The 288,358-nt window shown below is 46.1% G+C and overlaps 1 protein-coding gene across 1 annotated transcript; it reads right to left on the bottom strand.

Annotated features, from left to right (window-relative positions):
* Positions 1-91,708: 91,708 nt before the first annotated feature.
* Positions 91,709-260,093, bottom strand: TMEM9 (transmembrane protein 9). The gene is made up of 4 exons (XM_085643220.1): positions 260,050-260,093; positions 259,784-259,892; positions 251,652-251,783; positions 91,709-92,241 (listed from the first exon to the last, which is right to left on the bottom strand). Exons 1-4 carry the CDS (start codon positions 260,091-260,093, stop codon positions 92,095-92,097), a joined length of 432 nt encoding a protein of 143 aa, XP_085499346.1. The 3' UTR covers positions 91,709-92,094.
* Between the last annotated feature and the right edge of the window lie 28,265 nt (positions 260,094-288,358).

Genomic DNA, 288,358 nt, shown 5'->3' with positions numbered 1-288,358 from the left:
AGGAATTTTTACCAGCTAAGAAAGTTCTATTGCAAGCCGGCGTGCCCTACTCTCTCTTCTACCCGGCAAAGCTAAAGGTCCTGCACGAAAACACCTCACACTTCTTCACTGACGCCAAGGCAGCCCTTAAATTTGCCAAACACATCTGTGCTGGGGCCAGGAGAAAATCGCCACGACTCGAGGAGGCTTCAGGGCACCTGAGTGACAATGACTGAGGACCCTGGCATGCTCGGCCTGCGGGGCTGCGGGTTTCCTCTTTGAGAAACTGTTGACAGCCAGACTGAACTCTCGCACAGGCTTGCTCTTCCCGAACTGCCTACTTGGGGGCGGTTGCTGGGACGCCATTGTATGCTGCTTGGGCTGCCATCTCCGAGCTCCCACTGAGACACAGGTTGGCTGCGGATCTTGGGGTTGGTAGGGTGGGGGTGCTGCCAGACCCAGGACCATTTAAGTTTGACAGTAGCCACCCCGCATGCGTGGGGGTGTCAGCCGAGCGCACCACGCCTCATGGGGTGCCTCCCTTTGTTGCTGTTGTTGGGGAATTTTGACACACAGAGTACATGTTATTGGGATATGTCACGACCTAATTGGGGGGTTGCTGAGGGAAGGGGGTGGAGGGGGGGTTTTGAAATGTTGCAAGTTTTGGTTCATATTAGGTGCATTGTACTACAACACGTGCTTAGCTCTCAAGGTGCTGGGTCCGTAGATAGGAGGTCCGGGTGCCAGGTAGACTTCCGGGGGCGGGGTTGGATGCCAGGGGTTTGGGTCTGTCAACTGCTTTAATGGGCGACATCAAAATCTGGACTTGGAACATTAGAGGCCTGGGGGACTTCCAAAAAGCCCGCTTGCTACACGGCATGTTGTCAAGGCATAACGTAGATATATGCTTCCTACAGGAAACACATCTGAATGTCACCCCCTCAGCTAGATTGAAGAATTCAAGATGGGCGCATGTTTATTCCTCCATTTACTCGAATTATGCGAGGGGCGTAGCAATACTCATTAGAAGGGGGCTGGATTGGCGGGAGTACTCTCATGTGAAGGATGCGGAGGGTAGGTATGTTCTGCTTCATGGGGCTCTGCAGGGTCGACCCATGGTCCTGGCTGCCATATATGGCCCGAATGTGGACGATCCTGACTTCTTCAGAACTGTTTGGGCGAAAATTATGCTGCTGGATTGTCGGGCGGTGGTGTTGGGGGGAGATTTTAATGTGGTGTTAGATGATGACTCGGATCGCAAAGGTGTGAGCAGACCGCAGCACACTAGGGCGCGCCAGGCAATTTCTGATATCATGAGGGAGGGTCTGCTTTCCGATGTGTGGCGAGTTAGAAATCCGGGTGTTAAAGTGGGGACCTGCTACACCTCTCACAAGGCTGCTTGGTCGCGACTGGATTTCTGGCTGGTGTCTCCTGAGGTTGCGACATGGGTGTCAGATGTGGATATTATGGCTAGATCGCTATCAGACCATGCTCCATGTATGTTGGTATTGCGCCCCCCCGACGCTGCACGCAGGGCGTTCCAGTGGCGCCTCCCCCCACATGCGCTTGCTGACCCTGTGTTTGTGGAGGAGATAAGAGAGGATATCATTAATTATTTTACTGAGAATGAGGGGTCAGCCACTTCTGATGCCATTGTGTGGGATGCATTTAAAGCTGTCGTAAGGGGCCAATGCATTGCGAGACAAGCAGGGGTCCTTCGTACCATAAGGGCCACGTTGGCTACACTTGAAGGGGAACTGAAAGCCCTCGATGTTGCTTTTAGCTCCGACCCAACGTTGGCGCTTGCTGGCGCTCTGAAAACTAAACTGTTGGCATTCAAGGAGGAGGCGGAGCGGGAGGTGCGATTCCTGGGGCGGCAGGCAGAGGCGCGCAGGTACGGGGAGGGAGATAGACCAAGCAGGACTCTAGCCAGACTGATTGCTCCTCGCACACAGTCGAACTACATACACGCAATCTATGATAACACTGGCCGTCTAGTGGTAGGCCAAGAGGCGGTGCTGGGCGCCTTCGCAGACTTCTATGCTGCTCTGTACACCTCGAAACAGCCCACGACACCGGCGTCACTACGGGACTTCCTTGACTCCATAGCACTCGTGTGGTTCAACAACAATCACAGACAGTACATGGACCTCACCGTTACAGTGCAAGATATCGCCCAAGTGATTAAAAGCATGCCGGCCAATAAAGCTCCTGGCCCGGATGGCCTGACCACCTCCTTTTATAAAACCTATGTGGCTGAACTAGCGCCGAGACTGCACTCAGTGTTTGTTGAGGCTCTCGAGTCGCAATCCCTCCCAGACTCCATGCGTGAGGCTCTCATTGTCACACTCCTCAAGCCAGACAAGGATGACCAACAGCTGGACTCTTACAGACCCCTGTCCCTTATAAACGTAGATGCCAAAATCTACGCAAAAGTAATTGCGGATAGATTGCAACCGTTGTTGCCGATTATAGCGCTCCCTGATCAGTCGGGATTCATCCCTGGCCGTGCAACATCACACAACCTCAGGACTATCTTTTCGGTCCTTCACTATTTACACCCGTCAGTACAGGCAGCGGTGGTGTTTTTGGATGCCACCAAAGCCTTTGACTCCCTGGAGTGGCCCTACCTCTTCGAAGTGTTGAGGCGGATGGGATTCAGTCAAAACTTCATGACCCTTATTAAGCTCCTATACACGTCACCCAGAGCCCGGGTGAGCGTTAATGGTCTTGTCTCCAAGCCGTTCGCTGTCTCGAGGGGAACTAGGCAGGGTTGCCCGCTATCCCCGCTCCTCTTTGCGATTGCTATGGAGCCACTAGCAGCTCGAATTCGGCAGCACCACACTGCCAGAGGCATCGGATTCAGTGCTAGAAGCTTATTGATCTCGCTATACGCGGACGATGTCACATTGTACGTTCAGAACCCCAGAGACAACCTGAGCCCACTGCTGCGCGAGTTTGTAAGATTTGAGGGTCTGGCAGGGATATCCATTAATTGGTCGAAGTCCGTGGCATTCCCCCTGACGGAGAGCACTGTTAGACCTGCCCCTGACTACCCCCTAAGATGGGAGACGGAAGCTGTCAAGTATTTGGGCGTCTGGATTAGCCGAGATGTACAGGAGCTGTGGTCGCTGAATTTTGGCAGGGCGGTGGACTGGCTGGAAGGGAAAGTCGAAGTCTGGAATAAATTGCCGCTGTCTCTGGTGGCTAGAATTGCGTTGGCCAAAATGGTGGTCCTCCCCAAATTCTTGTACTTGTTTGTCAATGTACCACTACCTATGACGACGCACTTCCACGCACGGGTCCGCTCACTATTGCTGAAACTGGTGTGGGCCGGTGGTCAGGCAAGAGTATCCTGGGACCTACTCACGCTTCCGCTCCGGCAAGGAGGACTGGGGGCCCCGGACTTGAAGCTCTATTCGCTCTGTGCACAAGCTCAATTCCTTCATTTCTGGGCCTACCCAGCCCCCTACCAGCCGCATGTGGCGGTGGAGCTTGCAGTGGTCGCCCCCTCGCCGTTACGAGTGGCATTATACGGAGCGGTTACGTGCCCGTCGCGTGAGGTGGACACGGTAGAAATGATCCGCTGGTCCTGGCGTGAGCTTCGGAAGCGAGCTGGTCTCTCCCTGCTCTATGCGCCGGCGGTTCCTCTCCGGGGCAACCCGATGCTGCCTTGTTTGACGGCAAGAGGTGACGTCCTCACTATCCGTGGGAATAGGCTACTCACTTTCGCGGACATATATCCAGATGGCTCATTTTTCGAGATGCCTGCGGATGGGGATGACCAACCTTGCACGTTTGCGGACAAATTACTATATCATTCCCTTAGGGAATCCTGCAAGAAAATGGGACAAGGCTTCCCGGACGAGCCTTGTGCACTAGCCGCCCTGCAAGACTTGCTATCAAGACCTTCTCCTAAAAAGCTGGTGTCCAGATTATATAACTGCATGCAGGAACAAGCCCCAGTGACAGTAGCCACGGCCGAGTCCGCCTGGGCTGAAGACCTGGGGGATCAGCTGCCGGATGATGCATGGGGGTATTGCTGCGCTCAACTCACAGCTCTATCACCGAGTTACCGACTGCGGCTCATACACTTCAAATTCCTACACAGATATTACCGCACTCCGACACTACTATGCCGCATGGGTATCCGCGAGAATGCTGCATGCTGGAAATGTGGGGGTGACGATGCCACCTTTCTACATGTAGCTTGGAGCTGCCCAAAGCTGGAGACATACTGGTCAGGGGTCTTCAACGCCATAAATCAAATCGTACAGAGGAGCGACTCCCCGTCTCCACTGTTGGGTTTGCTGGGATATGTTAAGCGCACTGAGCCCTGTGACAGAAAACTTCATGCACTACTCCTGTTATACGCCAAACGGCAGATAGCTATACACTGGGGCAGACCGGCCCTCCCCACGCTCGAAAGCTGGATCAGGGATGTGACTTACGGCCAGACTCAACTGGCGAACTACTGGGAGACAATGCCCACCGCTTCCAGACCCACTGACATCTGGGGCCCGTTTGTACAGTGGACTACAGGACGCGCGGCCCCTGACTCCGCCGACACTTCACGCGCTACTAGCGTTTCCGACGACATGGGCTGAGGGAGCGCGCTGCGTAAATTAGCGTTAGAGGTCCCGCTGCCCCGCACTTGTACTATCGGACACTGCTCAGACGCAAGCTTTGGCGTTTACTGACTCCACTGACCAGGCTTGAGTCCACTGCCCCCCCCCCCCCCCCTCCGCCCTACTGGTCCCACTGTGGATAATTTACCGCCCCTCTCCCCCTCCCCCCCGCCCCGCCCTTCCCTCGCTAAGTCGCACACAGCTATGACACCTTCCCGCACCCGCTCTCCACATAGCTGTTTCCAAGTACTTGCACCTATGTTTGATGTTTTTGGTTTAGTTGTTGGGGGGTCCTGTTGGGGGTAACAAGGTGCTGACCGACACATCCTTTTTACAGTCTGCCGAAGCGGGTGCTGACCGCTGCTTATTTGTGGGCGGATTTGTTGATTTTCGCTACCTTTCAACTGTCAGCGGCACTGGGTCAAAAGTAAGACCGTTTACTCGCTAAAAGATGTGCAATACGAACTTTAGACTTTTATTATATCTTAAGTTCACCTCTGCCGGTACCATTGGCCGGATGAGGGCCTCAGAGATATTTCTATATCATCTTTGTATAATTTACCCTATAGCGGCCTGCCTCCGGGTTGTTGGCGTGACGCAGTGTATGTCATCTGTTTCATTTGTTCATAATAAATGTCTTACGACCAAAAAAAAAAAAAAAAAAAAAAAAAGTAGCTAAAAGAGTGTGGGTGATTGCCTTGTTAAAAGGCAACAATGGCTCAGACAAGGTTGGGCCAGGTTGAAGGATCTAAGTTAATAAACTTACTTTAGTGTGAACAGTAGGTAACTCTAAGTCTAGCACGTCTGCTGCTTTCACACTATTACTGCAAAAGATGTTCTTCCACTGGTCTAAGTGACAAGTCCAGCTTAGTCTCTGGAGATGTACCTAGTACACTGGCATTTTTTAAATCTAGATATAGCCCATCATTAGTACAGTGAGAGGAATGCAAGTTTTCCGCTTCCTCATCATCATTAGTGTGGAGGGGTACATTTTGTACACTTCGAACTGCGCCAGTGGATGAGGTGGCACCAGGGGAGGACCCACTGGTTGAAGTACAATTAGGGGCCACTGCAGCTTCATGGGGCCCAACGGCACGCCAGAGGGAGCTGTGAGCATCTAACAGAGTTGCAGCATGGCCTCCTTGATTTGTACTATTTGCTGCCCTCGCTTTGCAATGGGTCTTCACATGAAACCAGCCTCTCGAACAAGTTCAAGAGCTGTACTATGACTTGGAGCGGGGCTTATGTTTTGAAAGCAACTTCTTCTTATGTTGAGCTCCTGTAATGCCTTTGGATGACTGAGGGCACATCTATTGCTCAACGTTATGTCATGACAAGAGCCCAAGCATCAGAGGCACAGGTTTTGTGGGTCTGTGACTGACATCTGCTTCCTGCAGTCTTAGCATGACATGAAATCCTGTACATCTTCCCTAGCACACTATAGAAGAAATTTGAAAGTCTTCAGAAGACTAACAAAGTTGAGAGAGGAGATCCAGATTTGTGCTGAAGGGCATGGAAAGAAAGGAACTGATATCATCATGCTGTGGTGGTACCACACAGCACCACCTTTTAGTGCCTGGGATCACTGCTAAAGAATTCTCCAGATCTAATCTGGTGTCTGGGGGATAGTCTAAAGGTGAGCATTCAGCGGGTAGATAGAACTATCGATTAGGAAAGTGGTTACACATAACCAGTCCAGCAAAGAGTGTTCAAATAGGTAAGCAAGAGAGCTCTTTGGATCATCAAGAAAAGGCAACTACACATCCTGGGACTCATAGGAGCAGGTCTGAAAATAACATTCAGGAATGTGTTTAAGAAACGTCAACTTCCCTTGGTAGAAAAAAAGGTGACGCATTATGCCAATTAAAATAAGTGTATGTAAATGTGTTAAGGAAGGAGACTGTGAAGTGCAGTCCTTGTACAACTGTTCTAGCTTAATTGGTGCCACCTTATCTCATGGAACCCTCAATGTATGCTGTTCTACTCAAAGAATTTTATATGAGACAGAGACTGAGAGATTGGGCTGTTGTCCTTGGACAAGGCCATGGCTATACCATGGATCCATTATATTAAAACTCAAATGGAGTCAATGGGTAGCCTTGACTTGTTTACAAACCCTAGGGCCTTAAGTAAATTCGCGATTAAGGCAGTAAAATCTCAGTACTTAAACAGGTTGATGGTCCTAAGGGAAGAGGAGGAACTGGCAAAACCATTGGTTAGAAATGTTGTGATGTTAAGCACAGGGAGAGAGATTCAGCCGTACTTAACATACATAAATAAGCCATTCCATTTGTTTGTTCTGCAAAGGTTCAAACATGGTATACTCCCATGGTTGTTATCTTTCCCCCGGGGGTATGCCAAAAATGGGACTCTAGGGCCGTCCGTGTGACAACAAATCAGAGCAAAATGCCCTGGATATGATCTTTTTCTGCGAGTTTTATGTACTGCAGCGAAAGAAATGTATCCTGCCACTGCTAAGATGTTGTAATTTTGAACAGGTCAGACCAGCTCTGGTTTATTTACAAATGCTTGGGTCTTCTGCAATATGTTTTGGGGTGGCGAGTTACATTATAGGGGCTGTGAGATGTCGTAAGAAAATGCTGCTACCCTAGTCGCCCCCTTCTGCCTTTTTATGTCCGCAGTGTAACAGAAAGTTTTATTTTAACGATAATTTGATGCAATGATTTCTGAAATTTTTATAAAAAATAATTAATTTTCCATTGGGTGACAAACTTTTTATTGTGTTTTTGTACTCATCAATTGTATAGCACTTTTTATATTGTAATATACCTAGTTGTGTTAATTATGACACAGTAATGTGACTAATTGTGAAAGTAATTTTATTGTGTATGCTTTGATGCTTTTAAAATTTTTAACTGAATAAAGCTAACTTTTGACTTTGACTTTGGCTGTTGCAAGAATCCGGTCATCTGATTCTTGCCAAGATTGTTTGAATAAACTATGTTCAACCTTTTAGTTTCTCAATCTCGTCATTAAATGGGTTCTTATGTCCTTCAGCTTGCTTCCAGAGTAGGAACCTGAGATTTCCTATGATATGTTAGTGTACTACCAACACTATCTTTACGTTGAACACCTCTGCATCTTTCCCACCTGATATAGCCTAACAGTTAGGACACCCTCTGGGGGACTCCAATACTACCCAGAACTGATTTTAGTCTTTCGTACAGATTATTCTAAATGTCCTGGACAAATGTATGACTTTGGTTCTGATTTGCACATTATTCTGTAATGAACTATTCTGAGCGCCTTCATCACACTAAGTTTATGCTTCTTGCATTTATAATCTCTGTACTGCACCTGCTGTATTTGTGCAACACATCTTTTAAGTTCTATTCCTGAACTCCATTGAGTGGGCACTTCCTTAATAAAATGTAATTTGATATGCTGTGGGGTGCCTTATCTTGGGGACACACTGCCTCATGTAATTGAGGTTTACACTGTCTCCGATTCATCAACACACGGGCGAAGTATCAGGTTAATATTTAGGTATGTATAAATGAAGGGATTCTTTAAGACATGACATCCTTGGCATGGTTTTCCCCTAACTTTTTGCCTTCACCCCTCCTGTTTTGCTGACTTATTTGTGCGTGCTTTAGGGCTCTGCGTACTTTAACACTGCTCACCAGGGCTAAAGTGCTTGTGCTCTCTCGTTAAAACATGGCAGAATTGACTTATACCCAATTGGCATATTTAGTTTACTTGTAAGTCCCTAGTAAGGTGCCCAGGGCCTGTAAGTCAAATACTACCAGTGGTCCTGCAGCACTGATTATCCCACCCAATTAAGTAGCACTTTATACATGCCTCAGGTCAGCCCTAGGTGCAATTTTTAAACTGTCATTTCGGCCTTGCAAAATAAACCTTTTGCCAGGCCTGAACCTTCTTTTTTATTATATGTAAGTCACCCTTAGGGTGGGCACTGGACAGCCCTGACAGCAGGGTGTAGTGTATTTAAAAATTTGGACATGAACTTTTTACATGTCCTGGTAGTGAAAAGCTCTTAAATTTGTTGTTACACCACTGCAAAGCCAACCTCCCATAGGTTAACATTGGAGTTACCTTATTACATTTTATAAGCTGTAATTTCCAAATGGGAGCAGGTAACCTGTTCATGTTTGGATTCTTTGTAGCTTTCTAGGTATAAATATTGGACCTCAGACATCGTAACTTCAATACACTTCTGGAGCTGTGGGTACTCTGCCAGGAAGAAAGACTGTTGTGCTACTGAAATGACTGCCACTCAGCTGGACTGCCGCACTGAAGGACTGCAGCGCTGCTGAGATGACCTGCTGCCTTCTGCCCTCTTGCCTGGATGAGAAGGACGGGGTGTACATCTGTTAAACCCAAGACCTCAGAGTGACTCCAAGAGCTAGTTAGCTGGACTCCTGACTTAAGTCTCATGGAAAAAAGGATCCAACGACCTTGACCCCAGGACCTGGACTCTGCCATCTGTAAGTCTACCCTGCCAAGCAGTGGCACCCCAGTCCTGGACCCTTGGAAGTGGGCATAAGGAGCTCCATCAGCTGATGACAGACTCCGCATCGCACGCGGCCTTGCGCTCCTCAGAACCGACGCATGCCCCGACTGCTCAACACATCCTTGACTCTATACTACGCATCGCAAGCCCCTCAATGATGACGCAGGGCCTTGCATCGCAACTGCAACGCATCTCAGAACCGACGTATCACTTTGCATGACCCCCAAAACGCTCCACAAACCAGCATTTAAGGTGCTTTGTTCAGCGGGCCTAGCTGGCTCCCTGTGGCTAGCCCCCACACAGTCTTAGTCGGCGTGAACTTGGGACTGTTCTGGTTGGGTGCAACCAGATATTCACAGGTGCTGCTTTGTGCTTTTTGTGCTATTTTCCCTGCATATCTCCCGTTCAACTAATTGGATTTTTGTCATTTTGGTCTTGTTTCATCTATTAATATTTTTTTTTTTCTATCTTGGTGTGAGATGCTTTTTGTGTGGTGGTTTTCACTTTATTACTGTTTGAAGTTTTGCACAAATTCTTTCCACGTTGACTCTAAGTTAGGCCTACTAAACTACCAGAGAGTACCCATATTACATATACATCAAAGTTAAAAACCTCAATGTAACCTGCCAATTCTGGGCAAGAATTGGTCCAATAAGGGAACATAGTAGGAGTTTGTGAGTATGAGCCAACACCGCTTCCAAAGCCGAGAATAGGAACCTGTCTCAAGGATACAGGTTCATATTCTGGGCTCTGGAAGCAGTGCTGGCTCATACTCACAATCAGGGCATCATCCTTTTCCCTTAGAAATATTGTTTGTTATCAGCTCGCTTCCCTGATAGGTGGATGCCTACTATTTTCCCTTATTAGACCAATGCTTGCCCAGAATTGCCAGGTTACATTGAGGTATTTTAACTTTGATGTATATGTAATATGGCTTCAGGCAAACTATTAATGTCCTGATGATGATCCCACATTGATAGTGGATCGAAATGATGTCGACTGAATCCCTCTGACCCGCATGTCTATATTTAATTGGTTCCCTGGGTGCAGTAGTTATGTTGAAACATTAAGTGTGACACTGTTATTTTATGTAATATCTTTCGTCACAAATGTGTTAAGAAAGCCCCGTTGTTGCCATACCCGAAAAATAAAGGGGGGGTTGTTACCCCTCAAACTTGTTTTTTTCCTCTGTTTCAATAAATTACTTATCTTGCTTATATGAAAAACATCATCCATGTTGCCATGGCGCAGTCCCAGTCAGGCTGCCATTTTTGATTCTACCCTGACAAAGCTGGTGCCAAGCGAACAACAATAAACAACATCATTTTGTGCCCTGAACTTTTGTACAGAATGTTTAAGACTCTGATAATGTGCCTACGAAGATGTGTATTGGTGAGCAAAGTTATTTCATGGAGCATTATCCATACAAGCACACAAGCAAAAAGTGTATCAAGTGTCAACATTCAAGAAAAGATGTCAAGTTTAAACATGAGCATGTAAAATGGTGGTGTTCCTGCTCGGGCCTGATTGTGACTTCATGACAAGATAGAGTTACTCCCCCTGGGACCTTATGTAAGATGATTATGAGTTTAGGACACAAAGTTCATTTCAGCATCACATGACCGAAACTTACTGTAATGAGTAGTCCTTAAGAACTTTGAGTTTTCCCATGTGTGCTCCTCAGTACTCATGGTAGTGACTGGCAATTAATATTAAGGGGCTGGTTGGTGTTCTGCAAAAACACATCATTGTACTAATCAAATTTTTTTGCGCTGGCCAGTTGCTATAGCGGTGGTAAAGGTTGACATAGATTCTATGTTGGAGTTTTGGATAAAAATTTCACCTGTGAAATCATTCCTGCAACTCTTTCGAGTGATAACAGTGTGCAATGTTTTACCTGGCAAGGCAAACTCCTTCATTGAGATGCTGGGTGTGAACATAAAATCGCTTCCCTGTACAGCCCAAGGGTCAATGATATGCTTGAGAGATTTAATTGTGTAATTAAAGGTTGCATTCAATAAGCCATGAAAATTACATTGATTAGGGGAACCATTCCGTTGATATGGTGTGGGATTACAGTATCACAAATAAGAAACCAGTGGTTTGTCTCCATTCAAAATTAAAATGGGGGAGGAACTTACAAACTAAACCAATCCTGGTTGTGTTTAAGGCTGATATTGAACAGTGGTCTGCGGAAAATGTCCACAACAAAAGACTCTCACAATAGAAGCAAATTGCAATATGATTAAAAAATAACACATGACCTGTTGATATTCAAGTTGGGCAGTGGGTTTGTGTGGAAGAAAACTGGTAAGGTTCCTAAGTGGGAAAGCCAATTCTTTGATCCCACAGAGATTGTGATGCTTTTAGGGAATGCTATATGGTTGAGTGATGGTAAGATGTGGCACTGTAATCGTGTTCCTAAAAGTTATGATGAAAGCTGGAAAAGGATTCATTGAGAGGTTATTAAAAATGCATATGGTGGGAGACTGGATGACGAGACTGATCTGGACATTGAGGATTATGATTCAAATACATATGAATTAGGGAAGAATGACGCAATGGTCGTTGTCAGTTTGGGAGACAGCAGTTGTGGCAGTGTGTCAGAGTGTGTAGCTGGAGATGTATGTGTAGAGGTATATCCGTAGAAGATGATAGCTGTGGCAGCAGTGAATTGGTACCAGCCATGGAGGTGGAACCTATGGAGAGTAGGCCAATCGGTATGGCATCTGGTTAGGAGGAAGTTGACAATAAAATAGATCACATCTACTATGAAAGATCTTCTGGTAAAGGGAGCAGGAATCCACCCCTGTGGTTATAGGATGATGTCCATTCTCAGTAAATAGATTTGAAAATATTGGTGTGAAGAAAAGATCTTCTTTATGAACATAATCGTATTATTTTAATTATTCATTCTCTGTATTGTAAAATAACTTTCGTCTATAGTTACTGTTGTTCTCCACCTTTATTTTTGCCACATAATTGGGCATATTATTGTATTTCAATGTTTTTTTCTGTTTTGTGTTAAGAGGGGACAATGTTAAATGGTCCTATGAGGGTGAAATGTTGGTGCAGTTAAATATGGGGATTCTCTTCCAGGTGGTGGAACCCCAGGCAGTTAGCAGAGGACTGAGGAGAAAGAAACAGGCTGCATCAGTGTGAGTTTCCACAGTTTACGAAATAACTGCTAAAAGTGGATAGGGACAAAGGCAGGATCTCAGAATCATATGCGCTCCTTCTCCAGACCCAGGTTCACACATTCCAGGCAGGACATGCACGATGGGAAGAGGAATTGGGACGGTCCTTAAGCGCAAAAGAATGGGAGAGCATAGCCTATCGGGCTCGCCACACAGCTCTTACAGAGATACTGAACCTCACATTGGTACTACACGTCAGTTAGAATAAACAAAATTAAACCCTCACACAGTGACAGATGTTGGTGTGGATGCGGGGACAAGGGCCCCTTGATACACATCCTGTGGGAGTGCCTACACATCCAGCATTATTAGACCCAGGTCCTCAATGATATAGACAAGCACCTAGACACGCAGCTCCCGTGATTTCCGACCTATGTGCTGCTGGGTCTTCCAAATCCTTTGACTTACCCCTTAAAGTCCGCCCGCGGCAGACAGATAGGTAAGGCGCTAGGTGCGGCGGCCCAGACCATTCTTGCTCATTGAGGAACAACAAATACCCCATACACACATAAACTGGCTGCATAAGGTTTGGCACATATTAGGTATGGAGAGGATAACTATGTTTCTTGCAGGGAGGGGGGCGCAATTTCAGGAGGTATACTGCTTTTTGAGCAAGAAAATTAAAATGATAAAAACATAGTTATTATGATTTTATTTTTCGCAGGTTGGGTTAGGGCGGGGTGGGGTGGGACTGGTAGCACAGGGAGAGGAGTGGTTTGCACACTCCAAGTGCACATGACTGCTTGGCCGGCCATCTTGGCCCAGCTAAACAGTCATGAGCACTTTGCATGTTCCCCACCAGGCTGCATTACACAGCCTGGTGGGGAACATGCCCAGGCCCCCAGTCCCCATCTGAGCACTGATCCATGATGCTCAGACCAATTACACTGCTGCATTGCAGTGTTGTGATTGGTTAGGAGAGCCTGGGTACTTCCTGGTTCCGGGACTTGCCAAAGAAGTGGTGGAGAGACGCGGCCAGCAGAAAAGGTAAAATTTCTTATTTATATTCCCCCGCCACCCTCACCCCTCCACTCTCATTCCCTGCAAGTCGCTACTGTTAGATACAACGGTCTAAAGACCTATTATGCCAGAGAAAAAACTTGATTTATGGAGTAGCAGAGGGCTTTGAGGGAAGTCCTTCATGAAGCCAGGGAGGGCAGAAGAAACTACCAACTCTTGTTTATTGGGTCTGCAGTTAGCCAAGACCTTTTGATTTTATTAAAATTATATGTATAGTCTACTTACTTAAAGGGGTTTTCAGCCAGCTCTCTTCATACATTGGTTTGTTGTGCCATTCACATATTGCTTCCTCCCAATACAGCATACAGCTTGGGGCACTGAGGTAGTCTACTTGAGCCACTGCTGAACTTCACTTTGAGGGACTACATTTTGGTCCTTTACAATGAGCACATTCACAAACAAGGTTATTCACTTTAGCACCAGGGATTACTATGGTTAAGTATAGTTTTTGGCAAAATAAAACTTTTTGTCTTTAGCCAATATTATTTTATATTTGATGAGAGACCAGAAGCTTCCAGAACAATAAAGCTTTGCAAAAACCATGACAAAACAAGAATTGCCAAAAGGCTGTCTGTCAACAACAGTCCAATTGGCTTTGAAAATGCGTGTTTTGTGATTGTCATTCGTATTAGAAGGTATGAGAAATCAAGTGGAATTCCTAGCTGCATGTAGGCACAGGCCACTACATCCTAAAAAGCATTACAGATTGTAAATCTTATATGGTCCAGCAGAGCATTTCAGTGTACAAATTATAAAACTCCCCTCAATTTAACTCTGTTATTTAACAGGATGCACAGATTCCATAGATTTGTTCCTTAGAAATGTCTTTATTCTTGAATATTTAAATTCCTTTTTTTGGATAAAAAGAATTTTTGTTTCTTCTTTAATTCAACTGTAGCCAACGTTATCGTCATGAAGACTTCTTTAGGGCTTCATATACAAGTTCTTCTGATTCAAACAGTGTAGTCTTGTATTTTCTTTATTAGTTTTCCCTTGCATAAATTAAATTAATCTCGACCTCTATTACAAAGGTATCCAACGATACTTGTGCTGTTTTGGAAATGAGTCTCAAAATTATCTTGCTATATATAGTCCTTGGGAACGCACCATAGACGTGTTGTGAGCCATCGTACTCACTGTGTCAACGGGATCTACATAAAGGACAGTAAAGTAATTCCAGTCTTTATATTCCATAAATCTCTTCCCAAGATTTATAATCAGAAAGATAATTTTGATACCTAACTTCTAAAACAGCATGTGTATCGTTGGATGTCAAAATAATAGAGGTCGAGGTTGATTTAACTTATGCAAGGGATGCCTAATAAACAAAATACAAGACTACGTTGTTTGAATCAGAAAAACTTGTATTTAAGGCCCATAAGAAGTCTTCGTGACCAAACACGTTGGCTACATTTGAAATAAAGAAGAAAACAAATATTTTATTTTTAAAAAAAATAAGATAAATATACATGAATTAAGAAATTTCTACAGAACAAATCTATGAAGTCTGTGCATCGTGTTATTGTGGAGAATTGTATAATTTGTATGCTGAAATGTTGTGCTGGGCCATAGAAGATTTATAATTCTACAAGGAAAAGGTTCGTTTTTTCTAGAGTGAGGTGACAGGGGCTGGCTCTTCTGTCCGTGCACCATTGTTGTTCATTGTGACCTGTTACCCACAAAAGTGTTAGGTGGTGGGCTTTAGGCTCTGTGTGTAAATTATCAGCATTACAGAGGAGGCATTTTCTGATAAACTGAAGGCATTCTGAAGTGCAGGTCAGAAATTCTAACGGACTGTGGAGGATGAAATACAGACGAATCTAAGGAAGGGGAGAAGGCAAACCCGTAAACCTTTTGACTGCGCGTTTTGACTGCCTGCTCCCCAGGGACGTTAGTGGTGCGTACACGGTACGGGAGCAGGACCGGCTCACGGGGAACCTGTCAGAGTGGAAAGAGGGCGCTGCCGCTGTGCCTGATCTGGGCACTGGCTGAGTAGTGTGTCAAGCCACACTCCTATTTGAGGGAGGAATGTTTTACCTTGACCTGTGAAACAGGCCGAGCGGAGTAGAGGGAAGATGCGGAGATTTCCTGACGTGGCACTTTTGAAACACCAAGCTTCACCTGCCTCCGTACACATTATGCGTATTGAAGGTTCGAAATCCTATAATACAATGAAGAGCTATAAATTATGCACGCACTCAATGCATTATTATTTAAAAACTTTAGGCGACTGACGTGCTTACCATATTTTTTATAATCAAATTATACCTGGTTCTCCCGTTTGACCTACTCTTACAATACCTCCGGCCGGCCAGCATCTGCTGTGTGCCATATGGATCAGTCAGCAGGTTTCAGGCATTTAACCTGAAAAGCAGAATACCTCATCCCTGCAGTCCTCCTGCCCTCGGTGACCAGGGCGAACATAATTTCTCAGCTCAGTTGAGAGCAGTGCCCGTATGGCAAATTCAGTGGTGAGACACTACATTTAGTTCCATTCCTGATTGTGGCCCAGTACAGGTTTGAACTTTAATGGAAACCCAAACACAAACCCCTTCATCTCTGTGAAGAGCCGGCGCGAGAGCATCTATGACCATCAGGGGCGCAACACTTTCGGACAGGAGGAGACACGCCCCGAGCGCAGGTGGGGTCCCAGTGAGGTGCAGCCACATCACACGCTCGAGATCGCAAATACATACCGATGTGTTTGTTTATATCACACGGCCAACACAGATAAAAGGCCGCGGTCTTTTATTAATGCCCTCTTTTGGCGGCGGACGGCCGCTCCCTATAACACTCCCCCGCCCAGTATCAAAGGCATTGTTAAATGCCTATGATTGGCGGATCGGTACTCGGTGAAGTGGTCTCGATTGTGCCTCAAGAAGGCAGGTTTCAGAGCGCTACCGCTCTCCGTAAGGGCAGGCCAACAAGACAGAGGGGCCACTATTACAATGGCAGGTCCAGCAGGCACCGTCTGCTGTCAATGAGCCATCAGCGTGCGAACCAACACCGACAAAGCCAATAGGCCAAGACTTGACAAACTATTGTGATATTTATTTTTTGTAAGCATATGCCACAAAATGAAGCAAAAAATGGTGCCACCCAACGTGATGGCCATATGCTGGCAATAAAAATATTGAATTTAGTATAAAAATGTGCCATTGCCTAGAAACGTGAATCTGCCCGTGCTGATAAAAATGTGTACTATTATCAGATTCTCAAGTAAAGCGCTCCAATGCCCTTGAGCCACGTTCGTGCTATATAAAACTGAAAAAAGTTAATAGAATAGTACTGATGCTTCCTCGAAGGCAGGTGTTTTAATGCACATCACCCAAAATATGCATCTTATCACTGGATAGCAATATACTAATTACTATTGGTTTTGAATTACTGTATCCTTCAGCTTAAACATAAAACAATGAATTATTAAAGAACAGGATTAGAAATGGACCGAATAAAGCATTGTCACAGTAAAGAATGGACTCGAGAGTCCAGGCACTTAAGCACACTTTATTTTTAGGCAGATGTGCACGTGGTCAGAAAAAATGGCATCAATCAGTGCCAGACAATGGCTGAAGTGGACTAACCTTTCACCCCATTTTGCATGCTGTGGTGGACTGAAGTAAAATAGGAGTGATAGTTGATCCGACCAATGGACAAAGATGGGATTGCGTGAAGCTGTACAAAAAACCTATATGTGTCTCTAGGCCATTTACTGGGGTGATTTTATCACCTGAATTGATGCGAGATACTTTACTTCCTGTTAAGGTGCTGTGCTCTTAGGCAAACCAAACTGGCACTTAACAAATCCCACATAATATAGCACTAAGTGATTCTACTTTGATGCATACGATTTAATATCCACTGAGGCAGTTTAAGCATCATACACACAGGATGCTACAAGAAAATGCAGGAAGTGCACTGCATGCAGTGACAGTGGATGAGAACTGGGGGACAGGAAATTATAGTTTTTCCCAGCTCCAAACCTGCACTGTCAAATGCTCTGTTCCTTCAATACTTACACTTTTGAGCCCCCCTATCTTTCAAGAACAATGAACTGCAGTGAGATTTAAAATTTAAAGTCAATATGAAAACGTACTCATTTGTGAGCTTCAAAGACTGCAGAACAGCAATCTTCTCCCCCACAGGTCAAAGCACAGTATCTAACATGCAGGGTGACCACTATACTGCTATTTTTGTCCTGTTTGGCAAATAAAGTTAACATTCCGTTCCAGAAACAGCTCTTCAACGTGCACTGCTCCTTTATACCTCCATGCCATTTCTGGGTGTTTATCTTCCATCAAGGGGACTGAACAGGCTCAACCTGCCAACTTTCCACTAGTCTTCCTTATGATAGCAATTAGTGAAAACCCATGCACTCTAAAAATCCATTCAAATGCACATTTCTAGATGCTGGTGCTAGCTGTGCTGGATCAATCCATTTGCCCCTTTATTTAAGGACACAACCTGTATGGTCTTAACTTTCTGGGTTCTTAATTTGCTTTCACTGATAAAGTCAGGACAGACAATTAGCTCCCAGAAATTAATTTGGACCACATGGACTCACCAATTGGCTTTGTCAGTGCTTGTGAAGCTGGTTATGCCGAGAGCACTTGATAGTGATATCCACACATTTATAGAGCCTACGCATTACAGAAGCTCTGCTCTAAAGGTCAGCTGGACGTACCAAACCACAGATCTAGGTTCTCTTTTTACAGACTCATTTATTACACATGCTGTCTTCCTTTACCTCTCCCCACATTGTGCTTTTTGCACATGCAATACTGTTTTCATTGCTTACCGACGTACCACACGTCCTAACTGTGTGTTGCAGCTATACCTCAGTCAAATACATAGTTCTAAAATAGGAATTTCGAAATGACAAGCAGGAGTCAAGGGATTCCACACAAGATTTTCATGAAATATGAATAATAACAGGCTAGATGATCAGGAAATACGATGATTACATTTCCCTAGTATGGTTCTAAATTGAATTAATTTAGTTAGCCAGGAAATCTGCCCTGCTATGGATCTGCCCCTCTTGGACCTATGTTGGATAACCACGCTCTCACCGGGTCTGTGCTGAACCTTCAGCCCTGGAGCACACCATCCATGGTTACTAGCAATACTCTCCTGGAGTGCTGATTCATTGTTAACACTACTAGTGGGCTGACATAGATCTTCCCTGCCTAAACGATCTCAGCATTTGAACAGGACAGTATGACACACTTCCTAGACGACTTAGAACGATCCATCACCTCCTGGATTACTGCCTAATTTGACATTTATGCAGCATTATTCTGCACTGCAAAGAGAAGAGGACCTCCGCCGAATGTAACTTCAGTTCCCCCCACTCCATTTACCTGTAACGACTAATGCACTTATTCTACATGCAGATAAAAAGGCCATGAGAAAAGGAACTGTAACTCACCCTTTCTGGCTTTTTATTAACGCTTCTGCTGTTTAGGTGATCTCTGTCTTCTCCGTTGCTTAAATGTTCCAAGTTGCTTTTAGGATAGCCCACTGTTCGGTTTCCCTTCTTTCTTGGGTTCAGTCAAGATGTACTTTTCTACAGTTAATCAGTCTCCTTACGCTCTACGCATCTGTGCAACTCACTGCATGCCTCGCAAAGGGAAGCTTCAGAATGCTAGATTCTATAACCATGCCAGTTTTGCAGCAAAAACAAGATTTTTAGTTTAATAAACGTTGAACGGCTTTTTGCAACATTAAAGTCTTGAGCCACTTCCAGAAGACTATATGGTCATCGGTAAGTCTGATTTCCAACGGCAGTACACTACACACATTTTTCTAAAAACGAGGTGTTGACCAGCTGTTCCAGTCTTTTTAAACCTCGTTGTGCTTAATCTCATATCATTTACAGCAGCCAGTAAGTGATCAATCTATTATTAATGAAGGTGCATGCTTTGTTTACCATTGGAGAACGTCACTGTCATATCTATCTGTCCAAATGAGACTTTTTAGATAGGGCACAGGGTTCTCCCCTACATTACAAATAGTACCAGTTTGCTGTTGCGACACATAGGAACATATGGCGGGGTTTTCCTCCCCCCTTAACAGTCCTTGTAGTCTGGAGATGGCGGGGGGGGTGGGGGGGGGGGCAGGGTACTTCTAACTAGATCACCTCAGGAATAGGATGAGCTCATGCAGAGAAGAATAAGTAGCCTGGTTACAGAAAGCAGCCTAAATATTCTGTGATCCTCCATCAAGGTGCATCCCTCTAGTACAAAAAACACCGATCTCTTCCCTCTGTTCATTTCCATGGATCCTAGATGCCTATAGAGGAGAATATGAAGCCTGGCACCAGTGAGCATGGCTCATGACCTGCCATTCGGTTTCCTCACTTCTGCCAGATTTGTAAAGTCCCTTTTGCTAGATCCCCCACCATCTGTCTGACTGCATCTCTGATTGGTTAGTATCAATAGAGCCCTTCCTCCTCAATGAAATGGTGATTTTGTTATGGGTTTTGAGAGTAAGCCACTCCCCTCGGGTCGTCTCCCTTTAAATGTGGTTTCCTCCTTCCCAAGCATTCTGCCAGTGGCACCTGTTAACTGTGGGACTTGTGAGTCTTCCCTGCACCTTCTTCCATGCTGAGAGGAGCAGTGAGAATTCCCTATTCTCCCAGTTCCTGCTACAACACCAAACAAGGAGCCATCCCTGAGCAGGCAGACAACAGATACCCAAACATGTGGCCACACCCAATATAGCTTCGTGTTGGCAGGTTGCATGTAAGCATTCTAGGCCGACAAGCATCTTCTGAAGCAACAGTACAAAGAGCACTCTATAAATCCACTCAGCTGAGATAAACAGTTCTAAGCTGGTGTTCAAGCTCAAACCTCTTGCTTGGATTGTAAACGGCTGGGTGGCATGAGAGGTACTCTGTGGCCTTGTAGGTCCTGATTTGTATTCCTGAAGCCGGGTCATACTATCCAATATACATTTAGTCAACTGATAGCCAGCATAGTTATCATAAGTCTTCGGACAAATGTTCACTAGATTCGATTTTTGCAGCCTACTGTTTCATTTTACATGTCAGAGCCTGCATTAGAGGAGTAACAGTACTCATCCGGTAACCAACGCATGACCAGAATCGTGCTTTGCAAAGTGGTCACATAAGAAGAAATGTTTTCAAGTCGGTTACAAACATGGTTAAAATGTTTTACATCAGACAATCATGTAGCGTGAAAATCACATCATGATCATATATGAAACCCAGATATTGACACTTTTTAGGACTGGAAGAGATAGAAAAGACAATTGCATAAACCAGGGAGTATACCTTTTAAAAAAGACTGTCTTTTGTGTGGTATGCCCTGTTTTTTTGTTTTCACCATCCCATTTTTTCTTACCATGTTTTTGTTGGTATTAGGACTCTGTGCATTTTATCCCTGCTAATCAGTAGTATAGTGCTTGTGCTCTCCCTTCCAAACATGGTAACATTGGTGTACACTTAATGGGCACCCTTAAGGTACTTACAAATCCACATTAAATGGTACTATATGTACCCAGGGCACGTAAATGTAATGCTACAAGTTGGCTGCAGCACTCGTTCGGCCACCCACTGAAGTAGTACTGTAAATAAAACATGTTTCAGGCCTGCCACTGTGGCCTGTAGTGCAGTTTTAAACTGCCATTTTGACCTGACAAAATAAACATTTTGCCAGCTCTAAGCATTCCATTTTAATATTTGTAAGTCACACCTAAAGTAGGCCCTACAGGGTCGTAGGGCAGGGTGCATCGTATTTAGAAAGTATTACATGGGTACTTAAGTTTTCCATGTCCTGGCAGTGAAAAACTCCCAACATTGTTTTTCATTGCAGCAAGGCTAGCTATCCCATAGACACTGGGTTACCTTATTAAAATTGATAAGTGATAACTTCAGTTTGGTAGCAGACAGAAAATTACTTCTTACACTCATTTGAAGTATAATTGAAAAACCCCTTTAAAAGGTAAAGTCGGATTTTAAATTACTATTCTGAAAAATACATTTAGGAAGTAGGCATTTTTTTGCCAAAACCAATTATGCCTTTCTGCCAGTGTCCAGTGTCAATCAATCAATAAAACATTAAAAAAGTGCAGCAAATTACTGACAATCTCAAGGTGCTGTGGAAGTTGGTTGCTGTGTAGTGGTTTGCTCATTCTAACATCCAGGCCTTGAGTTCTCTCCTGAACTGCTGGAGCGACAGTGTGGTCCGGAGGTGCAGGGCAAGGTAGTTCTATACCTTAGCCGCTAGATGCGAGAAGGAGAGTCCTCTGCTGTTAGTTCGGCAGATCCGTGGGGTGTCTGCAAGGGAGAGGGAAGCAGATCAAAGGAGTCTGGTCAGTTGATGGAGAGTCATGTTTTTGTTGATTTATGATGATCCTTTGTTGTGCAAGGCCTTGTAAGCGTGGGTCAGCATCTTGAACTGGCATCTCTTCTGGATCGGGCGACAGATAAGTTTCTTGAGGTGGGGTGTGATGTGGGTTCTTCTTGGGAGGTCAAGATGAGACTTGCTGCTGCATTTTGTATTATCTGGAGTCCCTTCATGAGGCATGCAGTGATTCCTTCGTAGAGTGTTCCAGTAGTCCAGTCTGCTGGTGACAAGGGTCTGCGTAATGGTCTCCAGGTGTTGACTCAGAGACACCCGACGATCTTGTGGAGCATGCATAGGGTGTGGAATCAGGCAGATGAGACTGCCTTGGTTTGTTTCTTCATAGATAGTTTGCTGTCCAGGTTGATGCAGAGAGTGGTCTGTTGGGGTGGGGTGGGCCAAGTTCCACAGGCCACTATGCGTCGCTCCATGGCAAGGTGTTATTCCCAAATATGAGGACTTCCATCTTGCCCATGTTGAGTTTGAGACAGTTGTTCTTCATCCAGTCGGCAAAGTTCATCATGCATCTGTAGAAGTTGGCTTTGGAGGTGAAGGCGTCTTCGGACAGTGAGAGGATAAGCTGGGTGTCACCCGCATAGGAGATGATGTTCAGTCCGTGTGATCTGAGAGTGTCAGCAAGGGGGGGGTCAAGTAGGTGTTGAAGAGGGTGGGGCTGAGGGACAATCCTTGGGGGAGTCTGCAGACGGTCTTCTTGGGCTCCGAGGTGAACAGTGTCAGACGGATCCTCTGGGATCTACCGGTAAGGTATGAAGCGATACATTTGAGGAGGTCTCCCTGTATCACATGACTGTTAATAGCTCTCATGCGATGTGATGTGTATCCCTGCCAGACAGGAGACAAAAGAGCCTTGGGTGTGGAGCAGGGTTCTCCTCTCCTGAGCAGGATGGCTTGAGGATTGTACTCAGCCCTTCCTGTACATCAACCGATTGCCTGGGGGTTGTACATAGCCCCCTTTATGACTTCTAAAGCCTTCCCTGTTACTGACACATGCAGCCCTCCCCTGGGTCTGCCTGCCCTTTGTTTCCCTAGACAAGCTTGAGCCAGTCCCAGGGAAGGATGGAGAACGGACCAGAGCTAGTTTAGGGATAGACAAAGGGGGTGTACCCCACACACAGGCTGGCACTGGGTATACAAGTGGCACCTGTAAAACCTCTCATCAGAACACTCCTGGACCTGAAAGAATTCATAAGGACTACCCTGCTGTCTAAAGCCGGTAGACTGGGCCTGCTTGTCTTGAACCCAGGACCCTAGAAATGACTCCAAGGGTCAGTTGGCTGGCCTCCTGTTTGAACTCAGTAAGCACAACAAGCTTCCAGAGGCCCTTCCTGCTTTCCAGGTGATCAGACCAAACTGGGCCTGAGTTGGTCCTCTCTGTTGGCCTGTGGGAGGGAGTCCTCAAGTGCTGTCCTCAAAGTCCTGGACCTTTGGCTGCACTCTAAGTGTATTCATCCCTCCCCTAAATGAAGGTTTCACCGGATCCAACATAGGGTCTCACATTGCAGCAGCTCACAGCTCCTGATCGGTTGCTACACAGGATCTGACACACTACGGCACAGGCATCGCATCACAGCACCGTAAAGCTCCTGACCGGTGGCTTGATAGACCCGATAGCTCATTGCAGCAGCACACAGCCCCTGCACCAAGGATAAAAGGTACAAATCCAGTGAGCTGCACCTGGTCCCATGCTCAACCGGTGCGCCATCGGGTCAGCCTGATGTCTTGGCTTTGTCCCTGTCTAATGAAACGAAATACCTGCAGTCGGTGCTTCACAACTTTTTAGTGCTATTTTCACCTTAAGGTTTGGACACTCAGAACTCCGGTCTTACTACTTGAATTTTTGCAGTTTTGGCATATTTTTTTTAGTAAAATATCCTCTCTTTTTCTTTTTTTGACAATCAAATTTATTTGCATTTGTATGAAACAGGCGAACAAAAAAACTGTGAATAATTGCACATTGAGTCAAAGTCCAGCTTTGACCGATGACAGAAGTTCCAGACACAACACACATCTTCCAAGTCAGTCCCGGACGATCCTCTATTTTTTCTAAAGCAGTTTGGGGGTTTTAATTGTGCTGTGTTTTGATTTTATTCCTGTTTAAGTACTGCATAGATATTTTACACTTTTCTCTAAGTTAATCCTGACTGCTGTGTGCCATGCTACTAGAGGGCTGAGTATAGGTTTATTTAACAACTTTTGTAGTTCAACCTTGCAAGGATTGTGTTGATGATTTGAGTGGAGCTCTCAGCTCCTCAACTAATAACCCAATTCTTACACTACTCTTGCTGAAACTTTCACTCCATCTGGCTTTGCTGAATTACCAGCTTTTAGGAATCATGCATACGCCAATTGTGAGACACAAGACTGCACTCCAAAAGGTTCAAAAGTTACATGCCTCTATGATGTGATTTTCCTCGCCCCTGCAACCACTTGCATAGTGAAATCATGGATACTGGGTGGCCATTGGCAAAGGAAGAGATACAAACAATTCAGAGTACAAGCATAAACCTTCAATGCAATTTCCTATTACTCAGAAGAGATTACCAAGCACAAAGCACTGATAAACTGGCGTCAGGTTGGGCAGTAAAGGCGTCGGCAAGTCAGATAAAACATGCATCCGTCGCATCTAGGCAGTAATGTCTAAAGAATGCTTAAGGCGTGGTCCATGTGTCTTTCTTTCATATCGTACAAACGGAGACGTTTCTGTGTAGGCGCTGAAACACACTTTGCTCTATTAGAGAAAGTATCCTTTACAGAGAGGAATAACCTTTGCACGTCATAGTTTTGAGTGATACTGGGCACAATTAAATGGACAATGTAGATCGCAAAGACTTGAAGGGATGCTCGAGCAGCATCAACTTCTCATTTAAAGAGTCGAAGCGCTGTTATTAAGCAGGAAGAGTGGATCTGGCTAAGTCAAGTGGGAGAGTGATGCCACTAGGAATGATGTCTTTTCAGATTTGAAAGGAGACTACCAAAATGTTCAAAACAAACTTCAGATCAAATCGAGTCTTATGTTCCACCACCCTCAGAAACATTATCAGAAGGGACGTTTGCAGTTTTACTGTGTCACGGTAACCTCTCTACTGCAACACTGACTTACCTACTGACCTTTTCCTCCAGTGGCTGGCATATATTCATCATCAGATGAATCCTCCATATTGGGATTCTACTCTTCATCACCATCTCGGTCCTTGAAATCTGGTAACGTCTTTAATACCTTTCTTTCCTCTATGCCTATACTATGTTTCAGCATAGCTAGTTTACTCTTTGCAATAAACACATCACTGACAAATGATTCTAAATTGGTCCCTAAGGCTTCTCACCAATCTTCCAACGTCACAACAGGGTCACCTGGTTAAGCAAGAAATTTTGGAGGAGAATATATCAACTGCATATTCATCTTCTTTACCATTCCCCTTTTTAGAGTTATGTACATAAAATAACTACAGAATTTATAATTTATCAAACTACAATTCAATATGAACAAACAATGAACTGAAATAAAAAAAAATGTAATCACAGGTGTCTGTTCACTCAAAATTAACAATCTAAAATAATAAAAGTGGTCACGATTGCCTGGAACCCCAGTAGTCCTCTTCAATGTTTGTGAAAAGAATATGTTCTTATCCACCAATGATACCGGTCCTCACATTGACCAATGAGGACGTTTCCGTTTCAGCTTCCAGAGTACACAATAAATTAATTGCCTTAGGTGAAGAACTCTCCACACAAAAGATGTCCCTCATACGCTGAGTACAACAGAAAGGTATGTTAGAGTTCCCAGAAACACAGCAGGCTTTAAGGAAGAAACCGTGAATATGGCGCTCTTCTAGAAGACTGCAGCGATGTTCCCTTGTCCTGTTGAGATCTTCCTGGCATGCCACACCAATAGCGAAAACACATGCCTTTCCGATCTGTAACCCAAACAGGATGTGATGGATACGCCCGCGGCCCGCACCACAGGCAACAGTTGCGAGTGCAAGTTTAAGGCACGCACACTGTCAGTGCTAAGAAATCCTCACCAGCACACCATCACACATGTACCCAGGGTGCGTCTCCTGCTTAGTTTCAAAATTCCTCGGAATAACATGAACTGGCTACTTTGGCTGCTTCTCACATTTCGCCAACCTGAGTATCTAGTGATTAAGGCTAGTCCAGTTGCCACAGAAAGGGCACCCCATCCTCGTCGCCAATAAAAAGTAATTTCCAAAAAAACATAACAAACTAATCTAGATGAAAAATAATTTTTTATTCATAAGTAATGGAAAAATAACCATTAACAAGGTCAGCCACGCCGCAACTGACCTGGGATTTGACAATCCATGTAATACATAATACATTATACATTATACATTATACATAATACATAATACACGCCTACGAGCGGGGTGCCGCTCGTAGGCGCTACTGGTGCAGTCATTCACCCCTTGCTTGGCGTTTGGACAAAGAGGACGCTTTCCAGCCACAGCGGGACATTTGCTTGTATTCATCGGAGCAGTGCACCCTCCCGGGACTGCGAGGACCAGGTAGCCCGGCGTCAATCCGCCCGCCACACCTGATTCCTCTTCCCGGCTCCTCCCTGCCAGCGTACTTCACGCCTCGCGGCCCCCGCTTCGCGGGAGCCGCTCGTAGGCGCTACTGGTGCAGTCATTCACCCCTTGCTTGGCGTTTGGACAAAGAGGACGCTTTCCAGCCACAGCGGGACATTTGCTTGTATTCATCGGAGCAGTGCACCCTCCCGGGACTGCGAGGACAAGGTAGCCCGGCGTCAATCCGCCCGCCACACCTGATTCCTCTTCCCGGTTCCTCCCTGCCAGCGTACTTCACGCCTCGCGGCCCCCGCTTCGCGGGAGCCGCTCGTAGGCGCTACTGGTGCAGTCATTCACCCCTTGCTTGGCGTTTGGACAAAGAGGACGCTTTCTAGCCACAGCGGGACATTTGCTTGTATTCATCGGAGCAGTGCACCCTCCCGGGACTGTGAGGACCAGGTAGCCCGGCGTCAATCCGCCCGCCACACCTGATTCCTCTTCCCGGCTCCTCCCTGCCAGCGTACTTCACGCCTCGCGGCCCCCGCTTCACGGGTGCCGCTCGTAGGCGCTACTGGTGCAGTCATTCACCCCTTGCTTGGCGTTTGGACAAAGAGGACACTTTCCAGCCACAGCGGGACATTTGCTTGTATTCATCGGAGCAGTGCACCCTCCCGGGACTGCGAGGACCAGGTAGCCCGGCGTCAATCCGCCCGCCACACCTGATTCCTCTTCCCGGCTCCTCCCTGCCAGCGTACTTCACGCCTCGCGGCCCCCGCTTCGCGGGAGCCGCTCGTAGGCGCTACTGGTGCAGTCATTCACCCCTTGCTTGGCGTTTGGACAAAGAGGACGCTTTCCAGCCACAGCGGGACATTTGCTTGTATTCATCGGAGCAGTGCACCCTCCCGGGACTGCGAGGACCAGGTAGCCCGGCGTCAATCCGCCCGCCACACCTGATTCCTCTTCCCGGCTCCTCCCTGCCAGCGTACTTCACGCCTCGCGGCCCCCGCTTCGCGGGAGCCGCTCGTAGGCGCTACTGGTGCAGTCATTCACCCCTTGCTTGGCGTTTGGACAAAGAGGACGCTTTCCAGCCACAGCGGGACATTTGCTTGTATTCATCGGAGCAGTGCACCCTCCCGGGACTGCGAGGACCAGGTAGCCCGGCGTCAATCCGCCCGCCACACCTGATTCCTCCTCCCGGCTCCTCCCTGCCAGCGTACTTCACGCCTCGCGGCCCCCGCTTCGCGGGTGCCGCTCGTAGGCGCTACTGGTGCAGTCATTCACCCCTTGCTTGGCGTTTGGACAAAGAGGACGCTTTCCAGCCACAGCGGGACATTTGCTTGTATTCATCGGAGCAGTGCACCCTCCCGGGACTGCGAGGACCAGGTAGCCCGGCGTCAATCCGCCCGCCACACCTGATTCCTCTTCCCGGCTCCTCCCTCCCTGTTTATTGATATATAACGTGGCCTATCTGTGAACGCGCTAGCGGGACGCGCGCGGATCGCAGCCCGGAGCGAAGACCGGGCAAAGAGCGGGCCCTCTAAGGCCCTCCGAGGCCGATCGAGGCAGGGCTGGGCCTGGTCTCTCTGTCCTTGGGTTTCAGGGGTATATCATTATCATAAGTGTTATGGCCCTAAGTAGGAGCGATTTGCCAGGGGACACGTTGAGGGGCGTGGTAAATGGCCCTCTAGACAGTTATTTTAAGAAAAAGATCCTACGGGTTGATGATCAAGGTGATACTATAGCTGAGCGCAGATCTGAACGACGACGCTCTATTGAGAACATGAAACGTAGGGCTCCAGGTGATCCTAATCCTCAGGTACCCGTAGACGTTGGCAATAGCTGTGGTAATGGCGAGGTCCTTCCTTCTCAAGAGGATGTCCCGCTACTATTACGTGAGTGTTCCCCTACAAATAATGTTCCTAGTGTTCATGTTCCCAATGATTCCCCACCCTTAAATGTTATAAAAAACCCTAAGGTCTCTAACACACGACTTCCAGGCCGGGGGTTACAAAATGGGAAAAAGGCTAAGATCCAGGCCACGAGGAAAATTTATGGTCCCCCTCCTAGGAAAATAAGACGTAGGGAGGGGGTGGCCCCAATCAACCCTAGGATCCACCATTCGGAGTTTGGTAACTATACAAGGACTCGAAGTGGAACTGCTACAGGGCCAGCTATAGTGCCAGAATGTAGGCCAATTCCGGCCACTTGTACCTTCTCTGGGGGCCCGGATTTAGTCGTAATTACTCAGGAGCCCACCCAGCCTACTGTTAACTCTCCGCAGGCGCCCGATATTGACACTGCTTTTCTAACTAAACTGGGGGATATGTTCAGCACTCTCATATTGCCCATTATGGACAACCTGAAGAGGCTGGAGCATAGGCTTGAGAATATGGAATTCACACTGAGAAAACTGACCATAGTAGAAAAGGTGCAAACGAATGGCATTAGCTTCCAGGCCCCAGCACCTACTACTAATAACATTCGCCAAGAAACCTCGGATTTTAGTAGTAATATACTTCAGGTCGGGGATCATACAGCTCCTGACCGTGTTAGTAAGGGTCCTCGGATGTCTTTGGAACTCCCAACTAGCAAGCTTGTTACTACCCTTGGGGAGGAGATTAATACAGCACCCCTAGGGATTACACGTCAGGAGCAGGATAGCTCCATGCGGGATCGGGGTCCTAGGTTCATTGGCCCTCAGGTTGATTTACCCCCTGAAGCCGTGCCCTTGGTGGTGGTTTTGACAGGGGTCCCGATATTGGCTGATAACAAGAGGGAAGATTTCTACCAGTTGAAAAACAAAATCATACACTGGTTAAGAATACATAGACCTATAAACAGGAATATTAATGGAGAGATATTATACGCCAGACGCCTCCCCTGGCTTGGTGGTAAAAGTAAGGACGTTGAAGGAGACATAGTCCTGATTAACTTTAGAGATCCACAAGTGGTTGATTTTATATTAAACTGGCCTTTAGGTAATGGTAACAGCCAAATTAGTCCTCGAGCCCTGACCTTTTTTTACCCTAGGTCCTTGGTGCTACCCCCAACCTATGCCGGGAAAAACCACAGAGACTATTCAGCCATCCCCACAGCACCACATGCTATGAATCCGCGATACGTCCATCAAGGTTGGAATACGATGCCTTTTAGAGGCCCCAGGTTCAATAAGCTGAGAGTGGACCATACGAGGCCATTCATGCCCTTAGAGCTAGGGAATAGGTTTGATGTCTTTTCCGGCATGGATGATTGCGATTGAAGATTACAGCACAGGAAGGGTAATCGGGATAGCCAAAGTTTAGGCAGATTAAAGGGGAGCGCAATTGTGACACCTAAAGTAGCTGATGAATCCCAAACTAGTGATAGGGTATCTCCACCCCCGGAAACTGGAGCAGCTGTTGGTTTCCTAGCCAACACCCACCATCTATCTGCGGGAGGTAGTACTTGTGAGACAGGTAAACAGCCGCTAAACCAGGTAGAGCTTTGTGAAACAACCGATTTAGGGGTAACGGTTGGAGAAAGTAGAGTTAGCTCAGCCCCGTCTACTAGTGGTAAAAACGTAATTCACCTATTGTCTTGGAACATAGCAGGGTTGGGGAAAAAATTGGTTCTCCAGGATTGGTACAACTTTATTGAAAAATTCGATATTTGTATGTTCCAAGAGACTTGGAGTTTATCACCAGTTTATAAAACTGGTTATGTTACCTATTGTGTGCCCGCCTTCAGTTGTGGAAAAGGCAGACCCTCTGGGGGTTTGCACATTTGGATAAAAATAGATCTAAATTGGAATATCTTAGTTCATGATTCGGAGTGTAGGGACATTCAACATCTTTCATTCCCAGGCCAGGCGAAGGGAAGCAAGGTGGAGCTATTTAATATTTATGCTAGAGGGAGCCAGGGAGTTAAAACGCCCTGTACATTTACGATCCTAGAACAGTCACTAGCTAATTGTACCCCTAACTCTAAAAAAATTGTGGGAGGTGATTTTAATTGCACATTTGAACCCCTAAGTGAGGATGACCCCTTGGGCATAGAGGAGGACGACGCAAGTTGGTCTATCCCCTCACTGGCACTGCCCCCGATTAAAAAGTGGTCCGCTAGAGCATTACAGATCAGCGCTCTTACTGTGGAACATAATCTAAGAGCAGTGAATGGTAGATCTCCTTCTGATAGGAATGGGGCGATGACGTTCAATAGACTTAATAGTCCATCCAGAATTGATTATATTCTACTGGACGTCACCATGTGGCGTGACTTAGTGGATATGGAGGTGGTTCCCTCGCAGGATAGTGACCACAATCCCCTATGTTTGTCGTTAGGGTGGAGAAATTTAACAGGTGGCCCAAATACTGCTCCACCAAAGATAACAAAGGAGGTAACTCCCTATGATGGTAACCGAAGATTAAAATGGGACAAGGTTGCCTCTCACCCAGATAAATTGATAAAGATTAAGGCGCACATTGATGTGTTGACTAGTGAGTTGGAGACCCTAGCCTTGGGGATAGGGGCTGTTCAGGATTTACCCCTTCCTCTGGTATATAATAACACCATTGAAGAAGTAGGTAATTTATTTTTAATTAAGAGCAATAAAACAAAAGCTCCCAAACCCAGCAACCCCTGGTACACTACTAAGTGTCGGGCAAAAAGATGTGAGTTAGCTGCCGCCCTCCGTAAAAAGAACCAACCGCTAGTTAAAACAGCTAGGAGGGAGTATGCCCGCGAACTAGCGTGGGCTAAAAAAGAGTGGGAGGAACAGCATTGGCAGGACCTCAAAAATGCATCCAAAATGAAAAATGGCTCACTGTTTTGGGACTTGATTAATAAGGCCAGAAATTTTAATAGGCCCCTGTTGACTAATCATATTACTAGCCAACAATGGCATTCCCATTTTTCATCAATTTACGGTGGTCAAGATGCACCCGAACCCTTTTTTCGGGATCCAGCCAATCGGGCCCCCCTTGTTGCCACGCTCGAGAATCCATTTGTGCCCTCTGAGATAGCAGTGGCCATAGGACATCTAACCCCGAAGAAGGCAGCGGGCCAAGATGGTATTCCGGGGGACCTTCTTATGACTGACTCCACAGCTTGGGCCACACTCATTGCTTTAATAATGAACCTAATAGCCAATGGACATCCCGTCCCTGACTCATGGAAGGGGGCAGAAGTGATTACAATCTTTAAAAAGGGTGACAGGGATGACCCTGCCAACTACAGACCAATTAGTCTGATAGACGTGATTCAGAAAGTGGTTGGCAGGGTCATCATCTTGAGAGTGGGTGCATGGATGGAGGAGGAGCAGGTCCTCTCCCACTTCCAGGCTGGGTTCCGGAAAAAAGTGGGTACAATGGACCAGGTCTTCCGCTTTTCTGCGATCCATTGGAAAACTGTGTTAATTAACCAGGGTAGTCTCTACCTGGCGTTTATAGATCTCAGGATGGCGTTTGACCTGGTCCCTCGAGCTAGGCTATGGAAAGTTCTGGAGGAGATGGGCTTGCCGGGTTATCTTCTGGATCTTATAGTCAAGCTCCATGAAGAAAATTATGCAAGAATCAGATGGGGTGCCCAAGGCCAATTAACCGAGAGGATTCCTGTGAGGAGGGGAGTCCGCCAGGGATGTGTCATGGCGCCGACCCTATTTTCCCTATTTGTGAATGGTGTGGTGGATCACCTAAGGGATGAGGCGGCGGATGCGCCATCCCTGGCTGGGGAAAAAATACCAACTCTCCTCTTCGCAGACGATACCATTCTGATTTCAAAAACCCCGGCTGGTCTTCAAAAGCTACTTCATCGCTTTAGTGATTTTTGTATTGATAGGGGCCTCACAATTAATACCGCAAAAACGAAACTAATGGCCCTCTCCCCGTCCAGAAGATTTCGGAATAATTTTTCGCTCAATGGGGAGTCTTTGGATATGGTGGAGTCCTTTGATTATTTGGGTGTCAGGGTGAATAGTCGGATGCGCTGGAACGACCATCTGGCTAAAATGTTATTAAATTTCAAAAGAACTGCTGGGGTGGTATTACGTGAGCACAGGGAGTCAGTGAGTAAACCCGCGGCCCCGGCCCTAGCCATTTATGAAGGCCAAATTCTGCCAAGTGCCCTGTACGGCTCGGAACTATGGGGGTTTGAGAATGTCCAGGATTTAATCACTTCAGAAAATAAGTTCTTGAGAGACCTGGTTGCCTTACCAGCTTCTACCCCATTGACACCATTACGTTTAGATATGGGCAGGCGCCCCCTTAAAGAGATAGTGCGCCTACGCCCTCTACTTTTTTGGGTACGGCTGAGAAGGACGGAGGAGCTCAAGAAATATGCTGATGCATTGGACGAACTTATCCTGTTGGATAAAGGTAACAGGATCAAGTGGTTAAGCAACCTACGGCAGCTGGTGGGACTTATAGGTCTAAGTGATCAATGGAAGAGCCAATCCCCGCCCCCGAAATTAGTTGTCAAAAAGCTTTATTGGGAGTGGGCCCAGCTGGAGAGCTTGCGTAGAGGTGCTGTGGGTTCTCTCACCGAGCGGTTTCTAGAGATAAAGGGGTCATCCCAATTTGAACTATTCCTTGATTACATCGAGAAACCACTGGATAGATCATTATACTTAAAAGTTAGGTATGGAACCCTACCTGTAAATGCCTTTACCTCTGGGTGGACTGCACAAGGTAGTTCATCAAAGGGGTGTCCGTGCTGTGCAGCCCCGAGTGAGTCTGTGGCGCACTTTATGTTTGCTTGCCCGGCTTACAGAGTATCCAGAAGAATATGGCTAAAACCCTTATGCAGGGGCCTGGGCCTTCGATGTCACGCAATGGCACTGCGAGTTCTCAGTACAGACACATCTTCTTCATCAATGGTGTGTGGTGTCGCCAAATTTATTGGAAGTGCTTGGGTGATCCGTATGAGGAGATTAAAGCTCCTATTTACCATGTAGGCCGGGACGTCACAATGAAGGAATGGCTCATGGGCTAGGTTAGTGGCCACTGGTATTTATTTAGTAAGGGAAATGAGTAGTTACGCAGAGTAAAACGATGTATTTTAATTAGTATTTTCTGCACTGAGAAATTTTTATGTGACCTGGTGTTGTACAAACTTTTAATGATGATATATATTGTATTTAGTAGTATGTGCCTACACAGGTCATGAATACTGTATATTACTTTTATGATGAAATTTTTTATCGAATAAAGTATCATTGAATTGGCATACATAATACAATTGATTCCACATTCTACTAATGACATGTATCAAGAATACTTAGTTTTAGTTTACAAGATATAACACATCCTTTTCCCTTAACCTTTGACCAAAATATGTTTTTATTTACATCCATGAAACGACCACGCCCAAGATGAATGCATGGCCTAAAGGAGGGGGGGGGTGTGGGGGGGTTGCTGGACCAACCCCGGGGAGATTATCCATCGCCCCGGCAAGGACTAGTGGTGCACCCCGCTACCCTACGATGGTAAAGCAGCGGAGGACATAGAGAGCCCCGTGATTGACAGGGTCGACATGGTCAGGCCACAGAAAGCTGCTGCGTCGACCCACATCACAGGAGACATCGCGTGCCAAGGCCTGCAAACACCGGTGAGTCTCAGCCCAGCTTTGGAGTGTGAGAGAGGTACACGGCCGCATCAAGGGGAATTTGGGCAGACCCCATCAACACTTTGCAGCGAGACACATCCCAGGCCGGGGGCCAATAAAGGCTTCATCCCATTGAATGGGGCAACATACATGGAGGAGGGCAGGCATTGCCCCTTAATGCACCATATAGTCAGAGATAAACGACTGGTGGTGACGACAGGGAACAATAGCACTACGTCAGAGGAACTCCTGGGGGACAAGGCCCTGGTGAAGGCGCACATGCCCGGGGCGCCAAGCTGTGACTGGAGGAGAAGGGGGTTAATCAGCCCTTTGCCCTTCTCCCCTGCCAAATGAGAGACCAGTGGAACGCTGTGTTTTGTCAGCACGTTTCAGCACTACTATGGTGCCAGCCCATGGAGGGTCTCCCCCCCCCACTACTATTAAGGTAGGTGAGTCAACTGCTGGAGTGGGGGAATAGAGAGCAGTGTTCCTTCTCTGAGATGCATGCCTTCACTACTTCCCTGTCTGTGGTGGGCGGAATTCAGATTGGTGGAGAAGCCCTGTAATGGCGCTTGAGAGGGAGTGGCCTCTCTCAGAGGTGGCTCTGGACTGATACCTTCTTATGTGCCCTCTGGTGTATGGACCAGTGGCTAGGGGTGCTCATGCCCAGGGTTCTGCCTGCGAGAACTATGCCCGGGGGACAGTGTGGACCTAGGGAACCAGAGCAGTGATACCTGATGTTTTACACAGCAGAGCCTGGCGATGGCGGCCCCGGACTGGGAGATCAGGCTAAGAAGCCGGAGGAGTGCTGGAATATACAGCAGGAAGCTGTCTGACAGGGAGGTCATAGTGAAACCAAAAGGGGTCAAGGCTCCAGTTGGATTCACCATGCCAAATGAGAGACAAGAGGGTACCACGATTTGGCTCACAAGGCTGAGAGTTCCACATGGCCACCATGTTGGCAGCTATCAAAGACAACCCTGGAGCTCAAAATATACGCAGTAATTCAGGATTGCAGGAAGTTGGTGGACCGTATGGCAGAGACTGAATCTACACTATCTCTTACACGCAAACTGCGACTGAGCAGTCCGCACAGCTACAATGGATGGAGCAGGAGGTGGCCTGGCTACAGGAGTGGCTAGAGGATGCAGAGAGCTGCTCCCACCACAATATTATTAGGCCGGTTGGGGTCCTAGAATGGGCAGAGGATACCAGAATGGACCTCTTTCTGGAGGATTGGCTGGCGTCAGTGGTACTGGTGGCTGGGAAAACCTCCAAGTGGTTTAGTGTGGAACATGCCCATAGGGTACCAGGTCGGCCACCAATGACTGGGAGCCCGCCGAGAGCAATTATCGCTCGACTGTTCAGCTAGCCTGCACCCATGGCCCCTGGACTGTAAATGGGCACATTTTTAACATCTAACCTGATTACACGGTGCAGGTCCAAAGACAGCTAGAGATCTTTTTGCAGGTAAAGCAGCATTTGAGAACTATGGACATCCGTTATGCCCTGCTATTCCCGGCGAAATTGAGGATCATTGACAAAGAGCACTTGCACTTTTTAGGTCTCGGCTAGCGTTGCTATGCACATGCGCAGCTTGCTCGGCAAGATTTAATGTTTTTCAGTAGCTTCAGTAAGGGGCTTTAAGCCCCACCCCTCTTTTCCATTGGCCGGAGGCACCATTTATGCTAAACGGTGGCCAGCCATTGGAAAAGAGCTTTCCATGTTGCCTCCCTTTGGCTTTTTCAGACGGCCCACTTGGACGGGCTCGCCTGCTTTCCTTCTCCCGTGAAAGGTTTCTTATCTTTATGGGGCCATGTGTTTAAACAGATGGCCCCATAAAGACAAGCGATCGAGGCTTGTTTTGTTTTCCCTCTCGTAGCTCCTCAACCCCACTCTCTCTGCTGTCCTATCCCCCTCCCTTCCAATCAATCATGGGGCTCCTTAATCTGCAGACTGCGCGAAGGCCTCTGACCCTGAGCTTGTTAGGACTTGAGCCCTGACTTGCTTTTGGTGTTTTTGGACTAGTACAAAGTGTCGTCTATGGCACCTCCCGCAGCTGCCCCCTGTTCCCTGTAGATTCCAATGTGTAGCATGATGTTCTGCCACAGCATGAGTGCAGTAAACAAAGCGCGTCAGCTCTCCCCTTTTAAAGCATGACGTGGTGCACCACGGCGAGAAGGCGGAAATGCCCCGCTGGTGCCAGCGCCAGGGGGGAGGCCAGCTGACCAGCAGCGAGGCATTCATTCCTCGTGCCTCTCCAGTTACCGCATCCAGACAAATTTTAAGCCCCCCACCCCCACTGCAAGGTTTTAGTGTCCTCTTTGTTGAACAGCTCAAAACATGTTTACGTTTAGGGTGGTGTTGCCTCGCGCCACCCCAAGCAGCTGTTGAGGACTAAGGTGCCCACTGCGGCCCCTTGCCGGGAAGTGCAGCGCCTTAAGGAGCAACTGCAGGGCCTTGAGGAGCAGCTGTTCATGTGTGCTTCCTCCCCACTTCCCTCCGTGATGTGCTCACCCATGTGTACTCCTCCCCACTTCACTCCGTGATGTGCTCACCCTGTGTGCTTCCTTCTCACTTCACTCCGTGATGTGCTCACCCATGTGTACTCCTCCCCACTTCACTCCGTGATGTGCTCACCCATGTGTACTCCTCCCCACTTCCCTCCGTGATGTGCTCACCCATGTGTGCTTCCTCCCCACTTCCCTCCATGATGTGCTCACCCTGTGTGCTTACTCCACACTTCCCTCCATGATGTGGTCACCCTGTGTGCTTCCTCCCCACTTATCTCTGTGATGTGCTCACCCTTGTGTGCTTCCTCCCACTTCCCTCCGTGATGTGCTCACCCATGTGTGCTTTCTCCCCACTTCTCTCCGTGATGTGCTCACCCTTGTGTGCTTCCTCCCCACTTCTCTCCGTGATGTGCTCACCCATGTGTGCTTCCTCCCACTTCACTCCGTGATGTGCTCACCCATGTGTGCTTCCTCCCCACTTCTCTCCGTGATGTGCCCACCCTTGTGTGCTTCCTCCCCACTTCCCTCCATGATGTGCTCACCCTGTGTGCTTCCTCCCCACTTCCCTCTGTGATGTGCTCACCCATGTGTGCTTCCTCCCCACTTCCCTCCGTGATGTTGCATTGTGAGTCTGGTGTCCATGAGGCTCAGGGGTTCCATGGAGACACAGCCCTCCTCCCCCACGAATGGAGGAAACCAGCCCCCCCTCCACTTATGGAGGACACAGCCAATCGCTGCGCATGTCACCTGCTAAGACGCAGAGTTTGCTTCACTGTTGTCAAAATGTCAGCTTGGACGCTTGCTGTTTAAATATTGAAGTCGACGAACGTATTGGGGTGCTTTACATGAGCACCAGTTACATTAGGCACGTTCATTTTTGGTAGGCACGGGAGAAGGAGATTAAGATGTGCTCCCCCTTGTGTGCTTCCTTCCCACTTTCCTTCATGATGTGCTCACCCTGTGTGCTTCTTCCCACTTCCCTCTGTCATGTGCTCACCCTGTGTGCTTCCTCCCACCATCCTTCTGTCATGTGCTCACCCTGTGTGCTTCCTCCCTACTTCCCTCTGTGATGTGCTCACCCGTGTTTGCTTTCTCCCCACTTTCCTCCGTGATGTGCTCACCCTGTGTGCTTCCTCCCCACTTCCCTCCGTGATGTGCTCACCCATGTGTACTCCTCCCACTTCCCTCCGTGATGTGCTCACCCATGTGTGCTTCCTCCCCACTTCCCTCCGTGATGTGCTCACCCATGTGTACTTCCTCCCCACTTCCCTCCGTGATGTGCTCACCCTAGTGTGCTTCCTCCCCACTTCGCTCCGTGATGTGCTCACCCTGTGTGCTTCCTCCCACTTTCCTCCGTGATGTGCTCACCCATGTGTGCTTCCCCCCCACTTTGATTAAGTTAAAGCCATTTGCTTTGCTTATGGTATTGTATAGCAAAGCAGATGGCTTTAACTTAATCAAAGGCGAGACCTATTGCATTTTTAATGCTTGTTCAGCTGTGCAGTGGAGTTCTTGGACTGGCTTGAACAGCTGATTGATTTGAGATTTATAAAGCGCAGCAATTACCCTAAGGCATCTAGGCGCTAGAGACCAGACGTCCATAAGCAGGAAATAGAAAGAGACAGAAACTCCAGCTAGATGCTAGACCGCGAAAAGCCAGGTTTTAAGAGCTTTTCTGAAGGGGAGCAGAAGTGGGATAGACCTGAGAGCAAGGGGTAGGGAGTTCCAGAGCTTGCTTGCTGTCACCGACAATGCTCTATCCCCCCACTTCTTCTTCTTGGTTCTTGGTACAACCAGTTGCATTTGGAACGAAGAACGCAAGGGTCTGCTGGGAGAGTGCCACTTGAACATAGTCTTCAACCATGACTGGTAGGAAGAATGCAGCGATTTATGAACCATACAAAGTGATTTGAAGCTAATGCGTTGATCAATGGGGAGCTAGTGCAGGAACTCCAGTCCCTTCCTGGCAGATTGTTTTCTGGGAATGTCCAGAATGAGTCTTGCCAATGCGTTCTGCAGTACCTGGAGTTTGTACTGCATACTCTTATTGGCGGCCAGGTATAATGCATTACAGTTATCAAGTCTGGCATAACCAAGGACAGTGCAACCTGTGTCTGAGCTGGTCGTTGGATAAAAGGGAAGATTTTTTTTAACATCCTTATGAGCCAGGAGCATGTCGAGATGGTACGGTTCATTTGGATATTAAAGCTAAGTTCCATATCCATCAGAACTCAAAGGTTCTTAGCCTTTTTGCTCGGGGTAGGACAGCATCCTAAGGATTGAGGCCAGCAGCTACTATTCCACTTGGATGACCCTGATCCAAATATCATAACTTCGGTTTTAACCCCTGTAGGAGAGTAGGATCTGCACATATGTTGCCCCCACTTTTTTTCTGATGTTAACACTGGTTTCTGGCTATAGTCTGGCTGGGTCCCTGCTAATCAGGGCCCCAGTCTCTCTGTTCTCCCTAAATGACTTGGAGTGCATATTAGATGCACTAGTGATTGGATACTGTGGTGCCTTATGAGCCCCTAGTATATGGTACCTTAGGTACCAAGGTGATAGGTACTTTACAGGCCTACCAGGGGCTGAAGCATGTATTATGCTACCCCTGGGAAGCAGACTAAATCGGACACCTCAGGCCTGCTACTGCAGCCTGGGTGAGGTAGTGTTAGCACTCCTCACAGAGGTATAGGTTCCTATATCTCACCATACACACACATATAAACCAATCAGTCACCCCTAAAGCAGGCCCTATCAATCCTGAGTGCAGGGTGCTTGGTTTACAATGTGAGGGGGTGCCTCTGCCTGAGCAGGGCCCCTCTGCAGCTGGCAGGGTCTATTCCCTGTGGCTTTTTGTGGATGCGGTTAATCCATATACTCTTAAGTGCATTATAACCTCCCGGTAAATTCTAATTTTGGAATGACTGCATCAAAACATGTCGTGTTTGGTGTCAAACAACTTGGAATCATACCCCCACACCAGTAACTGGTGTGGGAGTATGATCCCACCCTTCTAGAGGGGACGACATGTACCCACTGTGGAAACACGGTAGAAATCTGAAAGAGCCCTGGCATCACAAAATGGATGCCACCAGCACAGACACTGGGCTGCCCTCCTGCTGCTGACTGAAACTCGCAGTGGAGGAGGCCCAACAATAGGCATCCTGTCACAGGGAGGTGTCACCACCTTCCAGACAGGATTTAGTGTATTGGAGCTGGGTGGGTGCACTCTTAGAGTGCTTTGAAGTCCTGCACTGGGGGAGCAGTAGGCTCCTCTGTGCATATGCCAGCTCAAACCGGTTCAGGGGCTACCAGCTCCTGTTCTGGCGCAAAACTGGACAAAGGGATTTGGGTGTAACCACCCACCCCCCTGACCCTCCTAGAGGAGTTGTCATAGAGCTAGTCCCTCCCTTTCTTTTACTATAAGATAGGGACACCTTGCCATTGCAAGTTAGATAACCCTGGATGACGCTTTACAAGAAGAATCCTGGCCCTTCAACGTTCCACTACCTTTGGAAGACGGAAGAATTTCCCTTGGAGTCAAGGAGTGACTCCCCTGCTTGGCAGGCACCAAAAACTTGAATCAACGGTCGCAAACTTTCCCGCTCTTGCCGGAGTCTGAAGTCCCTGCAGCCCCGGAAGTGGAATTCATGACTTCTCGACGGCCATTGTGAGTCCCCAGCAGAGCTGAGGCGAGTGGACCCCACGAGTGACGAGGAACAGCAATACCCGGGTACCGTGCACTATTGTCGAGTGCAACCCCTTCACGACATTCTACAAACTTGTGCATTAGACCCCGTGTGGTCCAAGCCTCCAGCAGGATTTCCCTCGAAAATCAGAGGCCTACCTTGTCCCGAGTGACCGTGGGCTGTTGTGAAGCGAATCCTCACGAGGCATCTTCACGATCCCTTGCTGGCTGGCTTGTGGGTCCCCTGAAGACTTCTTCATCAAACCAAAGAGTTCCCCTGGTTGCTCCAGGCCTGCCCTGACTTACCCTCACTGGGTGAGTCCCTCAGACCTTGCTGCTCTGCACCGCTGACTTTTCTTGAAGTCCACGAGACTTGCTGTTGCCAAGGCTTGTTGGCTCCAATCTGGTTGCCGACACCTCAGTAAGCTGCAGACTTTATGTGACATTCCAAATCCAGCTCCTGGTCATCGTCAACGCCTCCTGGTCCTCGTAGTGGAAGAGTTAAAATACCCTTGATCACCTGAAATCACCCGACTTCCGTGGGCATCCATCTTCCTGGCCCCGGGTCACTGGCAAGTGACTGTAAACACTGTCCCTTCTGCTTTCAGGTCATCTTCATCTTGAATCCAGCCTTGGATTCCACCGGACACTTCTTCAGTCTTCGCAAGCAGCAAATCTTCTTTGGCTTCCATAGAAAACAGCGACGCGACCCGACACCAAAAGACACCTATGCACCCGGCTTCCCTGGGTGAGGTAACTTGTGCACTCCGGTGCCCTAGTGTGTGTTGGCCCTCGAATTACTTACCTTGTAAGTGGCTTGCTTGTAGACTTCCTCGAAGTACCCTAAAACTTTAAAAATCCAACCGCGACTTGCTCCATTGTAATCAATAGGGAACCCGCGGCTGTGTTCTCACACTGCACGCGTCTCCCGTGGGTCTTTTATCTACCTGCCTTGGGTGGATTAGTGAAGCCCTAGCGATTCTACAGGCCCTAGGCCTTGTCCCCTTGCAAGTCGACTTTCCTAAACCTCTTTTTTAGTATATCGTCTGGTACGCCCCTAGGGCCCCAGCCATATTTGTGCTTAATTTATTGAGAAGTGTTGACATTTGAATGTGTTCCTGGCTTCTAATCTCATAAAGAGATTAGTAGAGTGTGTCTAGAAATAAATATATATATTTGATATATATACCTGTGTGGTGTCCTTTCATTTGGTAATTCAAGAGATTATAAGGTAAAACAAGCTGCTTTACATTCCTCTGAGACTTAGCCTGAAGGCTGCTCTCCACAGCTACCACTAGGATAGCTTTCTTTAAAAGGTTGTCTTAAACCTATCTACCATAATAGTCGAATTGGACTGGTGCAAGGTGGCCACTATAACTAGTGACCAGCATATGCCAGGCCAACTTCTCACAACCCCATCCATTCTGCCACTTTGGTCATGCATCCAAGAATATTCTCTGATAATGAGCAAGGCCCTTTAGGGATAGTGACCATTATCTGTGTATCATCTGCACATGACACCTCCTCCAATCCAAATGAGTGGATCACAGTTGCTAGGGGTGCCACATACAGATTGAAAAGAGTAGGTCTCAGAGATGATCCCTGCGGGACTCCACAGGATAGAATATAGGAGTCTGAGTGAAAGGATTTTAAAATCACCCTTCGGGATCTCCCTGTCATAAATGAGGACAGGAGGGCTAGTGCTTGATGTGAAATACCAAGACTCCGGAGTCTGTCCAGCAACAGAGCAGGTGAAATGGTGTCAAATGCTTCTGACAGCTCCAAGAGAATCAGCACCACACACTGCCCTTCATCCACCGTACGCCTGATGTAGTCAGTGGCTGATATTAAGGCTGTTTCTGTTCCACGGTGCCTCCTAAATCCAAACTGAGAATCATTGAGCCATGATTGTTATTCTGCAGTTTTCATGAGCTGCTTGTTAAGATGCAGCTCCAGGATTTTAGCTGGGGTGGGAAGCAAGAAAATGGGACGGTAGTTCTTGCAGTCCCTAGGATCTAGGTTGGATTTTTTCAGAAGTGGTCTAATAATGGCCCGTTTCCAAGTTTGCGGATAGATTCCAGATCGAATGATATTATTAGTTAATTTACAGAGGGGTTCTGCTACCATATGGAGAATTGCAGGTGGACACGCCTCCATGGGAGAACCCTCATGCGTTCTCATAAGGTATTGTACAAGAAGGAGTGGCGTGAGATCAGAGAATTTTGAAAGACCCCTATTCTCGCTACAGGGCTCCAGAGGTGCATCCTCGATAGGACTGCTGACTACCGGAGGTATAAGGGGCATTTCAGGGTGTGGATCGAAGCCGGCATATATATCCGTGATTTTAGTTTGAAAGAAGATAGCCAGTTCATTGCAGAATGCTTGTGATGTTTCTGGTTCTGCTATGGGTTGGGAGGATGAATGCTGTTGTACCAGCTTGAATAACTCTTTTGTGGATGTTGAATTTTCAATTATGTGTGTACAGTATATGGATTTTTCTTTCACTAATGCGCATTTATATTCCTTAACACTAGCTTTATGTAAAGTTCTATCCAGCTCCTCTAAGGTTATTCTCCAAGCTCACCTAGCGCGACGACAAGCTTGTTTTAATCGTCTAAGGTTGTCGTTATACCAGGGAGCCGAGGGGTGGCTGTTTTTCTGGGTATGTGATTTCAGGGGTGCCAAAATGTTAGCTGTGGATTCTAGCCATGTCACAACGGCCTCAGTACTGCACTAAGGTCCGACCAACAAATAGGTATCATATGTTGGAAGATAATACGTAAATCATTGGAGAAAATTCCAACCAATGTATGTCCTGCTTTGTGAGTCAGGGGCTGTTACTAATTGGGCTAGACCAATGCTAGCAAGCATCTCTATGAGTATTGGAATATAAGTTGTCCCTCTCTTCTAAATAAAAATTAAAATACCCTAAGATTGTTAGAGAATTCTCTGCTATAACTGGCTCTAGAAGCTGCTTAAGCTCTTGCAGAAAAGGCGCCCTAGGTCCTGGGGATCTGTAAATCAGTAAACCTCCAAAAGTACACGTAGCTGAGAGAATGAGTTTGAAGTTTATTTTCTATTTATTAAATTTATATGGTGCACAGCTACCCGGAAATTTCCCGGCGCCTGAGAACACGAAGGACAAGAGGTAAGAGCTGGGCGCTAGAAAAAGAATTAAAGGTACTACTGATTAAAAAGCCAGGTTTTTAAGCCCTTACGAAATTTAAAGTAGTGTTGTTCGACACGTAAGTGAGTTGGAAGAGAATTCCAGGAGGAGGGGGCCAGATAGGCAAAGGATCGACCTCCCATTCTGGCTTGGTTGATCCTAGGAACTTGGAATTTGTGTTGATTAGAGGATCGAAGTAGGCGAGGGGGTTGGCAATGGTGTACCAGGGCACGAAGATAGTGGGGGGCTAAGCCAGAATTTATTTGATGCATGTAACAGAGGGCTTTAAATTTGGCATGACTGTCGATTCTCAGCCAATGAAGTTCATGAAGTGAGGCTGAGATGGAAGTCCTTTTGGGTAATTTGTAAAGCAGTCTAGCTGCGGAGTTCTGGACCACCTGCAGCCTGCGGAGCACTTCCTTGCTTGCCCCCAGATAAAGTACATTGCCGTAATCTAATCTGGAAGCTACCAGGACCTGGATGACAGTTTTTTGCGTAGACGGAGGAAGCATCCAGAGAATTTTCCTAAGCCACTTGAGAATGGCAAAGCAGGTGGAGGCAACCTTAACCACTTGTTGCTTCATCGACGATTGGTCGTCGATGATGACGCCAAGGTTACGAGCCGATTGAGATGGGAGGGGAGGATCACCCATTTGTGGTGGCCCGTGGTGGGAGCCCCAGAGAGTTTTATTCTTACCGAAGATGAGAAGTTCGGTTTTCCCACCATTTAGTTTTAATTTGTTATTATGCATCAGTCAGCAATCTTTTTAGTCCCGGCTGGAGCGCTGATGTCTTTGAGGTTTCCTTAGAGGAGAGCGAGAAGATGAGCTGTGTGTTATCTGCATAAGAGTATATTGTTAGCCCTGCTTGCTCAGCTATCGTAGCCAGGGGGCTAACATAGATGTTGAAGAGCAATGGACTAAGTATGGAGCCTTGAGGGACTCCATACTGGGATATATGAGTCTTGGAATGAGCAATGGGGGAGAAGACCTGAAAGGTCCTATTTGATAGAAAGCTGGACAACCATTTGAGTGCCATGCCAGTTACACCGCTGGATTGAAGAATTTTTAAGAGAGAAGTGTGAGAAACAGTATCGAACGCGGCACTTAAATCCAATAAAATAAGTGCCACTGTCTCTCCTTTATCGACCTGTTGACAAATGTTTTCGGTAACTCCCAGAAGTGTTGATTACGTTGAAAATCCGGCTCTGAAGCCAGATTGGGACGGATGCAGGATGTTTTGAGTTTCAGCGAAATTTGTAAGCTGGATGTTAATGTGTTTCTCCAAAATTTTGGAGAGGACTGGAAGAAGGGAGATGGGGCGAAAGTTGGATGGGACCTCCGGATCAATGTTAGCTTTTTTAACAGGGGTACGACCATGGCATGCTTCCAGGCTGCAGGAACCGTTGCTTTACATAATGACATGTTGAGTAGTTCCATGATAATATTGAGTTTAGGGGGGTCAAGTTTTCGAAGTACCGAGCGGGGGAGCGGATCCTTGGGGGAGCCAGATTTGATACTGGTGAGAATACTACGGAAGGAAGAGATGTCAAGTGGAGTCCATTTGTCTAATAGGGTGTCGCTATTAACTTGAGCGACTTCCTGGGGGAGGCGTTGTGTTGCGGGGTAATTAGGTTGCAAATTAATTATAGTTGTCGTCTGTTTATTGAAATCAGAGAAGATGATATCTATTTTCTCTACAAAATATTTGGCTAAATTATCACATTGTTTAGAGTCCAAACATGGGGGCTTGGGCTGACAAGTGGCACCCGAAAGTTCCTTTACTACTTTGAACAGCACTTTGGGGCAGTTTTGAGTAAGTAAGATTGTTTGATTTGCGTGCTCAGCCCAAGCAGTGTTACACATTGAATGGTATTTGTTTAAGGCTAGTTTATACATTGATTTTTTCGCCAGTTCATAATTTTTGTGCCAGCGTCTTTCCAAATTTTTGCATTTAGTTTTTTCTTTCTTGAGCTTTTCTGAAAACCAAGGGGCTGGAGGGTGGTGATGATTGCATTTCTTATTGGACAGGGGCAGGCATGCATCAATAGACGAGGTTAGCCATTGATGGAGGACCTCATTGTCATCTAGATTAGTGATTGAAGTGACCGGCATTGTGCTTTCAAGAAGGAAGTTGAGTCTGTTTATATCTAGAGTTTTCCAATTTCTGCCGTTCCTTGACCCCGAGGGAAACGAGGAATTCTTAGAGCTCTGCTCATGTTTAATCTGGAATTCTACCAAAAAATGGTCAGACCAAGGGATCGGAATGGCAGTCTTGCACAAGACAGTGGTGAGGTTGGAGAAGATAGGTTCGAGTAAGTTTCCCGCTTTATGGGTGGGGCCTGAGTTGTGAAGAGTAACGTTCATAGCGGCCAGATCAGCAATGAGATTGGCGCTGGTAGAACAGGAAATCTCGTTAAAATGTAAATTCAAATCACCCAAAATCAAGAAATTAGTGGCTTGTAATAATAAGGGGGCAATAAGATCAGGGAGTAAGGCGGCCCAAGGACCTACTGGTCCCGGGGGGCGATAGATTAGGGTCCCAGAAAGGGTGAAGTTAGGTGAGAGCAAAAGTTTGAAAAGACCGGCTTCGCAATCATCGAAGTACAAGTCATCCCATTTACAAGTGTAGGAAGTTTTGAAAATTATCGCTATGCCACCTCCCTCCTTAGTGACACGGTTCTTTCCAAGGTACGTGTAGTTAGGGGGAAGTGCATTAGCAATATCGGGTCCGTGGCTATCGTTTAACCAAGTCTCCGTGAGGAAGATGGCATCGGGTTGGGAATCAACGAGCAGGTCATAGATATCTCTTTTATGTTTTGGGAGTGATCTACAGTTAAGGCTTAAGAAGGTTAACTCCGTATGTGTGGCTGTATTTTTCGTATTCGGGGCAGGTGAGACACTCAGTTTACTGGGAGTCGGGTTAGGGGAGGGAGGTAAGAAAGAGAACCCACAACCGGAGCAGAGCGAAGGGCTTATGTTGCAGGTAAGAGGTGAGCAATGTGTCCTGAGTATAGGCTGGAGGGACTGGAGGACTTTGCTGGAGTATTTGTAAGGGCTGTGGTGGAGTTGGGCAGGGGTAGCCTCACACGTGTGTGTATTCAGGTCTGACTCAATAATACATTAATATTGAGATTTAAAAACAATAGCTATCCTCCCCCTAGGCGACCCACCCTGTCTACCCTTTGGATAGAATAATTATCCGGGATAGCATCAGTTAGGTCGGGTCCTGAGGGTGCATTCGCCCAGGTTTCAGTTATGAAGACCCAGTCAGGTTTCAAGTCCTCAATTAGTGTCACAAACTCAATTCTATGTTTGATAAGGGAGCGCGCATTAAGCAGCAACCGCTTGTAGCCCTCTGTTTTACCTAAGGTGGTGACCAATGAATTTTTGAGATTTCCCTTTCTATGATGAGCCGATGTGTTTGCACAGAGGGGGATGGAGTAACCGCATACCATGCAAGCTTGACTTCGATGATCCCACCCACTCTCCGATGGAAACATAGCACATTCACATTGATTGTGGCTCTCACTATTTCTAATTTCTAACAGTGTTTTCACAGAGTATGCAATGGGTTTCGGAAAATCTATATTAAAACGGCCAGCATGCCGTACACCCGGCGCAGTCCGGACGCGGGTGAGCGCAGACAGGCTTGCCTTTGGTGCGCTTCCGGCGCGCCCCCTGCGCACGGTCACCATGCACATTTAATAGCGTTACCAGCAGAAGCACTAGACCGCTAACTGTACCCTGGCTCCTCCTAACTGGGAGACCGGAAGTGTGCTGAACAAAACCCAATAGTGTCTGCCTCCCTCCGCATCAAACGAGCAAAACAGCTAGGGGCGGACCGAGGAGGCAGCACTGCTGAGCATCCCCCACAACAAAAGCCCCGCTAGCTGATAAAACCAGTAAGTGCAAATAGGCAATTTAAACAAGCATTTGCAATGCAATAGGTCTCGCATTTATAAGAGTTTGAGCTATTAGCATTGTAAAATTACAATGCCTTTTATTTATGTTTTGGTTTTAAAACAAATAAAAGGCATTGTCATTTACAATGTCGGTAGCATAAACTCGCATAAAAGCAGTGTGTGGAGTGCAGCAGTGAGCGGCGTGCAGCAGTGAGCGGCGTGCAGCAGTGAGCGGCATGCAGCAGTGTGCGGCGTGCAGCAGTGTGCGGCGTGCAGCAGTGTGCGGAGTGCAGCAGTGTTTTGTGTAGCAGTGTGAGGCGTGCAGCAGTGTGAGGCGTGCAGCAGTGTGCGGCGTGCAGTAGTGTGCGGCGTGCAGCAGTGTGAGGCATGCAGCACTGTGTGGCGTGCAGCGGCGTGCAGCAGTGTGCGGCGTGCAGCAGTGTGGGGCGTGCAGCAGTGTGCGCCGTGCAGCAGTGTGCGGCGTGCAGCAGTGTGCGGAGTGCAGCAGTGTTTCGTGTAGCAGTGTGAGGCGTGCAGCAGTGTGAGGCGTGCAGCAGTGTGCGGCGTGCAGCAGTGTGCGCCGTGCAGCAGTGTGCGGCATGCAGCAGTGTGAGGCGTGCAGCGGCATGCAGCAGTGTGCGGCGTGCAGCAGTGTGGGGCGTGCAGCAGTGTGGGGCGTGCAGCAGTGTGCGGCGTGCAGCAGTGTGCGGCGTGCAGCAGTGTTTGGAGTGCAGCAGTTTTTCGTGTAGCAGTGTGAGGCGTGCTGCAGTGTGCGACGTGCAGCAGTGTGCGACGTGCAGCAATGTGCGGCGTGCAGCAATGTGTAATGCAGCAGTGTGTTCTTGGATAGTGGAAATGCTTTTGTCAGATGCCAGAGGTCTGGCCACAAGCATGGACAGCTCTAATGCCCCGACATTACCAAATAAGTCTCTAATTGAAAATCTCATCGTCATTTTGGTGCACCTATAATGCCGGATAGGAGGCCGGGGCTTTGTTAGGTCTGTGGAAAAGCCAGACGAAGAATTGAAGCGTTAACGTGTGTGCTCTTTTGTGGCAAAAACTACAGCCAGGTACAGAGAATGCATCGCACAGTGCATAAAGGGATACTGATACAATGACTGTATTGTGCTGCTCTTATGGGACAGCGGAGTCCTTCAACAGATAGTGACATGTATGCTGCACAGAAAACAGCAGGACTGGGGGAGGAAAATATGTAGCATCAATGATACAAAACAGATTATACAGTGGCCCAAGGTTTTAAAAATGTACATGGTACAGTGCACGGATGCTTTAAAGTAAATGTATTATTACGTTTTGAGGACTTTTAGAGAAAAGAGAGTATACTAGATTGGAAATGTATAACCTACATTAAGATTCAAACAGTGCCCTGTTAAAAATAGTCCATAACCCCGAATAAACATAAAAATGCCTGGAGCTGGGACCAGTGGGAGCCTGTTTACACCAAGGGAAGATAATGAGACTCCCAAATGTCATATCCTACAGTGCACACCACCAGGATAAAACAATTGTCAGTGCAATCTGCAGACAGATCTCTCAGATGAAACGAGGCGACGGTAGAGCTCCATACAAGACTGGTGTCAACAAAGGCTACATTTGATTACAGCAGAACTGCCTGGCATACAAATAACTGCATAGGCTCAGTTTGGGTAAAGGCCCACCGAAGGCTAGAGCTGCAGCAAATATATGCTTGTCACATTTTGGAAACACTTGAACCACTGCACTTTGTAGTAGGAGAGCATTTCGTATTTAAAGCTGTACTGACAAGCAAGCATTTCTTGCGTTGTTAACAAGTCTTGTAGGACTGATACCGAGTAAGAGGAAAACGAAGTAGAGTGTTACGTTTATGGTTTTAGCCGTAATACTGTAAAAGAGGCCGATTGTAAACTATTTGGAAAGCTTCATAGCCCACCATTCGCATATTGGTATGCAGACATAATCAAAAGACTATTTATTAGGTGAGGCTGCATTATTAAAATATATGGTTGACTAATGAAGACAGTCATCTATATTTGGGCGACTGTTGCGATATGATCGCGGAAAACATTGTGGACTGTGGAAAAAAGAAACGAGACGCGATGGTGGGGGGGTGGGGGAGAGAAGCAGGGAAGGGGGCGGAGAGGGGCTACGAGGGAGAGCGACGTAAAGCCATATGGCTGCTTTGCGCGCGTGCACGATAGCTATGGAAAAGTTATGAACTGGGCCAAAGAGGAGGTCCTGCAAATTATCAGCCTCTGTTCCTACCGAAAGAGGTGGGCAGCATACAGCAGCTATGTTTTCCAATCTATAGTAAATATTTACATTAGGATGTCACCAGGAGTTCAGTATATAAAAATACCTTAAGAAAAAAAATACAGTAAGGTAACGGAACGGCTTTGCTGTTTCAGTGCTAAATTCTCTTGATCTTGTGCACATTGTAATGACTCTACTAGCTTGGCTAATGGTTTCTAGGTTTAGTTTTATCGACTTCTAGCAGTGCTTTATATGGCGCAAACATGACCCGAAGGCAGTGGAGCATTTTATATGAGCACCAATTACATTACAGTTGGACACAATTTGTTTTTTAGGTAAGAGGAGATTAAGTGATTTGCCCAGAATCGCAGGATGTTGAGCCTACGTCAAGACTCAAACCTGGTTCCAAACTCAGGAGCTCTGGCCATAGCGCCACATCCTCTCCATTGCTCTGCTTCTGAGTTCACTGCTTACAGCGTGAAGGTACATGCATGGAGATGAACCAAACAGAAGTACTAAAGGGAGGTCCGTGGGGTTAGAAAAAGCTTTCATGTGTGCAAAAGAGTCACATTCATTGGTAGTGAATCCCGTAGTGATATGGGATCAAGCAACTAGTGCCAGTGCCGTGCTCGAGGGAGGTGCATGTGCAGCTGCTACACAGTTTGTCAGCTCGAGGCACAAAGTCTACTGAGCACTGCAGACCGCTGGACACCAACGGGGATGTTGTCTATAACGCTTTGCACAACGTTCGTGCTTGAAGTTCCAATTAATATGCAACTGCTGCTTATGTAAATACACCAATGACATGTAACTTCTGCTGCTCCAACAGCAGTGCTGAGTTATTAGAATACTCACTTCTCCAGCGCGAGACACGAAGGTGGGGGGTGGGGGAGAGAAGCGCGAGTTCTGATAACTGGTGAACTGGTGTGAAATAGCAGCAGGGAAGGGGGCGGCGAGGGGCTACGAGGGAGAGCGACGTAAAGCCATATGGCTGCTTTGCGCGCGTGCACGCCTCGTGCACTGTAGCTCTATGCCAGGGGAAGCACTTTCAAAAACCCACATACATAACATTTGTGAACATTTTGGCCATCCAAACACAGTGGCAACCCCTCCTCACGGCTTGACTGCAAGTTTTTTTTTTAACAGGACGTAAATATTGCATGATCGGGTGGTTTACGCCCGGGTAAACTGAACTGTAATGAAAGAGCCATGAGTCTCTAGTTTTAGAACTCTCAAAGGGCAACTTGTAATACTTCTCATTCCAACAGCATTAATACTCCGATAAATCGAGTTGATGTAGTTTGATTCTTAGGCCTGCCCTGTGTGTGGCTTTAAATCTTAAGCGTTGTGGGGGAGGGAACGCATCTCGGTTTATTAGAGAGGGTTCAAATCGGAAATCGCATTTCTGCATCTGCTGTTTGTGGGAATAACATGCGTTAGATTTCATGTGATGTTACAATAACTTGTGCCAGAAGAACTGGGAAACACTGGGGTATGCAACGATGCGTCATCGGAAACCCCCTCCCCTACAGTAGTGCACATCACTCGTGGACATCCGGTTTCCATGTAGCACCTTAAAACGATTCAGCGCTTGAGTTCTGAGCGGATTTCTGAGTGAATCAACAGAAACAACACCTGTTACCAACAGAGCTTCGAGCATAGAAAGACTGTATTGTGTTTTCTTGTTTTCACTGCGGTTATCATTCGTGTTCTTGTCGTTACTTCTGTTGTTATGATTACAGTGTAGTAAGTCTGGCACGTGACGCGCCGCACCCCAGGCCAGCAGAAGCAGGCATTGTATTTGCAGTGACAACGGTAATTGCAGCTCGTTTGGAAATAAACATTTCACACCCTGTTATCGAAGTGCCCGTGTGCCCGGCTTCAGTCGGCTGGAGTGATTGGGTCTCCGCAGCTGTTCTGTCCTTGTTTTGTGCCATTTCAGTATTTGCCTGTTTGCTTAAAGTGCCGTCACTTCAGATAGCCGTGATTGAGCTGTGCTGACCACGAAACACACGGCACCCAGCCCCGAGAGGGCTGATAACACACAAGACACGGCGCTGGAGTGGGCTGACAACAGCACACAAGACACACGGCCTGGAGAGGCCAAAGCCTGGAGTGAGGGGTGCACACAGGTACAGTGCACGCGATGGTCAAAGGACAATAATAGCATTACAGAGAGGTGGCACGAGGTCAGACTATGCACAAGTACAACGCCCCTGCGTGTTAGATAAAAGGAGTAAACATGGATGCGTTTAACGAACGTGTATGAAACAAGGCGAGGTGTGGAAGTGATAAAAGAAGGAGCCGCGGCGCGGCTGAGTCATAAAGAGCACAATCGGGTATGAAACATAAGGCACTGGGCTCGTGGCGATGAAGTGATAAACGATGGAGACTCTGCTGCCCTAAGGACTAAGAACGGGTATGAAACGTCTGAGGCCGGGATAAGAAGGAGCCGCCGCTGCCGCATAGGAGGCAGGCGCAGGTATGAGAGTTAAGGCAGCGGTGGTGGAGTGATAAAAGAAGGAGCAGCGATTGCCCCATGAAAGGGTATGGAACATAAGGCAGGTGGTGAGGAAACTCATAAAAGAATGAGACGCCGTTTTACCATGGTATTGATAAAAGGATGAGTCACGGCTGCCCATAAGAGTACACGAGGAGGTTTTGCGCCATGTAGAAGCACTCTGGCCGGGTAAGACTTCCAGAGAGAGGAGAGCTGGTGCGGGCCTCTGTCGGGTCGTGTCCCGCTATGTGGAAGGAAGACACCAAACCGCATATTCCACAGCGCTCCTCCGGCGCGGGAAGTATCAGTCAGAGGTCAGACTGCGGGTCAGGGAAGCACTAGTGATGAGTTCAGAAAAAGTGACTGCCAGAACCAGTAGAAGCCAGGGCGCAAACTCATTGAAGGCAGACGGCGCTATGTATCGATCCAAGGCGCTATATCGTGGCTCTCAGCACCTGCTTGTAGCAGACCTGAGAAGTAGTTTTAAAAAAACGCTCTTTAAAACAAATAACATTAAAACGCCAGAGACGTGCAACTGTTTATCAAGCAGTTTACATAACAACAATAATAATGTATAATGATAATACAATAATAATGAGAATTACAATTATAATAATAAAAACTGCTAAAATATTAAATAGTTAAGTATTCTTTATCAATAAAATAACACTAAATTCGTTAAAACAACGAACTACCCTAACTGCATGTGAGGAGCAAAAGAAAACTCCTTTAGTAAGTGGCTGTGAAGTGTACAACTTGCTCACACAGCAGCACCCAGGTATATATGCAGGCCACCGACGTGGGCAGCAACGGACGCTCTAGAAATAAAGACAGAATAAAACAAGAACAACAAGCAGGAAGTGGGATAAGGGAGGGGGTAGGGGAGAGAGGCAATGCAGGTTGGCAAATGGTGAGCACTTTTCGCGGGCGGCCGTGCGGCCGCGAAAGTGAAAGAAAACGAGTGCTTTCAGGCTGCCAAATGGTGCGCGCGCCCGGAGCACATGCACTGTAGTTGGCGGCCTGAAATGCACTCGTTTCCACTTCCAAAAGCGCTTATTATAAGTCTCGCCAGAGCAGCGCTAAAGCGCTGTCTCAGGCGAGACCTAAAAACGGAATAAAATGACTTTAAAGATAATAAAAACAGGAGCGAGTCTAAGCACCTCTTTCCAGGAGCCCCGCAGTGAAGGATGGATGGTATTCCAGCTACAGGCAGATTGGAGCCACAACACTCAGGCTCAGGGTTGGCAGGGGCAGCGGAGGCGTAGACATTGGAGGGTTCTACTGCAGGAATCAGCAAACAGATGGGTATCGCTGTTGGAGGTGAGGCTGATATGCCAGATGAAGACGGATCCCGCAAAGGTACAACAAAGGAAGGGTCATCATTTTGTGTTTGTGCACCCTTTATTCTCTGGCCCCTCTTGGAAGTTCGCTCTGCGTTGTAAATTTGTATTTTTTCCTGTACATTCCTCAACCCTGTGTGCAGTGTTGGACTTTGTGTTTTTGTACCCTTTAGTCTGTGTAATGTTATATTCTGTACCACTTTTCTCTTGTAACGCAACTAGCTCTATTGTACAGCGCTCTGACTCCTTTGGGTAATGTCCGGGCTTTAAAAAAATGCACTAAATAAATAAATAAAATAAATAAATCACCAACTATCACGTCTATGACATCAGACGAGATCATCTGAGAAGCGGGCCCTTGGCTCGACCGGGATGGGTGGGTGAACAGGAAGGCCCCCCGGATGACTGCCTGTGAGAAAGTAAGGCTGACACGGGTCACGCCCAAGATAGGGAGGCTGTGACAGCAGGTTTCTGATGTTTGTGTTCTATCCCATTTATATATTTGGGCTATGGATATACCGTGAATTGGGGTCGGGTGACTCGTTCAAAGGCGGCAACATGGTAAGGTAGGGAGGGCGGTTTGTTGGGACAAAGCTCAATGGTTTTCAGTGACACAGGGTGTTAGACTTGGGGGTCTCTGGTTGGCGCAAGGTTGCCCTTGTGTCAAGCAGGAACCCTCTCCTCTACGTCAGGGTGCAGGATAACCCCTTGTGAATGACCCTTGCTCACCCTCTAGGTGCGTGGCGTGAGCAGCCAAGGCGATTCCTCAGGCGTTGTTGGTTAAGCACTTACAATCACACACACAGTAAATACATCAATCCCCCCAGAAACGGACACCAGACTTGGATATATAGAAAAATACGCTTCTTTATGTAAAAATAGGTATATATATCTCAGCAGACTTATCACAAGACCAATAACGTTTTCGCTATGCCACCAGGTTATAAAGCAGGCAAATGTTCTTTGTTCGTAGTTTCAAATGGATACTTTGTAGTCTCTTGCAAATGTTACTTGTGGTTCCAGTACTTACAGAGATCGGCTCCTGCGAACGGGGAAATAAGGCGTTGCGGGCCCCGAGCCCGATACTGGAACTTCTTTCGTGACGTGGAGAGCCGGCACAGGTCGGTGCGACTCTCAGCTTGGGAAGTGTCTTGGGTCCTCGATCAGCGGGTGTGGGCAGGTAGGCAGGCGCGGCCAGCGACCCTCAGCACGGCGGTGCAGGGGGGTCTCCACAGCGGGGGTGGCGCGGCCTGAGATGTCCGGGGATAGCGAAGCGGGGTCACAGGGCACGGTTAGTGCAGCTGGATGACCCGGCGTAGATCACAGTCGTCGGACGGTTTCCGGCCGGAGGGGTGATAGCGCGTTCAGCACGCTCCAGTGACAGGCGGTGACAGGGGTGCAGGCAACCTAGCCCGGGGACAGAGAGCGGCTCCGGGCGGAGCGAGGCTCTCACGGGGTTGAGGCAGGCAAGCTCCTGAGTGTCACGGCCCTAGGAGGGGCGATGAGGGGCGCAGTCTCTTTCCAGCGGGATGCACACACGGCTTGAATCGGAGAACGAGCAAAAGCACAGAGAACCCACTGGTCCTGGGGTTCAGTTCAGGGGGCAAGCTCAGACCAAGCCCTTGGAGAATGTTTAAAGCACAAAGCAGCAAAGTCTTCTCAGTAGTCTCTTCCTCTCCTTTCTCAGCAAGGCAAGCAGCAGGCCAGCTCCTCCAGCGTCTTCTTCTCCTTCTAGTCGGGCAGAGGTTCTTTGTGGTAAAACAGGATTCTGATTTCTGAGGAGCCAGGCTCCTACTTTTATACCGTGATTCTTTTGTTCTTTAGCGCCAGGGGGCCTGGGCCTGGCTCAGTCCAGTTCTGGAGCACTTTGTTATGGTGACTCTGCTCTATCCTTTCAGCAGCAGGGCAGAGACATCAGCCGCTCCACAGGGGGCGGCGCCGGCTTTGTGGTGGCAGAGCACAGGTCTATTCAAGAGTCAAGGTGTACTCCTCCCACCCATCCTGGTGTCATCTCTCTACCCACCACCTGGCAGCCAACCTGTCTCTGGGGATTCCCCAACCCTGCTCCTTACTGTTGCTAGGCAGAACACACACACACAGCAGAGGCGGACTGAAATGGCCAGGTCAGTAAATACTAACTTTCTAAAAGTAGTATTTACAAACCCAGGATATTAAAATAAACTTGACTACAAGAAGTATTTTATTATTCTGAGTTCAGGCATACTAAACTTGACATTCTACCATGCTCTCTGAGTCCACTGGGGTCACAGCGTTGGCGTGATCCCAGCAGCCCATTCTGGCCTATGGAGAGCAGGTAGCCTTCAATAGTGAAAAACGAAAATGGCTGTAATTCACTACTAAGACATGCCACACATATCAGGGCATGTCCTACCTTATGCCTACAATGCACCCTGCCCTTGGGCCTACCAGAGGGGTGGCTAATATGTAGGTAAGGGAAGGTTTAGGGACTGGCAAGTGGGGGCACTTGCGCAGTCAGCGCGACGGTCCCAGACCGCGCACAGGGTCTGCGGTGGCAGACCCTAGACACATTTTACAAGGCTGCTTTCTGTGGGTGGCGCAACCAGCGCTGCAGGCCCACTAGCAGCATTGGCATTCACAAGCCCTGGCACTCCTGGTGCACTTTACTGGGGACTGACAGTAAATCCAATAAGCCAAACATGGACACCAATCAATGTATACATTTTACCATAGGGAGAGCATATGCACCTTAGCACTGGTCAGCAGTGGTACGGTGCCCAGAGTCATAAAACAGCCAACAACAGGTCAGAAAAAATACAGGAGGAAGGCAAAAAGTTTAGGGATGACCCTGCAAAAAGGGCCAAGTCCAACACAACCCCCTTCCAGCCAAAACGCAGGGTAGACCAATCACAACCGTGATGGTCTTCCCTGCTTGGGGCGATAGAACAAGGACCTGGCCCGCAACTGCAGGGGCAGACTCCATTTCTACGCCAATCTGAACCTATGGGACTCCCTCTGTCCATACTCTCAGGGCCCACCAAGCCAATCCATGGGGAACCCTTCTCCTCACCTGTGGACACCACCTGTGCAGCACCTAACCTTAACTGGCCCACAGGTGTGTCCCAACAGACAGACAGTAAAATGCTACAGTGGCCACTGACAGTAGTCAGGGATGAGACCCAGGCCGTATGCCTCTCAGGGCTCTCAATCCTCTGTGGCGCCAGGGGGCGGGGGGCAGTAACCCCAGGTGCTTGGCACCCTTTGTCCATCCTCCCCCTTGACAGGTCAGGTATGACATCCTGGCACTGACCCACCAGCCCCAGGACTGTACCCGGCAGCTGGACCCCAGACTGGGGTGGCCTCTCCCACACCCGGTCCTTCTCCTTGGGGCTCTGTACCCTCCCACCTGGAGTGGTACCCCCTTCCAGAATTGCCAGGGCACCTGGGGCAGGTGTCCTGCGCAATTCGCCCACCAGTTCAGGTGTTCTATCCTGCAACTGGGCGTCCAGGTCAGGGGGGACACCCTGAACCTGGCCCTCCGACCTAGGGTCTAAACCCTTCAGTTGAGCCGGGGTCAGAGGCGAGGACTCCCTCCCTCTGCACCCCCTTCCAGAGTACTGCCCACTCCCAACTGGCGTGGTACCCCCAGAAGCAACATGGGTCAGGACACTGATTACAGTAGTCCCACCCTCCAGGTCAGACAACACCTGATCCTGGCTTCCCAACCCTGGGACCAACCCATGCAGTTGAACTCTCGCCTGGCGCACCAGGACTTCCCGGGGAGCACGCATGCTCCCCCTGAGGGTGACACATAACTCATGTGTCGTGTGACAGTCTGCCTGGCGCTGATCTCCCGACCCCTGTCCATCTGACAGTGTCTGAAGATCCCCCAGGACAGAAGTGGTGTCACCATGGTCACTCACGGGTGACGCAGCCCTTCTGGCTGGCCCCTGACCCACTGGTTCTTCCACTGGGGACTCTTTCCCCCTCTCACCCCTCAATCTGGACCTCTGCACCGTCCCAACTGGAGCGGTACTGCCAGGCACCAGAACTGATGGAGGCCTGCTTACAGACACTCCCAGCTCACCAGACACTAGGGGATCCCCCTCAACGGGCAGCCCATCAGGACAGCCTAGGCTCCCCGCCTGGTGTTCCCTTAAAGAACCATCCAGGCTCTGAGACTGGGTTTCGGGCACCTGGGGGCACGCAGCCCCACACTCACTCCTTCTCCACTGAGACAGGACGTGAGCCCCTACACCCCTCCCACTACCAGGGGACCTAGCTGGGCTACTCTGCACCACTTCCACCACTCTGGGTTGGAAGATACCTGAGCCTCTCCCCACAGGGTCACTCCCCAATGCCTCTCCAGACCCTCTGGAATCCATCAAAAGGTCTGCCTCCAATGTTAGTTCTCTGCGGTCAGAGAACTCACTCCCCAACAGGCGTTGACATAGCTCTGGAAAACAGGGACTTACAATATGCTCTCCCACAATTGGATCACACAGCCCCCTAGCAGGGTTAACCAAACTATCCTTCACCTTACCATCCAGTGCCTCACACACGTACTCCACACCACTCTCCTGAGACTGGCAAGACTGTCTCTGTCCCACAACCCACACTCTTCTGGGCGGTCTTTACACTCACCCACCAGGACTACAATTTTGGGGGAACCCCTCTCCCTGTACCTCTCAGCTAGAGTCAGTAGAGTGTCCCTCCCTCCACTAGGACTATGAACCCCTGCGCCAGTTACCCTATTCCCTTCAGGGATACTGCGCACTACTGGAGCTACCTCATGCCCTTGAACCTCCTGGTGTATGTTAACCCCCTCCTTCAAGTAAGGCGTCACATCTCTGGGTATGCGTACTACTCTCTCAGCACTGTAAAACTCAATATTGCTGCCACCAGAGGGAGAGCGGTCTAAACTCTTGATCTTGAGATCCAACTCCCTCATTTTTAGATCATGATCCATTTGGCGTTGCTGTGCCTCTAAGGCCAACTTCTGCTTTTCCATTTCCATTTGTCCTGCCAACTTTGCCATCTCCATTGCATGCGCCCTGTCTGCTGCCCTGTCTGCCAGCTCCTCTGGCGACAGGACTCTGCTGGGCTCCCCAAGGTTGTCGGGTGGAACGATGTCCCAGCATTCTGTGGGTCTCTTGACTCCTTCCAGGCTCTCAACGCCTTGGTGTACTGGACCTTCTTCTTGAATCCAGCATGGGGAACTCTGAATTTTACACTGTAGCCTTTCAATTGCTCCGCTGTATAACCTTCCAGTCTCTCCCAATCCACCTCATCTATTCCAGAAATCACAGAGAGTGCTCTTCCAGCAGGGAGTGAGCCAGGCATGGCTGAGGCAATGGTCAATGTCTCAACAAAGTTCAGAAAATAAAAACCTGTGGCTGCGTTACTTGGTCTGCTCTCACTATCTGGTGATTAATAATTCACTGTATGCAAATTACAAATGCAAATCCGAAATCCCAGCCGCTGCCAACAATGTTAGACTTGGGGGTCTCTGGTTGGCGCAAGGTTGCCCTTGTGTCAAGCAGGAACCCTCTCCTCTACGTCAGGGCGCAGGATAACCCCTTGTGAATGACCCTTGCTCACCCTCTAGGTGCGTGGCGTGAGCAGCCAAGGCGATTCCTCAGGCGTTGTTGGTTAAGCACTTACAGTCACACACACAGTAAATACATCAATCCCCCCAGAAACGGACACCAGACTTGGATATGTAGAAAAATAAGCTTCTTTATGTAAAAATAGGTATATATATCTCAGCAGACTTATCACAAGACCAATAACGTTTTCGCTATGCCACCAGGTTATAAAGCAGGCAAATGTTCTTTGTTCGTAGTTTCAAATGGATACTTTGTAGTCTCTTGCAAATGTTACTTGTGGTTCCAGTACTTCTGTCGTAAATTGGCTGCGATTAAATTAGCGTTAGCAGAATCCATCTGGTATTTACAGGCTATCCTGTACATTTTGTGGAATCCATTTTGTATTTCTGGCAGCCATTTTGTCTTCCCTTGTGCTCTGTTTAAAGGACTGGCTATACTTAGACTCTGCTACCCTGCACATGCGCAGGAATATCTAACTGTCCATGCATCTGTTTTTAGTCTGTAACTATCAGGTTGTTTCTACCAGAGTCAGCAACTGCTAGCTCCTCCTATACTATTTACGGTGCATTTCTGTATGACCATCTATGTATGTAACTCTTCTCATGTATGCTTGCATCGTCCTTTTCCTGAGCCCCTGTGTGGGTATAAAAGACCCATGGTTCTTCTACTCTGTGTGCTACCTTCATTCAGCACCACAGGGTGCTGGTTGAATGTGGTTCCACCTCCTGAGGTTTAATAAACTATGTATTTTCTATTTCAGTTTCTGTGCCAACTTCTTTCTAATAGTCTGAGGACTCTGTGCAGAGAAGGGCGAACCCCTTGCACTGGTAGGCCTAGCTGAGGCCTATTTTCTACAATTGGCGCCTCAACTTGGGGCTCATCGGTGACTCGGATGGCCAAAGGATTGGTCGCGACGAAGGATTGGAATCTCGCTCTGGACGTGATCACTGCCCGATAAGACCAGAGTCTTGGCATCCACGGCGACTTTTCCTTTCTTTCTGATCTGACCATCCAGGTGGCACCGGTCCTCGACTGAGATCTCTTCTGTTGATTCACCGTGCAGTGACCATTTGGTCGATTTTAGAACTTGGCAGGATGAATCTGAACACCAAGTGATTGGTAAGTGTCTGCGGCGCTTGCTGTTGGTTTTGATGCCTGTGATTGGTAAGGTAGTTTAGTAACGCTTACTGTGGCTTTGAGTATGGTATATTTTGTGTTGGCCAACTTGGTTTGTTTTGACATATGTGACTTGCAATTCACATAGGCAGGTAATGAGGAGAATTTTCTCTAACTGAATTGATTTGAACGGCACATCGTACTAAAGGTACCTTAAGTGCTACTTTGATTATAATATTGCATATTCTGCACTATTTTTGGCATATCTGTCTTTAGCACACTTCAAAAGATGTGTTGCCTTTGGAATGGTACCAAAATGAGACTTGATGAAGCACAACTGGCCCCCCCCCCGGAGGGGACGCCTAATAGGGATATGTATATTAAGTATGGTCTTTCTTCTATAATGTACAGCGCATTATGGAATAAAAATACTTGTAAGTGGTGACTAGTACCCCGAGGAACTAAATATGTACATAAAAGGATCCTGGTCTGTGCACTTAGTAACATTCATAAGTGATGAGATGCAGAGCGTTTTTTCTGGTGTTCTGCCAGCCAAATCTGGTGAATATGACTTGCAACTAGTATTTACAAATGGTTTGGTTTAAGTACAGTCTGTGGGCTGTCTTTTGTTTCTGTCTTAAGTGTTGATCTGTGGGTTAAATGTGTGTTTACATGTTATGGTGTGGTAAATTGTGTTTTGGATGTTGCTAGCACTGGAAAAAGCGTGTGATTGAATGACTGTGAATATGTGAAAGAATTCTGAGAAGTGAAATTGTTAAGGAGTAAATTTAATTTGGTCTCATCACCATCAATAAGTCGCAAAAGGAAATTGAGAGGGGTGTAGCAAGAGAAAGAGCAACCCCTGTGATTTGATGACACCCTTAATGTACAAAAGTATTAATGAAGAGTAATTAGGGACCCGTTAAAAGTTTAGCTTGGAAAAATTGTGGGTATTTCGAATTTGCAAATTGTTCCTATGCAGCTTTGTGTTCTTGGTGGTTCAGTGAGCCAATGTGCTGGGTCCACAGGGTTGTAGGTTCTAATTTAAGCTGAACCTGCTAATCTGAGAAATGAACCTAAATTTATGACCCTTGAAAAGAAATTGTATATTAAAATAAATGTTTCCATAGGGCAAATTATTGCAGTTTAGATAACATTAGGAAGGCTTTTTGTCTTTGACAGCTTCAGGGCTGTGCAAGGCAGATTTTGACCTTGCAGCTTGTAAGGTGGGGGCTAAAAATAGAGGAGTGAACCAGGAGGTGAAATCACTGCTTAGAAAGCTTCACTGACATGAAAATGTGTAATGCTTGCAGCAGGACAGCCTTGGAGAAAGGTGGGGGCTAGGAGCACTCGCCGTGGCCCGGTTCTGCGCTGAGGTTTAGCTTCTCTGATGAGACAGGGCAGCTGAGGAACGAAACCCAAGGAGCCTTCCTCTGCCCTATTTTGTGCAAAGACCAGTTAGACTTTCCATAGAAAACTGTTTTTATTTTTTTTTAAAACTGTTGCATTAATCCTACACAAAAAGTAAAATGATGCTCTTGCTTGAAATTTTAAGGGCTATATGCCTATATAAAAACGATTTTCCAATTGAGAATTAATTTTCTCAGTGGAAATTGTGGCGCAAAGTTAACATGGATTATCGGATAAGAGTTTTACCTTTAGAAAGTTAAGATTAAGATGACCTGTGTAAAGAGAAAAACGAAATTGTGTGTTTTACAATAGACTAAATTCAGATACAAAATGTCACAGCATTTATCTTTTGTATAGGGTATTCAAAGGCATTCACATTATACAGCACGACAGATTTGTGTTGGCTTGAAGGGTTGACTTGCAAGGCGTGTGAATTTCGACACCTTTACGTGTTAAACAGCTGTGTCAACAAGACCATTTCTATCTCGGACTCCGGCTACAGAGAATAGTTGAAGTCAAAAACACGGAGTAAAATTCTGCATTTCAGACTGCTATTTCCAAAGTTAGAAATGTAGTTTCATTATTTTTGCAGATTGACAGTAGGGATTTCTTTTCTTAATGCCTTTTTTAAAATAAGGATAAGAGTGGTTTTTGATGTTAAATAATAATGTCTGTCCTTCATTTGAAAGTGGCGCAGACTTAAGATGTTTCAAGATAAGCTTCTGTGCTTAGGGCTAAGAATTAATGTGTTTCAATATAATAGGCAAGGGATGCAGCTCGCTTTTCATATGTAGACTCATCAAAATGATTAGATTTATTAACAAAAAAAATATATTTTGATTATATAAAAAAAAAATGTTATTTCAAATAGGTGCAAAAACAAATTCGTTTTTTACTATTTATAATGCCTAATAATGATACTGTGACCTCCTAGCATCCAAATTGCATTTAAGCCGTGCTATACAGCAATAGGGGGTCAATTACATGTGAAAATGTTACTTTACCCAGGCGTACAAAACTCATTTTTAGAAGGGTATACATTATACATTTTTGATGCCACATCTCTGGGATATGTAGAGGACATTCTGGGGATGACTATTATGCAAAAACATTGTAGGATATTAATTTTTAAGTGCCCTGAAAATCAAAGTCGAAATTGAGTAAAAATTCACTATTTAAATGAGTTTTCTCCAGTCAGATCAGTTTTTAAACTGCCTTACGCCCCAGTAAATGCACATATGTAAGCATAGACCATCTATACTGCTAGACAAACGCTTGGCACACTGCTTATACATATCAATGTACAAAAATTGGCAGAAGTTATTAAGCTTACCTCTGAAATTGCTGGTGGACACACAGAGTGGGTTTTGCTGCTCTGTCTTCGGTCTTTAGGGTCACTTTGACTTGGAAGCACCACAAGAAAACCTTGCATGCATGCTGGGGAACAGCTGCATAGGTTATAGGTCAAAGTCCTACATTTAGAAGCCTGTAGGGCTCAGCACAACGTTGCTTTGACATTTTGACATTTGAAAGACGAAATGGCAGGGGAAGAAAGAGGTTTTTGCTTACCCTTTTTTTTTTGGTAAAAGCAAGTTTTTGTGTGCACTCCATGAACATAGTATATGTGACCTCTCTTTAAAAGACAATGGCTCTGCCATATATATATAGTATAAATGTTTTTAGGGTTGAATTCAGGAAGCAATGGGATTCAGTTTGAGTTCATGCGGCCTCATGTTGCACTAGTACATTTGCTAAAGGAATATGTTCTTTGGCTAGCTGAAATGTGCTATTTCGCTCCTCAGAGTTTGTTTATGCCCAGTTGCTACAAATTGGGGTTTGATAGTGTTGACAGAATGAAACCTGGTACAGGTTTCTTACTGTCAAAACGGGGGAAAGGGGGCTAGCTCCTCTACAAATTAAGGATAGGCAGATTTATGTGTTCTCTCTCTTTTTCTTAATTTTTTTTTTCGAGCCTGTCTAAACTGTCTGTGAAATAACCATGAGACATTTAATTGGCTATTCAGTAATACTGTTTTCAACATTATTAGCATTAATAAAATGAATAAATATATTTTGCTATGTTACTACCCATCCTCTCTGATGGAATAATGAGAGGATGAGTAGTCTAGGTTGCTGCTTCCTTATTTGATCTTTAAGGGGAACTAGCTGTGGGTAGTTTTTGTTTGAAAATTCTCAGGTGACAACACCACTATTGTTTGTTATTCTCATGCTACATACAGTTTTGCAAGGGCATTGCTAGTTTTATTAGCTAGTCTGTGTAAATAAACTGACAGTCCTTACTAGAACTAATGTTGCATAGTTTGGATTGTGAAAATGTAGAATGCAGGGAAGAGGTCTATGTGATCCTTAGCAAACATTTTTGAGGAAAATATTGTTTTATAGGAGTCTGTTAGTCACAAGATGTTCCGCTGGAGAACATGTACCCATTATGTTGAAGTTTTTTAGTTCTGTATGTAATAGGAATCCCTGTTAAATTAGCAGTGTTAGATTTTCCTGTTGCTCCTATAACATGAGAGCCTGGTCCTAAGCATACAATGTAGGTGCTTTAATTAAGAAAAATCATTTTAGAAGTGTCTGCAGTCCTGTACAAATAATGCAATGTTTAGGAGTAAAACGTGTATAACATTTCCTTTTTCTTGAGGGTCTTTAGAAATGAACACAGACTTCCTTGACTGCTTGGCATTGGGTGACGTATTACTCTTGTCAGTTCACTAAAGAGTTTTTATACTTGCCAATAGGTCCAGACTGTTGTTTTATTTACTCTCACATATATGAAAATGGTTCCAGGGTGCCTTGTTAATATATGGGGCGTCCCTGGACTAGGAAGTATTCTGAGACTATCCTCTCTGTTGATAGATTATTTCTGTGCCTTGTCTAAAGACCTTTTGTTCTGTCCACCAATAGATATTTGCTGCTTTACAACCATTGCCAGAGGGGCGCGGACATCAGATCCAGCTTGAGGAGTCAGCACCAGTCCAGCTTGAAGTCAAAGTGAAGGTAACCTGCACAGGCACTGCTGGCAACCAGGACCTCAGTGAAGGTAGAAGGCCGGAAGCATTGTGATGAGCGTACCCCTGCTACTATCTTGGGCGAAAGACGGGGTCACAAATCAGAAAGGAGAAATCGTGGATCAAGCTTTTGATGCCCAGCTGAGAGTCACAGACCGACCAGGAAGGGAAGAAGGTTTTTGCTTGAGGTAACCCCCTTTGAAACAAGGGTTGCTTCAGAGATCCTAGCATCAGGCCTCTGAATCCTGGTCCCAAAGTGGCTGTAAAGGAGATACCTGGGCACACTGAATGCAATCCATGGCCCCAACGAAAGAGCAGTGTGCCAGCAGAGCAATACAGGAGTTAGGGAAGGACTTGAGTTCAGGGTACAGGTGCTGTGTCTCTGGTGCCTGTTAGATTGAAATGAAGAAAACTGGTGCACTGCCTGAGACACTGGACAGGATCGCTGAGCGCATTTGCCCTGGTGGGTGATTGCCCTATCCTGAAAGAAGAAACTTTTCCCTTGAAACTAGGCCATGATTCCTGAGTTGCGAGTTGTGCAGCTCCACCGTGGGAACAACAAGAGCCTGCCTGTGAGGCTCAAACGGACACAGGGAGAAGACTCCCCTCTGGTTGGTTGTACAGCGGCTTTAATTTCCCAAGGACTTCTTTTTCTTTTTGTTGAAAATGTACCCCATTGATTGTCCCATTTTTGAGGAGGAGCAACCCTTTGCAGCTCTTCGTCCTAATTCTCATGGTCCTCCTGGTCCCCTGGATCCAGGATCATTTTTGTAAATAATATGTCTGACTGCTTTAATGTTTGTATTGGGTATAATGATAGATACTCTAGCCCTCATAAAGGAAACACTGGAAAAGTCTAGCGAAAATGTTTTTATTAGATATGTACTGTTGGATACTTTGATATTGAAATTGATGGTAACTGAAATGCATAGGAACCTTGAAAATGTTTTTACTGGATGGTTCCAGGATTTGCTTAGGACTAGAAAGCTAATAATTCTGTTCCTGATAATAGTAATTACTCTCTCCTGCTATCTGTATGACCCAATTCTCTGTTCCCTTTGTACTTCTGTTTATACCTCATACATACCCGCTTAACAATATTTAGAATGAGAAATGCCCACCTAGCAATGAATTTGTAAATTTATGGAAAAAAAAATTTATTAAAAATTAATATGCATATTTTTAATTTTTTATGGGAGATGTCTTCAGCTAACGCTAAAAGGGTCGTCTGTCGTAAATTGGCTGCGATTAAATTAGCGTTAGCAGAATCCATCTGGTATTTACAGGCTATCCTGTACATTTTGTGGAATCCATTTTGTATTTCTGGCAGCCATTTTGTCTTCCCTTGTGCTCTGTTTAAAGGACTGGCTATACTTAGACTCTGCTACCCTGCACATGCGCAGGAATATCTAACTGTCCATGCATCTGTTTTTAGTCTGTAACTATCAGGTTGTTTCTACCAGAGTCAGCAACTGCTAGCTCCTCCTATACTATTTACGGTGCATTTCTGTATGACCATCTATGTATGTAACTCTTCTCATGTATGCTTGCATCGTCCTTTTCCTGAGCCCCTGTGTGGGTATAAAAGACCCATGGTTCTTCTACTCTGTGTGCTACCTTCATTCAGCACCACAGGGTGCTGGGTGAATGTGGTTCCACCTCCTGAGGTTTAATAAACTATGTATTTTCTATTTCAGTTTCTGTGCCAACTTCTTTCTAATAGTCTGAGGACTCTGTGCAGAGAAGGGCGAACCCCTTGCACTGGTAGGCCTAGCTGAGGCCTATTTTCTACACTTACAGAGATCGGCTCCTGCGAACGGGGAAATAAGGCGTTGCGGGCCCCGAGCCCGATACTGGAACTTCTTTCGTGACGTGGAGAGCCGGCACAGGTCGGTGCGACTCTCAGCTTGGGAAGTGTCTTGGGTCCTCGATCAGCGGGTGCGGGCAGGTAGGCAGGCGCGGCCAGCGACCCTCAGCACGGCGGTGCAGGGGGGTCTCCACAGCGGGGGCAGCGCGGCCTGAGATGTCCGGGGATAGCGAAGCGGGGTCACAGGGCACGGTTAGTGCAGCTGGATGACCCGGCGTAGATCACAGTCGTCGGACGGTTTCCGGCCGGAGGGGTGATAGCGCGTTCAGCACGCTCCAGTGACAGGCGGTGACAGGGGTGCAGGCAACCTAGCCCGGGGACAGAGAGCGGCTCCGGGCGGAGCGAGGCTCTCACGGGGTTGAGGCAGGCAAGCTCCTGAGTGTCACGGCCCTAGGAGGGGCGATGAGGGGCGCAGTCTCTTTCCAGCGGGATGCACACACGGCTTGAATCGGAGGACGAGCAAAAGCACAGAGAACCCACTGGTCCTGGGGTTCAGTTCAGGGGGCAAGCTCAGACCAAGCCCTTGGAGAATGTTTAAAGCACAAAGCAGCAAAGTCTTCTCAGTAGTCTCTTCCTCTCCTTTCTCAGCAAGGCAAGCAGCAGGCCAGCTCCTCCAGCGTCTTCTTCTCCTTCTAGTCGGGCAGAGGTTCTTTGTGGTAAAACAGGATTCTGATTTCTGAGGAGCCAGGCTCCTACTTTTATACCGTGATTCTTTTGTTCTTTAGCGCCAGGGGGCCTGGGCCTGGCTCAGTCCAGTTCTGGAGCACTTTGTTATGGTGACTCTGCTCTTTCCTTTCAGCAGCAGGGCAGAGACATCAGCCGCTCCACAGGGGGCGGCGCCGGCTTTGTGGTGGCAGAGCACAGGTCTATTCAAGAGTCAAGGTGTACTCCTCCCACCCATCCTGGTGTCATCTCTCTACCCACCACCTGGCAGCCAACCTGTCTCTGGGGATTCCCCAACCCTGCTCCTTACTGTTGCTAGGCAGAACACACACACACAGCAGAGGCGGACTGAAATGGCCAGGTCAGTAAATACTAACTTTCTAAAAGTAGTATTTACAAACCCAGGATATTAAAAGAAACTTGACTACAAGAAGTATTTTATTATTCTGAGTTCAGGCATACTAAACTTGACATTCTACCATGCTCTCTGAGTCCACTGGGGTCACAGCGTTGGCGTGATCCCAGCAGCCCATTCTGGCCTATGGAGAGCAGGTAGCCTTCAATAGTGAAAAATGAAAATGGCTGTAATTCACTACTAAGACATGCCACACACATCAGGGCATGTCCTACCTTATGCCTACAATGCACCCTGCCCTTGGGCCTACCAGAGGGGTGGCTAATATGTAGGTAAGGGAAGGTTTAGGGACTGGCAAGTGGGGGCACTTGCGCAGTCAGCGCGACGGTCCCAGACCGCGCACAGGGTCTGCGGTGGCAGACCCTAGACACATTTTACAAGGCTGCTTTCTGTGGGTGGCGCAACCAGCGCTGCAGGCCCACTAGCAGCATTGGCATTCACAAGCCCTGGCACTCCTGGTGCACTTTACTGGGGACTGACAGTAAATCCAATAAGCCAAACATGGACACCAATCAATGTATACATTTTACCATAGGGAGAACATATGCACCTTAGCACTGGTCAGCAGTGGTAAGGTGCCCAGAGTCATAAAACAGCCAACAACAGGTCAGAAAAAATACAGGAGGAAGGCAAAAAGTTTAGGGATGACCCTGCAAAAAGGGCCAAGTCCAACACAGGGGTTTCTGGCTTATGGAAAGGGACTTCCTGGACATGGCAGGTTGCAGGGACTAAGGGAATGGGTATTGTTTCAGCAGGATGGCACAGCAAGCCCATAGAATGTTGAGCTGCAATGTGAATGGCCTGTGTAGCAAGATTAAAAGGGGTCTGTTGGTTAAGGCCCTGGCTTGGTCTGCCACGGCCGTAGTGTTTTTCCAAGAGACACATATGAGGGGAACCAATGGGGCAGTGCTGGCTGGGGGAAATATACAGTGCTTAGTCATGAGGGAAATTCCTTCACTGCGAGGGGGTGGCGATATTAATTTAAACAAAATCAGTTCATTTCAGGTACGCAAGACCTGGGTGGATGCATTGGGGTGCTGTGCTGCAGTTTTGGGGGACTGGGAGGGAAAGCGGCTTACCTTAGTTAACATTTACATCCCACCGGGGCTTCAAACTGATACACTGAAATATTTAGGCAGATTATTCACGGAGAGGCCGCAGGATGCCACTACCGTGGGGGGGGGGTGATATAAATATGGTGCTGGATGTCCATCTAGACAGGGCCCAAAGCAGACAGACCCATGGGGGACGGGAGCCAGGAAACTTGATACCTTTCTCTATGCTGTGGTCATGGGGGATGCCGGGAGAATGGTTCATGGGGCCATCAGTGTTACTCTTTCTACTCAGGGACACACGACCCGCACCCCCCGCATAGATTCCTTCTTTGCCCCGTTGAAGACTCTCCACAGATTTGTAGAGGCAGACTATAACGCAATAGGGATTTCCCGCTTATTGTGATGCTGGACTCACCTCATAGTCGGGATCAGGAAGAGTGGAAATCGGTAACATGGAGGCTTGCAAATGAGAAACAGGTGGATTGTCTGCAGACCGCCACAGTTATTTACTTCACAGAAAATGCATAGTCGGTGGTATAGGCAGCCACTTTGTGGGAGGTGTATAAGGCTACAATCAGGGGGGTGTTTATTTCCGGGGAAGTGGGGGACAAGCGTAGGAGGAGGGAGCATTGTGCTGAAGTGGAGTGGGACCTGCTGTGGCTAGAGAACAAGAATGTATGGCACCCACTGGCTGCCAGGAAGTAGCGCCTTATTAGCAAGTGGGAGCAGTACTGCTCCTTGGTAACGGACATGGCTAAATTGGATAAAGCGAGAAAGCTGTTGGCAAGGCTCAGTAGGAGAAACAAAGGTGGGCATCATATACAAGAAATTCTGGGGCCCAGTGGAAGAGTCCGAAGCAATTGCGAGATGATTGCGGCATACTTGAGGGACTTCTATGGGAGTCGGTTATGACTGACCATGGCGGACTTGCGCAGATTTGTGGGAGATTGCCTCTGTGAACAGCTGCGGTATCAAAGCAAAGGTTGTTTCAGCTTGAATGGGATTTGACTCTTGAGGAGGTGCAGCAGGCACTAACTCTGTTACAAGCGGGGAAAGCCCCAGACCCCAACGGGCTTCCGGCGGCACTTAAGAAATTAACAGGTGTGGTGACTCCACTCTTACACAGGATGTATACAGAGGCATATCAACGGGACGAGCTCCGCCGAGGCATTAATCTGGCAACCATAATACTGATCCGGAAGCCCAGGAAACTGACTGGTTGGTGGAATTCGAACCGGCCGATATCGTTGCTTAACTTGGATGCTAAGGTGTTATCCAAAGCACTGGCCAATGGCCTGCAGGGGTGATCCTAGACTTGGCCTACTCCAACCAGAATGGTTTATACCCTATGGTTCAACCAGCTTAATCTCCACCACCTGCATAAAAATATTGCTGCAGCTAGGGGAGCGGAGCTCCAGCTGGCGGTAGTGTTGTTGGACGCCAATAAAATGGGCTATGGGTGCAAATATTTGTAGTGGGTCAGACTTCTTTATCGGATGCCCATGGCAAAGTTCAGGTGTTTCTAACAGGCCGAGACACTGCACAGGGCTTCCCTCTGTTTCCATGTTGTTTGCCCTGGTGATAGAGGCCCTGGCAGACAGGATAAGAGTGGAGGGGCAGGTTTGGGGCTGAAAGTGGGAGACACATGAGAGGAGAGGTTCTTGCTGTATGCTGATGAGGTCCTTTTATACTTGACGGTGTCGGAGTTGTTCTTGGTCCGGCTGGGGGAGATTTTTAGTATGTACAGTGAATATTCAGGATTGGGTGGTGCGAGACCACTTCAGATACCTGGGTATATGGATATTGCGAGATGGGCCGAATCATTAAAAGAATAATCTAGCCCCATTACTGCAAATATTAGAGGTGGATGTCACCCATTGGAGGGAACTCACATTTTGTCCGACGGACAGAGGGGCACTCTTTAAGATGATCGCTCTGCCCAGACTTACATTCATTATGCAGAATAGTCCACACCCGGTTCCGGGAGCGCTCTTTTGTTATCTAGAAGGCTGTGTGCAGACCTTATCGTTGATGTATGGAACACCATGGGTTGAGCTCCACATCCGCCAATGATTCAAGTATGATGGTGGAAGAGCCGTAGCAAATGTCCACAAATATTATATGTCTGCCCAGGTCAGTATAGTGAATGAGTGGGCATATGCAGCACTGGAAGATCCGGTCTACCTCCATGACAGGGAAGGCACGGGCACCAAAGGTTTTCTTCATATCCTCTATGATGGCAAAATTAGCCCAATATCTGCGGCAGCGACCAGATTGGTGTGTGTGGCTTGGGGCACATTCCAGAAAGAAACCAGATGAGGAAAGAGATGAACGGCCATGACCCCGCTGTGGCTGGGTACAAGGTTGGGAACGATTTCGACCCTGCAGGAATCTCATCAGCCTCTCTATGTTACAAGACATATGGAAAGCGAATTGAATGGTGCCATCGGCTCATCTTAGGTAGGAGTATGTCATGGCTCAAGTACTATCAATTGTGGCGCACCCTGTGGGAGAGAATTGCTCAGGAGGAGAGCCTCCTGGAGAGACGGCATCTGGATTGCTATATGACGACAAAAGCAATCTCCCTTACATATAAAACACTTATGAACAACACACAGGCGGATGTTAACACACCTAAGGGCATACTGGCAGACACATTTGGGGGAGCTGGAGGATGTCGAATTACAGTTTCCTAGGGAAGTGGCCATACCGGCGAGATTCCGTCTCATACAGTTTAAGCTGCTGCACGGCATATATTATACAAGGGCTCTTCTACATAGTATAGGCAGAATGGCGGACAATGCTTGCCTGCAGGCTTGTGGTCAGTGGGGTACACGTTGTGGCAGTGTCCTAGATCTGCATGTTTTGGGATGGGGTATTGGCTTGGCTGGAGACAGCTATAGGGGTGCCTATTGTGCGCCAGGCTCCGTTGACGGTATTGGGGGTGTGGGGAACCTCTGATCTTACTTCCCATGAGAAGATCTTGGGAAGCGTGGGGTTCCTTTTAGCGAAAAGGGAGTAAGCACTGAGATGCGTGAGTGTGACGAGGCCATTACTGCAGGATTGGGTCAGGGAGATGGACGTTTGTTGTATGTGAGAGAAATTAGTGTATAAAGGTCGGCACAGACCAAAGAAATTTGAGAAAGTGTGGGGGGATGGTCCATGGGTGAATAGGTCAGGGGAGCCATGATAGCCAAGGGTGGAATTAGGGGGCTGGTAGACAGGGGAAAAGCCAGAGTGATCGGTGTATTGGATATTGGGAAACTACCGGGCGCGTCCTTCTGTATCTTTGCCAGATGTTACCATTCAACTGTACTCGGAGGGTTGAGCTGCCTGTCAGTTTGGGGTGGGAGGCCAGGGTAGTCTGGGATCAGTGCAAAGTTTTCGAGAGTTGTGGTTTGAGTATATATTTCAAAAATCAATAAAATAGGTTATAAAAAATATTATAACATTTCTGTCATGATAGTTCAGGAGCAAACCCTTTGTTCCTTTTCTTCAACTATTTATTTTGTTCTAATTCAACACATCTCGTGACATTGCTCATATCCCAATTGTTCACATCTTCCATAACTGTATACTTGTCCACAGCCTGTACTCTCTTTGGTATTGCCCATTTTGATTTTCCTTTCCATAAACCCATGACTTTTCTTACTCACACTAACTCACCTACATGTGGTAAAATGCATTTTGTCATACTGTTGTTTCCTACAAATTTGTTTTTTTTCTTGCAAACTATTTCTCATAACAATATTTTATCTACTTCACACACTTCCTGTTTACTCATCCATGGCAGAACTGCTACAGTGCGTGATATGCAGACTTTTAATAATACAAAAGTTGATGAATGTTGAGTTGTCCTATAATTCCATGCTATAGTCTTTATTTCTTCCGTCCAATCCAATCCAATCCATTCTGCACTGATAGTTGAACATTTTCCCCCAACACTCGATTACATCTCTCATCTAAACCATTCTCTCGGGGATGATACAATGTGCTGCTTTATGACTCACCACACACTGTACTAAGTAATTATTGAAATCCTTCGACACAAACTGCGGACCATTATCTGAAACTAACAACTCTGGAAAACTTTCCCTTCTAAAAATGTTTTGTAACATTCAATTAATTTCACTTCACTAACCTAACATACCTCAGTCCACTTAGAATAATAGTCCATAAGTACAGTACTTGAACCCATAATCTCATAGGGTTCACACACATGCATACCCAACCTCTGAGATGCTCGTTCAGGGAAATCAAAAGCTACCACAGGAGTTTCCTTCATCATATGAGACTTGTCACTGCAAGCACAAATCATGTACTGCCTAACATATCTCTCTACTTCACGATTTACCCTTGGCACCAGAATTCTACTCCCACTTTCCACTTCATGGCAGACATACCACTGTGCACTTTCGCAGGACTCAGAAAAGTTTCCTTCATAATCCCAATGGCACTAGCAGCTTATCACCTTTACTTAAAATGGAATTCACATACAACAATTCTGACCATTCAGATTTATAATTTGAAATTTCCACTTGTTGTTGTCTATCGTATTGGCAATATTTCAATAACTTTTTGTAAAACCTCATCTTTATCCAACTCACTCTTCAACTCCTGGTCCAATACTGCCATCAAACTCACCTGCTTACCTTCACCTACCATACACATCATCTATTTCTCCTTCCTCAACCACTGAATGTGGGCAAGACAAACAAATGGCATTATTGTTTTATGGCCCAGGAACATACTTGGCTGTAAACATGTAATGTGAATAACCATGTGCTGTACGTGGAGTGTTCCTTCCAGCCCCTTTTGTTTTGAACATATCTATCAAAGGTTTGTGATCCCTTCTGAATTCAAACTCCGTGCCCCGTACAGAATTCCTGAAGTGCAGGACAGCCCACCAATAAGTTAACATCTCCTTCTCAATCGTGGAATAATTGCTTCAATGCTCTGGATACAAATGCCACAACTCTCTCATGCCTATTTACACACTATATTAAAACATCGCCTAAACTGTATATGCTTGCATCTGTTACAATTATCGTGGAATAGTTGGTATCAAATGGTTTCAATTGCACTGCCTGTATTAAACATTTCTTAACATCTTCAAATGCAGCCCAACATATTTGTGAAAACAAACATTTCTAACTTTCTTTATCATCTCTCTCACTGTCTGCACCCTACCTGAAAAGTAGTCAACACATTTAGCATACTATTCTGCCAATCCTAGGAAAGATCTCAACTGGTCCTTATCTTGAGGGCATGGGACCTTTTTTATAACATCTATTAATTTCAGTTTGGGTTAAACATCATTGCAAGATAATCTGCTTCCTAGAAATTCTACTTTTCTATCAGCAAATTAGCATTTTTCAAATTCATCATAAATACAGCTTTCATCAAAATGTCCCATCCCATTCCTTGGTGATTCGTCATGCAGCTTGTTTGCACCCCAAACAAGAATATCATCTTGAAAAAACTTCACACACTCCAATGCACCTAACAAGGTTTGAATATTGTGTTGAAAACCGCAAATGCTGCCAAATGGCACCCGAACAAATAGGGAAGCACATTCCAGAGTTACAAACAATATTAAATGTTTGGAATCAGGTTTCCTTAGATGGATAGGGAATCCAGCAGGGTAAAACATGTAATGACCCTTGGTGCATAAGATTTATTTGGAACACAATGAAAGTATTGCAATATTTACCAAAACCCGTTGTTTGCACTGAATTTATTTGAAAATGGCGTGGTTGAATCTAAAACTTGCCTCATGTCTTACATTTTCTTAAAGAAAGAGTCGCACATCTCTGCAGCAGAATCCAAGCAACTGGTTCCTGAGCCAGATATGGATAGACAGTTGTAGAATTTCTAAATGGTTTATGCTAGTCAGCTGATGTGATTTGTTGCAGACAAGGCTCATGAGTAGGAGGGCAAAGAGATGTAGGGTTGACGGACAGCTGAGGTGGGTTGCATCTTGCCACAGTGGACTCTGGATTGAAATTCGGCTTGAAATACCAGGGAAATTTGGTTACTGGAATGAAAATCGTGCAGACTTGTCTGTCTAATGTATATTTGAGCATTACAACTATGCATACGCTACATGGGTAAAACAGATTATAGCATGATTGTCAATGGATCTGTTCGAAGAAGGACACCATGGATGCTTTCACGACCATGGCACTCTTCATACTGTTCATACTTGGGCAACGTGGATTATACGTTAAGAGTGTGCTTTATGTACTATTACAATACAGAATCTGCCATGCCAATATGATTTGTTTTCCACTGGAGCAATGTGGAAAATGGCATCTAGGCACTATTGGAACTATTACAGAGAAATCCATCGTTTGAGATTGGAACCTCAACCATTAGTGTTGCCTTCATTAATCCTAGAACCTCAAACAGCAGCCTGGCACGCAGAGCAGCCCCTGACACAAATAATTGTCCCCTGTTGCAATGAGTATTGTAGAACAGTTTGAATATCAATGATCACATGAGGCAGGCTACTACTTTGAGCAGCACCATGACAAACATGAGTGGTAGCCTAGGCCAAACAGACATATCTAGAACATTAATATTAGCGGAACAAACATTTTGATGGATTATAAACTGTCACGGAACAATGACTTCTCTTGTAAATAATTTTGTACAGATATTTAATCAGTTCCATACAGTACATCTAATTAGCATTTGCTGTGACACAATTGTTTCCTGCAGTGCACCAAATGTTTTGCATCTATTGCATTTCTTCACAGGCCGACACAAGATCCTCAAATATTGCTCCTGAATACTCAAGCACCTCCCGAACGAATGGAATTTTTCAATGCAGAAATGCCTTTAAATCTTATGGTATTTCACCAAAAATATTTGAAAAAATGTGATGTAGGCTGGACCAGCTGGGTACAATTTTTCTTAGTCTCCTTTTGGGGAAATCCCAAATCCTGCTGCAGAGGGTCAGGCTCCCTCGCTGTATTTACTTATATGTTACAAATGAGTCAGGATTACACCTCCTTGCGACAGCTAATTTTTGTTCATACTCCTGCTTTGACCATTTTTATATGTTAGAATACACTACATAATCTACACACGGATGATAGGAATTAGATTTGTTGGGATAAAGGGTAGGGAGTTTAATCGGAGCAGAGCAGTAAGGAAGGCTATCAGAAAAACAACAAGCAGATGAAAGTAATCTGCGTATTGGAGGTGGATGTAGAAATGATGAGTAAACTACTTACCTTCATTAACACTCTTTCTGGTGGATATTCTTATCTAATCACTGATTCCTCACTGTGTGCATGTCTGCAGTCATTAGACTGAATCTTTAAACTCTAGCAGTAGCCCCTGCATTTTGATATGTGGTGCCATCGACCTCCACTGCAACGCCACACTACCTAAAGACAAGATCACAGAGTGTTGCATACAGGCACTACCCCTGTCCGCTGATGTCAGTTTAATGAAAAGATATTCAGTGCCCAAGCATAAGGACCCTAGCCACCATCATTGATCTTTCACTGGCAGTGTGTTAAAGCTAAATTGAAACCTTTTTAATACCCAAAGGTCCACTCCACAAAACGGGGAAGTGGTTTTGCAATAATCAATGTGAGGTTAGATACAGCATCCACTATAGAGAGTATTAATGGGAAGGTAAATAACGTTCATGGACTCACATTGTCACAGAGCACAACACACACAAACAGTCACAAAGCACAACACACACAGACACACACAAATAGTTTTTCGGACAGCTCATTCCAGCCACTGGCTAGTGTAGTGCAGCTGTCACTGGCTAACAGGGTTGTCTATCAGCTTTGGAATCAGAACATGCAATTTTGCAGACGTGAACACCATTAAAAACTAGTCCATAACACACAATTCATATTTTAATATTTTTTTCTACATAATGAAGGCCCACCCACCACTTCCCCCATGCTCTCTCTCGATACTTACCCCCTTCTTCTATCCCCCACCCCAGTTTGTCTTTTTCTCCCAGCAATATCCATGCCAGCCTTATTTCCTTTTGGAGGTCCTAGGAACTGCTAAGTGCGTAAGTACTACCCTGTGGCTTGCTTAATTTTTTGCGCTCCTGTGTACTTAATTTTGCTATTTTTACTTTACCATTCTAAATTGGCCATGAGTTATGCTAGAACAGTTATAAAAATGATTTTTTTTAAACAGATGCTGTGCTTCACGACGAAGGCATATTGCGGATGTGTTGTGGTGTATACACACTCATGTGAGCACATGGTAGCCATCTTGGAATTAAACCACTCACATGGGTTGCGACCAATGGTCATGATGCACTACCAGACATTTTGACTGTTTTAAACTTTACGGTTGCAACATGGCTGATGTGGTAAAATAAAAATTTCAAAATCAAGTGACAGAGAATAGAAAAAAGCAATTGAGCAGCCTCGTATCACTTAGCAGCTGCTTGTTCCTCGGAAAAAAATAATAAAACAAAAAGCATTGGCAAAGCAAATAAGTCAGCTTTTGCCTTGTAAAGCAAAACCTGTTGGTTTTGCCAATGCTTGTGAAAGCTAGTCAACATTATTCATGTAACGCATACAACTGGTAATTTAAGGCAAGTTATATAAATTTTTGTGGCTTCCCGAACTTTATCACACAGCTGCATTTAAAAAAAAATTATGAAATCTTTTACCCGCCCCTCTAACCGGCAGACTTTCCAACCTCCACTGGCTGCTAGGTGGCGCCTTGCGACTCTGTATAGTCTTCGTTACAGCTCAGTAGTGATGGAGCAAATAATCATCACTTCTGCATGCCGATGCCAGTTTCTTGATTGACTCTTTCCGTGCCCTCAGATGCACAGCACAAAACAACTGTCAGTACCAATGTGCAGATTTCTAATTTGGAACCTTTTTACATGGTTGAAAGAGATCACTCCACAGAATGGGAAAGTGTAAGGACAGTGAAGAATCTTCTGTTACACAGAGTATCCCTCAGAAAGAGTGTTAACAAAGGTAAATAACTTCTACCTTCTGATAGATACTTCTAACTGTAGTTTCTTCACCTTTAGAAAAGACACCAAAGCAGTACATCCCAAAGGTGGAGGGTCTGAGGAGTAGGCTTAGACCAGAAAATCTTGCAGGACCAAACAGGCAAAATACCCTTCCCATCGGACCTGTTTGTCAAGGTAGTAGTGCTTTATGACCGAGTCCACCAATTCCCAGGTCGCGGCCCGACAGACGTCGAAGACAGGCACTCCACATGTCAACACAGTGGTAGCAGCCTTAGCCTTGGTGGAATGGGCTCTCAGACCTTCTAGAGGCCGCTTCTTGGCCAGTGCATAAAAGATCTTAATGCAGAAAACTATCCACTGAATAGGGGGCTCTTTTGCACAGCCTCCTCTGTCTTCACCCCGGTGAAACCCAAAAAAGCCCACCTCATACAAGGTCTATGTAAAAGCTTGAAGCTCTTTTGGGAGCCAAACAATTGTCCCTCTTATTCTCTTTCAAGGGGTGAGGTGAAAAGAATGCTTGAAGAGTGATGGATTCACCAAATTGGAAAGTAGACATGACTTTCGGCAGGAAGGCTACCCGAGTCCTCAGCACCAGTTTGCCTGGAAAAAAAGATGAAGTAGGGCAGTTGTTCTAATAGAGCAGGGAGTTCACTCACATGATTAGCTAAAGTGATTGCAATGAAGAAGAAAGTCTTTATGGTCAGAAGAACCTTTAATAACCCACATCACAACAGGTGTTTTAAATAAGACGGTTGATCCAGCAAATGCAAAAAGGCCATGCCGGGCCAGCAAACAACCGTTAAAATCGCCCACTGCAAGGCCATGCTGTGCCGAAGACAAAACAAAATGTTAAACATCCAACACTTTGGCTTGTAAACTGTCTGTTTTGCATACTGCACACCAGGTTGGAAATCTGTCCCAGCATCTGGTGTAATGGACTTCATAGACAAAAACCTGGCAGCATGGATAGCATCCACAGCCTCAGGTGGTAGATATAACACAGTCAACTAATCTCCATGCATAGAGGTGTAGATTGTGCTGGAGCGGGAGCGGGAGCGGAACCCAGCTTCACTACTCCTAAAGAAGATCTTCCCAAAGTGACAACCTGATCGGTGGGCTGATGCTCATGCCTAGAAGTTCAGGGACCAATCCAGAGCCATTAGAATGATTTGTGTCCAGTCGTTCTTGATCTTCTTAACAAATCTTGACAGGAGAGGCAGAGGCTGGAAGGTAAGCAGGACTCCTTTGCTACACTCCAGCTGGAAAGCTTCTCCAAGTAAGAGTTTTCCGCAGTAACTCTATCGTGCAAAGGTTTTGACACTGCATATTTGAAAGTTGTGAAAAGAATGAGCAAGGGTTCTCCCAGTGTCGGAAGATGCCCTGTGCCACCTCAGGATGCAGACCCCACTCGTGATCTGCCAGCTACGCTTGTCCACCCTGGCATTAAAGGATCCCACAAGGTGGTTCACAATCGTAGAGATGCCCTGATATGACAGCCAACTCCAGAGGCTTAGAGCATCTTCGTACAGGACCCAGGACCCCATTCCACTCTGCTTATTGTAGTACTACATGGTGGTGGTATTGTATGAGAGGACCTGTACCATCCTCCCCTTGATGTACAGTAGGAAAGGCCTTTAGCACCAGACAAATGGTCTGCAACTCCAGAAGACTGATATGGAGTCAGGCTTCTGCCGGATACAAAAGTCTTCTGATCACTACCTGCCTCAGATGGCGTCTCCAACCAAGCAATGACACATCCTTCAGCACCATCAGCGCTTGGTAGGGAAAGGAGAGGGGTCTGTCACTGGTCCAACTGCGGTCGAGCAGACACAATTGCAGATCACATGCAGTCACTTTGGAAAACTGGCATCTTACAGGTTGCCCTGCTGCTGGGCTCACTGAAACCTCAGATTCCACTGCAGAGCCCATTTATGGCACCTGGTGTAGTCGACAAGTAGGACTCAGGAGCCTACCTGGCCAAGGTGCCGTGGGGCAGACAGGAAAGGTAGGGCATAGCCATCCTGAGTAATTTGGAGGATCCATCTCTTGAATGTGATGGATCGCCACAATGGAAGAACGTACTGGATCCTGCCTCCTACAGGGTGGTTGCACAACACTAATGGCAAGCTAAAGTGGCTTGGAGGCTGTTGCTGCCGGGGAGGGAAAATGGGACCACTGATGCCCGTGGTGACCTGTGGGTTGCCCGCCAGCTCTATGTCCCTGGCCTTGAATGGATTGAGGTGAATGCGGATGGGGCTAAGGAGACTGATGTTGCCTGTAAGCTAACCCACTGCAGTACCCTCGAAATTTCCTGAACTGGTGAGGAAACTGTTCTGCATGGTTCGAAAGCCCAGTAAGCGTGCTGTGGCTCTCTTCTCCTGAAAGTGATTTAAGGCAAAATCAGCTTTATAGGCATAAGCCATCAGAAAGCACATCCATAAAGAATATCCCCAGAAAAACCTATGAATCGCATGCATGCATATCAACTGAGTATCACACTGGTGCCAACCTTTGATCCAGACTATAGGAACAAAAATAAGGGGCATCCCGGTATTCCTGGGAAGCTGGGTGTACAGATACAAAATAAACAATAGTTTAATCGGATTAGCTTCATGTAAACCTTTTACTAGCAAATGAATTAATCTTTAACCAATGAAATTAAGTGAAGCAGGTTCTGAACAAGATGGGACAGTACTTAGTGCTTTGTGACAGAAGTAAAGAAAGCGCACAGTTCAATAGTGAAAATCAAAAAACAGGAAAACAGTGTTGACTGTAATACAATCAATTTTAACACGTTGACCCTACTGTGAATTTAGGTTCATAGTTTGTACATTAATTTACAAAGACAACACAGAAAGACGTCCACGGTTCAACCCAAGGGATTATTTATGGGTGGGTCTTCATCAGGACAGCAGAAAAGTAGCATTCTACAAGGTAATAGGACAGGAGTTACCATTCTGTTTAACTTAAAGAGTGTCATGAATGTAAAAATTATACGGTCTTGGGTGATGAATAACCCTGGGCGTAGTTCGCGTAGTAGCGCTACGTGTAGCTACGCAAAGTGCACTCCGCACTACGTAAGCTACGCGTGTTAAAGATGGCAGGTAATGCTGTTAGCATGAGCTAAAAGCCATTTTGTTCTGGCAGCCATTTTAGTTAGCCATGTGCTTTCTCCCTCTTCCAGACTCTTGCACATGCTCAGAAAGGCCTAGCTGGTAGAATGCACCTGCTTCTAGTATAGAACTGTCAGGCTATTCTTACTGATGTAAGCAGTTTAGTCTCCCCTCCCACTTTGTTGAGCAAGCAAATTTTGTATACCCATATTAGTCAATAAGCATGCTTGTATGTGCCAGGACCTCCCCTTGGTTTTATGCTGACTATGTAACCTATGCATATATAAGGCCCCTGTTCTCTGTACTCCTTAGAATGTCTTCTACAGTGGCCTGAGGGTACTGTGTGATGCAATCTCCCTCATCTGAGGTTAATAAATGCATTGTTTTTATATTACAGCTTCTATGCCAATCTCTTCTTTGTTGGTTTAAAAGGACCAGGTGTATCAGTGAACCCCTTAGAAGGTTTTTATTTCTTCACGCGTAGCTACGCCAACTGCATAGTGCACTGTGCAAAATGCTGTTCGCCCTGATTGCACAGTGCTGGATGCTTGTCTGCACTATGCAATCATTGCAAACGGCATCTTGCACAGTGCAAGCGGTCGTTTTCTGCCGCTCAAGTAGATTTGTACTCGAGCGGCAGCTTTCTCAATGCGGACTGGTAGTTTCTCATCACGAGCGGTCGCGAGCATACGCGACCACTTGCAATGAGAAACCTGACCTCCCCGCGTTGAGAATCACGCCGGGAGGTTTATTTTCAACGCTCGCGATCGGCATCTTGATGTTGCCGATCGCGAACGAGGAAAAAGTCTCGCCGGGATGTTATTTTGTTTGCTCGCGGTCGCCAACTTGACGTTGAGGGCCACGTGCAATTCACGTAGCGCGTAGTTGCGCAAACTACGCGAGCGTAGCATAGCCCTACGCCCAGGGTTAGTGATGAATACCTTAATCAGATAAGATATGACCCAAATCCATAGGTATCTATGAAAGAATCAGATCAACTAGAACTACGAGTAGCATCATAAAATTACACATCCTCAAGACTGAAATAATCAGAAACTGGGTTTTAGCAACCATTGTTGGGAAACTAAGAAATTCAATAAAGATAATATTGAGACAAGTGTACATGTGGCAATTCATGGGACACATGTTCCAAGCAATACAGCTGTATGGGGTAACTGTGAAAAATTATAGCAAATTGCACATTTACTTAGTGGGTGCGCATGGAACAGAGTGCATAATTAAATAGCAATAAAATCATTAAAAAATTATGAAAACCCTTCATGTTGGGCCTAAATCACCAAACGCCTGCTACATGTTGTTGTACAAAAAAAGGAGTAATTTCAATGTGTCCTCTAAACAATGTGCAATTCTGACGAAAAAACCTTAAGTGGATATAAGACAATGTTGTATCAATATGGTGAAACACATATGGAAATCTCATACGCAATCAAGTTTTCTATAGTCCCTAGGTGATATAAAGTTGAGAATCCTTCTAGTCTATCTGCTGTGAGATCTTAAAATATTACTCTTGCATTGTGAAGCAGAAACGCTTCAATCTCACCCAGACATTCTGGCAAACTTGATGAATAATTTCTGATCTGAAACAGATCGAGAAAAGCTATGATTGAGAGGATATATCATAACTGAATATGATGGCTTGGTGGACGAGAGTAGGAACTCACCAGGCTGGTAATATTTGCTCGGACACTGTCTTTTGTGGCACGTGCTTACCTCCATTTAACAGTTTGATCATGCAGTGTATAAAAGTACTTCTCATATGATTCAATAAAAAGTTAACGCTAATGCTAGCCAATATGGCTGGCGTGTCTAAAATGTGTTTATACAAAAATGTGGTGACTAATGTGAAAGGGAGGGGGTCGTTTTAATCATATCTCCCACAAACTGCAAGAAGGCAAGTGACTGGATGGTAAGTGTCGTATTGCCACCGGGTTTGCGCACACACTTTATGTTGCAAACAGAGTGAAATTGTGTGGTGCTCACACTAACAGTACATAAATGTAGAGTTACATGCTAGTAGGAAGATAAGTGGCATAACTATACCAGAACATGGCTGCAAATAAACGTATTCAGATTTCTACACGAATTGTGGATAGTGTCTCTTGATATTAACTTACAAATGCTACATTATACCTGTTTACACAACACTATCCAAATAGAAACATTTCTAAATACCAAAATCAGAGCAGCTTTTCATCAATAATCCATTTAATTGGCTCCTCGTTTAATTGGATTAACAAAATTAACCATTTCAGTTCTCGTATGGTAAGTGTAGCTGCAAAGTTTCCACCCCTTTGGCTAGGGGTCCTTTTTTTGATCGCTTGCTGTCTGATGTCTTCTATAGAGTGCCTGTCAAGTTGGCAGTGTTCCACCAGAGGAGCTCGTAGTATCGCATTTGTCCCGACTCTGGTGAGGCAAGGATCCTTTCTTTGATTTTCTTTGGGGCGTGGCCAATATAAATGAAATCACTATCACATCATATCACATAAATCACACAAGTAGTGCTACAATTAGTGATTGCCTTTGGTTAGGCGCCGCAACTGTGGACAATGCGCCATCAGTTAACAATGTACTGAAATTAAATTATTCTAACCCGATGACGTTAAGCACAATCTAGGATCTTCTACCAATTGCATCATGGGAAGTATAACACTCACTGGCCTCCTGTCGTCCGAGTAGAGACTGTTATTATCATAAAGGGGAGAGGGGGACTCATCTCCACCCCCACTATCATAATTTCTGAATGGTGGCAAACTCTGGTCCGAATTGGAGCCAAAACAACAATGGAGCATTTGAGGGTACCTCTGAGGTAGTAGAAGCAGAGGATCAGACACAGGTTGTATGGGAACTGGGTGCGCTGTTGAGGATTCAGAGCACGACCTCAGTTGGCGCTGGACATTGGAGGTGGTAACGGATTCTCCTCCTGTGTTAAGACTGGCGTTAGGAAAGCAGCGACCAAAGGGGTTCTCGGAGCCCGGGTGGAAGTCTACACCATAGCAAAAGACACACAAGTGATGGACGGAATGCAGAACAAATCAAAACATTTACCCCCAGTCAAGAGATTTGGGTTAAATCCATCATTCTTTTGCTCACCATGCCACCCCAGTTTAGACCTGGCCATAGGCAAATCAGTCTTGACCCTGTGCCTCATGGAAACAGTCCACCCGAACTGCCAAGCCAGGTCCTCCCTGGACCGGAAACAAGCATCCTAGGACCGGTTTCGGGGTTTCACCCCTCTTCAGCCAGGATAGCTTGATTCCAGTGGTACAGTGAGCCCAGGACCCACGTCTGGGCATACCTGGCGCACTTAGGGCGAAAAAGCAAAAGACACACAATTGATGGACGGAATGCAGAACAAATCAAAACATTCAACCCCAGTCAAGCGATTTGGGTTAAATCCATCATTCTTTTGCTCACCATGTCACCCCAGTTTAGACCTGGCCATATGCAAATCAGTCTTGACCCTGTGCCTCATTGGAACAGTCCAGCCCGAACTGCCAAGCCATTTCCTCCCTGGACCGGAAACAAGCATCCTAGGACCGGTTTCGGGGTTTCACCCCTCTTCAGCCAGGATAGCTTGATTTCAGTGGCAGAGTGAGCCCAGGACCCACGTCTGGGCATACCTGGCGCACTTAGGGCGAGAAAGCAAAAGACACACAATTGATGGACGGAATGCAGAACAAATCAAAACATTCACCCCCAGTCAAGAGATTTGGGTTAAATCCATCATTCTTTTGCTCACCATGCCACCCCAGTTTAGACCTGGCCATATGCAAATCAGTCTAGACCCTGTGCCTCATGGGAGCAGTCCAGCCCGAACTGCCAAGCCAGGTCCTACCTGGGCTGGAAACAAGCATCCTAGGGCCGGTTTCGGGGTTTCACCCCTCTTCAGCCAGGATAGCTTGATTCCAGTGGCACAGTGAGCCCAGGCCCATGTCTGGGCATACCTGGCGCACTTAGGGCGAGAAAGCAAAAGACACACAATTGATGGACGGAATGCAGAACAAATCAAAACATTCACCCCCAGTCAAGAGATCTGGGTTAAATCCATCATTCTTTGCTCACCATGCCACCCCAGTTTAGACCTGGCCATATGCAAATCAGTCTTGACCCTGTGCCTCATGGGAACAGTCCAGCCCAAACTGCAAAGCCAGGTCCTCCCTGGACCGGAAACAAGCATCCTAGGACCGGTTTCGGGGTTTCACCCCTCTTCAGCCAGGATATCTTGATTCCAGTGGCACAGTGAGCCCAGGACCCACGTCTGGGCATACCTGGCGCACTTAGGGTGAGAAAGCACTGTTCTGTACTGTACTGGGGTGAATGTATCACATTGATCTGGATTCTGTCCATCAACTGTTGTTTTTGCAGAAGTCTACACCATAGCCAGAGCTGAACCTATGATGAGTCCAAGTGGTTCAGATGGTGTCAAGGATGGATCAGCAAGGGGTGATCTGAATATGGGCCCCTACAGATCCTTGGGGCCCAAAGAGGTCTGTTGAATGCCACAGATATGCAGCACGTCCTCGTTAAAGGCCTCAACCTGCGGCAGTGTCCTGATGGGGACTCTTCACTCGTGATCAGGGGAGAGCTCGATTGGAATCTTTACACCCGTGCACTTCTCTTTTGATAGAGAGTTACTAGTTTGGAACACGTTCCGCTTCGCTTTCTATGTTTCTCAGCTTACCAGAGGACTTAAACTGCGAAAAATACTTCCTGCAGGAGCCGCCTTGGAAGCGGGTCCATGCCATCAACTTGGAGCAAGCAGGACCTACATTTGAGTTCTTCCTGTGTTCGGCGACGTACAGCTTTGCTTCATGCCCCACATCATCTTTGGGTACCTGAAGGTGCGCTCAGCAAATGACTTGTAGTTGTGTTTCGAGCCAAAACAACAAAGACACACATCATGTGGGTCTGCAACAGACATCTGTTTTCTGCAGTCACAGCATGGTTTGAAGCCCATAGTTTTAGAATGGGACATCATTCCATTGTACACTGGATTTTGTTTTGGGAGTCATCGAAAGACCGAAAAAAGTGAGATCAGAGCTATGGACCCACATTAGAAGGCGCAGAACGAAAGGGACTGATGTTTGCGCACGGGGTAGCTTGAATATGCAGCTCCACTCTGTCACTTACAGGAAGGAACAAAGTCTATGCAGAGCTGCACGGCGCCACCTAGCATAGCGCATGAGCACTGCCATGAAAAGTTTCCATATCCTACCTGAGGAATATTCTAAAGGTGAGAAATCTGTGATAAGAAGTAGCCCTAATAAAGGGATCTACACATGTGAATACTGACAATGCCTTCTGCCAGTGATGAACAAGTTACTTACCTTCGGTAACGATATATCTGTAAGAGACATAGATTAGTTATAGATTCCTTACCTTAGAATTACCCCCAGGCGTCGGACTGGATTGCGAGAATTTTTCGTCTGCAGTACCCCTGCGCGTCGAAAGGTGGCGTCGGTCGGCTCTGCGTTCGTTGTTGGCGTAGTGGTCGCCGGGATGACCTTGCGGTAGCTACTTAGTCGCCGCCCTCGCGCGCTGACATCAGTTCTTTACACGACATTCCATGCCAGAAACGCGGAGCCATGCAAGACACTGACCACAGGTGCACAAAACTAGGGCCCTCAAAGGGATTCCCTGGCCCTAGGAGTCAGTTCGCAGAACAGGGAGGATGGGTGGGGCAGTAAGGAATCTATAACTAATCTGTCTCTTACAGATATATCGTTACCGAAGGTAAGTAACTTGTTCATCTGAAAGAGACAATTAGTTATAGATTCCTTACCTTAGAATAGATACCCAAGCAATACCAACCCCGGAGGTGGGTCTGCGAACCGAGTTCACACCAGAAAGTCCTGGAGAACAGAAAGGCCAAAGAAGTCGTCTCTCCAGACGTGGCTGTCCAGGTAGTAGTGTTTTGTGGACGTGTGCAGAGATGCCCACGTAGCTGCCTGACAGATGTCATTGAGGGGGACTGCCCGTCCCAAAGCAGTGGTAGCTGCCCTCGCCCTGGTAGAATGGGTGCGCAGTCCCACTGGAGACTCCTTCTTTGCCAATGAGTAGCAAGCTTTGATGCACAAAACGACCCACCTGGAGATGGTCAGTTTGTGCACGGCTCGACCTTTTTTGGTGCCCATGTAGCCAACAAAGAGCTCGTCATCCACCCGGAATTGCTTGGTGCGATCCAAATAAAAGGAAAGCGTACGTTTTGGATTCAGACGGTGGAGCCTCTCTTCCTCCTTAGAAGGATGCGGAGGTGGAAAGAAGGTGGGCAAAGTGATGGTTTGACCAATGTGGAAAGAAGTAATTACCTTGGGGATGAAGGAATGTCTGGTTCTGAGGACAACCTTGTCCAGATGAACAGCCAGAAAAGGAGGCTTTGAAGAAAGAGCTTCTAGCTCACTCACCCTGCGAGCAGAGGTGATGGCAACCAGAAAAGAAGTCTTTAGAGTAAGAAGTCTGAGAGGACAGTTATGAAGTGGCTCAAAGGGAGCGCACATAAGATCAGCAAGAACCAAGTTCAAGTCCCACTGAGGCATTACAAAGGGAACAGGAGGAAAAAGATGAGTAATGCCCTTAAGGAAGCAATTTACAACAGGGTACTTGAAAAGAGAAGGCTGGTCAGGAAGCCTAAGAATGGTTGAAATGGCTGAGAGATAGCTCTTAAGAGTGCCCAGAGCAGAGCCCTGCTGGGCCAAAGTAAGAAGGAACAAGAGAACCTCAGAAAGAGGGGCAGAAAGGGGATCTACAGCCTTTGCTGTGCACCATGCCACACATTTGTTTCATCTGCAGGCGTATACCGTCTTAGTGGAGGGACGCCTAGCTGCCAAGATAACATCATAGACTTCGGGAGGAAGGTCAAAGGCTCTCAACTGCCTCCGCTCAATCTCCACGCATGGAGGTGAAAGCTGGAAAGGTTCGGGTGGAGGACTGTCCCCTGCCAGTGCGACAGAAGATCCTCCCGAAGAGGCAGTCGGATCGGAGGATCGATGGCCATGTGTAACAGCTCGGGATACCAGACTCTTCGTGCCCAATCCGGAGCCACAAGGATGACTTGGGCCCGGTCGCGCTTGATCTTCTTCAAAACTCTGGGCAGAAGTGGTATAGGTGTATAGAAGACCGCAACTCCACTCGCGACGAAAAGCGTCACCTAGTGAGTACCGCCTTGGAAATTCCAACGTGCAGAATTGCTGACATTGCGTGTTCTCTTCGGTAGCGAATAGATCTAACCAAGGCTCTCCCCACTGCTGAAAGACACCTTGCGCTACCTCCAAATAAAGACGCCATTCATGATCCATCATGCACCTGTGGCTGAGTTTGTCTACCAGGGCGTTCAGTGAACCTGCCAGATGTTGAACCACCAGGGATATGCCCTGATGTTCCAGCCATGTCCAGAGGTGGAGGCCCTCTTGACATAGGGTCCATGACCCCACCCGCCCTGTTTGTTGCAGTACCACATGGCAGTGGTGTTGTCCGTGAACACCTGCATTACTCTTTCCCGGACAGAGGGAAGGAATGCTTTCAGCGCAAGACGGATCGCCCTGAGCTCCAAAAGGTTGATGTGGAGCCCGGACTCCGCCGGAGACCAGAGGCCTCTGATCTTCGCCTCTCCCATGTGGCCGCCCCACCATATAAATGACGCATCCGTCACCACCGTGTACTCCGGTTGGGAAAGGGATCTGCTGTTGACCCAATCCAGGTTCATTAGCCACCACTGCAACTGACGTGCAGTGCCCTCCGAGATCTGAATGCAATCGGACAGATTCCCCTGATGCTGTGCCCACTGGAACTTCAGGTCCCACTGCAGAGCCCGCATATGCCACCTGGCATGATCTACAAGCAGGATGCAGGAGGCCATGAGGCCCAGCAGCCTCTGGGTCATTCTGACCGAAACCTGGGATAAAGGCTGAAAGATTGGAATCATAGCCTGAATATCCCGGACTCACTGCTCGGGAGGATAAACCCAAAAATGCATCGTTTCTGGACCAGCTCTGATGAAAAGGAGCTTCTGAGAGGCAGTCAGGTGTGACTTTGGCACGCTGAAATGAACCTCAGCAAGTGCAGGAGGTCCGCCGTAGTCTGCAGGTGGGAGACGACAGCCTGGGGCGAGCCCGCCTTCAACAGCCAGCCGTCGAGATAGGGGAAGAATGGAACCCCTGATATGCGCAGGTGAGCTGCGACCATCGCCATCACTTTCGTGAACACCCGAGGGGCACTGGTAAGGCCAAAGGGGAGCATGGTAAACTGAAAGTGCTTGTGGCCTACCATGAAAAGTAGGTAACGCCGGGGGCCGGCAGGACGGGGATGTGAAAGTAAGCGTTCTGCAAGTCCAAAGTTACCATCCAGTCTCCAGGGTCGAGGGCAGACAGGCCCTGAGCTAGCGTCAACATTCTGAACTTCTCCTTCAGGAGGAAGCGGTTGATGTTCCTGAGATCCAAGATAGGATGAAGGCCTTTGTCCTTCTTGGGCACCAGAAAGTGGTGGGAATAGCAACCATGACCTACTTCTGGGACAGGAACTCGCTTGATGGCTCCCTTGGCCAAGAGTGCCGAAACTTCCTGTTGGAGAAGGGCCAGATGATCCTCCGACATGCGATGGTGCTGAGGTGGCATGATGGAGGGGTAGTCTCGAAGGGGAGAGAGTAGCCCCTTTGGACTCTCTGCAAAACCCACCAGTCTGACGTGATGATGTGCCAGTGGGGCAGGTGATGGCGAATCCTGCTGCCCACTGGCCATTGGTGGCCCTGAAAGGTCAGACTAGGCGGGTTTGGAGGCTGCTGCAGAGGGAGCTGTGGTGGACTGGCCCGTGCGCTAGCGCCCTGACCCATGACAGTGGTTCCCACGTCTCCGGCCAAGTAGGCGCTGAACAGCTTGCGCCGGCCTGTGGCTCTGGGCGGAACGTGGCAGGGCACTTTTCCATAGCCACGAAAGGGGCGAAAGGCAGACTGCACAGGGCGGGTGGTGGAGAGGCCCAAGAACTTGGCCGTAGCCCAAGAGTCATTAAAGCTCTCCAGGGCGTTGTCTGCCTTGGCGCTGAACAAGCGGCGACCATCAAAGGGCATGTCCATAAGAGTAGCTTGGACATCACCTGAAAAACCAGTCGACCTCAGCCAGGCGTAGCGTCGAAGGGCTACCGACGTGGAAATCGTCCTGCCTAGCAAGTCGGCGGTGTCCAGTCCACAGCAAATGGTAAACTTTGCTACGTCTCTCCCCTTGGCAACTGCACGGGAGAGTACAGCGCTGGCCTCCTCCGGGTACTGGGGCAGCACTTGCGCCACCAAATCCCACATTGAGTGGGTGTACCAGCCCAACAGACATGCGGTGTTTACCGACCGCAGTCCCAAGCTGGGGGAAGAAAACATCTTCTTCCCAAGGTGGTCCAGCTTTTTGGATTCCCTATCTGGTGGAGCGTTAGGGAATGAGTCTTTGGACGTGGAGGCTTGGACCACCAAGCTCTCAGGGGAAGGGTGTTGGGAGAGGAAAGAGGGGTCCCCCAGTGCTGGGTGGTGGCGTCGGGCGATCATCCTATACACAGGAGCCTCGGTGTTTGGCCTGGACCAAGTGCCCAAAAGGATGTCAGTTAGGGCATCATTGAACGGAAGCAGGGGCTCCGAAGAGCTCGGAGCCGGTTGAAGCACCTCTGTCAGGTTGGTCCTGACCACCACCGTAGGTAGCTCAAGGTTGAGAGCCTCGGCCGCCCTACGCAACACCACTGCATAAGACGCTCCCTCCTCCGTAGCCACGGTAGGAGGAGAACACATGCCAAGGTCTGGGGAACTATCCAGTCCACTGGCATCCCTCAACTCCTCTCGCCAGTCCTGATCATAGTCTAACTGGTCAGTTAAAGGGTCTCCAGACCCCTTCCACCATCCTCTGGTTACCAATATGGCCTTAAAGAACCAAGGTGTAACAAGGGCACAAAAGTACCCGTTGGCGCCGGAACCGGCGTTGGTTGACGCAGGTCCGGCTTTGTGTCCATGTCAGGGTGGAGGCTGGGGTTGATACCGGCTAGGGACACAACCGGCATCGGCTGCGGAAGTGGTGCCGGTGGAGTCCACGCCGGGGAAGGTGTAGTCAAGTCGACTGGTGCCGATCCGGATCCAGGCCTGGATCCAAGGGGACCCTGCGGTTTCGGGCCCCAGCCGAATCCACGGGGCCGAAGGCACGCCGGCCGAGTCGGGCTGCCCAAAGATGGCATGCATCGCTTTGTAGAAACTCTGAAGCTGGGCAGGGGTCACACTGGGGCCCGGGAAGGGAGGGAAACCCAGAGTCGACCTAGCGAGTCGCAGGAGGGCACCACCCGCATCCTTCGTCGCGTTGGCCGATGGATGGGGAGAAGTCGAAGTGCGACGATGCTTCTTCGACTTCTTCTTGTGCTTTGACATACCGGAGGAGTGCGAAGACTTGGAAGAAGATTGGTGGTGATGGTGGCTCCGCGACCAGTCCCTTGACCTCCCATGCGACCGGGACCTCGAGCGGCGCAGAGCGGACTGCTGGGCCTTAAGAAGCTTTCGGGATCGCTCCCGGAAAAACTTCGGGTTCATGGTCCGGCAGTCGGAACACGACTTGGAGTCGTGGTCGGGTTCCAGACAGAACAGGCACACGAGGTGTGGATCCGTCACCCACATCAATTGTCGGCAGGACCCGAAAGCCTTAAAACTGGGCATCCCTGATGTGCACCAGGATTCAAAGACTCAAAAACGCTGTCACCAAAAGACGGCAAAAAGTCAGTAAGACAGTGACTGGAGGTAGTGCTTTTTTCGGATCTGCACTGGCTGGCGTGAAAAAAGAAAGAACTGACGTCAGCGCAGGGGTACTGCTGATGAAAAGTTCTCTGGATGCAGTCTGATGCCTGGGGGTAATTCTAAGGTAAGAAATCTATAACTGTCTCTTTCAGATAATAATTGTATAGAGAGAGGTGACAGTCCCACATACAACAGTGGTTCAACTTAAAAAGAAGGCTTGCCAGGGTAGGTGTTTTGTGATACAGCAAAACATTCAAGCAAACACCTGCATGTGTTTGAGTATGTGAATTCGTACATACGGTTGAAGGCTTGAGGTGGAGGGAAGAACTGCAGTCATTCTTCCTTTCAGTCCCACCTGAAGTGTGCATGCTTAAGGTGCCACAATACATTTTGATCAAAGAACGAGAAAGGGCATGCAAAAAGAATGGATCAGTAGGTAAAGTGATGGTGGGAGAAGTTTTATTCAGACCACTCTTTCTAGTTGCAACATAAAACTAAAACGCTAATCAAAGAAAACTCTTAACGCTTCCACAAGTTTAAAATAAATAAAGACAAAATAGTAATAGGCTATCATGTGTATATATTTGTACTCAATGTACACCAATGCAGCTCCGTAAAGCACTCTGTTAACCACTTTGGATCTGGTACGTGCTATACAAAAATGCAAAATAAATAAACAAACCCCCTTCATGCTAGTCACATGTGGGCAAACTCCAGCAAAGGGCAGTGGACAAGGAGAATTTTAGCTCCCAATATCAACAGCAAGTAATACTTCGAGTAATACTATTTCTTTCCATATACGGTCCAGACAAGAGTAACATGGTTGCAAAGACAGCAAGGCCATCCGTCCCCTATCCTTTCGCGGCCACTGCAGTCACCAGGCAGCCACTTCCTCTGGCTCAGGACTGCTAGCCACCTAACTGAGCATCTTGTGGCGGTCAAACATAGTCTTCCTCTGCTCCTGCACCTGCTGCTTCCACCGCTGCTGGGCGCCTTCCACTCTCTCCAGTACCGTGTTGGCCCGGGCGGTGGCATCTGCAGCAGCTGCCATTACCCGGGTTTCCTAGAATAATAAAAGGCAATTAAATGTTAAAGATAGAGTGGTCAATAATAAAGCTTTGGTAGACCTGAGTCAGAGTGAAGGTTCCCTATCTAACTCCTGATGGATATCAGGGGACATAGCAACAAGGGAGATAGGAACAGCTCTTGCACTGCTAGGCATTGCATGTGTGACAGCAAAGATTACAAATAAAGGAATCACAATCGTCATGAATGCACAGCAAAGATCTTAAGGGAAAGTGTGTGGTTTAGAAGCCCAATTGCCCAAGCAATTTTACAGTTCTCGGCTACTCTGGTGGGGATGTGCTTCAGCTAACATCGCAGTAACAGATCATATTCTTTTATCAAAAAAAGTAATGTCAGGTTGTTCAACGTTCAGTGGCACCTCTGCTTTTTTCCGCAAAAATTAACCACCAGAGGTTCTCTCTGCAGAACAAAAATGCAGTTGCCTTTACAAACAGGGAGCTAGCTATCTCTACTTGTTTGGGCTATTGATGATTTTCCTACTCAGTCACGACACACATCATGCAACAGAAGACCTGCTCTAAGTAAGAGGGGCTGTCAGATACACTGACGCCAGGGATTCAGTGGTGGATGGGCCATCAGTCAAAACTAAATTTAACACGAAAAACAGACATATGCCTGTTGGAAGCCCTTTTCCTCACACCCACACATACCCGCATTCCCATAATTTATGGTCTGCCTAAGACCCATAAGGACCAATATGATCCACCTTTGAGGCCTATTGTTTCAACTATTGGCTCGGCCACGGAACCATTATCTAAATATCTCGATAAGTTCCTTCAGCCAATTGTGGGTAATCTGTTATCATATGTGAAGGATACTGGGCATTTTATTTCCAAGATTGAAGGCCTTGATTATGACTCTGAGCGAGAGATTCTGGTAACCCTTGATGTTGAATCGCTTTATTCTAATATTCCCCAGCTGGAGGCCTGTAGGGTAGTAAGTAACATCATTGCTTCTGATCAATCTCTATCTAATGGCACTTTTTTGATTCAATGCCTCGAGATTGTTTTAGAAGAAAACTTTTTCAAATTCGATGGGCAACTTTATCAGCAAGTGCAAGGAGTAAGCATGGGGGCGGCCTGTGCCCCAAGCATCGCCTGTCTATACATGGGCGACTATGAGAAAATCAACATCTTCAATATGATTGCTCCTTTCTTTGAGAATGTCCGACACTGGTCGCGCTATATTGATGATGTTTTTTTCATCTGGACTGGCGACCAACCATCTCTAAATGACTATATTGAATGGTTGAATGTGGCTGATAATAATATCAGGTTCACTGCCCATTCCAGTACCGTAAAACTGGAGTTTCTCGATGTCTGGGTGGAACACCATGACTGTAAGCTCATGGTGTCTCTATACACGAAACCCACCGCTAGAAACACACTGCTTCATTTTGAAAGCTTCCATCCTAGAAGTCACGAGGATGGGATCCCCTTCAGCCAGTTTCTGCGTCTACGTAGAAATTGTACTTCTATTAAGGATTATCTCAGCAATGCGGAAATCATGAAGCTGAAATTTATCAACAGAGGGTACCCACCCAGGATGGTGAGAGATGCCTCAAAAAGGGCGCGTTTCTATAACCGTGACTCTATGTTCCAAACCAAACCTCAGGAACAAGCAGACAAACTTGTTTGTGTCACCAAGCATTCTCCATTTAACAATAAGATCAGACAAATCATCAATACAGAGTGGCATTTGTTGAATTTAGGTGAACAAACATCTCCTATGCTAAAACCAGTTTTTGCGTTTCGCAGGAATAAAAATCTCAGGAATCTTTTGGTGAGAGCAAAAGATTCGGACCAGAAAACCTTTTTGCAAAAATCCATTGAGGGTTCCTCTCCTGTTAGAGGTAATCATAAATGTGGCACATGCCATGCATGTGCTAATGCTATTGTTGGCGCTTCCATCTGCATCAATGGCTTTACTGCTGAATTGAGTGAGATGACCAATTGCAGGACATCTAATTGTGTCTATGCTATACAATGTCCCTGTTTATTCACCTATGTAGGTGAAACCTCTAGAGAGGTCAGGGTTCGGATTGGGGAGCACAAATCTAATATCAGACGGTCCAAACATACAGCCCCCCTTGTTGGCCATTGGATCGAAAAAAATCATAAAGATGATGAGCTACGTTGGACCATTCTTGAAAAAATTCGCCCTCAGAAGGGGTCCAACTCAGACAACATACGCAAAAAACGCACGTTTTTTTGGATTTTTGTCCTCAACACCAAGGACAGGGGCCTGAATGAATCCCTTCAATGGGAGAATACATTCTTGTAGGATTTCCTTATAGTTTCTGCATTTTTCCATGCTTTGCTCTATATCTTTGGCCTCTTCGAGACATCTTCTGTAGATATATTCCTTTTGTGTTATGTGTGACAGCGCCTTTAGTTCTGTCTTTTGTTACAACTTTCATTCGTTTGCTTTAGTGATATTTTTTCATATATATGCGTTTTTTCTTAATTTTCTATTAGGTCTCTGTTCATTATTGGTCCTTCTTTTCCCATTTTTTCTTTTCATTTCTTTCCTTCTATATTTGTTATATCGAGGTCTTTTTTATTTTATTTTCTATTTTATTTTACTATGGCTTGATTCTTGACTTTGTCGTGTCTTTTTCGTTGTATATTTTTGCTCTGGCCCTTTTATTTTTACTATGGCTTGACTTCTGGCCAATCCGTATCTTTAACACGCCCCTAATTGACTTTCGCATGATTGGAGGATTTAAATAGCCTGGTTCGGGCGGGCCCTCCCTCGCAAGCGATCGTTTACCTCGGACGCTTCTGCCTAGACGTCGTTTGATTGTTCCGGACGCTACGCTGATTTCTCAAGGTATTTTGTTTTGAAGCTCTTCCTGGCCCCTATTTTCTTTTAAGGAATCAATATTTTGGCCCGTTTCTCTGAGAGTAACTTTCCCCCTAAACACATCTTTTCTCTCTCTATAGCGCTATGCCATATTTAAAACTCTACTGTTTTCCGCTTGTTTCAGCATATACAAAGCTCACTGCTGATCCGGTCTGAACTTATACCCGCAAGCTGACGATTTTGCTGCATTTTTGTGTCTTGCCTCGATACTAGGTGAGCCGAGTACCCATTTGGTTTTTGTTTTATTTTCTGTTTTTTGCTCGATACTTTTGTTGCAATTTTGCGCGTTATCGCGAACTATGGTGTTATGTAGTATTAAGACAGCTTGCAACAGTCCTCCTTTATTTCCTTCTTTTCGTTTTTGTTTGTTCCCTCTCTGCATCAGATTTGAACCCGCTGGGAGGATCCCTCTCCCTACAAAGATTGAATCCTGGCCCATGGGCCCCCTGCTGCCCATTAACCTCGAAGCTTTCTGGTTCTTCATTGTATTTAGGTAATTTGCGTTCTTTCCTTCCTATACCAGTAGCATTTGGATATTTAATTTTAGTTTAGCTTGGTTTAATGTTTGTTGCTGTTTATTTATTTGTCCTCTTCTGATGTATACTTATTTAGGTTTCTCAAATTTTTTTTTGATTAGAATGACTTTTTTGTTTCGTGGTGATACATCGGTCTGGAAGTAATTGCGCTGAACAGTCCTCCTTTTATCGATACAGGTAATTACATTTCTGAGACTTAATCTATGACAGAGAGCGACATTTTGTTTTCGTGCGATGATTGTCTTGTTTTCTTTCTTTGTTTATTGCTGAACACATGTTTAATGTCCATCTCTTTTTTTTTTTCTATCTTTCTTTATTTCTTGTTTTTCTTCATATTATCTCTTCTGGCTCTTGGTGCTTATGAATAATAATAATAATTTTTTATACATAAAATAATCCTTATCCTTATTGGTTTGGCTTAGTGACACTCTTTTGCTATATATATATATATATATATATGCACATATATACATATTTTATCTTTTTCTTTTGTGTTCCAGGTCCCGTTTCTATTTATGCTGTTTTGTTACGCCCTGAAGAAGGTGGTACTCCTTATTAGAAGTTGTCGCACCGAAACGCGCATCGGCGTTTTGAACAGGGCCCCACCCTTTCTCTTTATTGGATCAAACATAAAAACTGTGTCCCTCAGAAACCCTTGATACCATAATTTGTCTATATATATTTATATATACATCTGTTTTTTGAGCAATTCTTTATTGAGATTGTTTTTCCTGAGTGCTGTCAGTTTGCACTAGCATGAACAGTGCATGTGTGTGATTTTGTATGAATGTCTTTTTTGGATGTGAATGAATGTATGTGTGATTAGCCTTCTTTTTCTTATTGGGATCCTGTCCTCTTTTTCCTTTTTGTATAGAATTCATTAAATGTATAAAATATGACTTGTATATTTTGAAATAACAAAACTAGCGAAATAAAATTATATATACAAAAAAAAGAAGATATATATGTGTATATATATTCTGTGTTCGTTTCTATCAGAGTGTCTCTAGCTTGTATTTAAATTCATGATACATTGTACTTTCTCAAATATAAAGGGTAGAGTATGGTTCTTCGTGTTTAATTTATCTTTTCCCCTGAATCTCTACCTATATTAGACTTCTAGGGGTCCCCTTTGCTTATTGGTTCATCAGTCAAAACTATCCAACAGTGGAGGCTCTGAGGCCAAAAGCCTAGCAGTGGAACTACAATTTTAGCAGGGTGAATCACGGATTTGCAGATCGCCCTGTACGCAGAACACTAAGTGACAACCTTAATGTCTAGCTATCTATCAGTCACAATCTATTCAGATGAAGTCAATATGAACTACTAGTGACAGAACTGGAAAGCTGCGCGTAATACAGGGGATCCTTTTTTGAGTGACAGACTAGTTATATGGTTAAATTAATGAACACTTACAAAGAAATGTAATATGTAGTCGCTTACTCTTACTTGTTTAGCTTATACTAGGTTAGCCCATTAACAAGAAGTCTTTCCTTTTATTTTGTTTTCATTTTCTTTGCAAGATTTTTGTGTAAACTCCTATTTACTCAGAAATGCAACCAATCTGCAAAACAGAAGAGACATTAGCAGTGCCTAATTTGAGCCATTGGTTTCAGGTGCTCGGACCAGCACTTAATTGTCAACACCGGCACTTATGACAGAGCACCACGTAGTGGGGCTGTTTGTCTAGTTTAGCGATAAGCACAACAACAGTTGTCTATTAATTCAATGCACATTAAAATAATTCATAATTGCTACCCAAGCTATTCTTACAGCTTTGGTGCCTGGACTTGTCCGAACTGTCACAGTTGTAGGAGTGTGATGGTAAGTAGTTGTGTTACTACTGTGATGGTAAGTAGTTGTGTTAGTACTGTCATTGGCAGTTCTTGTATGGGCAATGGTAGCTGTAGTGGACTCCTGCCAATGGCCCTGACACTTATCATTTTACAAACTGAGCACTGGACATCAGAGAAGGAAAGAAAATGTAGTGCCTACAGAATCCACATCGATCGTAATGAGGCACAATTAACAATAGCAAATGCATTGCTGTACCACAAATGTCAAGTAAACTTTACATTTTCGATTTCTTTTAACGTGTTAATTTGCAAATCGATTGGAATGATATACCGCCCAAAACCAAGCATTCAACTAACATGAGATCTAAAGTCATATCAGGTCAGTCCCAAAATCACTTCACTGGTACCGCTGCAAACAAAAATGGGGTACACACAGATACATGGTTCACGTACATAAAATATATCTTCCAGTGTACAGCCACCCATCCACTTCGGATTTTGGGAAGATTGAAGCAAGGTAAATACATACATATACTCTACACCACACCTTACCCGCATGCTCTAACTGATCTCATGATAGAGCAAAATCACCAGTGTTCTTGGCCAATCAGGGTAACACAATTCACTAGCAGACTGATGATAATCGATTCTCATAAACTTATCAACCAACAACTATGTTAACTGGATTATACTGACATACTGTCATTTATGTCATGAAGTCAAGAGCCTAAATGAAACCAAGCCTTACCCCAAACTGTGTCCATCTGCATGCCAACTCCTTCGAACCAGCACAGGACTGAGAGTAGCTTAACAATATGATCATGGATGATTCACTTCATAGTTCTTGGCAAATGTAGTCCCAGGGACGCATTATCAAATTAAAACCTCACGTTCATAGCATGCGTTAAAAAAAGCAGCATGTTATTAGCTATTCTATTGCAGCATAAATCTTTACCATTCAGAAACAGAACAGACTTTAGAATCTGCACATTCTGCCTGCTGCTACCTCACTCAAAAACAAAAAGAAGGATGACCAAATTACTTTCACCCCGAAAGAAGTACACTCACTTCCCTTCAAGGCTGCAACATCTGCAAGACCTGATGCACCATTCAGGAGGCAGTAACTCTCAACCTGCCACCCAACCCAACAAGCATTTACAATGCAATAGGTCTCGAATTACTGAAAGTTTGAGCTTTTGGTGTTGCAATATTATTAGCAACGCCAATAGCTCAAACATTCATTAATGCGAGACCTATTGCATTGCAAATGCTTGTTTAAAATGTGCGTGTTAATGCCTATAAGTTGGTGAAACAGAGTCATTTACATAATTATTTATGTTAAAACACGTGGCTTTTGTCCTCTGGCAACTTCTGTGTGTCTTGTTGTTTTCCAGTAGCTTTATTTGTCCACGGAGAGAGAGAAAGATACTTAAAAATATATATGTTTTTAACGAATCGCAGTTGTGTCAGCGAGATGCAACCTATATTAAGTAGCACTAGTGAATATATACCAGACAGAAAACAGTGCGTCCTCACCACGCCCCCTTGTTCACTGCCTACGACATATCTGTTTTCGTTTTTAGGTCGAGGACCGTCCGGTCTGCCGAAGGCAGAACCGGAAGTCGGAGATTTAATGTTTTGGAAAAGAGGGGCTTGAACCCGCCCCTCTTCTCCCCTCTTCTCCATTGGCTGGCCTCTTGAATGCTGGCCAGCCATTGGAGAAGAGGCTTTGTCACTCCGAACAGGCCCCGACCTTTTCGGATTTGGGGGCGTGTTTTTTCGTTACTTTTCTAATTATCTCCTCCAGCCAATGGCAAGAGGAGAACACGCCCCTGAATCCGAAACCGCCACTGCGTTTCTCCGAGGCATTTCTGCTTTGCCTCGGAGAAAGGCGGTGGTGTTGATGGCATCATCCCCTGCTCCTCGATCTAAACACGGTCCCTCCAGGGGCCCTTCAGATGCCCTTGTTAATGCTTGTACACAGCAAAACAAAACAAAATTAAATAACTGATAATAGGTTCCTGTCGGCCCGGGTAACGCATTTCTCCGCCCACCTCTTGCGCCACGTTCTCCGTGTTCTCATGAACTCCCTTCCTTCGGTTTCCCTTGCGCACTGGACACAGTTAAGCTGTGCGCAGGGACTAGAGGCGCAGATGTTCGTCCGCAGCGCGCTCCCTTACAGACCTGCAATGCTGGGCTCCCAGCAGCTGTGCGGCCATTTGCCGCCCAAAGTGGCGGTGTAAGGCAGGAGCCAAGCATGAATATTCATGAAGCGGAGGAGGCCGCGTGTGCGTGTCTCTGCGCGCGAGGACTGGGGGTGTTGGCACACAGGAGAGACAGCTGCACCAGCCTCTATAACACACACGCAGAGCGCGGGGGCCGCAGCTGTCGCTGCACGGACGCGAGCTCTCAAGCCGGGGTAGGCAAACAGGCGGAGCGACAGACGGCTGCCATACCGGCCAGCCGGTTGCTTGAACATGCGCACGGCGCTCCAGGAACTACTCTACGTTTTTATAAAAAAAAGAAATACAGTTTACTCTTTTTGAAGAACTACGCTGACTCAGCCATTTTTTTTGCGTTTGAGGTGTCTAAAGGTAATATACACATACAACTTTAAATGTAACCTAATGAATGCAGACAGGACAAGTCGTAAACAGCAATTACCTCTGTTTTCCGACTTATGCCGTCAAAAGTTCTTTCATGAGCCTGCTGGACTACTCTGTGTGACGTCTATGTTCTAGGAGGAAGTAACCCTGTATTCTCCAGTGTTGGAATTTAAGGGTTACAGGCAGGGCTTTAAGTGGGATGAAAGATTGGGCGTGGGGAGGGGGGGGGGGGTCTCAAAGGGGCGTCGTCAATGTAAGCAAGGGCGTAGCTTAATATACGTAAGCTAAACAGCTGTGCTTAGAATAGTGTGCCGCCCAACTTGCATTTTGATGATTTATTGCTAATCTCGTCACAGGTGCTGGAAGGTTTGTGGAAGCCACTGTGTGTGTGGCTCTGTGTATGTGGCTCTGTGTGTGTGGCTCTGTGTGTGTGGCTCTATGCGCGGTGGCTCTGTCTGTGTGTGGGTAATTGTGTGTGTAGGTGGCTCTGTGGGTGGCTCTATTTGTGTGTGGGTTGCTTTATGTGAGTGGCTCTGTGTGTGTGGGTGGCTCTGTGTGTGGGTGGCTGTGTGTGTGTGGCTCTGTGAGTGCAAATGCAAAAGGTCTCGCATTGGAGAGTGATTAAGCTATTGACATTGTAAATAACAATGCCGTTTCTTTAAATGTTTTAAAAACAAAAACAAAAATAATGTCATGAGCAATGCCAATAGCTCTAACTTTACCAATGCCGAGACCATTGCATTGTAAATGCTTGTTTATTTTCTCGGTGAGCAACTTCGAAGGTTGCAAAATGTCACGGGCGTTAAAACAAAGCATCATTTAACTAAGCAAAACGAGCGCGCAGAGTAAAAAAAGGTAACTTGGTGAATCTTCCTTAACCCCAGTATTTTCCTGGTTGTTCTCTTAGAGCTGCACTGACGTCACAACCTAAAGCCCTAGTGCATGCAACCCGTTGTTATTTCAAATGGTCATTCACACTCAGTACCCAGGAATGAGTAATTTGTTTGAGCGAGTTAACACTCACCGCTGACATCTGTTGTGATACGAAGGCCACGACTCTGATTGTGCCACTAGATGTACTGTCATAAAACAACATAAAAATCGATATTTATAATACCATGTTGATGCAGACCTCTCAAGCTGTCCCAAGTTGTGCGTAAGCTGTTGACCAAGAGGCATTTTTTCTGTCTTCTGCTAATTGTAATTCCGGTAGTTTTTAAGTTACCATTAAAGCCTCAACGTCGCAAGTACCATCATCTGAAGAAATAACGATGATAGAAGCAAATATATCTGACTTGAAAAAGTACAAGATGTCACAGTTTTATAACTCTTAGAACTCCCTTCTTACTAGTACCCTGCTCCACACTTCTCGTTTTATGGACCTCTGACAGATAAAGGGCTTTTCTGGCCAACTGGGAATCAAACCTAGACACATACATAACTCAGCATCCGACATATGAACCTTAAGTTCTTAACTATACTACACATTCCACTAAATGACAAAATTGTGTATTCATAGTTTTATTGGAGAGGATGTGGCCTTATGGCCAGAGCTGCCGACTTTGGAGCTGTTGGACCAGTTTCGAGCTTCGGCGTTGGCTCAACATCCTGTGATTCTAGCTAAATCACTCAATCTCCGCATGCCTACCAAAAAACAAGAGGCCGTTGCCGGAATAGAGAGTGGAAGCCTCGCCAGGTACCGTGCTGCCGCCATGATCGAACTGCCAAAGACGGGCCGCATTACTCCTAGCCTGTCTCATTTACTGCTACTCGGGATGGGACAGGCTGGGGATGGGACAGGCAGGGGCTGGACATTGAGGGCCAGGCCGCTGTCAGAGCAGCAGGGCAGAGGCATACCCTGGTCCTGTGGCACAGGAGCCTTGCCCGCCCGAGGCTGAAAACACGCACAATGTTACTGCGGAAGCCTACCTCGCTCAAGAGCCAGCAGAAGTCACGAGATAAAATGTAATTGATATTACAGAGGCATTAACAGTTCTAGAGTTCAGCACAGGGCTTACATAAAAAGAAACATTTTACTGCAGCACAATCTAACAAAATTCACAAGGGGGCACCAGAAAGTGTCCCGGTTTGCAGAAGTAAGTGTCAACCCATGTCCCGAGGTGCTCCTACACACAGTCATCCGATATTCTCTATGGGGTCAAGCGGCAGTGGCCATAGACAGTGAAATGACAAATCAATGTGGCTATAGTAACCTACAAACAGAAAAGTTAAAGCAGGAACAAGAACGGATCAGAATAAGAAATTTTAAAAATAGTGAGGCTGAGACTAAGCTAGTACATACGCGGTGTACTATATCGATATACTCCAAATACTGGAGAAACAGACTTCAGTGCTACCAATAAGCTCAGATCAATAAATCCTCAATGACATGGAGAATGCCGCAGTTAACAGAAGCGGGCTGGAAGGAGCGGTGAAGGTTTCCGGTTTAGATCCGAGTTGCAAACATTCAGTTTTCGACCCACCGAGGTTTAAGAAACGTGGGCTATTCATGTCCCAGCACGCTGACGGCAAGCTTGGAAATCTTAAAATCTGAAGGAAACTGAGTGCCTTCTAGATAAGAGTGGAGAAGGGCAGCAAGTCACTAAATCCATTTAATAAGAAAAAGACACCTAATGTGACAGAGCGACAGATACCTTGAAGGACCACAAGTAAATACTCTTCGCTAACAAGTGGCAATGAATATGTGAACCGCAGCGTCTTGAATCCTCGGTGAAGCGACATTTCGCCCTCCCTCTCCGAGTAGTATTGTTAATGTCCGACGTGTGGTTTAGGGTTGCAGTATTCCCAGTGAATTCGACCATTAGCAGCTGTAAGAATGTGTTTGGGGCCAGTGCGTATTTGCTTGGGTTTTTCTGCCGTCCCACTTGGATGGCCTCGCCTGCAAAAGGTTTCTTGTCTTTATGGGGGCATGTGTTTGGCCCCATAAAGATAAGAAACCTTTTGCGACGAACGCAAAGCAGGCGAGGCCGTCCAAATGGGACGGCTCAGAAAGCCGAGCAAAGACGTCACCGACACCTCTTTTCCAATGGCTGGCCACCGTTTAGCATAAACGGTGACGCCGGCTAATGGAAAAGAGGGGCGGGGCTTAATGCCCCTTACAGAAAATACCACATCTCATTAAATCTCGCCAGCAAGACTGCGCATGCGCGCAACCTACGCCAGGCGAGACCTAAAAACTAACCAGCTAAATCAGCTCAGATGACCAATAAGGGTGGGCGACAAATTCCGTTCCGATCGCGGAATTTGCGACATATTGGCATTTTCGCGTTCCGCGCAGAACGCGAAAATGTCAGAACTTCCGCGATCCGCGGCGGAACGGAAATATGCAGGGCAGGATTCATTCTGGCACGATGCTCCTGTCACTAAACCTTAACAGGAAGCACTTACAGATATAAATAAAGCAGGTGCCCGAGTTGAAGCTCAAAGACAGAACATTATTGGGGAGAAATTGAAGAGGCACACAAACATTTCTGGAAGACAGTCTTTAAATTTCCATCTGCTTAGAATGTTCCCCAGTTTCTGTTTACTTTGCACCACTATATTTGTGACCTATGCTGTGGTCAGCAGCAAGATGAAGAGGCCACAGCCATATGTGCCTTATGTAATTGATGTAGGTAATTAAAATGTCCATCAAGGTATCACTGACCACGACCATCACAAATTTCACAGTGATATATTCAATATACCACTAAAAACCAAATAATGATGAAAGAAACATATATAAAAAGACATCTATGGAAACAAAGATTAATACAAATAAGGGGCCCGATTCACAAAGTTAAACTTAGACGTTTGGTCTAAACTCACATGAAACGTTTAAGTTTACAACTTTGGGAATTCACAAAGGGCATTTACGAGTAGTAACTTTATGTCCACACTCGAAGCGGAGATCCAGCCGAGTGTGGATGTAAGGATAGTACTCGAATATGCCCTTTGTGAATTCCTAAAGTCGTAAACATTTGGTCTAAGTTTTGACCAAACGTCCAAGTATACCTTTGTGAATCTGGGCCAATATTTGTACTGCAGAATCTTAAGGACGATAATTGTTTAACCAATAAACTAATATTCCTATTTGCTCAGTGAGAAAAGTAAATACATGGTGCTATTGAAAAAAACACAAACCTGAAAAAGCAAACAAAATCAAGGCGTCCAACTATATGTCAATTCATTGCAGAGGGTGGAAATATTTATAAAGTCCACAGAAATCAATTCACAGCGGTCATCATCAAAAATGGTTTCAGGAACGTCATAAGGACTGTATATTTCAACAACGTTTCAATCCTACGAATGTTATGCAGTCATCATCAGGAGAAGAAGAACAGTGTGAGCACTTGCAGGAGTCTATGTCACTAAAACTTTGCTGAAAGGTAATGAAGACAGGAACCAAAGCACAAGGTACACGGTGGATCTCAATTGAACAATAATAGTAAAATATACACTGGTGAGCTTGAGACCAATCATGCGCACCAGAGAAAAGGAGGTGGAGCAGCTGATGAAGGGATTATATTTATGTGAATCTAATCTCCGAATGCAGAGGCCAATGCTCGAGCTCATGGACACAAACACAAAAATCAAGGAGGACGATTTACACCAAATTCATTCAGAACCAAGGGGGTAATTCAGAGGTCCCAAAAATTGGCAATAGGGCTAGTTGGAACCACCACTAAAAGGCGATCCACAGCCATCGAGAGAAGATAAAAAAGTACAATCCCAAATAGGAAGGTAAAGAAGGGGCTTTGGTGTAATCCGATCCTTTTCATGAAGGTTTGTTCCCTTGCTCAGTTTCTCAAAGACATTTGGCAAGGCTGTCCTATAATCACCTCAAATTAGACCCACTCTAAATAGAGCAACTGCTGATCTTCCCAGTTCAATCTTAGCTTGATATACTACATATGCAGATTTGCAAACTATCCATTATTAAATGTGCAAAATCTATGGGCTTTATGCAAGACAAAAAACTGACTCCATACACAAACACAATAGTAACACTGTGGCTAAAGGTGAACATTCCAAGTTAGGCTTGTTCTGAAGGTAAAAGCTTTATCCATAAGGATTTTAAAACTGTGACTAGATTATGGCAATTCTTAATTATAGAGCGACTTAAGAGCCGTCAAGTATCTCTTTTGGCAGCCCTACTCATTGCAGCTGGACTTGAATGAATAGACAAATGAATGATAAGACTTGTAGAGAATGAGAGCTGCTCCAAGGAGTACCCAGGTGGAGTCAAAAAAAGACTTAAGACATACAGCAGGCATTCTAAACTAACCCATATCAAAAAGCCTAGTTTTTAGACCTTTCCTGAAAGCACCTTGTTACAGGTGCATTGCAGGCTCAGGAGAAGATTCCAAGCCTTTGAAGCCACAATAAAGAAGAAGTACGCTACCATCCTAGCAGTGGCGGCTGGTGACATTTGAAAGTGGTGCGGCGTAAAATTTTTGCCGTACTGCACTATGGTGACCGAGCGTAGCGAGCATGCCCAAACTACTTAGGGAGGTTCTCCCCCTGAGAAAATTTTGACAAAAAGAGTGGACAAATGGTGCATTTTCAAGCAAACTTGAGGAAGCAGTAAGATTAATAAAGCAGTACGATTGAATCATTTATTATTTACTCAGATTCCAAGATACAGATTAAACTAATTGATGTGTTTAAGACGAATGTATAACGTTACAACGCAAACATTTACAACGCATGCCTTTACAACACAGTTTTTACATCGCAACATCCATTACAACACATGATTTTACATCGCCAGCCATCACAACTCATTTTAGAAACTAAATTTACAACGCATCCCATTACAACGCATACCATTACAGCGCATACCATTACAATGCATATTACTTTTAGGGCAAAAGTAGGGTAAGTGTTGGATAGTGTAGGGGTAAAAATGACTATTCCCACTCCAGTGAGTGCAACAGTAGGGTAAGTGTTGGATATTGTAGGGGTAAAAATTACTATTCCCACTCCAGTGAGTGCAACAGTAGGGTAAGTGTTGGATAGTGTAGGGGTCAAAATTACTATTCCCCATTACTTACCTTATATTGCGTTGTAATGGCATGCGTTGTAGTAACATGCATTGTAATGACATGCTTTGTAGTGACATGCAATGTCATGGTTGCGTTGTAATGGCATGTGATGTAAAGGATATTGCGTTGTAATGACTCCGTTGTAAATGTAGTGCGATGTAATGACTGCGTTGCAAAGGTTGTTTCCCATTTAAGACACACTTCGGAGGAACAAGTTAGGAAGGTACTGATGGATAAAGCCCAGAAGAGTTAGGGAAATAGACAGCAGACACTGAATACCATATATCTACAATCAACTGTCACCTGATCCCACCGTACATTACATTACCCTGTCAATTAAAACCTTTATCAAATTGAGAGCTTCTGGGGTGCTAGGTCTCTGGCATTATCTGTGAGAAGAATTTGCAGACCACCTAATAAGTAAATAATTATAGCAGGCCTAACAACCTAAGCATCCCAAACCAGCCATATATTAATTCACAGCACCTAAACTTATGGGTCAGGTTTGCAGTTGACATCACTCCGCAGTTTTACCATTCCCGTTTAAACTCCTAAAATAGTTTCAGAAGCTCATGAGTTTCTTTATCTCAATTCGTTTATATAGTCATGCTCGTCATGACACTTTTCGGCCACATACCACAACTTTGCTCACATACTGAGTCGCCATTTTGAGAGCGCTTTTAAAGTGCACATGATATTATTGCCATAACCATTAACAGAATACCATGACAGCAATGACCTGAGCAAATCATAAAATACATGTAAAATCAATTTTCTAATGAACAATTTTACTTATACGCTCCAATTACCAATGGCCTGAATATAAATTCATTCAAATATTACGATATACCATAGTTCACACACAAATGTAATCAAATTAATTAGTCTTGCCTAAACAGGCACACAAATTTCACAAACACCTGAAAACTGAAATTTCATCGTATGTACTACAATTCATCCATTTGGATTGAATCGTAAAATGTCATTGAGCACCTCAGCCAAGTGGGAATAATAATCACAGCCCGACGGCGTTCAGATGAATTACCAAGTTTCTGCATAACTCTGTAGTTGTGTACATCAAATACAGAGGTTCGAAACAGGAATAATGATAAGTAGTGCACCGCATTAACATTTTCAGCTCCATGACTGCGAGTGAACTGGTGCAGGATCCCATGCAGAAGCAATCAGTCACATAAAAGAAAAGTACACAAAAATATCAAATGCAGAAGGACACATAGTCACACAAACCATGGAGTACGAAACTGTACACATATTCAGAACATGTCATCATGCAAATGTCCCAGAAGAAAATTCTTAAGGTATGCCATGGAAAGGTCTCGGCATGACAGTCTCACAACTCAACAGGCAAGTTCTCACTCCAGTCACAGCTCGCAATTTTTAGGTCTCGGCTCGAAGGCTGCGCTTGCACCGTCTCGCTCCGAGAGTTAATGTTTCAGAGTGGGGCTTTAACACGCCCCTTTTTTTTACCTCTTCTCCATTGGCTGGCCTCTTAAATGATGGTCAGCCATTGGAGAAGAGGTTTGTCTCTCCAAACAAGCCCCGTCTTTTTCGGATTCGGGGGCGTGTTTTTTCGAATCTTTCTCTCCTCTGGAATGTAAACATTCCAGCCAATGGCAAGAGGAGAGAAAGAAAAACACGCCCCCGAATCCGAAAACGCCGCTGCGTTTCTCCGAGGCATTTCTGCTTGACCTCGGAGAAAGGCGGTGGTGTTAATGGCGTCCTCTCCCCCTGCTGTCGGCTCCTCAATGCGTCACGTCGCAGCTTGCACAGGTATTAGCATATAATAGTTCTGGGCGTTGCGTGTCGGTAACTCCTATCATGGGCCCAATAGCAGTCTAGCGTTCACAATATCGCACTCTCCCGCAGGATGCACGCCGCAGCATGAGCGGTAAGCCCGGTTCTTGATTTGCCCTTCACAATTCCTTCCTGTAGTGTGAGCAGCAGCAGCACACACGGCACTTTCTAGTGCTTGAGCTGGAACCCACGCTCACCCTGTGCTCCGTCTCCACTCTGGATTTTGGTGAAGTTGCAGTGTGCGCGCGCAGCGTGTTTTCTAGCTCTGTTTCCTGCTCCCTACCATTTGAGCCCAGCGCAGGATGTTACGTTCAGTCTCCGTCTTGAGCTGCCTGACTCGGCCCCGCCCTCCTCATCCCATGTTTTTATATATCAGCAAACTCGAGTAACCACGGGTTGTGGTAGCGCCTTACCCAGTGCAGGAGTAGTTATTCCCCGTGGCACTAGTGACCCTTCTAGAAGATGCCTCGAGTAACCACGGGTTGGGTAGCGCCTTACCCAGTGCAGGAGTAGTCTAGGCCCATGGCACTAGTGCTCATTGAAAAGACACTGCCCAGTACCCTCAGACTGTCCCAGAACAGACGGTCTCATAAGTAGCATTGAAGCGGGTGATAACAACACCTGTTATTGACTGCACTTCCGAGACCTAGAGCTGTGACAGGAAGGGCTGTATCTCTAAATTATTTAATACAACCATCGTGTGTAGTGAGAAGGACGAACCTGCCCTTGCATCTTCTCAAGCCGCACCCCCCCCTCCTCCAAAATCATTAAGAGACCTGTTTTGCTTAATTAAACTGCGGCGCGGCCTTCTTCGGGATCGATGCGAGTTATCCCGAACACAGAGATAAGCATGTATTTGACACTGCGGGCTCCTGCGCCGGCTCCCTGCAGGTACTCCCTCCCCCCTTAATCCATCCATTACTGCCCATATGCTTCCCTGGGGGGCTCGGGGACAGCAGCGACCTGTCTACAATCTGGCAGGGATCCGGACTCCGCCGATAATTTGTGAATAGTCATGTTGCTGATGGTCGAAGGTTTAAGTGCCCTGCGCCTAGGGGGTGGGAGACCCTAGGGGGCAGGGGCTGTTAGGAACCTGATCTCCTGCCAGCCCCCTCCCCTGCCCCCTCCCCTCCCCTGCCCCGCGCACGCCAATAACGGGACCCAGAGGACTCCGGTTAAAGCAGCCGAGGAGGGAACGTAGCCCGCATATATTTCAAATATTAGCTCATTAACACGCCATCCTCTCAGCGCGGCAGTGATCGCGACCAGGGCAGGTGTCTTTGGAGGTAGGGTGACCAGATTTTGAGAACCAAAAACCAGGTCACACCAGAAATAAAAGTAGGACTGAAGCCTTTAGTCTTACTTCTAGATCTGGTCTGTCCCGGTTTTTGCGTAGCCTTGTAAATATGTACCTATATAAACATATATGCGGTAGACTTTTAAACGTGTGTGCGCACACACAATGTGTGTGTGTGTGTATATATATATATATATATATACACACACACACATATATACTAATATACAGGCATACTTTTACAATGCTACATTTAATTAATATTATCTGTTAAGGCCTGCACCCTGTTCCCCCTGCCCTTCTCCCCACCCTGTCTCCCCCCTGCAGGTTTATTTCAGAAATTGTGTTTATGGTTTGGTTTGAAAGAGCCGATGTCTGATAGACCCATTATAACCTAACAAAACATAGGTCTCACCTTTTGGCTTTGCTTTTTGCCAAAGATTTTCAGCAACTGCAAGAACAAAAAAAATGGTTATTGATATTGTTAAACATCAGCCAAATTAAAAACAAGCATTGGCAAAGTGCTTGTGACCAACTGGCTTTGCCAATGCATCTAGCGATGCTGTACAGCATTGGCAAGTACAGCAGGCCCAAAACTAAACGTGCGCGCTTACAAAGCGGCATCGGGTACTTTAATTCACTGATGCGAGCATGAGCCATAAATAAAATCAAAAAGCAGCAGTATGAAAGCGCAATTTCCTTACTGGCCTTCCGCCTCCATAACATAAATTTTTTTTTTTTTTTTTAAACGACAAGCGGGGGTGGGGTGGAGAGGGAACAATCAAAGTGTTTGAGGGAAAAGTAGGAAGAGGAAGGAGAAAAGCAGCGAACGAGAGAGAGCAAAACACAGGGCTCTGTGTGGGGGTGGCTCTGTGTGGGGGTGCCTCTGTGTGGGAGTGGCTCTGTGTGTGGGGGGGTGGCTGTGTGTGTGTGTGGGGGTGGCTCTGTATGTGTGTGTGGGTGGCTCTGTGTGTGTGTGGGTGGCTCTGTGTGTGTGGGGGAGGGTCTGTGTGTGTGGGTGGCTCTGTGTGTGGCTCTGTGTGTGTGGGTGGCTTTTTTTGTAGGTGGCTCTGTGTGGTGGGTCTGTCTGTGTGTGGGTAACTCTGTGTGTGTGTAGGTGGCAATGTGGGTGGCTCTATGGGTGGCTCTATTTGTGTGTGGGTTGCTCTATGTGAGTGGCTCTGTGTGGGTGGCTCTGTGTGTGTGGGTGGCTTTGGGTGTCTGGCTCTGTGTGTGGGTGCAAATGCAATAGGTCTCGCATTTGAGAGTGATTAAGCTATTGACATTGTAAATAACAATCATAAACAAAAATAATGTCATGAGCAATGCCAATAGCTTTAACTTTAACAATGCCGAGACCATTGCATTGTAAATGCTTGTTGCAGGAGGGCGATGGGGGGGGATTCAGTGGGGTGCGTGCGGGGTTAAAACTAAAATAAAAATAAAACTTACCGGACTGGAACTGCGCCGCCTCTGCTCCTGGGGGCCGGGGTCCCGCGTTCTGAACAGGAACAGGCATGTAAGACCGTGACCTCGGTCACAGGCCTGCACTCTCCCTGACGGCTCCTGCGATATATTGCCGCCACTGAGCCCCCTGCCTTGGATGTTCGAGGCTGCTGCTTGCTGAGTATTGCTCGTTTTGGGTTAGTTTGCGTTTTTGCCTGCATTTCATCTGTCTTTTCTGTTTGTCATTCTTTGGTAATTATTTCCTCCGTAACTGTTTCTTTTGCCCCCTCGTGCCGTCCCCTTCTCCCCCCACTGCTGTCCCGGCCACTCCCCTCTACCCGCGCCCGTTTCCCGCCTCCCTGCTGAGCGTCCCTCCCCTCCCCTATATAATGCAGACCGCTGTGGGGGAGCCCTCTTAAGACCTTGACCTCGGTCACAGGCCTGCACTCTCCCCGACAGCTCCTGCGATGCGTCACTGCCGCTGAGCCCCCTGCCTTGGGTGTGCGAGGCTGCTGCCTGCTGAATATTGCTCATTTTGGGTTAATTTGCGTTTTTGCCTGATTTCATCTGTCTTTTCTGTTTGTCATTGTTTGGTAATTATTTCCTCCGTAACTGTTTCCTTTGCCCCCTTGCGCTGTCCCCTTCTCCTGCTTCCCGCCACTGCTGTCCCAGCCCCTCCCCTCTACACGTGCCCGGTTCCCGCCTCCCAGCTGAGCGTCCCTCCCCTCCCATAAATAATGCAGACCGCTGTGGGGGAGCGCTTGTAAGACCTTGACTTCGGTCACAGGCCTGCACTCTCCCCAACAGCTCCTGCGATACGTCATCACCACCGCTGTGCCCCCTGCCTTTGGTGTTCGGGGCTGCTCCCTGCTGAGTATTGCTCATCTTAGGTTAATTTGCGTGTTTGCCTGCATTTCATCTGTCTTTTCTGTTTGTCATTGTTTGGTAATTATTTCCTCCGTAACTGTTTCTTTTGCCCCCTCGTGCCGTCCCCTTCTCCCCGCCACTGCTGTCCCAGCCCCTCCCCTCTACCCACGCCCATTTCCCACCTCCCAGCTGAGCGTCCCTCCCCTCCCCTATATAATGCAGACCGCTGTGTGGTTGCGCAGCGGACACGCAGCTGGCGTGCCGAAGGCAAGCCCGTCTGCGCCTGTCCGCGACCCGAACGCGACCAGCGCCAGGCCCCACCACTGCGACTCTACCATCCTCAACGCACTCAATCCCGGAAGACACACCAACTGCGTAAGATCCTCTCTGAACACCACCCACGGAGAGTTCTCATGCAGAGCCTGCCGCAGATTCTTCTCCATCGACAATACCCCCACTACCGCCGAAAGCCCGCTTGACACATGCACCACCAACACCCTGACATGCATCCTCCTCAACGTGCGCTCCCTACACCGACACGCCTTAGAGATCTGGGACCTGACCGACACCATCTCGCCCAACGTCGCCTTCTTCACTGAAACCTGGACCAACGCCTCCTCCGGCCCCGATATCGGTACTGCCATCCCCGACGGCTACAAGATCCAGAGAAAGGATCGCCCAGGAGGAGGACTCGCCATCGCCTACAAGACCCCCCTCTGCCTCTTCACATCCAGCACAAGTGATCCCCACTCCAACACAGAACACCTCAACTTCCAGATCCAGACCAGTCCCAGGACCACGCTACGTGGCACCCTCATCTACAGACCGCCGGGACCTCGCACCCAGTCCGCAACCACCATCGCCAAGCCTGCTGCACCCCAAGCAATCACCTCCACAGACTACATTCTACTCAGGTACCTGAACTTCCACCTCGACAACCACAACGACCCAAACACCACCACTCTCCTCGACAATCTCCCCAACCTCGGACTGAAGCAGCTGGTCAACATGCCCACGCACAGAGGTGGACACACCCTCGACCCTATCTTCGCGGGAGGAACAAACATCCGGTTCAGCCACACCACCCAGCCTCTCTGGACAGACCACAACTGCGTCCATTTCACCTTCAACACCACCACCGCACCCAAGCCCACCAGGGACCGTGACAAAGAAACTGGAGCAAGGTCACAGAGAAACTCCTCATCACCACCCTCCTCCAAGACCCCCCAGCGCCACGACCGACACCAACTCCGCAGCCGCAGAACTTCACTGCTGGATGTCCCGCTGCGCCGACAAACTCGCACCCCTCCGACACCCCACCAAACAACACCCGCTGGAGGCCGCCTGGTTCACCACTAAACTACAGGAAGCCAGACGCTCTTGCAGAAGCCTAGAGAAAACCTGGCAAAACCAGAAAACCACGGAAGCACGGAACAACCACAGGAGCGCTCTGAAGGAATACCAGCAGCCCATAAAGGACACCAAACGGACCTTCATAAGAGACAAAGTCCAGACCAACGCGACCAACACCAAGGAACAGTTCAACGTCTTACAGCAGTTCACAAAACCCCCCAGCGAAGCCACAGATGTCACACCTTCCTAGCAACTCTGTGACAAGGTCAGCTCATACTTCCACCTGAAGATCAAGGCCCTCTATGACAATTTCAGGGAACCGACGCTGGACATCACCCCCCCCCCAACGCTGCCGATATGCCAACCATCATAACCTGGAATCCCGCTACCGTCGAACACATCACCACTACCATGCAGAAAACCCACTCAGGAGCCCTACGGACCTCTGCCCACCGCACATATTCCACAGGGCCGCCGCCGTCTTAGCTCCCGAACTTGGACTGACCATCAACGCCTCCTTCATGTCCGGCATCTTCCCAGATGACTGGAAGCGGGCGGAGGTAAAACCCCCTCCTGAAGAAACCCACAGCCGACCCAACGGACCTGAAAAACTACCGGCCCATCTCTCTCCTCCCTTTCACGGCCAAAGTCACCGAGATACTCGTGAACACCCAGCTGACCACCTTCATCGAAGAGAACTCCATCCTAGACGCCTCCCAGTCTGGATTCTGCAGCAACCACAGCACCGCGACCGCTCTCCTCGCCTCCACTGACGACATCCGCTTGCTACTCGACGAGGGACACACCGCGGCCCTCATCCTTCTAGACCTCTCCGCAGCCTTCGACACCGTTTCTAATAGGACTCTTGCAGCCAGACTTCACGACGCAGGGATACAAAGAGCCGCCCTCGACTGGATCCGATCCTTTCTCTCCGGCAGAACCCAGAGGATCAGACTCCCTCCCTTCCTCTCCGAACCCACTGATATCAACTGCGGAGTACCCCAAGGTTCATCACTCAGCCCCACGCTCTTCAGCATCTCCATGGCCCCCTCACCGCCATCGTCAGACAGCATGGGCTCAGCATTGTACCTTACGCCGACGACACCCAGCTCATTCTCTCACTCACAAAGAATCCTGAAGACACCAGACTCTGCTTCCAGGAAGGAATGAAGAACGTGGCATTCTGGATAAAAGACAGCTGCTTGAAGCTCAACTCAGAGAGGAGCGAGGTTCTTATCCTCGGATCCTGCAACTCCACCTGGGACAACACCTGGTGGCCCTCTGCCCTCGGGAATCCACCCACTCCTACTGACCACGCACGAAACCTCTGCATCATCCTCTACTCTTCCCTCTCCATGAACCGCCAGATCAACGCTTCAGCTGCCTGCGCATCCTCCGCAAGACCTTCAAATGGATCCCCCTGACTGCAGAAAGACAGTCAACCCCGCACTCATAACCAGCAGACTGGACTACGGCAACGCCCTATACGCCGGAATTAACAGAACTCTACTACAAAGACTCCAGACCATCCAGAACGCCGCTGCCAAACTCGTCCTCGGAACTTCGCGTCACAAACACAAAACCCAACACCTGCGAGACCTCCACTGGCTCCCCATCGAGAAAAGGGTCACCTTCAAACTCCTCACTCACGCCTACAAATCCCTCAACAACATCGGACCCAAATACCTCAACGAGAGAGTATCCTTCCACGTACCCAAGAGGAACCTCCGCTCCGCCGACCTCGCCCTGGCAGAGGTCCCCCGCATCCAAAGAAATAGATCAGGCGGCCTACATAGAGAAAATGAAGGTTGCGAATGACTGCTTTGGTCCGCCCCAGGGCCGACCAAGCAGTCAGGGCACTGCAAGCCACTTCTCCCCGACCTGCACCTTTTCACTGGAAGCCAGTGAAGAGATTTAAGGTGGTGCGAGACAGATGCTTGTACATGTAACTTCAAGATAAGCTGAGCAGCAGCCTTTTGAACTGTCTGTGGACAGCTAATTAGCATATCAGGTACGTTGAGGTAAAGCATGTTGGCATAGTGCAGCTTAGCTGTAATCAAGGAATAGACTGTTGTTTTGCATGTCACTATCAAAAGGAAATCTAACCTTTCTTCGAGAGAAAGGAGGAGCGCAAAGCACATGTTGGCCACTGACAGGGCGTGAGGACTGAAATACATCATGTTGACAAATATTACCCACAGATTCATCACCACCATGGTAGGTTGTGATGGAGGTAGAAGGTCTGCACGCCAACAATTTTCAAACCAATTTCCCTTATCATAAACAAAGAGTCACATTTCTCTTTTGTCAGAGTTACATTTAGGACTTGCTCTCATCTAGTCGAGAACCCTAGATAAACAAGTTTTAAAAGTGGGTGCTGGCCGATAATTGGTCAATAGAGAGAAACAGTTGAGGGTTGTCTGCGTTAAAAACAACATCAAGCCAAAGGATTCAATCAGGGTGGCTAACGTAGTCATTTATATGTTAAACAGGGTTGCGGCTTAATGAAGAGTCCTGGCCAATAAACAGCTTGTTCTCTACCCTCCAGGAAGAACTTGATCCAGTTAAGTGTGGCCTCACACACAACCAGGTAGGCCAGCCACTGAAGGAGATACAGTATCCAATGCTGCCAACAAATCCAACAGGATGAGGGCACTCTTATCCTTGTCCAGTGCAAATTTGATGCCATCCAACAATTTTAGTAGAGCTGATTATTGTTCCACTTCAGATAATCAGAATGTTGAAAAAGTATCCGTTTTTGTTTTACCATTTTGGCTACTGTCGGCCCATGTGAAATAAGCATGAAATTAGAGAGATTGGAATGGTCTGCAATAGCTTTTTTTGTGGAGTCTGATAACCTTCTCCTGCTTCCAGGCTTGGGAAACTATGGTTGAGACCAAACTGTTGTAAATATCCTGTTAAAAACAGGTGACTATGGCTGAAATTTCAAGAATAGAAGGCGGACAGTAATAACAAGGGGAGCCCAACTTGAAAGTGAGGAGGACGTGCAAGGCTTCTTCTATGGAGAAGGGACTACATTTGTGAAGAAAGTTAGCTGACGAGAGGAGAGCAATGGAAGAAACGCTCCCTCCCAACATCCTGATTTTTGGTTTAGAAGTCCATAGGAGCAAAGACAGTCTGAGTTTTTAGAATCTTAGGTTCAAAATATGCCAAAATCATTTTCAAAGTTCAGGCAAAGAGGGAGCTTTAATGTGCATGTAAGAGTAGCTATTCTAAATGTTTTACACTGAGCATTTTTTGGCTGCTCAATTTTTTGGGCAAAAAGGGAGGACTGCGCTGCTTTCCTTCGCTTATGGTGACTCAGAGCCAATATGCATGTGAGCTTGTGTTCTAGGGTATATTTGTGGTGCCACTTGTATTCCAACTGCTTGCACACCTTTTTGTATTTAACAAGGTCCAGTGAGAACCAAGGGGCCGGAGGATATGCAACGGGCATGTTTGTCTGTGGTAGACCCCAACCTCTTGTTGACCTTCTCCCTGTATTCATCCATAGAACCCAAGACCAGAGACAGCTTCAGACAAAACTAAAGAAAGTTCAACGTGATCAATTGTGCTCCGAGCATGAAAATCCATATTTCTATTTGACTTATCCCTAAGCGGTTTGCTTGCAAATAGCCAGCTAAATGGGATATGGCAAAGGTGAGACCAAGTAAGCTGCACAGGAGCATCAATAAAAAGTGGGGAATTGAAGAAGATAAAAAAATAGTATGGCCTACCTTATGCATGGAAGCCGCCACAAACCGATGCAAATTAAAATATGTCAACATATCAAGCAGGGAATGTCATTCCCACTGTCAACATGAAGATTAAAATCATCCAGAACTGATTCATTTAAATACTGAAGGCAGTAAGGGGGGAGAGCCTCATCAAGGGAATTTATAAATTAAACTGCGGAGAACGATAAACTGACCCCTGAAAAAGCACCTAGTGAGAATGTGAGATGCAGAAGACTTCATTCTGCCTCTCTCTGTTTCTCCAACCGGATGGTGGAACACTGCAATGAGTTGCAAAAGATGACAGCTACTCTTCCTCCTATGTTATCCTCAGTATCCTGATGATGGATACACATATCCAAGCGTTACAGGCATTGCATATTGGGATAAGATGTGTGGTTAAGCCATGTTTCTGGCAGACATAGGACATCCACCTTAGAGTCCACAAGGAATTAAAAAATGTGTAGGGCATGTTTGGGTAGTGAGCACACATTAACCAGGCAGGCCCTAAAAGCCTGACCTGGAGACAACTATGTTGCTTGACCTCATTGCAGTCTGTCGACCAAACAATTACTAGAAAATTCCTTATCCAATTTGAATGGCAGTAATGAATGACAGGCGCAGCAGGACAAAGGGCCAGGACAAAGGGCCATTACAACAGCTTAAAAATGTCCTCAGGATAAAAAAGAAAACGGCAGCATGCCTGGTGCTGGTAGTGGCACGAACCCGGAAGGGTTTGCTTTTGATCCGCCAAATGTACACCCATGTCACAGCCTTACTTAATGAGGAAAATCAACGGGGGCGTGGCTAGCTAGCCAAGAGGGCGAACGCACTCTAGCGAGGCTACGTCCCACGATCTGCAGATTGGACAATTATTCTGCGTGTAGCAGTGCCATTGTGTCAGTGACTGTCACCTACCTGAAAGAAGACAATCCCCAGAGCGCGATTGGCAAATTTGAGCCTGCTGGCTGCTGTTTCCGACCTGGTGGAGCCACCGGCGTGTAGTGGGTGCCGTGGGCTGGGTTCTGTGCGACCTCGTCAGACAACAAGCTGCTGGGATTGTGATTCAGAGACCCCAGTGATAGCTGATCGCTTTGTGGAGTGGCTCAGGGTCGGGCAACGAGGTGCGGAACCTGGCCCTTTGGGTGCTGTGGAAGCGAGCTGGTACGGACTGCAGGCCCACCCGGTAGACAACGTCAGTAAGGTGCACTGAGATATGTGGCGCTCTAACCGTGTGAGGCTCGGCGTGTGCAGCAAGAGTGGTCCCTGGGCAACGGAGTGTTGTATCACGGCTCGCTGTCGCCTCTGGAGCTGAGATGCACTGCGGGGGGTGTGGAGCGGCTTCCTGACTGCATCGGGCTGAGAGCTGAGGCAGTGAGAGGGCCTACTTCGGAAGGCGGCGATCGGCTCCCTGTGGCACTCCTGAAAGTGGCGGCCGCTATGGGTGCCGGAGGCGGCTGGGGAAACGAGTGCAGTTGAAGCCTATCCTTCCCTATCTTAACGAACATACGGAAGAGCTGTAAGGGCCAGTGAAGCTCCAGTTGCTGGGACTTGAGCTGCCCGCGAGTTACCCACAAGCTCACAAGCCCTGGCGGCCCCTCGCCTTTTCCCCCGTGGAACCTAGACGGAGACGGGGGCATGAGTTACACCGGCGTGGAATGTGGAGGCCAGGTCACAGGCACTACCGGTGACACCATCATTGAAATCATGCTGGCATAGCTAAAGGTGCAGCGTGTGAGCGCTGTGGGCAACACCATGAACCAGACACCATAATACTTTTCCATCTACTGTGTGCTCATTTGCTGATTGCGGATCAATCGGCTCACTGTGTGCCACAGGAGAGCCCGTGACACATGGTGCTGTGAGTATGGATGCCTTTGGAGCAAGGGTGTGCCAACTGTGGGACGTTTAACCATTTGAGTCTGGCTTGGCCGCACTGGACTGAGTACTAGGGTGTGCAGGCTTATAACGCAGCCGTAGCTAATCCAGGTATTGGGCGACACCTAAGGCAGTGCCAGACATGTGAATGCTCACTGGGCTGTACAAACGAGATCACCTTGGTGCGGAACCAAAGAGGTGCCACACAGATCATTAACTCGCCTCTCGTGTGAAAGGTGCATTGTACTTAAAGCAAGACGGGCAGGCAACGAACAGGAGCGGGTGCAGTGCCCACGCGCTCGGCATTGGGCCCCACTCAATCGGATCAGGAGACAGAGTCAGCGGAAACTTCCAGAGCCACAAGCGTGGAGTCCAAGATAGACTCAGTACTACAGGCCGTAAGGAAGATTGGTGAAGTGCTGACGCAAACCCGAACATCATTGGAAGGCCGCATTGACAAGATTACATCAGACTTTATGCTGTTCCACGCCGATCACAGTAAATTACCTGGGAAGGTCCATGAATTGGAGAAGGAGGTGCAGGAGATCTCCCCGGTGGCCAGAGCGGTGTCCATGGAGATGCGCGACCTCACTGCCAGACTCCACTCCCTGGAGCGCCGAATGGAAGATGCAGAAGGTCGCTCGCTGTGAAATAATGTGCATGTAGTGGGTCTGCCGGAGGGCACAGAAGGTGCCGATGCAGTTGCGTATACTGAGTACTGGCTGAAGTCGCTGTTGCCCGAGTGTGTGCTCTCGCCCTTCTTCGTGGAGGAAAAGCGCATAGGGTGCCGGCACGTCGGCCGGGTGCTGGGCCGCGGCCTTTCTTAGTATGCATCATGAACTTTAGAGATAGAGATGCGGTGCTCCGTGATGCCAGAAAACTGGAGGCGATAAAAGTAAACAACTCGCAGGTTCTCTTCTTCCCGGACTATGCCCTGGGAGTGCAGTGGCAGCGGAGCACTTTCCTCGCCGTCAAGCGACGAATGCGAGAGCTCAACCTAAAGTATTCCCTCATCTTCCTGGCTCAACTGCGCGTGGTAACAGATGGCTCCACGCATTTCTTCGACACGGCAGAAGACGCATGGGAATGGGTTGAATCCAGGGGCCACCACACCTCGATGAGCCAGAGGCAAAGTGGCATGGGCCCACTAGCGGGCGCTCGAAGAGGACGACGGGCCAGGCGTGGCCAGTCGGTGGCAGCCCCCGATCGTGAACAAGTACTTTGCGAGAGGAGGGACGCACTGCAGGCAGTAGCGGACATGGGAGACCATCGAAGTAGCAGGGAAGCTGACGCCTCGTCTGAGCAATCGCTGAGTGAGGACGGCTTGCAAGCTGGATGGCCGATCCATGAGGATTCACAGCCACTCCCAGATGTAACACCACAGACTTAGGACAATTTGATGTAAAATTGTGGTGCAGTTCACGGACACGCAAGTATCAGACAGGGGAGCTAACCACAAATGTGTCATTTGCATCACAAATCTGATTCACACAATGGTTGTCCTGTGATATAGGTTAGAGCATAGCGGCTGGGTGGGCCCTTGTCGGGTAGGGTACGTAACAGACAACACACCACTGAGGCATGATGCGATAGTAAGGCGACGCATACACTTCCATACACAGAGCGGATCTACCACCATGCACTCCCTTCACATCTAGCTTTAGCCCACCCCACCCTTCAGTAAGATCTAAGCGGCATATCTAGCCGTGTGTTGCCTCATGGCATTCTTTATAGTTTGCGCGGATATATGTTGCTTATCTGCTCTTGCCCAGTTAACCCACGTCAAGGTTCTTTTCCTGCCCCCTGTTCGAGTTTTTAAATCCCTCTGGTCGACACAGCAGCATTCAGTAATGTCTACAGTCAGTATGAACTCCCCCTATGCTCCTGCCGCTGACCCACGCAACATAGACTGCTATCAACACACCCTATGTCCCCCACAAAAATAATCACCTGGAATGTTAGGGAGCTTGACACGCCAGCCCGTAGATATGGCACATATGCATACCTAAAGCGCCATGCCGCGCATGTGGCACTCCTCCAGGTAACGCACATTTCACAGCCTGAGATCTGAAGTTACAGCAGAGGTGGAGAGGGCAGGTCTTTGCCACAGGCTATTTGGCTTATGCCAGGGGAGCACTGGTATGGATACGCCCAGGTACCCATTTTATATCTGATGACACCGACAGACATTTATGGCAGGTATGTGTTTGTCAAAGGTCGGTTGAATGGAATAAAGGTGATACTGGGCTCCATTTATGCACTGAAAATAGAACAGGGCTCCTCTGGAAGACACTGACTGGCCTATTATCACGCTGGTGTGACAGTCCCTGGCTTCTGGGAGGGGATTTTAATGCAATCCTGGACACGACACTAGATAGATCATTTCCGCCACTCGCACAGACGGCTGCAACTACGAACTCCAGACTTTTGGGGGAATGGCTACATAGGTGGGGACTAATGGATGTGTGGAGGGCTCTCCACCCACAGGCACACAGATACTCCCATTACTCGCATCCCCAGAGATTACATGTCCACCTTGACCGCTTCGTTGCAAGTGCTCTGATACTTCCACAATGCACCAAAGAGGAATAGCTCGGCAAGACACATTCGGACCATAACCTCCATGTGCTGACGCTGCAGGGTGAGTTAGGGGGCCCATTACTCGCCTGTGGCGACTACAACCCCTGGCACTGGAAGACCCACCATTTCGAGAGGCAGTGCATGCGGCACTAGAGGCATACTACGAACATAATACAGGATCCGTTACAGATGTGGGTACCCTGTGGGACGCAGGCAAGGCAGTGGTGAGAGGCCACTGCATGGGGTTGAGTTGGAATATTAAGAAACAGCTGGATGTGGAGGTAAAGGGCATTGAGGACACATTAACCCAGTTGGAAGCTGACTTAGGGCGGGGTGATGATGCGCAACATGACATGGACGCGAAGTGAGCTAAACACACTGAGGAAATGGAGTGCCTGCGCTGCTTGAATTATGCATCGCATGCTGTGCGCACGCATGCAGCAGCGGATAGGGTGGGTAGGTTACTGGCGCGCATGATCCGGCAGGAAACTACGTAGACACCTATACTGAGAATCCGGTCTGTGGAGGGAGCAGTACTCACTACACAACATGGCATACATGGGGCGTTTACCGGGCACTATACCAGAATATCCCAATCACTACGCTGTGCAACACCGGCAGACATAGCTGCATTTTTTGCCCTTTTACCCCTAAGACAGGTCACGGCGGACCAATGCGACGAGTTAAGCGAACCGCTCACGCTGGCGGAAGTGCAAGTGGCCATCAACTCGTTGGCCACCGGCAGGGCCCCGGGGCCTGACGGCTACCCGGCTGAATATTATAAGGCCTATCAACGGGTCCTGGTGACGTGCCTTCTTGCAATGTACCAAAACGCGCTGGAGTCAGGCATTCTCCCGGACACGCTTCACGAGTCCCTACTGGTGTCCCTGCCCAAGCCGCACAGGAATGCGGAACTCCTGGGGTCCTATCGTCCGCTAGCACTACTATTAATCTCAGATTATAAGATACTTGCTAAAATGCTGGCAAACAGGTTGGTCCTCTTGGTGGCACAGCTTGTACATGCAGACCAAAATAGCTTCGTGCCTGCGCAGTACACCGCTAAATCTGTGCCGATTCTTTCGCGTGGCGAATTATTCAGGGAATGACTGGCCGCAAGCTGGGTGTCTGCTCTTGAAAAGGCTTTCGACGCCCTGGAGTGGTGAGTTCCTGTTCGCAGCATTGCGTCGCTACGGCCTGGGAGATGTCTTTCTGAGTCTGGTTACGTTACTTTATACACGTCCCACAGCTAGGGTCAAGACGGGCCCGTATGTCTCGGGGTGTGTCACCGTGGAACAAGGAACGAGACAGGGCTGTCCACTCTCCCCCTTATTATTCGCTCTTGCCATTGAACCACTTGCGGAGGCACTTTGTTCTATGCAAGATGACTGGGGGATACCACTTGGAGACGGTATACATGCTGTCTCCTTGTATGCAGACGACCTATTGATCTATCTCAGAGACGTGGGGCAAGTACATCGAGCGATTGAGGCCAAACTCCTCGAGTTCACTTCAGTGTCAGGATTGAGGGTGAATTGGGAAAAGTCATGCTTATATCCATTCGCAGACTCTACCCCTGATCCACACCGCGTCATAAGTGACAAGGGAGTCCACTGGCAGACTGAAGCGTTTCGATATCTGGGGGTCCTGATTTATAGGGACTCGCAGGACCTCCCTGAGTGGAACCTGACCTGAGCTGTTACAGCGCTACGAGCACATATTTCGTTCTGGTCTACCCTACCGCTGGTGGTCATGGGTAGAATTGCACTCCTAAAAATGGTGGCACTGCCGCGCCTCCTTTATTACTTCACAAATCTGCCATTGCACCTCAGACCACCATTGTTGAAAAATTTCGAGTCAGACATGCGGCACTTCATATGGCATGGAACACGGAGTAGAGGGTCACTGGCTAGAATGTACCTGCCAACTAGCCGTGGCGGTCTCTCACTGCCCCACATGGAACAGTATTACTTGACTGCGCAGCTTCAATGGGTGGAGCGTAGGATTGGCGCGCGCCAGCTGACCGACACAGCAATGCAGGAATCTGAGCTTACTCATGCCCAGATCGTGACACTGTTTCATCCGGGCCGGACAGGTAGGGTGCCTGCACAGCTCCGGGTATGAGTGGTGTATCAATGTTATCGGCGCAGTATTTACATCAAACGGCGTGTCACACCATACGCACCATCCCTCCCAATAATGGGTACCCCCAGGAGGCTCCGGGCAATAACCAACGCAGAACTTGTGCACTGGGAAGAAGCCCGGGTGCAGACGCTGACTGATCTATATGCTGATGGGCTGCTCCTTTCATTCGTAGAACTAGCCGAAGCCACGGAATTGCCGCAGGGCCAATTCCTGCTGCATGCCACCATAGTTTGTTCACTTTGCGCACTGTGGGGCGATATAACGCAGGAACCTTCTACCCATTCAACCATACAATATTTGAATAAACTGGGCACAGGCCGGCACCTAACAAAGTGGTTTGCGGATTCTCTCCGCGCACACACGGCGTCACAACGATCAAACAATACACTGTAAACTACAAATGTGTTGAAAACAATAAAAACAAAGTTAAACAAAAAAAAGAAATGAGGATAATCAGCATCCAGGCTGGAAACTTTTTAGAGTCAAATGCTCTAATACTATTTGATCTGGTGTGTAGACGTACACACATACCTAACAGTGGTTAGTTATAGTTAGGTCTGCATTTCCATAGGAAAAGCATTTATTGGTTTTCTAGTAACTCTGGGGGCATTTCACATATCAATTTTGGGGTGCTACAGGAAGCGGTGGCTGAGAAAAAGGGGTGGGGGCAGAAAACCAAATAGTCCAATGCATTTTCTGCAGAATCTTTTGGAATGTGATACCGCAAAAACTGCTGAACGGAATTTCACCAAATTTGGCAGGAAGCTAGATCTTGGTCCAGAAAGAATGCTTTTTGTGATTTGGTCCCAATCCGTTCAGTAGTTTAGAAGAAATGAAGGTGCAAAAATATTTGTATGTCTGGACGGTTGGGGAGGAAGTTTGGACCACCTTCCCGAGCTTCCACAAGCCCCAGGGACCCCATTCCTCGTGCAAACTAACAAATAAAGAGGAGGGGCCTAGAACCCTCATCTCGGTATGGGCCACCGGACCTCACCCCCAGGGCAAAATACCTGACAGTGTCCAGAGGAGCCTACCTCTAGGACACTATGATTCCCTGCCTAGGAGAGTGTGGGCCTACCCCGCCTGCACTTTTCCAGGCAGGGAACTCATATTTTTTCCTATCGTCGGCCGTAGTACAAAATGCTGCTCCCGGGCAAGAGGAAAAGAAAGGTGCCAGCTTCTGCCAGCATCATCAGTGGTGCTGGCTTGAAAGCGGATTACGGCCGTGGGGCACTGGTAATTAGCTCACGTATTTCATCACTCATGACATGTTCTACGACATAATTTATGACATCCTGCAACATCTGAAATTACATAATTGATGACAACATTGTGCATGGGGGCGAGGGTTATAGTTACTTGAGATAACTACAACTGGTGAATTTCAGTGTGTTTTGTAAAATGTTAAACGTTACTTTGTCACTGAAATGTTCCTCTAACCTTAACCTTTGTTTTTTTCAGTGAAAAAAAATATATATGCATATATACACTTGACTATGATGTATACAGTACAATCTATTAATATATATAAATATATACATACACACACACCACTTGTGTGCTATACATCGTAGCATATCTCAACTAATAATTGCAATACTATACTTGTTTCATTTGTTTCTTCTGACATCTGATTCTTTGTAAAGGGCTCACTTACCTCTTTTGAGCTACAGAATATTGATTAAAAAAACAGGAATAAAATGCCTCCAACTGCCAGACATAGATGTCCAAGACTCACCATAAATTCTATATGTAAACATAGTACTGCTCTTGAATGTATCAACCTACATGTGTAATTATGCATACCTTGTGATGTGATGTACTGCAGTGATTGACTTTAACCTGTTAATAAAAAGAATTATAAAAATAAATACAATACTGCAGTATAAGACAGCAGCTGTCATGTAGGTCCGTTTCTCACAAAGGAAATAATTGCTCAGTTAAATCAGATATAAGCTTTGTTGGTGGCAATCAAAACAATAATTACCTATAGATCAAGCAAAGTGCTTTGAACTTGATATGTTTAACTATGAAGTGGCTGGCCAGACAGCATGATATGGTATAGACTCCTGCCAATTCAGGGTTATCAGCAAGCAGGTGATGGCATTTTGTATGCACTCTTGTGTAGGCTAAGATTGAAAGTTCTACCATCATCATGAAATGCAACCACTGTTTACAGCCCAGATAATTAAATACTTTCTTGTGGAGTTGAGGTGCCTAGATATCAGGATTGAGGCTGGGGGAAAAGTGCCCAAAAGGAAGTAGCCGACAATCCTAATAGTGCACCTGTTACAACCAACGAATACCTAGGCTAGAATAATAAGGACCATCTCCTATTTCGAGCACTCAAACACTTCACTGAACATAAATACAAAATATTTTTATGGTCTGTCCAGACAGTAGTTTCCTGCACATCCCCTTTGAAAGAATGTCTCAACTACATAAAAACCTCTTTAATTGCAGACTGCTGTGTCATAGATTGCGTTTGTTCAGAAGTAGAGAGAGTTCTGGAGGAATAGGTTACCTAGTGTAATTCTTCTGTCGCAGGATTATTCTGAGACAGTACAGCAACAATAGTAAATGTTTAATTTCCTGTTTCGACATTGAAAAGCAGCTGCTTATTGGCATGTCTGAGACTAGAAGCTGCAGTTAATGCTCTTTTTTAAAGTCTGAAGAGCTTCTTTCTCTTCTTTCCCTCAGATAAAATGTGCCTTTTGAATAAGCACAGTAATCAGTCAAACAACTGTCCAAAAATCTTCAATCAAATGGAATACGGTTGGTAAAGCTAAATAGCTTTTGACTTATTTGACTGATAGGGCAGCTGCCCAATGTAGAGGAGCTCGCATATTTTCCATGCCTATGCTTATGCACTTTCCTATCTCCCTGGCATTTGAAATATTTCAATCAGATAGCAAATGTTTCCTCGAATCAGAAAATACATCTAGAACATGAGTAAAATGTTGTTGCATTTCTTGCAAATATACCAGAATTCTGTTGATGTAAATAATCATGTAAGTATCTAGATATCCACAAAATGTTGGAATGCTGAAGAGGTGCCACATAAACAGAATTGGATCTCTACTAATAATGGCCACAGCGGATGCTGAGCGCACTTTTTCACCCATCTCCTGATATATGTAGGCCCCTCTGGAACCCAATGTGGAACATATATCAGCCTCTTTAGTTTGATCCTGCAGAAAAGATATGAGGGGGAAGAGCATGCCAGCCACTCCACCTCTTTCTCCTCCCCTCTCTCAGTTATTGATGTTATATATTGAGATTGCACACCTATCTTTGCAGGACTTGGGAATACAATACTACTGTACCAGATCGATATTCTAAGTTACTCGTGGTATATCCACGATTTACCCTTTATTTTAAAGTGATATTTGATTTCCGGATTCCCTGTACAGAGATTCTCTTGTGGCAACTCAACGTTTTTAAATGAGGGGGTAGGGCATAGATTTTATCTCATATCTTTTCTGCATAGTCAATATTCACCATTGGATTTTGGTACAAAAATTATCAGGACCCCTGCAGGCGAGGTGGAATAGTAAATAAACCCATTTTCCAGATTTTAATGGAATGTTTTCTCTTACTGTTAAGGTATTAATTCTATTACGCAGTGATGTGGATGATGTAGTGAAAGTGGCTCTGCTCCATTATGACTAAGGCTCCCGGTTTTATGGTATTTAATTTTTTTTAACATTTCCGCCTGCATTTTTCCATATTTATTTTTGGGCCATTTTTTTGGTATTTATCCATATTTATTTTATGTTTTGAGGATAAATGGAGTCGTAACATGGGACATTTCCACATTTATATAACTGATAAAGATGCACTCATACTTTGATGCCTATCACATTTTAGCAAATTAAGCAGCCAGATATAACAAAACACTACACCGACAGGTAAACATTTACATTATTAACAAATATATGTTGACATATGCCTGTATTTCAGGGAATCTGATACTGTTTTTAAATCCCCATGGTGTCCATCTGCTTAGCAGTTGGTCTGGAATTCATGAAGGACAACAAGTCACTTACAGGAAGCACAATTCTCCGTATTTTTCCGCTTTAAAACATATATACAGACAGGAAATAGACTGGTTTCTGTCTGCATTTGTCTGTAAAACTCAGTAAAAACGGAAACTGGAAGCCTTAATAATGACTAAAGCCATATTTTCAGTGATCTTTGTCTCCTATGTAGACAAAGTACCGATTTCCTTTTCACCTAGAAATCATTTAAATTCTGGGGATTATTCCCCTCTGTTCAGCAATAACACTGGTTCTTCCAATATTCCAAACTTTGAGCTGGAATTTCACAGTCAATCCTTGGAATATGTTGTCCAAGCCAAGAAGTTCAAAGAATTATCGGAAAAGCTGGACCATCAATGTCAAATACCAAACCTCTAAATAGCCAGACTGAGTAGAACGGATTGGCTGCTTTGTTGCCTTGCACAAGACGCCTGGTGTGACAGCCATCGCGTTGATTCCGTGGATTTCTTCTGGATTAACCTATCTAGTCTAGGAAAATAATTTCTTTGTTGAAACATCTTTCTTTGGAGATGGCTTGCAACATAATATGTAAGGAATTGTTAACAGAATCCACCATGGGCTGCATAGATGGCCCAGCAAAGTGTTAGGTAATAAGAGTAAGGGAAAATTCCCCAAAAGGAAGTAGCTGACAGTCCTAATTGTTCACCTCTTCTAACCAAGGTAGTGAATAGTAATACATCTGTTTGTAACCTGGGGGAAAATGGGGACAGAGAAAATATAACGAAGGCAGTGGTTTGGAATGGCACCCACTGTAGCTCAGATCTTCTCAGAACCACGGCTCAGTAGTGTCCACGCTATGCAAGAAAGCGCCACAATTAGCCCCAGTAATCCCAAGAATCGGGTCTGGAAATACATTTTCGAGACAGGATTCCGGCATGCTGAGATAGAGTGAAGGCAGTACACTGCTGTTGAAATGTGGATGCGACACTAGCAACTGTGGCACTGTAGCCAATGCGTCACTGTAGCATCCACGTCACTGTAGCATCTGCTGCATTGTAGCAACTGTGGCACTGTAGCAACTGCGGCACTGCAGCAACTGCGGCACTGTAGCAACTGCGGCATTTCAGCAAATGCAGGGCAGTAGCAACTGCGGCAGTAGCAACTGCGGCACTGTAGCAACTGCGGCAACTGTGGTACTGTAGCAACTGTAGCACCTGCGGCACTGTAGCAACCGCGGCACTGTAGCAACTCTGGCAGTAGCAACTGCAGCACTGTAGCAACTGCTTCAGAGATGGAGTAAGGCAGCACTCTGAAAGTAGTATAAGAAAAGTAGTAACATGGAGGTAACGGTGCACAGAGTCTAGCAGAATGCATACATGAGAAACGCAGGGAATCAGAGGCGAGAGTAGACGATGAATTCGAGGAACATAGAACAAAAAAAGAAAAAAATAACAAAGGGTAACAATAAAGTGAAAGGAAACAGATGCAGACTGATGAAATGTTGAGATCAGAAAAAGCCAAACAACTTTCATATGTTGCCAGACACTTACCCACTGCTTCTTATAGCTATACCTACAAGTCCATAAACTTCCGCCCTCCACTCGGGAGTGTGTCTGAACTCTTCATGGCACGAAGAAAGTGCTGCAATTGCGTGATCTTTCCCAATATTTTGATCGCTTGATAGCTGCCGCCTCCTGTAGCTTTGGATGAGCTCCGCCTTTGGAACTGTGCTCAGCAGACACTCTGCGTTCCAACAATGGTGGCAACCCTGATTTATGACCCCATATAAATCTTGAAACAATCCAGCAGTGAAAAGCTGGGGTCTGGCAAGATGGCAGCAACCTGAGCAGAAGGAAAGGATGTAAATGAACTGTGAATCTTCTATCACCCTCGGTGATGCACACAATCTCCCACACCCCGCTTAAACCGGATTTTGGCAGGTGTGGTTGTAAATAGAGACCACTCAGTCGTTGGGGACAGCTAAAATATCTCTCTCTACGGGGATGGCGTCCTCTCTAAATTTTATGGACAGTAGTCCATCAGTGTGGTGAAGGTAATGTCCTCCAACACCCTGATGGAGCTTGTACCATCTGCCAAAGTCAACATCAGGCCCTTAGTCTTTTGGGGTGAGTGTGGGTGGTTGAGCAAAAAAGAATTTGCCTTTTTTAAACAACTTGGAACCCAAAGTCCCGGTAGAACATTGAAGAATGGCAACTCTCCACCAAGAAGGTCTATTGTCTCTGGTCTGGAACCACTGGCCAAATATGTAGACTATTTCCTTACACCATTCATTGTGTACATCAAGGACAGCACAGACATGATTTCTTTGATTAAGGGACTCCCCTTTGCTACATCATTCAGCTGACTGTGGAGGAACTCTATACAAATATTTCACACAACATGAGACTCTGGAAGTAATGGGAATATGTTTTCAAAAGAGAGCAAGACCTCACAAAGTAACCACAGATTTCCTATTAAGTCAAGCCAAGATCTGCCTTACCAATCTTTTTATGGCCCAATATGAAAAGAAACTGATTGACAACAACAATAGATGATGTTTTTTTTATAATGTGAAATCATTCAAATGTAAGCATTCATGAAATCTAGCAATTGCTCAGTGAAAGACTACCACACATTCAATTTTCTATGACTTATGATAGACTAGTTATTCTTTTTTTCGATTTGCAAATACAACATCAAGATGGTCATTTAATTACATCACTATGTAGTAAAGACACAGACAGAAACAGTTTCTTGTGATATGACAGCACCACTCTCCCGAGGTATGATAGCTCCCACCCTCAAGCATTAATGAATAAGTTACTAACTTTCGGTAACACCTTATCTGGTAGAGGCAGGATCTAACTGCAGATTCCTTACCTCTGAATTATCCACAGGCGCCAGACTGGATCCGGAATATTTTCTAAAACAGTACCTTGGTGCGTTGGTAGAGGACGTTGAGCTACTCCGTAACAACATTGTCCCCCGGAAGTAACATCGACGGAGTCTACATAAGCCCTCTCCTGACGCACTGATGTCAGTTTCTTTTGTGACTATCTCTCACTCTAAAAGCGCAGAGCCACTTATAGAAACTGCTTAAGGAAACAGTATGCCCAAAATAAAATATATTTTTGTAAACTGTTTTTTCCCCCCCACATTGAAAGACATGAAAGTGCTCAAAAAGAGAACCGGTAGACAAAAGATAATCCAGTTTGCATAGCGGGGAGGATGGGTGGGTCGGTAAGGAATATATAGCTAGATCATATCTCTACAGAGAAAACGTTACCAAAGGTAAGTAACTTATTACATTGCATAAAGAGACATCTAGTCACAGATTCATTACCTTTGAATTAGATACCCAAGCAATAGCATCCCAGAGGAGGATCTGCAAACTGAACCCACTAAAGATCCCTGACTAGGACCAGCCAGTCTGTTATAAGAAAGAAAGTGACAGGCTGTCTAGAAATGTAGTCGAGGAAAGGAGACGTCCCAGAAAGATGGTGGAAAACCCATACGGAACTGAAATCCGTAATCATGGAAAAACATGGGGAAATGACACCCATGGCAAAGGAATAAAGAAATATTGGAAAAGAACACTTCATATAATCATAATACTACATAGCTCCCCCAATGGTAGCCAGACCATTAGTAGTGGGGCTGAAGGCCAAGGACAATAGCCAATACAACTGAATCAGAGCTCCTTGCCATAGAAACAAGCATGTGAGCCAAACCTGCCCTGAGAAACCGGCGACGGGAGTAGCATTCCTCGGAGTCATGGAGTTCATCAAGACACCACATACAAAGAGTATGAGGTACTGTAGCCGACATCTGCCATCCACAGGGCCCAAAGGGTTTGAACCCTGAGGACATTTAGAAAAAAGAACACTGCTCCTTTGACAGAAATTGGCGAGATATGCCAAAAAACGGGCTAAGGAACCATTTTATAGATCCGCGTTAAAAGTGCGGAAGGAAGAAACTGGCATCCGCGCGTCAGGACTCTGTCAATATCACTTCCGGGGGACGATGTCGCTACGGAGTCGCTCAACGCCCTCTACCGGCGTGCAGAGCAACAGCTGTAGATTTTCCGGCTCCAGTCTGGAGCCTGGGGATAATTTAAAGGTAAGGAATCAGCGCCTAAATGTCTTGATCAGATGGATACGTTTATATATAGCAATTTTTTTAGATTGAGGAGGAATTGGCACAACAAAGAGGAGGACTTTCATAATAATGACCTACTGCTAGAGAAACGAGTTGGAAGGGATACCCCAAAACGCTCCTCAAGAGAAGCCATAAGAAGGATTGGTTTACAGCCAGGGAAGTACTGTTAGTACAAAATGATCAGAAATTGACATGTATTACAACATTTGGCCTAAGAGCAAATACGGTGATAACTATTATCCACACTTGCTTAGCACTATAGCAGGCATAGAGGACCAGCCCAACTTTGGCTTTCAGAGATCTAAAAACATCAAGGAAAATGTTCTGCACTCTTCCACGCAAAAAGGCAAAATGAACTACACAGTATGCTTTGTCTTCCACCCTAAGAGGGCATCACAGATGCAGCAATTGTTCTGTATGTGAACTAACAATCAAAGGGAGTATTTTCTTCCAGTACAAAAATATTCAAATTAAACACAATGCCTTTACAAGTTGCAATACCAAGGCTGTAATTTATGCAATAGTGTTCTCATGTGGTCTTGCTTATATGGGCAAAACTGCACAGGTGATCAAGTCCTGCATCATCCAACATAAGTCAAGATTCCAGTTTAAGTCTTTTACAGACCAGAAGAACGTTCACATACATAGGCTTGAGCCAAAAACTGAGGTAGGTTAAACTTTGATTCTTTGGAACGCATACACCACATTGTCGCTCTGGTGCACATAAAATAGGATTTTTTTTACCCTTTTTTAAATGTTTTAGGAAAGAAAGTGACTAGCTAAACATGTTCTTTCCGAATGGTATGTTGTTAATTTTTGTGAATTATGGACACTTCCATTGAAATAAGTTTACTGACTTCCTTTTGTGGTTTAATTACATTCACATTACTCTTATCCACAGAGAAGTTACTGGGAATTCATTAAGTCCTAATGACGACCTCGTAGAATACTTACTGATTCAGGTTGAGGTCAAAAAGTCAAAGATACCTTGGTGACTGTATATGAAAACAGTGACTTTGGAGTGACATTAGAACCCTGATTCACTCCATAGATTCTGCAGTAATAAATAGGGGGCAGGTCTATACAGTGCTTAATTTGTAAAATATTAAGTGCCAGGGCTCTGACCAGGAAGCCACTGCAGCTTGCACCACCCATCGCCCTTGTCATCGCTGCCAAAACAACTAAACCATCTCTCTTGCATGTAAATGCGACAGTTCAGATTATTTCAGGTCCCCAAAGCTAAAGGAATGGCGGTGGAGGCATGAATTAGCAATTTTAATGTATATTGTATTCCTAAACAACCGTTGTTCTGCTAATCTCTAAATTAGATGAGCAGTGCCACCATGTGGTAGACTGTTCTAAGTATTGTGTTGACAATTAGGTGCCGGTGCCGAGCCCTGGAAACCAATTAAGTGCCGGTGCTGAGCATAGGAAAGCACTGGCTCAAATTAAGCTTTTACAGCCCAAAGAGGGTTTTGCATGTTTCATATTATGCTCAAAGATTGAACTTTTATATTGATTCATGATACCCTTAGTGAGCCTCATAAGTTCACTGTAACATACACAGTGAATTAATTTGTCTTTTTTATTTGTTATTTCTACTTCAAAATCGAATACAAGTTTGTTGATAAAAATGTTTATAAGGGCATTACTTACAAATGAAAGAAGGAATTCTTTTTCTCTCTACTCTAAGCAATAAGTATGATTATTTCCCCATTAATATATTCTGTTTGATATCTGATTTAATTCAGGTTATTCTTTGAGGATCAAAAAAAGAAAGAGTTTTCCTGTCTGATTAAGAATGAATTTGAAATAATGGTAAGTAAATACAATTTGTGTGCAGAATTTGGTTACACGTCTATGTCATTTAAAGGGTACTGGTTTGTGGTCACCGGGTCAATGTTTATTCAAATAATCATTTTCTGCCCCAGTGCCAAAGATCCTTATTTGGCAAAGTAAAGTTAACTGCATTGAGGGTTGCCGTCTTACTGGTTAACTGTGTATAGGCAGAAAGGACATGCAGATAAAGCATGGGAGGGCCATGTTGAAGATCCAGTCGAGGGATAATAATGGGCACAGGAGGGAACACGTATGCGAATCACTTTAAAACCACATCACAACCAGTGACTTGAATAACGAAGGCAACACAGAGAGGGCTGACCAGCAACCTAAAAGTGCACACTGCAAAACCTTGCAGGGTCAGAGATAAAGCAAGCATCACTACATCAGCCAATTTTGCCTGAAAAGGGCCAAGCCCGCCAGTCTTCACACCAGACCATGAATTTCTCCGAACAACCAGAAAAAATAGATTTCATGGATGGACACTTAGCTGATGACAGGGGTACTCCCAAAGAGTCAAGAGGATCGGATTGTAGATGCTCAGGAAATCAGAGTACCAAACTCTCCTGGCTCAAACCAGGGCTAACAGAATGATCAGGACCAGGTCTATTCTTATTCTGACCTTACTCAAAGCTCGAACCAGGAGAAATTAAATGAAATTTAATGAACAAGGCATTTGTATGGCGTGCGAATACTCCAAGGAGTGTCTCGTCACTGGCCATGTGCAGGAAACCTGCTGTCTGTGGAAAAAGTGATCGTATTATCCATTTTACTGAAACAGAAGAAAAAGAAGCGGGAAGGCGTACAAGAGACATAGTCCTACTTGAGGTGGAATGCGCCTCCATCAGGCCTTTTGGAAGAAAATAAAGCATGGAGTACTCGAGACGCAGAGTTTTCTCAGCGGTACAGAAAAGATCTAGCCAGGATACACCACAATGGGCGAAGACACCTCGAACCACCTGCAGGTGAAGACGACATTCGTGGTCCACTAGATTGTGTCAACTTATCTTGTCTGTTCTGATTTTCACCCAACCCACTAAATGATTGACCATCAAAGGGATCCACTGTGAGTCCAATTGCTTCCAGAGCCGCAGCACCTCCTGGCCCTGGACACCTGATACCACACAGCCCTGCTTGTTGCAGTGTCACATGATGGTCATGTTGTCAGTCACGACCTGAACCAGCTTCCAGCTGTTTGATGGATGAAAGGCCTTCAGAGCCAATCAAATGGTGATAAGCTCCAGCTTGCGGATGTGGTGCCTATTCTCTATCAGGGTCCAATGGCCCCTGATTCCACCTCTTTCAAACCACCACAGTACATCTGTCACTACTGTGAGCTCTGGGTAGGGTACAGAGAATTATCTGTTGTAGGTCAGATTGGTGTCCGAAAGCGACCACTGTCAGACACCAATGGGGGTCATAGGCTGCCTTCTTAAACATACAGGTGTTGTCCGACAAGCAGCCCCTGTGTTGAGCCCAATGCAGACAGAGGTTCCACTACAAGGCCTGCATATTCCACCTGCTCTGAGCGACCAGCAGAATGTAGCCTCAGAACTGTCTTAAGTGATACATTAATATCATAACCTGGATGTTCCAGACACTTTGCGGTGGCACAAACGCTTTTTATACCACCATATCTATGATCACCCCTATGAAAGAAATCTTCTGCACAGGCAGCAAATGGGACTTCACCCGATTGATAGAAAACCCCAGGGTTGGCAGAAGGGAGACCACTGTCTGCAGGTGGTCCGCAACTGACTGCGCCGAGCCTGCCTTCAGCAGCCAGCTGTCAAGGTACAAGAAGATATGCATCGTCGACCTGCAAATATGGGCAAAGAACACCGCTACTACTTTCAAGAACACTTGAGGGGTGGAGGTGAGGCTGAAGGGGAGCACGGCAAATGAAAAGCATTCCTGATCCACCTTGAATTGCAAAAAATGTCTGTGGGACTGCCAGACAGGTGCATGAAAATGTGAGTCTTGCAATCCCAAGGACACCATCCAATCTCCTGGGTCCAGAGCAGATACGATCTAAGCCAATGTGATCATTTTGAAGTTGTCTTTCCAGAGGAAGGCATTCAGGGATCAAACGTCCGGGATAGGCGTGAGGTCTCTGTCCTTTTTTTAGGATGAGCAAACTTTTTAATAATAACCCCCAATTTTCTCCAAACCTGGTTAGTGTCCTATGGAAACCTTGAAGAGCAAAAGACATACGTTCTGGTGCAGGAGGAATGATGGGTGCAGATGGGGTGAAGATGAATGGAAAGACCGATCTGTAGGACGTGATGGATCACAGCATTGGAGGAAGTGTCAGCAAGGGCACAAGTCCCCAAACTCCTCTTCCCCTGCTGTGGAAGAGTTTTTTGTATGTTTCAGAAGACTGACAAAGGTGGGAGCAGAGCTCCAGATCCACATTGGAAGATGCAAAAACAGAGGAACTGACATCACCGCACAGGTGTGGTGCTTATATGCTGCTTTACTCCTTCACATTTGGGGTGGTATGGTGTCAGCTCAGAGCCACATGATACCATCTATCGGCGTGCAAAGCATTGCTGGAAAATTCTCCGGATCCATTCTGTTGCCTGGGGGATATTCTAAGGTGAGGAATCTTTAGTTAGAAGTATCCATCAGAACAGAACATGTACTTTGTGAAAGATTATTTTGTTAGTATTGGTCGCTGGACTGTGCATAGCAGTGAAGGTGAGATCATACATAGTCTTGTATTTATCTATTTAAATAGAGATATTTATGAAGTACAAATACAAAAAACTTAGTTTAGCATTTAAAAAAATTGAAAAGCATGGACAGGGAACTCAAAAGTGTCCTCCTAACCACCATTCAAGAAAAGTACTGACCTGTCTGTCAGTCGCAAAGAGACAGTTGAAGCCACATCAAAAAAACAAGAAGAGAGCTCCAGCACTGGGACCACTATTGCTGGCAGGGGAAGTGTGGAAGCAAGGGACTGACAGAAACTACAGAAGACTCATCTCCTGCACTGATGAAAATCAGGTCTATAGGATGCCTTTGAAAAGGGAGAGGAGCAGGGAGAACTTAGTCGATGAGCAGCAATGATGCATGTTGGAGAGGAATTTACCATCGCTCTGGACCACTCCCTTCCACACCTGAAGAATGTCCACAATGAAGGCCGTGCATGCCAGCACCTCCCACTTTTGGGGACACCATCCCCAGGAAATCACTACCATCAGAACTCACCAGGAACCCATAGGAACCATAGCTCAAAAACAGATTACCTGCCCGATCCTCCTCACACAGGCAAAAGCAGTCAAATTTAACTGCCTCGTCCTATTCTCTTTTTAGACCACAGACACCCTGCACTGGTGACCACTTTGATGCAGCCTCATTTTCCATCAGAAAAGTATCTTTCTGAAACCTCCTGCACTCCCTGAATTGGGAATGCATAAAGCTCAGCCCCCCTCCCCCGCCCCCCATACAAGGTAAGGCAGCTTCAGAGAGTAATTGTGGACCTACGTGGCACCGAAGCTTACTGCTTTCATGTTTCTGCAGAAGCATGAGGGGTTGCCATGCAATGCTTCGGGGTCATGCAGCCACATTGCAGCAGTGGACAATACAGGGCAGCTGTCTACAGAAGCAGCAACAGTATAGCAAGCTCTAGCAATGTATTGCAATAAAAGGACCTGAAGATGAGAGCGTGGCATGGCTTGTTGCCATTGGAGAGGCAGGAACACATCAAGCTCAGCTGGCGCGTGGAAATTGATGCTAAATTAAACAAAAAGAGTGTCTCCTTTCCTATGCAAGCCCGTACAATGACGGTACCAAAGAAATGGCTGGAGATAAATAAGAGACAAAGTGATTTAATGTATTAATGTTGAAAAAAAAGTGAGGAGAATAGGTGCAAAAGTCCTTGAGATGTAAATACAGTTCTATCCTACCAAATGTCTGATGAATGTGGGCTTACCAATATGTCAGTGGTACTTAAAACTACCAATGACTGAAGGCGGCTGAACCTTTGCACCTCTGTCTCTATTTGTAAGACTGCTTAATCAGTCTATATTCAGACCTAAAAACCCAAGCAACAAGCATTTTCAATGCAATAGGTCTCGCATTTGCCAGAGTTAGAGCTATTGGCGTTGTAAGTGACAATGTCTTTTATGTATGTGTTTTTGTTTGGAGTGGATGTATGTGGTGTGGAGTGGAATTATGTGGTTTGAATTGGAACTGTTAGTTGTGGAATTGTGTGGGTTTGGAATTGTGCGGTGTGTAGTACATTTGTGTAGTGGAATTATGTGGCATGGTGAATAGATAGGGATAAGCGCTGCACAGAATAGATAGAAACCAAGATATAGAGGGTTAGGTAATTTGTGCACGAAGCAGTCAGACACGGCATGTGAGGGAGGGATGAGAGGGTTGGATTGGAATTGCGAGATCAGAGGGGGCAGTGGTAGTGTGAGGGAGAGGGGAAGTGGATGTGTGGGACAGAGATCACAGGGTTGGTGAAAGTTTGAGGTAGAGATGGGTTGTTTTTGAATGGTTTGTTGTGGAATACTGCGTTGTGGAATTGGAGGGTTTGGTGTGAAATTGTGTAGTGGAAATATGTGGCATGGTGTGCTGTGGAATTATGTGTATAGTAATTAAATGGTATTAACAGTCATAGAAATATGTAAAGTGAGATTGCGTGTAATGGACTTAAATATTTGGAATGGTATTGTGCATTCTGGAGTTGTGTGGGGTTGAGAGGAAAGGTGCAAGGTAGAGGGGAGTGATGCAGGGTAGAGTGCAGAAGTGTGGAGTGCAGTGGGGTGGTGTGCAGTGATGCAGAATAAATTAGAATGGCGTAGAGTGGAGTGGTGCAGAGTAGAGTGGCGTAGAGTGCAGTAGAGTGATGTAGAGTTGAATGCAGTGGCGCGGGGGCAGTGGTGATGTGGCACAGAGTGCATAGAAGAGTGGGGTAGAGTGTACTGGCAGAGTAGAGTGGTGCACAGTAGATTAGAGTGGCATACAGTAGAGTGGTGCGCAGAGTATAGTGGTGTGCAGAGTATAGTGGTGCAGAGTGCAGTTGCGCAGAGTGCATTCGCATAGAGTATACTGGCATAGAGTGAAGTGGCATGGAGTGGTCCAGAGTAGAGTGCAGTGGCGCAGAGCAGAGTGGCACAGAGCAAAGTGGTGCAGAGCAGAGTGGAGCCGAGTGGTGTAGAGTGCATTGTAGCAGAGTGAGTGATGTAGACTGGTGGAGAGAAAAGTAACTTTGAATGCAATGGTGTAAAGTAGAGTGGCGTACAGTGCAGTAGAGTTGAGAGTTGCGGAGTAGCATATAGTAGGGTGCAGTGGTGCACAGTACATTGGCGTGCAGTGCAGTGATGCAGAGTGCAGTGGCATAGATCATAGCGGAGCAGAGTGGAATAGAGTGACAGAGTAGATTGTTTCACGGTGGAGTGAAGTGGTGTAGAGTGTAGTGGTGCAGAGTAGAGTAGTGTGGAGCAGAGTGCACTGGTATAGAGTACAGTGGTGTAGAGCAGAGAGGCGTCGAGTAAAGTGGCACAGAGTGGAGTGGTGCAGAGTAGAGTGCAGAGACGCAGTGTGGAGTGGAATGGCTTAGTGTGGAGTGGTTAAGAGTATATTGCAGTGATACCATGTGGAGTGGCATAGTGTGGAGTAGCCAGCATGATTGTCACATAAATACTCTCACTTTGAAGTCAGAGAAAGAAAAGTAAACATCAAAATCCCTGGAAGTCAGACACTGACATTTGACCTCTATCTTTGAATGCACAGCAAATGTGACAAGATAAAGAAAAGATTTTTAAGGCCTGTTTACAGAAATTGTGTAATGGTGGAAGAATACAGAAACCAAGCAAATGTGAGTTACAAACCACAAAGCCAATGGTAAGCAATGGACGGAATGCATTCCCAGGGAACCTTTCCAAATGTCCGCAAGATGTTTTTAGGCTTTGACCTAAAAACAGCCTCCCTTGCATTCCACTGGAGGACACAGTGAAACAGACAAGAGAAAAATGGTGAGATGATCAATGATATGCCTGAAAATATCTAATGCCAATGGCTGAAGGTTACGGAGCTAAAGAAGCCAATGGCTTATGGAGTTGCATTCAAAGTCTATTAAAGTAAGTACAGACGACTCTAAAAGAAAAAACAAAAAAAGAGGCTAGGCAACTCGTATTCTGCCTAACCTCTTGTCACCTCCATTCCAGATGTAGTACTGACAATGTGAAAGAAGCAAGTCATTCTCCAAAAACTCCATTCTAATTGCATATTATCTCAATCTGTTAATAAGTGCAGAGAGATGATGAGCCCTTCACATCACCAAGCTTACTCTGGTTGTTTTTGGAGCTTTCTTTGTGTCAAACTACTCTTTCTTTGCACCTATCTTGTCACTCTATTTACACCTCCACTGCTCCTCAGTAGCAGATGCACACTTTTCTTTTAGCGCCGGGACACTCTGTGTGAGTAGCCGTGCGCTCTACAAATACCTATTTTCATTTCATTCATTTCATTTCATTTCTCACCAGCCATCTTCATACATCTAGCACTTACCAAGATGGAGAACAGTAGGCCTTCGACTGAAGTGAAATTCGAAACAACTTCCCATTGACAAAGTGTGTCAAGAAACACTAAATCAATAATTGGAACGTGCAGCTCTTGAGCTAAAAAATGGATTCTCTGTATACAAGTTAGACGTCACTCAGAGGGATGATTAGCTCATGGATGGGAAGTAGGTGAGCGGCGGATTGACACCCTGAATGTCTCTGCTGTGGACAAGAGTTCAGGCAAATAGAACAAGATTGCCATCACCAACGACAAAGGTCGGTTGAGCAAAGAGGAGATCCCGAAAATAGTACAGGACGCAGAGAAATACAAAGCAGATAATGAAGCTTAGAGAGAGAACGCTGCTGCCAAAAACTCGGTTGAATTCTACGCCTCAAACATAAAAAGCACTGTGGAGGATGACAAATTTAAAGACAAGATCAGTGAAGAAGAAGATTGTGGACTAATGTAACCAGACCATCTCCTGGCTGGAGAGCAACTAACTGGCAGAGAAGGAGTCTGAGCACCAGCAGAAAGAGCTGGAGAAGGTCGGTAACCCCCCCATAATCTCAAAACTCTACTGAGGCGGGATGTCAAGGGGAATGCCTGGTGTCGACTTGGGCGATCAGGCTTCACGGGGTGGTGCTAAGCCTCGCCTTACTATTGAGGAGGTGGATTAATCTAACAGAGACCTTAGCACTTTCTTTCACTTTCAAATGACTAATGGGCATGTTAACTCACACTTGTTCAGTGTTCTGCCCCTAATTATTACTTTACAAATGAGATTTGAATTGGAAAATCACTTGTTTTTCCAGCTAATGTTGACAACAAAATAGTCCAACGCTTAATGGTTTCTCTCATGCTAAGACTTAATTTGATGCCTGTTTCAAATCTCAATTGTTGTACTTACTACTTTTAAAACTTTCTATTTCATATTGGTATTCTAGCTTCTGTCATGTTGGTGAATAGGTTTAGAGAGAGATTATCTTTAAAATATATTTTTGTTAAGAAAAAGACCATAATAAAGCAGCAAGAAATTATAATGTTTTCACTTTTCTTATTTCAGAATGGTTTGCTCATGGCATTAAATTACCAAACAGGGTTAAAAGCCAACTTAACTGCTGGCTGTTTGGATGGGTTTCATGTAGGTGGGGATCTGTAGCTGGTCGGGTCTATAGCTGTTTATTCAAGACTGCCTGCTGTTATTAGCCCGTGTTATGTTGCAAATGGTTATGCATACATTCAAGGAGATATTTATGTTGTGACTTTATTTTGGTGCTACCATTGTTTCATGGTAATTTGTAGGAGGTTACATTAAATGAAGTAACATAGAGCCCCATTTAAATTGCTTTGCTGTGTTAGTCCAAACAAGCATAACGCTGCAAAACATTGCGGGCCTCATTTATGAAAAGTGACGCATTGCTGCGTGAAAACAGCGATGCGTCACTTTTCATTGCGCCCTCCTTGCGACATACTAGATGCGTCATATTTATAGTATGACTCATTATGTTGCAAGAAGTTAGAGATACATCAGTATTTTTGATGTATCTGTAGGTGCAAAAATGACGCATTGGTGGAGTGTGTCACGAAAGTGACGCAACTCCATCAATGGGTCATTTCACATGGGCAAGTCCCATTTCAAATGTGCCTGCATCAGTCTTACGCCTGCTGTGAGGCAGGCGTAAGATAATGACGCATTTGCATCCTAGAAGTGACGCAGTGAAATCTCATAGATTTCACTGCGTCACTTCTACAATGCTTACTTGCGTCTGTACGCCCACCCTGCATACATTATAGCTGGCGCAGGTATAATGTGGCCCAGGGGTTTACAAAGTGACGCATCTACCTAGATGCATCACTTTGTTAACCCCTTCGCTGCTGCGGACATTCCGCTGCAGCGCTGGGGGGGGCAGGGGGGCAGCGCGGCGGGCCTGTGCTCATGACGGAGCCGCTCCGTCATGAGCCACAGTTGAGCTGTGCTCATGACGGAACGGTTCCGTCATGACTCCGCCCATTTGCGTTGTCCCCTCGCACAGGCGGGGAAACAGCGCCGCGCAGGCGGAGCGGCCGCCAACAGGATTGTCATGACGGAACCGTTCCGTCATGAGCACACGCCAACCGTGGCTCATGACGGAACGGTTCCGTCATGAGCAGGGAAGGGGTTAATATGAAGCAACATGGCGCTTTTTTTACGCTGCTGGTGCGTCACAAAAAGTGACGCACGGCGGCGCAAAAGTGATGCAAGGGCAAGGGCTCATAAATAAGCCCCTGCGTTTTTAATGGTAATGAACATTTCAGTTTCTCTATATTCTGGAAAGGTCACCTGGGTCATCCACTGATTGTTATGGTTCTCCTCTCTTTTCCCATGCCTGCTTCAGGTGTACACGCATCTCGACTGCTCATGGCTGCTTTCTTTGTTCAGACCAAGTGGCATTTCTGACCCAACTGCAATACCACTACTTCTCTTCAAGGGGCCGCACCTCTGTTCACACTGCACTGTGCAGGTATCAACATCCCCGCATGAGTTCTGATTCAAGAAGCAGACCTTAGGGGCTCTATTTTTGGTGTTCTTGTTCAGTGTGATTTTGGACAGATCGGCATAAAATTCTGTGTAGATGCACCACACAACACCATTTCGGGAACAAATGTACCTTGGGAGAGGTGTGGCACAGTGGCCAGAGCAGCTGACTCCAGAGTGCAGGGTTCATGGTTTGATCTCTGGTGCCGGCAGGCAGCTTAGCTCAGCATTATGTGACTCTGGGCAATAGCGCAGTTAATCTCCCTGATGGCCCTCAGCACATTGAAGCCCCTAAGGGCGTGATATGCTCGAGCTTTACAAATAGGAATTAATACTGTTATTATCTGATGTAAGAAAATGACACAATGAGTTGAACATCTACAGTCGATATCCATGGACATTCTAAAGTTCAGAGATTGGTATTATGCCACTTTTTTCAGTAGTAACGCACCATTTGCAGCATTAGCTATTGCATTATTAAACACTGTAAAAACTATTAGAATACCCTTTAACAGAAATGCATGTTCCACAATTCATGAAGTCTGTGCACCTGTTGCAGGCTCTGGGAATCCTAGATTGTCAGCCGGTACAGGTTGAGTGCACCAAAATATGTAACACTTAAGTTCTTGAAGTGAAAATGTAGAGCACTGTGGCCTAAAACCGTTCGTGTTTTGCATGAGTAGCCCCAAAGAGGGTATGTTGTGGGGTGTATTACATATAGAATTCAATGACTCTCTAAACTTAACTCAAGTTTCAGAAAAAAAATAACCACTTTTAAAACCAGCGCATTGCTAAATATATACATGCTAAGTGCCATTAAACACCTCGGTTGTTTTTCAAGGGTCCCATTTGTAGCATTGCGTGATTTTCATTACAGGCACACCTATGAGTGCCTCTGATGCACAAGTTAGAGTAGTAGGCAGCCTGTAATCATAATAACGACCTGAAGGTTCCTCGAGATGTATTATCTAATCTGCCAGATTCTCTTCCTCTAAGGCCTGCTGGGGGCTCGACAGAGCTTGGGGCTGCTGAAGGTGACACCCTTTGACTGCAGGGCCGGTGGACGCAGCACTCTGAGCTGTCCCGAAACAAAACCAAATGGTGCTTCATCTATTTGGCCCCAGTTGGATTCAAATGGGTTTTCAAAGGAAACAAGTAGCAAAAAGTAGTGCAGGTGCCTCTCGGTACAGGAAATAAAAATATGCTGCTGCTCATTTATCTGTATGTGTCTGTGTTTACTGGAAACACTCTGGGCAGCGTCCACGGTATGTTCCTTTATCCAGCCCACAGCTGGAGCCCCGGACCTCGCCGTTTATTCCAGTGAATCCCTTTGTCACTGTGTGCGCAGCGTTGGTCTCCAAGGGGCAGATTTATGAGCCCCTTGCGCCACTTTTGCGTCACTTTTAACATGGGAAAAGTGACGCAAAAGTGACGCAAGGGGCTCACAAATCTGCCCCCAAGTTTCCTGTTTCAGGTTAATTACGGTGGCGCCATGATGTGCTTTTCTGAACTCCATTAATAATGTGCAGTGTGAGGAGTGGCTACTTTCCGCAAAGTGAAAACTGCACGCATTTTAAAAGACACGCAAGTAGAGACCACAGAGCATAAACAAAAAAACAGACCCCAGTTATTGAATGCGCAGCAAATGTGCGATAAGAAGCATGATTTATAGCCCTGTTTACAGCAGTAAACCACAGCACTCTCTCAAGTGCTCCAAAATAAAGACAAAAGGAGTTCATGAACAGATGTTAAAATGGTTGCCAGTGTATTTATTTAGTACTTAGTCCCTGACAAATGCATGCCATGGACAAATGAGGAGAAAGAATGGGAGAGTGGCAATGGAGCCAGCAAATGGGAAGCCTTAAGGCGCGCTGTAGCCCACAAAGTAGATACAGTATGTCTCAATGAGACAGCGCAAGCGCTGTCTATCCGAGACCTAATAAAAAGGAATAGGAACAAGATGAGGTGAAAGGAGGAAAGAAAATTATACAAGAGGTGAAAGGAGGAAAGAAAATTATACAAGGGGAAAGATGTGGAGACTAGAGAAGGAAAGGAAGGCTACCAATGGGAAAGGACGTTTGTGGTCCTGACATCCAGCAGACAAATGTTCCTCCTTGAAATATCGCTTGTTGCTTAAAGATGGCTTGTACATAATAATTTGAGTGATTTATGTGCCTTATTCAAACAGTAGCCAAGAAAAAATTATGCTAAACATCCACTTATCCTCCCCAATCATATTTACCCAACTCTTACTAGATAAATGTACGTTAAACTAGTGGCAGCATTTTCCCAAAACATATGCAAGATAGATTCCCTGTAACTGTGTCCTGTCTTGTGTAGAAACCACATTTAACCACTTGTTACATCGCTCGGTGGCAGTACTAGTAGGAAGTACTACGTCATTCACAAAAAATAATACAAAAATAGCAAATAGCCCCATCTCAGTGCCACCTACTTAATAGCCTTCCACGTGCCGTTAAAATATCCTGTTGAACAGAACCCTTTAGCTCTATCAATGCCAAAAGAATTTCACATCACTTCATTGTTACAACCGTAATAAAGTGGTTACGAAATTCATGTTTGGTAAAATATATAAAAGTTTTTTTTTTTTTTTAAATGAATGTTACGGGCACAAATTACTGAAAATGTTCCAAGCTGTTAAAACTTTGAACATTGTTGCACAGCACTTGGGTACCGAGGCCATGAATGAATAACACATACAACGATTCTGCACTGAATACAAAAAATAAAAACAGTAATGTGGCTTCCCGAACACGAGGAGGTTCAAAACAACCAGCACCCACCTCCCAAAGGTGTCATCTTTTTTGCCCAGACACCACAATCAGAGGGGAACTAATTACAAGCCCAGGTTCCAAAGTTGGGGCGTTTTCACAGAGACTGGTGGGATCAAAAGTGGCCCGCTCATCTCCACAGCAGATATCCTGACGCCGCTCGTACACCCTCTCATCCGCAGCCAGGCACGGATTAAGGGGCATATCAGCATCACCTGGCGATAATTATCGCTCAGCGCTCTTAGCGTGATGATAATTATCGCCGGGTAACGTGGATTTTTATCGCTGAGATAGCGTGCTATTAGCAACGCTTATCTCCTCAGTGATAAAAATCCTCACGCTAACTGCCTAACGTGAGATTATCGCTGGAAACCCAGCGATAATCTCACGCAATGTGGCGTTAGCTTGCTGATAGGGACTCACAAACTTAGCCATGATATCCACCTTCCATAGGATATCATGGCTAAGTCAGTCCTGAAGCAGGCGTAAGGAAAGTAGCGATAACAGGGGTTATCGCTACTTTTCCTGCCGCTATGCTTCATAGCGTGGGGTTTGATTATAGGAGAAATGTCGCTTAGCGACATTTCTCCTGTCATGTTAGGTCAGGAACGCCCACTTTGCATCTCATTAGAGATGCAAAGCTGGGCGTTAGGAATCCTGATGCTAAAGCAAGGTTTCACGCGTTAGCGTGGCCTTGCTAATTAGGCGATAAAATTATCGCCTGCTTGTAAATATGCCCCTAAGAGATTAGCGCACCCTGCTATCTCGATGCATTGGGGAACGGCTCTCCCCACTTCGACCCCTCCCTTTCACAGCCTCTACCGACACTAAACAACATTAAACGTGTACATCACGTAAAGATGAAACGCCTGGCAAGGCACTCGAGACTAGAGGACGGGTCCTAGAGATAGAATAGAATTCCTATCATCAAAATAACGCTACATAAACCTTAAAGAAGTGTCCTTGGTGGCATTACTAACTTTTACCTCACTGAAATATTCAACGCCACATTTGAGATTCTAGATAATGGAAGCAGTGCACAACGTGTCATAATGCCTATATTAAAAACCGTTCTTTATAATGAATTACAAAGCATGCATTAGAATTTTATCACATGCAACCCCTGAGTTGAACTCAACGTCTGCTAAATGCGACCGGTCTGATTATTCATGGGCTATGTTAACACCAAACGTATCTAAAGTTCAGGACCATGGGTAAGATTTACCAAGCATGTTTGTGAATGCCGACAACAAGAGTAGTCATTGGTACGCTTAAAAAATAAAATGTAAACTTTTAATTTTTTTTCAAACGCATCAAACGGGTTATGTTAAAAAAATAAAAAGACTGCTTTATTTAAAATGAATCACAGACATAGTGGTCTGCTGACCCCAGCAGGCCACCATCCCTGTGATGGATACAATTCCTAATGGGTCACAAACTGCGACCTACCTCCATAATATTCATCCGGTTGGTCCACTTAATACCCACTACGAATTGCTAATTTAAATTTTAAACTTTCATACATAATGAATTGTTATTTATAAATTTTGATTCGGTAAAAATCACAATTTGGAATCGCAATTCCCAATTTTTGCTCTTAGCTCTCTTTGCAGGGTCACCCCCAAACATTTTGTCTTCACCCCTCCTGTTTTCTGAACCAGTTTATGTTGGATGTTAGGAATTTGTGCACTTTACCACTGCTAACCAGTGCTGAAATACTTGTGCTCTCTCTTTTAAACATGGTCAAATTGGCTTGCACCCAATTGTCACATTTAATTTAATTATAAGTCTCTCATAAAGTGTACCCAGGGCCTGTAAATTACTAATAGTGGGCCTGCAGCACTCCTTGTGCCACCCACTAAAATAGCACTTTAAAACATCCCAGGGCTGCCATTGCAGCCCGTAGCACAGTTTTAAATTGCCAACTGGACCTAGCAAAATTAATCCTTTTGCTAGGTTTAAACCTTCCTTTTTAGTACATATTGGTCACCACTAAGGTAGGCCCTAAACAGTCCATAAGGCAGGGTGTATTGTACTTAAAACGTGGGAAATGTGTTTTTAAGCTTTGCATGTCTTGGCAGTAAAAACACCTACATTTGTTTTTCACTACTGTAATGTCTTCCTCTCCCATAGGATAACATTGGGTTACTGTAGGAGAGTAGGATCTGCACTCTTGTTGCTCCCACTTTTTTTCTGATGTATACACTGGTTTCTGGCTATAGTCTGGCTGGGTCCCTGCTAATCAGGGCCCCAGTCTCTCTGTTCTCTCTAAACGACTTGGTGTGCATATTAGATGCACTAGTGATTGGATACGGTGGTACCTTATGAGCCCCTAGTATATGGTACCTTAGGTACCTAGGGCATTGGTACTTCACAGGCCTACCAGGGGCTGAAGCATGTATTATGCCACCCCTGGGAAGAAGACTCGATCTGACACCACAGGCCTGCTACTGCAGCCTGTGTGAGGTAGTGTTAGCACTCCTCACAGAGGTATAGGTTCCTATATCTCACCATACACACAGATATAAACCTATCAGCCACCCCTATGGCAGGCCCTATCAATCCTGAGGGCAGGGTGCTTGGTTTACTATGTGAGGGGGTGCCTCTGCATGAGCAGGACCCCACTGCAGCTACCAGAGTCTATTCTCTATGGCTGTTTGTGGATGCGGTTAAACCATATACTCTTAAGTGCATTATAACCTTGCGGTAAATGCTAACTTTGGAATGACTGTATTAAAACATGTCGTGTTTGGTGTCAAACAACTTGGAATTATACCCCCACACCAGTAACTGGTGTGGGAGAATGATCCCACCCTTCTAGAAGGGATGACATGTACCCACTGTACTAAACGACTGAAATCATATAGAGCCCTGGCATCACAAAATGGATGCCACCAGCACAGAAACTGGGCTGCCCTCCTGCTGCTGACTGAAACTCGCAGTGGAGGAGGCCCAACAAAAGGCATCCTGTCACAGGGTGGTGTCACCACCTTCCAGACAGGATTTAGTGTATTGGAGCTGGGTGGGTGCACTCCTAGAGTGCTTTGAAGTCCTGCACTGGGGGAGCAGTAGGCTCCTCTGTGCATATGCCAGCTCAAACCGGTTCAGGGACTACCTGTCCCTGCTCTGGCACGAAACTGGACAAAGGGAAGTGGATGTAACCATCCCCTCCCCTGACCCTCCTAGAGGAGTGGTCATAGAGCTAGTCCCTCCCCTAGCTTCACTATAAGATAGCAAGCATTGCCTTTACAAATCAGATAACCCTGGACGACACTCTACAAAGAAGAATCCTGGCCCTTCAACGTTCCACTACCTTTGGAAGACAGAAGAATCTTACTTGGAGTCAAGGAGTGACTCCCCTGCTTGGCAGGCACCAAAAACCTTAATCAACAGTTGCAAACTTTCCCGCTCCCGCCGGAGTTCGAAGTCCCTGCTGCCCTGGAAGTGGATTTCCTGACTTCTCGACAACCATTGTGAGTCCCCAGTGAAGCTGTGGCGAGTGGACCCCACGAGTGATGAGAAACAGCAATACCCAGGGACCGTGCACTATTGTCGAGTGCAAACCCTAAACAACGTTCTACAAACTTGTGCATTTCACCATTTATGGCCCAAGCCCGCAGCAGGTCTTGCACCAAAAATCAGCAGCCTACCCTGTCCCGAGTGACCGTGGGCTCCTGTGAAGCATTTCCTGAAGAGGCGTCTTCAGATCACTTGCCCGTTGGCTAGTGGGTCCCCCGAAGACTGTTCTCTTGACTCAAAGGGCTCCCCTGGTTGCTCCAGGTCTGCCCTCATTTACCCTTGCTGGGTGAGTCCCTCAGACCTTGCTGACCTGCACCATCGACTTTCTTCAGTCTACACAAGACTTGCAGTTGCCAAGGCTTTTTGATCCAATCCGGTTGCCGACACCGCCATCAGCTGCAGACATCATGGGAAACTCCAAATCCAGCCGCTGGTCATCATCAATCTCTCCTGGACCTCGTGAGCGAAGAGTCAAAACACCATCGACGACCTGAAATCACCCGACATCTGTGGTCATCCATCTTCCTGGCCACCGGTCACTGGCAAGTGACTTTGAACAGTGTCCCTTCAATTTTCAGGTCTTCTCCATCTTGAATCCAGGCTTGGATTCCACCGAACACTTCTTCAGACGACGCAAGTAGCAAGTCTTCTTTGGTCTCCATAGAAAACAGCGACGCGACCCGACACCAAAAGTCACCTATGCACCCGGCTTCCCTGGGTGAGGTAACTCGTGCACTCCAGTGCCCTAGTGTGTGTTGGCTCTCAAAATACTTACCTTGTAAGTGGCTTGCTTGTAGTCTTCCTCGAAGTACACTAGAACTTTAAAAATCTAACCGCGACTTGCACCATTATAACCAATAGGGAACCTGCGGCTGTGTTCACACACTGCACGCGTCTCCCGTGGGTCTGTTACTTACCTGCTAACACTGCAGTAGTGAAGCCCCAGCGATTCCCCAGGCCCTAGGCCTTGTTATTTTGCAAGTCGACATCCTTATACCACTTTCTTAGTATATGGTCTGGTACGCCCCTAGGGCCCCAGCCATACTTGTGCTTAACTTATTGTGAAACGTTGATATTTGAATGTGCTCCTGGCTTCTAATCTCATAAAGAGATTAGTAGAGTGTGTCTAGAAATAAATACATATATATTTGATATATATACCTGTGTGGTGTCCTTTCATTTGGTAATTCAAGAGATTATAATGTAAAACAAGCTGCTTTACATTCCTCTGAGACTTAGCCTGAAGGCTGCTCTCCACAGCTACCACTAGGATAGCTTTCTTTAAAAGGTTGTCTTAAACCTATCTACCATAAGAGTCGAATTGGAGTGGTGCAAGGTGGCCACTATAACTAGTGACCAGCATATGCCAGGCCAACTTCTCACAGTTACCTTATTACATTTAATAGTGCTAACTTTTGATTGGGAACAGAAAAACTGTCATGTTTGATCTCAAACGAATTGCGAGTTAAAATCCTCTTTAATGGTAAAGATGGATTTTAAATCACAATTATGAAAATGTGACTTTTAGAAAGTTGAAATTTTCTTATCCTAACAAGTGCTTAATTTGAGCTGGTGGTTGCTGGTGCACCTGTACTTATTTTTGGGGGACCAGCACTTTTTTCCCGCAGCAGATATTTACCGAGCGTAAGAGAGGAAGGAACACACAGAAAAACGGAGTAAGAGAAAGACAGAAACGCCGTAACAAAGAGATCAAACAGGAACCTGCAAGAGGGAGAAAAGGGGGCAGGTAGTGTCTGGAAGTAGATTAATGACTACCGGCCTTGGGTTTCAGCGCACTGATGCTTAATTGTACCTGCCGACAGCTTCTGAGCAGAGTTTTGGGCACCAGCACATTTTCTTTTACAAACTAAATGCTGGTCCTAACCATTTGGTGCCCGCTGCTAGTGTCGTGGGTGACATGGCCATGCTATTAGGCTTTGTGTATTCCTCCCACACAGTGAGATAAAAGGACTTTGGTGTTGGCAGGATGGGTCATATTGATAGGATGTGTGAGTGGGGAGCTGTTCCCTGCCCCACTTCCACTTCAATGGGGCTTGCCTTCAACACACACAAAGGTGCCTGACACTAGGCTTTTGTAACCCTAACATTCTTTGGAGCCTTGGCAGGGGAAGGAAGAAACATTCCAGAACCAGATGTGAGTGCAGGCCATAGTGTTACACCACTTCAAATTCTGTCACCAAGTATAACTATTGGACCCTCAGAGCTAATCTTGAGTACATTCCAGGACCTGCGGACATTTTAGAAAAAGGTTTGTCTGGTTTTTCAGAGGACTGCCCAGTTGCTTGAGGCTTGCCTTATTCCCCAGATGACTGCCCTGCCACTTGAGACCTGCCTTGTTTTTCAGAGGACTGCCCTGCTGCTTGAGACTTGTCTTCTTTCCCAGAAGACTTCCCTGCTTGAGGCCTGCCTTGCTCCCCAGATGACTGCCCTGCTGCTTGAGGCCTGTCCTCCGCTCTGCGAAGGAAGACTGGACCTGCTCCCTTCATCCCAGGTGGCCTTAGTGACTCCAATAGTCAGTTGGCTGACCTTCTGTTCTGAGCTATAGGGACACAACAAGCTCCAGAGGCCTCCCTGCAACTGCCAGGTGACCTGCTGCACTGGACCTCCATGTGCCATGCTGACCCCTGTTAGAGTGAGTTCCTGATCCCCAAGAGGTGCCTCCTCAGGTCCTGGACCCTAGGCTGGCATCACAGAGAACTCCTCCCGGCCTAATTGAAGACTTCACCAAATTTGGCACAAAGTGACACGAAGCCCCACAAAGCCTCGCCGCACAGCTTAAAGTTTCATAGGAACCCACGCAGAGAGACACAAAGCCTCACCACACAGCCTCATCAGATCCAACGCCGGGTGACGAGAAGCATCGCAAAGCAACGTGGCACAGACCTTCCATCAAGAACACAAGGTACAATTCTCTGTGGGCAAACTTGGTTCTGTGCCCGGCCTGCGATCCATCGCTCTCAACTTGAACTTGTGACTTCATCTTGGTCCAGCTCGACCATATACCCACAATTAGCGCTTTCTGCTTCTCTGCACAATTTTTACTTAAACCTTTAAAATACAATATTTCTGGTTCTACTGATTGGACTTTTGGTCTCATTTCATTTATTAAAATGTATTCTATTTTTCTAAATTGACTTGAAATTTTCTTGTGTTGTTTTTTTACTTTATTACTGTTTGTGTAATGCATAAATAATTTACACAGTGCCTCTAAGTAAAGCCTTACTGCTTTTGTGCCAAGCTACCAGAGGGTCAACCACAGGTTAATTTAGTGACTTCCTTGGCAAGGATTGTGGTTGTTGCTTGAGTAGGGTTTTCACCTCTCTCCATCAATAACCCAATTTCTTATACTAATGTCAGTACATATGGCCATGTATATATATATTGTACCAGGCAGACAAGAGTAACGTTTTTAGATAAGGACATTCATATCCGGGATAATCAAATACATACAACCATGCACAGAAAGGAAACGGCAACAAATGCTGCACTGCATGCGGAAAACTTTCATCAGCAATCATTGATCCAAAATATTCTGTAAGGAAAATTTCTTCGTACCAGTAGAATTTGTTCTGAAAATTCTGAATGGGTAAAACATAACAATCTCATGGTACAAAGATTCAAAAGAAGGGGCAATCCGGTAAAGTTAATCTCAAACGGTTGGAGTAAAAGTGACCAAAAAGAAAGGGATGTACTCCTTAAAATAAAAATAACACAGGAGGAGAAATCTGAAATTATCAGACTCATCACGACTTACTCAAAAGAGTTGAAAGCAATTAAAGAAATAGTGAAGAAAAATTGGAAGATTCTCCAACTGGATGCAACTGTTGCTAAAATCATGGGAAAACACCCAAATATAACGTACAGTAGAGCAACTAATTTGAAGGACCGCTTGATCCACAGCCACTGTCGAAAGAAAAAGAATAAACCCATGCAATGGCTGAAGACAAGGGATTTTGTCAAATGTTGGAACTGTAAGGTGTGACAAATAGCTAAAAATGTTCAACAAGATGAACTAGCAAACAGAAGAATTTGGAAAATTGAAGAACTGATTACTTGCAAGAGCAAGTATGTTATTTAGGTCATTAAAAGCCCGTGTCCATTGAAGTATGTGGGTAGCACGATTTGCGAGTTAAAAATAGTATCCTTGAACATGTGAGGGCTACAATCAATAAAGATCGGGCAAACGCAGTAGCCAAACATATGGAAACTTACCACGGAGGTGATTGGAAGAAACTGAAATTCTTTGGCATAGAAACTGTGAACCGGCTAGAAAGAGGCGGGGATCTTGAAAGGCAACTGCGACAAAAACAATCTCGCTACATATTGGATTTCAGGTCCTTCACTCCTCAAGGGCTGAATCAAAGCGAAGAACTTCATGTTCATTTATGAGAATGCAAGTATTCAGGACTGCTTTGTTTCTTGTAAGTATATTAGGCAAGGGAATATATACATTTTTTAACATGAATATTGCTAAAGCAGTGTGGGTGAATAGGTAGAACTGGCAATCCAGTGAGAGTATGAGGATATGGTTAACATGATATACATTGTGTACGTATTATAAATGCAATGAAGTATCAGAGGGAAAGTCAGGTCATTGACCTAACATGTCAATGTTGAATGTGACGGAATCAAGGATAATCAATGCCACGAGATGTACAATTGATTTGATTAGGTTATTGGTTGTTAACCCACTGGAGGGTCAGATGTGATACTTTTGCCTTATATTAATGATGCAGAAGGAACTCACAATGGAGATTAAATGGTGATCCATGATATTGTTATGATTAATTAATTAGAGAATCAAAAATGAAATGAAATCAATTTACCCAGATGACTATATACGTATTTGGTATAATCATGTTGCCAGAGATTTAAGTGAATCAAACTTAATTTCAAATGATTTTTATCTCTCACTTCACTGTGTTTCATATTCATTTGTATGTAAATTGCACTTTAAATCTGGTTTTCTATCAAATTATGTAGAAAACTACAACATCCATAATGCCACACTTGTGCTAACAGGAAATTATGTAAACACTGAGAATGTACATAGGGTGTGTGACACAAAGGGGGCGTTACCGTGATCTAGGTCTCAGCGAGACCAAAACGCATTGGTCCTGTGCTTCCACGGACTGTTTTGGAAATTTGAAAAACAACTTTGAGGAAGTAAAAAGATTTTACAAACTCCCCTGGAATGCGGCCCATTTCTTTTTATGAATGGGAGAAGAGTGATTAATATATATATATATATTAAATTTACGAATTGTATCACAAGAGAGAAAATACCTCCTTTTTATCAAACACACAGCACTAAGACACCTATATTTATATTGCACTACTAGCACTTTGGTCCAGGTATCCGGATAGGGAAGGCTGACTAATTTTCAACAACAGCAAACATCATGGCTCAAAAGCACTTTGCACATTGCCCATTTGCACATATTTATTAAAGTTGTATTTTACAAATAAATAAGTGCATGAGTGGGTAACGGTGGTATGAAATCAATACCTATGCCCATGGTAAGGCAACTGGTGAAATGCAAAATGTATTGTATTTTAGGATATACAGACTATCATATCTATATCAACAGATATTTAGCGCACAATGTGTATTTAACCATTTATATATTTATTTATTTATACTTATTGTCTGCAAATGTTGATAAAACCCTCAAATTGAATACTTGATTATGCCAAAGTCAAAACGCCCAAAAAAATTGAAAATGTATGAAATAATGCCGAAATTGCTGATATCAAATGTAAATGTAAATTGATACTTGTATAGCACACTACTCACCCGCAAGGGTCTCAAGGCGCTTGTACGAATACCGCTGTGGAACCCATACTGGCTTTCCCTGTGAGGCGTCCACTCCTGGGCACCCCCAAGGTGGAAGCCAGGCATCCTTAGCGTTGTGGGGGCCCTTGTGGAGATTAAGCAAGTTATTGCCCAGAGTTGCAGAGTGGGACTCCATGATTGGAATGGCACCGAGGGGAGAATTATCAGGTCCATGGAATTTTTGAGCCCAAGACCCGCCGAGGCAGGGAATTGAACCCTGGTCCCAGGCTAGACCTCTGCATCAGGGTCTGCCGCTCTAATCATTGAGCCACACTTCTCCACATTGAGCCACACTTCTCCACTATTATCAGAAGTCCACAGTACGTGAATCACATGTGAAGCATTTCTTCCCTTGTTATATCTGTTTTTACCTTTGCACTAAGCACAACGTCACTTTAAAAATGAAAAAACAACGCCGCAACATTGTCATATGATCAAGGCTCTTGAGGAGCTGAAACGCGTAATAGCGGCATCTGAATAAACAACTGAATAAGAAATTACATTGTGGTCCTTGTTTTCAGAGGAGAATTTGAGCGCCGACGGTGAGCGTGATATATATATATATTCACTGAAAAAACCATAGGTTTCAGGGGTGTTATAGTTAGCTGGACTTTTCACTTGTACAAAACCATTGAAATTCCCCCGTTATAGTTAGTTCAGCTAACTATAACTCGCGCGCCCGCAATGCACTGCTGATGACGTCACATATTACATCACTCATGACATGGTCAGTGACATCACTCATGACATCACTGATGACATCTCAAATGACATCACTGATGACATCACTGATGACATCATCCAGTGAATGTGTGTGTTTCTGAAAATTAAATATGTTTTATATATGTATATCTCAAGGTCGATGGAAGAATAAATGGGTATATAAGTGTCTAAATGGATGATTTGTTTTTGAAAAATTGATTGTGTAACTGACTGATTAAGTGTTTCATAGTGAATACATGGCTTAGTGAGTAATGTTTAAATATGTAAATATCTGTATCAGTCTCTCACTTTGTGTATAAGTGGCTGCATGGGTTGGTGAGTAGCTACATGGGTGTTTATATAGGTTATTAGTTGGTTTTATGAGTATCAGTCTGAGTGTCTGCATGGTTCGGTGGGGGTATTACGTAGTGCATAGGTGCATGAATGAATGACTCACTCTTTGTATGTGTTGAAGACAGCATGTGTGCAGGACTCTATGGGTGGATGAGTGAGTGTATGGGTGTGTTAGTGAGTGAATGACTGTCTCAATAGTGTCTTTATGAGTAACTACATATGTTTTAAACTAGTATATGTGACTATTGGTGTATATAAGCGAGTATATGTGACAGTGAGAGATTGAAAGAGTTCCTATATGAATAAGTATGTGTTTCTATAAGTGTTTGTTTAAAAGACTAAGTATGTGTAAGTTTCCGTAGAAGTAAGTGTGGTGGTGTGTGTATAACTGTATATGCAAGTAAATGTATGTTTGATTCTTTATTAGCATGAGTGACTATGTGTGTGAGTACCTCTATGGATGAGTGGCATTGTGTAACAGGATGTATAGGTGTATGAGTACATATGATGAGTGAGTACATGTATGAGTGACTGTATAGGACTGTTGGTGAATGAGTGGATGTGTATGTGGATCTTAGAATTACTGTATAGGTTGTTTTAACTGGTATTGGTATGTCCATTGTTTTTAAAATTTTAATTTCTATTTTTGAATGTGTGTATCAAAGGTTATATTAGGGGAAGAGGAGGTCTGCCACTCTATCACAAGGATGATGTCATCAGTGATGTCATCAGTGATGTCATTTGAGATGTCATCAGTGATGTCATGAGTGATGTCACTGACCATGTCATGAGTGATGTAATATGTGACGTCATCAGCAGTGCATTGCGGGCGCGCGAGTTATAGTTAGCTGAACTAACTATAAAGGGGGAATTTCAATGGTTTTGTACAAGTGAAAAGTCCAGCTAACTATAACACCCCTGAAACCTATGGTTTTTTCAGTGAATTTCTGAGGTTTTTTAAATGCTAATTCCTAACTATAACGTGCCTGAAACCTATGGTTTTTTCTGTGAATTTCAAAGGTTTTTTAAATGCTAATTTCTAACTATGCCTACAGAGATAGGACATGTGAAGAAAGAAGAAAAAATGCACAGAAAGAAACAAAAGAAGTGCAGAAAGAAGCAACAGAAGTCCTCAAATACGAAGATAAGTGCAGGAAGAAGGATAACGTGCAGAAAGAACAAAAAGAAGAGCAGAAAGAAGCCTTGTTGCAAAATCATCCTGTACCCTCAACTTTTTCAGACGGATACTGGTGGTAACTGAGTCTGACTAACCAGTCCTAGAGCCAGTGCTATGTTAAAAGACACTTAGAATACAGTGAAAACACCTACATACACTAGGGAACATTATGCGTTGGGGTCCCCCTGTGATTAGCATGACCTCCTCTGTAAGCCCCTAGTGTATAATAGGGCATGGGGATTAAAACTACCTCTTAAAACAGGCCACAGGGCGTTTTTGCACACGTTAACTCAGGCCTCGTCCCCTCCCTTCACCACTGTGTAAACACGCCCTGTGTCCATTTTTAGTTGGGAGATTAAGTTCATTTGAATCCTGAGGGTCCCTAGGGTCCAACTAGCCCACTAGGTACCTCCAGTAAGTGCCACAGAGCTGCGTTGCAGAGAGGTGTAAAAAGTGGCACGGCCTGGACCACCTCTCTGCAATGCAGCTCAGTGGCGCTTACTGGAAGCACTTGGTGGGCTAGTTAGCCCCCAGGGGCCCTCAGTATTGAAGGGAAATTATATCCCCAATTTAAAACGTGCCATAGTGCGTGTTTGCACACGTCACCTCAGGCCCCTTCCCCTCCCTTCACCACTGTGTAAACGCGCCCTGTGGCTGTTCTAAGTTGAGAGATTAAGTCCCCCTGAATCCTAAGGGTCCCTAGGGTCAAACTAGACCACTAGGTACCTCCAGTAAGCGCCACAGAGCTGCGTTGCAGAGAGGTGTAAAAAGGGGCTTGGCCTCAGAACACCTGGCTGCAGCGCAGCTCCCTGGCGCATACTGGAGATGCCTGTTGGGGGCGCGTTTGCAGAGTGCTGCACGGAGGGGGCATGGCCTCCGGCACGATGCCAGTCTTTTATTTATTTTAGTTTTTTAAGAAGGGGGGCTGTTTGGTTCCCCTTCTTATTCTAATTTATTGGCCCTGATGACCCCATCCCCCAGGGCCAGTCTCCTAATTATATTTTTTTGACTCCAATCCCCAGGGCCGGCCACTGTTTTTTATTATTTAAAAAAAATATATATTTATAGACACACCTAGGACATGCTGGACAAACCGTACGTACCTATCACCATGACGATTTGCGTGATATTCATTAAAAGGCGACTATGCATGCAATGAATCCACGTGGAATGTATTTACACCACTAGTGAAGCTCTGACATGTCTGATGCCCTACCGTGCCTAATCCTGGTAGACACCCTTGTCGTTTATTTATACAAACATGGGTAGCTATTGACGGGCACATTTAATACACATGCACACCAAGCCATTCAAAGGGGATTCGACAAAAATTCGACCAAAACTATGCAAGAAACCCCCCTCACGGTTAATAAAACACACATCCACTGCCGGATGTGTAATACTTTTTATTTTACTCTCTGGAAAGGGGACGAACATCACTTGAGAGTCACAGCGTGCTCCTGACAGAGCCCAATGCTGTGTTACACCCACCATTGCCTGCCGAGTGCCACACACCTCTGAGTTGTATTCCACTAGCTAGTGCATATGCTATGACACTCTCTAGCCCATGTGCACTGTAACACCACCCCGTGAATATGTCATGCCACACTTGTCTTCGCACGGGTTATATTGCCCCATCTAACGTGCCTTTCTCGATGCCTATGTTATAACGCACAGTGCTATGCCATACATATTACAATCTGGGATCCATATCTTTGTCACAGTGCATATGCAACGTTACACTCCCCAGCACATATTTTATATTACAACTTTAGAGACTAGTTAGGTTACACAACACTGCCCTGTGCATATTACACTCCAAGGCGCATATCGCATAGCACGCGCTAGTGCCTGTGCTATCTCGCGCTCTCCCATGAATCTGTCATTGCGCACAATGTATTGCATATTATATTTCACGCCCGGTTCATCTTATATCACACTTTTTGGTGCATAGTTTATACCATACACTATATCTAGTTTTCATTTTCAATCGTGCTCTCAGGACTATGTTCTATATAACACTGTGTTCACCTACCCTTTTCACGGGCATTACATTTTGCGATAGGGGGTGGAGGGTCAGGGGGTGTTTCTGCCAAGTGAGCCCGGAGTCACAGTCACAAACGTCCTCTTCTTCCTGAATAAAAGTGAGATTATGCTGCATACTTGTTCATATTTTAAGTAGTTCGCACAGACACAATGTTTTAAAAACAATAAAGTTCCTAATACCCGCCTTCTCTGAACAGTTAGCTTGCTGCCCCATCCCCTTCCTCCCTATCCTCTGTTGTGTGAATCCATGGACTAGCCTCCTCCCTCCTGCCATGCATGGTCTGATGTGCTGCCACTGCCCTCAATTTAGTATGATGTACCAGTCCACTCCTCCTGCCCTCCATTGCCCAATTCTATGCCCCATCATTGACCTCCTGCTTAAACTCTGTGCTTAGCTTGCTGCCCCTATTCTCCTTCCCCCTGCCCTCCGATGTCTTTGTGCATGCCCCTGCTCCATCCTTTTTGCCCACCATGTCCCATGGACCTGCCACTCCTATCTACTCTGAGTGTTCTGTTGAGCTGCCACTCCCCTCCCACCTGCCTAGCATTGTCAGATGACTGTAACCTGTCCCTGCCACCTCCACCCTGCCTGTCCACATGCCATGCCCCTATCCTCTTCCTCCTGTCCTACATGGTCCATTGTACTGCCACACCCTTCTGCCCTCCCTGGTCTGTTGTGCTGCAACTGCTCCTCCTGCCTGCCCCGTGTGGTCTGTTGTGAGGTCCCTTCCCCTGAACTTTCTTGTCTGTGCACAGGTCCTGACCCTTCCTTCTATCCTCCATCGTCCTTTGTGCATGCCCCTCCACCCTCCTTCTTGCCCATCATAGCCATTGTGCTGCCACTAACCCTCCCACTTGCCATGCATGATCTTCTGTGCTGCCATGGCCCCTCCCACCTTCCCTGTGTGGTCAGTTAGCTGCCCCTGACCCCCTCCCACCTTCCCTCCATGGTCTGTGTGTATGCCATCACAGTCTCACTGTTGCTCTTCATGGTGTGTCTTGCTTCTAGTGCCCATCCTGCCTGACCTCCATGGCTATCTTGCTGCTCCTGCCCTGCCCCCTTGCCCCCAGCCCTACTCCCTCCCTCCTGGCTTGTCTGTTCCATTGTAATGCCCCTGATCCGTCCCTCCTGCCCTTTATGGTCTGTTATACTGCAGCTTTCTCTCCTGTCTGTCCATTATGGTCAGCTAGCTACCATTGCCTCTTGCCCCTCTGTTCTCTGTTGTCCATGTGCATGGTCCTGTCCCCTCCCTCTTGCTTTCTATGGATTGTTGTGCTGCACTCCCGTCCTGCATGCCCTGTGTGGTGTATTGTGCTGCTGCAAACCCTGATGCCTGCCCTGCAGGGTCAGTTTGGTGCACCTCTCCATGTCCCTCCTGTCCTCTGTTATCCAAGTCCATGTCCCTATCCCATTTCCTTCCATGATCCAATGTACCATACTTGCGAACATTTTGAACTTGGTAAGAGGGAGATTTTGAAAAAAAACTGGGGTATTGATTTTCCCCTTTGAGTTACATTGAAAAAGAGGATATTGTAGACAGGAGACAGATCAAATAAAGCCCATTTGAGCTTAAAAACATTGGACGTTTCCTGGCTGAATCGGGTCTGTTGGCATGTATGGTTGTACTACCATTGCCTCTTCCTTCTGCCCACAATGGTCTATTACATTGCCACAGCCTTGAAGGAGGGTAGATTTTGTATCACAGGGGGCCCCTGGCCCGTTCTGTCCACACCTGAAGTATGAGACCCTTGTCCTTGCCCTGCCAGCTGCATTTGTAGGCCGTATTAAATTGACCAGCGGGTCCTGTGTTGCTATATAATTATCCTGAGACATCCTTACCACTCAGCCAGCATAAAACCCCTGTGTAGGCCCTTCTGTTCAATATGTAGGCCTCTTTGTTAAATTGACCATAGCTCTGCAATTTTAGTGTATAGCAGTCTGAAGGCAGGTCTGCGAGGCCTTCTGATCCAAACTAGTAGCCCCCAGCCTACCCGAGTGCTCCGTGCTCGGTATCAAAGTTCAACATCCCCCTGAAGCTGTCGACATACAGTAGGGTGCATCCTGGACTGGTACTTGCTTCCTGGGCAGGTTTCCCGCTTTTAAGGAAGTGGCAACCGCAGAGCGTCAAGTTAGGAGAACTGAGGAGATTTTATACATGAATATATTGAATTCCCGTACAATACCCATTATTTTCTGCTTGCTCTATGGAACTTACGATAAGCGATTGGCCTGAGAGACTGACCTTTTCACCCAGTCCATTGTCAGCATTAAGTGGGTAAATGACGAAATGTCTGGTAAAATCTGCAGACGAAGCTTTTGGGTAGCATACGTAGGTAGATGTAGCGTGCAAAGGAGCCCACAAAATGATATAAAAAGGGAGCACCCACAGATATCGACGGACTACCTCGCCGTCTGTATGTAGGTTAACAGGCAGTGCAGGTTTTCCCCAAGAGCTGGGAGCTCTTGTCTTCCTTTGCTTAAAATGTCTTGCTCTGCTTTGCTTGAAGTATCTTATTCTATTTTACCTATATGAAATGTCATGTTATGTTTAACCATTGTTCTCTTTACTTTTGCATTTAAAAGATTTTGTATTGTAATTGCAGGAATGCTTGCTCTAAGAGTAAACGTGAGTGTTCCTAGGTAACATTTTCCTTGGTGTAACTTGTTTCTCATGATGCATTTATAGATGTGTTTTCTCTCTCTCTCTGTCAGTACATTAATTGAGATACAGAGAATATTATGACAGCTGTATGATTATCTGGATTCTGTATTTTGTACTTTATGTCTCTATTCTGCGGTTTCTTTGAAGTTGCATCTTCTCATTAAACTGCCATTGTATTCTGCCTCCAATTCCATGTCTCATATGTCTGTTTTCTTCATTTTTGGAGCAAGCGTTCCTAGGCACCCCGGCTCAAATTAAGGTGCCCCTTTTGTCCCTGACTCACTCTCCTGCTCAGTTCTGTGGTGGCTCCCGGGGATCTGGGGACCGCCCCTAGCTTCCTTGACCCGTAATAGATCTTCCCTCCAACAGCCTCTCTTGCAAGTCCTGTATTGTTGGTTTGTTGCCCCTGCCCCCCTTTCCACTGCCCTCCATAGTCTGTTGTGCTTCCACGGCCCTTCCTGCCTGCTCAGTGTGGTTAAATTGTTGCCTTTGCACCCTCCTACCTGCCTTCAATTTTCAGAGTCCGTGCCCCTGGCCTCTGCCTCTCAACAGTATCCTAATGAACAACTAGATTGCTAACATTCTATATTTATTACAAAAGTGTGGAACGCCTGACATCATCTTGATGTAATCAAAACTGTAATACCTAGAGCATTTCCTTTAGAAATTACATATATGAGAGGGTCTTATTGGCATCAAAATTATGGTTAGTGCTCTAAAAGACTAAAATAAGGACATATTTTCTGAGTTTTCAAATAGCGACAAAGCACTTTTAAATTATTTGTTATCTTTATGTTTTTTTATCCAGTTGACCACTTGATTAAATGTTGCACTTAGGGGAGAGGATGTGGTGTTACTTCCAGAACTGCAGACTTTGCAACTGGGGAACCAGGTTGAAGTTTCTGCTTCAGCTCGACATTCTGTGATTCTGGTCAAATCACTTAGTCTCCCCATGTCTACAACCAAAATGAATTTGTTCTTGTGTGATGTAACCAATGCTCATGTAAAGCACTCCAATACCTGACAAGTCTGCACTATATAACACTGCAAAAACACAAAATAATAAGTGTTTTGCACACTTCTGTCATTGGGCTATATTTGGGCTACATCTGGGTGATTTTGGGCTACATTTGGGCTCTTTTGTCTCCGGTGGCCATCTTGGGAGATTTATTTGTTATGAAGTTTCCTAATTTCCTCATGTACTGCAGTCTCCTCAGTAGGAAATGCTTTCAGTTTTTTACTTTGATTCCATCATGAAGGTATTCAGATATGTCACACATTTGCCATAAATTCTGAATGTTAGCACTCTAGTTGCTCATTAGATCACTGTAGTAAAACTACTGCACCATGGAAGTCTGCTCCTGGTATTAAAAGTGCATGTTTCAGTCTGCATGTCAGAATTTTTTAATGAAATAGAAGAGGATTTGAGAAGTCACTCAAAATGTGCCCTCATTTTCTTTCTTCAGCATTAATCATAATTTCTATGGCAAAATGAACCTCCTCATTGTGTTCCTTTTTAAATGAAATGTTTTAAGTGTTACCAGTTTATTCCAATCAAGATGGCTTCAGGTGTGCCTTACTTTTGTCATAATGAAGACAGTAAGCGCTCTAGTTGTTTTTAAGAACATTCTGGGACATTCTGTCATTGGGCTATACTTGGGCTACATCTGGGTGATATTTGGGCTACATTTGGGCTCTTTTGTCTCTGGTGGCCAACTTGGGAGACTTATTTGTTATGAAGCTTCCTAATTTCCTCATTTACTGCAGTCTCCTCAGTAGGAAATACTTTCAGTTTTTTACTTTGATTCCATCAAGAAGGCATTCAGATGTGTCACACATTTGCCATAAATTCAGAATGTTAGCACTCTTTTTGCTCATTAGATCACTGTAGTAAAGCTACTGCTCACCAGGGAAAACTGCTGCTGGTATTGAAAGTTCATGTTTCAGTCTGCATGTCAGAATTTTTTAATGAAATAGAAGAGGATTTGAGAAGTCACTCAAAATGTGCCCTAATTTTTCTTTCTGCAGCACTAATCATACTTTTTATGGAAAAATGAACCCCCTCATTTTGTTCCTTTTTAAATTAAATGTTTTAAGAGTTACCACTTTAATCCAAGCAAGATGGCTTAAGGTGTGCCATACGTTTATCATAAGTAGGACTGTTAGCGCTCTAGTAGTTCTTTGGAACACTCTGGGAAGCTGCAGTAGAACACAAAGGAATCAACTGACAGTCTCTGCCCTTGTTGGATGTACATGTTTTACTGAGAATGTCAGACTTCATTCTCACATGACTGAGAAAGATAATGTGAATTTACAGAAAATAAGCTCTCAGTTTAGCCTATAGATCACCTTCCAAACCTCTGTGGTAAAAGCATGAGAAAATATTTTTCTCTCAATCATGATATCCCGCGCTAACCGTCCTACTTATGATAAATGTATGGCACACCTGAAGCCATCTTGCTTGGATTAAAGTGGTAACTCTTAAAACATTTAATTTAAAAAGGAACAAAATGAGGGGGTTCATTTTTCCATAAAAAGTATGATTAGTGCTGCAGAAAGAAAAATTAGGGCACATTTTGAGTGACTTCTCAAATCCTCTTCTATTTCATTAAAAAATTCTGACATGCAGACTGAAACATGCACTTTCAATACCAGCAGCAGTTTTCCCTGGTGAGCAGTAGCTTTACTACAGTGATCTAATGAGCAAAAAGAGTGCTAACATTCTGATTTTATGGCAAATGTGTGACACATTTGAATGCCTTCTTGATGGAATCAAAGTAAAAAACTGAAAGTATTTCCTACTGAGGAGACTGCAGTAAATGAGGAAATTAGGAAACTTCATAACAAATAAGTCTCCCAAGATGGCCACCAGAGACAAAAGAGCCCAAATGTAGCCCAAATATCACCCAGATGTAGCCCAAGTATAGCCCAATGACAGAATGTCCAAGAATGTTCTTAAAAACAACTAGAGCACTTACTGTCTTCATTATGACAAAAGTATGGCACACCTGAAGCCATCTTGATTGGAATAAACTGGTAACACTTAAAACATTTAATTTAAAAAGGAACACAATGAGGGGGTTCATTTTGCCATAGAAATTATGATTAATGCTGAAGAAAGAAAATGAGGGCACATTTTGAGTGACTTCTCAAATCCTCTTCTATTTCATTAAAAAATTCTGACATGCAGACTGAAACATGCACTTTTAATACCAGGAGCAGACTTCCATGGTGAACAGTAGTTTTACTACAGTGATCTAATGAGCAACTAGAGTGCTAACATTCAGAATTTATGGCAAATGTGTGACATATCTGAATACCTTCATGATGGAATCAAAGTAAAAAACTGAAAGCATTTCCGACTGAGGAGACTGCAGTACATGAGGAAATTAGGAAACTTCATAACAAATAAATCTTCCAAGATGGCCACCGGAGACAAAAGAGCCCAAATGTAGCCCAAAATCACCCAGATATAGCCCAAATATAGCCCAATGACAGAAGTGTGCAAAACACTTATTATTTTGTGTTTTTGCAGTGTTATATAGTGCAGACTTGTCAGGTATTGGAGTGCTTTACATGAGCATTGGTTACATCACACAAGAACAAATTCATTTTGGTTGTAGACATGGGGAGACTAAGTGATTTGACCAGAATCACAGAATGTCGAGCTGAAGCAGAAACTTCAACCTGGTTCCCCAGTTGCAAAGTCTGCAGTTCTGGAAGTAACACCACATCCTCTCCCCTATGTGCAACATTTAATCAAGTTGTCAACTAGATAAAAAAACATAAAGATAACAAATAATTTAAAAGTGCTTTGTCGCTATTTGAAAACTCAGAAAATATGTCCTTATTTTAGTCTTTTAGAGCACTAACCATAATTTTGAAGCCAATAAGACCCTCTCATATATGTAATTTCTAAAGGAATGCTCTAGGTATTACAGTTTTGATTACATTAAGATGATGTCAGGCGTTCCACACTTTTGTAATAAATATAGAATGTTAGCAATCTAGTTGTTCATTAGGATACTGTTGAGAGGCAGAGGCCAGGGGCACGGACTCTGAAAATTGAAGGCAGGTAGGAGGGTGCAAAGGCAACAATTTAACCACACTGAGCAGGCAGGAAGGGCCGTGGAAGCACAACAGACTATGGAGGGCAGTGGAATGGGGGGCAGGGGCAACAAACCAACAATACAGGACTTGCAAGAGAGGCTGTTGGAGGGAAGATCTATTACGGGTCAAGGAAGCTAGGGGCGGTCCCCAGAGCCCCGGGAGCCACCACAGAACTGAGCAGGAGAGTGAGTCAGGGACAAAAGGGGCACCTTAATTTGAGCCGGGGTGCCTAGGAACGCTTGCTCCAAAAATGAAGAAAACAGACATATGAGACATGGAATTGGAGGCAGAATACAATGGCAGTTTAATGAGAAGATGCAACTTCAAAGAAACCGCAGAATAGAGACATAAAGTACAAAATACAGAATCCAGATAATCATACAGCTGTCATGATATTCTCTGTATCCCAATTAATGGACTGACAGAGAGAGAGAGAAAACACATCTATAAATGCATCATGAGAAACAAGTTACACCAAGGAAAATGTTACCTAGGGACACTCACATTTACTCTTAGAGCAAGCATTCCTGCAATTACAATACAACATCTTTTAAATGCAAAAGTAAAGAGAACAATGGTTAAACATAACATGACATTTCATATAGGTAAAATAGAATAAGATACTTCAAGCAAAGCAGAGCAAGACATTTTAAGCAAAGGAAGACAAGAGCTCCCAGTTCTTGGGGAAAACCTGCACAGCCTGTTAACCTACATACAGACGGCGAGGTTGTCCGTCGATATCTGTGGGTGCTCCCTTTTTATATCATTTTGTGGGCTCCTTTGCACGCTACATCTACCTACGTATGCTACCCAAAAGCTTCGTCTGCAGATTTTACCAGACATTTCGTCATTTACCCACTTAATGCTGACAATGGACTGGGTGAAAAGGTCAGTCTCTCAGGCCAATCGCTTATCGTAAGTTCCATAGAGCAAGCAGAAAATAATGGGTATTGTACAGGAATTCAATATATTCATATATAAAATCTCCTCAGTTCTCCTAACTTGACGCTCTGCGGTTGCCACTTCCTTAAAAGCGGGAAACCTGCCCAGGAAGCAAGTACCAGTCCAGGATGCAGCCTACTGTATGTCGACAGCTTCAGGGGGATGTTGAACTTTGATACCGAGCACGGAGCACTCGGGTAGGGTGGGGGCTACTAGTTTGGAGCAGAAGGCCTCGCAGACCTGCCTTCAGACTGCTATACACTAAAATTGCAGAGCTATGGTCAATTTAACAAAGAGGCCTACATATTGAACAGAAGGGCCTACACAGGGGTTTTATGCTGGCTGAGTGGTAAGGATGTCTCAGGATAATTATATAGCAACACAGGACCCGCTGGTCAATTTAATACGGCCTACAAATGCGGCTGGCAGGGCAAGGACAAGGGTCTCATACTTCAGGTGTGGACAGAATGGGCCAGGGGCCCCCTGTGATACAAAATCTACCCTCCTTCAAGGCTGTGGCAATGTAATAGACCATTGTGGGCAGAAGGAAGAGGCAATGGTAGTACAACCATACATGCCAACAGACCCGATTCAGCCAGGAAACGTCCAATGTTTTTAAACTCAAATGGGCTTTATTTGATCTGTCTCCTGTCTACAATCTCCTCTTTTTCAATGTAACTCAAAGGGGAAAATCAATACCCCAGTCTTTTTCCAAATCTCCCTCTTACCAAGTTCAAAATGTTCGCAAGTATGGTACATTGGATCATGGAAGGAAATGGGATAGGGACATGGACTTGGATAACAGAGGATAGGAGGGACATGGAGACGTGCACCAAACTGACCCTGCAGGGCAGGCATCAGGGTTTGCAGCAGCACAATACACCACACAGGGCATGCAGGACGGGAGTGCAGCACAACAATCCATAGAAAGCAAGAGGGAGGGGACAGGACCATGCACATGGACAACTGAGAACAGAGGGGCAAGAGGCAATGGTAGCTAGCTGACCATAATGGACAGACAGGAGAGAAAGCTGCAGCATAACAGACCATAAAGGGCAGGAGGGACGGATCAGGGGCATTACAATGGAACAGACAAGCCAGGAGGGAGGGAGTAGGGGTCTGCACATGTAAACAGAGGGCTGGGGGCAAGGGGGCAGGGCAGGAGGAGCAGCAAGATAGCCATGGAGGTCAGACAGGATGGGCACTAGAAGCAAGACACAACATGAAGAGCAACAGTGAGACTGTGATGGCATACACACAGACCATGGAGGGAAGGTGGGAGGGGGTCAGGGGCAGCTAACTGACCATACAGGGAAGGTGGGAGGGGCCATGGCAGCACAGAAGACCATGCATGGCAAGTGGGAGTGTTAGTGGCAGCACAATGGCTATGATGGGCAAGAAGGAGGGTGCAGGGGCATGCACAAAGGACGATGGAGGATAGAAGGGAGGGTCAGGACCTGTGCACAGACAAGAAAGTTCAGGGGAAGGGGCCTCACAACAGACCACACGGGGCAGGCAGGAGGAGCAGTTGCAGCACAACAGACCAGGGAGGGCAGAAGGGTGTGGCAGTACAATGGACCATGTAGGACAGGAGGAAGAGGATAGAGGCATGGCATGTGGACAGGCAGGGTGGAGGTGGCAGGGACAGGTTACAGTCATCTGACAATGCTAGGCAGGTGGGAGGGGAGTGGCAGCTCAACAGAACACTCAGAGTAGATAGGAGTGGCAGGTCCATGGGACATGGTGGGCAAAAAGGATGGAGCAGGGGCATGCACAAAGACATCGGAGGGCAGGGGGAAGGAGAATAGGGTCAGCAAGCTAAGCACAGAGTTTAAGCAGGAGGTCAATGATGGGGCATAGAATTGGGCAATGGAGGGCAGGAGGAGTGGACTGGTACATCATACTAAATTGAGGGCAGTGGCAGCACATCAGACCATGCATGGCAGGAGGGAGGAGGCTAGTCCATGGATTCACACAACAGAGGATAGGGAGGAGGGGGATGGGGCAGCAAGCTAACTGTTCAGAGAAGGCGGGTATTAGAAACTTTATTGTTTTTAAAACATTTTGTCTGTGCAAACTACTTAAAATATGAACAAGTATGCAGCATAATCTCACTTTTATTCAGGAAGAAGAAGACGTTAGTGACTGTGACTCCGGGCTCACTTGGCAAAAACACCCCCTGACCCTCCACCCCCTATCGCAAAATGTAATGCCCGTGAAAAGGGTAGGTGAACACAGTGTTATATAGAACATAGTCCTGAGAGCACGATTGAAAATGAAAACTAGATATAGTGTATGGTATAAACTATGCACCAAAAAGTGTGATATAAGATGAACCAGGCGTGAAATATAATATGCAATACATTGTGCGCAATGACAGATTCATTGGAGAGCGCGAGATAGCACAGGCACTAGCGCGTGCTATGCGATATGCGCCTTGGAGTGTAATATGCACAGGGCAGTGTTGTGTAACCTAACTAGTCTCTAAAGTTGTAATATAAAATATGTGCTGGGGAGTGTAACGTTGCATATGCACTGTGACAAAGATATGGATCCCAAATTGTAATATGTATGGCATAGCACTGTGCGTTATAACATAGGCATCGAGGAAGGCACGTTAGATAGGGCAATATAACCCGTGCGAAGACAAGTGTGGCATGACATTTTCACGGGGTGGTGTTACAGTGCACATGGGCTAGAGAGTGTCATAGCATATGCACTAGCTAGTGGAATACAATACAGAGGTGTGTGGCACTCGGCAGGCAATGGTGGGTGTAACACAGCATTGGGCTCTGTCAGGAGCGCGCTGTGACTCGCAAGTGATGTTCGTCCCCTTTCCAGAGAGTAAAATAAAAAGTATTACACATCCGGCAGTGGATGTGTGTTTTATTAACTGTGAGGGGGGGTTCTTGCATTGTTTTGGTCGAATTTTTGTCGAATCCCCTTTGAATGGCTTAGTGTGCATGTGTATTAAATGTGCCCGTCAATAGCTACCCATGTTTGTATAAATAAACGACAAGGGTGTCTACCGGGATTAGGCACGGTAGAGCATCAGACATGTCAGAGCTTCACTAGTGGTGTAAATACATTCCACGTGGATTAATTGCATGCATAGTCGCCTTTTAATGAATATCACGCAAATCGTCATGGTGATAGGTACGTACGGTTTGTCCAGCATGTCCTAGGTGTGTCTATAAATATATATTTTTTAAAAATAATAAAAAACAGTGGCCGGCCCTGGGGATTGGGGTCAAAAAAATATAATTTGGAGACAGGCCCTGGGGGATGGGGTCATCAGGGCCAATAAATTAGAATAAGAAGGGGAACCACACAGCCCCCCTTCTTAAAAAAATAAAATAAATAAAAGACTGGCATCGTCCCGGAGGCCATGCCCCCTCCATGCAGCACTCTGCAAACGCGCCCCCAACAGGCATCTCCAGTATGCGCCAGGGAGCTGCGCTGCAGACAGGTGTTCTGAGGCCAAGCCCCTTTTTACACCTCTCTGCAACGCAGCTCTGTGGCGCTTACTGGAGGTACCTAGTGGTCTAGTGTGACCCTAGGGACCCTTAGGATTCAAGGGGACTTAATCTCTCAACTTAGAACAGCCACAGGGCGCGTTTACACAGTGGTGAAGGGAGGGGACGGGGCCTGAGGTGACGTGTGCAAACAGGCACCATGGCACGTTTTAAATTGGGGATTAATTTCCCTTCAATACTGAGGGCCCCTGGGGGCTAACTAGCCCACCAAGTGCTTCCAGTAAGCGCCACTGAGCTGCATTGCAGAGAGGTGGTCCAGGCCGTGCCACGTTTTACACCTCTCTGCAACGCAGCTCTGTGGCACTTACTGGAGGTACCTAGTGGGCTAGTTGGACCCTAGGGACCCTCAGGACTCAAATGAACTTAATCTCCCAACTAAAAACGGACACAGGGCGTGTTTACACAATGGTGAAAGGAGGGGACGGGGCCTGAGTTAACGTGTGCAAAAACGCCCTGTGGCCTGTTTTAAGAGGTAGTTTTAATCCCCATGCCCTATTATATACTAGGGGCTTATAGAGGAGGTAAGGCTAATCACAGGGGGACCCCAACGCATAATGTTCCCTAGTGTATGTAGGTGTTTTCACTGTATTCTAAGTGTCTTTGAACATAGCACTGGCTCTAGGACTGGTTAGTCAGACTCAGTTACCACCAGTATCCGTCAGAAAAAGTTGAGGGTACAGGATGATTTTGCAACAAGGCTTCTTTCTGCTCTTCTTTTTGTTCTTTCTGCACGTTATCCTTCTTCCTGCACTTATCTTCGTATTTGAGGACTTCTGTTGCTTCTTTCTGCACTTCTTTTGTTTCTTTCTGTGCATTTTTTCTTCTTTCTTCACATGTCCTATCTCTGTAGGCATAGTTAGAAATTAGCATTTAAAAAACCTTTGAAATTAACAGAAAAAACCATAGGTTTCAGGCACGTTATAGTTAGGAATTAGCATTTAAAAAACCTCAGAAATTCACTGAAAAAAACATAGGTTTCAGGGGTGTTATAGTTAGCTGGACTTTTCACTTGTACAAAACCATTGAAATTCCCCCGTTATAGTTAGTTCAGCTAACTATAACTCGCGCGCCCGCAATGCACTGCTGATGACGTCACATATTACATCACTCATGACATGGTCAGTGACATCACTCATGACATCACTGATGACATCTCAAATGACATCACTGATGACATCACTGATGACATCATCCTTGTGATAGAGTGGCAGACCTCCTCTCTCCCTAATATAACCTTTGATACACACATTCAAAAATAGAGACTAAAATTTTCAAAACAATGGACATACCAATACCAGTTACAACAACCTCTTCAGTAATTCTAAGATCCACATACACATCCACTCATTCACCAACAGTCCAATACAGTCACTCATACATGTACTCACTCATCATATGTACTCATACACCTATACATCCTGTTACACAATGCCACTCATCCATAGAGTTACTCACACACATAGTCACTCATGCTAATAAAGAATCAAACATACATTTACTTGCATATACAGTTATACACACACCACCACACTTACTTCTACGGAAACTTACACATACTTAGTCTTTTAAACAATCACTTATAGAAACACATACTTATTCATACAGGAACTCTTTCAATCTCTCACTCTCACATATACTCACATATATACACCAATGGTCACATATACTAGTTTAAAACATATGTAGTTACTCATAAAGACACTATTGAGACAGTCATTCACTCACTAACACACCCATACACACACTCATCCACCCATACAGTCCTGCACACATACTGTGTTCAACACATACAAACAGTGAGTCACTCATTCATGCACCTATGCACTACGTAATACCCCCCACCGAACCATGCAGACACTCAGACTGATACTCAAAAAACCAACTAATAACCTATATAGACACCCATGTAGCTACTCACCAACCCATGCAGCCACTTATACACAAAGTGAGAGACTGATACAGATATTTACATATTTAAACATTACTCACTAAGCCATGTATTCACTATGATACACTTAATCAGTCAGTTATACAATCAATTTTTCAAAAACAAATCATCCATTTAGACACTTATATACCCATTTATTCTTCCATCGACCTTGAGATATACATATATAAAACATATTTAATTTTCAGAATAACACACATTCACTGGATGATGTCATCAGTGATGTCATCAGTGATGTCATTTGAGATGTCATCAGTGATGTCATGAGTGATGTCACTGACCATGTCATGAGTGATGTAATATGTGACGTCATCAGCAGTGCATTGCGGGCGCGCGAGTTATAGTTAGCTGAACTAACTATAACGGGGGAATTTCAATGGTTTTGTACAAGTGAAAAGTCCAGCTAACTATAACACCCCTGAAACCTATGTTTTTTTCAGTGAATATATATATATATATTATCTACTGGCGGTCGCCAGTAGATAGTTATAGTTACAACCTAGTTTCCATAGGAAATCTCAAAATTCTATTTTGAATAACTTTGGCGCCGGTTGACGAATCCTCGCGAAATTTTCAAAACTAATGGGGAGCTCTGCTCAGCTCCTACCCTGAAAGTCTCGGGGTGATTCGTCAAGCGGGGGCCCGAGAAAAAGGGGGGGTCCCAAAACGCGCTTTCCCCATGCATTTTTCTATAGGATCTTTAGTCGCAGCTACAGCCCGAACGGCTGTACAGAATTACGTGAAATTTGGCAGAGAGGTAGCCATAAGGTCAAGGAAGTGCCTTTTGCAGGTCTGGTGTAAATCTGTTCAGTAGTTCCTGAGAAAATAGCATTTAAAAGCATATCAATATCTATACGTGCACACCGAGCGCGCACCGTGCGCGCACCCTGCCGTGCGCGAGCACAATTCTGATTGGTTGTTAGATGTCGGTAAACATTCGAATCGGTCGAAACCAGAAAGTGTCGGCCGCCATTTTGTCTCTCGCAGTCTGAGGGGGTGAAAAGAAAAGGTGGAGAACGTGAAAAGGGGGCAGAGTGGACAGTTCCTGACCCCCTAGCCTTGGTCAGGGGGTCACAGAAGGACCCCCAAGGGAGAAAAAAACATTTTTTGTTTTTTTTTAAATCGCAAGGTGCGCGCACCTCGCGATTTTAAAAAATAAATAAATTTCACGGTGCGTGCACGGTGAAAAACCTGAAAAAAAAAATTTCATAAATACATAACTTAGCATTTAAAAAACCGTACAAATTCACTGAAAAAACCATAGGTTTCACACACGTTATAGTTACGAATTAGCATTTAAAAAACCTTGCAAATTCACTTAAAAAACCATAGGTTTCACACATGTTATAGTTAGCTGGACATTTCACTCGTAAAAAACCAATGAAATTCCCCCGTTATAGTTAGTGCAGGCAACTATAACTCACGCGACCGCAATCCTCTGCTGATGACGTCAGATATTACATCACTGATGACATATGTGTCTTTATGAAAAATAAATATTTGTAATATATGTATAGCTAAAGATTAATGGAAGAAGACATGGGTAAATAAGTGTCTAAATACAGTGATGTAATATCTGACGTCATCAGCAGAGGATTGTGGTCGCGTGAGTTATAGTTGCCTGCACTAACTATAACAGGGGAATTTCATTGGTTTTTTACGAGTGAAATGTCCAGCTAACTATAACATGTGTAAAACCTATGGTTTTTTTAAGTGAATTTGCAAGGTTTTTTAAATGCTAATTCGTAACTATAACGTGTGTGAAACCTATGGTTTTTTCAGTGAATATATATATATATATATATATATTCACTTAAAAAACCATAGGTTTCACACATGTTATAGTTAGCTGGACATTTCACTCGTGAAAAACCATTGAAATTCCCCCGTTATAGTTAGTGCAGGCAACTATAACTCACGCGACTGCAATCCTCTGCTGATGACGTCAGATATTACATCACTGTATTTAGACACTTATTTACCCATGTCTTCTTCCATTAATTTTTAGCTATACATATATTACAAATATTTTTTTTCAGAAAGACACATATGTCATCAGTGATGTAATATCTGACGTCATCAGCAGAGGATTGCGGTCGCGTGAGTTATAGTTGCCTGCACTAACTATAACGGGGGAATTTCAATGGTTTTTCACGAGTGAAATGTCCAGCTAACTATAACGTGTGTGAAACCTATGGTTTTTTAAGTGAATTTGCAAGGTTTTTTAAATGCTAATTCCTAACTATAACGTGTGTGAAACCTATGTTTTTTTCAGTGAATTTGTATGGTTTTTTAAATGCTACAAGCACCCACGATGCGTTGTTCGTGCCGTGCGCGTATGGTGCGCGCACCCCGTGATTTTTCGCAAAAAATAATATTTTTTTTTTACCCTTGGGGGTCCTTCAGTGACCCCCTGACAAAGGCTAGGGGGTCAGGACCTGTCCATCCTGCCCCCTTCTCACGTTTTCCCCCTTTGTTTTTCAGTGCCTCAGACTGCGAGAGACAAAATGGCAGCCGACACTTCCTGATTTCGACCGATTCGAATGTTTACTGACATCTAACAACCAATCAGAATTGCGCACGCGCACGTCACCATGCGCGTACGGTATGCTTACCGTACGCGCACGGTGCGTGCTTATAGATATATATATGCTTTTAACTGCAATTTTCTCAGGAACTAATGAACTGATTTACACCAGACCTGCAAAAGGCACATCCCTGAACTGAGGACTACCTCTCTGCCAAATTTCAAGTAATTCTGTTCAGCCGTTCGGGCTGTAGCTTGGACTAAAGGTCCTATGGAAAAATGCATGGGGAAAACGCATTTTGGAACCCCCATTTTTCTCAGCCCCCGCTTGACGAATCCCCCCGAGACTTTCAGGGAAGGAGCGGAGCAGAGCGCCCCACCTATTTTGAAAATTTTGCGAGGATTCGTCAATCGGCGCCAAAGTTATTCCAAATAGAATGTTGCGGATTTCCTATGGAAACACGGTCCTAACTATAACTATCTACTGGCGACCACCAGTAGATAATATATATATATATATATATATATATATATATATATATATATATATATATATATATATATATATATATATATATATATATATATATATTTATATATATATATCTTTTTTTTTCACTGAAAAGTCCACAGGTTTCAGGGACGTTATAGTTAGTTGGTCATTTCAGTCATACAAAACCAGAGAAATTCGGCAGTTATAGTTAGTTGAGCTAAGTATAAGTCACGCCCTCGCAATGCACTGCTGATGACATCCCACATTACATCACTCATGACATGGTCAGAGACAGCACTGATGACATCTCGAATGACATCACTGATTACATCATCCATTGACTGTGTGTTTCTGTAAAGTTTAAATATGTTTTGTATAGGGGGCGTGGCCAATTGCCGACGGGAATGGCCGCACAGTAGTTGAACTCCACTGCGCCACTCCCGAAACATCCGTTCAATTCCATATGCCCTGGCCTGATCTTTGCCCCGAGTGACTCCCTGACCGTCTTTGCTGCTGCCCGAGGTGCGGATGAAAATTCAAGCCAATCGCACGCTCTAGTGGAGAGACGCTCCGGACGCCGGCTCCACCAGATGCGGCCACGCCGGCAGGAAGTGCTGCTGTGCGGCGCCAGAGCACAAGGCGACACTGCGGATGAGGCCTGGTCCGCAGAGTGTCAGAGTACATGATCGAGCGGCCCCCGCGTCCTGAACTGAGCGCGACTAGTCTGAACCTTCCATCGGAGCACTGTGGCAGGTTCGTGGATACCGCCCTTAAAACTGAGATGTCAGCTCGTTGGTTGAAAAGCCCTGCCCCTGATGAAATGCTGAAGTGCATGAAACGCGTCGGACTGAAAGGGTGATATCCGTGTCAGCAGCTTTGTTCTACATGCGGCAACCTTCATTAAAATATCTGAATATTCACCTACCTGTTGTGGGTCGCTCCTTTTGCAGGCATCTTTGTTGTGGATTTTAACGGCTTGCCTGAAGCCGTGGAGACGGCCCTGCTGTTTTCAGACCTGCGGTAACGCTAAGCAGCGTACGACGAAAGGAACAGGAGTCAGTTTGAGGGTGCTGAGATGCCGGTGTGGAACTTCGTTGGTTTGCCACAACCCACTTGGGGAAAACTTATTTTATGCCAGAAGCTGACACTCAACCCACTGAGGTAAAATTCAGAGCACTACAAGAACCGAGAGGCCACGGGAGTGGCCACGCCCACTGAGGCGGGGACTGATACATTGTTGCCTTTAAAACTGAGATGTCAGCTCGTTGGTTGAAAAGCCCTGCCCCTGATGAAATGCTGAAGTGCATGAAACGCGTCGGACTGAAAGGGTGATATCCGTGTCAGCAGCTTTGTTCTACATGCGGCAACCTTCATTAAAATATCTGAATATTCACCTACCTGTTGTGGGTCGCTCCTTTTGCAGGCATCTTTGTTGTGGATTTTAACGGCTTGCCTGAAGCCGTGGAGACGGCCCTGCTGTTTTCAGACCTGCGGTAACGCTAAGCAGGGTACGACGAAAGAAACAGGAGTTAGTTTGAGGGTGCTGAGATGCCGGTGTGGAACTTCGTTGGTTTGCCACAACCCACTTGGGGAAAACTTATTTTATGCCAGAAGCTGACACTCAACCCACTGAGGTAAAATTCAGAGCACTACAAGGACCGAGAGGCCACGGGAGTGGCCACGCCCACTGAGGCGGGGACTGATACATTGTTGCCTTTAAAACTGAGATGTCAGCTCGTTGGTTGAAAAGCCCTGCCCCTAATGAAATGCTGAAGTGCATGAAACGCGTCGGACTGAAAGGGTGATATCCGTGTCAGCAGCTTTGTTCTACATGCGGCAACCTTCATTAAAATATCTGAATATTCACCTACCTGTTGTGGGTCGCTCCTTTTGCAGGCATCTTTGTTGTGGATATATTTATATATATATATCTTTTTTTTTCACTGAAAAGTCCACAGGTTTCAGGGACGTTATAGTTAGTTGGACATTTCAGTCATACAAAACCAGAGAAATTCGGCAGTTATAGTTAGTTGAGCTAAGTATAAGTCACGCCCTCGCAATGCACTGCTGATGACATCCCATATTACATCACTCATGACATGGTCAGAGACAGCACTGATGACATCTCGAATGACATCACTGATGACATCATCCATTGACTGTGTGTTTCTGTAAAGTTTAAATATGTTTTGTATAGGGGGCGTGGCCAATTGCCGACGGGAATGGCCGCACAGTAGCCGAACTCCACTGCGCCACTCCCGAAACATCCGTTCAATTCCATATGCCCTGGCCTGATCTTTGCCCCGAGTGACTCCCTGACCGTCTTTGCTGCTGCCCAAGGTGCGGATGAAAATTCAAGCCAATCGCACGCTCTAGTGGAGAGACGCTCCGGACGCCGGCTCCACCAGATGCGGTCACGCCGGCAGGAAGTGCTGCTGTGCGGCGCCAGAGCACAAGGCGACACTGCGGATGAGGCCTGGTCCGCAGAGTGTCAGAGTACATGATCGAGCGGCCCCCGCGTCCTGAACTGAGCGCGACTAGTCTGAACCTTCCATCGGAGCACTGTGGCAGGTTCGTGGATACCGCCTTTAAAACTGAGATGTCAGCTCGTTGGTTGAAAAGCCCTGCCCCTGATGAAATGCTGAAGTGCATGAAACGCGTCGGACTGAAAGGGTGATATCTGTGTCAGCAGCTTTGTTCTACATGCGGCAACCTTCATTAAAATATCTGAATATTCACCTACCTGTTGTGGGTCGCTCCTTTTGCAGGCATCTTTGTTGTGGATTTTAACGGCTTGCCTGAAGCCGTGGAGACGGCCCTGCTGTTTTCAGACCTGCGGTAACGCTAAGCAGCGTACGACGAAAGGAACAGGAGTCAGTTTGAGGGTGCTGAGATGCCGGTGTGGAACTTCGTTGGTTTGCCACAACCCACTTGGGGAAAACTTATTTTATACCAGAAGCTGACACTCAACCCACTGAGGTAAAATTCAGAGCACTACAAGAACCGAGAGGCCACGGGAGTGGCCACGCCCACTGAGGCGGGGACTGATACATTGTTGCCTTTAAAACTGAGATGTCAGCTCGTTGGTTGAAAAGCCCTGCCCCTAATGAAATGCTGAAGTGCATGAAACGCGTCGGACTGAAAGGGTGATATCCGTGTCAGCAGCTTTGTTCTACATGCGGCAACCTTCATTAAAATATCTGAATATTCACCTACCTGTTGTGGGTCGCTCCTTTTGCAGGCATCTTTGTTGTGGATATATTTATATATATATATCTTTTTTTTTCACTGAAAAGTCCACAGGTTTCAGGGACGTTATAGTTAGTTGGACATTTCAGTCATACAAAACCAGAGAAATTCAGCAGTTATAGTTAGTTGAGCTAAGTATAAGTCACGCCCTCGCAATGCACTGCTGATGACATCCCATATTACATCACTCATGACATGGTCAGAGACAGCAATGAAGACATCTCAAATGACATCACTGATGACATCATCCATTGACTGTGTGTTTCTGTAAAGTTTAAATATGTTTTGTATAGGGGGCGTGGCCAACTGCCGACGGGAATGGCCGCACAGTAGCCGAACTCCACTGCGCCACTCCCGAAACATCCGTTCAATTCCATATGCCCTGGCCTGATCTTTGCCCCGAGTGACTCCCTGACCGTCTTTGCTGCTGCCCGAGGTGCGGATGAAAATTCAAGCCAATCGCACGCTCTAGTGGAGAGACGCTCCGGACGCCGGCTCCACCAGATGCGGCCACGCCGGCAGGAAGTGCTGCTGTGCGGCGCCAGAGCACAAGGCGACACTGCGGATGAGGCCTGGTCCGCAGAGTGTCAGAGTACATGATCGAGCGGCCCCCGCGTCCTGAACTGAGCGCGACTAGTCTGAACCTTCCATCGGAGCACTGTGGCAGGTTCGTGGATACCGCGGGGGGAAATAACCCGACTCGGATTCCTGCTGCTCCTCCTGTGCCGCTGCATTTTCAGAGGGCTGCGAGGATTCAGACCAGTGCAGGACCTTCCCTGCAGCCCCCCTGCACCCGAAAAAGACTCTCTCCAGGCAATTCACGGCATCCTGGAGGGCGATCTGATGGGCGATCGACACCTGCTGCGAGACGGCCTGCCCCATCACTGACAAGGCCCAGGGGCTTGCTGGGCTGTCCTGACTTCCGCCATATCCCGCGTGCAGCGCTGACCTCCAGGTGGGAACCCGCTGCTCTCCTGGTGGCTTGTGGACTGTGGTGGAGTGCTGTGGCCATATAGTGAAACAATGGTGTGGCCCGCGGGCGCCTGTGATCTGACAAGAGATTAAGGGAGCTACGCATGCGGCCATCGTAGGACGCAAGGGGGAAAGTGTGCGGTATTATTCTGGCCAGTGCATTGCCCTGAGGCTGGGACACTTGTGTTTCCCCTTGGGCCAGAAGGACAGAGTGACGTCGAACCACGAGAAGCATACTTCAGCGGAGTCCCCCCGAATAGCGCCTTGTGATGAGTGTCCTGTGCCCCCGGTGGTGACTGAGGGGTGCTTACTAGTGCTACATTAGCGTGGGGCTGGGGAGGCGTTGGCCAAAACCGACAGGTCGCGTGGGTTGTTCCACGGCAGGCAGCGGTAAGTAGCTGCTGCTTCCTAGCCCTACATCGTCCCCCTCCCATGGAGCTGACATGGCGACGGACCGCAGTGGGCGGACTGCAACGCAGGCCAAACTGGAAAAGTTTACATGGCAAAAGACTCATGAGGAAAAACCAGGCAATGCCGTAGCCCACGGTGATGACTCTAACAAAGACTTTCTAGCAGCGATTACCACTGTGCGGACCTTTCTTGAGAACCGGAATGACACGGTCGCAACGGAAGTAGCCCTCATGAGGGAAGACATGAGAAAGATGGCTGACTGTGTGGATACTATTGAGAGCACCACAACAGAACTGGTAACTGATAATATCCTTCTTTAAAAACAGGTGACCGAGCTGCGCACTTCTCACGAGGCGATGGCGGTACAACTCAACGAATATGAAGGCAGATTGCCGCGCAATAATCTCCGAATCCTTGGCATTCCGGAACGGGCGGAGGGGCCAGCTGCCGATCTCTATGTCGAGGAGCTCATCCTGAAGCATCTCCAACCAAGAGGCCTATCCAAGTGCTTCTCTATTGAGCGAGCCCATCGTGTGCCTAGGGGTAGGCCTGAACCGGGAGCCCCTCCGTCTGCTTCTCGCCCGAGTGTTTAATTATCGTGACTGCGTCGTGATTCTACAAACTGCAGGAGCGGCACCCCCATTGACAGTTGAAAACACCAAAGTATCATTTTTCCCGGACTTCACTTTAAGAGTGCAGAAACAACGCTGGAGTTACCTGGAAGTGAAACGAGCTCTCAGAGACAGAGAGATCAAGTATGCCATGTTATTACCAGCGAAACTCAGAATTGAATCGGATGGTAAACTGTGTTTTTTCACTAGACCTGAGGATGCTTGGGACTGGCGTGATGGATGGCGTACAGTTGGCAACAAATCGCAAAAGTCGACACCGATAACCGGAGATATCAACGAGTGGCATCAACAGCGTCGGTCCCCGCCTCCCTCTGAGGCGAGTTCCCAAAGCCCTACGGGATGATAAAGAACAACTGCCCCTCCAGAGGCCTACACGGTGCTTCTTTTATCTATTATGGCCCGCTAGGGCTAATTGATGTATTTCTGTTACGGTCCCCTCATTTTTATGGGTTGCTTGATGAACATATTGATATGGCTCTGATCCTCTGATGTTTGGTGAGATTTGGCGTGCAGGCCTTTTCAGTCGCTTATCCTGTGTACTTTGAATTTTGCTGATGTATGTTTCACCCTCGGGGAATTTGGGCCGGGGCTAGATATCTGATTTATTATTTTGTGCTTTAGGGATTGGGGTTGTACACGTTCCTGAAGTTGTTGAGGGTGGGCGACAGGCACTCTGCAAGTTGGGGGTGGCGGGTGGTTCCAGGCCCGTTGTGCAGGGAGGCAGGGTGGGGGGGGAGTGGTTTGTTTTGGGAAGGGGGCTGTTAATTATGCTTTTTTTGTGCCTTGTATCGGTACACCTCGATGCTGGAATCTCCAATCTTAAAATTGGCTTCGCTGTTATTAGCACATGTGACGTCCACTTAAGCTGCTTCTGGCCAAGCGGGTTCAACTGGCTTTATTCAATGTCCACTGACTTGACTTGATGACTCCAGGTTTAACGCTCAATTTGTCCACGTGGAATGTTCATGGCCTAGGGGACAAGATTAAGAGGGGTATTGTGTTGCAATATATTAAACGGAATGAGCTTGATCTGGTGTTGCTGCAGGAGACACATTTGGTTGGGAACTCCTGTAGGGCCCTGAATAGGAAAGGCTATCGAATGGTGGTTCACTCCGGATTCACCTCAGGCTCCAGCGGGGTGGGGATTCTGCTCCAGAAGGGTTGCCCCTACATCATCCATAAAACCTGGACTAATGCTCAGGGTAGATACTCAGCAGTTACGGGCTCCTGGGAGGGACGGGTCATTAATGCAGTTTCTGTGTATGCCTCCTCTGGATTACAGCGACTGACATTACATGACGTAGGTACCCTACTGTTGGAATTGCCATTGGGGGTGTTAGTGTTGGGAGGAGATTTTAACCTCACAATGGATGGTTCTCAGGACCATCTCCCGCCCCGGGAGGACACGCCGAGAGGCTCATATCTATCTGAGTTTGCGAACGCCCTGGGGGTTGTAGACATTTGAAGGTGGTTTAATCCACTGCACACACGCTTCACATTTCAATCAGGGGTACATAGTAGCCAATCTCGGATAGATTACATATTCACGCACGCCCAAGATGTCCATGCTTTCACTGGGTCCAGTTGCCTGGCCCGTGGGATCTCCGACCACTCCCCCGTCCTAACGACTTTTGGCATTCAACGGACAAGGCGCCCTGGCTCCATTACTATACAGCCGTGGGCGTTAAAAATACAGCATATTAAAGAGACTCTCCATAAGGAAACAGAATATTATTTTGCCGAAAATGTGGGCTCTGTTGATTCGGCAGTGACACTATGGGGAGCTTTTGGGGCAGTCATAAAGGGCAGGGCACTGTCATTAATGATGGGACACAGGGCTGAACGATCTATGAGGGTGATTGAGCTGGAAGCGGATATATATCGGAGCTGGAGGAGTCGGTCACGCGGTTCCCCAACCACACAACTCAGCATAGCCTCACGATCAAGAGGCAGGATTATAGACAGCTTCTATTGGAGGACGCCACGATGCGTTCTCTGTCTTTCCGACATAGGATCTATGAGCAGGGTGAGCGAACAGACAAGCTTCTGGTGTGGCTGGAACGCAGGGAACAGGCTGCTAGATGGGTACACGCGATAGCCAACCCAGAAGGTACGCTTCTCACCGACCCTCAACTAATAGTTGACACCTTTGTGATTCATTATGAGGAGGTTTATACAAGTTCGCAGACATCTCAAGCTCCGATGTCGGCTGATCTCTTAGCCACTATTGCTGTGACTAGCATCTCCACACAAGAGGCCCTGGAGGTGGACATCACAGGGACGGAGATTCAAAAGGCTATACAAAATGTCCGATCTGGCAAGGCGATGCTTTTTAAACCCATGACAACATTGCTAGCGCCTCATTTGTCGAATTTATACAATGAATGTTTTGTGTCAGGTCTCCTCCAAGCAGATATCCATACGGCGGCTATTGTGGTCATCCATAAACCGAATAAGCCGGTTGAAGGTTGTAAATCGTATTGCCCCATCTCCCTCCTGACAGTCGAGGCCAAGCTCCTGGCCAAGCTCCTGGGTAATCGACTCCTCCCTTATATTACTGACTTGGTTCATCCGGATCAGTCCGGATTCATGCCAGGGAGAAACACGGCCCGGAATCTACGACGGGTACACGGGGTCCTTGGTAGGATTAATACCATCGAGGAAGAAACGATCCTGCTATCTTTAGACGCCTCCATGGCATTTGATACCATAGAGTGGGACTTTCTCTTTGCCGTTTTGGCTTTCATGGGGTTCGGACCCAAATTGATAAGCTGGATTAGACTACTGTACACACAACCCACCGCAAATGTCGTCGTTAATAACCCTCGCTCTGCCACTTTCACTCTCCGCCGGGGCACGAGACAAGGTTGTCCTTTGTCTCCATTACTTTTTGCCCTAGTTTTGGAGCCACTGGCTGTGTGGGTTCGGGGAGATCTGGAGATACGGGGGCTTAAATGGGCAGCGGACCACGAGGACCGCATCTCTCTTTACGCTGATGACATCCTCCTATATCTGGCCTCTCCAGCGTGATCGCTGCGATGGGTGCTTCATACCTTCCATATTTTTGGTGCCCACTCTGGATACAGTATAAACTGGTCCAAGTCCCAGCTAGCCCTCGGGGCTAGGAGATACTGGTGGCTCCCCGTGGTTTTCGTTACCTAAGCATCTTTGTCACCCCGGACGTTGATCTCTTTTTTGAACAAAACTTGCTCGGGCCTCTTCAATGTTTCAAATCTGACACCCTACATTGGCGATCTCTCCATCTCACTCTCCTGGGGCGTGCGTCCCTGTTCAAGAGGCTTGCACTTCCGCGTTTTCTTTATGCATTACAGAATACCCCCAACCCAGTCACAGATTCTTATTTTTCCCAAATTAATGCTGTATTACTGGGGTTATTGTGGGAAGACCGTACGCCGCGGATTGCAATGAACAAGCACACCATGGGATGGTATGACGGGGGATAGTATTACCAGATTTAAGACTTTAATATCAGGCATCCCAGCAGGTCGCAGTCAATAGATGGGTGTTCGCCCCCCATGGTGAGCCCAATTTCAGAACAGATCATTGGCTCATGGGACTATGGGCTATAACAGGGCACTTTACACCAATCCCCGTAAACTCAATTTAACCGGCCCCACTGCACGTACTGTTGAGACTTGGCACGGTGTCACCAGAAAATTCGGTTGGCATAAACGTCTGACAAAGGCGAATCCACTATGGGAGCCTGAAACCCCGAGCCAACTCAGTAAATGCCCAGGGTTTGACAAATGGGACACAATTAGGATAGCCACGGTTGGGGATATGTGGGTGAAAGGGAAATTGGGCACGTTTGCAGAACTTCAGACAAAATACCAACTGGCACAATCCGAGACCTTCAGGTATTTGCAAATTAGTCATGCTGTTTCACCTACCCTGCCAAAGGGTGTCACTCTCTCTGACTCTTCCCCCCTGGAGGACCGGTCTTATTGGATCCCATGGACCACACGGCCATTTCACTAACTTATAAGAATAATCGTGCAGATCTGATGCAGAAGTTGAGGGTGGGCTGGGAGAAAGACCTGGGAATGATAGAGGACGACGATTGTCGAGACGCACAGGCCTCCCCTCGGGAAGTGGCCATTCCCATGCGCATGCGGCTCCTCCAGCTCAAAATCCTCCATCGGGTCTACTTTGACGCTAAGCTTCTGTTTAAGTTTGATAGACGCCCTGACCCGCTTTGTCTCCGGCACTGTAATCAAGTGGGTGCCCACAAATCAAGTTTTATTGGGAAAGGATTGACCGCCAACTTGAAAGGGCATGTGACAAGTCCCTGAAGTTATCTCCTCACCTATGCCTGCTTAATATTTGGGGGGCGACCGACCTATCTCAGGCTGAACAGGCTTGGGCCTCGATGGGCTTCACCAATGCGAAGAGAAATATTGCACAGAAATGGGGGGTGGATGCGGTCCCGCTCTTGGGTGACTAGGCAAAGGATGATTGCCGAAAAGTCGGTGTTCAAGAGACGAGGATGCCCCAAGAAATGGGATCATAAATGGGGAAAATGGAATAAATACAGAGGGGACATTTGCATCTCCCCGACGGTGGAGCCGCAGAGAGAAAGGCGAAAACTGATGGCCCAGTTGACAGCAGAGGTGGTGTCTTCTCCTACTCCTGATTAGCAGCTATGCGACCTCCAGGCCTCCATCATTTGTTGTATCATGACCGGTAGATTTCAGATAACAATGTATCTTGTGATTGATTGGACATTGTATTGACATAGTGATCTGTAGCGGTCCTCGCTTAATGTATATGTGGATGTAAAAGTGAAAGCAATATATTGGGGATAATTTTATGGTTAAGTTGTATGGCATGTACCAATACCCGGTTGGTGTTGAAAATAAAATTTAAAAAAGTTAAAAAAATATGTTTCATATATATATATATATAGGCCAATATGTATTGAAGAATGAGTGAGTGTATGACTGTCTGAATGGATGATTTAGTAGGTGTGTGACTGACTGTATAAGTGAGTGATTAAACGTTTCTTACTGAATGCATGGGTTATTGACTAAACTGTGTGAATGTATGTATCAGTCTGTCTGTTGGTGTGTAAGCGGTTGCATGGGTTGGTGAGTAGCTACATGAGTGTCTATATGGGTTATTGATTGTTTGTCTGAGTAGCTGTATGGGTGCCTGAGTGTCTGTGTGGGTGGGTGGGGTGTGTGTGACTCACTGCATGGATGTGTGAGTGAGTAATTCATTCGGTGTATGGGTTCAAAGTGTATCTGTGAGGGGCTGTATGGGTGGGTGAGTGTGTGTATGGCTGTGTTGGAGAGTGAATGGATGTCTCAGTGGTACATGTGTGAGTAACTACATATGTAAAAGGCAGTACATGTGAGTGTTGGAGTATATAAATGACTATATGTGAGAGTGAGTGATTGTGATAGTGGCTGTGTGGATGAGTGTGTGCTTGTGCCAGTGATTGAATAAGAGAGTAACTATGTGTTAGTATCTATGTGTATAAGTGAGGTGGTATGTGGATAACTATATAGGTGAGTAAATGGGAGTGTGATTGATTCTTTGCATGACTAACTAGCTGTAGAAAGTAACTCTATGGGTGAGTGGCAGTGTGTGAGTGTCTGTATAGGTGTATGAGTGCTAATGATAGTGGCTGTATTGATGAATGACTGCATGAATGAGTGACTGTATGGCTGAGTGAGTGGATGTGTGTGTAGACCTAGGAATCAGTGAGTGGGTATGTAGTAACTGGTATTGGTGTGTGTATGGTTTCGAGAATGGCAGTCTGTATTTTAGAGAGGGTGTATCAAAGGTTATATTAGGCTGTGAGGAGGTGCATCAGAGGATCATGTGGATGATGTCATCATTGATGTCATTTGAGATGTCACCAGTGATGTTATCAGTGATGTCATTGACCATGTCATGAGTGATGTAATATGTGATGTCATCAGCATGCATTGTGGGGACGCGAGTTATACTTAACTCAACTAACTATAATGGCTGAATTTCTCTGGTTTTGTATGACTGAAATGTCCAACTAACAATAATGTCCCTGAAACCTGTGGTTTTTTCAGTGAATTTCTGTGGTTTTTTAAATACAATTTCTAACTATAACGTCGCTGAAAACTATGTTTTTTTCAGTGAATTTCAAAGGTTTTTTAAATGCTAATTCCTAACAATAACGTCCCTGAAACCTATGGTTTTTTTCAGTGAATTTCAAAGGTTTTTTAAATGCTAATTTCTAACTATGCCTACAGAGGTAGGACATGTGCAGAAAGAGGAAGAAAGGCACAGAAAGAAGCAAGAAAAAATGCAGAAAGAGGCAACAGAAGTCCAGAAAGACGAAGAAAAGTGCAGAAAGAAGCAAGAGATATGCAGCAAGAACCAATAGAGGTGCAGAAAGAGTCCTTGTTGCCAAGCCATCCTGTGTTCCCAACTTTTTGCTGACTAGTACTGGTGGTAACTGACTCTGACTAACCAGGCCCGGAGCCAGTGCTATGCTGAAAGACACTTAGAAAACAGTGAAAACACCTACATACACAAGGGTACACTATGGGTTGGGGTACCCCTGTGATTGGCATGACCTCCCCTGTAAGGCCCTAGTACATAATAGGGCAGGGGGTTAAAACTACCTCTAACTCAGAGGTGCAGAAAGAGGAAAGAGAAGTGCAGAAAGAAGCAACAGAGATGCCAAAAGAGGCAAGAGATGTGCAGAAAGAAGCAAGTGAAGTGCAGAAATAGGCAAGAGGGGTACAGAAGGAGGCAGGAGGGGTGTGCAGAAAGAAGGAAGAGAATTGCTGAAAGAAGCAACAGAAGTGCAGAAAGAAGCAAGGGGAGTGCAGAAAGAGGAACGTGAGGTGCAGTAAGATGTAAGAGCAGTGCAGAATGATCCACCACAGGTACAAAAAAAAGCAAGAGGGGTGCAGAAAGAGGTAGAGGATGTGCACAAGGAGGAAAGAGAGGTACTGAAAGAGGTAAGAGGGTTTCAGAAAGAAGAAAGAGAAGAGCCGAAAGAGGCAAGAGAATTGCTGAAAGAAGTAAAAGAGGTGTAGAAAGAAGCAAGAGAAGTGCAGAAAGAGGGAAGTAAGGTGCAGACAGAAGCAAAAGCAGTGCAGAAAGAACCAACAGAGGTGCAAAAAGAAGAAAGAGGGGTGCAGAAAAAGGTAGGAGAGGTGCACAAAGAGGCAAGAGAGGCTCAGAAAGAGGCAGGAGGGGTGCAGAAGGAAGGAGGAGAAGTGCAGAAAGAAGGAGGAGAAGTGCAGAAAGAGGCAAGAGAATTGCCGAAAGAAGCAACAGATGTGTAGAAAGAAGCAAGAGAAGTGCAGAAAGAGGCAAGTGAGGTGAATAACAAAGCAAGAGCAGTGCTGAAAGAACCAACGGAGGTGCTGAAAGAGGCACAAAGGGTACAGAAAGAGCAAGAGCAGTGCAGAAAGAGGCAACAGAGGTACAGAAAGAGGCAAGAGATGTGCAGAAACAGGCAACATGGGGTGCAGAAAGAGGCAAGAGAGGTGCAAAAAGAGAAAAGAGGGGTGCAGAAAGAGGAAACAGTTCTGCAGAAAAAAGCAACAGAGGTGCTGAAAGAGGCAAGTGAGGTGCAGAAAGAGGCAGGAGATCTGCAGAAAAAAGAAACAGAGGTGCTGAAAGAGGCAAGTGAGGTGCAGAAAGTAGCAATAGAGGTGCTGAAAGAGGCAATAGAAGTGCAGAAAGAAGCAACAGGGGTGCAGAAAGAAGAGAGAGAAGTACAGAAAGAAGCAAAAGAGGTGCTCAAAGAGGCAAGAGGGATGCAGAAAGAGGCAAGAGCAGTGCAGAAATAACCAAGAGAAGTGCAGAAAGAAGCAACATGAGTGGAGAAAAGAGGAACAGAAGGGCAGAAAGAAGCAACAGAGGTGCTGAAAGAGGCACGAAGGGTGCAGAAAGAGACAAGAGAAGAGCAGGAAGAAGCAACAGAGGTACAGAAAGAAGCAAGAGTGGTGCAGAAAGAGGGAAGAGAGGTGTAGAAAGAGGCAAGAGAGTTGCACAAAGAGGGAAGAGGGGTGTGGAAAGAAGCAGGAGGGGTGCAGAAAGAAGCAACAGAGGTGCGGAAAGAGGCGAGAGAGGTGCAGAAAGAAGCAAGTGAAGAGCAGAAAGAGGCAACAGAGGTGAAAAAGAGGCAAGAGGGGTGTACAAAGAGGCAGGAGAGGTGCACAAAGAGACAAGAGAGGTACAGAAAGAGGCAGGAAGGGTGCAGAAAGAAGGAAGATAAGTGTAGAAAGAGGCATGATAATTGCTGAAAGAAGCAACAGAGGTTTAGAAAGAAGCAAGAGAAGTGCAGAAAGAAGCAACTGAGGTGCAGAAAGAAGCAAGAGCAGTGCAGAAAGAACCAACAGTGGTGCCTAAAGAGGCAAGAGGGGTGCAGAAAGAGGTAGGAGAGGTGCACAAAGAGGCAATAGAGGTACAGAAAGAGGCAGGAAGGGTACAGAAAGAAGGAAGAGAAGTGCAGAAAGAGGCAAGAGAATTGCTGAAAGAAGCAACAGAAGTGTAGAAAGAAGCAAGAGCGGTGGTGCAAGAAAGGGTAGGAGGGGTGTACAAAGAGGCAAGAGAGGTGCAGAAAGAGGCAGGAGCTGTACAGAAAGAAGGAAGAGAAGTGCAGAAAGAGGTAACAGAGGTGCTGAAAGAGGCGCGAAGGGTGCAGAAAGAGCAGGAGAAGTGTAGAAAGAGGCAACGGAGGTACAGAAAGAGGCGGTGCAGAAAGAGAAAAGAGGGGTGCAGAAAGAGGCAATTGATCTGCAGAAAAAAGCAACAGAGGTGCAGAAAGAGGCAATAGAAGTGCAGAAAGAGGAGAGAGAAGTACAGAAAGAAGCAATAGAGGTGCCCAAAGAGGCAAGAGGGATGCAGAAAGAACCAAGAGCAGCGCAGAAAGAACCAACAGAGGTGCAGGAGGAGGTACAAGGAGTACAGAAAGAAGGAAGAGAAGTGCAGAAAGAAGCAACAGAGGTGCTGAAAGAGGCACGTAGTGTGCAGAAAGAGGCAAGAGAAGTGAAGAAAGAAGCAACAGAGGTACAAAAAGAGACACAAGTATGATCTGGGGGACCATTACATGAGCATGATACAACTGCTCTACCAACGACCCATTGTTCGTTGATATATTTGCGGGCAACCTAACCAGAGCTATTTTGGCTGTTAGGGCCCAGGTGCCATTCTGGAAATTGCTCCCGCTGAACGTTATGAGCCGCATTACTTTGATAAAGATGATTATACTTCCTAAGTTATTATACTATTTTTCTAACCTCCCGATATATTTTCCAACCAGGGTCTTCCGAGAACTGGAGAGTATGTTCCGTGACTTAATCTGGAACAAAGGCAGGCCCCGGGTCGCATTGTGGAAGCTGTATGCCCCTATCAGCCAGGGAGGGCTGACGGTCCCTAACATGGACTTATATTATTTGGTGGCCCAGTTACAATGGGTGACGAAGTGGTTGAGCAGCAGGAGTCTGGAGGACACGGTGACCCTGCAACAGCCCTGGACCCAATCCCAGATCTACCATCTGTTCCACCCCATTGCCAAGCCTCCACGCCCATCCCAAATACACCTGGAACTGGCGCACAAATGCTACAAAAGGAGCCAGCGCCTCATCTGAGAAGTAACCCTGTATGCCCCGATATTGCCACTCACTGGGACACCTACAGGGAAAGCAGGCACCTCCAAGGAGTTCCTTACACACTGGCACACAACCAGCATAGACACGCTAGGCGATCTATATGTAGACGGTTCTCTGCTCTCATTTGGGGCGCTGGTGGAAGACTATGGCTTGCCGGCAGGCCAGTTTCTTTTGCACGCCTCTCTCACAAGGGCCCTTTTGGCCGCCTGGGGGGACATGACGGCCGAACCGGTGACACACCTGTAGTACACAGAAACCCATGCTATATCTCCGCACACGTTGGGAAACGGATAGAGGGCAGCCTTGGACAGAGAAGGAATGGAGTGCTATACTAGCCAGCTCCTTATCCATACCGAGAAGTTCCAAATTTAAGCTTATACAAACCTATATTATACAGAGAGCATACCTCTTGTCTGACAACATAAACAGGTATTTGAACATTACCACTTCTGCTTGTCCGCGCTGTCAACAGCTCAACCCGAACCTGTTACACATGCTCTGGTCCTGCACCTCCCTACAACTCTACTGGCAAGCAGTAACCACGGCACTTGATACTTGCACTGATACACCCCTGCCGCATACGTGGGAAGTTTGCATACTGGGACTATATGCCAGGTCCAAGAAGAATAGGGTCACATCCGGATTTCGAGAACTGGGTCTGATAGTGGCGAAGCGATTGATCACAAAGAGGTGGAAACACAATGCCCTCCCAGAAATAGTCAGTTGGGAACGATCATTCACGATATGGGCACAGGCAGAAAGCACGATACTGCATAGGGAGGAAACTCCGCAAATACCCAATAGCGCAGCAATGGGATACCATACTCACGGCACTCACACACGGTAGTGGCAATGAAGATGGCAATGCCCCCCCGACAGCGCCTAACTTGAGCACCAGAAGCCCAGAGTCAGTAAACGCGCTGCATCTATTTTTAATGTCATGCCCTATGGAGCAACAGGTCTGTGGCCTGAACCCGCCACTGGGAATCCCCCCTACTCCCCGGCTGGCTGTCTAGTATGCCATATTTCCCAAAACCTGTATGAGTCACAGAGCCCCCCCCGGCAAGTCTACATGATATAATATACTAAGACATATGCACCTATACCCTTCGCGTAAGGTTTCTTTCTCTTTTCCTTTTTTTGATGGCAGTTTGTTTAGTAAGTTATTAGTTTAGTAAATCAGATAACGCATATCTTATTGACACACTTTGCAGATTTCCTAGTCTACACTGAAGTGGCCATATATTCACAATCCCCATATGATTTGCTACTGAACATTACATGTGTTAATTGAACGATACTATGTGAGGAGTGACCACATATCACACGGACGTTATCACCTGTGACTCAGAGAATGGTATGATGCAACACGAGAAGAGAGCAGCATGCAATTGTTTGCTGGCATAGTACACCTGCAGAGGCGTATATATACACATATATTTTGTACCCATGCTTCTGTTATACACCTCTGCTTTAAGTACTCTTTTACAATGTTGATACATGCACGTATGTAAATTTGTCCGGATGACTACATAAAGTTATAAAATTTAAAAATGCAATAAAGATATTTAAACAAAAAAAAACAGAGGTACAAAAAGAGGCAAGAGTGGTGCAGAAAGAGGGAAGAGATGTGTAGAAAGAGGCAAGAGAGTTGCACAAAGAGGGAAGACGGGTGCAGAAAGAGGCAGGAGGGGTGCAGAAAGAAGCAACAGAAATGCAGAAAGAGCCAAGAGAGGCGCAGAAGGAAGCAAGAGTGGCATGCACACCATTAGTATCAATTTAACACCTACATTTAGCAATAAGTAACAGGTGACACTTCTAGGTTTGCAAAACATAACATAACAGGTGTATTTGTAAACCGCGTGATTACCCATTGGTGTCCTGGCGCTGAATAACAGATGCTTATTGTCATGCAACTCAATGGTACTCATTTTAGCAACCTCAGATGGATGAAAGGCTGAGTGGACCTGCCGGGATTTGAACCTGTGACCATGAGGTCGAACACAGGTCCCTGCAGTGGCTGCTTTAGTCCACTGAGCCACCAGACCCGGCTCTAGGGCCTTCCTCCACGCTGTAACACTTTTTGCTGCATTTTTGGTAACGTTTGAGCCGTTTGTGCTAGAAACAAGCCTTTTTTTGTTCAAATCTGCAGATTAGGGAGCAGATGATAAATTATGTGGCTAATGCGAAAAATGTATAATTGTGTGAAAGTCGGTGCAGCCAAACAGTCGCATAATTCCAGTGGCCCTGTTCATACCTCTGACTAGGTTCAGAAGTGCTTACAGTGATTCCTTTTTTTTGTCACACTGAGGTTACCACTCCACAACACAGACTACCGTACCACATAATTACTCTCCACAACACATAATCCCACTCTACATAATTCCTATACACTAAATACCACATACTTTCTATCCACATAATTTCACTGCAGAACATACCACATAATTCCACTACACACAACGTACATCCACTCCACTCCAAAAAACATTAGTAAAAAACCTTTACATTTAAAACACCAATAGCTCTAACACTCGCAAATGCGAAACCTATTACATTGCAAACACTTCTTTAACTAGTAGTCGCATTTGCAGAGTGGTGGAGAAAGGGTGCTGGGCCTCCAACCAACGCTCAGGAATTCTGCTGCGTAGGACTTACAGGAGGTACCAGGTGGACTTCTTGGCCCCCAAAGTCCCTCAGGAGTAAATTGGACTTCATCCCCCATCCCGTAGTCTGCCAGGAGGCGCGTTTGCAGAGTGGTGGCGAAAGGGGGGCATGGCCTCTAAAGACCTCTTAGCAATCCCACTGTGTGGGACTTACTGGAGGTAACAGGAGGGGTAGTTGGCCCCCAAGGACATCTTTGGGGGCCAACTACCTCTCCTATTACCTCCAATTGGTCCCACACAGCAGGATTGCTAAGTTCTCATATGAGGCTACGCCATCTGTGTGCTGCCCTGGGGAGGTGGTGGTCCTGCAACAGACACCCATATTAGAATAATTAGTGCCCTGGGGAGGTGGTGGTCCCCGGGGCAGTGTCACTTCCATTTAATTATTGAAGCCCTGGGGAGGTGGTGGTCCCCAGGGCTTGGGGGGCCCACGAGGCCCCTCCACCCATAATAACTGGATGCCCTGGGGAGATGGTGGTCCCTGGGAATGCGTGGGGGGCATATTCCCCCCCCCCACATTTTAATAAAGAGCCCCGAGGAGGTGCCGGTCTCCACGGCTGCAGGAGGCCGCGTGCCCCCTGGATTTTAATAAAAAAGCCTTGGGGAGGTGGCGGCCCTCAGGGCTGCAGGGGCCCCTGCAGGCCCCCGCTTAACAATTAACCACTGCCCCACTGGACCTGGCCCAGCCGGGGGCTTAAAAGAAACGAAGCGTGGGAGACCCCACTTATTTATTAATTTTTCCAGCGGGAGTCGCCACCCTATGCAAATCCCGAAGATTTATTTTTTTTAAAATGGGTTTTTGGGGTCTCTGTGGGACCCCTTGAACATGCCTGGGGGGTCAGGGTGTTTCTACCCTGCCCCCTTTTCTTTTTTTTTAACCCTTTTTCTTGTGACTCGGTTGAACCGAGTCACAAGATGGCTGCCAACACTGGGAGCTGACCTGAGCAGGTTTTGAAAATTGTGCGAAAATTCGTCAAACAGCGCCACAGATTTTGGCAAAAGATAAAATGCTTTTTTAATAGAAATAAGGTCCTACCTATAACTACCCACTGGCAACTGCCAGTAGGTAATATATATGTAAACATATTTGCCAATAACTTTGCCGTTTGACGCATCTTAGTAAAATTTTCAAAACTAATTTGACGCTCACTTCAGCTCCTGTCTTGAAAATTTCATGGTGATTGACGGATCACACTGAAAAGAGGGGGGGGGGGGGGGCCCGAAACGCTTTTTCTCCATGTTAATTTCCATAGGAAACTTTAGACACGGCTACAGCCCGAACTGCTGAACGGAATTTCACCAAATTTGGCAAAAAGGTAGCTCTTGGTTCAGAAAGCACTCTTTGTGTTAAATGGTGTATATCCGTTCAGCAGTTCCTGAGAAATGTAAAGATTTCTCAGATATACAACTGTGGCCATGACTCCTTCTGATCTCGGCCTGAGATCTGATTGGCTGCCAACACTTCAAACCAGGAAGTGTTGGCAGCCATTTTATGACTCAGTTGAACCGAGTCACAAGAAAAAATAAAAATACAAAAAAGATAAGGGGGCAGGGTAGAAACGCAACTTGTTCTATGCCACTGCATGCCACTTTACTCCACTCTATTCTATGACACTCCACACTAAGGCACTCCACTCTATGACAATCTACTCTGCTCTTCGCCACTCTACTCTACAATAATTACTACATTCAACACCCTCTACGCCACTCCACTCTGCACCACTCCACAACAATCTCTGCCACTCCAATCTACACCACTCTACTCAACTCTGACACTGTACTCCACTCTACACCACTCAACTTTATGTCCTTGCACTCTACAGCACTCTACTCCCTCCAAGACATTCCAAAACGATGTACGCTACTCACCGACACTCCAATTCGCACCTCTCCATGCCACTAAATTCTACTGTAATTACCTGTAATATATCTGCTAGTTTGTATCACTTACCTATTTGTATGAGACTCACCTACATTTTTCTATGCTTGTTTTTTGTTACCTGCATCTACCCTGTAAAGCGCTCTGATAACTGTAAGGGTCTTGTTTGCGCTATACAAAACCTTCAAAATAAAAATAAATAAATACTGTTCTTCACTCTACAACACTCCATAACAACTCCACTGTATTCCACTTTACAACACTCCAGTCCACTCTCCTTTACCCCATTAACGTTTCGCCATGCAGGACAGCAGCCACTCTGGTGTACAACATTGCTAAACCATATTGGCAAAGTCAATAGCTCTTGCATAGGTGAGACTGAATGCTTTGCCACTGCTTGTTTGTCTATGCTAGAGCATTGAGCTTCAATTCTTAAGCAATAACATCGTGCAATGAGAAAAGTTAAAAAAAATAATAATTAAAAAGGGAACAATTGCTACAGCAGTTAGAAGTGTAGCTGCAAATTATGGACTGTCGGGAAAGGGAGTGAGTGGGCCTGCATTATCTTTGGGAACATTGGACTCTTTTCTTTATCCAAAGAGCCATGTCTTCAGCTTCTTGCAGAATTTAAAGAAGTGTTGGAGGTATCATCGGTAAGAAGAAGCAATGAGCTGTATTCTACAACATAAGGGTGAGTGGTGAATAACAAAAACGGAGTAGGGGTATAAGCAGTGAGCAGTTTTTGAAACAAATGTAAATTAAACTGAAATCTGGCAGTCAACAAAGATGTGCTCAATATGAAGAAAAATGAGTAAGATCAAGCAAACGTTCTATTGGTACCGAAGCCTTCTGTGCCTAAAATCCATAATCTGGAACCAAATTGCCAAAGATTAATAACGATTTTAAACCAACTTAACTTCTGTAAATACCTCAAACTTCATCTCTTCAAGCTCTATCTTCCATAGCTTTCCTTGAGTTTGCGCTAGATATGGAACTTGCATTTTTGTCTGTTAATGATTGGATATTTATTGTATTTATGTTGCTATATGTGAAGCTCCTTTTTGTACCAGTGCTAAGGTTGCACATTATATATTTAAACCTACAATAGAGGAAGCAGATGCTTCGCAGTCGTATCTCAGAAACTCTGGAACACTTCAACTGCAGGAGGACTCCATGCTCGTGAAATTCAGGAATAAACTGAAAACTAATATTTCCTGAGCCTCATCTTCCTCTTCTACTCTTGCTCATCTGGGTCAATGTCCCACTTGCATAATGCTCACATCACCTTTGTATATCCAATGCAGAAGACTTTTAGTATAGGTATCAAGTTTGAACACGCCACTAACTGCTCAAGGTAACTTGAAGCAGAAAAGAGACTGGCCAATCAATGTCTGTGTAACAAATGTACTCCGTGCTCATAGGGACCACTGAAATCAAGATCTATCTCGAAGACTCTTAGTATAGATATCAAGTTTGAACACCGCCACTAACTGCTCAAGGTGAAGTAACTTGAAGCAGAAAAGAGACTGGCCAATCCATGTCTGCGTAACAAATGTACTCCATGCTCATAGGGACCACTGAAATCAAGAATGAGTCAAATAGAATATTTATTTTGCACAATTAATTAAAATCATTGCAATTCATACAAAAACGAGTTTAAAAGCACTTTCCTAGTTCTATTAAAAAGAGGAATTCATGGTAACAAAGGGGTCCATAGCTGGTAAGGCAGGGATTCATGTCGGTCTTCTACTGGTAACATGGAATTGATCTCAGACATGTATTTTACAAAACGGGCGGCCATCTGAGCTGAGTCGCCCTTCATACACTCCTCTAGAGCTTCTTGACATGTACGGAAATTCAGGATCCACCAAATTGGACGCAGCCAAAAAGTTCGCAGAGGGAGTAAGATTCTACAGGTGCACAAGACGTGGATTAAGTTTTCTTCCCCGTTGTTACAAAAACGGCACTGAGAGGACACATCTGCCTTGTACCTCCGGCCATACTTGTATGCCATCAGCGGAATTAGGCCAAAACGTAGTCTCATTAAGTGATGTTTCACTCGTGGCTTCATAGTTGATGACAAGTAGTGTGGCAGTTTTTTGGGGGCGTAGAGTTTTGACGCCCAACTGCCATGGGAGAGATTTTTCATAGCTAGCACATCATGTTCCAATGACAAGATCTTCGCTTGTTTGGTCAGGACTTTTGCAACCATCCCTATGGGCAGCGAGCTTGCCCATATGTCTTGAGCTTCTAGTGCGGCCAGGCAGAATGTTCAAATTGGCTCCAGGAAGTACTAAAATTGTTTAACAGGGACCATATGCAACTCTTTAGTGTAAAGTCACGAACCTTTTTAGTTTTTAAACAATAGGCAATAAATCTTGCTTTCATAATCCAGTGTTGAGATGACAAGGAGAACTCCATACGAATTTGGGCGTGAGAGGTCGAGTTAGGTAGATGGAACACTCTGCGAAAACACGCTGACTGCGCTCTGTCTAACCAGGTGAACATTTTGTCTTTAAAGATTATGCCACCGAAGGCTATAGTCGGTAAAAGTTTGGCGCATATCACTCTGATTAGCAGCGAAAACTCTGGAGAATGAAGGGCTTTCTTAGTTCTTATGAAAGCCCCCTCCAAGCAGCGGGCCACACCCACACAAAGAGTAAAGGAGCCAATATGAATCCCTGCTTTAAGCCTCTGTTGGTCATGATTTTATTGGAAGTTGACCATCTCGAGGAAACTCTTATTTTTACCCAGGTGTCAGTGTATAGGGCAATGAGAGCGTTCAGTAGGGGCTGCTGAATGCCACATTTTGTTAATTTTGCCCAAAGTTTGGGACGAACAGCGCTATCAATGGCTTTTCAGAAATCAATAAATCCCAAATATAGCGATTTTCCTTTGGTAGCGAGCGTACTCTCAATCATGTGAGCTAAGCAGATCAAATTATCTTCGATGTGGCAGCCCTTTTGGAGGCCGGTTTGAGTGAAGGGTATTAATTTGCGGTCTTCCACCCAGGTGGTCAGTTCTTGTAGTAGAACACTTGCATATGCCTTCCCTTCCACATCAAGGAGGGCAATCATCTGGTAATTGTCGGGATTGGACCGCAGGCCTTTTTTGTAGATGGGGACCCGAAGAGAGCCACTGAAGTCAAGATCTGTCTCCATTCAGCTCGAAAATCAAGATGCTATCTACTTAGGAGCAGTGGCGGCTAGTAGGGAATGGGGGGTGGAGGAAGGGGGGACAACAGAGGGGGGGTGGTTGAAAATATTTTTTTTAAAACGCACTTACCTTTTTCTCCGGCTGCATCGCTACTCCGCTTCTCTGCTCTTCCTGACTCAAGTCCGGAAGAAGCTGCAGGAAGCACCCTGGCACAGAAGCTCCCCAGAGCCAATCACAATGCTGCGATGCAGCATTGTGAATGGTCTTAGCGCAGTGGATCGGAGTGCATATCGGGACAGGGAGCCTGTGCATATTCCCTACCAGGCTGTCCATTTCAGCCTGTTGGGGAATATGCGAAGTGCGCATGAGTGCTTGGCCAGCCAGTGTGATTAGTCCACTCCTCCTCCGTGAGCCACCAACACAGCACCGCCCCACCCTAACCCAGCCCCGCAGCAACCAAAAATAAAATGATAATAATTTTCAGTTATTATCATTTTATTTTTCCATTTTTCACTGCTTTAAGAGCAGTGGGGCGGCACTGCTTAGGAGACAAAAGCAATTTAGTTCTGTCGAGCAGGTTATGCAAACAGATAAACAGAAAGAGAACTCATACAATTAATAGTTCGGTTTGCACTGAAAAGAAGCAAGACAGCGGGAAGGACAGCCTACACGGGGAGGAAAGCAATAGCTTATATTATAGCCCACTGCCGAGGGCTATCCTGGTTGTTAAAGGCGCAAATCTCAAGTTGTAGGCCCGAGCCACCACAGAGGACCTACATGAGGGAGAGGGCCTTTAACAACTGGTATAGCCTATGGCAGACGAGCTATAAAGCTGTGAGAACATTCCACCCACTAAGAGTAAACTGTTCTGAATTAAAATGGAATAACAGAAATAAAAACATTGGAATGTTGAAGCAGAAGGCTTCTAACGACCATTGTAAACCCTGAGCCACTTCACTTTCTTCAATGAAGCTCTCAACATCCCAATGTTCTATTTTTTATGTTTGTTTTGTTTTTTAAGCACAGGAGGAGAAAGGGTGATCTCAGAGCCAGGTCAGGCATCCGAAATTCCTTTTTTATAAAAAATTTTTTTTATAAATTGTATACAATCACAATTACTGCTGCAGGGTTAACCACAGCTGGCATAGATCATTAGTACAGTGCTGTTTATGCGGTAACCCCCTTGCTGGCTAGAATTTTGATAGAGAGATAGGTGTAAGCAGGGAGGGACAGAAAAGTTAGAAAGCTTAACATCCCAATGTTCTAATAAACCATTCTCAGGAGAAAAGTAGTACAAAACTGATTGTACATGTTACTTAACTGTTGGTAGCGCACGTGGGTAATAGATAGGCTCGGACAGGCCTACCGTGACACTGGTCCCACAAGAGGCTGGAATTCTGGAATATTTATCTTCCTCAACCTGGGTATCACCAAACTGAATATACGTATTATAATTTAGTGACTGGTTACATTAAAACACAGGATTCAAAGCAGGTGGAAAGAATATCTGAATAAACGACAAATCATTTTTGTTCCAGTAATCTGAATAAGTAGAAGATCACTTTGCAGACGGATCGAAATATACAGGAACAAATTATATTCATAATGTAGGAAACTTTGAGTAATATAGAATGTTCTTGTCCAAGGAGGTATATATGCATACATATAATTTCAAATATCTAAACAATTCGGGAAAGGGATACAAAATACCTTTTGCCTTAGATTAAGGTAAAAGAAACATATTCTATCTAGGCTTGGCTTAGACAGCAGGTTAACAAGCACATACCTCATACAACCTAAAATGAAAGGTGAACCTTTGGTATCTGGTGTAAAAGAGAGAGTAATGCCTGAAAAACATTACATACAAAACATGCAATGCTTACTTTGGTTGATTGGATATGCCTATTCTCTTCTCAATCTGTGAGTGATCAGGTTTGAATCTCAGCAGAGGTGGTCTTTTGGGATTGAGTGCAAATCAGCCCAGAAGTGGGGAAGAGAACAGAGCATTATTTTCCTAATTACAATGAATTAATTCCATCTCTCTACCAAGGTTAAAAAACCAAAGTGGCATTCCTCCTCTATGCTAATATTGCATGTCACTGAAAGCTTGTGGAGACATGCTTATTCCGTTCATGTACATTTGAGTAGGACTCCAGATTGTCGGTTGATCTGAATTATGTTTGCAGCTCCTGGAACAGCTAGGAAAGTGAGATCGGGACAGCTAAATTAGTTTTAGCTGATGTGGTGTGAATTCACTGGAAACTGTTAACCAGGTTTTTGGGCAGGCTATCATACACCCATCTGTCGCTGCTCGATCTTGCTGCACACAGCTTTAACTGCTGTTGACAGGTCTGTTCTTTCCAACACTTTACATGTATTTAGACGGTGGGCTTTGGGGTCAGCAAATTTCAAACACTGGCTTAATGTGTCCTATCCCTTTCAGCCTTTGGCTTGAGATGATATCAATCACGTCGTATATCAGCCAACAGGTAACTACTTATCTCAACACTTTGAATTACCTTTTTTTGTGTCCCTATGGCTTTCAATTGCAGGCTTGCACATCAGTGCACGATGGAGTATGCCCTGTATGTTGTGTAGCTTCTTGCCCCCACACATCACTAACCATTGCTTCCCAACATCGCAACCTTATTCCCTACCCTCACCTGCCATCGCTTTTTGTCCTCGATTATTTGACACCCCCTTCTCCTTTTCCCCCCTCATTGCAGCCTGGTTCCAACAAAGGTAACAGATGATACTACTGAATCTGCCAATACTTTTATACGTTCTACCATTCCAAGATGGTCGTCATATTGCGTCATGCCGACAACATGCACAATGTTTTAATTTTAAAAAGGGATATTTTATCTGGAAAGCATTTACTCACACATATAAAAATGCCTGTTTCTTGCAAATTGATTTTCATTAAATCCTTGGCATTGTACCCATAGATTGCACTGAAGATTGCAAGACATCAAAGAAATCCACCTCCAAATCTTCTCTCATCTAGGATTTCCTCTGAAGGATGCAAGGCCTTCGCATACTGTTACTCTTTGCCTTAATGTGTAGTCTTTTTTATCTAGGACTTCCATCTCAACCCCTAACTGTGATTCACTCAATTGTACCAATGTGGGATGTCCAAATAATATCTGACAGGAGCACCAAGTGGCACCCATTTAAATGTAGGTTCTACTTTTGCAAGTGTCTTAATTTATTTTTGGGTGACTTGCATATGCAAAGTACCAAAAAGATAATGATACAGATCAGGGTATCAGAAATATGCCCACTACCACAGATAGAGTAATTTCACAGTTACACGCACATACATTCATCGTACACTAGGGCCCATTTCACTAACATACGCTCCAATACTCTACCAGCAGCAAACCTGTGGGAAGAAAACTCCTAGAGCACCCTGCATCTATATCTAGGCGATAGGACCAGTTTAGTGGTTGCCTAACATAATATAAACAATCTATAAACAATAATCATAAAGTCTTCAATAAACGACAAGGAAAGAAACAACCAACACCATGTTTAAAAGTTATATTGCTTTATCTAAAATTAGTCAGAGTAAATCAGAATAAATCATTTCTCATAGTTACCTATTCTAACTAGTGTCAGAACGGGTCAGGACCAGTCTCTCAAAAGTCTTTTCAGGATAAGGTCCTCAGCATCAGTCCTCAGCAACGCAAGTTCACGCAGCAAGGCGACGAAAGAAAGTGTGGGGAGAGCCCTCCCTAAGCTAACATTTTATAATGCAAAATACAATGAAAACCCACATGAATTCAACAAGTAAAATTGTAGCACTGAGCGGAACGAGAAGGAAGGGATGTAACTTTGCAACATCTTGAAATCTCCGCTCAGGAAAAGTCATAATACGCAAACTTCGGAACAGGAACCAAAGATTTGAAACTATTAAAGTTCATTTCCCTCGGCAAACCGGCTTTAGCACAGAGTTCTTTCTGAGGCTCTTTGTTTACCAAGGACAAATCATTTCTTTTGGAGATCCTCCAAACTTGCTGATGTCCTCCCGGAAATTTCCATATAAGGACTACGGTCAGTTGTCTGTAACCGAATTCCAGCAGGGGTCTCCCTTGTCACATCACAGATTTCGCCTGCACCACAGCTCAGCCAGGCTTCAAATTATTCTCAGTTATTTTCATGAAGGCCTCCATAGGCCACAATAGACCATCTTTAATTAAAGAGACAAAATAAAGATTACTACATCATAATGATTAAACAGTGTTAACCCCACTAACACCCTTATGTGTATGCATTTATCTAGCTTTGCGACATATAGAGCATTAATTCAGACAGCGTTTTGTGCTCAAAATAAATAGCACACAGCAACATTTAAACATGAAAACTTGCACGTTTATTGTGAATACAAAAACAGCACACGCATGCTAACCCTCGTGTAACCTTCTCTTGTGTTAGGACAAACAGGTTGATTAGTGAAACACACTTGCACAAGACTAATAATTAGTTGTTAATTATTAATAATTAATAAAACGCATAGACATGCCAGAGCTTCAAAAGCCCCAGAATTTTCTAACAGAAAACTCTGCTCCAGCAATCCCCCCTTTGGTGATTTTATCACCAAATAAACCCCAAAAAAAAAAAAAAAAATTTAGTGAAAATTTAGTCCCATTTTAGGAGAAATCAGAAATGTCTTTTCCCCTTACACAACATTAAACACCAGTCACTCTTTCATCATCTCTCTTAGTCTCTAAATAAACACTCTCCCTCAATTCTTCTAATTCAATCTCTTCTGGTTCTCTTTTCGAATTTTTCGAATTCTTATTTTTCTTTTCATTTTAAAATTTAGTCCCATTTTAGGAGAAATCAGAAATGTCTTTTCCCCTTACACAACATTAAACACCAGTCACTCTTTCATCATCTCTCTTAGTCTCTAAATAAACACTCTCCCTCAATTCTTCTAATTCAATCTCTTCTGGTTCTCTTTTCGAATTTTTCGAATTCTTATTTTTCTTTTCATTTTTCAATTTCTCTTTCCCTCTCCTGTTTTTACAACACACACACACTAATCTCAGTATCAGCAAAGCAACAATTATACAAGACAAGGGAAACAATATTCTACCTATAATAGTACTACCTATTTTTGCAATAAAATCCTTAACAGCTATCATCTTATTAGCTAGTTTAGTCCATAAACTCCCAGTTTCAAGTGGTACTAAATCTTCATGCAAATTAGTAATATTTTTGATATAGACCTTCAGGTCTCTACTTTCATCAGGAATGTAAGTGCAACAATGTTGAACTTTCAAAATTCCACAAACTCCACCCTCCTTAGCCAAAAGAATATCAAGGGCAAGTCGATTTTGCATAGACATGGCACGTACGGCACTTAACTCCGTATTTACCAAAAGAAATCCTCCTGCGGTATTTGTCGATAAACGATCAACCACTGTGGACAATTTCCGAATTCCATAAGCATTTAAAGAAATTCCCACTGCTGGAATCAAAACCCCAAAAATATCACCCACAATTTCAGACCAAGTTTCTCTCTTAAAACGTTTTAATAGGTTAATATCTTCTACATCACTTATTTTATCTGTATGGAAAATCTTAGGAAAAACCAAACCCACATAACATGTGCCATACCAATGGTCAGGCAACTTGTAATAAGCCTTGTTCCCACACACATAGTACACTCCTGGAAAAATAGTATCTTCTCCACCTCTGAAACCCCAACCAGTCGCAACGAAGTATGTATCATGGCACTCACTAGTCCCCACAAAATACGTATCATATTGGGATCTCCTTCTGATAATGCATAGTTTACCCTTCTGCGGTGCATCTAGAGCCAAAGTTGGACTAGCCCCATTTCTCAACTCTTTTCCCATTTCAATGTCCCAAATTGTCTCACTCACTTCATATTTTCCCCCTTTCTCATGCATGTTCACTCTCCTTTCCTCTACCATATCCAGGAAAGCTTTCTCCTCTTCTTTCAAACTGCAAGTTAAATTATTCTTAAAAATGTAATCTAATGTTAGTCCTTTTTCTTCAATAAAAATCTCACCAAAAGTGTTAGCTTCTTTAGCTGGATTCAGCTCTTTGTTCATTGGCAAGTGCCCAAAAATACTATCCCTGTTAGACATGTTATAATCTATTTTCCCTAACAAATAGAAAACACTACTTAAAATACTACAAGAAATACCATATGTAGCTGGTAAATGATGATAAGTAACACCCTCTGAAACAGATGCAGGTAATTGCATGCAGACATAGCAATCCCTTACTTCCATTGTCTTCACATATTCATATAACAGTTTAGAAAAAACATTACTAGAAAAATTGTTAATTGACCTATCTTTGTGTATGTAACTATTTCTAATTGGAACTACTTTCTGTGAATTCTTCTCTATATTAGTCATGTTTTCTGTATCCATCCCAAATTCAACCTTAAAAGTAACTAATAAAACTAAAACACCCCATAGAAGCATTAATATTCCAGTACAACAGCAGCACATCTTGCACCACCTTTTAAAGAAGGCACATCTATTTTGATTATTCTCTATGTTAGCCATTCTGCTTTAACTTCTACTACTCCACTACTGTAATTAGAACTTTTCAAATCTCCAACGTTTGTTCCAAACTCTTCAGCTTCTTCAAAGATCCTTCTGTTCACTTAATCAAAGTGAATCCTTCTTTTACTCAGTTTGGATACTCATCATTTTTCACTCCAATTTCTTCAACATCAAATTGTATCAGATCTCCAACATTCGAATCCTCAGTATCTGACTCTTCTCTGATGTCAGTCAAGAGTACTTTCAGAATTTCACCAGTATTTTCCTCAACCACTTCTCTCAAGACCACTTCCGGATTATCTTGAGTCACTGTTTCTTCTTTTCCTTCTTCAGACAGTGTCACATAAGACCATTCCGGTGATCTGTACTTTTGGTTGGGTCTTTTAACTCTTTTTATTTCTACTGGTTGTTTTGTTCTTCTTGATTCTTCTTCTTCAGCCTTTGAAGTTTGACTGGATACCTCATTCACTTGTTCAGCTCCCGATGTATTTGCTCTTATTATCCTGTATCTTAGTCTTTTCACTCTGTTGTTAGGCCAACGATCTCCTTTCACAACCTTTTTCGGCTTTTCCTTAACATTCCTTTCTCCAATCGAAGTTCTCTTTCTCAGAACTCGACCTTCTGTTTGTTCATTCTCATCATCCGATTCTGTTTCAATTGCCCTTTGCTTTCGTTTCTTAGCAGTTTTCTTTTCTTTCACAGATTCTTTCACCACTATTTGAGACTTCCCTACTTCTGTCCCTCCTCGGGTCTCCGACACGCAATCTTCTTGCTGTCTATTTGTCCCTTTACCTAGCTCCTCATCAATGTTCCCTACACCTCCTCGGGGTCTTCCGCAATCTGTCCCTCTCTATCTTCTTCTGACCCTGTTTCTTCAAGAATAATCTCAAGTGGCTCTTCAATCTCCTCCTCTTCTGATTCAGGAGTAGTCTCAATGTGTTTTCTCTTTTCTTTTCTTTTTCCTCCACTGCTATTCGAAACTTCAGGCTCTTTCACAGAATCAGAATCTGATTTCCCTTCTGATACTCGCAGTGAATCTCTTGAAGCTCTCTCTGCTTCTTTTCTCACTGATTCTGTATCTTCAGGATCTTCACCATCACTGGAATCTGACTCTTCATAATACTCTTCACCAGTTCCCTCTCTCGGACTTGGAATTCTCAGAGTATGACTTGCATGTACCCAGTGTCTTACTCCAGCACACTTTACTGCAGTCGTTGTAGTCAGAATAACTTGTCTCGGCCTTCCCCACCTTGGAATCAAGCAATTTCTTCTTCTGTGCACCTTAATCCTCACCCAGTCTCCTGGACTTAGATCATGGGCTTGCTTCTTCTCAAGTGTGGTAGCTTCTTCTCCAACCTGGTGAAACACAGAATGAACTGCGTCAGCCAGGCCTTTACAGTAATCCAAAATCATGTCATCAGTTATTGTCATCAATTTATTCACAGGCACGAATGCATGGCGCATTGCACGTCCCATAATGATTTCATGCGGACTCAATCCTGTAGTTCTATCTGGAGTAGATCTCATAGTCATCAAGACTAGAGGCAGAACATCTGGCCATTTCATGCCAGTGGCTAAGCACATTTTTCCAATTCTGTTTTTGATTGTGCCATTAATCTGCTCAACCACACCAGAAGCCTCTGGTCGGTATGCACAATGTAGCTTCTGCTGTATTTTTAATGCTTCACAAATCAAACTAATGAGTTCATTTTGAAAGTGTCTACCTCTGTCAGATTCAACTGTAACTGGAAACCCAAACCTAGGAATCAACTCCCTCAACAGTAATTTTGCCACTGTTAATCCATCATTCCTCCTTGTCGGGTAAGCTTCCACCCACCTTGAAAACAAACAGACTACCACTAGGACATACCTCAGTCTGTTCACTTGGGGCATTTCAATGAAATCAATTTGCATCCTTGTGAAAGGACCTCCTTCTCTGCCAATTGTCCCTAAACTCACCACTGTCTTTTTCCCAGTGTTAAACTGCTGACAAATTAAACACCTTTGACAGATGCTTTCCGCAATTGTCCTAAACTTTGCATTGTACCAGGTCTGTTTAAAGGACCTAATCATCGCGTCTCTTCCCAGATGTCCCTGACCATGATACATCCTTGCCATTGACGACAAAATTGAGTTTGGCATCACTGGTCTGCCATCTCTGTAGACCCAAACATGGTCTGTTTCTCTTGGAGCACATCCTGCCTTAACCCAATCTTGTTTCTCTTCTTCTCCTGCCTCATCTTGTAACTGTTTCACTTCATCCCACGTTTCTAGGACATTAGTAAACATCACAGAAGGGAAAGACATTTCTTTCTTTTCTCTTTCCCTGTTAATTGATTGATTTAATTTTGCGCAATACTGTGCCACATCGTTAGCATACCTGTTGCCAACAGTGATAAAATCTTCTCCTGTAACATGTGCTGCACATTTTACAACTGCTAACTCCTTAGGCAGCTGTATCGCCTCAAGCAATTTTCCAATCAGCTCAGCATTCTTTATCGGAGTTCCACCCGATGTCAAGAAACCTCTTTGTAGCCACAGTTGGCCAAAATCATGCACCACTCCAAATCCATACTGACTATCAGTCAACACAGTTGTTCTCAAATCTTTCCCAATCTCACAAGCTCTTGTCAATGCCACTAATTCTGCAACCTGCGCAGATTTTACTCCTTTCAATGGTGATGCTTCCATAACTTCTGAAACTTTGCACACTGCATATGCTGCACATAGCACACCATTATCATTTCTCTGGCATGATCCATCCACAAACAACACATGATCATTCTCAGGCAAGGGAACATCCTTGATATCTGGTCTTGGTTTCGTACAGTACTCAAGCACATCCAAACAATCATGATCATTTTCCATCTTTATACCCACATTCTCAATATCCGGCAAAAGTGTCGCTGGATTCACATTCGTACATCTTTCAAGAGTCACATTTGATGCTCCCAAAATCACTTTCTCATACTTAGTCAACCGACTATTTGACATATGCTGAGTTCTGCTTCTTGTCAAAAGAATTGCCACATTGTGAGGTACGAATACCCTTACAGGATACCCCATTATGATCCCCTCACTCTGTTCCAGGCTTCTCCATGTTGCAGCCACAGATTTTAGACAACCTGGTAAACCCACAGCTACAGGGTCAAGTGTCGATGAGAAGTACGCAATAGGCCTTCTCAATTGTCCATGTTTCTGGATTAACACTGAAAGTGCACATCCATTTCTCTCACTGCAGTACAGTTCAAACTCTTTTTCATAGTCTGGCATACCCAGAGCTGGAGCTTCACACATTTTTGTTTTGAGCTCTTCAAATGCTGCCACTTGTTCTGCATCTAGATCCAATGGATCTGTCATGTCACTTTTTGTCAATTTAATCAATGGCTTTGCTATCAGGGAAAAATTAATTATCCACTGACGACAATATCCCACCATACCCAGGAACATTCTCACTTCTCTCTGGGTTTTTGGAGCTTTCATTTCTCTGATTATTTTGATCCTGTCAGTAGTCACTTTTCTCAGACCCTTCTCAATATTATGTCCAAGATAATGCACCTCTTTCTTGCAAAATTGTAATTTGGCTGGGGATACCTTTAACCCTCCATCTGCCAGATGATTCAGTAAAGCTATGGTATCTACTTCACAAGCTTCACGTGTCTTTGATGCCACCAGTAGGTCATCAATGTACTGTACTAGCACTGAGCTTTCAGGCATGATCAAACTTTCCAACGACCTTTTCAATAACTGATTGAATATCGAAGGACTCTCCGTATACCCCTGTGGGATACGACACCATGCTAAAATACGCTGGCCAAACCTAAATGCAAAAATCGGCTGGCTGTCATGATGCAATGGAATTGAAAAGAATGCATGACACAAATCAATCACTGTATACCACTCAGCATCATGTGGAATTTGATACAGAATCACCGATGGATTCGGCACGATAGGACAACATGCCACCACAATCTGATTAACCTTTCTCAGGTCCTGCACGATCCTGAACTTGCCATTAGGCTTTTTCAGCCCCATTATCGGCGAATTACACGGGCTACTCAATAGTTCTCTCAGGACTCCTTGCTGAATCATTTTCTCAATTATAGGAGTTATCCCTTCAATTATCTCTGGTGTCATTTTGTACTGAGGAATGTTAGGATATGCAATTCCCTCTTTCACTGCAATTTTCACTGGATCTACATTATTCATCAATCCCACATCCTCTCCTGTAAAATCCCAAACTGCTCTTTTCACTGTGTTTCTCAGCACTTGAGGCAGATCCTCCGGATTGAACACTGGAAATGTACCAATTAATTCACTTTCTCTATTTTCTAAAGTCATCCGGTAGAAAACATCATCATCTGGTGTCTCAAAAGCTATTCCATCTGGTGTACAGAAAATTGTGCAGTTCATCTTGCATAATAAGTCCCTACCTAACAGGTTCACTGGGCTTGTGTCACAGACAATAAATCTGTGCATGTCTGAAAATTTCCCTATCTGTACTTTCACTGGTTCAGTAAGACGTGTTCTGATTTGTGTATTAGCTACACCAACTACTTGGATTGCTTCATCCGAGAGAGGAAGATTTCTAACATCTGTTGACCTGACAGTTGATCTTGTCGCACCTGTGTCTACTAAAAAAGTAACACCCTCTTCATTAATTTTCCCATCCACAAATGGTCCTGCCTGGTCTATTTCTAGAGTTGCACCAAGTATGCACTCCTCTTCCTCTCCTCGGCACCGTCAATAATCACCTTCAGACTCACTCCCTTCACTCTTTAACAAGTACTGTTGTACCTTGTTAGTACGTCTTGGTTTGTTTACCTGCTCATCATTGTAGAATCCCGAATCCTGACTGTACTTTTGTACCCCTCTATTCTGCGGTAAAGGTGGTTTTGGCTCTTGACTCTGCTGCTGTCTCACAACTTTCTGCTGTTGTTGCTGTTGCTGCTGGTTATTCCCTTCATTCTGCACCTGTTGATTTAAGGATTTACCCTCATTTAATGGTGGATTAGGACATTCCGACCTCCAATGTCCCAGTTGGCCACAGTTGTGACACGGGAACTTTTTCTTTGCTTCCTCAAGACTTCCTCTTCCTTTTCCTGCAAACCTTGGTCTATTCCCTGTATTATTTCCTGGATTATTTGCCTGTTCCACCAACTGTGCTTCCTGTCTTTCTGCAACTTTCACCTGTGCCCACATTGCTTTTTCCTTCAGCTTTCTTTGTTTTGCTTCAATTTCATCACTGAAATATTTTGCATGTCTCAGAATCTCATCTACTTTCTTACTCTGCCAATCCACTGTGTGTTCACGAATTCTCTCACTAATTTCAGGTCTTAGACCATATACAAATCTGTATACAAAATGACTCAAATCTTTGTCACCCAGATGTTCATCTCCACTGAATTGTTTAAAAGCCAGTATCAGCCTTTCGTAAAAAGCATGAACTGATTCTTTTGCTTCCTGTTGTGTTCGATCTATCTTAACCCAGTCTGTCTCTTTTGGAGGAACTTTACTCTTCAGGTATACCATCACCTGATCGTACTTCCTCATTACTTCCGGATCTGGTGCCCCTGTTCTTGGATCTCTTGGATATTCCTCACTAGGCCAACTCACAACTATTTTACACTCAGTCCACAAGTCTGCTGGAACAATTATATCAAACAGACTATTCAGGTCAACCCACAGCACTTTTGACAATTTCACAAACCTGTCTACCTGCCTATACCACTCGACGGGCTTTTCTCTCAATCGAGGGAAATCATTCGTAAATGATAAAATATCCTGTCTGGTCCATGGAACGTGTACATATCCTCCTCCAGGTATTTCTCTCATGGGAAACTGCTCCACTGGTTTCTCTTTTTCTCTCACTGGAAATGCTGAGTAAGTTGTTCTATCTTCACATTCATCCCTTTTCTTATACCACCTATCCTTCCACTTTTCCACATCACCCCATCTACGCAATAATGCCACCATTTCTTTAATTTGTCCTGTTCTACCAGAATTATTCAAATTCTCTATGTCCTTCTCTGTGAAATCCATCCTGTACGTTTTCTGTAAAGCCTTTACTTTATCAATGTCAACTCCTTGCTCATTTGCTATCGCTCTCAGTCTATCATGTGTATTTCTTGCCCTCCATGTTATGCTCTTGCACATGAACAATAATTCACCATCATGATGACTTTTCAGGATTTCTGTCGGAACTGTTCCTGTCACAAGCTCTTCTAATTCTATACGTAATTTAACCACATCAACAACTTGTGAATCTTTATCCTTTTTCTGAAGAACCTTCATCCAGTCATTTAGGTCATCAACTGTTATTTCCGCAGTTTTTCTCGCTGAAACTATTTTTTTCTGCGGTTCTAAAATTGGCATCCCTAAACTACTAGAATCACTAATATCCATGAATTCATTACCTGTGTCATGTCTTGTTTGTCTCAGGTCATTTCTCCCTGTTCTTTTACCTGAATCTCCTGAAGGACCAGCTGAATTATTTGCAATATATGGAACTACCAGCCCATTTTCACCTGCTCTCTGTCCGTCAAGTATAGGAATTACCGGACCTATAGTAACAGGCACTGTAACAGCTTCCATATTCATCGTTAACTCTCTAATTTTCTCAGTCAGTTCTGTTGTCGTTTTTGCTAATTGTCTTGCATTTCTGGCATTTTCTTCCCTGAAAGAACTATTATTTCTTGATTCAGGTGTCATTTTTTCTTTCTCAACTGTATCTCTTATCGGAGAAACAACTGGTGTACTTTCTTCCGATTCTGATCTATATGGAGGTGGTCTCTTGTACATCATATCATTCAAGACCTCATCTTCAAACTCTCCATATCTCCTCCTATCTGTCTCAGAAACCCTTTCTTCTGAAGGAGCCGAAGCTTCAACTGTTCTCATAGGATATAATCCATCTGACATGGTAGCATCTCGCCATCTTTTCATTCGATCCTGATGTGTCTCACGATCATGTCTCCTCCCAAACATATACCTGTACTGACCTCCAGTTCTCTGTCTTTCTCGATTTAATACTTCTTCTTCCCACTCCACTAAAGCCTCGAACTGTGTAGATCTCGGCTTCGGGTCCAGATGTGCCATCTTTTCCCGTAAATTTCTCAACACGGCCAGATTAAATGAACCATGTTCTGGAAATGCTAGAACACCATCTTCTTTAGTATAGCCAACCCAATTCTGCAACCATATACAGGTATGTAATCCATATTTCGCAACCATGAAGGATGCAGGTGTCTTCGCTGGAGGTAGCAACTCACCCTCTCTTGTCTTAACCTCTTTATCCTTGCTAAACCACTTCTTAACCTTTCCAAAGAAGGTTTTCTTCTTTTTCTCTTCTTGGTAATACATTTTAACGCTTACCAAACTCTCTACTCTTTCCGTATGGAGCGTCTACGTCACTAAACAGTTCTCCCAATCTCTGCGCGACTCACACTAACGCACCAATCTTAGCGCGAACCCTATTCTGAGTTACTATCCAATCAGTGCGCGAACCTTCTGACGTCAGCAGCCGCTGCAGTCTCTGTCTCCTGTCTCTGTCACTCGTCTACCCCTCCTTTACAAAAACTCTCAGTAGACTTCGTGTGTCAAAATTTCTACAAATCTATTAGTTACAACATAAAAACATCTCCATTGTCTGCTTCGCTAACCACAGAATAGTAAAAGAGTGTCTATTTCTCAAGAGTCAACAACTTTACATACATCTCATAACTGTTTCCTCTAGGACGTATCCAAAAGAGTCTTACAATCAATAAATGTATATGCATTCACGCACATTCATACGAGAAAAATATAGTACATACACACAGAATCCTGCTTCTCGAGAACAGCACAACCTGTCTCTGTACAGAATTATAACTCACAACAACTAAGCAGCTTACCTCTGCCCAGTTCTGCTAACAAGCTCAGAGAATACCTACTACTCCTCCCGCAATAAGCTTTAACGGCAATCCTTACGGATCCCTGGGACTTAAGACCAGAGTTTCACAGATAACCTTTACTATGATTCACACTCCTTATATACTAGAAATGTCTAATAGTAACATTCAACAATGTCACTGATTCCGAACCCAGACAATGTGAACGCGCAACTTCTATTGTCACACGTAATTCCTTACAATCCCGTCTTTCCCGAGAGCAGCATATACACCTTCCTCTGCCCTACTACGGAACTGCTTCCAGCTTCCAAGTTCCAGAAGCACTACATTTAACTCAACATAACGACTCCAACATTTAGTATTAGTACATATACCAAAAACATCAAAATAAATCAATAATCAATAAGCTAATTTACAAGCAATCTTATCTTATCTGATCAAGACAACCATCTAAACCATCCTCTGCTACCAGAGAAATTGATACAGATCAGGGTATCAGAAATATGCCCACTACCACAGATAGAGTAATTTCACAGTTACACACACATACATTCATCGTACACTAGGGCCCATTTCACTAACATACGCTCCAATACTCTACCAGCAGCAAACCTGTGGGAAGAAAACTCCTAGAGCACCCTGCATCTATATCTAGGCGATAGGACCAGTTTAGTGGTTGCCTAACATAATATAAACAATCTATAAACAATAATCATAAAGTCTTCAATAAACGACAAGGAAAGAAACAACCAACACCATGTTTAAAAGTTATATTGCTTTATCTAAAATTAGTCAGAGTAAATCAGAATAAATCATTTCTCATAGTTACCTATTCTAACTAGTGTCAGAACGGGTCAGGACCAGTCTCTCAAAAGTCTTTTCAGGATAAGGTCCTCAGCATCAGTCCTCAGCAACGCAAGTTCACGCAGCAAGGCGACGAAAGAAAGTGTGGGGAGAGCCCTCCCTAAGCTAACATTTTATAATGCAAAATACAATGAAAACCCACATGAATTCAACAAGTAAAATTGTAGCACTGAGCGGAACGAGAAGGAAGGGATGTAACTTTGCAACATCTTGAAATCTCCGCTCAGGAAAAGTCATAATACGCAAACTTCGGAACAGGAACCAAAGATTTGAAACTATTAAAGTTCATTTCCCTCGGCAAACCGGCTTTAGCACAGAGTTCTTTCTGAGGCTCTTTGTTTACCAAGGACAAATCATTTCTTTTGGAGATCCTCCAAACTTGCTGATGTCCTCCCGGAAATTTCCATATAAGGACTACGGTCAGTTGTCTGTAACCGAATTCCAGCAGGGGTCTCCCTTGTCACATCACAGATTTCGCCTGCACCACAGCTCAGCCAGGCTTCAAATTATTCTCAGTTATTTTCATGAAGGCCTCCATAGGCCACAATAGACCATCTTTAATTAAAGAGACAAAATAAAGATTACTACATCATAATGATTAAACAGTGTTAACCCCACTAACACCCTTATGTGTATGCATTTATCTAGCTTTGCGACATATAGAGCATTAATTCAGACAGCGTTTTGTGCTCAAAATAAATAGCACACAGCAACATTTAAACATGAAAACTTGCACGTTTATTGTGAATACAAAAACAGCACACGCATGCTAACCCTCGTGTAACCTTCTCTTGTGTTAGGACAAACAGGTTGATTAGTGAAACACACTTGCACAAGACTAATAATTAGTTGTTAATTATTAATAATTAATAAAACGCATAGACATGCCAGAGCTTCAAAAGCCCCAGAATTTTCTAACAGAAAACTCTGCTCCAGCAATCCCCCCTTTGGTGATTTTATCACCAAATAAACCCCAAAAAAAAAAAAAAAAATTTTGTGAAAATTTAGTCCCATTTTAGGAGAAATCAGAAATGTCTTTTCCCCTTACACAACATTAAACACCAGTCACTCTTTCATCATCTCTCTTAGTCTCTAAATAAACACTCTCCCTCAATTCTTCTAATTCAATCTCTTCTGGTTCTCTTTTCGAATTTTTCGAATTCTTATTTTTCTTTTCATTTTAAAATTTAGTCCCATTTTAGGAGAAATCAGAAATGTCTTTTCCCCTTACACAACATTAAACACCAGTCACTCTTTCATCATCTCTCTTAGTCTCTAAATAAACACTCTCCCTCAATTCTTCTAATTCAATCTCTTCTGGTTCTCTTTTCGAATTTTTCGAATTCTTATTTTTCTTTTCATTTTTCAATTTCTCTTTCCCTCTCCTGTTTTTACAACACACACACACTAATCTCAGTATCAGCAAAGCAACAATTATACAAGACAAGGGAAACAATATTCTACCTATAATAGTACTACCTATTTTTGCAATAAAATCCTTAACAGCTATCATCTTATTAGCTAGTTTAGTCCATAAACTCCCAGTTTCAAGTGGTACTAAATCTTCATGCAAATTAGTAATATTTTTGATATAGACCTTCAGGTCTCTACTTTCATCAGGAATGTAAGTGCAACAATGTTGAACTTTCAAAATTCCACAAACTCCACCCTCCTTAGCCAAAAGAATATCAAGGGCAAGTCGATTTTGCATAGACATGGCACGTACGGCACTTAACTCCGTATTTACCAAAAGAAATCCTCCTGCGGTATTTGTCGATAAACGATCAACCACTGTGGACAATTTCCGAATTCCATAAGCATTTAAAGAAATTCCCACTGCTGGAATCAAAACCCCAAAAATATCACCCACAATTTCAGACCAAGTTTCTCTCTTAAAACGTTTTAATAGGTTAATATCTTCTACATCACTTATTTTATCTGTATGGAAAATCTTAGGAAAAACCAAACCCACATAACATGTGCCATACCAATGGTCAGGCAACTTGTAATAAGCCTTGTTCCCACACACATAGTACACTCCTGGAAAAATAGTATCTTCTCCACCTCTGAAACCCCAACCAGTCGCAACGAAGTATGTATCATGGCACTCACTAGTCCCCACAAAATACGTATCATATTGGGATCTCCTTCTGATAATGCATAGTTTACCCTTCTGCGGTGCATCTAGAGCCAAAGTTGGACTAGCCCCATTTCTCAACTCTTTTCCCATTTCAATGTCCCAAATTGTCTCACTCACTTCATATTTTCCCCCTTTCTCATGCATGTTCACTCTCCTTTCCTCTACCATATCCAGGAAAGCTTTCTCCTCTTCTTTCAAACTGCAAGTTAAATTATTCTTAAAAATGTAATCTAATGTTAGTCCTTTTTCTTCAATAAAAATCTCACCAAAAGTGTTAGCTTCTTTAGCTGGATTCAGCTCTTTGTTCATTGGCAAGTGCCCAAAAATACTATCCCTGTTAGACATGTTATAATCTATTTTCCCTAACAAATAGAAAACACTACTTAAAATACTACAAGAAATACCATATGTAGCTGGTAAATGATGATAAGTAACACCCTCTGAAACAGATGCAGGTAATTGCATGCAGACATAGCAATCCCTTACTTCCATTGTCTTCACATATTCATATAACAGTTTAGAAAAAACATTACTAGAAAAATTGTTAATTGACCTATCTTTGTGTATGTAACTATTTCTAATTGGAACTACTTTCTGTGAATTCTTCTCTATATTAGTCATGTTTTCTGTATCCATCCCAAATTCAACCTTAAAAGTAACTAATAAAACTAAAACACCCCATAGAAGCATTAATATTCCAGTACAACAGCAGCACATCTTGCACCACCTTTTAAAGAAGGCACATCTATTTTGATTATTCTCTATGTTAGCCATTCTGCTTTAACTTCTACTACTCCACTACTGTAATTAGAACTTTTCAAATCTCCAACGTTTGTTCCAAACTCTTCAGCTTCTTCAAAGATCCTTCTGTTCACTTAATCAAAGTGAATCCTTCTTTTACTCAGTTTGGATACTCATCATTTTTCACTCCAATTTCTTCAACATCAAATTGTATCAGATCTCCAACATTCGAATCCTCAGTATCTGACTCTTCTCTGATGTCAGTCAAGAGTACTTTCAGAATTTCACCAGTATTTTCCTCAACCACTTCTCTCAAGACCACTTCCGGATTATCTTGAGTCACTGTTTCTTCTTTTCCTTCTTCAGACAGTGTCACATAAGACCATTCCGGTGATCTGTACTTTTGGTTGGGTCTTTTAACTCTTTTTATTTCTACTGGTTGTTTTGTTCTTCTTGATTCTTCTTCTTCAGCCTTTGAAGTTTGACTGGATACCTCATTCACTTGTTCAGCTCCCGATGTATTTGCTCTTATTATCCTGTATCTTAGTCTTTTCACTCTGTTGTTAGGCCAACGATCTCCTTTCACAACCTTTTTCGGCTTTTCCTTAACATTCCTTTCTCCAATCGAAGTTCTCTTTCTCAGAACTCGACCTTCTGTTTGTTCATTCTCATCATCCGATTCTGTTTCAATTGCCCTTTGCTTTCGTTTCTTAGCAGTTTTCTTTTCTTTCACAGATTCTTTCACCACTATTTGAGACTTCCCTACTTCTGTCCCTCCTCGGGTCTCCGACACGCAATCTTCTTGCTGTCTATTTGTCCCTTTACCTAGCTCCTCATCAATGTTCCCTACACCTCCTCGGGGTCTTCCGCAATCTGTCCCTCTCTATCTTCTTCTGACCCTGTTTCTTCAAGAATAATCTCAAGTGGCTCTTCAATCTCCTCCTCTTCTGATTCAGGAGTAGTCTCAATGTGTTTTCTCTTTTCTTTTCTTTTTCCTCCACTGCTATTCGAAACTTCAGGCTCTTTCACAGAATCAGAATCTGATTTCCCTTCTGATACTCGCAGTGAATCTCTTGAAGCTCTCTCTGCTTCTTTTCTCACTGATTCTGTATCTTCAGGATCTTCACCATCACTGGAATCTGACTCTTCATAATACTCTTCACCAGTTCCCTCTCTCGGACTTGGAATTCTCAGAGTATGACTTGCATGTACCCAGTGTCTTACTCCAGCACACTTTACTGCAGTCGTTGTAGTCAGAATAACTTGTCTCGGCCTTCCCCACCTTGGAATCAAGCAATTTCTTCTTCTGTGCACCTTAATCCTCACCCAGTCTCCTGGACTTAGATCATGGGCTTGCTTCTTCTCAAGTGTGGTAGCTTCTTCTCCAACCTGGTGAAACACAGAATGAACTGCGTCAGCCAGGCCTTTACAGTAATCCAAAATCATGTCATCAGTTATTGTCATCAATTTATTCACAGGCACGAATGCATGGCGCATTGCACGTCCCATAATGATTTCATGCGGACTCAATCCTGTAGTTCTATCTGGAGTAGATCTCATAGTCATCAAGACTAGAGGCAGAACATCTGGCCATTTCATGCCAGTGGCTAAGCACATTTTTCCAATTCTGTTTTTGATTGTGCCATTAATCTGCTCAACCACACCAGAAGCCTCTGGTCGGTATGCACAATGTAGCTTCTGCTGTATTTTTAATGCTTCACAAATCAAACTAATGAGTTCATTTTGAAAGTGTCTACCTCTGTCAGATTCAACTGTAACTGGATTAGTGAAACACACTTGCACAAGACTAATAATTAGTTGTTAATTATTAATAATTAATAAAACGCATAGACATGCCAGAGCTTCAAAAGCCCCAGAATTTTCTAACAGAAAACTCTGCTCCAGCAATAACACTCACATTGTCAGCTTTTTTTCTCTCAGGCCCGGAGCAAAAGGGGCTACTAAGCACTCAAAAAGTGAGACTACTTAGAGTTGCCAGTACCAGTGCTCTCTCTGAGTACCGGTACCGAACCTGTGACTGAAAGCAGGCCTCATTACGCCTCCTAGACTCTCTGGACAGAGACAGACGAGCACCCACGGCTAGCTCTATAGCAGTGATGCTCAAAGTACGGCCCTGGGGCTGCTTACGGCCATCTTGCACTTTACATGCGGCCCCCCTGGTGAACAACAGCATGAGCTGCTGTTTGGTTGCTGAGCCTCAGTATTGCAGATTTTTTTTTTTAATATACGGTCAAGCATTTATTAACCTGCAAATAAATGCTTGCCCGTTTATTTACCATGTTTCAGACCTCTTCACACAATGCCTGACCAACCCAGACCCCTTCCGCCACCCTGCTGGCATCGTGTGGCCCTCGGTCACACCACAGACCCTACTTTGTGGCCCCTGAGCTAATGTTTGTGAGTAGCCATGCTCTAGAGAGATGTAGGGCAAGTGTAGGTGTAGCACAACACAATGAACACAATTGTAATAAAAGATATAACTTCATTCAGTTGTTCTTATTATTTATTTAGGTTTTCTTTTATGTCGCTCTGTCACTTATAGTACAATGTCTCCTGATCCCGAAACTGACAGCCAATTGGTAAATGGACCGCTGGACAAACAGCTAGGCCTTGAGGAGATTCCTACATTTTAGAAAGATGGGCTCAGCTTTCATTGCACAGGGAGCAGAGTTCCAGAGTTTGGAACCTGGCATTCCATTTTGCAAGCCTGTGTTTTTTTTGTTTTGTTTTTACCACAAATGTCCAAGCAGAGTTGTGGTTACACAACACTTGTTTGCAATCAAGGGATAATCGCGGACATCAGTGCGATTCTGCAATGAAAAGCACAATGCAGTTAAGAACTGTTAAAATATTAAACACTGCTTGCAGACAAAGCATGATGGGGTTCAGGAGCTGGCCGTGTTCAGTGCACTTCAAACTCCAAGATTCACAAAACTGTTCCTAAAATAGTTACTTTGTTATAAGTCGGTAATGTTTATTGTTTGCTTCTCTAATGTTCACGAATGGCAAAAACTAAGAAAGAAAAGAGCAAATGAAACGGGAAACAATCTACAGCGAATCAGGTTACCCACAAAGGAAGTAAATCATGTCTCCAAGTTTGAGATTGCGTTTACAGATTAAAGGAAGGAAAGCCTACCGCCTGGGCTGAAAGTGTGTTACCCCTAATGGGTACATCTAGCTGCTCAGACCAGCGGCTTTACAATGGGGGGTGGGAGGGAAGATCTATGATCAGAGTAGTCGACAACTGCCCGCTCCAAAGACACAGCAGGGAGACCAGATATAGAGGGCTCCTCTCAGTGCACAAATGCCTCCATCCAGCCCATAGAGGCCTATTTTGATCCAGCTAGCTGGCAAGCTAATCGGTGTTTGTTGGACTTGGCCCTTCTGGCCGGTTCACCCCGAAACTTTTTGCGTAATATGGTGACTTGGTTTAGTGATTTTAGTGACTTCCGCGCACTTTACCGCTGTGTCCCAGGGTAAAGTGCGTGCGTGTTGTGAGGTTGGCCTGCCCTCCCATAGGAATGCATGGGGGAATGTATGTGTCCCGGTAGTTCCTGATGCGTGGGGTGTGCAGGCCCGTGTTTGGTATGTGCGGACTCGTGGGAGTGAATGCTGCGCGTTGATGTGTGCGGCGTGCATGTACCTGGTGTGGAAGTGCCACTTCTAGAAGTGGGCACTTCAGTGTGCAGTCTGAAATGTGTGGCTTGTCTGGCGATTGGCTGGTGAGGTCAGGTGACGGACTAGGGAATTCCCCAGAGTCAGGAGGAGTCACCCAGTGGTGAATGGGGAGTTAGCATGTTGATGGCTGGGGAGGAGTGTACCTGGGTCCTGAATAGGACAGGGATTACCCCACACAATGCTGGCGCCGGCCCCTGTGGTGCGTCTAATGACCCTAGCCCTGCCAGTGAATAGGGAGAGGGGCTGAGCAAAACAAAGTGCTCAGGAACCTGCTGGAACTGGTTCGCCCCTTCCCTGCACCTTAGACAAAGCCTTGTAATGTATAAAAAGGGGCTGTGTCCCCACAGAAGTGGTTCTCTTGCAGGATCCACTTGAGGGGGGGCCTGCTGCTGCTGGGCGCCAGGAGAGACCGCCACTGGGGACTGCCTCCCTGCTGGAGGGCCCTGTGAGCTGGCTCTGGGCCCAGCCTTTGCCCCCTGCTCTCTGAAGGACCTTTTTGGTGGCTGGACATTGCTTATAGCGCCTGGGAGCGCTTCCTGGACTTGGGAGCGCTGTGCGCGCTGTTTTCCTGGACTTAGCCACCTCCATAGCGCTGGGAGCGCTGGTTTGCTTTAGAGCGCTAGGAGCGCTGTGATCCTGATAGCGGGTGCCCACCCCGCGATTCTGCCGTGTTCTGATTCAGCTGCGGGTGCCCACCCCGCTTATTTGCGTGTATTTCGAGGGAGCCTACCCCTCTTACGGCCGGAATAATCACCGCTGCAGCCCGGGCTGAAACCGGAAGTCAGGCGGCTGAGGGCGGGCCTCCGGGACAACCGGAACTTAGGAAAGGAGGGCGGGAGCCTACCCCGCCTCCTACGGCAGCGTCGCGGCTGCAGGCAGGAGCCTACCCTGCGCCCCGGTGTGGTCTGACCGGAAAGTACGATCCAGGCGGGAGCCCACCCCGCGCTGGACTGAGAGGAGGAGCACGGCGGCCGGAGTCGGTGCGGAGGGGGCGCGAGGCACATTGTCGGTGCCTGCCCCTCCGCGTGGAGAAGAGTCCTCCCGTCCGTCGGAGCCGAGAGAGAGAGCAGCCAACGCGGGAGTCCCCTGCAGACAGCCTGGTGAGTGATTGAGAGGGCTGGGGGACTCCGCGCATGTGCTGTGGGTGCGGGGGCAGCGTCCACGAGCCCCGTGAGGCTCCACCAGTGGGGGCATCTCTGTCGTGCCTGCGCAAGGCACCCGGGCAGTGCTTACGAGCCCCGAGGGGGACTCCAGCGAAGAGGGCGATCCTTGTCTCTTTGAGCCCGTGAGGCTCCCAACGTTTGGGGGCATGCTTCGGTGAGAGCGCGAGGCGCTCCAACGTGAACACAGCTGGGTGTTCAGAGCGCTCGGAGCGCTCCAACGTGGGGATTGTGTTTTCTCGAGCCCAGTAAAGCTCCAACGTTGTGCTGAGCCACGAAGGCTCTAGGGGGCATATTTTTGAATGGTCAGAGCCCAGAGGGGCTCCAGAGGCACGCAGAGTGCCTGAAGTTCGTTTTCCAGCTGCCCAGCACTTAGTGGGCAGCTGCCACGTTTAGGTGGGAGACCATTCTTGTTCTAGTCTGCGCAGCTGGCGCAGCTTAACTTTGTTGAACACAGGGCGTCCTAGCCCCTTCCAGGCCAGTTGGCCCAGGGACTGCCACAGGTGGTGGCATAGGAGTTTTGCGCAATTGTGTTCCTACCTGCACCTCTGAATGTGTGTTGATGCATCATGTGCCATTGCTTTTACACCTCTGAATGTTTTATGCATCATGTGTGTTCCTACCTGCACCTCTGAATGTGTGTTGATGCATCATGTGCCATTGCTTTTACACCTCTGAATGTTTTTAGGCATCATGTGTTTTTCCTTCCATACACCTCTGAATGTGATGCATCATGTGTAACGTTCTATTACCCCTACAGGTATTGTGATACGTAGGTGGTTGTTGCTTTCTCCTAGTACAGGTGGTGCTAGTGAGGTTCTAGTTCCCTGCGTGACAGTCTCCTAAAGTAGTTAGGGTTACGTAGGTGGTACTCCCCCGATACCAGTAAGTACTGGTTGTGTGCTATACAGATTATTTTTGTGCTACAGTGATTTTATATATTTTGTGTGCTAAATATCTAAAAAGTGCTAATTCCTGACAGTGGTCCAGGTGGCCCTGTCTTGTACATAATCCCTTGTAAATTCTGCCCGTGCCTGTTGGCACATTGTAAAGTGTGTATGTTTATCTAATGTGTTGTGTATAATACAAAGGTTATTTTTATAGAATACCTTGTGTGGAGTTTCCTTTGTGGTGGGCCTTGGGTGTTGTTGCTAGGTGCGCGCGCAAACGCTTTACACATCGCCTCAGAGATAAGCCTGACTGCTCGTGCCAAGCTACCAAGGGGGTGAGCAGGGGTTATCTTTGGCGTGTAACTTCCTTGCCCTGACTAGAGTGGTGGTTTCTGCCTGACTTTGGCGCAAGCCTTAGCCAACCCGAAACCGCCAGGTCTAACAGTGTTCAACTACTGAAACAGCAGAGTCAACGAAGAACAAGGAAAACAGAAATCTGAGCGGAGATGGCGTGTGCTTGAGGGGCAGAATAACTATTTAACTCACCTTCATCTACCTCATGCAGCCCTCTTCCAGTCTGAGGTGAGGTTGTGAAAGCACTTCAGTGTTGGCATTTCCAGTTTCTTTGGGCTGATAGGGCTTCCACACAGGCAAGGTCAGCAGCAGGGCATGCCAGCAGAGCCTCCAGACTTGTTCCAAGCCAAGAGAAAGTGGATTCCACTCAGATCCATAGTCTGGAATCACCAACTGTAGCAGGTGATAAGGAGGTCCAGGCTCTACAGTTGTTCAATAAGTTGAACAGAAGCCTTAGCTTGCAAGTCCAGGTCCAGACAGTGGGCTAAGTCCTAATGTCAATGACAGTGCATCTTCCAAGTTATAAGAGTCCAGTCAATAATGTTTTCAGAGAGTGGTCATGGACAGTCCTCTTGCCAAAATGTACTTGCAGGGATAGTCGAGCACAAAACCTTGTGTATTCCCTGAAGACAGGGAATCAGGTTGTTCTCTACGGCCAGCACCCATCCTCCATCTTGCAAATAACATCCTTCCCAAAAATAAATGTTTCCAATCAGCTAAGGGCAACTCTTATGACAGGCGCACCAGTAATGTTCACAAAACATTTACTGGGTGCATATGTTCCAATGAACACGGTTGTTTTTGTAAGACGTTATGCACTTAAAACACAGAAGAGCACCCATATGCCCCAAGCCTATGGATGTAATTCAGAGCGGAATTCTGAGCAGGATTGGTAGCATCTCATGAATGGCATGCTCTGGCCAAGATTGGCACCATGTAAGGAAGGGCATGCTCTGGCCAGGGTTGGTATCATCTAAGGAAGCAAGGGCATGCTCTGGCCAGAGTTGGTAGTGGGGCCAGAAGTTAAGTCCTGCAAGATGCCCAGGTGTACAATGTGGCCTGTTATAGGTGTTTAATAAATTACAAGTTGGTTCATGTTAGTTAACAGGCAATGGGCCAGGTCACCTGCCTTGTTTCTGATCCGGATATTGAAATACATTTAGGATTGCTGGGCTTTTATAGGGGATATTTATGACTAGACTTATTTGATTTAGAGATTTGGTGCAGTACTCTAGCAGTGACAGATCATCACTACGCTCAATTAATTAATTTTATCCAAAATGTTATTAAGTGTTTGGAAGGAAGGTGAGTAAGCTCTCCACTGGCAGGTACCCCTATTCAAGCCTAATAAGTGCTGAGTCTCATCTTTCTCATCCACTCTACTGTTCCAGGGGACAATGAAGTGCTTTTACTTTTGAACGAGGTCTGTGTTGAGCCAAGGATGTGCACAATGTGTACAGTGCTACCTTTGGCTATATGGGTGGGAGTACATATAGTAGGCAGCGGTGTGTGTCAGGGTAGTTGAATATAGACAAGGAATTGCTCTGCCATCTCGGTATATTCTTATGTGAGACTAGTAGGTGGTGGAAAGGAAAGATGAGAGTATGTAGCATTCCCTTGTAAGCAGGGCTGGCTCTAGGGCGGTGCGATCTGTGCCTCCGCACCGGGCGCTGACTTGGGGTGGGGGCGTCATTTTTGCAAGTATATTCTCATTTTAAAAGCACCTGCTGCTGCCTTCCTGGCCTCCAGCAATTTTCATGCGTCAATTAAAATGTTAAGATAACTCCTGTGATTAATCGTCTTCCTGGAAAGAGACCGGAGGTTTGTCTAGAGGAAGTTTTGACTCATCCTAAGGTAGTGCGGAGGGTTAAAATGCCTGCTGCTAAGAACGTGTACCATGCAGATAACAAAGTGAATGTAATGTAGATAAGTCAGTGGGTTACTGCTTCTGTAAGAGAGCTGCTTTTGTTACTTATCTTTTATAATTCAAAATCCTAATATAGAACATTGAGCCATTAACTGTCATCAAAGAGCTACCTGCAAACTGCAAGATATATGTTAGAGGTACATGTGTTTTTGCCCAGTCTTTCATTATCCTAATCTTGTCAAAATGGTTAATTTGGGTAGAAAACAATTCTTATTATTGAAGAGAACACCTAAAAATGATGTTACGTTTTAACCCCTTCGCTGCTGCGGACATTCCGCAGCAGCGCTGGGGGGGGCAGGGGGGCAGCGCGGCGGGCCTGTGCTCATGACGGAGCCGCTCCGTCATGAGCCACAGTTGAGCTGTGCTCATGACGGAACGGTTCCGTCATGACTCCGCCCATTTGCGTTGTCCCCTCGCACAGGCGGGGAAACAGCGCCGCGCAGGCGGAGCGGCCGCCAACAGGATTGTCATGACGGAACCGTTCCGTCATGAGCACACGCCAACCGTGGCTCATGACGGAACGGTTCCGTCATGAGCAGGGAAGGGGTTAAATTCAGAATTTGTGCTTTTCCAGCATAAGGACTCTGAAACTATATTGCCTACCAGTATCGCTGACATGTCACTCCTACACTACACCTTGTAGTCCTGTCTGATGTAACATTTCCTATACACTGACTACACACATATTATTATCTCTGCAATGTGTGTGTGATGTAAAGCGCTCTGGCACCTCACACTGGTACGAGTGGTGCTATAAAACTAAATGAATCTGAGACAGTGGTTATGGAGACTTGAGGGGCACTGTTAAAGGGTGCTAGTGAGAGAATCCCCAGCAGAGGTGGTCATTGGGGTGGCGCCAACAAACATTGTCGCACGGGGTGCCAACAGTGTTAAAGCCGTCCCTGCTTGTAAGTTAACCTAAGAGGCTTGCACCTTCCTGGGTTTGTTCATTTGCGTCGTCAACCCACAATGCCTGCCAGAATATTCTTCTTTGCATCCTCCAGTCCCAGCACCTCACTGGCACAGCTCAGATGGATAATAACAGTTGAGCCCATCTCAATTACACAGCACAAGGAACCTTGGGGGGAGAGGCAGAGGCGGCTACAATTAACACATTAGAGCTAATCATGAAGCGTTCCTGTGCTGCACACAGGCCTGGCTGCGCCAGGGTAGCATTTACTGCAGGTAATAAGCGGCGCCATTAGCTGCACGGTAATAAATTGTTACCGAGCCTGCATTTCCTCTCTTAAAAGGGGACCACCCAATTTACTGAAGCCACACCCCCACGCCGATCACGCTTTGTAATGCCCTAGTCCATACCTTAGTGAAGACATACATTAATGCAAGGGAAGGAGTGGATACACTCGAGAGGGTGGGGTATTTGAAATAATGATGTATACAGTCAGTACCATAAGATGAATTAGCTATACGGGGGGATGCAGAATATTAGTGGCTCTCCAAGAATCACCAAAGTGACTTTCGGCTTTAAATCCCTGTCCAACAATTTCAGCAGCGGTGGAAGCAGCCCTTGGATTATTCTCCAGAGCAGGTAGAGTATGAGGGGGCCTGCTGCTTCATGTCATGGCCGATCGCTCCCCGCAACTGGGCGCAGCAGAGAAAGGCGAAATGCTGGGGTGGATTGCCTCTACTCCGTTTGCACCTCTAGAAACACCTGCCCTTTTAAATCAAGTAGGATAACTCAGTGATTAAACGGTTGCACTAATCAGTGCTGTGGTCTGTATATGGTGAGTTCGAATGCGGGCCAGCCCCACCCAGCCTTTCGAGATGGGTATATAGCACATTGCATTGGGAAGTAGTAACGCCTGTTCTTTAAAGCGCCAGAAGAGCGTAATCAAACACTATACAAAAATATCTTAGAGTCTTAACCTGGTCCGTTCTCTGATTGTGCACAGGTTTTTTTAGTCAGACTAAAATATTCTACGATGTTCCAGCTTTTACTCACCCTTAACCCGGACAACTACCCAACCCAACAAAATAATGACTAGAGAATGCTAATGAGGTCAACAAATTTCACAGAGGCACAGGAACAAGGTGTGAACAAAAAAAGTTAGAACTGGTGGCCGCTCGTTTTCACATCTGGCAGTGGCCCACTGGAAAATATTACCCTTAGACCTTTGTATGACTGATAACCATCTGTGGGTTAGGAACAATTTAAAAACTTGGCTTTTTAAAGATTAAGGTATTTCAGCAGTTGATTCAAAACCTAATTTTCAGTTCTCACAGTTGGAAAGATAGGGAGCTTTCTTGCGCCGCGATATCTTTACGGGGATGAGTCTTTGCGCTTTATAAATAAATAAAAAATTAAAATGAAAAAGGTTGGAAAATATCAGTTGCCAGCGGAGCTACAGGAGCTGCTCTGTTAGCTCAGAGGTAGAGTTCCCAAATAGGAGCCTGCTGGTGGTCAGTTTCATCGTAGACTAATCAAGACACAATCAGACTGGAATGTTCAGCACCCACTGGAAAACAATGTAAATCCGTATTTTTAAAGCGCAAACTACTCACCCTAACGGGTCTCAAGGCGCTGTTGTGGAAATTAAGTGAGTTATTGCCCAGAGTCACATGGTGCTGAGCTGAGCTGCCGCCGGGGATCGAACCATGAGCCCTGTGTTTCAAAGTCAGCTGCCCTGGCCGCTGCACCACATCTCTCCACTACAATGGTCCACCCAATCCCAACATTGCAATATAGCTCATTTGTTTCTTACTGATTTATTAAGAGCATTCTGCCCCCAAAAGTGCAGGGCTTTAATAACATTACCACTTCTGCACAAAGAACTATACTGCTAAATACAGCCTTGAGCCGAGACGAAGGGTATATGGCTAGGGAAGTTGGCATATAAGAAGCAGTAGAACTCTCAGCTGAACGCTATAAAACATTCTAAATGGTAGTGGGAACTGGGACACTTTAAGGTAAAACTACCCAGCAGCTCCTCAACTTAAGCATACAAAAATGAAAATAGAATGGTTCCACACAAATGAAAAAAACAACCAAGAACTTTATCTAGAAAAGCAGAAAGAAATGTAATAAACTGAGCATAGCAGAAAAATATGGTATTTTCGTAAGGTTTTGGGGGCCCACTTATGTTGCTGGCAATGGTAATTTACCCTTTATTTAAGGACAATTATACTATTATTTGAGGCACTATATTTCTAGCGAAGGATACCACTGTCAAAAGCATACAATAGAAAATACTCCCTATCTCATCCAATTAAAGTTGTTGTAAATGCACTCATATGCTTGTAGGCGACAACGCAAAGATGCCTCATTTTGAACTCTCTTCTACATGAATCATCAGCCACATTTAAGACCTTAAGCGGCTGATTCTTTTCACCCCTCAGTTCCAAGCCTTTTTTTTGGGAGGATATTTGGAACACTTCACACTCAACCCTTCATAACTTTTTTCGATATAAGGTATCCAGGCTAAATCTTTTTTCCCAACCTGCTGGGGATTTTAAAGGCACCCAGGGTTAGTGGATACCTCTGGAAGAAACCGGGAAAGTAGACAAAATATAGCAAAATGCGTAGCATTTATTTATTTATTTATTTTTTAAAAGGGGAAAATACTGTGCAAGAAAGTATTTTTTTTTTTAAATTGCAGCAACAAATGGTCTGCTGCGCTAAAACCATCATCTTCACAACTTTCAATAACAAGCAGTGTAGTAAAATAAATATAGATATATATTTTTCAATACTTCATGTGTCCTTTTCAAACAAAGATAACGTTAAATTAAACTCTGCATTTCCACAATACTTCTCGTATACACTTTTTTTTGTGCTTCTGGTTCATGCTTTTTCCATGCCATGATATTCAGAAAATCATCATCGTCACAACAATCGTAGTATCAGGCTTCCAACAGCTGTCTCTGCCTTCGGGGCTATGGCTTTCTCAATGGACAATACTACTCCTTCAAGTCCTTTTTACCTCGCGAGAGCATACGTTATACAGGATGATCCTTCAACCTCACCCCACCTTGGGGCAGCTCTTCAGCATCTCTTCCAAGCTGTCTCCCCTTTGCTTATGCCTGGTTGTCCTCAGGTGGTGTCCCCAAGATGTTGAATATTTCAGTCCATTTCTCCAGATCTTCCTCTCCCCCCTCGTGGGTTCTCACTGTCCTCATGCGCTGCTCTTCAGCAAGGGCCCACTCCAGCATATTTTTATTCCATACCTCAATTGTGGAAGCTCTCGGGGCCAAGGCCAGCCAATACATTACTATTCTTTGCTTTACCAGTAGTAATCCCAGTGCGGTGAACCTATATTGGGTTTCCTGTCTTTTAGGCCTTGGTATTACTCCCAGTAGACCGAGGGAATAACAGCCACGCTTAAAAGACAGTCTCCCACATCAGGTTAGTCTCTGTAAGCTCCCTGGGGCCCTTGCCCACCCATCCACCCAGGGGAAATAGTACTGTCCATGTTGATCTTCTTTACTGCTATCAAAATCACCACAGTCCCTCCCAGCATCCTGTCAGGGTCCTGCAACTCAAGGTCATATGGGAAAATATCATCTCCAGCTCACCAAACCTCAGGCAGGTAGTGGACCTATATTGATAGATTCCACCAGTCCTGTTGGGGGCCACTTAAGTGCGATGCAAGAAGTGAAAATGTTTCAATTTGAACCTAGCATTACTTGTTACCTCTTGCACCTTGCCACACACCTTCCCCTTCCTCGTCAGTTAGAGGCTCTAGCAGATCCTCCTTCCACCACTGTCGATTTCCCTAGTCAGTGTTCAGTGCCTATAAAGCTGACTCCACTACCTTCTTCAGGATTGAGAAGACCACCTGGGCAGCTGGAAAGGCCGTCCATATCTCTCTAGATCATTTTGTGAGTTTGGCCGACTCAAAGTACTGACCCCTTATGGAATGTCTCCAGTGCCTTGTTAAATGTGGTGAATGTGTCTCCTGGGGTCTGGTACCCACCTTCCCTCCATTGAACCATGGAAGGTTCGTTCATGCTAAGTAGGTGGAAATGCTGTAGCCATCAAATGTGTAATGATCTAGAGAATGGGGGACAATACAGGCCCTTCTTAATGACAACTTTCCATGCTGAAAGCACCTGGTGCATACCAGACTGATATTCTTTAGGGATATGACTCCCACACTTCGGGCATATGGGCAGTGCACTACGAAATATCTTTTCCCAACTGTCCTCCGTGCCTTACATCACAACATGCTAGAGCAGTGTTGCTACACAATAAAGATCAGGTCTCGCAATCCCAGGCCTGTTCCTTCTTTATTCCTCTTCTTTGTTTCAAGTCTCACTCGGCCCCTTCTACCTAAACACATTAATGAGATCAGGAGACTGTCTAACTGCTGAAAGACTGGTCTTATGATCAGACAGGCCACAATTACAAGTGGCTCAGTGTTCTCAGACCCCTGCCTAATAACCCTATTTGCACAGTGGTCAGAATTGAAGTTGGGAGGTACATACCTCACCCAGTAATTAATGAGTGCATTAAACATCTCACCCTTCAATAAATTTCAGCAGGTCAAACATGCTGGAATTTAACAGGAAAAACGTGTTCAGTATTTACCATACCACGGGGATTTTAGCAAGATAAGCACACACGTCCACATATTATTCCCCAGAAACTCATAATAGGTGCTACTTATCACACCTGTGAAAGTCAGGGTATCGTTATTTATCTGGTGTAATAAAGTACCTGGGGTCCAGCAAACGTGGAATCAGGGTGTTTTGCTGTGTATATAAACAAAGCGGCACCAGCATCATTGCTGCTCCTTCCATGACAGAGGCTTGAAATGTGTTCCAGAACTGGATTGAGACCTCAGTACCTTTAGGACTCTCCCCATGTTAATATGCATGGTTCTTCAGGTGTATGAGCTACCTGCACTTCGAGGTATCCAATCTTCTCAGTCTTCCACTTCAGCAGGCCCGGACTGGTATGTCCGGGCACCGGGCAATCCCCCGGTAGGCTGGAGGGGGTGGGGGCCGGTTTTGTGACAGGGGGCCGGTTCTATTGCTGGGGCCGATTTGGCCATGTGGAACCGACCCCTGCGCGTGTCAGAGAGAGACGAACAGCCAGGCATTACCTTTTCTTTGCTCCGTTCGTTTTTTTTTGCTTCTCTGTGAAATGGATCCAAAAAAGGAAAAACAGTCCTGGTAAGTATCATGCATCAGGCGTATGCGTATTTAACCACGCATGCGCACTTGCAAGTTGAAAACAAATAAACCTTTCGAAATCGCATGTCTTTTTGCGCTCCCCCGGCACAGCCGTGGCGCTGTAACAGATTTACCCGACGGGGGCACCAGCTTGATTAATCATGGCTGTTGGTTCCGGATGCTGCTGCAGCACACGTGGTGAACAGTCTGACTGCAATCTCAGTAAACTAGTGGCAGGCTACAGGGTGGTAATGGGAGCTGCGCCGTGACAGAGTTCTGTGCCGTGGGTATTTTATTATCTCCGTCAAACACTTGAGGGTCCTGACCGGCGGCGGCCTCTGGAGTTGTTCCTCAGCAGCCTAGAAGCACACCAGCCCCTCCTGTGCAGCTGCTTCGAGCCACACAATTATGCCGATGTTTTTTGCAGAGGTAGTCATTGCGGCGAGGTCCGGCCCGTACAATTACCGCTCCTCGAGTCGACTCACATAGTAAGTTGCGCCTCAGTGAGGTATGAGTTTTCTACAAAGTGTACTTTACATTTTAGTAATAGTGCTAGCGCGCTGCCAGTGGTTCTTCCGGTTCTAATAATTTCAGCGCCAGTTTGTGACCTGAGTTTTTTGGACTAAATAGTAAAGTTTGTGCTGCTTATTCACAGCGAAACCCTCTGCTGTGCAGTCCCAGCTATGTTTGTGGCATCGTTCAATAAGAATGCAAAATGTCTTCAATTTGTAGCATTCCTTAAAAATGTATTTAATTGCAAATTGTCCTTGATTTATGTGTGGTACGACGTTCCCGTCGTGCGCTCTCTATCAACATGTAACTAGCGTGTGTGGCAGAGTTGTGTTTTTTTTACAAGACATGCGAATACAGTGTAGGTGTCTTATTCCATTGTTTTAAAGACAGAGGCCTAATTTGTCACAATTGTCTACTCTAAGCTATTAACCTAAGTTGTGCCAATGTAGCTTTGTTTTTAGACTGAATTAATCTATTTAGTAAACGGGTTCTCTTGGTTTCTTCTAGCGAACTTAATTCAGCACAGCTCACGTGTTCAGTATCTATATAGTAGCTCTCCGTGACAGCAAATTCTGAAAACAAATGTGTGCAGGGGCCATTCTGTTCATCTGGGCACTGGGCAGTGTGCGGGCTCTGCATTCACCTTATAATGTTATGCAATTATTTCATAACCTGTTGCAGAGGCATGCTTGGGAATTGTTTAGCAGTGACACAAGTGTATTTTAAACCGAACCCCTCTTGTTTTGCACATACTCCGGTTCTTATCTACATGACTGTGTTTTTGTCTTCACGATTGCATTTTATTTTCCATGGGCTGTTTCTTTAGTACATTGTGGCGTCTTGAGGTCACCTAAAAGCGATCTTGGGAGTTCTGTACTTCGCTTTCATGTTACACCTGACCTAGTGTTGTCCTCCGTACCGGAGTGTGCATGTGCCCTGCTCTCCACATGCGGCCTAAGCAGAATATTGCTTGTAAGACCTGAACGCTTATGTTTTTATAAATGACAAAACAAAAACCTTTTTTGAAAAGCAGTATGAAAACGGAAAAGGGAGAAATGGTCCCTTAAAAATAAAAACATTCTTGGACTAGTTAAAGTTCACATTTAATGGTTCTAAAAATAATTTTTTAATTACCATGATTGATCATTTGTGTGCAATTTATATCCCATGAAGTTTTAAAACACAAGCCTTTTGCAAGCAGGTCTCCTTCCTGTAACATTCATCTTAGAAAGGGGCAGTAGGTTAGTAAGTTTGCAATCCAGGGGCTATGCAGCAGCTTGAAAGTCTTTCCAAAGCTTATTACTGTTTTTAAGGGCGTAAGTTCTGATATTTAGCTTATTCCATGGACGTGTGTGTTTGGTTTTATTTCAGGGGAAAATGTCTCTGTCACTGAGAACTGCAGTCATGCAGTCTGTCTCCGGTTAGTGCCCTTCCATTTCTGGTGCTTTGCTGCAGTTTTAAGACCTTGTTAGAGTTTCTTGTTGCTCAAATGGGTGTAATTTCTGACATTTATCTGTTTCCCTAATCTTCATTACTTGATTTTGCCCGCCGTGAAACAGTGTCACTCATAGTCATTGAAATGTCACTCATAATTTCACTGAAATTATGAAAATGTCACACATAGCAATCTGAAACCTTGGCAGCTATGAAAACATGTTTGCTGGAAACGTCTCTTTTTCTGATATTTTTCAATTTCTAAGTGTGCAGCCTCGGGGTGGAGAGAAATAAAACATTCAGAATATGAAAAAGAACTAACTAACAAACTAAAGCAAGACAGGGTGGTTGCAAGGTGGCCAGATTGATTTATTCATACCTAAACCCATTAGCGCCACTTTACAGAGTTTGCTAGTGAAGCGCTACTTTTGTTTTCTCATCTCTCAACATTGCTTACCCTGGGTGGGAAAGAGCACAATTTCTGGAGGTACCGAAATACCTGCTTGAACGGTGAATTGGAAAACAAAATATGTACAGCGGCTTTGTGTTCACAGACGTGGTCTTTTTAAACCATACTGCTTATGTTTTGTAAGGATATAAGCATGGGCACTGAAACGGGTCCCTTCTGGCCCTGTAGTCTGGCCTTAACTTTTCAGGCAAAATCACTCACTAATTTCTGAATAATGAGTGTAAAAAGAAAAAGGTAGCCATGTTGTTCCTAGTTACATTTCACATACTTTACTAAATCTTGCATTCCCTATGAGAATTTGCTTTTTCTAGGATGTTGTTAACTTTTTTTTAGGCAGCATATTGCTCTTGTCTAGTGCATGATTTGAATTGAGTCACATCCAGGTGTTTATAGCGGGTCAGTGCAGTGCAAGTTTCTCTCAGTGGGGCAGTATGGTGTTCAGTGGGTGAGAGAAAGGGGGCACTATGGTCAGAGCTGCTGAATTTGGAACTGGAGAACCAGGTTCAGCCTTCATGACCAGTCCACCAGACCACTCTCCTGCGGGAGTACATTCCCATGCTAGGCATTAGAAGGCCCCACAAGACCTTAGAAGCCCTGGTGTCTTAGCACCAGCAGGGGGATCCTAGCAGTGGCAAGTGTGGATTAACCTAGAAGGCCTGTCCGCCACAATTTATTCTGAAGTTCACCTTCAGTCTTGCAGGCAGGCCTATGAAGCAGCACACCATAGAGTGGCAGTAACTCTGTCACTGAGGTCACAGGAACCTTGAGCAGGGTGGCTCTAGGGCAGTGCGACCGCACCAGGCGCTGACCAGCCACGGTCCGTGCAGGTAACAGCAGTGGGGCAGAGGGGCCGGGTAAGGGGGGATTTCGAGGGATGATGCAGAGGGAAAATTAAATAAATTATTAATTTTCCCTCTGCATTGTCCCTCAAAAGCCCCCTTTACCCGGCCCCACCACCCACCGCTCTTACCTGCACGGACCGCGGCTGGCGCTGACTTCAGGTGGGGGCGTTTTGCAAGTATAATATGGTTTTAAAAGCACTTTTAAAAGCACTTGCTGCCTCCTTCCTGACCTCCAACAATTTTCGGCAACAATAAAAATGTCATGATAACTCCAGTGATTCATGTTCTTAGTAGAGACAGAAGGTGTTTGGTCTAGTGGACGTTTTGACTCATGGAAAGAGGGTTAATGTGCCTGCTACTAAGAACATGTACTATACAGATCACAAAGTGCACATAATGTAAATAGTGTAACTGCAACAAATGAAACTGGTCCTAGGATGCTTGTTTCCAGTTCAGGGAGGTCCTGGCCTGGCAGTTCGGGCTGGACTGTTCCCATTGGGCACAGGGTCAAGACTAATTTGCATATGGCTGGGTTCAAACTGGAATGGCATGGTGAGCAAAAAAACAATGGATGTAGGCCCAGATCTCTGTACTGGGGCGAATGCATGACATTGTTCTGCATTCTGTTCATCAATTGTTGTTTTTGCATAATGTAAATAGGTCATTGGGTTCCTGCTTTTGCCAGAGAGGCCCTATTGTTACTTGCAGTTAATAAGTTTAAATCCTAACATAGAACAGTGAGCTATTTACTGTCATGTAAGAGCTGCATGCAAACTGCAAGGTATAAATTAGATTGTTATGGTTTTTTCCCCAGTCTTTGATTATCCTAATGTTAGAAAAAATGGTTCATTTGGGTAGAAATCAATTCTGATTATTAAGGAGAACCCCCAACCATGGTATTACGTTTTAAATTCTGAGTTTGTGTTTCTCCAGACCAATCACTATTAAGCTATGCTGTTTACAAGTATGGTTGTCATGTGACTCCTACACCTTTTAGTCCTTTTTCTTATGTAACATTTCCTATACAGTGATTTACACACGTATGATTGATTGTCTCTGTGTAATATGTGTGATGTAAAGCGCTCTGACACCTACATGGGTATAAGTGGTGCTGTAAATTTTCTGATACTTTATTATTTTGACATTTTTACACATGTTAACAGCCTCTGCAAAGATTTTTACCTATTAGTACCAGCGGAACATACAACTGCAGCAGTGAGAAAGGTGACCAGTCAATCTTTTCATGGGGCCCTCCAATTCACAGCAGCACAAGTCACATTTCTTAGTAACTTCTGATACGTTTGAGGTATAAACAATTTATTTGTTAAAATTGTCCAATTATGCAGCAGATGATGTATTATGTGGCAAATATGACAGAGCCATAATTATGTGGAAAACATTTGCAAACTAGGATATTTTGCCATTCATGTTTGATCTGCTCTTGTGGAAAAGGGAGAAGTGCTGATGACAGAAACTCCATGGCTGGGAGACAAAAGGCTTGCAATTCCACTTTTAAGGATATTTGGGACATTCTATGATTGGAAACGTATCCCGCTTTGTAAATGTATTTTAATGTCAATAACTAATATTAAACCTTAAATAAACATTTGTATCCATTGGTTAAATTAAATAACGTAATAAGCTGTAAGCGGTTAGTGAAATGGGAAACAAATACTAAAAATTGGGATATTTTGCTCTTTCTGCCACACCTCTGACTCCTCCTACTGACCCAATCCATGGGTTATTCCCGCCCTCAGATTCTCTGTCCACAGTTCCCCTACTTTTTTTCCCCCACTTCGACCTCTGGGTGGTGGGCGCTGGGCGGCACTGTATGGGGGCGTTGCGATCAGGCCAGAGAAATGAATTAAAAGCAAAAGGGAGCAAAAGGCTCCTTAAGGGTCTAGGGGCAGCAGGGCTAGGCCCCGGCCCGGTTCCGCAGCGTAGTGGTTTTGTTTGTTGTGAGCAGGGGTGGAGCGAGGTGGTGGCTGGCCTCAGGTTCTAGGCCAGGCAGGCTCTGTTTAATGACTCGGGGAGCGGCTATACCGGACCCCGATCTTCCATGTAACTTAGCCAGCCGTGAGCCATCACCACCCCTCAGAGGTCGAAACATGCTACATGCATCAACCTGGAATCCTGGAGGACCTCGAGGGCATGTGGTGAGCAGGGGGCAGGAGGAGACTGAGAGCCTTCGTTATATTTCGGCTAAAGCATCACTCAGGCCTTTTCAAGAACTCATTAGAGAATACATACACAGCAAAACTAATTGGCAAAAAGTACATTGCCTCACTCAAGGGAAACCTAACTGGTCTTATGTTGCTTTTTAAAAATTATTATTATTATGGGCCTTTTTTTCCTCAATGAACTGAGAAATTCAGACACTTCCCTTTTCAAGAACTATTCAGTGAGTGCACCCTTATGGCAGAACAACTCACCCCAAAGGGCACCCAAATCTTGCAGTTGCACCAGACCGCTACAAATATCAGTCATTCTTTATAAAAAGCAAACCAAAAATGCCTCAGCCCACACACAGCATTGCTGCAAACAGGTTACCAAATATTTAAAATAAATAAAGTGGGTGCTCACTGTCCCATATTGCTGCATTCACCTCAGAAGTGCAGTCACTGACCTATCACTGTTATTACACCCTGGCAGTGACGTGCTGCACCAAGAAAGAAAATCAGTCATCTTTAGAGGTGTTACTTCCGGTCGCACTAAAGAGTAGCAGTTCTTTGCAAAAGTGTTGGTACCACAAGGGTTGAAGTACACATTGTCTTGTACACCTTTTACTATGAACCTTTGCACAATTGTTTGAAGTTAAGTGCGTTTTTAAATGACTTTATGCTATTTTATATGAAGAATAAATTGGTTATATTTAAATTCATGTTTCGTGCTCGACATTTCATTTTTTAGTGTTCTCTGTAGGAATGTCTGTGATTTATGACTGGGTATCCTGGTGTTCCATAAGGTAATCATTTACTATGCTTTAAAAGTTAATACAATCTAATATGTAATGAAAAATGTGCTGAAAAATGCTTTGTTTTGGCCTTTCTGTCTCAAATTTTCTTTGTGGAACAACCCCCTAAACTCCCCCTAGTAGTGGTTGCTCACGGCACTTGCTCGCTACACACCATGTGGGAGCTGGTCTCACTTTTACTTGATTCACTACTTGTGTCTATTTTTGGTGCTCTCTGAAAGAATGTCTATGGGTACATATGACTGGGTGGGTAACCTGATGTTCTTTAAGGTCATCATCTACTATTTACTGTGCTTTGAAAGTTGATACAAGTGAATATGTAATGAAAAATGTGCTGTAAAATTTACCATTGTGGTCTGTCTTTTTCCAAAATTTTCTTAGGGGACAACCCCCCCAAACCTCCCTAGTAGCGTTCGGGCACGCTCGCTGCGCTCGGTCGCTACGGGCCAGATGGGGGCTGGTCTGGAAAATTTTGCCAGGGCTGCTTTCAGTTCCCAGTCCGGCCCTGCACTTCAGGCCTGTTTCTGAAGTTCCCCGGGCCCTTGTCGACCTATCCAAGCGGAGGAACAGTATTACTTTGTCCTTACTGATAAGCTCGCCCGAAACACCCTGAAATTTACTAGCTCCCTCAGCAACACAAGGATCGAATCTCGAGGCTGCAACAGGCATATTAGCGCGTCATCTGCATGCATTGAAACAGTTTGCACAACTTCTCCTACCCTAACTTTCAACAATGCATTGTCATCCTTAATTGTATCACCGGGGGCTCCGCTGCCAGGGTAAAGAGGAAAGGAGATAGTGGACAACCCTATCTAGTGCCGCTTCCTATACTCCACCAGTCCGATATCAGCCCACCTGATTTTACCCAGACTGCAGGCTCCATGCACAGACGTGTGATCAATCCTAGAAAGTGAGGGCCAAAGTCCTTTCTCTTTAACATTGCAAACACATAATCCAGTCTAGTGTTTCAAATGCTTTCCATATATGCACCACTACCAAAGCATCTTCAATCCCTGTTCGTTCTATCTTGTGTGCATCACGTGGCTAACGCTGATGTTCATGAGTATGTAAAGGCCCAGAATGAAACAGCGCTGGTCTTCGTGAACAAGAGAGACAATCATGCAAAGCAATCTATTTGCTACACTTTTTGAAAAGATTATTGTATCTGTTCTACTTATTGACAGGGGTCTGTACCACCCTGGTTTAAAGAGGTCCTTACAGCGCTTGGGAGTTATAATTAAGATGGTTTTTCTCAAGGTTTCAGGCTGTCTGTCGATATTCATGACCTCTTTATATACATGTAGCAGGCTGTCCGAGGACTGTGCACTGAAAGTAGGGTGGCCAGAAGTCTCAGGGTTCCCAGGACGGTCCTGGTTTGTTGTGAAGTGTCCTGACACTTTTCTCCAAACTGAATAAATGTCCCGGTTTTTGGAAAGTGGCTGGGATGAGCACAGAAATGTGCTAGTTTTTGAGTAGTGGCTGAGTTGAGCATATGCACTAGTGTAAAAAATATGTGCGCATGCTCACTTCTCACTACTGGAGAAGTTACGCCGTGAGTCACTGCAGATTAGGTTGTTGTGGGAAGGAAAATCCTTTAAAGAGAGACATTTTCTCTTGGGATTTCCCTTCTCTTTCTAGAATGCAGCAAGAATGTCATTGTGTCAGCCATCGGGGCAACAGTGTGTCCGAACCGCCAGTATGACCCTGCTCTGCTCACTGGAGTCAGAGGTCACTGCCTGCACCAAGATCCAGTCAGCCAGCAGTGTGACCATGCTTTGCCCTTTAAAGCGAATACGTGGACTGTAGCAGAATTAAGCAGCAGCCAGAAGTGAAAGGGGCTTTGATTGGAACCAACCAGCAGGCCCCCTCCCAAGCTCTGACAGCACCAGCAAGTCAGGACCCTGCCTCCACATCAGAGCTGCTCAAGTCAGGATCCCTCAGCAGCCACAGGAGATATGACCTCCCAGCCTGCAAACCAGCACAAGGCTCGCAACCTAAGAATTTAAAAGGCAGTGGGACATTTTCTCTTTGTTGTTTGGCATGTGTTTTGTTTCCACCCCTCCCCACAAAATACCACCCATTTGTTTAAACTATCTTGGGCACAAGTAAGATTTAGATGGGGTCCCTAGGGCTGCCACCTTTCCCTTACTTGAAGGAATGATGTGTCACTGACGCTTCTTCAGCTGCTAGTTGTGGTTTTGCACTCAGCTGTACACAGAGAACCATATATGAAGCTGACGTCAGCCATCACCAGGTGATGTGGCATTCCACCTGCCACATAATTTAGTGCTTCGCTGCCACATAATTCCAGTGGCCCTTCATATTATATAGAGACCATTAATTAAACAAGCATGTTAATCGGTGCGTAGGAAATATTACAAAACATGTGGGATACAAGGTATAGGAGTCACATGTCATTCATACCTCTGGCCATTATATGTAAGAGTGTCTGACCTGGAGAAACAAAATGGCAAATTTGCTGTGTTTTCACAAAGAGCAGTAACTAAAGTTGGTGCGTTGCATGAAATGGAGACAGTACAACAGCGCCATACCTCTGAGATCTGGCTCTGCTGCTCTATCCCTTGCGGTGGAACGCATTAGGCTACCTTGCACCAATGCACACACCTTTGCACTACAGTGCAAGTGTGTCCCTGTGAAGCATAGGTTTTCAATTGGAAGGGTGTACCTTCCAGTACAAAATACTATACTTTGAAAAAGTAAAATACTTTTCCCACTAGAGATTACCATCAAAATCCATGAGTGATTGCATTGAACCCCCATGTACACCCCCTTGATGCAAAATAGCGTTTACCACTATTTTGCTTTATGGCAACTTTCCAATGCAAATCAGGATTCACGTTGGAAAGTAATACCCAAGGCAACTCTTTGCGCTGTGTTTGCATCACTTTTGTGACAAAGTTTACAGCCAATAACGACCTATCATTTGTTGTCTGTAATTCTTCATCTGTGTCTGTGGAGGAGGCTGTCACTGTAGTCCTTTTTCTATGTCTGTGACAGTTGTCAAATAGTTCTACTTTTATGTCGAGGGTTACTGCAAACTGTAGTCCTACTTATATGTCTATGACCTGTCCCAGTTTTTTGTTTTGAGAATCTGGTCACCCTAACTGAATGTGCTGTAAAACTCGGTGGAAAACCATCAGCGCCTGGCACTATTCCCCTAGTTTTCGCCCTAATTGCCTCAGCTAATTCTGTTTTTTTGGAGTACTAGCTCGGCTATCTGGTCTTCCGTGAGCTTTGGGTGTTGTGTATGGCACAGAAAATTTCACCTTAGCGTCTCATTCTGTACCCAGTCATTTATATACCTTTGATAATTACTGAGAAAAGGTCTCACTGACCCCCACATGAGAGGCCACCATGGTGCCATCTGGCCTGTGCAGGGCCAGTCTCAGGGAAGCAGGTCACTCCCTCTTTAGTAACCAGGCCAACAGATTCCCAAATTTGTCCCCATTTTTATGTAACTTCTGACTCTTGTTGCCCGAGCGTAAATGTATCTAAAGCGTCCCAGGTTTTTATCTTGCCTCATTTGAGGCCCTGTCTTTGCAGCTTCGCTATCTCTCTTTCTGGTCAGTCAAATCATGTTGTAGTTGCCATCCGGTTCCTATAAGTTTACCTACACATACGCCCTTCAGAACCACCTTTAGCACTTAGCATTTTATAGCTCTAAAGCTGATCTCTATTCAAGGTCACTTGAATATCTGATCTTAAGGTTCTGCTTTTTAATGTCTATGGGCTGAGTTGTTATGTGGGGAGTAGAGAGTGTGCCTGCTCATCACTGTATTGAACCATTAATGGTGAATGACCTGTGAGGAATCTGCCCAAGTATGTGATCGGTATGTAATCTAGTCTGCTATGCATCTTGTGGATGGCTGAGTGACAGGTGTACTCTCCTGCTAGTCAGATGGGGCACACTCAAAATATCAATGCAGTCTATCCTGTTCACAAACTCCATCCATGGCCTAATCATTGCCAGCTTTGTGCATGGTAGGGGCTGCTGCCTGTCCAAGCCACCATTCAGAATACGGATAAAATCCCCATGGAGATGTCAATATAGGGTGGCACCAGTTTCAAACGGACCCTAAAATATGTCTTGTCATCTACATTCAGTGCGTAAGAATTAATGAGGCGCAACATTGCTCCATCCAGGAGTCCGTGTAACAGTATATATCTGCCTTTTAAGCTTGCTTTTGAGTAGCGATGAAAAAAAGGATCCCAAGTACTACCCTATTCGACAATCCTCTTGTGTAAGACAAATATTTAGAGTACAACTGGCCTCTCCACTTTTACCAGATCTTACTTTCCTCTAAATCCATGAGGTGGGTTTTTTGCAGGAACATGATTGCTACTGCATACCGCTTGCGGAATGCATGAACCCTCACCTTTTCAGTCATTAAGTTCTCACACTTTTCACATTACCATTTTCAAGCCCCTGCCCATCTCTGCAGATTTACCATATGTCTGCTGACAGGCTGTATTTGGCTAGCTGATGTCACGTTTGACACTAGGGGCGCGCTTCCGATCTCGTTTGTAAGGGCTCCAAATCGGATGCGGAATTGCCTGAACCGATCTGGGACCCTTGTTCCCGACCGAATCGTTCCCTGTTCCAAACGCCCAAGTATGATGCCTTGAAAGCCTTAGCGCAGACCGAATCAGTTCAGGAAGGCACTGGGAGAGATAGAGCCCTCCGGAGCCGAATCATACAACTCTATGGAGTAGGTTTTTCAAGCGAGCAAGTACGATGAAGGATTCGGACAGCCTTTACATGAAAAGGCTGCCGGAATCGGTCGTTGGATGCCTGTAGAAGGCCCCCCCTTCAGCCTGGGCCCTCCGAATTGTGCCTGGGGGGGTACCCATAGGTCCCCCCTTTCCAACCATGCCCAGTGTGGCAGGCACCAAGGTGTGCCCACCACAGGGTGCACGATTATCCCCAACCACCCCTTTTGTCAATGGAAGCCTGTGTACGCGTTCGGTACTCAGGCTCCCATTGAAGCTAATGGGACTCCAATCGAATCGTATCTGGATGCACTCAATGCATCGTACTTGTTCGGCCGGACTCCCTGACACGAGTCGTACGAAAAGCATTCCGGACAAAATTCGCTCCCAATGATTTCAGAACAAGATCGGAATCAGCCCCTAGATTTTTTTCAGCTTTTCAAGCCTTTGTGTTGCAAAGTGATCCTTTTTTAGGTGGACACTCTCAGGTTTTAGATTTTTGTGGGACTTCCCTTTTGGTAATTTTGAACACTGGGAAACTGCTATCCAGTGCCCAGTGAATGTGCTTTGACCTGCAAATAAAGTTTCAATTGGCTCAAAACTAAGATACCTATATTTAGTTTTACCTTTAAGCCATTGTATATGGTGCAACAACCACACCTAAGACCTGTAAAATTAAATTTCACATGTAAGCTGAAACACTTTATTCTGCCATCCACTTTGTGACCGTGAAAACATGACGCAAGCCTCCACTGAGGCCTGGCCCCCTGCGACCTGCCAACTCTCATGGTCGCAGAAAGACTTGTTAAAATAATTTATTTTAAAGAACTAAAAACCCACTTCAAGCCACCGGGATGGCTCCAGGAGCATAAAAAAGCTGAAGAAGCCTAGTGGACCAATAGTATCCGAACCGGGACCGGACTTTGCTTTTATTCTCTGCCTGACATCCTTGAAGGACCTGTGGGAAAAAGTATGCAACTAGCAGTTCCATAGCTAGGGATCGGAGCTAAGCTCCGGATCACGTGGAGATTTCCCCACCCCTGCCAAGCCGATTAAGTTCCATTCTGAGTGGGAACTTTGAAGCTTTTGAGATTTCTCACAGAACATTTTCTGAATGCCAACAGGACCAACCTGCTTCAGGTCTCTGGCTTATGGCTGCATGGTGGCAGCTTTAGTGTCAGCAGAGTCCCACACAGAGAGGATTTGTCTTTTCAAAAAGTGACAAAATCCCATCTGCGCTGGGACTTGTAATTCAGAACTGCTGCTGCGCAACACATCCTTGACACAGGACTTTGCATCGCAGCCTGCAGCTTCTTTGGACAAGCTGCTGGCCAACGCATCCTCGATGAGGGAACTTGCACACGCTGCAACCAGGATTTAAGGGGCTGTGTTCAGAGGGCCTAACTTCATCCCTGTATCCGGCACACGCTCCATCACGGACGGCCTGAACTTGTTACTTTGTCCTGGTCTGCTGCAACCAGATAATCACTGTTGGCACTTTGCGCTTTTAAGGACTACTTTTACCCAAATCTTTACAAACTGCATATCTCTGTTTCTACTGATTGGATTTTTGTTGTTTTGTTCTCTATTAGTTTATTAGATTTTACTCTAAACTAGTGTGGGATTTTTCTTGTGCAAGTTTTCACTTTATTACTGTTTGTGTGAAACGTAAACAGTTTACACATTGGCTCTAAGTTAAGCCTGACTGCTTTTGTGTCAGGCTACCAGAGGGGTGAGCACAGGTTAATTTGGGGTTTGTTTGTGACTTCACCCTGACAGGAACTGTGTTTGCTGCTAGAGTAGGCTTCACCCCCCACCCCAATCAGTAACACAATTTCCTACAGCACACAAATTCTCTGGAGGTTGCAGTGCATTCTAGGCATCATGATACAGAAGACAGGGACCAAAATTCAGATCCAGAGATGGGAACAAAGAACTTAAGTTTAGGCTTGGAGAAATGAGGCAAGGGAAGGACTCATTCTGTACACACAAAGGCAGCAATAGAGGTCACATAGTAACTCTGATATCAGGGAACCACAGTGATGAAAGCAAGTCATTCAGGTAGAGTTCAGTGCTTAATATCATTGGGCAGCAGTTGAGTAACCCTTAGCTTATCAAATACTTTCCAGTTAAAAATGCTGAATGCAAAATGGGGGCAGGGATGCTGCTGAGAGAAACAACAAGGGCAGTCCCATCCCCAAAACCTTACTCTGGGCTTACATTGTCTCCTGCCCATGACAGAGGGGAATGTACCTCATCTATACAGGAATCAGCACCCCTCAGGATGGCGCTTGCCCAAACCCCCTCTGAGGAGGAAAGCTCTGGCTGGTTGGGATTTTCAACTGTTTGGATTCACTGTGATTGATTGATAGTGGGCTATTGCCATACTGCCCAGAACTGGAAATAAAGGTCACAGATTCACATGTGCTTGAACATATGTGGAGGCTGCTTTAACGCTTCCTGAATTCACATCTGTTTGCTGCCTACTGAAACCCTGGTAACATGCCCTGTAGCAAAAAGTACCTCCTAGCAAGTCCCCTAGAAGCCCCTTGGAGTCCAGAGACATAGACCCAGAGTTCTAAGAATCTTTCTATACTCCTCAAAAAGACCAGAGGAGGGCCACCCCTGGAACTACCATCTAATGGTGCATGTGAATTGGTTGTCTCTGGTGAGCACACTAACTTACTGTGACAACATTTGCTTAACGGTTTTTGTTTCTCTTCGTGCCCCCACTTTGCCCTTTTGCTAGGACCAATCAGTCTTCACCGAGCATGAGGTGAGCACAGGTCCAGGTGGTGCAGCGTGATATGGTGCCAGAGTGGTAGTTGTGTAGTAGATAGTTAGCACTGATGCGATATTGAAGTTGAACTTTTCTGCAGAGTGAGGAATAGTTGAGTCTGGAATGGGGGTTGATGCAGTGGTTTATTGTCTTGAAAAGAATTTTGCTTCTGTTGATGGTTTAATTGATGGTATTAGTATAGACCTTTTTTTGCTGATGTGATAAGTAGTCTGCGTGGTGTGTGGAGGGACTTCAGCATAATGGGGTTGTGGTACCCTTTTTTCTGTGTTTATATTCTTGTGAAAAATAAATAATGATGAATAATGATTTTTATGTTGGATCCAATATGTAATGCTGAATTAACACGATTAAAGTTGAAAATAGTTCAATATGATATATAGAAATGTGTTTATTAGCATATTTTAGTTAGGTCACATTCAGATAAAACTCAATAATGGTTCCTATTGATGCTGTCATGTTATTGACTCCTGACGGCGCATATTGCTCATTGTAGAAATACATTTTTCAAGGCGATTAGCTTATTGTTTAACCTACAGCGTGGGGGGGGGGGGGTGGGGGGGTAGCTCTCATGCCCCTCTTTCAGATCTTTACATTGCAATGTCTTCTGATGTCTACATACGGGGCCGAGGTATGGGGCATTACCAAATGCAATACTATTCGGGCAGAAGAAAACAAAATTTGCCGTAGGGTTTTACGGCTCCAATTTCCTCTCCCCATTTTATCTGTCACAGTAAACTGAATGTACCCTTTATAGAAAATAACACTAGTGCCTGCTATGGTTAGAAGTAAATAAACAGTAAGTAAATAGAGTTCTGGCTGACCGGTTTCTGATATTTATACCCTGGCATTGCATTTTAATATACTGCAACCAACAAAAGAGCGAAGCGGTGGTGAAGAAGCTCTCAATATTGATATCACAGAAGAACAGTATCTTTACATCGCTCAAAAAAATGAGATTCACTTTGTGATCGAGACAAACAATTTAATTTTAAATTATTCAGCTAATTCGATCACATCTCATATCATCTGCACAGAATTGACCCACAGGTATCTGATGCCTTCTGTAAGTGTAAAACACACTTTGCTGATTTCATACCCAGGTGTAAGAATTACGGAGTGCGGTTTTTGAAACAATGTCTGATATAATTGAAATCTCATCAGCTCTTGACCTGATAAGTTCACTTTTGGATGACACAGTAGAGGTTTTAGAAAAATAGTAAACCTGTTACTGATAGCACAACAGCCGTTACAAGGGGTTTTCTCGTGGTTAAAAATACAAATTTCTATAAGGTTAAAAAAGAATATGGTCCCAATTGCTCTCAGACAGCAAAATATATGGACGGAATATGAAATGAATATGGTTACAGTTGTAAAATGCAATTGTGGGGAGGCTGAAAGTAGCCTTTGAATGAGAATTGGGCCATGGACAAACTGTTCTTACTCAAGTGTGATTTACAGTTTGATGGGCATTACTGGAGAATGAAATCCAACATACTTTTTTTTTGTTTACAAATTTGCTGGTACGATCAGAACTGTAATCACAAGAAATACGTATTCCTATTGTTTATGTAAAAAATTAGTTGTTGGCGACGTGTTGATAAGCCGTGTGCGTGTACTGATTAATAATTTTGTAATACACTGATTCTTAATGTTGTGATTTTGATTAGTACTTAAAATAAGAAAAATATATATTAACAAAAGAGGATTACACAAATCGTTACAGGCCTGCAACTGGAAAGCGTTGACTGTGGAGGTTACAAAACAAAATCTGGAAAAGTTTTCTTCATTCCTGAAATTAGTCAAACTGCTCTCATGTTGGGTTGTAAATCCCAGGGTGCACATTTATTCTATGTCAGGACCGGAGGCGAGGATCATGCTTTCCTTCTTCGCTTTATTTTCCAAAATTCATAAACAGCAGATAATAACAAAAAACTACATTTCCAATGAACAAGGGAAAAAATTAGTAACAACAATTTCATTAGTCCTATTTCAGTGTCCACATTCCAGGCTGCATAACAGTCTAAGTCACTTCCTGCAACCCCTCTTTCTTCCCTGCTCGGCAGCTAGTTAAGTAACATTTGCCTATTGTGCTTACTTAATTGTCTGTTTATGGGAAAATTAATGCCGCGTTGTGTGGCGGTTGCACGTGGGTGTTATTGCCTTCATTTTCAGATTCCCTTGGCAAGTCGCGGGAACGCTCTGCGCTCCTTACGCGGTGGTGTTACCAATCCCGAGGCCGCAGTGCAGTCCTCTGCCCACTAGAGGGCACTGCGGGGTTTCCGTGACTCGCTGGCTCCGTTTAGCCTGCATATACTCGCTTCCCCAGCTGCCTGGTACGCCCAGAGTGTCTGGGTCAGTTTTTTTGCCTCGATTTTCAGGCTTTCTAATGCCCGTTAGGGTCAGTAGTTGTGCGGTGCACCGGAGCAGTGCTCTTTACGCCCTGAGGTGTAATCTCAGAGTCAGTGCAGCACTGGGCATGTTGGCCTAGGCAAGGACACCTCTCCCTGGCAGAGTATACCCAGTGAAGTTTGTGGGTGCTGGGTGTCCTGGGGCTTGGGCCTCGCCGAAATTGTGCCACTTTGGTCACGCGAATTCCTGGGGGGACCCCTGAGCCAAAAACTTGCATGCGCTGCGTGCTGATTTCATAGGGACGCCTCATCCTCCCTGTGGGCTTAGCTGGATAACCCTAATGTCTTAGGGATGGAGCAGGAGTATTACGAAGAGGAGGACTCCTTATCCTACCTGCAGTGGGATGACAATTTCTAGGAGGTCATTGACACCTCTATTTACAGGGCCATAAACGATCTAATGACGCCCATGAGGTTGGCCGATAGGATAACGCAGGAGTGCGCCAAGATGGCGCAGTCGGGCGCAGGCACTTCCCCTCTTCTCCCCCAAGTTCAGGGCGCTGACCAGGATGCTAGTGATGCCCCCCTCCTCCCAAGAAGATATGTGAACAAGGGGTTAATAAAGACGCGTTCGCGCGCCTTATAAAAGCCTTCCTGGCCAAGACCTCTCAGGGAGAGCCACCGCAGGAGCACCCAGCTCTGGATACTACGCCTCCGCAGCCAGATTCACCCCAATCCCAAGAGGAAGACTCCCCTGAGGAATCGGACGAGGAGGTGGGGTCCTGGAGATCATGGCAGCCGTTCGGCCTCCCGAGCCTCCCAAGGAGGACATGTTAGACATGTTGGACCCGGACGACATTGTCCATCCGAGGTCGGCGGAGTGGACTCTCGCGGATAAAGTGGCGAAGTATGTGGCGGCGCGCCTCAGGAAGCCCCTAGAGAAGGGGGCTCGTAGCAGACTAAGGGCTGAGTGTCCCCGCCCCACGTTGGAGGGGAAGGTGGCGCTTACGCCAGATTTAGATGCCAAGATGGCCACATTCTTGGCGAAGTTTGTCAAAGATCTAAAGCAGAGAATTGATCGGTCATGGCAGGCTTGTCAGGACAAGCTATTGGATGCCATTGGCGCCATGACCAAGATTCTGGACATGGCCAAAGAGGCCCGTCTCTCCAGTTCCCTGATTGCCCCTGACGTCCTTTCTGCAAGGGCGCAGCGAGCTATCTGCTTTATGGAAAATGCTAACTGCGCCCTGTCGACGGAACGCCGGTGCTCCCTTTTGATTAAGGTCGATCCAAAGTTGGGTGACCTAGCCTCCTCAGAGGCGGGGGCAGTTGCACAAGGGGGTTTATTTGGCGAGCCTTTCGTCAAGGAATTGGGCACATTTGTTGCGACGTTCACGTCCCTGGACAAAGCCCAGTCAAATATTTAAAAAGTATTCCACCCTCTGGTTTTCCAAGGGGCCGGTTGTGGTAGAGGCCGCTCGGGAGGCCGGTTCGCATCCCAGAACCCCTCTCGGGGGGGTCAAGGCTCCGGACGCGGGCAATACCAGGCAAACCCGCGATTCAACAACTTTTACCCAACAAGGGGTCAACGCTTCAAAGGCCGCGGAGGATACAAAGGCGGCAACCGCGGAGGTGCCAACGGTGAGTGTTTTGCCTTCAACACAGCTGCGAGTGGGAGGCCGGCTGGCACTGTTTCTCCCCGCTTGGGAGGCAATTACGGAGGATGCTTGGGTTCTCCAGAAGGTACAGAGGTTCCAAATAGAGTTCTACGGTGCCCCCCGCCAGTACGCCCACCCTCGACCAACCTCTTTTTCCATCACAGATGGGGCAATGATAGACAAAGAAGTCTCCGCTCTTATGCGGAAGGGAGCAGTCTGTCGCACGGAGGTTCATCCGGGAGGTTTCCTCAGCAATCTCTTCTTGGTCGGCAAGTCCGATGGGGGTCGAAGACCGGTCATCAACCTCAAGGACTTCAACGAGTGGCTTCTGTACCGCTACTTCAAGATGGAGGGTATCCATCTCCTCAGGGACGTGCTGCTTCCATTCGATTGGATGGTGTGCCTGGTCCTGAAAGATGCGTACCTGACGGTTCCAATTTTCCCCCTCACTGTTGTTTCCTCCAGTTCCTATGGTGCAGGCAGGCTTACGAGTTCCTAATGCCGCCCTTCAGACTCTCATCTGCCCCGTGGTGTTTCACCAAGGTCCTCAAGCCGGGGATAGAGTTTTTGCGCATGCAAGGAGTACTGTTAATTATTTATCTGAACGGCATGCTTATTCTAGCGCAATGCCCCTCGAGGTTGGGGCTTTGTGATCAACGAGCACAAGTTGCTCTTGGTGCTGACGCAGAGGGCGGTTTATCTGGGTTTCATCATAGACTCCATCTCCTCTTCTCTGAGTCTCCCCTCTTGGAAGGTTGCACAGATCAGGCACGAGATTCGCCAGACCCTGGCAGGGCAATAAACCTCTCTAAGACAGACTGCGATCCTCATGGGTCTACTCTCCGCCTCGATTTAGGCGATTTTTCCCGGCCCGTTGCACTACTGGGCACTGCAGCATCTGAAGGCGCATCATCTCAGGAGGGGTTATATGTACTCCCAGGTAGTCTCTGTGACGGACGAAGTGAGAAAGGAGTTGGAGTGGTGGCTAGCGCATATGGAGGCCTGGAACGGAAGGGCTATCTTCGGTTCCGTTCCCGACTTGGTGATAGAGTCACATGTCAGCAGGTCAGGCCAGGGCGCTCGGTGTGGGGATTTCTCCACTGGCGGAAATTGGTCTCCTCAAGAACACCACCTGCATATAAACTGCCTGGAGCTTTTGGCAGGGTCATTTGCGGTCCGTTGCGGGACCAACAATCGGGTTCAGTCCTCGGTACTCCTATAGATGGACAATGTCTCCGCGGTGAGATATATCAACCATCTGGGAGGCACCAGGTCTCGAGCCTTGGCGAACATGGCCAAGGAGTTCTGGAATTTTGGCTTGGACAACCAGGTCTCAGTGATGGTGGTCGAGGCAACCAAGTGGCAGATTGGCACACCCGCCATCCGTGGGAAGCCAGCGTATGGAAGCTAAATACACTGGCGTTTCACCTGCTGGCGGATCGATGGGGCCCTCTCTCCATTGACCTGTTTGGGAGCTGGCTAGATCACCAGCTCCCTCGGTTCTTCAGTTGGAGGCCGGACCTGCTGGGGGAAGCTACGGACGCATTCCTCCAGGATTGGAGTCAGGAGAAAGGATATGCGTTTCCCCCATTCTCGATCATCACGTGGATAGCAGCTCTGGTCCGCAGGCAGAAGGCGACAGGGGTGTTGGTCACGCCACTGTGGAGGTCACAAGCCTGGTTTCCGGTTCAACTGGAACTTTCTTGGGCTTCTCCAATCCGACTCCCCCACTTTCCTCACATTCTGACGAATACGGAGGGCGAGTCCCATCACCTGGTGGAGTAGGGGCGGATTACAGGCGAAGATGGAGACTCCCAGGCCTTTCAAGCCACGCTGAGCTCTTACTTTCCAGAGCCTGGGCCGACAGCACATCCAAGCGTTACCGGTCCTCATGGACGCAATGGGTTTGCTGGTGTCTGCGAAGGGAAGTGGATCCCATGGGCTCAGATTTGACTCACGTCCTCAACTATTTGGCGACATTAGCGGGAAAGGGTTTGGCCTATTGGTCAATTAAAACTGTCAGGTCTGCCATTTCAGTGGGACATGCTCCGGTGGAAGGGGCACGGCTGGGCGAGCATCCTTTTGTCTGCAAGTTACTAAGAGGGATCCATTTGTCTCTCCCCCCAGAACCTCGGTACTCGGTCCTTTGGGACGTCAATCTGGTTTTGAATCTTTTCTTATCTGGCAGCCCAACCGCTTCTTATCGCGGAAAGAAATTTCAGCAAAGTTGGCGATGTTGTTGTGCCTCATTTCCTGCGGGAGAGTATCTGACGTTCAGGCCTTAGATATTTCGGCTAGAGACTTTTTCCCGGACGGGGTAACGTTCATGGTGAGTAGACACACCAAGTTAAACACCTGTATGATTTCTTACCCAGCTTTTGCGGATTCCCCAAAGCTCTGTGTGGTAAAGTGTCTTAAGGCATATAAGGAGGCTACGGAGGAAGTTTGTCCACCGGGCGAGCGACAACTCTTGATAGCACTCAGAAAACCGTTCAAGGCGGTTTCTTCACCCACAATAGCCCGTTGGGTCAGGTGAGTAATGCAAGAGGTGGGCATTAATACAAAGGCCTTTGCGGCCCATTCAGCACGGGGGGCAATGGCTTCTAAGGCCTTCAGTCTGGGCGCTCGTTTGGAGGACCTCAGACTCCACGTTTAAGAGATTTTACTTTAAGCCGGTGCTGAATGCGGCCCAGGTGGTTGTGAGTAAACTTTAAAGGAGCATAATCCTCGCCTTCGATCCTGACATAGAAAAGAAATTTGCCTAGCCTGGTAGAAGGTAAGTTTCAATTCTATCAAGGACATGGAGGCAAGGATTATCCCTCCCAGCAACTAGAATGGGTGCAGACCCACCCGTATGGGAGTAAGTAATCTGTGTTTCATTATTGCTGGTTTGGTGATTCAACCTTACAATGTTGCTTTGCTTAACTGTTATCGTACGCGTGTTTCTGATATGACGATTACCTTTGCATTACCAAAGCTGACACACATTGTCTTTCAAGGTAATGATGGATCGAAGCAAGACGCATGAGCAAGAAGGAACGGCGTGACTCGCGCGAAGAAAGATGGGTTGCAGGAAATGACACGGACTGTTATGCAGCCTGGAATGTGGACACTGAAATAGGACTAATGAAATTGCTGTTAGTGATTCTTTCCCTGGTTCATGGGAAATGTAGTTTTTCGTTATTAGCTGCTGTTTATGAATTTTGGAAAATAAAGCGAAGAAGGAAAGCATAATCCTCGCCTCCGTGTCCTTAATAGAATCAAAACTTACCTTCTCCTAGGCTAGGAAAATTTCTATTCTTTCTTTCAGCACAAGGCCCATCGCCTGCAACTTTGGTGCCCAGTGTTGGGGCTGTAGTTCTTTATGTTAGTGACAAGTCTGTTACCTTCTTTGCTTTCTGTGATTTTCATTTGATTACTGTTTCACCGTCCATATATTGTTTAATTTATTACTAAAGTGATTTCCTTTCAAATGGCTTGATGGCTCAGCCAAGGTACAGCAGACTCAAGGAGCTACTTCAAATTAGATATGTGAGCATGGAACTTTAGCAGACCACTCTTGATCGCACTGAGGCAAAGCAGTGCTATGCAATGCATAAGATTGTATGCACTATGCATATGTGTAGAAATACCATATACATGTTTCAATTTCAATTGAACTGTGCTCTGTCACATGAACTGTGTGAACATAGAGCATACTCCCTTACCTCAATCTGTTTTAACAGATCCTACCAACCTATAGTATACTCACATCAACTTACCTCAGTATCACTTCAATGTGTACAGACAGTGAGCTTAATGTACTTCTACTTAGCTCAACCTTTGCCACAATCTGATGCTTCGGAAAGTAGGGATGGAGTAAAGACATCCATACTTCATTCTTTGCTACCTGCTACTAGATGGGTGGGTTGGATTGGTGTGATACTGCCCGTCTATTCACCCCATTCCCAATTCTCAGCTATGACAAGGAACTACTTGGTCATGCATGCAACCCGTGTTCCATCTCACCTCGGTCTCCTCTTCATTAAGCAGAGGCTGGGCGTAGGATTGCCACTTACGGACTAGAGGGTCCACCAGCATGAGAAAGGCCATGTAGAGTAGAAGAGCCTCCACAACTGCCAGGTAAAAGATGATGATGAACTGCAAAAGTCAAGCTCACATTACGCTTTTCTATGTGATTGAATTGTAGTTACATATCACACGCTTGCTTTCTTACTTTTCAAATTACACATTGTCAGCTAGCATTCATTAGAACGAGTCTGGTCGTAGCAATTCAGTCTGTACCCTCATTCTCTACATGTTGTGGTGTTAGCTTCCATACTCAGTCTCTGAAATCCTACTTGCATATGCAAACAACGTTTCCAGTCAGCACGGAGGCCAGACTACTAAGGTGAATTTTTGGGCCCTCGTGACAGAGGATATTCATTCTGAGTACATCGTCAATCCCTCCTGGTGGGGTCTCATTCTATTGAAATGTTTTACAGTTAACGATTTTCATAGCAGAAACTATTGTTTTTAAAGGGATAAGAAGGGTTAAATACAGAGGCAAGGGCTGTGCAGTGTATGCCTTCTCTTTTATTTTAGTTACAACATAGGTGGCAGACATGGAAAGTTTACTCACCCAAACAGGAAATTTACAGCACCGGCAACAGCACTGCAAACCTCATTCACAAAGCATCTATTCCCCAAGCAGTAGAGTCTCTCTTCATGGAGAAAAAGCCGAGTAGAAGAGTGTTGAGGGAAGACTCAAAAAAACACCACCGGACACTCCATCTCTGAAAGATCTGACTGAACAACAGGCCAGAAAAACAAAAGTCATGGGAGGAGGGAATCACCCTGCTCAACAGGTCCACACGAGTGTTCAGGGGACCCTGAATATAAACCTATTTCGGAGAAAGGAGACAAGTCTGGCACCAAGAGAAGATCTGATCCGAAATGACAGCCTGGTGCAAAATCAAAGGAAGAAATGCCAGAAGAGCCAAAAGGATTATCTTGAGCTCCCTCCAGTTGGCAGACCGAGCTCTCTGAGTGGAAGTCCAAAGACGCTGGACTTGAGGGGAAGACATCCAGGCACCTCAGTCCTTCTTGCTTGAATCCGTAGTGATCACTAATGGATGGGGATGACACAAAAACTCCACTCCAGATCTGCAAGGGGTCCAACCATCAAGCCAGTTCCTTTCTCATGGCCTCTGACACCAGGAGAGGGGGAGATATCTGCTGTGAAACAGGATCCCAGTGCTGAAGGAAGAAGCAAATTAACTTGTTCAAATGGAACCGAACCCATGGAACTAAAAACACAGTGGCTGCCAAGTCTCCTCCAATCTGAAACTCTGGGAGAGGAAGTCATCAGGAGATGCAGAACACAAAACTAGATCTTCTGCACCCTGCTGTCTCGCAGGGCAACCACCCCTAGGTCTGTGTGGAATCTGGACCCTAAGAGCAACTAAGACTTCATAGTGTTTATGAGGAATCCACGAAATGTCAATGTGTAGACCATCAGATGACCATGTACCATCGCTTGAAGGGCAGACTTGGCAAACATAAGACAATTATCATGATAGGACTGAACACTTATATTCTGCTGATGAAGAAGTTTCATCAACGGAGCCAGAACCTTCGTCAAAACCTGTATGGGTCCTACAAATCGATGGTTGACAGAAAGTCTTGCACAGAGGCTAGCAGAATGATGCTTTGCAGCATAACCATGCGAAAATGAACAGTCCTGATCCATCAATTGAACCTTTTGATATCGAGCACCGGCCGATAGCCTCCTGACACCTTCTGGACCACAAAGAGAATGGAGTACACCCCCTGCTCCTTTTCATCAGGAGACACAGGAACAATTGCATTTTGAGCATTAAGGCCAAAACGCCACCCCACAAAGTCTCTCTCTTTACAGCATCCTTGGGAATGGGAGTAGGGATGTACCCAGAATCTGGAGGCAGAGAGATGAAGTTTATAGAGTACCCATCCCGAACAATGTCCAAAACCCAGCAATACGTGAAAGAGGTTTCCCAAATGTGGACAAAATCCATGAGCTTCCATCCCACCTTGTCCAAAGCCAGAGGGATGGAGTAGCCAGGAACACTGATTGATGGCCTTGCCTTACAATTACCAGCCGCGGACGCCTGGGAGGTCACAAGACTGGTCCAGCAACGGCATGCAGAATAATATTTAGAGTTCTTCTTGGGATAGTGCCTGGTCTCCCGGGTCAAGGATCTGAAATTCTTACTAGATGAGAACTGACAGGACCCTGAATGTTTCTTATCCTTGAACAATTTCCTCATCATGTCATCTGCCACAGAGACCCTGATCAACTCACGGCTTTTGCCTCCCTCTGATAACCTACTCACCCCACCATGTAACCTGGGACCTTGTCTTGAGTAACTGTAATGTAAACTGTACATTGTTATCCCTCCATCCCTTACTTACCCGGCACCCCGCCACCTCCCTATTGATGGTATACTCTTATTATTTCATGCCTTTTGTACAACTCGATGACTTTGTAAAGCGCTCTGATACCCTATCGGGTCAAGCTTGCGCTCTATAAAACACTAAAATAAAATAAAATAAAATAAATAAATCCAACCAATCCCAAAAGAGTTTGGACCATCAAATGGAAACTTCAGGAAGGAGGCTTTTTCTGATGAATCCACCTTCCGATCCCGTAGCCACGGATTAATCCGGACCATCACCTCGGAAATGGAGGCTACAGACGCATCTTTGAAAATAGCCAAGAAGACACCAGTCAGCAGTTTAGATTGTTGCTCCATATGAACCAAAATGTCAGACAGATCAGCCTCCTCCTGCATCACTTCAGCCAGAGAGTCAAAATCCTTGACCAAGGACTGAGAAGCGATCGCCGCATAGGATGCTGCCCTCAACACTAGATTTTTAGACCCAAAACACTGCTTCATGCCTGAGTCCACTTTTGTATCCATAGGATCCACTGGTGAACAGTCTTCAGGGTTCAATGATGACCTGCCAATCGTTGACACCAAGACTGAATACACTTTAATGGATGAAGGGAGTACAGAATCAACTGCTTCCAAAACATAGGATTTTTGCAGGAGTCTAAGAATCTGAAACTGATCCGGCTCCTTCCTACCCCGAAAGATAGCATCTGTAATCTTAGGGTGAAGAGGAAGAGCCTCCGCAGAAGGCTTCGCATATTGTGGAACTATCCCCCTAGCCTCATCGACAGCAGGTTGTGGATCAAAACCCAGATTGTCTCTGATATGCAGCAAAATAGCAGCCTACTCATCTCAGGAAATAAACTTACTCCCAGACACACCGGGTGTTTCAGATAAGGAGTCACTTTCAGTATCAGTGCCTACGTCCTTATGCACAGATGCCTATGTCTTAGGATTGGAGGATTGAAAGCCAAGCCCATCGCCACCACTTCATCAATCATGGCCTTAACCTGCCAGCTGTCAATAATCACTCCTTTGTCCATCCATGTTACAATGAAGAAAAGGAAAAACTTGTTCTTAAATACCCCCTGGAAAACTTAACAGCCGAATGGAAAAGCCACAGACAAGCCCTCCAATAAAGCTAGAATAGAAAAAAGGGAACCAATCACAAAAAACTATAGCCCCGCTACAGACTTATAAAAGTGCCCTTCTCACCTCAAGAACTGCTCAGCGGAGAAGCGCAGCACTGCTCCTTGCTGCACCTTAGAAACGTCCCCAACAGAGGCACCACACGTTCCATTCAGGAACTCAGGAGAGGGTGAGGCCTGGCAACACCGACAGTGCACTCCCTCAGACCAGTCAGCGCTCCAGTGCGCAAATGCCTCATACACCTCTGGCGGCATAGAACACGAATACCGGGTCCCACGCCATCTGCGAGGGCGTTGCAATCCCGTCCAGATGGCCACGGGTCCTGAAGACCTGCCACCTAGTCTCCCCCTTGCAGGTGCAGGACCAGGGCTGGACTGGCAGTAGCGGGCCCCTGGCATTTCCCCGGTGGAGCGCTAGGGTGTGGTGGGACGATTTTAGGCCCCATGGGGGGCCGTTTTTGTTACTGGGGGTCGGTAATATTGGCCCCCTGTAACAAAATCGGCAGAAACCGGCCCTTGCAAACGGCTTGGCCTCTCACCCCTTTGCCTCCAGGGGGGCCGGCTGAGCAGTTCGCCAGGCCTGGTTTCGGTTCCCAGTCCGGCCCTGTGCAGGACCAGAGCCAGACAGCATGCATGGAGGACTCATATGGAGAGGAATCTAAGCGGGAGGGACGAGGAGGTAATGGTGAATGGTGCCTTGAGTTGCGAGTGTGCTGCAGCTCAGCATGTACAACACTTATGCAGTCTGGAGACCAACGGAGATCAGTTAGAACTGAGACAGAATAATTCACCAGGACAGCAACTCATTATCTCAACCACCGATAAAGATACAAGTTTTGTTATGTGTAGCGGGAGGGTGAGGTGCAATGTGAGGGTGAGTGTAAGAGAAGGAGGGTTGTTAATGGAGCACGTATGTGTGGGTTGATTTATTCCTTCCCCTGCAGGTAAACTCAGAGTCGTCATGTTTCCAGTGCCGGATTAAACCCTGTGGAGGCCAGGGCAGGACTGAAAAATGAAACCGGCCCTGGCACACTGCTCGGCAGGTCCCCCCAAGGGAAGGGGGGTGGTGCAGCCCAGGTGTCTGCTTTGGCCGATTTTGATACAGGGGGCCGGTATTGCCGTCCCCCGGTAACAAAAACGGCCCCCAGGGACCCAAAACAGGCCCCACCCTGGCAGCCTACCTGGGAAACGCACGGTGCCCGCTATGGACAGTCCGACCCTGGTGGAGGCCCCTAGGCAGTCGAAATTTCGGGGGCCCCCTCGCAAATTATCTCGTAATACCCAATGCACCTGATTTTCTTTTTTACAAACTGACAGCTGCCAGATGATGAGCTTTTAAGAGACAAACTGTTATGGGAATCTGATGTCTCTGGTTTATGTACTTTAAGTTGTTAATGGGTACATTACATTAATACAGTCATTTCTCTACAGAGTCTTTAATGTAAAGATTTCATTTCTTTGAGTTGATTCATTTTTTTCTATCTTTGGAAACAATATTTAAGAAAGCTTGATTGTAAATTTTGTTGACAATGAAATCAATATTATTTTGATACGTTGTAGCGGGGCCCCTAAACGAAGGGGGCCCATGAGGCCGGTGCCTACTTTGCCTATTTGGTAATCCGGAACTGGATGTTTCAGTATAGTGGCTGATTCCATCAAGAAATAAATTGATTACATTTACTCTGTCCAATCGGCTGTAAATAATTGACATCCAAAAGTCATAGAATCTATTTCCAAATTCTGTAGTTATCAAAAAGTGCGGATTGAACTTCTGAAGAAATAGTTGAGGGGTACATATGGCTGAGAGCCAATGTCCCGCACGAGCCTGAGAAAAGACGGGAGTGTCCAGGCTAGGCAGGAGAGGAAAGAAAGCCATAATAAAATGAGGCAAGGAGTGGGTACCCAGGAAGTCCCAAAATATCCCCTCTGAGAGGAAATGGGCAAGAGGTGACCAGTGCAGACAGAGGATTGCAGAATACGGCCTGTCAGAAATAGGTCTTTTAGACTAGAGATGAGCAGGGCCCGGATTGGCTGAGAGAGGGATGAGAGGGTTACTGGCCAGACTTGCAGAGGGACTCTGGGACAAAGGGGGAGAAATCCAGAGACATCCTGAGAGGAGGGCAGTGCAGGGAGAGAGGAGACTAGCGAGGGATGGTATCCTAGGGATGACCACCTTGAAGGCAGAGGACAGTGCGACAGGGTATCGGGAAGGGTTTGAGGGCTACCTGTGTGATCAGCAGAGGGCAATGAGCCCGCCTCTTAGATGTGGGCACAGAGTGTTCGTCTGAGCCTAATACCTGGCAAGGTCTCACAGGATGGCACTAGAAGGCTAATACAGTCTTCCTGTATGCAGGTGGGTGAAGGGTGGTTGGGATGAACAACATGTGTTAGATTCCTGCAGGTGAAATGGAGACATAGTGGGAGGCTGCAGAGAACAAGACGTCCACCAACGAGGAGGCATGGCAGAGAGCAACCTATAAGGAGGAGAGTAGTGGTGCTCATGGTTAGTAGCAGGGTGCGATCTAGTGAGGAGGAAAGGATGCTGCACTCACAACATATGTCAACAAACAGAAATATTCAAGAGAATGAAATGCTGAAGTATAATAAAATCTTTTAAAATATATTGCAATATCTTATACAATGTAAAATGGTGCCAACGCGAGGAGCCACTTCACTCCCCTTGCACTAAAACCTGCGATGGAGCAGGGTCTCGCGAAAATGAAACCTGCTCGAAATGAGTACCCCCATAATATGTACTAACAATAAGTAGATATAGTAAAATTAAGGTGCACCCAACATGAACATGGGGAAACTGCCTTGCGCATGCCTGATCTAATACGTAAATGAATAATAATGTAATAACTTTGTGGTTTAAAAAAAATTGCATGAATAGGCCACATGTGCTCCAGTATTTTGCCTATTGCAGCATGCTGTAAAGTAATGATTAATGCCGCTTTTTACACTAAGCTTTTGCTAAGTAACATTAATGAAAAGTAGTGGATGGTGGGAGGTAAACAAGGATGGTTTCATAATCACATAGTTAATAAATGTTCATTTCTATTCATGCCATTTTATTTAACTTGGCTATGGTGGGAGGGGGGAGCTGTAAGGAGCAAGTTTGTACTGCCATGAGGAGAAAAAGATGTGCAGTGTGCCGCAGATGACATGAAGGAGTGAAGGCCAGTGTGTCAGTCGCCTGCCAACTACTGTTCCCGAGCGTGGGACCGGAGACGTCTTCTGCGGATAAATTTAATTCATAAGAAGAAGAATGTGAATTTATAACTTATGCGGAGAACATGTGAATAAGCTGAGATTCACACCATGGGAACTGTTTTCTACAATGCAATTGTTGAATAAAGATGAAGTCATGGTGGCGTGACAACGCCACCTTCCCAGCCCACCAATCCCTATGCGAGTTAGAGGGTAAAATGCAACATTTGAGGAATGGACATGTCAATTTTAGACTATAATGAGGGTGCCTTCGGAGGTGTGGTTGGCGGAAGAAGCTTAGGCTGACAGGAGAGAAGAGGGGAGAATGCTCGCTGTCCGTCGGTTTGCAGAGATGCCTAGCTGTTCCAGTCCTGTCCTGTTCCTGTCCTTATATCTAGTGTTCTCTGATTCCTTTTTGGGGATCCTCCATCATCTCCCAGGACCAGGGAGTGGTTTTCCCTACAGATCGATAGGTTTGTATTTAGCCTCTATCGTTCTCAGAATCTCAGCATTAATGTATTTGTCTCTGAACCTTTTGTCTCGCCACCTATCCACTCGGTCAACAATATATTGATATGCAATATTTTAGATGAACCTATTGTATCTTCATCTATCTTTCCGTTAGGTATATTATTCTCTGGCGTTTGCTAAACTTTTGTCTCTCCACCTATCCACTCCTTCATTACATAATGTCATTGCCTAATGAGTCTGTATAAGATACAAAATGTCTCCTATCATGAGATTCGATGTTTGTAATTGTGACCTAATGCAGATGAGCATTTACCTTTAAATTGAGATAAACTTTTCATTATCAACCTAACCGAGAGTCTGCAATTAATTTTCTAAATGATTGGTAAGTTAGTAATTATCATTGCCATTAACTATTCAACTAATTGGTCCACCGACCAAGTAGAAGGAAAGTTGACATCAGGATTAGTTATTCAACAGATGTCCACAGGGATTTATAAATAGAAATATCTGATGGAACAAACAAATTGACCCCAGCGTATCAGGGATACTGGGAGAATGTGTATGGGCCATTGTAGTGATATTTGTTGGGTATCGATCCCTGATCAATAATTAGTATTGGCGCTGGATCACCTGCCACTATCAATGTCTAACTCTTCTGTAACACTCAAGACACCATCCCTCACCAAGCTCCCCTCACACTGACATTCCTCCTCTATGACCCTTGACTTAGGTGTCCCACCGCTGTCCCAGAGTCCCTCTTTCAACTTGGACCAATTACCTTCTCACCCCTCTCTCCTCCAATCATGGCCCTGCTCCTGTCTAGTACAAAACATCCATTTCTCTGCCTCATCTCCAACATGCACTCCTTCTTTCACTCTTTCTTTTTAAACCCGTTTACCTTGATGGTGTTGGTGCTTCGCTCCTCGTATTTACACTCACACAGCAGACAATAGGCCTCAACATCAGGCCCTGGGACAGGCTTCGGTTTCACCATGTGAAAGCAGTTACTGTGGAGGATGAGAGGAAACCAACTCAGTTGTCAAGATAAACAGCATTTCCAGCAAGATCCATTTTAGAATACAGTAGAATTATAAGACATATACAGTACTGCCATATGTAGAAATGGTACTACATACAATTAGCACAAATGTCAATGCAATTTACTTCAACGCACAGCGAAAAGGATCAACTTCGTTAAATGTCAACATCCTCTAATTCTATCCGTCTCCATCTTGCAAACAAAGTTATTAGTCTTATCTTGCCACAGTCTAAAAACTGGCATAAAACTTTATATAAAAAAAAGGCTTCTAATAAGTTGAAACAAAATTATTAAGGTCGGACGTGGGCATGTATGCATTTTTTTGCAAACATATACAAAATCCCCCAAAAATGGCAAAAGTATGATAAATAAACAAGTGGCCCAGCAGCTTAAGCACAGCAGCGCGCACTGCTTTCAGACCGCCAATGGATAAACTTCGCTGACCCCTTGCCCTATTGCGCATGCTGTGACAGGCGAAAGCACAATGTAAACGACAGCTGAACAGACCAATGGATGAAGTGGGCTGACCAAAAGCCACCGCATGTACGTATATATGCACATATTTTTATTACAATTTTTTGGGAAACCTTGAATTTCGATGACAGATAAAGCTGCCTGTAGGCACTCAGCTCATGAAATAGATGGTCGTTGGAAAAAACATCTAATCATTTCTTTTTTTCCCCTCTTTGTGCACTTTATAATGTGTGCACATTATAATGCCACATTCTCACTTGAGCCATTATAGGGAACACACTAGTCCAGCATGACACAGGGTGATTGGGTTATATTGCACTTAAAGAAACCTGCAAAGGTGCGTAATTGTACATATACCTGGAAGCAGCCACTTTCAGTCATAGATCGGTGTTCAGTAAGAAACGAATTCACACTTCCGTAAATAGCCCCATTAGCAGACGTTCATGCCAGAGATCACCACATTCAAGAAGAGGTTACTCTCTTGAGGTCAATACATTTAGCAGAGGGTATACCTATAAGTGGACAGCCCTTCACACCAGCATAACTTGTATGCATCCAATAAACCCTTTCAGTGGTGAATCAAGGCACTGCTGGAGGTCATACGCTGTTACACTGTACATAAAACAAGGGGAAGATCAATCAATCAGTATTTGTTAAGTGTGACTGCTCACCCGTGAGGGACTCAAGGCGCTGGGGGAGGGGGCAGAGGGGCTGCAGGTCCTCATGGGTGATGAAGTTCAGTCGAAGAGCCAGGTCTTGAGATCCTTCCTGAATTGTATCAGCGACGGGGATAGCCTGAGGTAGAGAGGCAGGGTATTCCAGGTTTTGGCATTGAGGTAGGAGAAGGAATTTCCTTGCGCATCCGAGGGGCCGTGGCAAGAGTTAGTTCGGCAGCTCGGAGGTGTCTGGTGGGTACGTGGAATGAGAGGCGGTGGTTCATGTGTGCTGGTCTGGCATCGTGGAGGAAATTGTAGGTGTATGTGAGGAGCTTAAACATGACTCTTTCGTTGATTGGAAGCCAGCGGAGTTCTCGTAGGTGTACGGAGATGTGGCTGATGTGGCTGCGACGGGGGATGTTGAGGACCAGTCTGAACGTTCTGTAGTTTCCTGAGGAGTTTCTGGGTGACGCCTGCGTAGAGTGCGTTGCCGTAGTCGAGTCTGCTGCTGATTGGTGCATGGGTGACTGTCTTTCTGGTGTCAGTGGGGATCCATCTGAAGGTCTTTCGAAGCAGGCGAAGAGTGTGGAAGCATGATGAATAGACCACGTTGATCTGGTGGTTCATAGTGAGTGAAGAGTCCAGTATGAGGCCGAGGTTTCCTGCGTGATACCAAAGGGGATGATGGACGGAACGTTTGAGCAAATCAAACACTCACCCCCAGTCAACTGATCTGGGTTTAATCCATCATCATTCTTTAGCTCACTCCACCACCCCAGTTCAGACATGACCATATGCAAATCAGTCTGACCATGTGCCTCATGGGAACAGTCCAGCCCGAAATGCCAAGCCATGTCTTACCTGGACCAGAAACAAGCATCCTGGGACCGGTTTCGGGTTCATAACTCTCATCAGCCAGTCTATCTTGAATCCAGTGGCAAAGTGAGCAAGGGACCCACATCTGGGCATACCCTGCCAACTTAGGGCAAACATAGCAATACCAAAGGGGATGATGGACGGAGCGTTTTTGCAAATCAAACACTCACCCACAGTCGACTGATCTGGGTTTAATCCATCATCATTCTTTAGCTCACTCCACCACCCCAGTTCAGACATGGCCATATGCAAATCAGTCTGACCCTGTGCCTCATGGGAACAGTCCAGCCCGAACTGCCAAGCCATGCCTTCCCTTGTCTGGAAACAAGCATCCTGGGACCGGTATCGGGTTCATAACCCTCATCAGCCAGGCTATCTTGAATCCAGTGGCAAAGTGAGCAAGGGACCCACGTCTGGGCATACCCTGCCAACTTAGGGCGAAAAAAGCAATACCAAAGGGGATGATGGACGGAGCGTTTGAGCAAATAAAACACTCACCCCCAGTCAACTGATCTGGGTTTAATCCATCATCATTCTTTAGCTCACTCCACCACCCCAGTTCAGACATGGCCATATGCAAATCAGTCTGACCCTGTGCCTCATGGGAACAGTCCAGACCGAACTGCCAAGCCATGTCTTCACTGGACCAGAAACAAACATCCTGGGACCGGATTCGGGTTCATAACCCTCATCAGCCAGGCTATCTTGAATCCAGTGGCAAAGTGAGCAAGGGACCCACGTCTGGGCATACCCTGCCAATTTAGGGCGAACAAAGGATACCAAAGGGGATGATGGACGGAGCGTTTGAGCAAATCAAACACTCACCCCCAGTCAACTGATCTGAGTTTAATCCATCTTCATTCTTTAGCTCACTTCACCACCCCAGTTCAAACATGGCCATATGCAAATCAGTCTGACCCTGTGCCTCATGGGAACAGTCCAGCCCGAACTGCCAAGCCATGTCTTCCTTGGACTGGAAACAAGCATCCTGAGACCGGTTTCGGGTTCATAACCCTCATCAGCCAGGCTATCTTGATTCCAGTGGCAAAGTGAGCAAGGGACCCACGTCTGGGCATACCCTGCCAACTTAGGGCGAACAAAGCGATACCAAAGGGGATGATGGACGAAGCGTTTGAGCAAATCAAACACTCATCCCCAGCCAACTGATCTGGGTTTAATCCATCATCATCCTTTAGCTCACTCCATCACCCCAGTTCAGACATGGCCATATGCAAATCAGTCTGACCCTCTGCCTCATGGGAACAGTCCAGTCCGAACAGCCAAGCCATGTCTTCACTGGACCGGAAATAAGCATCCTGGGACCGGTTTCGGGTTCATAACCCTCATCAGCCAGGCTATCTTGAATCCAGTGGCAAAGTGAGCAAGGGACCCACATCTTGGCATACCCTGCCAACTTAGGTCGAACAAAGCGATACCAAAGGGGATGATGGACCGAGCATTTGAGCAAATCAAACACTCACCCCCAGTCAACTGATCTGGGTTTAATCCATCATCATTCTTTAGCTCACTCCACCACACCAAGTTCAGACATGGCCATATGCAAATCAGTCTGACCCTGTGCCTCATGGGAACAGTCCAGCCTGAACTGCCAAGCCATGTCTTACCTGGACCGGAAACAAGCATCCTGGGACCGGTTTTGGGTTCATAACCCTCATCAGCCAGTCTATCTTGAATCCAGTGGCAAAATTAGCAAGGGACCCATGTCTGGGCATACCCTGCCAACTTAGGGCGAACAAAACGATACCAAAGGGGACGATGGATTGAGCGTTTGAGCAAATCAAACACTCACCCCCAGTCAACTGATCTGGGTTTAATCCATCATCATTCTTTAGCTCACTCCACCACCCAGGTTCAGACATGGCCATATGCAAATTAGTCTGACCCTGTGCCTCATGGGAACAGTCCAGCCCCAACTGCCAAGCCATGTCTTCCCTGGACTGGAAACAAGCATCCTGGGACCGGTTTCGGGTTCATAACCATCATCAGCCAGGCTATCTTGAATCCAGTGGCAAAGTGAGCAAAGGACCCACGTCTGGGCATACCCTGCCAACTTAGGGCAAATAAAGTGATACCAAAGGGGATGATGGATGAAGCGTTTGAGCAAATCAAACACTCACCCCCAGTCAACTGATCTGGGTTTAATCCATCATCATTCTTTAGCTCACCCCACCACCCCAGTTCAGACATGGCCATATGCAAATCAGTCTGACCCTGTGCCTCATGGGAACAGTCCAGCCCGAACTGCCAAGCCATGCCTTCCCTGGTCTGGAAACAAGCATCCTGGGACCGGTATCGGGTTCATAACCCTCATCAGCCAGGCTATCTTGAATCCAGTGGCAAAGTGAGCAATGGACCCACGTCTGGGCATACCCTGCCAACTTAGGGCGAAAAAAGAAATACCAAAGGGGATGAGGGACGGAGCGTTTGAGCAAATCAAACACTCACCCCCAGTCAACTGATCTGGGTTTAATCCATCATCATTCTTTAGCTCACTCCACCACCCCAGTTCAGACATGGCCATATGCAAATCAGTCTGACCCTGTGCCTCATGGGAACAGTCCAGACCGAACTGCCAAGCCATGTCTTCACTGGACCGGAAACAAACATCCTGAGACCGGATTCGGGTTCATAACCCTCATCAGCCAGGCTATCTTGAATCCAGTGGCAAAGTGAGCAAGGGACCCACGTCTGGGCATACCCTGCCAACTTAGGGCAAACAAAGCGATACCAAAGGGGATGATGGACGGAGCGTTTGAGCAAATCAAACACTCACCCCCAGTCAACTGATCTGAGTTTAATCCATCTTCATTCTTTAGCTCACTTCACCACCCCGTTCAAACATGGTCATATGCAAATCAGTCTGACCCTGTGCCTCATGGGAACAGTCCAGCCCGAACTGCCAAGCCATGTCTTCCCTGTACTGGAAATAAGCATCCTGGGACCGGTTTAGGGTTCATAACACTCATCAGCTAGGCTATCTTGAATCCAGTGGCAAAGTGAGCAAGGGACCCACGTCTGGGCATACCCTGCCAACTTAGGGCGAACAAAGCGATACCAAAGGGGATAATGGACGGAGCGTTTGAGCAAATCAAACACTCACCCCCAGTCAACTGATCTGGGTTTAATCCATCATCATTCTTTAGCTCACTCCACCACCCCAGTTTAGACATTACCATATGCAAATCAGTCAAACCCTGGGCCTCATGGGAACAGTCCAGCCCAAACGTCCTAGCCATGTCTTCCCTGGACCGGAAACAAGCATCCTGGGATCGGTTTCGGGTTCATAACATTCATTAGCCAGGCTATATTGAATCCAGTGGCAAAGTGAGCAAGGGACCCACATCTGGGCATACCCTGCCAACTTAGGGCGAACAAAGCGATACTAAAGGGGATGATGGACGGAGCGTTTGAGCAAATCAAACACTCACCCCCAGTCAACTGATCTGGGTTTAATCCATCATCATTCTTTAGCTCACTCCACCACCCCAGTTCAGACATGGCCATATGCAAATCAGTCTGACCCTGTGCCTCATGGGAACAGTCCAGCCCGAACTGCCAAGCCATGCCTTCCCTGGTCTGGAAACAGCATCCTGGGACCGGTATCGGGTTCATAACCCTCATCAGCCAGGCTATCTTGAATCCAGTGGCAAAGTGAGCAAGGGACCCACGTCTGGGCATACCCTGCCAACTTAGGGCGAAAAAAGCAATACCAAAGGGGATGATGGACGGAGCGTTCGAGCAAATCAAACACTCACCCCCAATCAACTGATCTGGGTATAATCCATCATCATTCTTTAGCTCACTCCACCACCCCAGTTCAGACATGGGCAAATGCAAATCAGTCTGACCCTGTGCCTCATGGGAACAGTCCAGCCCGAACTGCCAAGCCATGTCTTACCTGGACCGGAAACAAGCATCCTGGGACCGGTTTCGGGTTCATAACCCTCATCAGCCAGGCTATCTTGAATCCAGTGGCAAAGTGAGCAAGGGACCCCCGTCTGGGCATACCCTGCCAACTTAGGGCGAACAAAGCGATACCAAAGGGGATGATGGACGGAGCGTTTGAGCAAATCAAACACTTACCCCCAGTCAACTGATCTGGGTTTAATCCATCATTATTCTTTAGCTCACTCCACCACACCAAGTTCAGACATGGCCATATGCAAATTAGTCTGACCCTGTGCCTCATGGGAACAGTCCAGCGTGAACTGCCAAGCCATGTCTTCCCTGGACCGGAAACAAGCATCCTGGGACCGGTTTCGGGTTCATAACCCTCATCAGCCAGGCTATCTTGAATCCAGTGGCAAAGTGAGCAAGGGACCCACGTCTGGGCACACCCTGCCAACTTAGGGCGAACAAAGCGATACCAAAGGGGATAATGGACGGAGCGTTTGAGCAAATCAAACACTCACCCCCAGTAAACTGATCTGGGTTTAATCCATCATCATTCTTTAGCTCACTCCACCACCCCAGTTTAGACATTACCATATGCAAATCAGTCAAACCCTGGGCCTCATGGGAACAGTCCAGCCCAAACGTCCTAGCCATGTCTTCCCTGGACCGGAAACAAGCATCCTGGGATCGGTTTCGGGTTCATAACATTCATTAGCCAGGCTATATTGAATCCAGTGGCAAAGTGAGCAAGGGACCCACGTCTGGGCATAGCCTGCCAACTTAGGGCGAACAAAGCGATACTAAAGGGGATGATGGACGGAGCGTTTGAGCAAATCAAACACTCACCCCCAGTCAACTGATCTGGGTTTAATCCATCATCATTCTTTAGCTCACTCCACCACCCCAGTTCAGACATGGCCATATGCAAATCAGTCTGACCCTGTGCCTCATGGGAACAGTCCAGTCCGAACTGCCAAGCCATGTCTTCCCTGGACCGGAAACAAGCATCCTGGGACTGGTTTTGGGTTCATAATCCTCATCAGCCAGGTTATCTTGAATCCTGTGGCAAAGTGAGCAAGGGACCCACGTCTGGGTATACCCTGCCAATTTAGGGCGAACAAAGCGATACCAAAGGGGATGATGGACGGAGCGTTTGAGCAAATCAAACACTCACCCCCAGTCAAGTGATCTGGGTTTAATCCAACATCATTCTTTAGCTCACTCCACCACCCCAGTTCTGATATGGCCATATGCAAATCAGTCTGACCCTGTGCCTCATGGGAACAGTCCAGCCCGAACTGCCAAGCCATGTCTTCACTGAACCGGAAACAAGCATCCTGGGACGAGTTTCGGGGTCATAACCCTCATCAGCCAGGCTATCCTGAATCCAGTGGCAAAGTGAGCAAGGGATCCACGTCTTTGCATACCCTGCCAACTTTGGTCGAACAAAGCGATACCAAAGGGGATGATGGACGGAGGGTTTGAGCAAATAAAACACTCGCCCCATTCAAGTGATCTGGCTTTAATCCATCATCATTCTTTAGCTCACTCCACTACCCCAGTTCAGACATGGCCATATGCAAAATAGTCTGACCCTGTGCCTCATGGGTACAGTCCAGCCCGAACTGCCAAGCCATGTCTTCCCTGGACCGGAAACAAGCATCCTGGGACCGGTTTCGGGTTCATAACCCTCATCAGCCAGGCTATCTTGAATCCAGTGGCAAAGTGAGCAAGGGACCCACGTCTGGGCATACCCTGCCAACTTAAGGCGAACAAAGCGATACTAAAGGGGATGATGGACGGAGCGTTTGAGCAAATCAAACACTCACCCCCAGTCAACTGATCTGGGTTTAATCCATCATCATTCTTTAGCTCACTCCACCACCCCAGTTCAGACATGGCCATATGCAAATCAGTCTGACCCTGTGCCTCATGGGAACAGTCCAGCCCGAACTGCCAAGCCATGCCTTCCCTGGTCTGGAAACAGCATCCTGGGACCGGTATCGGGTTCATAACCCTCATCAGCCAGGCTATCTTGAATCCAGTGGCAAAGTGAGCAAGGGACCCACGTCTGGGCATACCCTGCCAACTTAGGGCGAAAAAAGCAATACCAAAGGGGATGATGGACGGAGCGTTCGAGCAAATCAAACACTCACCCCCAATCAACTGATCTGGGTATAATCCATCATCATTCTTTAGCTCACTCCACCACCCCAGTTCAGACATGGGCAAATGCAAATCAGTCTGACCCTGTGCCTCATGGGAACAGTCCAGCCCGAACTGCCAAGCCATGTCTTACCTGGACCGGAAACAAGCATCCTGGGACCGGTTTCGGGTTCATAACCCTCATCAGCCAGGCTATGTTGAATCCAGTGGCAAAGTGAGCAAGGGACCCCCGTCTGGGCATACCCTGCCAACTTAGGGCGAACAAAGCGATACCAAAGGGGATGATGGACGGAGCGTTTGAGCAAATCAAACACTTACCCCCAGTCAACTGATCTGGGTTTAATCCATCATTATTCTTTAGCTCACTCCACCACACCAAGTTCAGACATGGCCATATGCAAATTAGTCTGACCCTGTGCCTCATGGGAACAGTCCAGCGTGAACTGCCAAGCCATGTCTTCCCTGGACCGGAAACAAGCATCCTGGGACCGGTTTCGGGTTCATAACCCTCATCAGCCAGGCTATCTTGAATCCAGTGGCAAAGTGAGCAAGGGACCCACGTCTGGGCATACCCTGCCAACTTAGGGCAAACAAAGCGATACCAAAGGGGATGATGGACGGAGCGTTTGAGCAAATGAAACACTCACCCCCAGTCAACTGATCTGGGTTTAATCCAACATCATTCTTTAGCTCACTCCACCACCCCAGTTCTGATATGGCCATATGCAAATCAGTCTGACCCTGTGCCTCATGGGAACAGTCCAGCCCGAACTGCCAAGCCATGTCTTCACTGAACCGGAAACAAGCATCCTGGGACCAGTTTCGGGGTCATAACCCTCATCAGCCAGGCTATCCTGAATCCAGTGGCAAAGTGAGCAAGGGATCCACGTCTTTGCATACCCTGCCAACTTTGGTCGAACAAAGCGATACCAAAGGGGATGATGGACGGAGGGTTTGAGCAAATAAAACACTCGCCCCATTCAAGTGATCTGGCTTTAATCCATCATCATTCTTTAGCTCACTCCACTACCCCAGTTCAGACATGGCCATATGCAAAATAGTCTGACCCTGTGCCTCATGGGTACAGTCCAGCCCGAACTGCCAAGCCATGTCTTCCCTGGACCGGAAACAAGCATCCTGGGACCGGTTTCGGGTTCATAACCCTCATCAGCCAGGCTATCTTGAATCCAGTGGCAAAGTGAGCAAGGGACCCACGTCTGGGCATACCCTGCCAACTTAGGGCGAACAAAGCGATACCAAAGGGGATAATGGACGGAGCGTTTGAGCAACTCAAACACTCACCCCCAGTCCACTGATCTGGGTATAATCCATCATCATTCTTTAGCTCACTCCACCATCCAAGTTCAGACATGGGCAAATGCAAATCAGTCTGACCCTGTGCCTCATGGGAACAGTCCAGCCCAAAGTGCCAAGCCATGTCTTACCTGGACCGGAAACAAGCATCCTGGGCCCGGTTTCGGGTTCATAACCCTCATCAGCCAGGCTATCTTGAATCCAGTGGCAAAGTGAGCAAGGGACCCATGTCTGGGCATACCCTGCCAACTTAGGGCGAACAAAGCTATACGAAAGGGGATGATGGACGGAGCGTTTGAGCAAATCAAACACTCACCCCCAGTCAACTGATCTGGGTTTAATCCATCATTATTCTTTAGCTCACTCCACCACACCAAGTTCAGACATGGCCATATGCAAATTAGTCTGACCCTATGCCTCATGGGAACAGTCCAGCATGAACTGCCAAGCCATGTCTTCCCTGGACCGGAAACAAGCATCCTGGGACCGGTTTCGGGTTCATAACCCTCATCAGCCAGGCTATCTTGAATCCAGTGGCAAAGTGAGCAAGGGACCCACGTCTGGGCATACCCTGCCAACTTAGAGCAAACAAAGCGATACCAAAGGGGATGACGGACGGAGCGTTTGAGCAAATGAAACACTCACCCCGAGTCAACTGATCTGGGTTTAATCCAACATCATTCTTTAGCTCACTCCACCACCCCAGTTCAGACATGCCCATATGCAAATCAGTCTGACCCTGTGCCTCATGGGAACAGTCCAGCCCAAACTGCCTAACCATGTCGTCCCTGGACCGGAAACAAGCATCCTGGGATCGGTTTCGGGTTCATAACATTCATCAGCCAGGCTATATTGAATCCAGTGGCAAAGTGAGCAAGGGACCCACGTCTGGGCATACCCTGCCAACTAAGGGCGAACAAAGCGATACCAAAGGGGATGATGGACAAAGCGTTTGAGCAAATCAAACACTCACCCCCAGTCAACTGATCTGGGTTTAATCCATCATCATTCTTTAGCTCACTCCACCAACCCAGTTCAGACATGGCCATATGCAGATCAGTCTGACCCTGTGCCTCATGGGAACAGGCCAGCGTGAACTGCCAATCCATGTCTTCCCTGGACCGGAAACAAGCATCCTGGGACCGGTTTCGGGTTCATAACCCTCGTCAGCCAGGCTATCTTGAATCCAGTGGCAAAGTGAGCAAGGGACCCACGTCTGGGCATACCCTGCCAACTTAGGGCAAACAAAGCGATACCAAAGGGGATGATGGACGGAGCGTTTGAGCAAATGAAACACTCACCCACAGTCAACTGATCTGGGTTTAATCCAACATCATTCTTTAGCTCACTCCACCACCCCAGTTCAGATATGGCCATATGCAAATCAGTCTGACCCTGTGCCTCATGGGAACAGTCCAGCCCGAACTGCCAAACCATGTCTTCCCTGAACCGGAAACAAGCATCCTGGGACCAGTTTCGGGGTCATAACCCTCATCAGCCAGTCTATCTTGAATCCAGTGGCAAAGTGAGCAAGGGATCCACGTCTTTGCATACCCTGCCAACTTTGGTCGAACAAAGCGATACCAAAGGGGATGATGGACGGAGCGTTTGAGCAAATGAAACACTCACCCCCAGTCAACTGATCTGGGTTTAATCCATCATCATTCTTTAGCTCACTCTACCACCCCAGTTCAGACATGGCCATATGCAAATCAGTCTGACCCTGTGCCTCATGGTAACAGTCCAGCCCGAACTGCCAAGCCATGCCTTCCCTGGTCTGGAAACAGCATCCTGGGACCGGTATCGGGTTTATAACCCTCATCAGCCAGGCTATCTTGAATCCAGTGGCAAAGTGAGCAAGGGACCCACGTCTGGGCATACCCTGCCAACTTAGGGCGAAAAAAGCAATACCAAAGGGGATGATGGACGGAGCGTTTGAGCAAATCAAACACTCACCCCCAGTCAACTGATCTGGGTATAATCCATCATCATTCTTTAGCTCACTCCACCACCCCAGTTCAGACATGGGCAAATGCAAATCAGTCTGACCCTGTGCCTCATGGGAACAGTCCAGCCCAAACTGCCAAGCCATGTCTTACCTGGACCGGAAACAAGCATCCTGGGACCGGTTTCGGGTTCATAACCCTCATCAGCCAGGCTATCTTGAATCCAGTGGCAAAGTGAGCAAGGGACCCATGTCTGGGCATACCCTGCCAACTTAGGGCGAACAAAGCTATACGAAAGGGGATGATGGACGGAGCGTTTGAGCAAATCAAACACTCACCCCCAGTCAACTGATCTGGGTTTAATCCATCATTATTCTTTAGCTCACTCCATCACACCAAGTTCAGACATGGCCATATGCAAATTAGTCTGACCCTGTGCCTCATGGGAACAGTCCAGCATGAACTGCCAAGCCATGTCTTCCCTGGACCGGAAACAAGCATCCTGGGACCGGTTTCGGGTTCATAACCCTCATCAGCCAGGCTATCTTGAATCCAGTGGCAAAGTGAGCAAGGGACCCACGTCTGGGCATACCCTGCCAACTTAGGGCAAACAAAGCGATACCAAAGGGCATGATGGACGGAGCGTTTGAGCAAATGAAACACTCACCCCCTGTCAACTGATCTGGGTTTAATCCAACATCATTCTTTAGCTCACTCCACCACCCCAGTTCAGACATGCCTATATGCAAATCAGTCTGACCCTGTGCCTCATGGGAACAGTCCAGCCCAAACTGCCTAGCCATGTCTTCCCTGGACCGGACACAAGCATCCTGGGATCGGTTTCGGGTTCATAACATTCATCAGCCAGGCTATATTGAATCCAGTGGCAAAGTGAGCAAGGGACCCACGTCTGGGCATACCCTGCCAACTTAGGGCAAACAAAGCGATACCAAAGGGGATAATGGACGGAGCGTTTGAGCAAATCAAACACTCACCCCCAGTCAACTGATCTGGGTTTAATCCATCATCATTCTTCAGCTCACTCCACCAACCCAGTTCAGACATGGCCATATGCAGATCAGTCTGACCCTGTGCCTCATGGGAACAGTCCAGCGTGAACTGCCAATCCATGTCTTCCCTGGACCGGAAACAAGCATCCTGGGACCGGATTCGGGTTCATAACCCTCGTCAGCCAGGCTATCTAGAATCCAGTGGCAAAGTGAGCAAGGGACCCACGTCTGGGCATACCCTGCCAACTTAGGGCAAACAAAGCGATACCAAAGGGGGTGATGGACGGAGCGTTTGAGCAAATGAAACACTCACCCAAAGTCAACTGATCTGGGTTTAATCCAACATCATTCTTTAGCTCACTCCACCACCCCAATTCAGATATGGCCATATGCAAATCAGTCTGACCCTGTGCCTCATGGGAACAGTCCAGCCCGAACTGCCAAACCATGTCTTCCCTGAACCGGAAACAAGCATCCTGGGACCAGTTTCGGGGTCATAACCCTCATCAGCCAGTCTATCTTGAATCCAGTGGCAAAGTGAGCAAGTGATCCACGTCTTTGCATACCCTGCCAACTTTGGTCGAACAAAGCGATACCAAATGGGATGATGGACGGAGTGTTTGAGCAAATCAAACTCTCACCCCCAGCCAACTGATCTGGGTTTAATCCATCATCATTCTTTAGCTCACTCCACCACCCCGGTTCAGACATGGCCATATACAAATCAGTCTGACCCTGTGCCTCATGGGAACAGTCCAGCCCGAACTGCCAAGCCTTGTCTTCCCTGGACCGGAAACAAGTATCCTGGGACCGGTTTCGGGTTCATAACCCTCATCAGCCAGGCTATCTTGAATCCAGTGGCAAAGTGAGCAAGGGACCCACGTCTGGGCATACCCTGCTAACTTAGGGCGAACAAAGCGATACCAAAGGGGATGATGGACGGAGCGTTTGAGCAAATCAAACAATCACCCCCAGTAAACTGATCTGGGTTTAATCAATCATCATTCTTTTGCTCAATCCACCACCCCAGTTCAGACATGGCCATATGCAAATAAGTCTGACCCTGTGCCTCATGGGAACAGTCCAGCCCAAACTGCCAATCCGTGTCTTCCCTGGACCGGAAACAAGCATCCTGGGACTGGTTTCCGGGTTCATAACCCTCATCTGCCAGGCTATCTTGAATCCAGTGGCAAAGTGAGCAAGGGACCCACGTCTGGGCATACCCTGCCAACTTAGGGCGAACAAAGCGATACCAAAGGGGATGATGGACGGAGCATTTGAGCAAATCAAACACTCACCCCCAGTCAACTGATCTGGGTTTAATCCATCATCATTCTTTAGCTCACTCCACCACCCCAGTTCAGACATGGCCATATGCAAATCAGTCTGACCCTGTGCCTCATGGGAACAGTCCAGCCCGAACTGCCAAGCCATGTCGTCCCTGGACCGGAAACAAGCATCCTGGGACTGGTTTCGGGTTCATAATCCTCATCAGCCAGGTTATCTTGAATCCTGTGGCAAAGTGAGCAAGAGACCCACGTCTGGGCATACCCTGCCAACTTAGGGCGAACAAAGCGATACCAAAGGGGATGATGGACGGAGCGTTTGAGCAAATCAAACACTCACCCCCAGTCAACTGATCTGGGTTTAATCCATCATCATTCTTTAGCTCACTCCACCAACCCAGTTCAGACATGGCCATATGCAGATCAGTCTGACCTTGTGCCTCATGGGAACAGTCCAGCCCGAACTGCCAAGCCATGTCTTCCCTGGACCGGAAACAAGTATCCTGGGACCGGTTTCGGGTTCATAACCCTCATCAGCCAGGCTATCTTGAATCCAGTGGCAAAGTGAGCAAGGGACCCACGTCTGGGCATACCCTGCTAACTTAAGGCGAACAAAGCGATACCAAATGGGATGATGGACGGAGCGTTTGAGCAAATCAAACTCTCACACCCAGTCAACTGATCTGGGTTTAATCCATCATCATTCTTTAGCTCACTCCACCACCCCAGTTCAGACATGGCCATATACAAATCAGTCTGACCCTGTGCCTCATGGGAACATTCCAGCCCGAACTGCCAAGCCTTGTCTTCCCTGGACCAGAAACAAGTATCCTGGGACCGGTTTTGGGTTCATAACCCTCATCAGCCAGGCTATCTTGAATCCAGTGGCAAAGTGAGCAAGGGACCCACGTCTGGGCATACCCTGCTAACTTAGGGCGAACAAAGCGATACCAAAGGGGATGATGGACGGAGCGTTTGAGCAAATCAAACAATCACCCCCAGTAAACTGATCTGGGTTTAATCAATCATCATTCTTTTGCTCAATCCACCACCCCAGTTCAGACATGGCCATATGCAAATAAGTCTGACCCTGTGCCTCATGGGAACAGTCCAGCCCAAACTGCCAATCCATGTCTTCCCTGGACCGGAAACAAACATCCTGGGACTGGTTTCGGGTTCATAACCCTCATCAGCCAGGCTATCTTGAATCCAGTGGCAAAGTGAGCAAGGGACCCACGTCTGGGCATACCCTGCCAACTTAGGGCGAACAAAGCGATACCAAAGGGGATGATGGACGGAGCATTTGAGCAAATCAAACACTCACCCCCAGTCAACTGATCTGGGTTTAATCCATCATCATTCTTTAGCTCACTCCACCACCCCAGTTCAGACATGGCCATATGCAAATCAGTCTGACCCTGTGCCTCATGGGAACAGTCCAGTCCGAACTGCCAAGCCATGTCTTCCCTGGACCGGAAACAAGCATCCTGGGACTGGTTTTGGGTTCATAATCCTCATCAGCCAGGTTATCTTGAATCCTGTGGCAAAGTGAGCAAGGGACCCACGTCTGGGTATACCCTGCCAATTTAGGGCGAACAAAGCGATACCAAAGGGGATGATGGACGGAGCGTTTGAGCAAATCAAACACTCACCCCCAGTCAAGTGATCTGGGTTTAATCCATCATCATTCTTTAGCTCACTCCACCACCCCAGTTCAGACATGGCCATATGTAAAACAGTCTGACCCTGTGCCTCATGGGAACAGTCCAGCGTGAACTGCCAATCCATGTCTTCCCTGGACCGGAAACAAGCATCCTGGGACCGGATTCGGGTTCATAACATTCATCAGCCAGGTTATCTTGAATCCTGTGGCAAAGTGAGCAAGGGACCCACGTCTGGGCATACCCTGCCAACTTAGGGCAAACAAAGCGATACCAAAGGGGATGATGGACGGAGCGTTTGAGCAAATGAAACACTCACCCCCAGTCAACTGATCTGGGTTTAATCCAACATCATTCTTTAGCTCACTCCACCACCCCAGTTCAGACATGCCCAAATGCAAATCAGTCTGACCCTGTGCCTCATGGGAACAGTCCAGCCCAAACTGCCTAGCCATGTCTTCCCTGGACCGGACACAAGCATCCTGGGATCAGTTTCGGGTTCATAACATTCATCAGCCAGGCTATATTGAATCCAGTGGCAAAGTGAGCAAGGGGCCCACGTCTGGGCATACCCTGCCAACTTAGGGAGAACAAAGCGATACCAAAGGGGATGATGAACGGAGCGTTTGAGCAAATCAAACACTCACCACCAGTCAACTGATCTGGGGTTAATCCATCATCATTCTTTAGCTCACTCCACCAACCCAGTTCAGACATGGCCATATGCAGATCAGTCTGTCCCTGTGCCTCATGGGAACAGTCCAGCGTGAACTGCCAATCCATGTCTTCCATGGACCGGAAACAAGCAGCCTGGGACCGGATTCGGGTTCATAACCCTCGTCAGCCAGGCTATCTAGAATCCAGTGGCAAAGTGAGCAAGGGACCCACGTCTGGGCATACCCTGCCAACTTAGGGCAAACAAAGCGATACCAAAGGGGGTGATGGACGGAGCGTTTGAGCAAATGAAACACTCACCCAAAGTCAACTGATCTGGGTTTAATCCAACATCATTCTTTAGCTCACTCCACCACCCTAATTCAGATATGGCCATATGCAAATCAGTCTGACCCTGTGCCTCATGGGAACAATCCAGCCCGAACTGCCAAACCATGTCTTCCCTGAACCGGAAACAAGCATCCTGGGACCAGTTTCGGGGTCATAACCCTCATCAGCCAGGCTATCCTGAATCCAGTGGCAAAGTGAGCAAGGGATCCACGTCTTTGCATACCCTGCCAACTTTGGTCGAACAAAGCGATACCAAAGGGGATGATGGACGGAGGGTTTGAGCAAATAAAACACTCGCCCCATTCAAGTGATCTGGCTTTAATCCATCATCATTCTTTAGCTCACTCCACTACCCCAGTTCAGACATGGCCATATGCAAAATAGTCTGACCCTGTGCCTCATGGGTACAGTCCAGCCCGAACTGCCAAGCCATGTCTTCCCTGGACCGGAAACAAGCATCCTGGGACCGGTTTCGGGTTCATAACCCTCATCAGCCAGGCTATCTTGAATCCAGTGGCAAAGTGAGCAAGGGACCCACGTCTGGGCATACCCTGCCAACTTAGGGCGAACAAAGCGATACTAAAGGGGATGATGGACGGAACGTTTGAGCAAATCAAACACTCACCCCAGTCAACTGATCTGGGTTTAATCCATCATCATTCTTTAGCTCACTCCACCACCCCAGTTCAGACATGGCCATATGCAAATCAGTCTGACCCTGTGCCTCATGGGAACAGTCCAGCCCGAACTGCCAAGCCATGCCTTCCCTGGTCTGGAAACAGCATCCTGGGACCGGTATCGGGTTCATAACCCTCATCAGCCAGGCTATCTTGAATCCAGTGGCAAAGTGAGCAAGGGACCCACGTCTGGGCATACCCTGCCAACTTAGGGCGAAAAAAGCAATACCAAAGGGGATGATGGACGGAGCGTTCGAGCAAATCAAACACTCACCCCCAATCAACTGATCTGGGTATAATCCATCATCATTCTTTAGCTCACTCCACCACCCCAGTTCAGACATGGGCAAATGCAAATCAGTCTGACCCTGTGCCTCATGGGAACAGTCCAGCCCGAACTGCCAAGCCATGTCTTACCTGGACCGGAAACAAGCATCCTGGGACCGGTTTCGGGTTCATAACCCTCATCAGCCAGGCTATCTTGAATCCAGTGGCAAAGTGAGCAAGGGACCCCCGTCTGGGCATACCCTGCCAACTTAGGGCGAACAAAGCGATACCAAAGGGGATGATGGACGGAGCGTTTGAGCAAATCAAACACTTACCCCCAGTCAACTGATCTGGGTTTAATCCATCATTATTCTTTAGCTCACTCCACCACACTAAGTTCAGACATGGCCATATGCAAATTAGTCTGACCCTGTGCCTCATGGGAACAGTCCAGCGTGAACTGCCAAGCCATGTCTTCCCTGGACCGGAAACAAGCATCCTGGGACCGGTTTCGGGTTCATAACCCTCATCAGCCAGGCTATCTTGAATCCAGTGGCAAAGTGAGCAAGGGACCCACGTCTGGGCATACCCTGCCAACTTAGGGCAAACAAAGCGATACCAAAGGGGATGATGGACGGAGCGTTTGAGCAAATGAAACACTCACCCCCAGTCAACTGATCTGGGTTTAATCCAACATCATTCTTTAGCTCACTCCACCACCCCAGTTCTGATATGGCCATATGCAAATCAGTCTGACCCTGTGCCTCATGGGAACAGTCCAGCCCGAACTGCCAAGCCATGTCTTCACTGAACCGGAAACAAGCATCCTGGGACCAGTTTCGGGGTCATAACCCTCATCAGCCAGGCTATCCTGAATCCAGTGGCAGTGAGCAAGGGATCCACGTCTTTGCATACCCTGCCAACTTTGGTCGAACAAAGCGATACCAAAGGGGATGATGGATGGAGGGTTTGAGCAAATAAAACACTCGCCCCATTCAAGTGATCTGGCTTTAATCCATCATCATTCTTTAGCTCACTCCACTACCCCAGTTCAGACATGGCCATATGCAAAATAGTCTGACCCTGTGCCTCATGGGTACAGTCCAGCCCGAACTGCCAAGCCATGTCTTCCCTGGACCGGAAACAAGCATCCTGGGACCAGTTTCGGGTTCATAACCCTCATCAGCCAGGCTATATTGAATCCAGTGGCAAAGTGAGCAAGGGACCCACGTCTGGGCATACCCTGCCAACTTAGGGCGAACAAAGCGATACCAAAGGGGATAATGGACGGAGCGTTTGAGCAACTCAAACACTCACCCCCAGTCAACTGATCTGGGTATAATCCATCATCATTCTTTAGCTCACTCCACCACCCCAGTTCAGACATGGGCAAATGCAAATCAGTCTGACCCTGTGCCTCATGGGAACAGTCCAGCCCAAAGTGCCAAGCCATGTCTTCCCTGGACCGGAAACAAGCATCCTGGGACCGGTTTCGGGTTCATAACCCTCATCAGCCAGGCTATCTTGAATCCAGTGGCAAAGTGAGCAAGGGACCCACGTCTGGGCATACCCTGCCAACTTAGGGCAAACAAAGCGATACCAAAGGGCATGATGGACGGAGCGTTTGAGCAAATGAAACACTCACCCCCTGTCAACTGATCTGGGTTTAATCCAACATCATTCTTTAGCTCACTCCACCACCCCAGTTCAGACATGCCTATATGCAAATCAGTCTGACCCTGTGCCTCATGGGAACAGTCCAGCCCAAACTGCCTAGCCATGTCTTCCCTGGACCGGACACAAGCATCCTGGGATCGGTTTCGGGTTCATAACATTCATCAGCCAGGCTATATTGAATCCAGTGGCAAAGTGAGCAAGGGACCCACGTCTGGGCATACCCTGCCAACTTAGGGCAAACAAAGCGATACCAAAGGGGATAATGGACGGAGCGTTTGAGCAAATCAAACACTCACCCCCAGTCAACTGATCTGGGTTTAATCCATCATCATTCTTCAGCTCACTCCACCAACCCAGTTCAGACATGGCCATATGCAGATCAGTCTGACCCTGTGCCTCATGGGAACAGTCCAGCGTGAACTGCCAATCCATGTCTTCCCTGGACCGGAAACAAGCATCCTGGGACCGGATTCGGGTTCATAACCCTCGTCAGCCAGGCTATCTAGAATCCAGTGGCAAAGTGAGCAAGGGACCCACGTCTGGGCATACCCTGCCAACTTAGGGCAAACAAAGCGATACCAAAGGGGGTGATGGACGGAGCGTTTGAGCAAATGAAACACTCACCCAAAGTCAACTGATCTGGGTTTAATCCAACATCATTCTTTAGCTCACTCCACCACCCCAATTCAGATATGGCCATATGCAAATCAGTCTGACCCTGTGCCTCATGGGAACAGTCCAGCCCGAACTGCCAAACCATGTCTTCCCTGAACCGGAAACAAGCATCCTGGGACCAGTTTCGGGGTCATAACCCTCATCAGCCAGTCTATCTTGAATCCAGTGGCAAAGTGAGCAAGTGATCCACGTCTTTGCATACCCTGCCAACTTTGGTCGAACAAAGCGATACCAAATGGGATGATGGACGGAGTGTTTGAGCAAATCAAACTCTCACCCCCAGCCAACTGATCTGGGTTTAATCCATCATCATTCTTTAGCTCACTCCACCACCCCGGTTCAGACATGGCCATATACAAATCAGTCTGACCCTGTGCCTCATGGGAACAGTCCAGCCCGAACTGCCAAGCCTTGTCTTCCCTGGACCGGAAACAAGTATCCTGTGACCGGTTTCGGGTTCATAACCCTCATCAGCCAGGCTATCTTGAATCCAGTGGCAAAGTGAGCAAGGGACCCACGTCTGGGCATACCCTGCTAACTTAGGGCGAACAAAGCGATACCAAAGGGGATGATGGACGGAGCGTTTGAGCAAATCAAACAATCACCCCCAGTAAACTGATCTGGGTTTAATCAATCATCATTCTTTTGCTCAATCCACCACCCCAGTTCAGACATGGCCATATGCAAATAAGTCTGACCCTGTGCCTCATGGGAACAGTCCAGCCCAAACTGCCAATCCGTGTCTTCCCTGGACCGGAAACAAGCATCCTGGGACTGGTTTCGGGTTCATAACCCTCATCAGCCAGGCTATCTTGAATCCAGTGGCAAAGTGAGCAAGGGACCCACGTCTGGGCATACCCTGCCAACTTAGGGCGAACAAAGCGATACCAAAGGGGATGATGGACGGAGCATTTGAGCAAATCAAACACTCACCCCCAGTCAACTGATCTGGGTTTAATCCATCATCATTCTTTAGCTCACTCCACCACCCCAGTTCAGACATGGCCATATGCAAATCAGTCTGACCCTGTGCCTCATGGGAACAGTCCAGCCCGAACTGCCAAGCCATGTCGTCCCTGGACCGGAAACAAGCATCCTGGGACTGGTTTCGGGTTCATAATCCTCATCAGCCAGGTTATCTTGAATCCTGTGGCAAAGTGAGCAAGAGACCCACGTCTGGGCATACCCTGCCAACTTAGGGCGAACAAAGCGATACCAAAGGGGATGATGGACGGAGCGTTTGAGCAAATCAAACACTCACCCCCAGTCAACTGATCTGGGTTTAATCCATCATCATTCTTTAGCTCACTCCACCAACCCAGTTCAGACATGGCCATATGCAGATCAGTCTGACCTTGTGCCTCATGGGAACAGTCCAGCCCGAACTGCCAAGCCATGTCTTCCCTGGACCGGAAACAAGTATCCTGGGACCGGTTTCGGGTTCATAACCCTCATCAGCCAGGCTATCTTGAATCCAGTGGCAAAGTGAGCAAGGGACCCACGTCTGGGCATACCCTGCTAACTTAAGGCGAACAAAGCGATACCAAATGGGATGATGGACGGAGCGTTTGAGCAAATCAAACTCTCACACCCAGTCAACTGATCTGGGTTTAATCCATCATAATTCTTTAGCTCACTCCACCACCCCAGTTCAGACATGGCCATATACAAATCAGTCTGACCCTGTGCCTCATGGGAACATTCCAGCCCGAACTGCCAAGCCTTGTCTTCCCTGGACCAGAAACAAGTATCCTGGGACCGGTTTCGGGTTCATAACCCTCATCAGCCAGGCTATCTTGAATCCAGTGGCAAAGTGAGCAAGGGACCCACGTCTGGGCATACCCTGCTAACTTAGGGCGAACAAAGCGATACCAAAGGGGATGATGGACGGAGCGTTTGAGCAAATCAAACAATCACCCCCAGTAAACTGATCTGGGTTTAATCAATCATCATTCTTTTGCTCAATCCACCACCCCAGTTCAGACATGGCCATATGCAAATAAGTCTGACCCTGTGCCTCATGGGAACAGTCCAGCCCAAACTGCCAATCCATGTCTTCCCTGGACCGGAAACAAGCATCCTGGGACTGGTTTCGGGTTCATAACCCTCATCAGCCAGGCTATCTTGAATCCAGTGGCAAAGTGAGCAAGGGACCCACGTCTGGGCATACCCTGCCAACTTAGGGCGAACAAAGCGATACCAAAGGGGATGATGGACGGAGCATTTGAGCAAATCAAACACTCACCCCCAGTCAACTGATCTGGGTTTAATCCATCATCATTCTTTAGCTCACTCCACCACCCCAGTTCAGACATGGCCATATGCAAATCAGTCTGACCCTGTGCCTCATGGGAACAGTCCAGTCCGAACTGCCAAGCCATGTCTTCCCTGGACCGGAAACAAGCATCCTGGGACTGGTTTTGGGTTCATAATCCTCATCAGCCAGGTTATCTTGAATCCTGTGGCAAAGTGAGCAAGGGACCCACGTCTGGGTATACCCTGCCAATTTAGGGCGAACAAAGCGATACCAAAGGGGATGATGGACGGAGCGTTTGAGCAAATCAAACACTCACCCCCAGTCAAGTGATCTGGGTTTAATCCATCATCATTCTTTAGCTCACTCCACCACCCCAGTTCAGACATGGCCATATGTAAAACAGTCTGACCCTGTGCCTCATGGGAACAGTCCAGCGTGAACTGCCAATCCATGTCTTCCCTGGACCGGAAACAAGCATCCTGGGACCGGATTCGGGTTCATAACATTCATCAGCCAGGTTATCTTGAATCCTGTGGCAAAGTGAGCAAGGGACCCACGTCTGGGCATACCCTGCCAACTTAGGGCAAACAAAGCGATACCAAAGGGGATGATGGACGGAGCGTTTGAGCAAATGAAACACTCACCCCCAGTCAACTGATCTGGGTTTAATCCAACATCATTCTTTAGCTCACTCCACCACCCCAGTTCAGACATGCCCATATGCAAATCAGTCTGACCCTGTGCCTCATGGGAACAGTCCAGCCCAAACTGCCTAGCCATGTCTTCCCTGGACCGGACACAAGCATCCTGGGATCAGTTTCGGGTTCATAACATTCATCAGCCAGGCTATATTGAATCCAGTGGCAAAGTGAGCAAGGGGCCCACGTCTGGGCATACACTGCCAACTTAGGGAGAACAAAGCGATACCAAAGGGGATGATGAACGGAGCGTTTGAGCAAATCAAACACTCACCACCAGTCAACTGATCTGGGTTTAATCCATCATCATTCTTTAGCTCACTCCACCAACCCAGTTCAGACATGGCCATATGCAGATCAGTCTGTCCCTGTGCCTCATGGGAACAGTCCAGCGTGAACTGCCAATCCATGTCTTCCATGGACCGGAAACAAGCATCCTGGGACCGGATTCGGGTTCATAACCCTCGTCAGCCAGGCTATCTAGAATCCAGTGGCAAAGTGAGCAAGGGACCCACGTCTGGGCATACCCTGCCAACTTAGGGCAAACAAAGCGATACCAAAGGGGGTGATGGACGGAGCGTTTGAGCAAATGAAACACTCACCCAAAGTCAACTGATCTGGGTTTAATCCAACATCATTCTTTAGCTCACTCCACCACCCTAATTCAGATATGGCCATATGCAAATCAGTCTGACCCTGTGCCTCATGGGAACAATCCAGCCCGAACTGCCAAACCATGTCTTCCCTGAACCGGAAACAAGCATCCTGGGACCAGTTTCGGGGTCATAACCCTCATCAGCCAGGCTATCCTGAATCCAGTGGCAAAGTGAGCAAGGGATCCACGTCTTTGCATACCCTGCCAACTTTGGTCGAACAAAGCGATACCAAAGGGGATGATGGACGGAGGGTTTGAGCAAATAAAACACTCGCCCCATTCAAGTGATCTGGCTTTAATCCATCATCATTCTTTAGCTCACTCCACTACCCCAGTTCAGACATGGCCATATGCAAAATAGTCTGACCCTGTGCCTCATGGGTACAGTCCAGCCCGAACTGCCAAGCCATGTCTTCCCTGGACCGGAAACAAGCATCCTGGGACCGGTTTCGGGTTCATAACCCTCATCAGCCAGGCTATCTTGAATCCAGTGGCAAAGTGAGCAAGGGACCCACGTCTGGGCATACCCTGCCAACTTAGGGCGAACAAAGCGATACTAAAGGGGATGATGGACGGAGCGTTTGAGCAAATCAAACACTCACCCCAGTCAACTGATCTGGGTTTAATCCATCATCATTCTTTAGCTCACTCCACCACCCCAGTTCAGACATGGCCATATGCAAATCAGTCTGACCCTGTGCCTCATGGGAACAGTCCAGCCCGAACTGCCAAGCCATGCCTTCCCTGGTCTGGAAACAGCATCCTGGGACCGGTATCGGGTTCATAACCCTCATCAGCCAGGCTATCTTGAATCCAGTGGCAAAGTGAGCAAGGGACCCACGTCTGGGCATACCCTGCCAACTTAGGGCGAAAAAAGCAATACCAAAGGGGATGATGGACGGAGCGTTCGAGCAAATCAAACACTCACCCCCAATCAACTGATCTGGGTATAATCCATCATCATTCTTTAGCTCACTCCACCACCCCAGTTCAGACATGGGCAAATGCAAATCAGTCTGACCCTGTGCCTCATGGGAACAGTCCAGCCCGAACTGCCAAGCCATGTCTTACCTGGACCGGAAACAAGCATCCTGGGACCGGTTTCGGGTTCATAACCCTCATCAGCCAGGCTATCTTGAATCCAGTGGCAAAGTGAGCAAGGGACCCCCGTCTGGGCATACCCTGCCAACTTAGGGCGAACAAAGCGATACCAAAGGGGATGATGGACGGAGCGTTTGAGCAAATCAAACACTTACCCCCAGTCAACTGATCTGGGTTTAATCCATCATTATTCTTTAGCTCACTCCACCACACCAAGTTCAGACATGGCCATATGCAAATTAGTCTGACCCTGTGCCTCATGGGAACAGTCCAGCGTGAACTGCCAAGCCATGTCTTCCCTGGACCGGAAACAAGCATCCTGGGACCGGTTTCGGGTTCATAACCCTCATCAGCCAGGCTATCTTGAATCCAGTGGCAAAGTGAGCAAGGGACCCACGTCTGGGCATACCCTGCCAACTTAGGGCAAACAAAGCGATACCAAAGGGGATGATGGACGGAGCGTTTGAGCAAATGAAACACTCACCCCCAGTCAACTGATCTGGGTTTAATCCAACATCATTCTTTAGCTCACTCCACCACCCCAGTTCTGATATGGCCATATGCAAATCAGTCTGACCCTGTGCCTCATGGGAACAGTCCAGCCCGAACTGCCAAGCCATGTCTTCACTGAACCGGAAACAAGCATCCTGGGACCAGTTTCGGGGTCATAACCCTCATCAGCCAGGCTATCCTGAATCCAGTGGCAGTGAGCAAGGGATCCACGTCTTTCCATACCCTGCCAACTTTGGTCGAACAAAGCGATACCAAAGGGGATGATGGATGGAGGGTTTGAGCAAATAAAACACTCGCCCCATTCAAGTGATCTGGCTTTAATCCATCATCATTCTTTAGCTCACTCCACTACCCCAGTTCAGACATGGCCATATGCAAAATAGTCTGACCCTGTGCCTCATGGGTACAGTCCAGCCCGAACTGCCAAGCCATGTCTTCCCTGGACCGGAAACAAGCATCCTGGGACCAGTTTCGGGTTCATAACCCTCATCAGCCAGGCTATCTTGAATCCAGTGGCAAAGTGAGCAAGGGACCCACGTCTGGGCATACCCTGCCAACTTAGGGCGAACAAAGCGATACCAAAGGGGATAATGGACGGAGCGTTTGAGCAACTCAAACACTCACCCCCAGTCAACTGATCTGGGTATAATCCATCATCATTCTTTAGCTCACTCCACCACCCCAGTTCAGACATGGGCAAATGCAAATCAGTCTGACCCTGTGCCTCATGGGAACAGTCCAGCCCAAAGTGCCAAGCCATGTCTTACCTGGACCGGAAACAAGCATCCTGGGACCGGTTTCGGGTTCATAACCCTCATCAGCCAGGCTATCTTGAATCCAGTGGCAAACTGAGCAAGGGACCCATGTCTGGGCATACCCTGCCAACTTAGGGCGAACAAAGCTATACGAAAGGGGATGATGGACGGAGCGTTTGAGCAAATCAAACACTCACCCCCAGTCAACTGATCTGGGTTTAATCCATCATTATTCTTTAGCTCACTCCACCACACCAAGTTCAGACATGGCCATATGCAAATTAGTCTGACCCTGTGCCTCATGGGAACAGTCCAGCATGAACTGCCAAGCCATGTCTTCCCTGGACCGGAAACAAGCATCCTGGGACCGGTTTCGGGTTCATAACCCTCATCAGCCAGGCTATCTTGAATCCAGTGGCAAAGTGAGCAAGGGACCCACGTCTGGGCATACCCTGCCAACTTAGAGCAAACAAAGCGATACCAAAGGGGATGACGGACGGAGCGTTTGAGCAAATGAAACACTCACCCCGAGTAAACTGATCTGGGTTTAATCCAACATCATTCTTTAGCTCACTCCACCACCCCAGTTCAGACATGCCCATATGCAAATCAGTCTGACCCTGTGCCTCATGGGAACAGTCCAGCCCAAACTGCCTAACCATGTCGTCCCTGGACCGGAAACAAGCATCCTGGGATCGGTTTCGGGTTCATAACATTCATCAGCCAGGCTATATTGAATCCAGTGGCAAAGTGAGCAAGGGACCCACGTCTGGGCATACCCTGCCAACTAAGGGCGAACAAAGCGATACCAAAGGGGATGATGGACGGAGCGTTTGAGCAAATCAAACACTCACCCCCAGTCAACTGATCTGGGTTTAATCCATCATCATTCTTTAGCTCACTCCACCAACCCAGTTCAGACATGGCCATATGCAGATCAGTCTGACCGTGTGCCTCATGGGAACAGGCCAGCGTGAACTGCCAATCCATGTCTTCCCTGGACCGGAAACAAGCATCCTGGGACCGGTTTCGGGTTCATAACCCTCGTCAGCCAGGCTATCTTGAATCCAGTGGCAAAGTGAGCAAGGGACCCACGTCTGGGCATACCCTGCCAACTTAGGGCAAACAAAGCGATACCAAAGGGGATGATGGACGGAGCATTTGAGCAAATGAAACAGTCACCCACAGTCAACTGATCTGGGTTTAATCCAACATCATTCTTTAGCTCACTCCACCACCCCAGTTCAGATATGGCCATATGCAAATCAGTCTGACCCTGTGACTCATGGGAACAGTCCAGCCCGAACTGCCAAACCATGTCTTCCCTGAACCGGAAACAAGCATCCTGGGACCAGTTTCGGGGTCATAACCCTCATCAGCCAGTCTATCTTGAATCCAGTGGCAAAGTGAGCAAGGGATCCACGTCTTTGCATACCCTGCCAACTTTGGTCGAACAAAGCGATACCAAAGGGGATGATGGACGGAGCGTTTGAGCAAATCAAACACTCACCCCCAGTCAACTGATCTGGGTTTAATCCATCATCATTCTTTAGCTCACTCTACCACCCCAGTTCAGACATGGCCATATGCAAATCAGTCTGACCCTGTGCCTCATGGTAACAGTCCAGCCCGAACTGCCAAGCCATGCCTTCCCTGGTCTGGAAACAGCATCCTGGGACCGGTATCGGGTTTATAACCCTCATCAGCCAGGCTATCTTGAATCCAGTGGCAAAGTGAGCAAGGGACCCACGTCTGGGCATACCCTGCCAACTTAGGGCGAAAAAAGCAATACCAAAGGTGATGATGGACGGAGCGTTTGAGCAAATCAAACACTCACCCCCAGTCAACTGATCTGGGTATAATCCATCATCATTCTTTAGCTCACTCCACCACCCCAGTTCAGACATGGGCAAATGCAAATCAGTCTGACCCTGTGCCTCATGGGAACAGTCCAGCCCAAACTGCCAAGCCATGTCTTACCTGGACCGGAAACAAGCATCCTGGGACCGGTTTCGGGTTCATAACCCTCATCAGCCAGGCTATCTTGAATCCAGTGGCAAAGTGAGCAAGGGACCCATGTCTGGGCATACCCTGCCAACTTAGGGCGAACAAAGCTATACGAAAGGGGATGATGGACGGAGCGTTTGAGCAAATCAAACACTCACCCCCAGTCAACTGATCTGGGTTTAATCCATCATTATTCTTTAGCTCACTCCACCACACCAAGTTCAGACATGGCCATATGCAAATTAGTCTGACCCTGTGCCTCATGGGAACAGTCCAGCATGAACTGCCAAGCCATGTCTTCCCTGGACCGGAAACAAGCATCCTGGGACCGGTTTCGGGTTCATAACCCTCATCAGCCAGGCTATCTTGAATCCAGTGGCAAAGTGAGCAAGGGACCCACGTCTGGGCATACCCTGCCAACTTAGGGCAAACAAAGCGATACCAAAGGGGATGATGGACGGAGCGTTTGAGCAAATGAAACACTCACCCCCAGTCAACTGATCTGGGTTTAATCCAACATCATTCTTTAGCTCACTCCACCACCCCAGTTCAGACATGCCTATATGCAAATCAGTCTGACCCTGTGCCTCATGGGAACAGTCCAGCCCAAACTGCCTAGCCATGTCTTCCCTGGACCGGACACAAGCATCCTGGGATCGGTTTCGGGTTCATAACATTCATCAGCCAGGCTATATTGAATCCAGTGGCAAAGTGAGCAAGGGACCCACGTCTGGGCATACCCTGCCAACTTAGGGCAAACAAAGCGATACCAAAGGGGATAATGGACGGAGCGTTTGAGCAAATCAAACACTCACCCCCAGTCAACTGATCTGGGTTTAATCC

Source organism: Triturus cristatus, chromosome 1_1, assembly GCF_964204655.1.
Source record: "Triturus cristatus chromosome 1_1, aTriCri1.1, whole genome shotgun sequence".
Taxonomy (NCBI): Eukaryota; Metazoa; Chordata; class Amphibia; order Caudata; family Salamandridae; genus Triturus; species Triturus cristatus.
Note: the sequence above shows the minus strand (reverse complement) of the source record. Positions and strands in the feature narration are given on the sequence as shown.

Coding starts and splice junctions, on each gene's coding strand:
- TMEM9 (XM_085643220.1), bottom strand. CDS start 260,093: ATGTTGACATTTAACGAAGTTGATCCTTTTCGCTGTGCGTTGAA. Junction 251,784..259,783: donor GAAGCACCAACACCATCAAG/GTAAACGGGTTT, acceptor TGACTTTTGCAG/TTCATCATCATCTTTTACCT. Junction 92,242..251,651: donor TTAATGAAGAGGAGACCGAG/GTGAGATGGAAC, acceptor TTATTATTCTAG/GAAACCCGGGTAATGGCAGC.